The sequence below is a fragment of the Dama dama genome, chromosome 19, assembly GCF_033118175.1.
Source record: "Dama dama isolate Ldn47 chromosome 19, ASM3311817v1, whole genome shotgun sequence".
NCBI lineage: Eukaryota > Metazoa > Chordata > Mammalia > Artiodactyla > Cervidae > Dama > Dama dama.
This window is the reverse complement of record NC_083699.1, coordinates 87,148,991-87,437,348: the sequence shown is the minus strand read 5'-3', so window position 1 is coordinate 87,437,348 and position 288,358 is coordinate 87,148,991. Positions and strand designations below refer to the sequence as shown.

At 39.3% G+C, this 288,358-nt stretch overlaps 2 protein-coding genes, 1 non-coding gene and 1 pseudogene across 4 annotated transcripts; 2 read left to right on the top strand and 2 right to left on the bottom strand.

Annotated features, from left to right (window-relative positions):
- Positions 1-55,176: 55,176 nt before the first annotated feature.
- On the top strand, positions 55,177-239,255 carry LOC133073765 (phosphatidylinositol 4,5-bisphosphate 3-kinase catalytic subunit beta isoform). 2 transcript variants are annotated; one of them, XM_061167700.1, is made up of 25 exons: positions 55,177-55,384; positions 107,198-107,303; positions 129,956-129,998; positions 141,066-141,252; positions 144,332-144,557; positions 152,217-152,440; positions 154,651-154,830; positions 157,272-157,442; positions 158,366-158,443; positions 170,489-170,740; positions 172,213-172,309; positions 175,068-175,198; positions 177,330-177,380; positions 191,962-192,150; positions 197,476-197,597; positions 201,213-201,356; positions 203,140-203,239; positions 215,049-215,227; positions 216,035-216,144; positions 217,127-217,205; positions 231,177-231,344; positions 232,518-232,641; positions 236,084-236,229; positions 237,267-237,399; positions 237,753-239,255. In XM_061167700.1, exons 4-25 carry the CDS (start codon positions 141,082-141,084, stop codon positions 237,888-237,890), a joined length of 3,213 nt encoding a protein of 1,070 aa, XP_061023683.1. In that variant the 5' UTR covers positions 55,177-55,384; positions 107,198-107,303; positions 129,956-129,998; positions 141,066-141,081; the 3' UTR covers positions 237,891-239,255. The 2 variants fall into 2 exon arrangements, with proteins under 2 accessions (XP_061023683.1, XP_061023682.1); XM_061167699.1 differs by lacking the exon at positions 129,956-129,998.
- LOC133074117 (ubiquitin-like FUBI-ribosomal protein eS30 fusion protein) lies at positions 81,985-83,604 on the bottom strand (annotated as a pseudogene).
- LOC133074261 (U6 spliceosomal RNA) lies at positions 154,863-154,966 on the top strand. Its single transcript, XR_009697114.1, has one exon. It is a non-coding gene; the product is annotated as a U6 spliceosomal RNA (small nuclear RNA).
- A 27,231-nt stretch (positions 239,256-266,486) lies between the features above and the next one.
- Positions 266,487-281,707, bottom strand: LOC133073763 (fas apoptotic inhibitory molecule 1). The gene is made up of 5 exons (XM_061167698.1): positions 281,686-281,707; positions 276,307-276,439; positions 275,722-275,950; positions 271,821-271,870; positions 266,487-266,952 (listed from the first exon to the last, which is right to left on the bottom strand). Exons 2-5 carry the CDS (start codon positions 276,415-276,417, stop codon positions 266,803-266,805), a joined length of 540 nt encoding a protein of 179 aa, XP_061023681.1. The 5' UTR covers positions 276,418-276,439; positions 281,686-281,707; the 3' UTR covers positions 266,487-266,802.
- Positions 281,708-288,358: the final 6,651 nt, after the last annotated feature.

The following is a 288,358-nucleotide window of genomic DNA, read 5'->3' as shown; positions in this document are numbered from 1 at the left end:
AGCGCCTTTACAGTGGAGACATCTGCAGCCACCATCTGAGCTCAGTCTTCAAACATAGTATCACGGGAGGTGGGAGCCTGGGCCTCTGATTGGGTGCAGTATAAAGTATGACATCATGTTTGAAAAACTGCTTACCAAAATAGTAACCTGAATGGAGCCACACTACAGTGCTGGGTTTACATTTGCAGAAAACACAAGGAATTGAAGAGGAAGTTAAACATGAAGAAACACAGACAAATCCTGAATGTGGCGATATTCTACAACTGTCCTGGTCTCTTCAAAACTGCTGTGTCATGAATTTAAAAAGGTTATGAAGAAAATAAATAAATAAATATTAAAAAATAAAAAGGCTATGAAGAGGTGGTTCTCTATTCTACTTGTCATGCAGGAACCCAGGCCTCTCTCATTCATGATGCTGCCATGGTTCACATGCTTCCTATAAGGAAGGGAAAGAGGATATGCAGGATCTTGCGGATTGGCTTTTAATCCATGCCTGACAGTGATATACTTCAGCTTCAGCTGGCCCCTACCCAACTGCAAGAGAGTTGGGAGATGAACCTGGAAGCTTGGGTGAACAAGAAAGGAGTGTGGTGAGCATCCAACTAGACTTGGCACACACGTAACACCCCTTACCCATCTAGTAATGCAAGGCTCAGCGTGGCCTCTGCGAGGGAACCCTAAGCCATGAACACCCCAGTTTCATGCAGTTCCTCACTTTGAGATAGACCAGCAACCCAGTGTCCTCCCTTCTCCCCTCATCCCCTGTGTGCATGTTCAATCACTAAGTTGTGTACGACTCTTTGGAACCCTTTGGACTATAGCCTGCCAGGCTTCTCTGTCCATTGGATTTCTCAGACAAGAATACTGTGTGGGTGTGCTCAGTCATGTTCGACTATTGGCAACCCCATGAACTGTAGCCCCCCAGATTCCTCTGTCCATGGGATTCTCTAGGCAAGAATACTGGAGTGGATTGCCATTTCCTTTTCCAGGGGATCTTCCTGACTCAGGGATCGAACCCATGTCTCCTGCATTGGCAGGCGGATTCTTTACTGCTGAGCCACCAGGGAAGCCCCCTCACCCCCTCAATCAAAAATACCAATCAAAAATACTCAATCAAAAATACCAATGTCTCCACCTCTACATATCTTGAAATAGACTTTACCTCTCTGACTGCATGTACCAGAGCCTAATGCAACAGCCTCTGGTCTGGCATCCCTTCATGCAAGGATCCTGTTTTGAGGTGGGAGATGTGGGGGCTATATCCTTGTAATAGGCTGCACATGAGCCAACAATGGGCAAAATAACTTACTGTGCTATGAAGTCACCAGAGACTGCAGTGGTAAAGAATGACTATTTGGGGTGAGGAGGAGGAGCTAATTTATATAGGACTGTCAGAGAAGGCTGCACTGAGGAGGTAACAGCAGATAGAATCATCCAGAAAAGTGATATTCCTATTGCTGTGTTCTGTTGCAGAACTCTGAGACTTCCTCTTCCTCTTGGTAGAGTCTGTTTCCCCCACTTGAACTTGTACAGGTGTTTCGGTTTGCAAAATTAATAACCATGTACTATGTTAGTGATGCTGTGTGACTTCTTAGTCTGTCATAAACAGACAGCAACAGCTTTCACCTGACTTCTTTGAGACCCAACCAAGATCCGTTGCCCTCAACCCTGGTTTAACTAACAGGTGACTGCCAGTCCCAGTGGGCCAGCCATGGAAGTGAGCCACTTTAGAAGCAGTTTCTCGATTGATTGGCCCCTGCTGATGCTGAGTGGAACAAAAATACATCTTCCTCTTGAAGCCCTGCCCAAATTACAGAGAGATGATAAGTGAAATAGATAGCTGCTGTTCTGAAGCCACTGAGTTCAGAGGCATTTCATTAGGAAGCAATAGTGCTGAGCTAAGTTCTAAATACTAAGGAGATACACATGAAGAAATCTTCACAAAGCATTTTTTTTTCTGCCCCCCACCCCCCCCTTCACAAAGCATTTTAAGCATTGCCAGCAACAATGGCAATCGATCCCATGGCTCTAAGGCACACTGAAGGAGCAGGCAAGGCCATGAGGCCGAGGAGGGGAGCAGTAAGACGGGTGGCTACAGAGGAAGGCTGGAGACTCATCATGCAGCGCCTCCTGCACCATGGTAAGAAGTTTGAAATGTGCCAAAAGTTCTCTGGGAGCCCCTGGAGGGTTATGAGCAAAGTAGTGGGGGTGGTTTGTCCCTGAGAGATGGCTCTTGCTGCTCTGGAGAGGGTGATCTGGAACAAGATGTGTAGAAGCAGGAAGACCGGTTAGCACATCACTGCAGCTGTTCAACTTGAATGCAAAGGTCACTAAGTGGTGAGGAGAAGAAAGTAGATTCTGGGCATGTTTTGTAAACAATAGGTCTTGTTTTTTGTTTGTTTTTGATCAATTTTTTAATGGAAGTATAGTTGATTTACAGTGTTACATTAATTACTGCTATTCAGCAAAGTGATTTAGTTATACATACAGATACATTTCTTTTTTATATATTTTTTTCATTATGGCTTATCATAGGATACTGAACATAGTACTCTGTTATACAGCTGAACCTTGTTGTTTATGCATTCTATATATAAAAGCTTATATCTGCCAGCCCCAGCCTCCCACTCCACCCCTCCCCCAGCCCCTTCCCCTTGGCAACCACCCGTCTGTTCTTTACATTCCTGATTCTGTTTGTTTCATAGATAGGTTCTTTTGTGCACATTTTATTTTATTTTATTTTTGGCTGCGCTGGGTCTTTGTTGCTGCACGCAGGCTTTCTCTACTTGCAGTGAGTGGGGGCTACTCTCTTGTTGCGGAGCACGGGCTCTAGAGCATGCAGGCTTCAGTAGCTGTGGCACGTGGGCTCAGTAGTTGCATCACATGGGCTTAGCTGCTCCTCAGCGTGTGAGATCTTCTGAGACCAGGGATCAAACTCGTGTTCCCTGAATTAGCAGGGGGATTCTTGATCACTAGACCACCAGGGAAGTCCTGGGCCATATTTTATATTCCACATGTAAGTGATATCATACAGTGCTTGTTTTTTTCTCTCTGACTTACTCACTTAGTGTGATACTCTCTAGTTGCATACACAATAGGCCTTGTTGATAGAGAGAATGAGAGGTGAGGGATAAGGAAGAATGAAGGTAAACTTTTAGGCTTTTCTCTCAAGCAGTCAGGTGAGTAACAGTGTTACTGGCTGGAAGGGGAAGGCTTGGGAAGGAGCAGGGTTGGGGTGGGAAACTTCCTTTTCCCTCAGGATATCCTATTTCAATGTGGTTGTAGAAAGAATTTCAAGCTGCTTAAATAAACCTCACCAAGCAGTTATCGGCAGGCGAGTACAAAGCTTCTGGGTCTGGTGGAGTTGGAGATTCTGACAACTACTTGACTTTCCTTAAGAATTCCTTTCTGGGGACTTCACTGGTAGTCCAGTGGCTTAGACCCCATTCTCCCAATATAGGGGGCCTGGGTTTGATCCCTGGTTAGGGAACTAGATCCCACATGTCATAGTTAAAGACTTCCCATGCCACAACTAAGACCTGATGCAGCCAAATAAATAAATACTAAAAAGAAAAAAAAAAGAATCCCTTTATGTTTGTCTACATAGCTTTAAGATCCTCTATGCAGAGTGTGGTTGTTATAATTACTATGGCAAAGATCCCAGTTGGAAGCTAAAACACACCCAAGGGAGGAAATGAAACTCACATGTAGGGGACCAAGCCAAGCGCTTTCCCTGAAGCATAATCCATTAGCCATTAGTCTGGAGACAAGTCTCTGAGTGACCAAGAGGACGGGACCACACCTTAGCTGCCTACTGGAAGAATGACTAAGAAGAGTTAAAGGAAAGAAGGATAAACTTCTGGAAGGACTCAACATAGGCAGAAGACCTAGACTGCTGGAAGCAGCTGCTGGATCTCCTATAGGAACGGGGAGAAGAAAGGGTCATAGGGCTCCCCAGGAGGAGAGGAAGCAATCCTAGGTGAAGCCATACCAAGATGTCTCCCTTACCTTTCTCTCCAGCCCCAGTTTCGAGATCTTGCTTGATCCACTCAATTCCCTCCCTCTAGAGAATGCATCTCTGAAGCTCAGAAGGAAACTTGCTCTTCACCTGATCTTCAGCGAGGGTCATTCACCTGTCCAGGCTTCATGGAGATCACCTCACAGACTCCAGGTTGAATGGGTCAACAGGCAGAAGCCAGTATCCAGTCAGGCTCTCTATACATGCAAAGAATAGGCAGGGACAGGGGCACTCAGTGACCTGGATTGTCTTTGCTGGTTCCCACTTAGACTCCCAATTCCACTGACTCCTCCTGTATTTTTTTTTTAATAAATCTATTCATTTTAATTGGATGCTAATTACTTCACAATATTGTAGTGGTTTTGCCATACATTGCCTTGAATCAGTCTCCTGTATTTTTCATGCTTTCTTCAACTTTCCTCCCTGTTGTCTCCTCCATGGGCCCACAGTACTCACTGCCCAAATATACTTCTTCCTATTCTCTCTCCAAAATATGGCAAAGGGTCTCTAAAGGAACTGTGAGCCATCAAACCATCAAAGATTACTCATACCTGGGAATTGCTTCACTTATTCATTCAACAATTATTTGTTCAGGTCCTACCATGGGTGATTGTTAGGGAGGTTATTGCAGTAATCCAAGTAAGACATGATGGAGGGTTTCTCTGGTGGCTCAGTGGGGTAAAGAATCTGCCTACCAAGCAGGAGACATGGGTATGAGCCCACGCCAGGAAGATCCCACATGCCTCGGAGCAAGTAAGCCTGTGTGCCACAGCTGTTGAGCCTGTGTTCTAGAGCCCAGGAACTGCAACTAGTGAGCCCATGTGCCCCAAGTACTAAAGCCCGTGCACCTAGAGCCCAGGCTTCACACCAAGAGAAACCACTGCAGTGAGAAGCCCACACACTGCAACTAGAGAATAGCCCTTGCTTTCTACAACTAGAGAAGAGCCTGTGCAGCAACCAAGACCCAGCGCAGCCAAAAAAATAAAAAAAAAGAGACTTGGACTGGTATGATCATAGTGGAGGTGACAAGAAGTGGGTGGACTCTGGATGTATTTTGAAAGATAGAGCCAACAGAATTCCCTGAAGCGGTGGACATAAAGTATGAGAGACGAAAGCGGAGAAAGATGCTTCCAAGTTTTGGGCCTCAGCATCTGAAAGGGTGGTGTTGCCAATTTTCTGAAAGGAAAATCAGCAAGACAAGCAAGTTGAAAGTATTAAATCAAGGGCTTGATATTTGGACATATTAAATTTGAGACGCTTCTTTAGACATTCTAATGGAAGTATTCAATTAGCAGTCTGGGGTTTCTGAGAAATGTCCAAACTGCAGATAAAAATTTTCAAAACCTATCCTACCTTGCTCTGCTCACAAGCAAAAAGAAATGTTGGAAACATAGGGAATCTGCAAAATTTCAAGCAACACATATCAGATAATATAGACCAACCAAGATATCTAGAAGTATTGTGGTTGGCATTGTCTGACAGAGTTGGTGAATGACTTCTCTCAGAGATGATCATGTATCTAGAGTTCTAAGCTCCCATAAACGGGCACCATCATTGTAACTGTCTGCAGTGGTCCCCTGCCCCATAGAGACTGAAGTAGGATGAATTTTACCCCCCTAAATGAAAATAGACCAATGCCCTTTCTGGATCTCTTCTCTCCCAAGATCAATATCACTATTTAAAACCAAACACCCTTTCCTTCTTGAATAAACTTTCTCCTCTCTTCCTGCACCTTGTCCTATTCCTTCTTCTACTTACAAAATAAAAGCTATCATCCACATTAATGAAGACAAACAGAGGGTAGGAGGAAGGGAGTAGGGAATAGGGCATGACCATACCTAGCAATAACCAACCTTTTTAATGTGTATTAAAATTTTTTTTAATTTCTTTTTAATGTGTATTAAATTTTTTTCACAGCTTTTCAAATTTAGATAATAAACATACTTGCTTCTTTTTTTAATTTATGAAGTAGAGTTGATTTACACTGTTGCGTTAATTTCTGCTTTTCAGCAAAGCGATTCAGTTATACGTATATAGATTCTTTTTCTTATTCTTTTCCATTATGGTTTATCACAGGATATTGAATATAGTTCCCTATGCTATACAGTAGGACCTTGTTGTTCATCCATTCTATATATAATGATTTGCATCTACTAATCCCAAACTCCCAATTTATCCCTCTCCCACCCTTCTCCCCTTGGCAACTTCAAGTCTGTTTATGAAAAAAAATTTTTTTGTCATGTCCTGTATGCAGATCTTAGTTCTCCCAGCCAGGGATCAAACATTCGCCCCCTGCTGCAGAAGCATTGGAAGTGCTGAGTCAACCACTGGACTTCCAGGAAGTATGATAGCTCATTTCTTTTTAGCACTAAATATTTCATGCACTCATGTACAATGTGTGATGTACCACTGCCTATTTACCCATTTACCTACTGCCTTCACTAGTTGATCATTCATCTGGGTAGCTCTCAAGATGCTTTTAGTATAGTCTCCCTGACTTTAATATTCTGTAGTTTCCTTATGAAAAGTGTAGATGTGGACTTATTTTTATTCTTGAGATTCATTCTTTTCTAAATCAGAGGATTCATCATCAATTCTGGAAAATTTCTCAAGCGTTTTGTCTTTGAATAATATTTTTTCATTTTCTCTATTCTTTTCTGCTGAAACACAGTGGTCTATATGTTAGACTTTCTCATTGCGTAGTTCATGTTTCCTAACATCTGTTCCTCTGTCTTGCATTCTGAATAATTTCAGCAGTTGTATCTTCTAGTTTGTTAATTCCCTTTTCAATTACATTTAATTTGCTTTTTGACCTGTTCATTTAGTGTTTTATGTATTTGTTTGTTTTGTTTTGGCCATGCCACATGGCTTGTGGGATCTTAGTTTCTCAACCAGGGACTGAACCTGGGGCCTCAGCCATGAAATCATGGAGTCCTAACCATTGGACTGCCAGGGAATTCCATATATTTCTTAACTGTAAAGAAAAACCACATAATTGAAAATTTACCATCTCATCCATTCTTAAGAGTACATGTCAGTAATGTTAAGCATATTCACACTATTGGTGCAACCAGTCTCCAGAAATTTTTCATTCTGTAAAACTGAAACTCTATACCCATTAAACAACTCCCCATTTTCTCCTTCCCTTGGCAGCCACCTTTCAACTTTCTAAAACTATAAATTTGACTAATTTAAATACCTAATATAGGTAGAATCACATATACAGTGTTTGTCTTTTTGTGATTGGTTTATTTCACATAGGATGATGTCCTCAAAGTTTATCCATGTTCTCCTGGGCATATACCTGGAGGAAACCATAATTTGAAAATATACATGCCCTCCAATGTTCATTGTAGCACTATTTACAATAGCCAGGACATGGAAGCAACCTAAATGTCTATCAACAGAGGAATGGATAAAGGTGATGTGGTACGTGTATACAATGGAATATTACTGATCCATAAAAAAGAACAAAATAATGACATTTGGAGCAATATGAATGGACCTAGAGATTGTCATAGTGAGTGAAGTAAGTCAGACACAGAAAACTAACATCATATGACATCTTTTATATGTGGAATCTTTTTTAAAAAAAGGGTACAAATAGCTTATTTACAAAATAAAAGTAGAGCAAAACAAACATTGTTATGGGGGGAGGGGAGGAGAGATAAATTGGGAGATTGGGATTGACATGTACACACTACTATATATAAAATAGGTAATTAATAAGAACCAGCTATACAGCACAAGGACCTCCACTCAATACTTTGTAATAGCCTATATGGAAAAAGAGTCTAAAAATAAAAAGTGGATATATGTGTATGTATAACTTATTTACTTTGCTGTATACCTGAAGCTAATACAACATTGTATATCAACTATATGTCAATAAAATTTTATAAAGAAAAAAATTCATCCATGTTGTAGCATGTGACAGGATTTCTTCCTTTTTAAAGCTAAATAATCTTTTATTGTATGTATATACCACACTTTGTTTATTCATTCATCCATTAGTGGGTGCTTGGGTTACTTCCACATTTTAGCTATTGTGAATAATGCTGCTGTAAATATGGGTATGAAAATATCTCTTTGATACCTTGCTTTCAATTCTTCCATGTGTATACCCAGAAGTAGGTTTGCTGGATCATATAATTCTAGTTTTAATTTTTTGAGGAACTATCATACTGTTTTCCATAGAGGCTGTAACATTTTACATTCTTAGCAACAATGCACAAAGCTTCCAATTTCTCCACATCCTCATCAGCACTTGTTATTTGCTGCGTTTGGAGTTGTATGAAGTTTGTTTGAGGAAGAATAAAGCACAATTGTCCTGGACCAATAAACAAGACAATTCTGAGATTCCTCGTTTTTTAGGAAAGTCTCCAACTACCTCATTCTGCTTAAGTTTTCATTGGCCAATCCGAGCTCTCGGCTCCTACAGGGGAGGTTTCCCAGACATGTGAGAATAACTAGTGGGAGAGTATTTCCCCACAGCTTCTGGAGATCAGTCTCCAGAGAAACTTGAAAACTTTTCTCTGGATAAAAGTTGGGGGAAGAAGGAATTTCTGAGCAGCTAAGGAATATTCAGCCGTGTGGAATACACAACTGCTTCCTCAGGGTTGAGTAACTCCTTATTCCCTTCCCTTCAAAGGACAAGAATTCCTCTACCCTTGTCATAAAATTGATACCTGCTGTGTTCATCTGGAGGAGGATCCTAATCAGAGAATATTCAGTCTATATAAAATGGAGACTTCTTTGGTAGAAAGAAAGCTGCACTGAGAATCTGCAGCTCAGAACCCTGGATTTCAATTCTGGTGCTTTAGCTCAGAGATTTGTGATGTGACATTCCTCCAGGAATTTCCTTGTTCATGGAATGCGGCTCACTCACCTGCTCTGGATCCAAAGCAGAGACAACAGCTCTCAGAATGCTTTGAATGGCTGTTCTGGTTCAATGATGCCTTGCTCTTTTATCATTCTTATACAGCACTGAAATGTCCACCTGTTTGAAAACTGTATGGTTCTTTCCATCACAGCAAGCCAGGCTGTGTGTGATCCCCACTCAGGGAAGTACGTAGAAATAAAATGACTTGTGCTAAGGTAGTCAGACTACTGGGTGGGAAGGGATGAAGGTATGCATGGCATACCTTTTAAAAAGCTAGTTCAACATCCTTGTTAGATTTTCTATTTAATGGTAATATTTAAACACAAAATAAAAATTATTCAAGTATTATAAATAAATTATTCCAGTTTAAGTAAGAGAGCAAAATATGAAAAAAAAAACACCCACCTACCCTTCACCACTCAATAATGTATTGCCCATTGTTGTAGGCTGGGCATCCCAAGATAGAGACTGTCAAGGAAACTTGTGTACAAGTTATTGGGAAGTACTCTCAGAAACATCTGGGAGGGAAAGAGAGGAGCAAGATGAAGCCAAGAGAAAACTTAGGTTGCCAAGTAGTTGCAGGTTGCAACAGAGGTTGCAGCAATCCCTGGGGGGAGCTCTGAAGCTAGGATTGCCCTTTATCGCTGTGCCAAATTGAAGCAAAGGGCACATGCATTTCTACTACATAAGAACCAGCCATTGGATGCAATCTGTTCCCAGGGAGGAACTTTGGCTTGGCAAGGTAAATACATGCAGCGGGTCTGGAGAGGCACTCTGTATAAGCCGTCAATAGGCAACATTTCTCACAACTGGATGAAGTGTGTTGGTACTAAAAAAGGGCATCCACAGAACACCACGCAGTATCCAGGACATCCCTACGCTCTTAATCTCTCCCCAGAAACAAAAGCCATGACATTTAAACATGTATCCCTCCAGACTTGTGTTTTGGAATTCATATATATTTTCATACACAAGCATATATGTATGTAACTTTTCTTTAATTCAAGAGATTCATAAGATGCATTGTTTTATTGCTTCCTTCACTTGTATTAGAGTTCTTTCCATTAAGGTACAAATAGCTCTTTTTCTTGTTCTGTGTCTCTCTTTATCTTAGACAACTGAATATTTCATATTGTAGATTTTCAATTTTATCAAATGCTATTTTGACATCTATTGGAATGACCATAGGGTCATCCTCAAGCTTTGAGTCTCAAAGGTTGTTCAAATTGAAAATCAAGAGTACAGAAAAGAACATTTTTAAAAAATGATCAATAATGAGGAGAGCTGCCTTATCAAATAGCAAATCACAGTAAAAAGCTGGTGTTGGAGGGGCTTCCTTGGTGGTTAAGAATCTCCCTTGCAACACAAGGGACACTGGTTCAATCCCTGGTCCTGGAAGATCCCACATGCCATGGAGCAACTAAACCTGTCTGCCGCAACTACTGAGCCCACACGTTGCAATTTCTGAAGCCCGTGCACTTAGAGCATGTGCTTCTCAACAAGAGAATCCACCGCAATGAGAAGCCCACACACCGCAACAAAGAGTAGCCCCCACTTGCCATAACTAGACACAACTAGAAAAAGTCTACTTGAAGCAATGAAGACCCACCACAGCCAATAAATAAATAAATAAATCTTAAAAAAAAAAAAAATACTGGTGTTAGAAAACTGAATATTTAGAAATTATGTTCTACCTCACACTACATGTCAATAAAAATTATTTAAAAGTTCAATATAAAAACCCAAGAAAGTATTAAAGGCATTCCCTGCCAGTCTGGTAATTAAGACTCCATGCTTCCACTTGAGGGGTGCAGGTTTCATCCCTCCTTGAGGAACTGAGATCCCATATGCCTTGTGGCCAAAAAACCAAAACTTAAAACAGAAGGAAGGACTTCCCAGGTGGTGCAGGGGATAAGAATCCTGCCAATGGAGAAGATATTGGTTTTATTCCTGGTCTAGGAAGACTCCACATGCCACAGAGCAACTGAGTCCTTGTCTCACAACTTTTTCGTCAGCCCTCTAGAGTGTGGGACTTCCCTAGTAGCTCAGCTGGTAAAGAATCCATTTGCAATTCAGAAAAGTCCAGTTTGATACCTGGGTCAGGAAGATCCCCTGGAGAAGGGATAGATTACTCACTCCAATATTCTTGGGTTTCCCTGGTGGCTCAGACGGTAAAGAATCCACCTGTCAAGGCTATATATTGTTATCCTGCTTATTTAAGTTACATGAGAGTACATCACATGAAATGTCAGACTGGATGAATCACAAGCTGGAATTAGGATTGCCAGGAGAAATGTCAACATCTCTGATATGTATATGATATCACTCTAATGGAAGAAAGTGAAGAGGAACCAAAGAGCCTCTTGATGAAGGTGAAAGAGGAGAGTGAAAAAGCTGGCTTAAAACTCAACATTCAAAGAACTAAGATCATGGCATCCAGTCCCATCACTTCATGGCAAATAGATGGGGAAATGTGGAAACAGTGGCAGATCTTATGTTCTTGGGCTCCAAAATCACTGTGGACAGTGAATGACTACAGCCATAAAATCAAAAGACACTTGCTCCTTGGAAGGAAAGTTATGACAAACCTACATGGCAGAGATATCACTTTGCTGACAAAAGTCGATATAGTCAAAATTATGTTTTTTCCAGTAGTCATGTATAGATCTGAGAATTGGACTATAAAGAAGGCCCGAGAATTGATGCTTTCAAATTGTGGTGCTGGAGAAGACTCTTGAGATTCCCCTGGACAGTAAGGAGATAAAATCAGTCAATCCTTAAGGAAATGAACCCTGAATATTTATTGGAAGGACTGATGCTGAAGCTGAAGCTCCACTACTTTGCCCACCTGACGTGAAGAGCTGATTCACTGAAAAAGACCCTGATGCTGGGAAAGATTGAAGGCAAAAGGAGAATGAGCAGCAGAGGATGAGATGATTAGATAGCATCACCAACTCAGTGGACAGGAATCTGAGCAAACTCCTGGAGATAGTGGAGGACAGAGAAGCCTGACATGCTGCAGTCCATGGGGTTGCAGAGTTGGACATAACTTAGCAACTGAATAACAACAATCTGTAGGAGAGATATAAACATTCAATAAAGATATGAAAAGTTACTCAAGCTTCTTAGGAATCAGAGAAATGTGAATTAAAACAGCATAAAATGATTTGGGGGGAGGAGGACAGCAAGGAGATCCAACCAGTCCATCCTAAAGGAGATCAATCCTGAGTGTTCATTGGAAGGACTGATGATGAAACTGAAACTCCAATACTTTGGCCATCTCATGCGAAGATTTGACTCATTGGAAAAGACCCTGATGCTGGGAGGGAGTGGGGGCAGGAGGAGAAGGGGATGACAGAAGATGAAATGGCTAGATGGCATCACTGACTCGATGGACATGAGTTTGGGTAAGCTCTGAGAGTTGGTGATGGACAGGGAGGCCTGGCATGCTGCGATTCATGGGGTCGCAAAGTGTCGGACACGACTGAGCAACTGAACTGAACTGAACTGAAACATGCAATAATGTCCATTACTGGCAAAGCTATGGAAAAATGGGTGCTCTGTTTTATTCTTGAGCAGAAAATAAATTGGTAAGTCTTTTTGAAGGCAGTTTAGCAGGTTCTACCCAGAATTTAAGTGGACAGATCTTTAGCCCATAAATTCTTTGTCCCTAAAGTGATCCTAAGGATACATAGATGTACACAGGTTAGTACATGCAATGATGCTGAATGCAATAGAATTTGTAATTGAAAAATATTTTTTTGAAATAAACTAAACATTAAAGAGACTATTTAGTCAAATTACAATATTCATTTATGAAATACAGCAATTTAAAAGGGATAGACCTAACACTGAGAAGTCTTCAATACACACTGTTAAGAGAACAAATTTTGATCATACTTTTAAATATACATACCTATAAGTGAGTGCCAAGTAACTTCAGTCGTGTCCAAGTCTTTGCAACTCTGTGGACTGTGGTGTGACAGGGTCCTCTGTCTGTGGAATTCTCCAGGCAAGAATACCGGAGTAGGTTGCCATTACTCCAGGGGATCTTCCCTACCCAGAGATCGAACCTGCGTCTAGTACAACTCCTGCATTTTGCAGGTGGGTTCTTTACCAATAGTACCAACTGGGAAGGGCCCATATATACAATAAAGTTTTATCAGTGGTTATAAATTTGGGGGGGGGGAACTGGTGTTGATTGGGTGGCGTGATCCTTTCCTTTTTTATATTCAGTTTTCTGTGTGATCTGAACACTTTACAATGATCCTCCATTACTTTCGTGATTTAAAAAACAATTTAAGGGAATTTCCTGGAGGTCCAGTGCTCTCACTGTCAATCCCTAGTCATGAACTAAAACCCCATAAACAGAGCAGCAAAATAAAAAAACTTTATAAAAGGAAAAGCTAACACCTACTGATAGAAAGAATATAAAGAAAAAAGTGAATCACTTTGCTTTACAGCAGAAATTAACATAACATTGTCAATCAAGGACATTTCAATAAAAATAATTATTTTAAAAAAAGAAAAATTAGCTGTAATTGCATATTAAAAGATAAATCTGTTAACAAGCTAATGTTAATCTTTTCAGCTCCTTCTCTTCCTTACTAATTTTTTAACCTAGGAGACTGAGTGGTATTTAAATTTTGTTTACCATTCTTGCTTTAACTTTCTCTAGAGTTTATCTCCAGTGTGGAATTTTCCCTCTTCCTTTGAAGTCACTATCTTCATTCAGGCTCTGCCAGGACTCTGTCTTGCTAACAACTTGAAACTCCAGATCCAGCCCCAGGGCACAGGAATGGCCCAGCAGGAGCCATAGACTTCATACTCTTCTGAGGCCCCTGGGAAGTAAAGGCATTCCAAGGTGCAGGACTGGCGGCTTGGGGATCAGAATACAGAACTGAGGACACCATGGATGTGGCTAACTTTGATTACTGAAAAGAACTACTCAAAAAACAACAACTGGTAAAAGAAGTATCCCCAGGAGAGACTGGGCGCTGCTTCTGCCAGGATCAGGACCCCACACAAACTGAACTTTGCTTCCTCTATTCAGGTTATTCCTCTATTCAGAACCAGGATAAAGGTCTTGACTGCATCACATGCTCTGGCAGTCGGCGATTCCTTAACACTGAGCCTAATTCGGGGGCAAAGTGTTTACTTAGACCACAAGGGCAAATCTATATTTCTGATTTAAAAAAGACCCTTGGAAAGTGCTCTGTTAGACTTAACGACGGGAAGCAGACCAAGCTTGGCCAGTCTTAGCCAGAAGGCTAGTCCTTCAGGGTCCCAGCTGCAGCTGCCCAGGATCGCATCAGCTAGGGATGAGCAAAATCTGTGCCTGTGTGAGCCTGTCCCGGTGTCCAGGGAAGGAGTTATGTTAGCATCTGAACTTTATCTAATTGTGATCCTGTGCGCTGTGGGATAAGAATCCATAGACAGGTCATCCCTGGTGGTCCACTGGGTAAGACTTTGTGCTCCTATGCAGCGTGCCCAGGTTTCAACCCTGGTCAGGGAACTAGATGCCACATGCCAAAACGAAGACTGAAGATCCCTCCTGCCTCAATTAAGACCTGGCATAGCCAAATAAATAAATATTAAAATAATAATTTAAAAAAGACAGAGTTTGGGGCTCTTAAAAAGAAATCCATGGATAAATTTATAATCAGAGGAAATTTAGTGTACAAGAGTCAATAAGGAGATGAAAATCAATTACAGATCCAACAATGAAAGTTATCCAGATTAAGTGTTTCAAATTCACTTAACAGTAATCATTTTGCAATAGCTATATATATCAAATCATTATGTTGTACACCTTAATGTAATATAATGTCAGTTATAGCACAACAAGACTGGGGGAAAAGTAAAAAATAAAATCCTCTTTGGGAATTCCCTGATGGTCCACTGGTTAGGACTCAGCACTTTTACTGCTGAGGGTGCAGGTCGAATCTCTGGTCAAGTAACTGAGATCCTGCAAGCTGCCTGGTGTGGCCAAAAAAACAACAACAACAACAATTTGATCTTCTGCTGTCCCAATCTAGACCCTAAAAGATTTTAGATGCTCCTTTAGCAAACATATTTGCTGATTTACAAATGAACACTACTGCGGAAGTATTGTCTTTGGAATGGGCAAGGTCTTCGTGATTAAAGTTTGGACCTGCCACCTCTTTACATCCCCTGCTCTTCTACCACAGTGAAAAGCTTCATATTAATAAATTTTGGTTGATGGCAAAGCTGTTGACTTTCTGTATTCAAATCTGATTATTCTCTTAGAGGAGTGGGGAAAAGGCACGAATAATTGACTCTGAATATATTTGATTTGGTAGTGTGATAATTTTATGGTAAGTTCACCTTGGTATTCTGAGCATAAATTAATTAGCAGGAAGTGGCAAGTGTCTAGAGAAGATACTTTCAATAGGAAATTCCCCTTACTGTCCCCTTGGGGCATGTGACTCTAGTGCTTTATCTACTATACCACACAGTTTAGGCCAAGGCTTGCCTACACCCAGTTGTAGGGATAAAATGAAAGAAAAACACCAACAGATTATTTTTAAATAAATGAGGGTGAATCAAAAAGTAGAATTAATTTTATTTCAAGTAAATGAGTATTAAAGCTTATGTATAGTCCCTGAAAACACATTGCTGGAAGGGGAAGAGCCTGGAAGGGAGATTTCCCAGGAGAGAATGGTGGGGCCTCACGAACACACACACACCAACACACACAGAACAGAATTCTCCCCTATCAGAGAGGATGAACCTCAGTCAAAAGAAAGCTGATGGCTGAGGCGTTTGGAATGAAAAAGTAAACAGTCAGCCTCTTGGCTGCAAGTGAAAGAAACCCAGTTCTACTAGCTTAGATGACCACAGAAAGAGCCTCAAGCGCAATGACAACTAAGACTGGCTCTCTCTTTCTCCCCTTCCTTTTCTTGTCTGTGCATCTCTCTGTATGTCAACCATTCTCTCACAGACAAGTTACTGCAAGTGAATGTAATAATAGCTGTTGGCAGTTTTCAGACTACACCTTCCAGCTACTCCACCCAAGAACATTACTCCTTCCCCTAATGCCAATTGAAACATCCTGGTGTAGAACTAGAGTGAGTGGGGCAGATGAGGTGGGGGGGAGGGGGCTAGTTCAGTTCAGTTCAGTCACTCAATCGTTTCTGACCCTTTGTGACTCCATGGACTGTAGCACACCAGACCCCCCTGTCCATCACCAACTCCCAGAGTTTATTCAAACTCATGTCCATTGAGTCAGTGATGCCATCCAACAATTTCATCCTTTGTTGTCCCCTTCCCTCCTGCCTTCAATCTTTCCCAGAATAAGGGTCTTTTCAAAAGGGGGGCGAGTTAGCAGAGGGGAAGAGGAGGCAACTTAATCCAAAAGAAATGGGGACATATGATTCTGTGATGAAAACATTTAGTGTCCTCTGCATGGAGTTATAATTCTAATCTGCCTCAGTTCTTTCTGGTTATAAATGCCTCATTGACCCCACAAATTCAGAAAAGGTTTGGCTGAAACAAGAGGTAAATGGGCTCAACTGTTATCTCTCATCTACATTAGCAGCATCATTATTTTTATTTATGGGTATATTCTTTTGATTGCTTTTATGGCTATTGGCTTTGATGGACTGTGACATTTGGAAATTTGAGTGTGCTGTTCATCTTTAATAACTATTCTAGAGTTTTCTGTAGATTTTCTTGACTCTTAACTTCTATTTTAGTATTTGGCCCATTAACAAGAATAATTCTAAAGACTTAAACTTACATTTCAGAATTAATTAAGCATTTTTAAGTAGGTAGATTCAAACCAATATTTACTTGGAAAAGAATTCATTAGACTGTATAGCACAGGGTACTATATACAATCTCCGGGGATAAACCATAATGAAAAAGAACATTTTAAGATATATATGTGTGTGTATGGGCTTCCCTTGTGGCTCAGCTCGTAAAGAATCCACCTGCAATGCGGGAGACCTGGGTTGGGAAGATCCCCTGGAGAAGGGAAAGGCTAGCCACTCCAGTATTCTGGCCTAGAGAATTCCATGAACTGTAAATGTATAGTCCACGGGGTTGGAAAGAGTCAGATACAACTGAGCGACTTTCACTTTCAGTTTCATGGATTCCCAGGTGGCGCTGATGGTAAAGAACCCGCCTACTAATACTGGAGGAGACACGGGTTTGATCCCTGGTTTGGGAAGATCCCCTGGAGGAGGGCATGGAAACCCATTCCAGTATTCTTGCCTGGAGAATCCCATGGATAGAGAAGCCTGGCGGACTGCAATCCATAGGGTCACAAAGAGTTAGACACAAGTGAAGCAACTCAGCAACAACAGGTATGTGTATAACTGAGTCTATATGGCAGAAATTAGCATGACATTGTAAATCAACCATACTTTAATTTAAAAAAAATACATTAGATGACTTCCCTGGTAGTTCACCGGTTAAAACTCCACGCTTCCCACATACTGCACATTGCTGCCAGAAAGGAAAAAAAAAAAAAAAATTAGGGCCCTATGTTTGCATTTTCCACCTCATTTAATATAGAAAAAAAAATAGGGGGAGCAAACTGGGGTGGGAGTGTGGGCTGGATTCCCTCCCTGCCTTTTCATGCACCCTGTGACCCTAGTTAGGTCCTTTAGTCATTTAAAATTCTATTTCATTCTCTCTGAAATGGTTAACATCACCTACTTAGGGATTAGAAGCAGAAGTAGAGATAACAGATGCTTAATACAGAGTATAGGAAGCTTAATAAGTGGTGCTTATCAATTTTAACCAAAGCCATTCCCCCTCAACACCCTGAGAGATCTTTATCCCAGGTTGGGAGGACTCAGAAGTGCTCCACCACACACTCACCTCCCCAAGGTACAGAGAAGGCCATCAATCACCAGTTTACTGGGATCTTCTCTCTCTCCAAATTGCCCTGCATGGCTTATAGTCTATTTGATCTTTCTATTGCACTGCTGTGCATGTCTTACATTGTTAACTCGGACTATTAGCTCTCACATTGTTCAGTGTTTCACTACCAGTTGCCAAACTGACCTCATTTCCTGCCAAGTTAACCTCATTTCCGTTTTTGATAAGGCTACTAAATGAATAGATTCTAAGAATACTGCAGGCGCAGTATTATCTGGGTTCTGCAAGGGGGACGATAAGGTCCTGTGGTGTCTCTGTGGCCAGGATGGCCAAAAAATGGAACAGAGTGTAGATAGCAGGAATCATAAATAGCTAGACAAATACCTCCAACAGCTCTTTGATGAAACCGAGGAGAGGTTGGTTGTGGGAAGTAGATGGATACAGAGGGATCAACCTGGGAATAAGAACTGATGTGGTCATAAAAAATATCCTCCAAGATCTAGAGTAGGAAGCCCACTCCCTCATTCACATACCAAATATTTATTGAGTGCATGGGCAGGGCATTGAGTAAGACCCTGGCGATAGAAGAGAACAAAACAGATCTGACTTCTGCCTTTTTGGAACTTACATTCTAGTGGTAGGGAGAAAGACAAGAAACACACATATCATCAAGGAGTTTCTAAAACAGATGTGATACCAAGAAAGCAGCATTACTTGGGGCAGGAGAAGGGTGGTCCTTTAGGCAAGATCATCAAGTGAGCTAGGGAATGAGTAGCCAGTTGTGTGAACTTCTGGGGCCACAGCCAGCTAGGCAGAGGGAAGAGCAAATGCAAAGATCCTAAAAAGAGAATATGGGACCTCCCTGGTGGTCCAGTGGTTAAAAATCTGCCTGCTAATGCAGGGGACAAGGGTTCGATCCCTGGTCAGGGAAGATCCCACATGGTGAGGGCCAACTAAGCCTGTGGGCCACAGCTACTGAGCCCACAAGCCCTAGAGCTGGTGCACTGAAACTAGAGAGTAGACCCCACTTGCTGCAACAAGAGAAAGCCTGCTCACAACAACAAAGACCCAGCTCAGCCACACACGCAAAAAAAGAAAGAAAGAAAGAGAAAGTGCTTGGTATATTTAGGTCTAGAAAGAAAAGCAAATCTGGGGAGCAGAAATGAAGTGAGAGAGGTGGAGAGGGGAAAGGAGTGAACTTTCTAGTGAAGAGTTTCCCAGATAATGTGCCCCAGTGGGGGTTCACTCTGTCCCAGCTGTGGCTCCCTCAGCCCCCACATCAGAAGTAGGGCCTGGAGTAGCCTGATTTGCTCCCTACCACCGCCATCACCTTGGACTGAAAAGGCTTCATCTACTTACCCCAGTGTTCCACACGCATATTATGAATACCTTTTGATTCTGAAAGCTTAGCTTCTCTGTTGCTGTTCAGTGGGCCAGTTGTGTCTGACTCTTGGCGACCTCATGGACTACAGCATGCCAGGACTCCCTGTCCCTCCCCATCTCCTGGAATTTGCCTAAGTTCATGTTCACTGTATCGGTGATACCATCTAGCCATCTCTTCCTCTGATGCCCTCTTCTCCTTCTACCCTCAATATCTTTCCCAGCATTAGGGACTTTTCCAATGAGTTGGCTGTTCGCATCAGGTGACCAAAATACTGGAGCTTCAACTTCAGCATCAGTCCTTCCAATGAGTATTCAGGATTGATTTCCTTTAAGATTGACTGGTTTGGTCTCTAAGGTACTCTCGGGAGTCTTCTCCGGCACCACAGTTAGAAGGTATCAGTTCTTTGGCACTCTGTCTTCTTTAAGGTCCAGCTCTCACAACCATATGTGACCATTTGGAAGACCATAGCCTTGACTAGCTGGACCTTTGTCAGCAGAGTGATGCCTCTTCTTTTCAACACACTGTCTGGGTTTGTCATAACTTTCCTGCCAAGAAGCAATTGTCTTCTGATTTTGTGGCTGCAGTCACTATTTGCAGAGATTTTAGAGCCCAAGAAGAGGAAATCTGTCTCCACTTCCACCTTTCCCCTTCTATTTGCCATAAAGTAATGGGGCCAGATGCCATGATCTTAGTTTTCTTTATATTTAGTTTTATGCTGACTTTTCCACTCTCCTCCTTCACCCTCATCAAGAGGTTCTTCAGTTCCTCTTTGCTTTCTCCCATTAGAGTGGTATCATCCACATATCTGAGGTTGTTGATGTTTCTCCCACCTATCTTGATCCCAACTTATAACTCATCCAGCCCAGCATTTCTCATGATGTGCTTGGCATATAAGTTATATCTGTGTCAAATCAAATCTCAGAGACAGAGTTTTGGGGAGAGTAGAAAAAGATAGCTTTGTTGCTATGCCAGGAAAAGGGGGACACAGCAGGCTAATGCCTTAAAAACCATGTGTCCCAACTTGGGGAAGATAGTGACAAGTTTTATAGTGAAAGAGGACATGATCAGCTCATGGACATTCTTCTGATGGGTTGGTGGTGAGGTAAGTAGGAATCAACATCGTCAACCTTCAGGTTTAACTGGTCTAGGGTCTACATGCTTGTGAACAGCATACCTTAACTTCTCCCACCTGGAGGCAGTTTCAGTATCCACAAAATAGCTCAAAGCTATTGTGCTCAAAAATAGCTCAAAGTTATTGTGCTCAAAAAATAGCACAAAATCCATAAAATAGCTGGGGAAAAAAGATGACCATATCTTCTAGGAATTAAACATATTAAGCATAGAATAACAAAAACAGTATGGTAAGTGACCTGAGGAAAGTTAAAAGAAAAATCAAAGTCCTAAAAATGGCATCACTGCTCTTAAAAGTCCATGATACAAAATCTAAATTTAATACCTGATTTAATGTCCCTGTTAGTCAGGGCCTGACAAAATGCAGTCCACTAGAGAAGGGAATGGCAAATCACTTCAGTATTCTTGCCTTGAGAACTCTCTGAACACAATGAAAAGAAAAAGATATGACACTGGAAGAGAAGCCGACCACGTCGGTAGGTGTCCAACATGCTACTGGGGAAGAATGGAGAAACAGCTCCATAAAGAATGAAGGAGCTAGGCTAAAGAGGAAACCTTGCCGAACTCTGGATGTGTCTGGTGCCCAGGTGGCAACAGTGGTAAAGAACCCGCCTGCCAATGCAGGAGACTGTAAGAGATGTCGGTTCAATCCCTAGGTTGGGAAGATACCTGGAGGAGTGCATGACAACCCACTCCAGTATTCTTCGCTAGAGAGCCTGGCAGGCTGCAGTCCATGGCGTCACAAAGAGTCAGACACCACTGAAGCGACTTAACACGCACGCTGATGGTGAAAGTACAGTCCAATGCTGTAAAGAACAATATTTCATAGGGACCTGGAATGTTAGGTCCATGGATCAGGTAAATTGGATATGGTCAAGCAGGAGATGGCAAGAGTGGACATGGACAGTTTAGGAATCTGTGAACTAAAATGAACAGGAATGGGCAAGTTTAATTCAAATGACCAATATATCTACTACTGTGGGCAAGAATTCCTTAGAAGAAATGGACTAGCCCTCATAGGCAACGAAAGAGTCTGAAATGCAGTATTTGCATGCAGTCTCAAAAATGACATAATGATCTTGGTTCATTTCCAAGGCAAACCATTCAACATCACAGTAATCCAGATCTATGCTCCAACCATTAATGCTGAAGAAGCTGAAGGCAAACAGTTCTATGAAGACCTACAAGACCTAGAACTAAAACCAAAAAAAGATGTCATTTTCATCATAGGGTATTGGAATGCAAAAACAGGATGTGAAGAGATACATGGAGTAACAGGCAAATTTGGCCTTGGAATATAAAATGAAGCAGGGCAAAGGCTAACGGTTTTGTCAAGAGAACACGCTGGTCATAGCAAACAGCCTCTTCCAACAACACATGAGAGAACTCTACACATGGACATCACCAGATGGTCAATACTGAAATCAGATTGATTATATTCTTTGTAGCTGAAGATCAAGAAGCACTAAACATTCGGCAAAAACAAGACCGGGAGCTGATTATGGTAACTTGAAGAAAGTAGGGAAAACCACTAAACCATTGAGGAAGGGGCTAAATCAAATCCTTTGTGATTATATAGTGAAAGTGACAAATAGATTCAAGGGATTAGCTCTGTTAGACAGAGTGCCTGAAGAACTATGGATAAAGGTTCATGACATTGTATAAGGGGTGGTGACCAAAACCATCCCAAAGGGGGGAAAAAATGCAAGAAGGCAAAGTGGTTGTCTGAGGAGGCCTTACAAATAACTGAGAAAAGGCAAAGAGAAGATAATCAAAAGGCAAAGGAGAAAGGGAAAGATATACCCAACTGAATGCAGAGTTCCAGAGAATAGCAAGAAGAGATTAAAAAAAACCTTCTTAAGTGAAAAATGCAAAGAAATAGAGGAAAACAATAGAATAAGAAACACTAGAGATCTCTTTAAGAAAACTAGAGATACCAAGGGAACATTCTGTACAAAGATGGGCATAATAAAGGACAGAAACAGCAAGGACCTAACAGAAGCAGAAGAGATTAAGAAGAGGTGGCAAGAATACGCAGAAGAACTATACAAAAAATGATCTTAATGACCTGGATAATCACCGTGGTGTGGTCACTCGCCTAGAGCCAGATATCTTCAAGTGTGAAGTCAAGTGGACCTTAGGAAGTATTACTAGAAACACAGCTAGTGGAGGTGATGGAAGTCCAGTTGAGCTATTTCAAATCCTAAAAGGTGATGCTGTAAAAGTGCTGCACTCAATATGCCAACAAATTTGAAAGACTCAGCAGTGGCCACAGGACTGGAAAAGGTCAGTTTTCATTCCAATCCCAAAGAAAGGCAATGCCAAAGAATGTTCAAATTACCATACGATTAGACTTATTTCACATGCTAGCAAGATTATACTCAAAATCCTTCAATTTAGGCTTCAGCAGTGCGTGAACTGAGAACTTCCAGATATACAAGCTGGGTTTAGAAAAGGCAGAGAAACCAGAGATCAAATTGCCAACATCCATTGGATCATAGAGAAAGCAAAGGAATTCCAGAAAAGCATCTACTTTTGCTTCTTTGACTACGCTGAAGCCTTTATGTTGATCACAACAAACTGGAAAATTCTTTTTTTTTTTTTTTTTTGGAAAATTCTTTAAAAGAGATGGAAATACCAGACTACCTTACTTGTCTCCTGAGAAACCTGTATGCAGGACAAGAATTAACAGTTATAACCTTATATGGAACAACGGATTGGTTCAAACTTGGGAAAGGAGTACATCAAGGCTATATATTATCACTCTGCTTATTTAACTTTTATGAAATAGGGCACATCCTGTGAAATGTCAGGCTGAATGACTCACAAGCTGGAATCAAGATTGTCAAGAGAAATGTCAATAACCACAGATATGCAGATAATATACCACTTTAATGGCAGAAAGGGAAGGGGAACTAGAGAGCCTTTTGATGAGGGTGAAAGAGGAGAGTGAAAAAGATGGCTTAAAACTCAAAATTTAAAACACTAAGGTCATGGCAGCTGGTTCCATCACTTCATGCAAATAGATGGGGGAAAAGTGAAAACAGTGACAGACTTTGTTTTCTTGGGCTCCAAAATCACTGCAGATGGTGACTGCAGCCATGAAATTAAAAGATGCTTGCTCCTTGGAAGAAAAGCTATGACTAACCTAGACAGCGTATTAAAAAGCAGAGACGTCACTTTGCCTACAAAGTTCCGTCTGCTCAAAGCTATGGTTTTTTCACTAGTCATGTGAAGATGTGAGAGACCACAACGAAGGCTGTGTGCCAAAGATTTGATGCTTTCAAATTGTGGTGCTAGAAACTCTTGAGAATCCCTTGGACAGCGAGGAAATCAAACCAGTCAATCCTAAAGGAAATTAATTCTGAATATTCTTTGGAAGGACTGATGCTGAAGCTGAAGCTCCAATGCTTTGGCACCTGATGTGAAGAGCCGACTCACTGGATCCTGACACTGGGAATGATTGAGAGCAAAAGAAGAGGTCGACAGAGTATGAGATGGTTATATAGCATCACTGACTCAATGGACATGAATTTGAGCAAACTCTAGGTGATAATGAAGGACAGGGAAGCCTGGCTTGATGCAGTTCATTGAGTTGCAAAAAGTTGGATATGTCTTAGTGACTGAACAACAAAAACAAAACTGAAGTTTCACCCTCTTCCAGAAATGTAATCTGAACCAACCAGCCTGGAATTTTCAGATTCAGCACCAATAAAGTAATCTGTCACATTGGCCCTCTCCCTTTCCACCCCTCTTCCTCCATTCAAGAAGTGCCAATCTGCATGATAAAACCTTTGCCATTCCTTTTCTTCTAAAACAGATGTCCTGGCCTAAAAATAATCCTTTCTTTTCTTTTGCTAATAGCTCTCTTTGCTAGTGGTAGAGAACCTGCCTACCAAAGCAGGAGACTTAGCCAGGGTTCGATCCCTGGGTTGGGAAGTACCCCTGGAGTAAGAAATGGGAACCCACTCCAGTATTCTTGCCTGGAGAATTCCACGGACAGAGGAGTGTGGTGGACTACAGTCCATGGGGTCTCAAAGAGTCGGACACCACTGAAGTGACTTAGCACGTAACCTTTTCCCCACCCTTCTTTCTATAAAAACCTTCAATTTTGTACAAATCCTTGGAGGTTCTTCTAGTTGCTAGATGAGGTTCTACCTAAATCATGAAGCGCCCAATGAAGCCAATTGTAATTCTTCAGATTTACTTGGTTGAATTTTGTTTTTTAAAGACTAGGCAGATAGATTAACAAAACAAAATTAAGAGCCCAGAAACTTATATATGCAAAAATTTGTGTATAATATATATATACATATATATTTATAGTTTATTATTGAGATGGTATTCTAAAAATGCATTATTCAGGGAATTCCCTGTAGGTCCAGTGATTACCACTTGGCACTTCTGAAACAGGAGGGAAGGGGGCAGGGCACAACCTTAAAAAGAATAATATAGCCTGAGGATTCGACATAAACTGATTAGAACCAAACAAGTCCAAGATGGCAGACAAGTGGACTTCCACTAGACCTTGAGCCTCAGCTTATCCTTATTGTAACACATCAACAAACTAAATGACACACTTGCATGTGTCACGACAATTCAAAGGCCAATCAAAAAGTTCAAAAAGTAGGCAGTGGTCCAATTCCTGGGCACCTCCCCCAACTAGCTGGAATACTCTCCCCACTCATTAGCCTATGAAATTACCCACTCCTATGAAAACTGACAGGCTTCCCAGGTGGCGAAGTGGTAAAGAATCTGCCTGCCAATGCAGGACACACAAGAGATAGGAGTTCGATCCCAGAGTCAGGAAGATCCTCTGGAGAAGGAAATGGGAACCCACTCCAGTATTTTTGCCTAGAGAATCCCATGGACAGATTCTGGGGAGCTACAGTTCATGGGGTTGCCAATAGTCAAACATGACTGAGCATGCCCACACACATAAAAAAAGGCAACCTCATACCTTGGTGCTGCTCTCACATTCCGACATGGCCCACACTGGGAAGTGTGTTTTTCTGTAAATAAATCTACCTATCACTTTGTCTCTCACTGAATTCTTTTGGTGATGAGAAATCAAGAACCTAAGCTTTGGGCTTCCCTGATGGCTCAGTGGTAAAGAATCTCCTGCCAATGCTGGAGACACAGGTTCCAACCCTGGTCTGGGAAGACCCCACATGCTACAGGGCAACTAAGTCCGTGTGCCACAACTACTGAGCCTGTGCTCTAGAGCTGGTGCTCTGTATGGCTCTGAAAAGTCATAGCAATGATAGGCCCAAGCACCTCAACTAGAGAGTAGCTTCAGCTCGCAGCAGTGAAGCACCAGCACACCCAAAAATAAATAAATAAATAAAATTATTTTTAAAAAGAGAGAGAACCTGAGCTTTTTTTTTTCCACTTTATTTTTTTAATTGAAGGATAACTGCTTCACAGAATTTTGTGGTTTTCTGTCATAGGTACACTGATGTCCCCACCTTCCCAAGCCTCTCTTCCATCTTCCGCCCTATCCCACCCTTCTGGATTGCCACAGAGCCCCTGTTTGAGTTCCCTGAGGCATACAGCAAATTCCCATTGGCTATCTATTTTACATAGAGGACTGGAATGCAAAAGTAGGAGGTCAAGAGAAACCTGGAGTAACAGGAAAATTTGGCCTTGGAATACCAAATGAAGCAGGGCAAAGGCTAATGCTAACAGAGCTTTGCCAAGAGAACACACTGGTCATAGCAAACACCCTCTTCCAATAACATAAGAGATGACTCTACACATGGACATCACCAGATGGTCAATACTGAAATCAGATTGATTATATTCTCTGTAGCTAGAGATGGAGAAGCTCTATACAGTCAGCAAAAACAAGACTGGGAGCTGACTGTGGCTCAGATCATGAACTCCTTATTGCCAAATTCAGACTTAAATTGAAGAAAATAGGGAAAACCACTAGACCATTCAGGTATGACCCAAATCAAATCCCTTATGATTATATAGTTGAAGTGACAAATAGATTCAGAGGATTAGATCTGATAGAGTACCTGAGGAACTATGGACGGAGGTTTGTGACATTGTATAGGAGGCAGTGATCAAGACCACCCCAAGAAACAGAAATGCAAAAAGGAAAAATGGTTGTCTGAGGAGGCTTTACAGATAGCTGAGAAAAGAAGAAAAGCAAAAGGCAAAGGAGAAAAGGAAAGACATACCCATCTGAATGTAGAGTTCCAAAGAATAGCAAGGGGAGATAAGAATGCCTTCCTAAGAGATTAATGAAAAAAAAAAAAAAAAAAATAGAGAAAAATAACAGAATGGGAAAAACTAGAGATCTCTTCAAGAAAATTAGAGATACCAAGGAAACATTTCATGCAAAGATGGGCTAAATAAAGGACAGAAACAGCAAGACCTAACAGAAGCAGAAGATATTAAGAAGAGGTGGCAAGAATACACAGAAGAACTATACAAAAAAGATCTTAATGACCCAGAAAACCACAATGGTGTGATCACTCACCTAGAGCCAGACATCCTGGAATGTGAAGTCAAGGGGGTCTTAGGAAACATGACTACAAACAAAGCAAGTGGAGGTGATGGCATTCCAGCTGAGCTACTTCAAGCACTGTGAAAGTGCTGCACTCAGTATGCCAGCAAATTTGAAAAACTCAGCAGTGGCCACAGGACTGGAAAAGTTCACTTTTCATTCCAATCCTAAAGAAAGGCAATGCCAAAGAATGTTCAAACTACCGTACAATTGCACTCATCTCACACTCTAGCAAAGTAATGCTCAAAATTTTCCAACCCAGGCTTCAACAGTACATGAATTGAGAACTTCCAGATGTTCAAGCTGGATTTAGAAAAGGCAGAGGAACCAGAGATCAAATTGCCAACATTTGTTGGATCATAGAAAGAGCAAGAGAGTTTCCAAAAAACATCTACTTCTGCTTTATTGACTGTGCCAAAGCCTTTGACTGTGTGGATCATGACAAACTGTGGAAAATTCTGAAAGAGATGGGAATACCAGACCACCTTACCTACCTCCTGAGAAGTCTGTATGCAGGTCAAGAAGCAGTTAGAACTGGACATGGAACAACGGACTGGTTTCAAAATGGGAAAGGAGTATGTCAAGGCTGTTATTGTCACCCCATTCATTTAACTTATATGCAGAGTACACCATGCAAAATGCTGGGCTGGATGATGTACAAACCGGAATCAAGATTGCCAGGAGAAATATCAATAACCTCTTTTATGCAGATGATACCACCCTTATGGCAGAAAGCAAAGAAGAACTAAAGAGCCTCTTGATGAAAGTGAAATAGGAGAGTGAAAAAGCTGGCTTAAAACTCAGCATTCAAAAAACAAAGATCATGGCATCCAGCCCCATCACTTCATGGCAAATAGATGGGGGAAAAGTGAAAACAGTGACAGACTTTATTTTCTTGGGCTCCAAAATCACTGCAGATGGTGACTGCAGCCATGAAATTAAAAGATGCTTGCTCCTTGGAAGAAAAGCTATTAAAAAGCAGAGACATTACTTTGATGACGAAGGTCAGTCTAGTCAAAGCTATGGTTTTTCCAGTAGTCATATATTGATGCAAGAGTTGGAGCATAAAGAAAGCTGAGCACCAAAGAATTTATGTTTTTGAACTGTGGTGTTGGAGAAGACTGTTCAGAGTCCCTTGGATTGCAAGAAGATCAAACCAGTCAATCTGAAAGGAAATCAGTCCAGAATGTAGATTGGAAAGACTGATGCTGAAGCTGAAGCTCCAATACTTTGGTCACCTGATGGGAAGAACTGACTCATTGGAAAGGACCCTGAGGCAAGGAAAGATTGAAGGCCGGAGGAGAAGGGAACCATAGAGGATGAGATGGTTAGATGGCGTCACTGACTCGATGGACGTGAGTTTGAGCAAGCTCTGGGAGTTGGTGATGGACTGGGAGGCCTGGCATGCTGCAGTCCATGGGGTCACAAAGAGTCTGACATGACTGAGGGACTGAACTAACTGACCCCCTTCCTATCTCAGCACTAGAAGAGAATATGGTAGGATTTTTGTATTTTGCTGTAGACAAGCCTCACTCAGTATGGTGAAACAAATGCAAAAATAAATAGATAAAAGCAAAACACTGTAAAAGAAAATGATAACAAATTCCAGAGGAGCCTGGCAGGCTATAGTCCATAGGGTCGCAAGGAACCCAACATGATTGAGGGCAGGAGGAACAGGGGGTGAAAGAGGATTAGATGGTTGGATGGCGTTACTGACTCAATGGACATGAGTTTGAGCACACTCCAAGAGATAGTGAAAGACAGGGAGGTCTGGCATGCTGCAGTCCATGGGGTGGCAAAGAGTTGGACACAACTTAGCACCTAAAAAAAAACAATACAAAATGGTACATCTATTGAGAGGAACTGGCAATGTCTATCAAAACAAGAAGAACATCTGCCCTTTGATCCAGAAATTCTGCTTTTAAATATTTATCCAGCAACCTTGCATGAAAAAAAATGTAATGCAGCCAAAGTTATTCTTTGCAGCCCTGTTTCTAACAGCAAAAGGGCAGGAACACCAAAATATTCATAATAAATTGATTTGTTAAATTATGAGTTATCTTTAAAATGAAATGCCATGTACCTGTTAGAAGGAATGAAGGAGCTGACTCCAAGTAGTAGTATAGAATAATTTCTAAGATATGTCATTAAGGGGGAAAAAATGTATTTAATCTGCTAACACTTGTGCTTTTTTTAAAAAAAAGAATAACATATATGCTTGGAAAATGCACAGGCTATTTCTGGAAGGATGTATATAAAGATAGTAACAGTGACTGCCTTTGTGGATCAGAACTGAGGTGCTAGAGGGAAAGGGATAGAAGAGATTTTGTTTTCACTGTATATTCTTTTTTTTGTTTGATTGTTTTTGTCTTTTTCTTTTTCAATTTTTTTTTCTTTTTCTGTTTTCCTTTTTCTAAAATTTTTTTTTCATTTTTTTCCTTTTTGAAAAAAATTTTTTTTACTATATTCTTTTACACTCTTTTGGTTTTTATATTGTACATGTTATCTTATTTTAAAAATAGATTATAATTGAAAGTATGGGATGGAATTTTTATATATGTGCTTGTGCAAGTATAGAAAATAGCCATTCTCATCATCCGGTAACAAATGGTGGATGAGGGGATTTGAGCTGAGGCTTTACTTTTTACTGTGATACTCTGCCATATTGTTTCAATGTGCTACATTAAGCATATACAGTTTTCCTAATTAAAAAAATTAATAATAGTTTCTTCACAGAAAAATGTTGGTACAAAGCTGAAAAGACTATTTGCAGAATTCAAAGTACTTTGTCAGGGGTGTTCCACCTTGGTAGGGAATTTCAGACCAGATGGGTCTTTAGACAGCTTTCAACATAAACATTCCTTAGATTGATGATCTGTAACTCTTGGTAGACTGGCCTTAATTTCTCACCTGGATTATAAACTCCTTAAGGCCAGAGAGTCTCAGTTTTGCTTTAAAACAAACAAACAAAAATTTCCCTCATCTCTTAATACAAAGTTACATAAACTTACCAAATAGTCTCACTTGAATGCTGGGATGTCTGTTTTTTCACAGCTGACAAAGTGCAGATTCAGTGCCCAGAGCTGTTAAGGTCACATATTGTTTTTCTAACCTTTGCTATCACAAAGAGAAGTATAATACAATTTTCCTGGTAAAGAAGGCTTAGTCAGCACATCTTGCTTTGGGTTTGGTAAAACAAGAATTTATTTGCTCAAAGTCAGTGGACCAAGAAGGGTTGGCCAGTGCACTGCCATGATCTCAATTTACATAACACCAACAACAGGACTGTAGGTCTGGGCCTGGGGCTTTTCCCTGGGCACCCATTTGGGTCTCTAAATATCATTGATTCCTCTGGTAACAAAGTAAAAAGTTGTAACTTTTTTTTGGGCTGTTCCAGGTGGCACTCAGGATCTTAGTTCCCAGTTATTATTGTTGGTCAGTCACTAAGTCGTGTCCAACTCTCTGTCACCCCATGGACTGCAGCATGCCAGGCTTCCCTGTCCTCCACTATCTCCCAAAGTTTGTTCAAACTCATGTCCATTGAGTCAGTGATGCTATCTAACCTCTGCTGCCCCCTTCTCATTTTGCCTTCAATCTTTCCCAGCATCAAGCTCTTTTCCAATGAGTTAGCTCTTCACATCAGATGGCCAAAGTATTGGAGCTTCAGCTTCAGCATTAGTCCTTCTAATGAATATTCAAGGTTGATTTCCTTTAGTATTGACTGGTTTGATCTCCTTGCTGTCCAAGACACTCTCAAGAATCTTCTCTAGCACCACAATTTGAAGGCATCAGTTCTTCAGCTCTCAGCCTTTTTTATGGTCCAACTATCACATCGGTAGTTCCCAGACCAAGGATCAAACCCACACCAACTGCAGTGGAAGTGCAGAATTAACCACTGGACTGCCAGGGAATTCCCACAGAACTTACACTTAATGTGTACGGAATGAATGACTGCAGTAGTGTACAAATACATGCTCAAATGAATAGAGGGGTAAATAAGTACATAAATACATGCATTAATTAATGACACACTTTCTCATGGGGGCAGACAGACATACTATGTATGGGTCATGGATACCGATAGACTGAGAAAGTAGAGATAGGATGTATTGAGTGACAGGCATTCGGAGCAGTTCTAATGATGGTTCACAACCTGCAACTATTTGACCAGAATGGAGTATGTCTGCATTACAGCAAGTGGCCTGCAAGAAACAAGTGGGGATCCCCAAGGAGGCAGCATATAAGCTGACGTGTGGGATGCTCTTCTCTACCCACTCTTTTGTTTGCAAGATGTCCCTGCCAGACATGAAGGACAGCTTTCTGGACTTCCAAACTAGTTGTTACAAGTTCCACTACTATGAGACACTCACTGGGATCAAGGGTTGTCATGAATACTGATTGGGTGTGGGGCCCAGCTGAGATGTGCCTTGCCACACCTGCAGTGTGCTGTAGGTTCAGCTGGTGGTAAAGAATCCCCTGCGCCCTCTGGGCCAAACTGTGCCAAGTGAGCACTTCCTCTTGGCCTGGTCTCCCACGTCCATCTACTCTCTGCCCTTCTCTGCCTGGTTGGGTGAAGGCAGCACTCGACATCACCCTTCAGAAGAATTCATGTCCATTCCCAGCTCTCTCTAAGCTGTTTCACTTGAGGGCCCCCTACTGAAAGCCCTGCCCCGCCTCAGACCCCTCTAGCCCTCCAGGAAAACAGCCTTAAGCCCTCCCTAGTACCCTCCGGCACAGAAAGGAAGCCTACTGGGGTTCCTACACCTGCAAACCAGGCCCTCTCTCCAGGTTTATCCCCTACCTGATGCTGCGCGAAATACCAAATAAATTTTCCATCACCCTAAAAAAAAAAAAAAAAAAAAGCAGAGATAGAAACAATGAGCACAATGAGCCCCAAACTGGGGTGCTTCCTGGGCGGGACCAAAAATGGCCCTGCCTCCTGGTCAGTGCCCAAGGCTGTCCCCACATAGCACAGGGTCACAGCCTTAAGTGGGTGCTTACCATGTATGGGTCCCTACAAAGGAAACTTTTATCCTTCCTGAGGGCCAAGGTTCAGCTACTACTTCAAAAAATACCTACCTAAGCCTCCTGATTCCCAAAGAGAGAAAATTGATGCTGAAAGCTCAGCTTCTCTGTACACCAGTCCCAAATCAAATCTCAGAGACAGAGTTTGGGGGGTAGTAGAAAAGCATAGCTTTATTGCCTTGCCAGGCAAAAGTGGAGATAGCAGCCTAACGCCTCAAAACCATGTGTCTTAACTTGGGGAAGATAGTGACAGGTTTTATAGTAAAAGAGGGAGTGATCGGCTTATGGATATTCTTCTGATGGATTCGTGGTGAGGTAAGTAGGAGTCAACATTGTCAGTCTTGAGGTTTAACTGACCTGGGGTCTACCTGCTTGTGGGCAGCATACCATAACTTTTCCCATCTGGAGGGGGTTTCAGTATCCACAAAATAGCTCAAAGATGTTGTCGTGGGTTTCCGTTGATGGGGAAATGGCACCTCTCCCAAGGCAGCTCGTGACTTTCTTTCTCCCTGGTCTCACATCCCGTACAGTTCCTAACTGACAACTGCTTGAATCTGCCCTTTGAAACTCAGGGAAGGTCCTGGAGGCTGAATGAAGGTTGTTTCCTATAGTCAAAAAAATGGGTGACAGGAAAAGGCTTTGTGCTCAGGAGCCCCACAGAGCCCTGCAGGGTATGAAATGTATTTGCATAACAGTGCAAACAAGTAAAACGTTGCATTAAACTGTTGCTTCATTTGTTCAACCAATATTAACTGTGAAACTCTTAGCAATTCCAGGGAAACAAAAATAAATTACACATTCTTTGCCATCTAAGAACTCTACATTTCATTTCTGGACAGTTTCCCAATTTTAGCATAAAATGAAGTATTTTAGACCTGTAGTAATCTTTTTATTTTATCTTCACATATTTCCCTTTACCAGAGGTATGTAAATTTGGGGATGTTAAGGAATTATTTCAGGGCTTCCCTGGATACTCAGACAGGAAAGAACTTGCCTGCAGTGCAGGAGACCAGCATTCAGTTCCTGGGTTGGAAAAATCCCCTGGAAAAGGGAATGGCTACCCACTTCAGTATTTTTGCTGGAAAATCCCATGGACAGAGGAGCCTGGCGGGCTACAGTCCATGGGGTCACAAAGAGTAGGACACAACTGAGTGACTAAAACTTTCTTTAAGGAATTATTTAATTCCAAGGTCTGAACTGACAATAAATTGCCTAATTCTACAGAAAAAAAAATGGTTTTCTCCATATTTGAATCTTTATGATTTAATATTCTATCCCCAATTTTTTTTTTCTCCACAGCAGGAAACATGTATATGTCCAAGTGTCATCATATCCAAAAAAATTTTTTAATCTCTGTTTCATTCTCTCCCTCTCTTTCTCTTCCTCTCATACAAATGTATACTCTCACACACATACACACCATACCAACAGCAAATGGCAATTACAACCCAAAAGCTTACAAAGTCCAAAATGTGGTCAAGATAAATAATGACATAAAATGCTACTTTGGGCTTCCCTGGTGGTCCAGTGTTAAGAATCCCCCTTGCAATGCAAGGGACACTGGTTTGATCCCTGGTCTGGGAGATCCCACATGCCATGGAGCAACTAAGCCTGTATGCCACAACTACTGAGTCCAGGAGCTGCAACTACTGAAGTCCCTGTGGCTAGAGCCCAAGCTCTAGTAAGAGAAGCCACCACAATGAGATGCTTGTGTACCACAAGGAAGAGTAGCCTCCACTCACGGCAACCAGAGAGAACCCAAGTACAACAGCAAAGACCCACTATAGCCAAAAAGCAAAAAATAAAATCTTTTAAAAAAAAGAAAGAAAAGTTAAACTGGAAAAAAAAAAAAGCCCCTTTGACAAAAGGTGAATCACCTATTAAATTGGCAAAGTTTTCTCTTTTAATAAGAAAGCTCAGTGTTACTGTTGTCCAAGCTGCTCATTTGGCAAATTCATACTGGTGGCAGTATAAATTGGGAAAACTCTTGGAAGAGTACTGGGCCATCCATCTTGAAAGCCTTAACAAACAAACAAACAAACAAAAAAAAGAAAGCCTTAACAATATTCCCGCCCTGTGTCCTTGTGATCTCACTTCTCACAACAAGGAGGTGATACAAAAGAAATTATCCTTTGTTCTTAGAATATAATCCCAAAACATTTTTAAAAAGATTTAAAAATAGCAAACCCCGCCCCTTCTCCCCATCCTGTAGGCTTTAATCTCTTTTCTTACTTTTCTCCATATTGCATATTATATATTCATGTGTTTGTGTTTCCTCCCCACTGCTCACAAAGAATCAAAGCAAATGGTGTCCTTAATGCCCTTGAATAATTCCTTACACATAGTAGGTACTCATATATATCCATTTAGCTAATAAATTATTTATAATAGTGAAAATTAAAACAAATGCAAAAACTAGAGTAATAATGATTAAGTACATTTTGGCCGTCCTTTGATTGGTTATTTTACAGTTATTACAAATATAATTATAAAAACTATATCCTTCCTATCCTCTCAACCTCTTCAGAGCAGTTCCTCAGAGCTGTCTGAAACACTGTCTCCCAGGCTATAGTCCTCGTTTTGCCCCAAATAAAACTTGACTCACAGCACTAAAAAAAAAAAAAAAATTGTAAAATTTGGAAAATAGATAAAATTTTTTTTCTTTTCAAAAGTTTTTTACTGGATTATAGTTGATTTACAATGTTGTGTTAGTTTCAGGGGTACAGCAAAGTGAATCTGTTATACATATATCTACACTTTTTTAGGTTGTTTTCCCATATAGGCCTTTATAGAGTATTGAGTAGAGTCCCCTGTGCTATACAGTAGGTCCTTATTAGTTATCTATTTTATATATAGTAATGTATATATGTCAATCCCAGTCTTCCAATTTATCCCTGCCTCCTTATACCCTGGTAACCATAAGTTTGTTTTCCACATCTGTAACTCTTGAAAATAGATACACTGTTAAGGAGGAAATGAAAATGCATAATATTACGTAGGTGTGGTAGATTATTACAGTAATGATCCCAATGAGCCATGCCTGCCTCTATCTGGATTTTCATTAAATCCCCTCTCACACTGATTCTGGATTTTCCCATATGACTTGTTTTGGATGATGGGACATCAGCAAAGATGATCCAATGGCTGCTTAAAAACTATTTGTACACTGGGTCTTGACCTCTGTCTCTTGTTGCTTCTGGAACCCTGCTACCTAGGTAGCATGCTGGAAATAAACTACCTAGCCCATAGCCAGTGCCAGACACTAAATGTCTCATTCATAAAATAAGGTCATATAGCATATAGCATCCAGCTCCAGTTGGGCCACCAGAAGACTGCAGTGGCATGTATGATCCTAGTTGATAATACCAGAAGAAATGCCCAGTTGAGCTCTGCTCAAACCGATGACTGACAGTATTGTGAGCCAGGGAAAGGGTTGTAGTATTAAGCACTAAGGTTTGAGGTAGTGTGATCGAATACCTGCTTTGTTGAAATAGGTATGCATATGTAGGGCAAAAGTATCAGTACTGTTTACACAGAAAGAACTCATGGCAATCCTGTGATGAGAGAAACTCAGGTGAGGAGAACTCGACTAGGTGTGACTGACCAGGCAAGACTCTGCCAGTACAAGGATCACCATATTCTAGAGAAAAAAACAGCCACAGAAACAAGCACACAGGGGAGTACAAAGGTTCTGTTCAGAGCGGTGGAAAAGTATTGGAGGGACCTTTGGTGGTCCAGTGGTTAAGTATCCACCTTGCATTGCAGGGGACATGGATGTAAGATCCCACATGCCCTGTTGCAACCAAGTCCTTGGCTGCAACTACTGAACCCTTGAATTTTGGAGCCTGCACACCACAACTAGAGAGTTCACAACTAAAGAGTCTGTGTGCTACAGTGAAATATCTCTCATGCTGCAACTGCCACCAAACACAGCCAAATTAAAAAAAAAGTTTTGGAATTAGTTAGTAGTGATAGTTGTACAGCATTGTGAATGTAATTAATTACTATATAATTAAAAAAATGGTTAGTTAAAATGGCACATTTAGAGGAGTTCCCTGGTGGTCCAGTGATTAGGATTCCATGATCCCACTGCAGGGGGTACTGGTTCAATCCCTGGTCAGTGAGCTAAGATCCCACAAGACCCAGGGTTCGGTTAGAAAACCCCACAAAATAGCAAAATTAAAAAGAGTGAAGTGAAAGTCACTCAGTTGTGTCCAGCTGTTTGTAACCCCATGGAATTCTCCAAACCGGAATGCTGGAGTGGGTAGTCTTTCCCCTCTCCAGGGGATCTCCCCAACCCAGGGATCAAACCCAGGTCTCCTGCATTGCAGACAGATTCTTTACCAGCTGAGCCACTAGGGAAGCCTACTTCCCTACTTCAAGAATACTGGAGTGGGTAGCCTACCCCTTCTCCAGGGGATCATCCCAACTCTAACAGGAGGGAAAGGGGCAAGGCACAACTTTTGAAAGAATGACATAGCCCAAGGACACAACATAAACTGATTAGAATCAAATGGTACTAAGATGGCAGACAAGACTAGACCTTGATCCTCAATCAGCAAGCGAAATGACACACCCAGAGGTGCCAGGACAGCTTCAAGGCCCTGCTAAAAGACCAAGGAGTGGGCAGTGGCCCAAATCCTGGAAATCTCTGCCCCTTCCCAAAAATAATTGGAATAACCCTCCCACTGATTAGCATATGAAATTACCCAGCCTGTAAAAACTAACCACACCAAATTTTGGGGTCGCACTCGCCCTCTGCAACAGCCCAGACTCTGTGGAGTGTGCTTCTCTCTGATTCTGAATAAATCCATTTACCTATCACTTTGTCTCTCACTGAATTCTTTCTGCAATGAAACATCAAGAACCTGAGCTTCATTAGGTCCTGAAACCAGATACCAAGGGTTTTGACTGGGTTTGAGTCCCAGCCACATGGGTTCAAGTCCCAAGCAGGGTTTTGGCTGGGTTCGAGTCCCAGCACATAGGTTCAAGTCCCAATCTGTGGTAAATGGCTTCACAACCCAGGGATTGAACCCAGGTCTCCCACATTGCAGGCAGATTCCTTACCAGCTGAACTACCAGGGAAGCCCAAGAATACTGGAGTGGGTAGCCTATTCCTTCTCCCTCGGATCTTCCCGACCCAGGAGTCAAACCGGGTCTCCTGCATTGCAGGTGGATTCTTTACCAGCTGAGTTACCAGGGAAGCTCCTAAAAAAAAAAAAAAATCCCCACAAAACCATATAAGCAAAGTCACCTATCTCAAACTTCCTCCAAAGATGGCAATCTTTCCCTTACATGCAATATAATCATCGGTTCCTTAGCCTCTGTGAACCGCTCTCACAGGCTGAGTGCTGAGCTCGCAGGCTGAGTGATGCAACCGGTCCTGCCATCCTTTCAACAATCCTGAATGCCATGATGGGGTGGTGGAACTTACCTTCTTCAAAGGAACCACATGCCAGTTGGCCAGATCCCCACACCATTCCTCAGTCTCCCCTGTGAGGCACCCAAGCACTCTGTGTACTTACAGCCACGCCCGAGACCAAGAATATTCTTTAGTTTCCAGGTTTCCTTGCCTCCCGCAGCAAGGTGTGACAGTCACAGCCAGCAGCTGGGACTCACCCCTTTGCCCTCTCTGCTCTGCCAACCTTGGCTTTAGATAGCTTTATGAAACTATTGGGCAGCATGTCTGGCAGAAACCTCCTATAGAGGAAAGAAGGTAGATTACCTGGGCACTTCACTCTCATTCTCTCAGAGAAGGAGCTCTTCTGCAGGGGCCAGGGACCCCCTAGTTTCCTGCATAGGGCCAGGGTTTGGGTGGTGAGAGAGCCCTCTCATAGGAAACGTGTTTGCCCAGTGCCTTCCAGTGGCTTTTACCCTAAAGTTGGATCTGTTGGCACTGACTCATCCTTCCCTTGAGGCACCGATACTCAGTATTAGGCCAAGGCAGCCGCCAAGAAATCCTGGCGGGGCTTGGAGCTTTCTCTCTTCCTCTGGGGATCCTGCCCCGGCCCAGACCTGCCTGCCAATCTCAGCTTTCCTCAGTGCCTGAGCAGTTCAGCTCTGGGCTTTTGACTTTTTTGCTTCTGGACACAAGTGAATATCTGTTACTAATTTCCCCACTCCTCGTCTTTGTGTGCTGTCTTCAGCCCTACTTTCTGGGAGCTGCTTCACCTCTGCTCCAGGGTCTTGGTAATTCCCCTTCTAATTCAACTAGATGACCTGATTCTTTCCCACTTCCTCTTTCCTTCCATTGTTATGCAGGCGCGGAGAGCTGGATTAGGTAGCAGGGTGACTCCACAGCTCTCTTCCGGGTTCTGCCTCTGCCCTTGAGGTCTCACTTCCAACAAGCCCCACACCCCCTCCACACTATCTTCCCACCTGCAAAATGTGGAACAAAGGAGCTGGGAGTGTGGGAGAAATGAACAAGGGCGCTTTGGCTGAGGCAGGGGAGAGGAGGAAAAAGTTGCCCTCTTAGGACCCCTGGCTGGGTATGAAAATGAAACTGGCAAAGACAGGTTAACAGGAAAACTGCATACAACTTTTAATACATTTTTATTTAGTTCTTCACAAGTGAATGAAGACGTGATCAGAGCAGAAAGCTTTTCCATCTCTTAGGCAAATAATGAATGTGTGAAGAATTGACAAGACAGAGGGTTTGGGCTAGGAGTAGTAAATGGCCAAGAAGTAACTAGGAAGATAACGGTTAGCTTAACACAGTTTGTTTATATAGCCTCTGCCCCAAATTCACTGTTCCTGGCAACAAGAAAGTTCTCCTTCCTCCTAGTTTAGGGAGGGTACTTTCACAAGGGAGTTTTATGACCTGTTTCAGGGAAGAAGGGTAGGGAGGTCAGAATGACCATCCTGCTTCTGCCACTTTTTAGTATTATTTTATTTTTAAAAATTTTATTGTCTTTTAAAATTATTATTTTATTTTTAAACTTTTGGCTGCACCAATAAGTATGAGGGCTCTCAGTTCTCTAACCAGGGATCAAACCTGAGCCCCGTGCAGTGGAAACACAGAGTCTTAACCACTGGACGGTCAGAGAAGTCCCTCTGCTGCTTTTTAAAATTCCTTCCGATTAAGGTATTTAATAGGCCAAGGTGTCATATTTTGGGGTAGCATGTCTTGAACCTCATTGGCATCTCCTTGCCATTTCCTCAGATGAATGGGAGATTCTGACATTACAAAGTAACACACCCCAAGAGATTATATATAGGAAGAAAGCAGTAGTGTTGGGAAGAAAAAGTAATTCAGTTCAGGAAAATGAATTGGAAGACAATTTATATAAAACATCCATCTTGGACTATGTTCTTAAGTGATTATCCTTCTGGGGGACACACACCCTTTTGAAAATCTGATGAATGATTCAGAATCCTATCCTTAGGAAAATACATATAAACACGGAAACCAAACCTTAGGGGCTCATTGCCTTCTGGAATCCTGGAGGTACAGGATAAGTGGGTAATCAGGCCTTTCCTTCTTTGTAAATCCCATCCAGAGTTCAGTGTAGTTTGGAGAAAGCATTCATTTGTTCATTCATTCAACAAGTAACTCTTTGAGAAACTTCCAAGTGTCAGGCCCCATGCTGGGCCACATTGTGAGGCAGAAAGAGGTGAATCGGACACAGTGCCTGCTCCTGGGACGTCCATGGTCTGGCGGGGGAGACCTACAGAGAGCAGACAATGAGGGTACAGTGATGGAAGAGGCAGCCCAGTGAACGGTGGGAGCCAGGGAAGGAGGGGGCAGAACTGCTTCCCACACTTCCCCCTTTCCACAGCAGTCAGTTCCTACACCTCTGACTACAAAGCGAAGCGGTTTTAGAAAGCCCAAGTGTAGCCTGAGGGGCTAACTGAGCTCTCACCCCCACCCCCACCCCTCACCCCAGCCAGCATTCACACCTCCACCGCAATGGACTCCTTTCCCTCTCTCCTCAGACCCCCTGGGTGCTGTCCATTCACAGCCACCCAACCCCCACCTACCCCATCTGGGGATGTTCTCAGCTCCCCAGACCGGTTTTTAAGTAAGTAGCCAATCCCCCCCCCCACCCCCCCACCCCCCGCCGCCCCGTTGCACTTCCTCCTTTCTTTGCTTAAAGCTTATTCAGTTTACTAGTTGAGCTGCAGGGAAACGAGGAATAACAAAAATAACCAACTTTAAGGAAGTGACAGATTTGTAAGAAACCTGGGGAGTCCTGGTATGAGCTGGTCTTTATTCATATGACTGAGGGCTGGGCAGGGCTGGGCTGGACCTAGCCCGGCTTCCTCTCACGTCTTCCCTTAATTCCCCATTCTTGGAGTCCTAGGGAAAAGCCACTTGCTACAACTTTGGGTGTCAACCATCCTACCTGTCTCGGTTGGATGCTAGGCTGCTCTGCTTATTCCAGTTGCTTCCCTATCACACCTCTGGCTACTGTCCCCCAAGCACCCCTTGGAAGGCTCTGGCTGCCCCTCTTCCCTTCCTGCTTTCAGCTCTTGACTCCTGAAGAAGAAGGTCCCCTTCCTCTTTGGTATCTGAAGAGCCTTTGCCAGGGCTTCAGGCCCTCTTGGCCGGAGTAGTTTTCACCCCTAACGGAAGCTCCTCCAGCTTGAAGACCTGGAAGTCTTACTGGCATTGTGCATTTGTTTCTAGACTATTTGAGTCTATTTTAGAAAAAGAACAAGTTTATAGTTTTTTAAGATGAAGGCAAAACCCTATATAGATTTGTGAAGTAAAGATAGTAAGTACAGGGTCTTCGCTGGTAGTCCAGTAGTTAAGACTCTGTACTTCCAATGCAGGGGACACTGGTTTGATACCTAGTGGGGAACAAAGATCCCACAGGCTGAGTGGCACGACCTAAAAAGCAAAACAAACAAACACATGACAAGCCTATACCAATTTTTAAAAAAAGGTAGTAAGTACAAGATGTGTGAGTTTAAACAGAGAGAGGAAAGATGGAGGGACCAAGAGATACTTAGTATTCTGTGCATGTGTGCCAAGTTGTTTCAGTCGTGTCTGACTCTTTGCAACCCCCATGGACTGTAGCCTGCCAGGCTCCTCTGACCATGGGATTCTCCAGGCAAGAATACCGGAGTAGGTTGCCATGTCCTCCTCCAGGGGATTTTCTTGATCCAGGGATCGAACCTGCATCTTTTATGTCTCCTGCATTGGCAGGGGGATTCTTTACCAGTAGCGCCACCTGGAAAGCCCACCTAATATTTCTGAGGTACTAAATATACGTGAGGTACTGGAAATCTAAGCATTCATGATACCGTAAATATATAAGGCACTAAATATTCATGCATGAAATCTTAATGAAGAAGATAGCAACCACTGTGGCTCCATCCTCTCAAAAATATATAAATAAAACTCATAACTGCTCAGCTGACTAATTGGTGAGCAATATCCGTGGCCAAGTATATTGCTGTGGGCATTTCTTTGGCATTTGTTTATTGATGAGGAAATTTCCATCCATAGGCATAACTTTGCTCAAACCTCAAAACTTTGGTCTGTAACTCACCATTAGCAGGGAAGGCTAATGCAACTAAGGGACAATATACAAGCCCTGTGTTCCCCCATGATTCAAATTCTCCCATGTTTATACCTCTTTGCTTCCTATCTTAAATGTGACAACCAACTCTAACTCTTTCCCCTTGCTTTTCCATATGTATTTTTCCTTGGTTCAATAAAGCATGCAATCCAAGCATTTAATCATATGGCCTCTGAGATAACTGGCCTGATACTGTCCTTAGATGTTCCCATTCAATCATCATAAAGCAGCTACTCTCATACCTCTTGTTTCTCCAAATCTTATGCAGCTGGAAACTCAGCAATTCCACCCTGCACACAGTTTTACCCTCCTCTTTTTTCCTTCCCCTCAAACACTGTCCTCTCAATGCCATTCCAAGTCCTTCTGCTGACCCCTACAACAGCCTGAGGAATCTGCGGACTAAGTCACACATCAACACAAGTCCTGTCTTCCAAAGGCAAGGCTAAGGCCCCCACATCTGGGACTACAAAGCTTATTCTCTCAAGTCCAGGTGAGCCCTTCACTACTCTTGGTTTGGTTTGTTGTTATTGTTCATTTTTTTGTTTCTCTTCTGAATGTTAAGGGCTCCTCTTCTGTAAAATCCTTGAAGGCAAGGACTGCTTTCACCTCTGCTATCCTAGCTCCTACTACAGGGTCTAAGACATTCCAGCTACTCTGTGACTTTTTAACTTAGCATTTGTTAATTAGCCATTTTATCCATTCATCTAGACAGTTCAGTCCCTCGTATCTAATCCATGACCAAGTCCTAGCAACTCAACCAAAATTGTTCTTAAATTTGCTTCTCTTGATCTCTATTGTTGGCAGCACACCTTCATTTAAGCCACATTATCTAGATATTTTTTTCTAGCTGGGAATATATTGTAGCTTCCCAGCTTTCTCTAAAAACTCCCCTAACATTTCTCCACTCAGCTGATAAAATAATGAGAGAGAAAGAAGGAAGGAAGGAAGGAAAGAAGGGAGAAAATGACAATCTCATAAATCTGGAAATCTTGAAACCTGGCATATTCCAGGCAAATTTCCCATTCATGGAAGAAGTGTGTATGTGACCCCACAAACATATTTCTTCTTTAAAAAAGAAATTAATTGGCTTTCTACCCTTCCTTTCACACTTGCAGTCAGTTGCAAATAGTCAGTTGCAAATAAAACCAGTAATAGGGAAGAATGGAACTATTAGCTCCAACAGTTATGAAGTATTGCTGGTTCTGGCTTGAGGCAATCTGGACCCACAGGGATTTTGTTGTTATTTTTGTTTCTGTTCTTTTCTCTTTTGTTGGCCTCACGGTATGTAGGATCTTTTTTCCTAGACCAGGGATTGAACCCATGCTCCCTGCCGTGGAAGTGTCAGGTGAGTGTATGCTCCTCGGTTCTTTGTCTTGTCACAACAAAAATTTGGAGTGATGGACATTGAAGCCCCCTCGGTGGGTCACAGCTCTTGGGTCTTGGACAGACCAGTGTTATAGCTCTTAAATAAATCAGTGTTACAGCTCAGTGTTACAGCTCTATTTTATTTAGATGATAGCAGGAAAATCCATCTTCGAGGTATGAGGGCACTTTGATCCAAAGATGGGAAGAGAAGAGCGCCCCATCGTGCAGGAGAGAGAGAGAGCGAAGAGGGCTTTGGCTCCTCTTTTTATACGTTTCTCTGTCCCTGGGCCTGTCTTATGTAAATTGGGCCAGCCAGGAGTGTTGTTTGTTTTACCTGAGGTTCTCACTCCGGTCCTCGGACCTTCCTTTGTTCTATTTTTGCGGGCTTTTCCCTTCCAGGTCTTTTAGCCAACGCCATTTAGGACTCCTTTTCCCTATTCTAACTACCTAACAGAAGTGTGGTGTCTTAACCACTGGACTACCAGGGAAGTCCTGGACCCAGAGTTTCAATTGATGTTCTTTCTTCTTCTATTCCTCCTGCTCTTAGCACTCCTTTCCTCTGCATTTGGTTTCATTTTCTAACCTACTCCTTCACACAATGGAAAAGAGCTCTGGCTTTACTTATATCCAGAGTTCCAGAGGAAAAAAGACCCTTTCCACATACAAATTATAAAGGTGACTTTGATCCAGTTAAAGTCACCTGCTCTTCCCTGAATGAATCACATTCATCATTGTGGTCAGGTAGGTGCAGAGCTCTGATTGGCTGGGCCCCAACTCATGCCTGTGAGATAAGAGCAAAGCTCCTCCAAAGCAGTCCCACCAGATCCTTGTAGAGTAAGAGGTCAGGGCTTCTAAAGGAAAAGTGGGGACAGATCCAATAGAGGTCCAGGCTTCTTTCTGCAGACTCTGTGTGAGGAGAGATTTCACGTGTACCTAACTCCTTGTTGCCTCTGTTCACTGATACGGGTGCTCTTTCCTCTGCCTTGAATGCTCTCCCCACCTCTTTGCCACTCACATCCTATGTGGCCAATTTCTTTCTTTTTTTTTTTTTTTTACTTGAAGTATAGTTGATTTACAATGCTGTGCCAATCTCTGCTGTATAGCAAAGGGACTCAATTATACACATATAGACGGCATTCTTTTTTAAATATTTTTCATAATTGTCTATCACAGGGTATTGAATATAGTTCACTGTGCTACACATTAGGATCTTGTTTTTTTGTTTGTTTGTTTTGTTTTCTGCACTAAAAGGTATGTGGAACTTCCCCAACCAGGGATCAAACTCCTGCCCTTGCAGTGGAAGCAGGGAGTCTCAACCTTTGAACCACCAGGGAAGTCCCAGGACCTTGTTGTTTATCTATTCTAAATGTGATAGTTTGCATCTACCAACTCCAAACTGGAAGGCCATTGCTCCCCTGCCCCCACCCTTGGCAACCTCAAGTCTGTTCTCTATGTCTATGAGTCTGTTTTATGGATAGGTTCATTTGTTAGATGACACATATAAGTGATATCATATGGTATTTGTCTTTCTCTTTCTGACTTGCTTCACTTAGTATGATAATCTCTAGCTGCATCCCACGTGGTTAACTTCTATTTGGATGTTAGGTCTCAGCTTAAACGTCACTCTGAGAGATGCCACCCCTAGCCCCACACATTGTTACATATATCTGCTGACATTCTTATAGCAATTTTGTAATTCAAAAATAGTTTTTTATTTAGTTTCGTATTGGTTGAAAGTCTGTCTCCCTCAGTAGGCTATAACCTCCATCAGGGCAAGGATTCCCTCAGCTTTAGCTCTTGGTTTTGCTCTTGGTTGCATACTTAGCTCCTACTTTGGTTGCCTGTGGTAGGTATTCACTCCCTTATTTATCCAGAAAAATAAATAAATAAAAGGAAGTGATAGGCGCTAAAGATTCAGGTAAATAAGATATGTATCCCTGGATTCAGGGCTTCCCAGATGGCTCTGTGGTAGAAAATCTGCCTGACAATGCAGGAGACACAGGAGACTTGGATTTGATCCATGGGTTGGGAAGATTCTCTGGAGGAGGAAATGGCAACCTACTCCAGTACACTTGCCTGGAAAATCCTGTGAACACAGAAGCCTGTCTGGCAGTCCATGGGTTCACAGTCAGATACAACTTAGCGACTGAACACACACATATTCCTGCATTCAAGGAGTGTTGCTTGTTGTTTAGTTGCCCAGTTGTGTTCGACTCTTTGCAACCCCATGGACTGCAGCACACCAGGCCTCTCTGTTGCTCATCATCACTTCTATATTTGCATTAGACCAGTAATTTTCAAACTGCAAGACTCAATGGATAGTAAAATTAACTTGGTGGATTGCAACTACAATTCTTAAAACATGAACTAGTACAGCACAGAAAACAGAAAATAGAAATCCTAGAAAACATCAAAATGCATCACACATGATGTGTGTTATTCCATCACATTCTTATTTCATTATATAATATTACAAATACACATATACACACATCCCTCCTTATGTACTTACTGGGTTGCAGTAAAATGCATCTTTTATTGTAGGTTGGGTCAAAAAGGTTTGGAAGCTCTGCATGAAGCTGCTTGGACTAAAGTATGATAACATACTATCTTTCCATTTCAGAGCAATCCAGACCTACAGATATTAAGTCATGTCATCTTTGGAAAATAACACCTGGGAAGCTCATTCTCATTCAAAAATCCAGAGTGGAAGTAGAGACACAATTTCAGGATGCTCTTGCAGGGTGAACTCTGGGTTTCTGTGCTTTGATTGGCTTGTGTAACATCCTCAAGCCATTTAATCATACGTACAATTAGGTGTGTTTTCTCTATTCTTTTTCAAATAACAGATGACTTAATGTTTTTCAAAGCTGAATACAAAATTAAAAAAAAAAAAAAAACTTTTCCCCATTGTCGTGTATGGTTGGGTCATAAATTGCATATTTCTAGAATTCACTGAATTAATTAAGAACCTGGAGGAATAGAACTCAGGGAGGCTAGAGTGGGGTGAGTATGGTGTGGAAGGAACTGGGGCTATTGTCCTGAACAGATGGGGTTTGAATCCCTGTTTCATGACTTGCTGTGTGGATTCGGGTAAAGGGATTTAATAAATATTTGCTGAAGACTCACTGAGAGGGAGGCCCTGTGTCAACTGTGGGAAGTATAGAAATAAACACTATACCATGGGCTTCCTTAGGTGGCTCAGTGGTAAAGAATCCACCTGCCAACGCAGGAGACACAGGTTTGACCCTTGATCTGGGAAGAACCCACATGCCACAGGGCAACTAAGCCTGTGGGCCACAATTATTGAGCCTGTGCCCTATAGCCTGTGAGCCACAACTACTGAACCCATGTACCGCAATTACTGAAGCACGTGTGACCTAGAACCAGTGCTTTGCAACAAGAGAAGCCACTGCAAGAAGCCTGCACACAGCAACAAAGGGTAGCTCCCATTCATTGCAACTAAAGAAAGCCTGCATGCATCAACAAAGATCCAGTGCAACCAAAAATAAATAACTCTTAAACAAACAAAACACTATGCTGAAGCTGAAGCTCCAATACTTTGGCCACCTGATGTGAAGAGCTGACTCACTGGAAGACTGATGCTGGTAAAGATTAAGGGCAGGAGGAGAAGGGGGCAACAGAGGATGAGATGGTTGGATGGTATCACTGACTCAGGGGACGTGAGTTTGAGTAAACTCCAGGAGATAGTGAAAGACAGGGAATCCTGGTATGCTGCAGCCCACGGGATCACAAAGAGTCGGACATGACTTAGCGACTGAACAGCAATACCATATCTTGTCTCCAAGGAATTTACAATCTGGTAGGAAATACAAGTACACTTGAGCCTTAGTGTTCTCATCTAGAAAATGTATATAGTAATAGGCCTTCATTTTGTCTGTTAGGAACATTAAATGAATGAATTCAGATACTTAGTTTGGTGCTAATAGTAGAGTGGTACTTGATAGATGTTTTCTATTCAATTTTATAAAATGAAAAAAAAAGACACTCTTCTTCAGTGTTTAAGACTGAAAGTCAGAAGCTGCAAGTCAGATGCGGTTCTGAAAAGCTAGATATGGAAATTTATAACTGAATAAAGGCCTATGAATGAGGATGAGATGTAGATATAGTTGTAGATGAAAGAAAGTCTGTGTAAATTCTGAATTAATTTAGTGTTTTTCCTTTGGGTTATGTGTTTCCTCTGAGGAGTTTTTCAAATGTGGGATTGTGTCAGTAAGGTATAGGTTTGCTAGGTTTACTGCAATTACAAACAACTTCTAAATCACAATGGTGGAACATGGCGAAGGTTCATACCCAGTCTGCTCCTGTCAGCTTTGCAGGGTAGCCATTCTTCAAGTGTTAGCTCCAAGATCCACAGCACTGATCCTTTCTTCTGGTACCTTTACATCAGCATGTGGAAAGGAGAGGATCTGGAGAAAAACACACTCTGTGTCTTAAATGCTTCCACTGAGATGTAGCAGATGCCACTTCTGCTCATATTTCATTGGCCAAAGCAAGCCTTTTGTCTGCATTCAACTGTAAGGATTCCATCTAACTCCAAGGGAGCGAGGAAGTATAGGGCTCTGCAGGAGAAGAGAATTGGAAATATTAGCAAGTGGTGGTAATCTCTACCAAGGGTCTCATACTGTTACCAAGGCTGTTGCCCCAGAATCATACACTTGCCCTGCTCTCAAGTGGAAACCGATTACTCTTACTGAGCTTCAAGGGGAAAAAAAACAAAACAGCCAAGGCAAGGGTCTTGTGGTAGGAGGGAGCATGGGTATTTGAAAAATCAAAAAGATCTGCAGAAGTGCAGGAAGCATGATATTGTTACCTAATTGGAGGACTAGTTCAGTTCAGTTCAGTTCAGTCGCTCAGTCATGTCCGACTCTTTGTGACCCCAGATTCACACATCCAACAAGGAAACCTATGTTGAGAATGGATAAGTGCTATGGATCTTGGAGACCAGCATCCAGGCCTCCTCCTTCAGAATTTGGGGATGATAAGTAACTTGTTTTAGGGTTTTGTGTAAGGCTTTTCACCTTTAAGGGCTCAGATTTGTCCCTGTGTAAGATGAGTAGGGTATACAATGTAAGTCTCCAGGCTCCAAGCTCTTATAAAATTCTAAGAGCTGCAGAGAGAAAAAAATAACTGTTTAAACCTAATATGGTGGAAGATTTGACTTGCAATACATCTTGAGCCTCATTATATGCTCACTGGAATGCATTAGCATGCTCAGTGAAATAGCCATCAGGCCTTGACAGTTGGCAATCGCCATGACAACAACCGGAAAAGCCTCTAGGAGGACTGAAAGCGAGGGTTGCATCTATGCCAGGTCCCAACCACACCCCTGTTCTCCAATAACTCATGAATATTCCTCCTACTCTTCCCAAATCCCTTTTACTTTGATTTTCCAGTATGTATGGTGTCTCCATCAGAATTGGGTTGAGAAGTTGATTTGCCAGTTAGAATCCTGCTTCTCCACTCTCTGGCCATTGAGTAAAGATCCTGCTGGTCTAGTCTCACCACAGGTTTCCTCATTGGATGTGTGAATCTGATTGGAAAAAGAACCTCCCTGAGACAAGAGGTCTCTGCTGGGGCTAGAACCCTGGAGCTGGTCTAGTCGACCAATTCAACAACAATATCAGGCTTCCAGCACTCCAGCCCATCTTTTTCATTTTTTAAATAGCCATGCTCCCTCCTGCCATAGGACTCTTGCCTTGGCTGTTTTGTTTTGTTTTTCCCCCCAGTTGTGACCCTTTGACTTTGCCAGGTCTTAGTTGTGGCATTCAGGATCTTCAGTTGCGGCATCTGGGATCTAGTTCTCTGACCAGGGATTGAGCCCAGCCCCTGACACTGGAAACATGAAGTCTTAGCCACTGGACCACCAGGGAAGTCCCTGATTATGACACTTTTGACTCCCACTCTTTGCTTAGTCTAATTTTCCTTCAGACTGAAGCAAGTTTGCCTTTCCATAGGGAAAGTTTGGCTTTCTCTTCTCAGTCAATTCCTCTAGTATTACTTTTAAAGCTTCAGGTGCCCCTACCTTATGGCATTTTGCTGTAATGTGCAGTTAATCATGTGATGATTTCATTAAAGACTGTTTCTTTCTCTGCTGCAGGCGCTGTAGGAATCATATTGTTTTGTCCACCCCCGTATCTCCATCATTTATCCAGTGCCTGCGGCTATTGCTGGTGAATATTCTCAAGTGAATATTCTCAAGAATCCGAGATTTTATTTATTTTTTTTCCCCTCCAAAGAGTTGTGTATTATTGGAATTTGACATGACAAATACTTGCTGATTTCATTCTGGAAGTTCCATCCGGATGTAACATCCCTGAACCCTCTGAATGTGTAAGTCTTGATCCTTGTACATTTATCCGCATCTTGACCAATTTGGGGGATTGAGGACTGGAGGAGCCATTTCACATTTTGCTTTGGTCCCCACCCTTTCAGATTGAGCAATCCAGGTTTCTGTTTTCCAGACCCATCCTGTACCTGCTAGCTTCCCCATTCACTTGCATAAGTATTTCCAGACTACTCTACACCTGTGAGCTGGGCTTGACTGAAGTATCAAAGTTGCTGCAAAAAGTCAAACCATCTCCTCTACTTACATTTTGAAATAAAGACTTGATTAAGAAGCAGTAAGTAAAGTCAACTCTTTGGTTTGCAGTCTACTTGAAAAAAAGTCTCTGATGAAGCTCATCTTTTTAGCTAAAGAAATTCCCTTTGAAATTTGGGCTTTGTTGTGCAGATACTAGGTCCTGAGTGCTGTCAAAGGATCTGAATATAGGCTCTCCAATAAAATTTCAGTAATGGATTTATCAGGGTGAAAATGTAAGCAGGCCCCTAGGCTGTTTGAGGCATTTCTGCTTCTGACTCCTCCTTAATGGGCCTGAAAATTCTGGATTCCAGTTGTTTAAGTTAGCAGATTATTTAAAACGTTAATTACATTACATCCTTATTTAAAAAAACAGGTTAAACTGCAGTTTCAAGTGGCTTGTCCACAACAAAAAACAGGGTAGAGCCTTTGTTGATAAATAACTGACATTCCACAAGGCAGAGTCACACCCAAACCTCTTGGGAATCAGAGCTACAATCTTTGATCTAGTTAACTCTGCATACCAGAGCTAATTGGTTTTAGAAGTGCCTGATTTATTTTTTTTCAACATTCAACTTATGTTTCTTTACCGAACAGCACCATTCTAGACTTGCAAGTTAATAGATGATGAAAGTCCCTCAGTCATGTCCGACTCTTTGCGAGACCATGGACTATACAGTCCATGGAATTCTCCAGGCCACAATACTGGAGTGGGTAGCCTTTCCCTTCTCCAGGGGATCTTCCCAATCCAGGGATTGAACCCAGGTATCCTGCACTGCATGCAGATTCTTTACCAGCTGAGCCACAAGGAAAGCAAGTTAATAGAGTTGAAGACAAATTGCACTTAAAATACAGTGTGATCAGACTTCTTGATTTGTGAGGCTGGTCCCTGAGTCTACTTCCTGTCCTTCTAGTGCCCTCATTGCCTCACATGCTCCCTTACTAGGGTCCACCCCTTCCTTTCTTGTTTTTTGTCTCTCCTTCCTCAGTGATAGACATATCTCTGGCTAAATTATATCTCTTTTATATGATTTCTTCATATATATATATATATATATATATATGTCTATTTCTAACTACACAATAGGTTATATGTGAGCATGATAAAAATTTCAAAGAGCATAAAACATAATAACCATAAAAACTAATTCTCCCTTCCACTCTTGTTTCTCAATCTCTAGTTCTCCTTTTCCAAGGCAACCACTGTTAGTTTCTTGTGTCTTTCTGATAATAATCTATGCATATACAAATAGTTGCAGACTTACTGTTCTGCATCTTGCCTACTTCATAAAATAGTATTTTAGAGATTGTTCTTGATCAGTTCATATAGAAATGCTTCATTATTTTTGCAGTTGTATACTATCATATAATTCAGTTATGACCTGTGTATGTGTATGTGTGTGCTCACGGGTGTAACTATTTTATTGAATTTCCATTCAAAGTCTTATATAGCTCTTACTCTGCTTTCTGGAAGCATGTGGGGTCTGGTTCCCCAGAGTCCTCTCTGTCCTCCACTCCCTTTCACTTTATGTCCCCTTCCTCCCATGGCTGGCGGCCCTGGTGAGTGTGTGTGTATTTGTGGGGGAAGGCTAGGTCTTTTTGAAGTGGTCTTTGAAGGCAGTTGGGGAAGAGGAGGGGAGAGAGGGGCAGCATGCCAGGCGCTGTGGGCAGGACAGGATGTTTGTGGCTTTGTCGGCTCTCTCTGATATGCGAGACCAGCATCCAGGTCTCCTCCTTCAGAATTTGGGGATAAGTAACTTATTTTAGGGCTCTGTGTAAGTCTTTTCACCTCAAAGGGCTTAGATTTCTCTCTGTGTAAGATGAGTACGGTACACAATATAATTTCTGAGTTCCCCAAGCTCCAAGCTCTAAAATTCTAAGAAAATTAATTCTCAGATATCCTGCTGGTGGGAATGTAAAGGGTACATTTCACAGACAGGGCAATTTGGCAATATCTTTCAAAATTACAAATACTGATACCTATTGACCCAATAATTCTACTTCTAGGGATTTTTACTGTAGTTACACTTGCATATGCACAAAATGATATAGATTCAAGGTTGTTCATTACAGCATTATTTGTACATCAAAAGACTGGAAATAGTCTAAAAATATCCATCAATAAGGGACCATTTAAATATAGCATATATCCTTACAATGGAACATTACACAACAAGAAAATAGAATGCAGATACAATGAAAATCAGCAAAATACAGTTACATGCAGTAGTGTATGAATATCAAAACAATGTAGAGGAAATGTAGAGCAAAAGAAGCCAAACTCAAAAGAAGCACACACTGTATGAATCTATTTAATTAAAGTTCAAAAACAGGAAATAGGAATCTCTAGTGATAGCAGCAGCAGCAGTGATAGAAGCTGGGACTGTAGTTACCCCGGGAGAAAGGCAGTGACTGAAAGGGATCACAGTGTGTTCTGAGATATTTTGTCATGCTCTCTATTTTTGAGAAGTTGTTATACAGGTGTGTTCTGTCTGTGAAAATTTTATGATGTGGGCAGTTTTTTTTTGTATTCTATATAGCAGTAAAATTGTAAAAGAATACATAAACTCTATAAGCACTGATATGAAACAACCTGCTAGATATTATGTGAAAAAAAAAAAAACAAGCATGAATCAAACACTTCCACAGGTGTGAAAAAATGGGGAAGTATACCTGTACTTGGTTATATATTCATATAATACGTTCAGAAAGATGCTCAAGAAACTGACAACTTTGGTTGTATGTGAAGAGAGATTCATAGCCGAGACTTCTACTGTGTGTTCTGTTGTACATTATAAAATGTATAAAGTTCCGTTGTATTATAAAATGAAAAGCACTCAAATTTTAAAAAGAAAAATGAATTTTTGTGAGCCTAAGAAATACCCAGAAGTAAGGAAGTACTCATAAGCAAGAAGAAGGAAAATATGGGTGAAACACTTCCCAAAACACCAAAAGATCATAAACTGAACATATAACTCAATACTCAGTAGTGGGGAAGTGGGGGTCATGTAGAACATTTGAATCTTCTAAAAACTGGAGAGAACCTTTTCTTTAGGTTCACAACTTTAATCATGGTTTAAAAACTAGACACAAGTTGCTTTTTTCCTTTAAAGCTCTACTTATTAAAGGAATAAGATAAAACATACAATGGTTTTAACAGTAAGATATCAAATATCTTTAAAGGAAAAGATAACTTCCTCCCACCTAACCCCTCTTCTTCAGTCCTCTGAACTATCCAATGTGATCAGCTTAGTCTAAAGTTTTCCACCCCTTTTACGATGGCCACATGAATATATCTATAAATGGTCAGCAATATACTAATAGGATCATAGCATTCTTTATCACTCTTCAGTTTGCATTTTCCACTTTAGCATATATCATGGGCATCCCTCTGGGTCAATATAGATAGGTGTAACTTATTTTCAATGCTGATAATATTGCATAGAAGGGAGACAGTACAATTGGTTCATGTATTCCACTACCTGTGGACAATCACATTGTTCTTAGTTTGTGTTTCTTTTGCAATTCAAGTAACACAATAAGCATCTGTATTAATTTCCTTTGGCAACTTTAACAATTACCACAAACTGGGTGGCTTAAAACAACAGAGATTTATTCGCTCCAGTTTTTGGAGTTCCAAAGTCTGAAATCAAGATGTTAGCTCTGAGGATCTGTTCTGTGGTCTTCTAGCTTCTGGAAGATGCCTGCAATCCTTGGCATTCTTTAGCTTCTATGTGCGTTACTCCAATTCTACCTCATTCTTTATATCCCCTTTAACTCTGTGTCTCTATCTCAAATCTTTCTCTTTCTCTTGAAAGGATGACTGTCATTGAATTTAGGACCCACTCCAAATTTGGATGATCTCATTTCAAGATCCTTCACTCCTTAATTACATCTTCCAGGTTCCTGTGGACACATTTTTTGGAAGGTCAACATTCAACCTGCCATAGCATCCTTGGATCCATCCTTGCAACTAGTATTTTCCTTAATTTTTCAATAGGGTGGAGTTAATGTATTTCTTGGTCCTTGAATAAGTATTATGTATTTAAATTTCAATAGATTACTCCTAGAAAGTTTGTGGCAATTTACACTCCCATCAGAGCTTGTTTCTCCAAGTATTATTGATTGGTCTTGTTAATGTTGGCCAATCTAATGAGTGAAAAATGGATTACTGTTTCAATTTGCTTTACCACGAATATTAGTAAAATAAGCATTTTTTTTTTCAATAAGCATCTTTTTAATGAATCATTCGGATCTTCTCATCCATTACTTGCCTGTTTATACTTGTTGCCTGTATTATAAAAACACTTCCCTGATAGCTCAGTTGGTAAAGAATCTGCCTGAGATGCAGGAGACCCTGGTTTGATCCCTGGGTTGGGAAGATCTCCTGCAGACGAGAAAGGCTACCCAGTCCAGTATTCTGGCCTAGAGAATTTCATGGGCTGTATAGTCCATGGGGTTGCAAAGAGTCAGACACGACTGAGAAACTTTCACTTCACTTCACTTCAAGTGGACTTTTAAAAAGCCAAATTTTCTTTTATTCAAAGTCACTCAGCCTTTCCCTTCTCCAGTGATCTTCCCAAACAAGGGATCGAACCCAGGTCTCCCAGCGTTGCAGGCGGATTCCTTACCAGTTGAGCCACAAGATAAGCCCAAGAACACAGGAATGGGTAGCCTATCCACTTAGAGTGACTCACCTATGTTAGAGATATAGTGTGTTTGCCATGTTTGGTGCAGTTCTACTCCATCTATTTATTTCTTTTATAAAAAACTTGTCTTAGTGTGATGTCATGCAAAACTTGCAAAGTATTTATGTATTTTTTTGGGGGGGGGGAATGAGTCTGGGCTTCCCGTCTTAACGTTTCCCCTCACTATAGTTATATTACTATTCTTTAAAAAATTTCTTTTGTCTGTTCTGTATATTTTTATGTCTATCTCTTCTGGAACCTAAGTTTTGAATATGGCAAGGCTCTAGATTTGACTACTTATGAAGAAATTAAATCAGGATCACTGATCAAATAAACCATTCTTTTATCACTGGCTTGTATGTCACCTTTGCTTTATATTACGTTTACTTGAGATTTCATCCCAAACTACTGTACTGTTTACCTGAGCTATTACACAACTTTACAACAGAGTACCTTAACAGTAAGCTAAAATTTTGGTTTTCATTAAGAGAAATTCAACTGAGCCACTAAGAAAGAGAACCATGAAATTTCCCAGTTGAGGTCAAAAGATAACAGGAGATAAGGTATGCGAACAGAGCTGGGTAAACTGTAAGGCTCTGCAGATAAACGCTGGTTGTTATCGCAAAAAATAAGCACACAGAAAAAGAATCTTGGGCTTGAAAGGCTGAACTTTTTGGCTTTGATGGCCAATTCAGGGATTGAAGGGTCAGCGGCTGGGAGGCCGACCTAACAGCCCCACCCGTAGAACAGCAGTGACAGAGCCGGAGAAGGAAAAGCAAAGTGCGTACCCAGGAACCTAGCAATCGGTTCAAAGTCGCGGAACTGGGGACAGCGATTGAGAAGAGAAAGCCGGCAAGTAAACGTAGGAACAGAGGACTCTCTCGGAGGCGGCTGTGAGGGTCGAGGGAGGTGTGGGTCTCTCCAGAAAGTAGCTTGCTGGGAATTCCCGATCCCGAATCCTCCCGGAGCTGCAAACAGAACTGCCACACAGCATCACCGCCGCAGGGCGGGCAGTGGTGGAGAAAGAAGCGCGGGTTCCGCCTAACTCCCCTCCCAGCTGGGACCGGCGCGGCAGGGCCCGGACCGCAGATCGGGGATTGGCCAGAGCGGCGCGCGGGGCGGGGCGAGGGCTGCTGGGAGGTGGGGCGGGGAGGCGAGCGCGCGCGCGCGCGGGCACAGCGGCGGCGCGCGCGTGCTCCGTCGGTCGGTACGGCAGCGGCGGAGCTTTGCCATGGCAGTGGGCGGCGGGCTGGTGTAGCGCCGCGCGGGTCAGGCGGTCGGCGATTGAGAGAGACTGGGATGGGGGCGCCGCAGCTGGAATGTTGCGGCGGCCTGGTCTGCTGACCGCGCACCGGGAGCTGAGAGCGGCCGGCGGCGGCGGCGGAGCGCTGAGCAGGTGAGTGCAGCGGCGCGGGACCCGGATGCGGCACGGCTGAGGCGCGGCGCGGTCGCGGCGGGCCTCTGAGGTGCTCCCGCGCGGGCGGCGGGCGCGCTCTTGCCCGCCACAGCCTGCGGCGCCGGCGAATGGGGTGCCCGCGCCACGCTTCCTGCTGGCGCCGAGGATGCCCGCCCGCCGGCCCGTGGGGGCGCCTGGCTCGCCTGCGGCCTCCCGGGCTTTCCTAGGTGAGCGGCGCTCCCCGGCCTCCGGGCGGCAGGGACGGGGCCGGGCGCCCCGGGCTGCCGGCGATTTGAGTCGCTTTGCTGAGGGGCGTCTGCGGAGAGGCGGCGTCCTCTCCCGCTGCGTCTCTGCGGACACCCGCGAGCTGCCGACTCTCAGATACCTTTTTGCGCAGTGTATTTTAGGGGCGGGGATCCTGGATTGTTGGGATAGGGTCGTGTTTTCAGATCCCAGAGCCGCTGGTGACCAGTCCTGGGGCCTTGGGTCTGAGTATCCGGATTTGTTGGTGGGAATAATTACACGTACTTCACCTGGGTTGTTGTGAAGCTAGCACAGGATGATGTGCGTGACCGAACAGCAAGTGCTGGATCAGTGGGTAGCTATCAGGAGTAACTCTGCTGAAACATCTTATCTTGTTAACTGTTCCTGATACCTGGTTGCTGGTGTACTTTTGGGGGGCACGCTTATTTTCGAAGTGCTTTGATGCTGCAGTAACCTCCACTGAAGTTGCTTAATATTGGAGCCTGTTATCTTAATAGTAGCCAAGATCGTGGAGTCTCTCTCTCTCTTTTTTTTTTTTTTTTTTTTTGCGAAGGCTTTCTTGGAATACCTGTCTCAGGTACTGAATGGGAATTGCTGCTGAAATAAAATTGAGCGAATTTACTCTTCTCTTCGGATGCAAGACGGTGGGACGCATTAAACTTGAAGTGCTTTGCTGTTTAAAATCTTAAGTGCCACTTAAACTCTGTCACTTGTTACAGAGTATAAACAGAAGAATATGGAAACAGACTCCTTTTTCTGCATTGCTACATACACGAAGGGAGTGACAAGTGGTTTTGTAAACATCATTGTGGGCAGTGTTACTGTCTGGTGAAGTCATCATAATTAAATTAGATGAGTACTTATTTTGGAGCACTGAATGGATGTTTGAAAATATGAGTCCTAATAAAATCATCGCCAACGAGTCAGAATTCTCAGCAGTTCATTAATCATTTGGGGATTTTTAGGTTACACTTAAGATTTTTATGGTAAAAGCAGAACTGCTTAAGTCATGATAATGTAGAATAGTAGAGGGTGGTCAGGATAAAGATTTTAACTTAGTTTCAGAAGGCAAGTGTGGAACAAAGTTAAAATCTTAAACTTTAGAACTGAAATTGTATTCACCAAAGCAAAAAGGCTGAAACCGAAAACTTTGTTGTACAATCTCTGATTCCCATCCTATTGAGGGTCTTCTGCCTTCGGAGAGTTTTTTAGAGGTGGAGAAAATTGATTTGGGTTTTGATTTATTTCCATTTTGCACTTCTTGTCTGTATTTCCTACTTTTCTTAGAGACTCGTCCGGAAAGGTTTTTGATCCAACTTGCTTTGTGACTGTAAACATAATATATAGAAAAAAATTAAAATTAACCTTGTAATCTAAATTATGTACTTCCTTGTAGTCTAATTGTTGTTCTTCCTAAATTAAGACCTTCCCTGTTTCACTGGTGAACGGAACAGTAAAAGCACTACTAGTCACTGAGAAAAGGCTGGGTCGAAAGTCACATCTTGGTTCTTAGGGCTGATTATTGTTTAGTTGCTAAGTTGACTCTTTATGACCCCTTGGACTGTAGCCCGCCAGGCTCCTCTGTCCCTGGGATTTTCTGGGTAAAAATACTAGAGTAGGTTGCCATTTCTTTCTCCAGGGTATCTTCCCAACCCAGGGATTGAACCAATGGCAGACATTGATAGGCAGATTCTTTACAACTGAGCCACCAGGGAAGACTGGTTCTGGGTCCCAAATAGCTGGGACTTTGGGATGCCACCTGTTTTCTTGGGCCTCATTTTTTTTGTTTATGGAATTTGAGAGTCTCTGTGGCCAGGAGTTGGGAGGGTTGTGGTTCGTTAGAGAATCATTATATAAAGGAATCTTTAGGGTACTACACTTTTATGGTTTTCTTTCTCTTTATCTCTTCTGTTGACTTTTTCTTCTCTTACTGAATTCTGAATATCCTAATGCCTCAGGGCATCCAAGGCCATCTCTCTCTTTTTTCCACCTGTGTTCTCTCTGGGTGATCTCATCCTGTCTGGTGGTTTAAATACTACCACTGTGCTGTGGACTCTTCAGATTTTTATCTCCAGCCCTGACCTTCAATTTCTTCTACCTGCCTATATATCTACACTCCATTTGTCTATATTAAATTTGACATGTTCAAAGTGGAGCTCTTGATTTTCATTCTTTAATCTATTCCTTCTCCAGCAGTCTGGATTTCATAAGAGCACTTGTCTGTCTCCTCTTCCATCTACTTAAGTGAAAAATCTGGTGGTCATTCTTTCTTTTCTTTCTTAAATTTTGGCTGCCCTGAGTCGTCATTGTGGCTCAAAGGCTTCTCTAGTTGCAGCTCTCTAGTTGCGGCATGCTGATTTAGTTGCCCTGAAACATGTGGAATCTTTGTTCCCTGAACCTGCATCTCCTGAATTGGAAGGCAGATTCTTAACCACTGGACCACCCTGGTGGTCATCCTGTTTTTTTTAAATTTTTTAAAAATTTATTTTTTTTATTGAATTGTGGTCATCCTTAATTCATCACTTTGCCTTACTGCTCCTCCACCACCCAGAACAATCAGTCCCTCAGCAAACCCTGTTGATTTTGCCTCCAAGATATATTTATTTTATTTTTATTTATTTTTAAAAAATGAAGCCAACTCTATTTATTTTTATTAATTTATTTTTGGCTGCACTGGATCTTCATTGCTTTGTTTGGGCTTTGCTCTAGTTGCGGTGAGCGGGGGCTTGTCTTTGTTGTGGTGCTCAGCCTTCTTATTATGGTGGCTTCTCTTGTGGAGCATGGGCTCTAGGTACATGGGCTTCAGTAGTTGCCGCACACAGACTCCAGAGTTCGGGCTCAGTAGTTGTAGCTCAGACCCAGCTGCTCCATGGCATGTGGAATCCTCCCGGACCAGAAGTCTAACACGTGTCCTCTGTGTTGCCAGGCAGACTGTCATCCACTGGGCCACCAGTGAAGTCCATGTTTGTTTTTATTGCCACCACTCTAGTTCTTCCTGGGTAGTGGCTTCCTAACTGGTCTCCTTGCCCCTGACCTTGTTCTCCTACAGTCCCATTTGCAGACAGCAGTCAGGGTGAACTTTACTTACTTTCCTGCTCCAGTGACTTATTACACTAAAAAGTAAACCCAAACTCTTCGCCTATGTTAACAACTAATCTTGTTTATTTCCTTGTTCATTTGTTTGTGGTCTTTTCTCTCCAACATATTATATGCCCTCTGATTTTTCTTCCCTGAGGTTTTCTCAGTAAGCAGAACAGTCTCTGGAAAATTTAACTATTATTGAATGGATGAATGTATGAATAAAATACATATAATTCAAAGTATAACATGTTTTGAACACACGATCTTTTTTTTTTTTTTTTTTGGTCCCAGGTTTGTGCAAATGAGGAAGTAATCACAGGGCTTAGAATTCTATTCTAGGTATCCTTATGCTATTAGTTATCCTTCCTCTCTCAGTCATTATTAAGGTACTGCACCTCCTGAAAAGACTAAGCATTTAGACCTTAAGCCATTGATAGCAAGAACAAATGTGGATTTTGTCCATTGTATACTGGATCATTAGTATTTTTGTGAATAAGAAACCAAGCAAGCTTTTCAGCCTTGTTTTGTTCTTTAGAAGCATTAAATTTTGGTCTTGACTGGAGGGAACTGGTTCTGTAAAATGTGGTACTTTAATCCAGTGTTGCATACCAAATTGTATAGGGTAGCAGTTGGAATTTTTAGAGAACAGGCATTTTTGTTTCAGTTGATTATATTTTTTGAATGTGAGACTCCCCCTACCCTGCTTGTGTGCATTTATGTGTTTCCTCTGAACCATTTGATTCAGTTGTATCCTAGCATATCTTGGAGATAAATCTCTATCATTTGTCTTCTGTTAACTGCTCACTTGCAAGCATTGTCATGTTGTAGAAAGAGGCAAATAGTAATAATTTAGGATTTTCCCCCTGCCTGAGACTGAAGCCCTTAAGACTGTCTACCAGGTTTGTGAAGAAAGAAGGGTATGGAAAAATCAAAGTGTAGAATTCCATTGTCAGAGTAGATAATAGGAAAAAGATATATTGGAGAAGGAAATCCTAGACAAGAGGAATAATATTGAACATTTAGTAGAAGAGAAAAAGAAAAAGAAGATAGAGGAGAGCATTATAGATTTTCAGGCTTGGGTGGGACAAATTCCCTTCTTACTCCTTTTACCTTCTCACCTTCATCTCCAAACTTTGATACTTTGGATTATTTTCCCCTCTGACTTCTCTGCATTCCCTGATTTGTATGGGCTATTTTTCTAAGAAATGTCTATGTATCTTTGGTAGTCTGGGACACCTTTTGTGAGAGGATACTAATTCTTTCTTGAAGAGGCCTTTCTACTTCTCATAATCAAGGTCTGACTCTCTGGATTTTCCAGCCACTCCGTCCAGCTTTACCCTTTAAAGTGACTCTAAACTGGTGTACTTCCTTTTTTTTTTTTTTAAATTATATTTTTATTTGTCTGTGCCGGTTCTTAGTTGTGACATGTGGGACCTTTTACTGAAGCATGCAAACTTAGTTCAGGCATGTGGGATCTAATTCCCTGACCAGGGATTGAACCCTAGACCCCTGCGTTGGGAGCACAGAATCTTAGCCACTGGACCAACAGGGAAGTACCTGTACTTCCTTTTAAAGTTGTTCTCTCATGTATCATGGTAGCCTTTATGTTATTATCTCCAGATTAAATAATCCTGAGTCACAAGCTTCTAGTTTCAAGAGGAAAAATGAAAGGAATTAGATATATGGTTGGGTGTGTATAGTGTGTTACCTACCAGTTGCTCTGATACTGCAGATTGCATATGTCTGATTTAGACCTTTCTTTTTCTGAGTTACTAGATTTTTTTTTTTTTAAGTAAGAGGACTTTTTTTTTTTTCAAGTAAGAGGACATTTTTAAAAGGAGAATGACATTGAACTTTAATTTTGCAAAAACATTTTCATGTACAGTCCTATGAGTTTTAACATGTACCTAGATTGTTTTTACTTTCTTTTACTTTTTTTTTCAATCAGTTTTTAAAAAATCTTTTTCTGCCTAGATTTCTGTAACTACCACTAACAGTGTACAGAATAATTTCAACACCCCAAAGAATTCTCTCATGTTACCCCCTTTGCAGTCAATGCCCCTTCATTAAAAAAAATAATTAATTTTTTGGCCATGCTGGGTCTTCATTGCTGCACGGGCTTTTCTCTAGTTGCAAGTGAGGGCTACTTTCTAGTTGTGGGGCATGGGCTTCTCATTGCTGTGTCTTGTCTTGTTGTGGAGCACAGGCTTGAGGGCATGTGGCTGCAGCATGTTGGCTCAGTGGTCTCAGCTCCTAGGCTCTAGAGCACAGGCTTAATAGTTGTGGCACATGGGCTCAGCTGCACCATGGCATATGAGATCTCCCTCGATTAGGGATCAAATCATTCTCTCCTGCATCAGCAGGTAGATTCTTCACCTCTGAACCACCAGGGAAGCCCACTGCTTTCCTCTTTAACACTTGGACTTACTATTCTTTTTTTCTAAACAGAACATTTCTCATGGATAGAAAAGGTTAGAACTTGGAGTAAGTGGATAATTGATCAACCTAATTGTTGGTATTCTTTTAGAAAAAAGTACTAAACCTTGTAGATGGAGGAATGTTCTCTTGTTGTTCAGTCTGTAAGTCATGTGTGACTCTTTGCGACCTCATGAACTGTAGCATGCCAGGCTTCCTTGTCCTTCACTGTGTCCCCAAGTTTGCTCAAACTCATATCCATTGAGTCGGTGATGCCATCCAACTATTTCATCCTCTGTCGACCCCTTCTCTTCCTGCCCTCAATCTTTCTCAGCATCAGGGTCTTTTCCAATTAGCTGGCTCTTTGCATTAGATAGCCAAAGTATTGGAGCTTCACCTTCCAATGAATATTCAGGACTGATTTCCTTTAGGATTGACTGGTTTGATCTCCTTGTAGTCCAAGGGTCTCAAGAGTCTTCTCCAGCACCACTGTTGGAAAGCATAAATTCTTCGGCGCTCAGCCTTCTTTATGGTCCAGCTCTCATATCCCTACGTGACTACTGTAAGAACCGTAGCTTTGACTATACGGACCTTTGTCGGTAAAGTGATGTATCCACTTTTTAATATGCTGTCTAGGTTGGTCAGAGCTTTTCTTCCAAGGAGCAAGCATCTTTTCATTTCTGCACTATTGCCACTTTTTCACATCTATTTGTCATGAAGCTATGGGACCGGATGCCATGATCTTTGTTTTTTGAATGTTTTAAGCCAGTTTTTTCACTGTCTTTCACCTTCATTAGGAGGCTATTTAGTTCATCTTCTCTTCTATCCAAGGTTGTCTATACTGGCAATCTTGATTCCAGCTTGTGCTTCATCCAGCCCAGCATGATGTACTCTGCATATAAATTAAAGAAACAGAGTGACAACATACAGCTTTGACGTACTCCTTTCCCAAAAGGCTTTAAATTTTTAAAAAATTATTGTAAAACTTCTGGAACCTGTCAAATGAGGCAAATCCCATAATGTCAAGTTACAGTAGGGAACATCTAACAAATTTGGTGGCTGAGTCTGTGATAATATCATAATAGATGACATCACATATCTTTTCATCTCCCTTCAATAAATCCAGAATTCCCACTTACTGCAATTGCAGGGTAGGCTAGGGTAAAGTAGAGATTAATTTTGCGAAGGGTTATGTTATGAAGTCTCAGCTTTTCTCCCTTTTCTCTCTGTCTAACATTGTCACTTTTTGCTAGCTTATCCATTTTATTCTGCATTTAGTTGTTTTAGCTATTCCACTTTTCTAGGATTGGAGGGAAAAGTGTGCTATCTTTATAGCTTTAGTGTTTTGCAAAGGTAGCTTTCTTGTTTCCAGCCTAAAATAGTCAGTAATCTAGAAATGCCCTCATTTCCTCAAAAAAATTTACAAATCCTTCCCCTAAGTCCTGGCTATAGGATCTTTCCCAGACTTCTTCATCAAGAATGTATAGTTCCTCATTTTCTTAAGTATTTAAAGTAGGTCAGCTAAGGTTATTAGCACTTTCCCCTTTAATTGGGAGTATCTATTGCCAAAACAAAGGATGTTAATCTGGCAGTCCCCTGTGTTGTGGTATTGTAAAAGCCCAGGCCAGCAGTTCACAAGCCCCTGCTGCAAACCCTGGAGGGACTGGCGCGTCCTGGACCCTGTAGCTTGTCTTTTGCTGCTCTGGCTACTTGGGCGACCACCAGACAAATGCTCATTTGCCTTCAGTGGAAATGCGATCCTGATTATCCATGCCTTCAGGAAGAGGATTATGTGGATTAAAAGAAATCCATGGATAATCCAGAAGCTTTATTTAAACTGCAGTTTAACCACATTCCTGACCATAGTTTTTCCTTGCATTTCTAATAACTAATTTATAACATTTACCAATTTCACGTTTATCTTCTTGTACCATTTAGAAATAATGGTAGTTACAAAGTAAAGAAGATATGGGAGGGGACAAAGGAGTTGGATAATCTATAGGCTTTGCCCCACATGACTCCCTGTTGACTGGATGGTTTAACCACAGTGCTTACTAGACCTTGAAGACCAGAATTCCATGAATTCCTTACCTGCTGAGCCACTGGAAGAAATTTGAGGTGATTGTCAACAAGAGGCCAAACTCCATTTTGAGACATTTGTACTTTACTAGCATAAATGATTGAGCTTTTGTGATTTAAATGAGTACTGGAGATTGTCAGAATTATAAATTTACTTTGATTTGAAGTTCTCTTTAATGTTTATTTAATCACTTAACCTGCTAACCATTTTCATAGGAATTAAACTGAAGATTTGCTATTCGAAATACAAATGTTTGTATTTGTAGCCAGGCAGCTATCCTACTGCCTCTGACATGTTAGATCTAGTTACACAGTAGTTAATTTCTATTAAATAGTTGAAATAAGATTATTTAAAAGTGCTTATCCCTGATGCTGGAAAAGATTGAAGGCAGGAGGAGAAGGGGACGATAGAGGTTGAGATAGTTGGATGGCGTCAACTCGATGGATGTGAGTTTGAGTAAGCTCCAGGAGTTGGTGATGAACAGGGAAGCCTGGCGTGCTGCAGTTCATGGAGTCTCAAAGAGTCAGACATAGCTGAGCGACTGATCTGAACTGAACTGATTCTTGAGGTACTGATTTAGTGTGGGTCTTGTATTTAGATATTATGCTATTAAAATGAATGTTTTCCTCTGGCTTTATAAATCATTACAAATTTCTGCCTTTGTGTTATCTGAACAAAAATTTATTTAAAACTTATTTCTGTAGTTGTGATATATTTCAAAAGTTGTTGTTCAGTTTCTAAGTCATGTCCGACTCTTTGTGACCCCATGAACTATAGCACATCAGGCTTCCCTGTCCTTTACTATCTCTCAGAGTTTGCTCAAACTCATGTCCCTTGAGTCGGTGATGCCATACCTTCTTCTTCTCTTGCCCTCAATCTTTCCTAGTATCAGGGTCTTTTCCAGTGAGTCAGCTCTTTGCATCAGGTGGCCAAAGTATTAGAGCTTTAGCTTTAGCGTCAGTCCTTCTAATGAATATTCAGGGTTGATTTCCTTCAGGATTGACTGGTTTGATCTTGGTGTGGAGGGGATTCTCTAGAGTCTTCTCCAGCACCACAGTTTGAAAGCATCAATTCTTCCGGGCTCAGCCTTTTTTATGGTTCCATATTCATTAGCTCTCTGGATGTCATTCCTGCAATTGAGATTCATTGTAGTTAATCGCTGGAGGCATGTCCTGGGGGAAAACCAACTGGGTTTCTCTTAATGCACTTGTTTTTTGCTCTGTGAGCCTAAGGAAACATCCACAGAAGAAGGTAGTTGTTGGTTTTGGACAACGTTGTGATCCATTATAATTCTTTAATTTTTGTTCTCTTGATAGCGGTGGAAATTTCCCATTTTCATTGGAAATCATTAGTTGTCTTAAACCGATGTACTTCACCTACCATTCCATTATAAAATTATATTAAGTTATTAAAATATCCCCTAACTAACTGAGAGGCTTCTGAGTTTATATTCTCATTCTGCCTACAGGAAAGGAATGTTTCTCTGTGTGTGTGTGTGTTATGAGAACTATATATACCATACCAACCAGCAACAATTATTTTATCTTTAATTTGTGAAGAATTCACTGTCTTCTCATTGAGGTATAGGCAGTTACTTTTTAGTCAGTGATTTCTGTAATTCCATGTATTCTGTCTATTGTTACCTGTTTTCTTTTATGTTCGTTTGCCATTCAAAATTGTGGCTTCAATATAGTGTATTAGAGAAACTGTGTGATTTACTATGTAGAATTAAACTATAACCATAGTTAACGTTGTAAAATGTACACCTATGTGTCAGGTCATGCTAAGTGCTCTTTGTGTATTATTCAGTTTATCTTCATAACAAACTTGTTTTGAAGGTACTAATGATATCCTTATTTAAGAGAAGAGAAAACTGAAGCTTTGGGAAATTAACATGCCAGGTGGCATACAGATTTTAAGTGGGAGACTCAGGTTTCAAATCTGAATCTGTATGACTCTGGAATTTATGTTCTTGTTTATTTTAAAGTTTATTTATTTTTTTATTGAGGAATAGTTGATTTATAATGTTATATAAGTTTCAGGTATACAACATAGTGATGAAAATTTTTTAAAGATTATATGGCATTTATAGTTATTACAAAATATTCCGTCTTGTACAATATACCCTTCTAGCTTATTTATCTTATATGTAGTAGTTTGTATCTCTTAATCCCCTACCCCACCTTGCTCCTCCCCATTTCCCACTCCCTACTGGTAACCACTAGTTTGTTCTCTATATCTATCAGTCTTTTTTTTTTTTTATTCATTAGTTTGTTTTAATTTTTATATTCCCATATAAGTATTATCATACAGTATTTTTCTTTCTCTGTCTGACTTATTTCACCTAGCACAATACCTTCTGAATCCATCCATGTTGTTGCAAGTGGCAAAACTTCATTCCTGTTTTTAATGGCAGAGCAGTCATCCATTCTGTGTATACCATTCTTCTTTATCCATTCATCTGTTGATGGACATTTAGGTTGTGTCCATATCTTAGCTATTGTAAACAATGTTGCAGTGAAAACTGGGATAGAATTTATGCTTATAACTGATCACCTTAATAATTTTTTTATTTTTTGTTTTTTTCAGAGGAAGATTGGAAGAGACTATAAGTTTGAAGTGTTGTTTTTTAGCATGATAATCACCACTTTGATTTGACAGTACCTGTGTATTTGGATACCGGAAGCAATTTTTTAGTCATTTAACCATTAACTTTCTTTCATTCAGTACTCTTTTTTTTTTTTTTTTCCTCCTTTGGCTGCACTGAGTGGCATATAGGATCTTCGTTCTTCAGACCAGGCATTGAACCTGCGTCCCCTGCATTGGAAGCATGGACCCTTAACCACTGGCCACCCAGAAAGTTCTTCACTCACGGCTCTTAAGCAAGTTTTTATGTGAAGATATAAAGTATTTTTCTTCTCCTCGTCTTTTTAGGTCATTTGTTTGGGTGGTTCATTAAAACATATTACTAAGCTTGATCCTAAATTAATGGGAATAGAGGAAGGTAGACATAAATTTATTTTTAAATAAATGAAGCAGTAGACAATTTTTAATCCCTTAACGTAAAAAAAAAAAAAATGGTTTGAGAGGAATTGGTACTATTTGGCCTTTTTTTTCCCTCTTCATATTCACATGAGAAAGGAATGTGAGCATTCACATTACATTTGCCGTTAGCAGTACCTGGACACACAGAAGGAGGTGCATAGGACAGAGTGGAGATTTTTTGTCTAACTCTGGAGCCCAGGTAACTTGTTTCAGGCAAGTTTTTGGTTGTGATGCCATTATAAGCCATTACGACAGCATATCCTATCTGCACATGGGATATTTGTGGTGATTTTCTTTTTATTTCTTTATTTCTTTTTGGCTATGCTGAGTTGCCGCATGGTCTTTTTCTGGTTGTAGTGAGCAGGGCTACTGTAGCTGTGGACACAGGCTTCTCGTTGTGCTGCCTTTTTTTGTTGCTGAGCCCAGGCTCTGGGGCTCAATGGCTTCAGTGGTTTCTGTGCATGGACTTAGTTGCCATGTGGCATGCAGAATCCTCCGGGACCCGGGATCAAACCCATGTCCCCTTCATTAGCAGATGAACTGTCATCCACTGTGCCACCAGGGAAATCTGTGTGATTATTTTCTTTACTGCCGAAGAGTTGAGATCTTACTGAATATGCTTCTTCCCATAGACAAGCTCTAGTGGGCTCAAATTGGGGTAGGTGGGGTCACTTTTCTCTCTTAGAAGTCTGAATTTTTTCTGTTAGCAGTTATCTCAGTGACCACCAGGGTTATTTTAGTTACCTATTTTGCCCTCAACATTATTAACATTTCCCAAACTATTATTTTACAAAATAGAAAGCAAACATTTAGAACAGGAAAATCCTATATTATAGATTCCATAATAATTATGTTGTTGGCAAAGTGATATCTCTACAAACCTAGACAGCATATTAAAAAGCAGAGACATCACTTTGTTGACAAAAGTCCATATAGTCAAAGCTGTGGTTTTTTTCCCAGTAGTTACATATGGATGTGAGAGTTGGACCATGAAGAAGGCCTCAGAACTGATGCTTTCAAACTGGTGCTGGAGAAGACTTCTGAGAGTCTCTTCAACAGCAAGGAGATCAAACCAGTCAATCCTAAAGGAAATCAACCCTGAATATTCATTGGAAAGATTGATGCTGAAGCTGAAGCTCCAGTACTTTGGCCACCTGATGCAAAGAGCCAACTCTTTGGAAAAGACCCTAATGCTGGGAAAGATTGCGGGCAAGAGAAGAGGTCTGCAGAGAATAAGATGGTTGAATTGCATCACCGACTCAATGGACATGTATTTGAGCAAACTCTGAGAGGTTGTTAAGGACAAGTAAGCTTAGTGTGCCGTAGTCCATGAGGTCTCAAAGAGTTGGACATGATTTAGTGACTGAACAAGAAAGGTTTGTCATAGCTTTCCTATCAAGGAGCAAGTGTCTTTTAATTTCATGGCTGCAGTCACCATCTGCAGTGATTTTGGAGCCCAAGAAAATAAAATCTATGACTGTTTTCACTTTTTCCCCTTCTGTTTGCCATGAAGTGATGGAACTGGATGCTGTAATCTTAGTTTTTTAGTGTTGAGGTTTTTGTTTTTTAGTGGTTAGACTTTTTTTTTTTTTAATTTATTTTTACTTATTTGTTTGGCTGCACTGGTTGTTAGTTGTGGCATGTGGTATCTGTTTCCCCCACCAGGGATTGAACCCGGGCTGCTTGCTTTGGGAGCAAGGAGTGTTAGCCACTGGACCACCAGGGAGGTCCCCCGAATATTGAGTTTTAAGCCAGCTTTTTCACTCTCCTCTTTAACCCTTATCAATTTGCTCTGTAGTTCTCTTCAGTTACTATCATCTGCATATCTGAGGTTATTGATATTTCTCCCGGCAATCATGTTTCCATCATGCAGGCTGGCATTTTTTTTTTTTTTTAATTTAATTTAATTTTATTTTTTATTAGTTGGAGGCTAATTACTTCACAACATTTCAGTGGGTTTTGTCATACATTGATATGAATCAGCCATAGATTTACACGTATTCCCCATCCCGATCCCCCCTCCCACCTCCCTCTCCACCCGATTCCTCTGGGTCTTCCCACTGCACCAGGCCCGAGCATTTGTCTCATGCATCCCACCTGGGCTGGTGATCTGTTTCACCATAGATAGTATACATGCTGTTCTTTTGAAACATCCCACCCTCACATTCTCCCACAAAGTTCAAAAGTCTGTTTTGTATTTCTGTGTCTCTTTTTCTGTTTTGCATATAGGGTTATCGTTACCATCTTTCTAAATTCCATATATATGTGTTAGTATGCTGTAATGTTCTTTATCTTTCTGGTTTACTTCACTCTGTATAAGGGGCTCCAGCTTCATCCATCTCATTAGGACTGGTTCAAATGAATTCTTTTTAATGGCTGAGTAATATTCCATGGTGTATATGTACCACAGCTTCCTTATCCATTCATCTGCTGATGGGCATCTAGGTTGCTTCCATGTCCTGGCTATTATAAACAGTGCTGCGATGAACATTGGGGTGCACGTGTCTCTTTCAGATCTGGTTTCCTCAGTGTGTATGCCCAGAAGTGGGATTGCTGGGTCATATGGCAGTTCTATTTCCAGTTTTTTAAGAAGTCTCCACACTGTTTTCCATAGCGGCTGTACTAGTTTGCATTCCCACCAACAGTGTAAGAGGGTTCCCTTTTCTCCACACCCTCTCCAGCATTTATTGCTTGTAGACTTTTGGATAGCAGCCATCCTGACTGGCGTGTAATGGTACCTCATTGTGGTTTTGATTTGCATTTCTCTAATAATGAGTGATGTTGAGCATCTTTTCATGTGTTTGTTAGCCATCTGTATGTCTTCTTTGGAGAAATGTCTGTTTAGTTCTTTGGCCCATTTTTTGATTGGGTCATTTATTTTTCTGGAATTGAGCTGCAGGAGTTGCTTGTATATTTTTGAGATTAATCCTTTGTCTGTTTCTTCATTTGCTATTCTTTTCTCCCAATCTGAGGGCTGTCTTTTCACCTTACTTATAGTTTCCTTTGTAGTGCAAAAGCTTTTAAGTTTCATTAGGTCCCATTTGTTTATTTTTGCTTTTATTTCCAATATTCTGGGAGGTGGGTCATAGAGGATCTTGCTGTGATTTATGTCGGAGAGTGTTTTGCCTATGTTCTCCTCTAGGAGTTTTATAGTTTCTGGTCTTACATTTAGATCTTTAATCCATTTTGAGTTTATTTTTGTGTATGGTGTTAGAAAGTGTTCTAGTTTCATTCTTTTACAAGTGGTTGACCAGTTTTCCCAGCACCACTTGTTAAAGAGGTTGTCTTTTTTCCATTGTATATCCTTGCCTCCTTTGTCAAAGATAAGGTGTCCATAGGTTCGTGGATTTATCTCTGGGCTTTCTATTCTGTTCCATTGATCTATATTTCTGTCTTTGTGCCAGTACCATACTGTCAGGCTGGCATTTTGCATGATGTATTCTGCATAGAAGTTTAATAAGCAGGGTGGCAATATAAAGCCTAGACGTACTCCTTTTCCAATTTTGAACTAGTCCATTGTTCCATGTAAGGTTCTAACTGTTGCTTCTTGACCTGCATACAGGTTTCTCAGAAGACAGGTAAGGTGGTCTGGTATTCCCATCTCTTAAGAATTTTCCAGTTTGTTGTGATCCACACAGTCAAAACCTTTAGTGTAGTTAATGAAGCAGAAGTAGACTTTTTTTCTGGAATTCCCTTGCTTTCTCTATGACCCAACAAATGTTGGCAATTTGATCTCTGGCTCCTCAGCCATTTCTAAACCCAGCTTGTACACCCAGAAGTTCTTGGTTCACGTACTGTTGAAGCCTAGTTTGGAGGATTTTGAGCATTATTTTGCTAGCCTGTGAGATGAGCACAATTGTACAGTAGTTGGAACATTCTGTGGCATTGTCCTTCTTTGGGATTGGAATGAAAACTGACCTTTTCCAGTCCTGTGGCCATCGCTAAGCTTTCCAAATTTGATGACATATAGAGTGCAGCACTTTAAAGCATCATCTTTTCTGATTTGAAATAGCTCACCTGGAATTCCATCATCTCCACTAACTTTATTCATACTAATGCTTCCTGAGGCCCACTTGACTTCACACTCCAGGATGTCTGGCTCTTGGTGAATGACTGCAGCATTGTGGATGATTTAGACCATTAAGACTTTTCTTGTATAGTTCTTCTCTGTATTCTTGCCACCTTCTCTTAATCTCTTCTGCTTCTGTTAGGTCCTTACCATTTCTGTCCATTTTTGTATTCATGCTTGCATGAAATGTTCCCTTGATATCTCCAGTTTTCTTGAAGAGATCCCTAGTCTTTCCCATTTTATTGTTTTCCTCTATTTCTTTGCATAGTTCATTTAAGAAGGGCTTCTTATTTCTCCTTGTTACTCTTTGGAACTCTGCATCCAGTTGGGTGTATCTTTCCCTTTCTCCTTTGCCTTTTGCTTCTCTTATTTCCTCAGCTATTTGTAAAGTCTCCTCTTACAACCACTGTGCCTTCTTGTGTTTCTTTTTATTTTGGATGGTTTTGGTCACTGCCTCTTGTACAGTGTTATGAACCTCCATCCATAGTTCTTCGAGTACTCTGTCTACAAGATCTAATCCCTTGAATCTCTTCTTCACCTCTCTTGTCTAATCATAAGGAATTTGATTTAGGTCATACCTCAGTGGCCTGGTGGTCTTCTCCAGTTGCTTCAATTGAAATCTGACTTTTACAATAAGAAACTTATGATCTGAGCTATGATCAGCTTCAGGTGATAGTGCTTGTGTAGAGTCTCTGGCTGACTGTATAGAGCTTCTCCATCTTTGGCTGCAAAGAATATAATCAATCTGATTTTGATATTGACTCTGGTGATGTCCATCTGTAGAGTCTTTGTCTCTTGTGTTGTTGGAAAAGGATGTTTGCTGTGAGCAATGTGTTCTCTTAACAAAACTCTAGTGGCCTTTGCCCTCCTTCATTTTGTACTCCAGGCCAAATTCACCTGTTATTCTGGGTATCTCTTCTCTTCCTGTTTGTGCATTCCAATCCCCTGTGATGAAAAGGACATCTGTTTTTGGTGTTAGTTCTAGAACATCTTGTAGGTCTTTCTGCTGCTGCTGCTAAGTCGCTTCCGTTGTGTCTGACTCTGTGCAACCCCACAGATGGCAGCCCACCAGGCTCCGCTGTCCCTACGATTCTCCAGGCAGGAACACTGGAGTGGGTTGCCATTTCCTTCTCCAATACATGAAAGTGAAAAGTGAAAGTGAAGTCACTCAGTCATGTCCTACTCTTCACGACCCCATGGACTGTAGCCTCCCAGGCTCCTCTGTCCATGGGATTTTCCAGGCAAGAGTACTGGAGTAAGTTGCCATTGCCTTCTCCATGTAAAAGTGGTCAGTTTCAACTTCTTTGGCACCAGTGGTTTGGGTATAGATTTGGATTACTGTGATGTTAAATGGTTTGCCTTGGAAATGAACTGAGATTATTCTGTCATTTTTGAGGTTGCACCCAAGTACTGCATTTCAGATTCTTTTGTTGACTATGCGGGCTATGTCATTTCTTCTAAGGGATTCTTACTCATGGTGGTAGATACAATAGTCATCTGAGTTACAATAAATTTGCCCATTCTTGTCCATTTTAGTTCACTGATTTCTAAATTAGCAGTATTCACTCTTGCCATCTCCTGCTTGACCATATCCAATTGACCTTGATTCATGGCCCTAAAGTTCCAGATTCCTATGTAATACTGTTCTTTACAGCACTGGACATTACTTTCACTAGCAGACACATCCGTAACTGAGCATCATTTCTGCTTTGGCCAAGCAGCTACATTCTTTCTAGAGCTATTGGTAATTGCACTCTGCTCTTCCCCAGCAGCTTAATGAACATCTACCAAGGCTCATTTTTTGGTGTCTTATCTTTTTGCTTTTTCATACGGTCCATGGGGTTCTCCAGGCAAGAATACTGGAGTGGGTTGCCATCTCCTCCTCCAGTGCACCACAACTCTTTTCTCACAACTCTCCACTATGACCCGTCCATCTTGAGTGGCCCTTCTTGGCATGGCTCATAGCTTCATTGAGTTACACAAGTCCCTTTGCCGCGACAAGGCTGTGAGCCATGATTTTATCCTGTGGTTAAATAGAATCACTGAATACAAGTTATGATCTTAACTTATGCTCAGTTAATTACTAGTTTTGTGTGTTAGCATGTTTATCTACCCTTCTATTGATAGTATGCCTTTTACTTTTTACTTCCTATACATGCTGGCTTAACACTTTATCTGTTTTATTTTTTGGCTGTGCTGGATCTTTGTTGCTCCAAGCAGACTTTCTCTAGTGGCAGTGAGTGGGGGCTGTTCTTCATTGCGGTGCGCAGGCTTCTCATTGCAGTGGCTTTTCTTGTGGTGAAGTACCTGCTGTTGGTGTGCAGGCTTCTGTAGTTGTGGCATGTGGCCTCAGTAGTTGAGTCATGCGGGCCCTTGAGCGCATTGGCTGCAGTAGTTGTGGTGCATGGACTTAGTTGTTCTGCACCATGTGGGATCTTGCCAGACCAAGGATTGTACCCATGTCTCCTGCATTGGCAGGTGGATTCCTTCCCACTGAGCCACCAGGAATCCCCCTGCATTGATATTTTACCTGGGTGTCTATTTTGGTTAAGTAGACTAATGGTTGCCTGCAAAGATTAGTTCATGCTCTCTGTAGCAAAGCTCTTCTCCACCAAGGATACTTTACAATAATACTGAAAATCAGGAAATAGGAACTCTGTGTGATTGAGATCGTGTTCAGAGGATTATTTTTGTTTATTTATATACTTATTTGGCTTCACCATATAGTGCATCTTTTGAGATCTTAGTTCTCTGACAAGGGGTTGAACCCAGTCCGTTGGCAGTGAAAGCTTAGAGTCTTAACCACTGGGCCACCAGGGATTTCCCCAGAAGATTAATTTTGTAGAGAACTTTATGTGTGCTTAATGCTCTACAGTATTAACCATGTTTTAGTTGTATACTGGTACATTATCTACTCAGTTCAGTTCAGTCCAGTCCAGTCGCTCAGTCGTGTCCGACTCTTTGTGACCCCATGGACTGCAGCGTGCCAGGCCTGCATCAACTCCCGGAGTTTACTCAAACTCAAGTCAGGTAGGGTGAATAAACTCAGGAATCCTTGGTACTATTTCATGACTCAGTGAAGAAAGGCCCGTTGTTACTAAGAAGTAAATAGTAATCTCCAAGGAGACTACTACCTTCTGGTTTTTAACATTTATTTATTTAATTTTTAAAAAATGAATTTTTTTTCTTAAAGGGTAGTTGTACCATATTTTAGGTGTACAATATAGTGATCCATAAGTTTTAAAGATTATACTCCATTTAGAGTCATAAAGTATTGATATAGTCCCTGTGTTGTACAATACTCTCTTTTTTCTAATTTATTTTTTTATTGAAGGATAATTACTTTACAGAACCCTGTTGTTTTCTGCCAAACCTCAACATGAATCAGCCATAGGTATACTTATATCCCCTCCCTTTTGAACCTTCCTCCCATCTCCCTTCCCACCCCATCCCTCTAGGTTGATACAGAGCCCCTATTTGAGTTTCCTGAAACATACAGCAAATTCCCGTTGGCTATCTGTTTTACATACGGTAGTGTAAGTTTCGATGTTACTCTTTCCATGCATCTCAACCTCTCCTCCCCTCTCCCCGTGTCCATAAGTCTATTCTCTATGTCTGTTTCTCCTTTGCTGCCCTGTAAATAAATTCTTCAGAAACATTTTTCTAGATTCTGTACATGTGTGTTAGAATACAGTCTTTTTTTCTCTTTCTGACTCACTTCACTCTGTATAATAGGTTCTGGGTTCATCCACCTCATCAGAACTGACTCAGATGCATTCCTTTTTATGGCTGAGTAACAGTCCATTGTGTATATGTACCACAGCTTCTTTATCCATTCATCTGTTGATGGGCATCTAGGTTGCTTCCATGTTCTAGCTATTATAAATAGTGCTGCAGTGAACAATGGGATACATATGTCTTTTTCAATCCTGGTTTCCTCAGGGTGTATGCCTAGAAGTGGGATTACTGGGTCATATGGCAGTTTTATTCCTAGTTTTTTAAGGAATCTTCATACTGTCTTCAGTAGTGGCTGTATCAATTTACATTCCCATCAACAGTGCAAGAGCCTTCCCTTTTCTCCACACCCTCTCCAGCATTTATTGTTTGTAGACTTTTTTATGATGACAGTTCTGACTGGTGTGTGATGATATCTCATTGTGGTTTTGATTTGCATTTCTCTAAGAATAAGCAGTGTTGAGCATCTTTTCATGTGTTTGTTAGCCATCTGTATGTCTTCTTTGGAGAAATGTCTGTTTAGGTATTTTCCCCACTTTTTGATTCTGTTGTTTGTTTTCCTAGTATTGAGTTATATGAGCTGCTTGTATATTTTGAAGATTAATCCTTTGGCAGTTATTTCATTTGCTATTATTTTCTCCTGTTCTAAGGGTTGTCTGTTCACCTTGCTTAGTGTTTCCTTTGCTGTGCAAAAGCCTTTAAGTTTAATCAGGTCCCACTTGTTTACTTTTTTAATTTACGTTACTCTAGGAGGTGGGTCATAGAGAATCTTGCTTTGATTTATGTCGTCTAGTGTGATGCCTGTGTTTTCCTCTAAGAGTTTTATAGTTTCTGGTCTTACATTTAGGTCCTTAATCCAATTTGAGTTTATCTTTGTGTATGCTGTTAGGAAGTGTTCTAATTTGATTGTTTTGCTTGTAGCTGTCCAGTTTTCCCAGCACCAGTTATTGAAGAGGCTGTCTTTGCTCCATTTATATTCTTGGCTCCTTTGTCAAAAATAAGGTACCCATAGGTGCATGGGTTTATTTCTGGGTTTTCTATCTTGTTCCATTGGTCTATATTTCTGTTTTTGTGCCCGTACCATATGGTCTTGATGACTGTAACTTTGTAGTATAATATGAAGTCAGGAATCTTGATTCCCCCAGCTCTATTCTTCTTTCTCAAGACTGCTTTGGCTTTTCAGGGCCTTTTGTGTTCCCATATGAATTGTGAAATTTTTTGTTCTAGTTCTGTGGAAAATGCCATTGGTAATTTGATAGGGATCACATTGAATCTGTAGATTGTGCTTGGTAGTATAGTCATTTTCACAATATTGATTCTTCCTACCCAGGAACATGGGCTATCTCTTCATCTGTTTATGTCATCTTTGATTTCTTTCATCAGTTTCTTATAATTTTCTGTGTACAGTTCTTTTGTCTGCTTAGGTAAGTTTATTCCTATATACTTAATTCTTTTTGTTGCAGTGGTGAATGGGATCGATACCTTAATTGCTCTTTCTGATTTTTCACTGTTAGAAATACAAGTGATTTCTGTGTATTGATTTTGTATCCTGCAACTTTGCTAAATTCACTGATTAGCTCTAGTAATTTTCTGATACTATCTTTAGGGTTTTCTATGTATAGTATCACGTCATCTGCAAACAGTGAGAACTTTACTTCTTCTTTTCCGATCTGGATTCCTTCTATTTCTTTCTCTTCTCTGATTGCTGTAGCTAAAACTTCCAGAACTATGTTGAATAATGGTGGTGAAAATGGACACCCTTGTCTTGTTCCTGATCTTAGGGAGAATGCTTTCAGTTTCCCACCATTGAGAATAATGTTTGCTGTAGGCTTATCATATATGGCCTTTCCTATGTTGAGGTAGGTTCCTTCTATGCCCATTTTTTGAAGAGTTTTAGTCATAAATGGGTGCTTAATTTTTGTCAAAGGCTTTTTCTGCATCTATTGAGATGATCATATGGTTTTTATCTTTCAATTTGTTAATATGGTGTATCACATTGATTAATTTGCTTATATTAAAGAATTCTTGCATTCCTGGAATAAACCCAATTTGATCATGGTGTATGAGTTTTTTGATGTGTTGCTGAATTCTGTTTGCTAAAATTTATTGAGGATTTTTGTGTGTATGTTCCTCAGTGATATTGGCCTGTAGTTTTCTTTTTTTGTGTTGTCTTTGTCTGGTTTTGGTATCAGGGTGACTGGCCTTGTAGAAGGAGTTTGAAAGTGTTCCTTCCTCTGCAATTTTTTGAAAGAGTTTTAGAAGGATAGGCATTAACTCTTCTCTCAATGTTTGGTAGAATTCTCCTGTGAAGCCATCTGGTCCTGGGCTTTTGTATTTTGGGAGATTTTTGATCACAGTGTCAATTTCAGTGCTTGTAATTGGATAGTTCTCTATTTCTTTCTGGTTCAGTCTTGGAAGATTGAACTTTTCTAAGAATCTGTCCATTTCTTCCAGGTTTTCCATTTTGTTGCCATATAGTTTGTAACAGTCTCTTATAATCCTTTGTATTTCTGCATTGTCTATTGTAACCTCTCCTTTTTCATATCTAATTTTTTTGATTTGATTCTGCAATATACTCTTGTAGCTTATTATTTACATGATAGTTTGTACTTCTTAATGCCTTACCCCTGTTTTGCCCCTTCCCTTCCCCTCTCATTGGTAACCAGTAGTTTTTTCTCTGTATCTGAGTTTGTTTCTTTAAAAATTTAATTTATTTTTGGCTGCACTAGGTCTTCGTTTCTTTGAATGCGCTTTCTCTAGTTGTGGAAAGGGGGCTTATTCTCTGGTTGTAGTGCTTGAGTTTCTCATTGTAGTGGCTTTTCTTGTGGAGCACAGGCTCTAGAGGGTGGGCTTCAGGCATTTGGTACATTGCTTTAGTTGCCCCAGGGCATGTGAAATCTTCCTGGATGTGGGATGGAACCTGTGTCCCCTGCTGTGGCAGGTGGATTCTTAGTCACTCGACCACCAGGGAAGTTCTTGATATTTATTTCTGATAGTAGGTACATGCCTATTATTTAAAATTTAAAAAGAATACAGTGAAGTGTAAGTCTTGTGCCTCTCCTAATTCTCTGTGAGGAGATAATTATTCTCTTAAGTTTTTTTTTGTTCTTTAGATAACCCATGTATTTATTTTATTTTTTTGGCTGTGCCACTCAGCTTGTGGGGTCTTAGTTCCCCTACTAGGAATTGAACCTGGGCCCTCAGCAGTGAAAGCATGTAGTCCTAACCCCTGGACCACCTGGGAATTCCCGACCTATTTATTAAGGAATATGTTGTTTAGTAGCTAAGTCGTGCCTGACTTTTTTTGTGACCCCATGGACTGTAGCCTGCCAGACTTCTCTGTCCATGGGATTTCCCAGGCAAGAATACAGTAGTTGGCTGCCATTTCCTTCTCCAGGGGATCTTCCCAACCCAGGGATTGAATCTGCATCTTCTGCATTGGCAAGTGGATTCTTTACCACTGAAGCATGTGGGAAGCCACTATTAATGAATATACACACAGGTAAAACCCACCCTCACAAATGGTAGCTGGCATACTCATTTTTCTTTGTGTCTTTTCTTATTACTTAGCAAGATATTTGATATTATGTATCTATAGTCACAGAACTGCTTTATTCTTTTTCGTGGCTTCTTAGTATTCTGTTGAGTCCATGTAACATAAATTTTCTCTATTTGTATATGAATTAACATTTAAATTGTTTCTAATCTTTTGCTATAGCTTTGATAGTTTTGATGTGGCCAGATTTGAATTCAAAACTTGCAAGCTATGTGTGGAGACAGAGATAGAGAGAAAGGGCATTATAATGTTTGAGACAAGGGAGGAGGATAGTGGGAGAAAATCTAGAGAGCTAGGAGAATAAAGGGAGAGAATAAACAATTGAAGAAGGCAGGATTAAAGGATAGGGGTGAAATAAGCCGGATATTTCCAAGGCAGATACTAAAATTACTGTCTTGGTACCAGACTGTTCCAAGTTATTAACCATGTAATCTTGGGCAAGTTACCTGTTCTCTTTGTGCCTTTATTTCCTTATCTGCAAAATGGGATAATAGCACCTCGTATGTAAATACACGTAAAGCTGTTGGTTTAGCATCCATCCACATTGAGAAAGCTTTCTGTTCCCTGCCCCACCCCTGCTTTGCTATATTTCAGACTTTACAGCTCAAGTGTAGTTCTTCCCAAAACCATCTTGATTGCACTGAGTCCCACTTCTGTATCCTATACCTTTGTCTTAGATTTCACCTCATTCCTTTGAAATTCCCATATCTAATTATTTACCCCTGTCTGAGGGTGAAGGACTGTCTTTTGTACTGTTTTGTGTAATTTAGTTTTACCCTGCAACCACTGCTAAAATACTTGTTAGCACAGTGTCTAGCATATAGTATGGAGAAGGAAGTGGCGGCCCATTCCAGTCTTTCCTGGAGCATTCCATAGACAGAGGATCCTGCTAGGCTGTAGTTCATGGGGTCTCAAAAAGTCAGACACAACTGAATGACCATTACTCACCCACCCATAGCATGTATTAGGCACTTGATAATATTTGTCTTAAACTGAAGAAAGCCACGGGCCTTAGGAACATTGAACCTAGAGAAATGCTAATCTTTCCACCCTTTCCCCAGTCACCCAGTTTTAATTCCTGAAGCAACTAGTGGTTGAAAATGGGTTTTTCCTTGGCTTATATAAACAAATACATGTATACATACATATTTATGTATCTCCCCGTCTTTAAAACTAAAACAATATCATACTCTAAACATTGCTATGCACATTGTAGTCATCCCCCAAAAGAATGATGTTTGATTCTGTGCACACTTCACCCATATAAAATTGTAAGCATTGTTAGGTTTTCACATAAGACTCTTGCTGTAGTATCAGTAGCTGTGATTGGTGAGTCAGCCGTCTAATTACAGTGAGATGATAAGAGCATTTTTTTCTGTACAGCAAAGAAGCTTTGTAAATAAAATTTTAACATCTTAAAAAAAATGATAGGCACCATTTAAATTTTTTTTTTAAATTTTGAGAATTGTAGATTCACATGTAGTTATAAGAATTAAGCAGAAGAATCCTGGTTACCCTTTCCTCATATTTCCCTAGTAGTAACATCTTGCATAATTATCGAAAAAACATCTAAATCAGGAAATTGATACAATCCATCTACCTTATTCAAAAGTCACCAGTTTTTCATGTACTTATTTTTGTATTTATTTCTGTACATTTTCATCACATGTATAGATTTGTGTGATCACTACAGTCAAGATAACAACAGTTACATCACAATCTTGCATGCTACCTCTTTCCCTCCCATCCTTTTAACCTCTGACAACTACTCTATGTTCTCCTTCTCTATGATTTTTGTCACTTTAAGAATTTTTTTTTTAATAGGTGACTTTAATTTTAATAAGGGATTACTTTCACTGCATTAAATTCTCAAAGCCTTTAAGGTGAGAACCATGTTTATATTGTGTGCTTAGTCGTTCGGTGGTGTGTGACTTGGTGACCCCATGGACTGTAACCTACCAGGCTCGCCTGACTGTGGAGTTTTCCATGCAAGAATACTGGAGTGGATTGCCATTTCCCACTCCAAGAATGCTGCTTCTTAAAGTGACTTCTGTGGACTTCTGTGGTGGTCCAGTGGTTAAGAATCTACCTGCCAGTGTGGGGGACAGAGATTTGAACCCTGGTTGGAGAAGATTCTACATACCTCAGGGCAACCAAACCCCTGTGCCACAACTACTAATTCCAAGCTCTAGAGCCCGTGCTCTGCAAGCAAGAGAAGCCACCTCAATGAGAAGCCTGAGCACTACAACTAGAGAGTAAACCTCTGCTTGTCACAACTAGAGAAAGCCTGAGTGCAGCAACAAAGTCCCAGTGCCACCAAAAATTAAAAATAAGTAAATAAATGTGAAAAAAGAATGCTGTATAGGGAGTCCCTGGCATCCAGTGGTTAGGACACAGCACTGTCACCGCTGGGAGCCCAACTTAGAGTCCTAGTCAGAGAACTAAGATCTCACAAGCTGTGTGACGGTCCCGCCCCCGCCCCCACCCCCAAGCACACAAAAGAATGCTAGGTAAATTCTCCAGTTTGTAACCCTTTAGATTGGCTTTTTTCATTCAGCATAATTCCTTGAAGATCCATCCAAGGTGTTGCACGTATCAGTAGACATTCTCTTGCATAGCCGTAGTATAGTTATCAGAGTTAGGAATTTAACATTGATAAAATATTATTGTCTAAAATCCATATTCTAGTTACACCAGTTGTATTAAGTATATTCTTTCCCTAGTGGCTCAGACAGTAAAGAATCTGCCTGCAGTGAGTGAGACCTGGGTTTGGTCCCTGGGTTGGGAAGATCCCCTGGAGAAGGGAATGACCTACTCCCAGTGTTCTTGCCTAGAGAATTCCGTGGACAGAGGAGCCTGGCAAGCTACTGTCCATGGGGTTGCAAAGATCCCATACGACTCACTGACTGACACTTTCACTTCTTTCACTTTACACTGTCTCTACCGCTGCCAAAGCCACTGTCACATTATGATTGTCAGGTCTCAGTAGTTCCCTCAAATATGGAACTTTTTTTTTCTCCTTTAATAATTGATATATTTGAAATGTATAGGTCAGTTTATGTTGTAGAATGTTGCTCATTTGGGTTGGTTGTTCATCATGATTAGATCCATATTATGGATTATGGGTTTTTGGCAGGAGCACCACGTTTGATTACTTGATTAGAGTGATGTTGGCCTGATTTCTCCATTTAAAGTTGTTAAGTTTTGCTTTGGTTGTTAATTTGTGGGAGTCTAAGTAAAGATGGTGTTTCTTATCAAACTGTCACCAATTTTAGCATCCCTTGAGGGTTTTTTTTTTCCCCTGAATTATTATCAAGGTTGCAAAATGGTGATAAAATTTTAAAGATCAGCAAAAAGGCAAAGCTGACTTTAGCATCCAGTTAACAAGTAGAAAAAGCAATTCTTATGTATATGTTAATAATATAAAGGAAAGCCTAAAAAGGCAAGGGTTAAATTGTATAGAAAAGGATAATAAATTTAGGCCCTCTCCAAAAGTATAATTTATAAGAGAAATTGTTGCAGTAAGGAGTAATTCTTAAGAAGTTAAGATTTGATGATGAATTACAAAATTATAAAAGCTTGTTTGAATATCTGAAGGTAAAAGGTAGTTTAAAAATTTTTTTTAAGACAGTGTTAGATTTCCAAAAATTTACAAAGATTGCCCAGAGTTCCTATATACTCTGCATCTAGTTTCTCTTATTAACATTACCATGGTATGTTTGTTACATTGATAAAACAGTGTTGATAAATTGTTATTAATTGAATTCCATGTTTTATTCAGATTTCTTTGGACTTTAATGTATTTTTTCTGTTTTTGAATTCCACCCAAAATACCACATTGCATTTAGTTGTTGTATTTCCTGAAAGGTCCTTTTGCTTTCCTGGTAGCTCAGATGGTAGAGTGTCTGCCTGCAATGCGGGAGACCTGGGTTCAATCCCTGGGTCGGGAAGATCCCCTGGAGAAGGAAATGGCAACCCACTCCAGTGCTCTTGCTTGGAAAATCCCATGGACAGAGGAGCCTGGTAGGTTGCAGTCCATGGGGTTGCAAAGAGTCGTACATGACTGAGTGACTTCACTTTCCTTTTCCTTTCCTTTCTTTTAGCTGACAGTTTCTCAGATGTTCTTTATATTTGAAAATGCTGATAGTTTTGAGGAATACTGATCAGGTATTTTTGCTATGGTATCCTTCAGTTGGATTTCTCTGATTTTTTTTTTTTTTTTTAATGATTAGTGTCATGAAATTTTGAGAGGAAGACTATAGAGATAAAGTGCCATTTTCATCACATACTGTCAACATGCATTGTTTTTTTCTTTTTTTGATTGGGTAAAGTGGCTTTATTAGAGAAAGCCAAGATTACAGAGGACTTAAAGAGTTGGCACTGGGGCTCTTCTTGCCAAAGGTGGGCACAACTTTGACAAAGCACAGGTTGTACTAAGTACACCTCTTGGCCTGGCCCGCCTTCTTCATTTTCTCTCGTTTGTCCTCCTTGGGAGTCTGACATGTTAGTTTCCCAGCACAGTCCAGGGAACCATGAACTTTACCTCCAAGCATTTGGCCAGCTCCTTCCAGAGTGCTCAGAGCCTCCACCTCACACTGGCCCAGGGTAACCTCATCCTCTAGGGGTGTGCCTGCCAGGAGCAGGACTTGATCTTCTGGAGTGATGCCCTCCAAGAGGCTACATGAGCCTTGATCTGGGCGACTGTCTCCTGGCCGGTCACCTTGAGAATGTGTAGCTCCTGGTTGTGAGCATGTTGGTGACTAGATTGTGGACAGTGCTGCCACTACCCCGAAGATGGAGTCAAGAAAGGAAGGAGAGAGGGTGTGCATATCCTCTTTGCTTACTGTGTGCTGTGTCACTCAACATGACTTGTTGATGTTGCTGGTGATCACCTGGCTGAGAAGGTGCTTGTCAGGTTTTTCCCTTGTAAAGTTGTTTTCTTCCCCCTTTCATGTTCTCCTTGAATGAAAGAGTATACGTTTTGAATGAAAGGTTATACTCTTTGAATGAACTGTGTGTGACCCACTCTTAAGGAGAGGGGAGCTGTGCTCCATCTCTTTGAGGAGTGGAATGATTCTACATAAATTAAATTCTTCATCATGGTATATATGTCTCCTTCCCCACCTCCATTTATTTGTTTATTTTGGTCATTTATATTATTATGGACTTGTGGATATTATACTTTAGGTTATAATCCAGTACTACTTGCTTTATTGTGTTATTCAAAATGTTCCAGCTTGGCCACTGGGAATTTTTCGGTTGACTCCTGTTTCCTTTTGACATTGTTGTTGTTTTAGCACTTTTTTACTTTCTTGTACCACAAGATGCTCAGGGCTTATCTTGTTTATTTTCTGCTTCGCTCCTAGGATCAGTCATTTCTCCAAGGGACCTTGGTTCCTTTTATTGGAGGCTGGTATTTAGAAACTAAGCTGTGCCTATTAAATGTACTTATTACTACTGGTTATCACTGCCTCTAGGCCTTCTTGGCTGACAAAGCAAGGAAATACTCAAGTATATGAACCTGTGAATAAATAATTTCTAAATATATTTCTTTTATATTGTTCTTGATTTTTAAAAATTTTTGGTTGTGCTGTGAAGCATGCAGGATCTTAGTTTCCCAACCAGGGATCAAACCCTTGCCTCCTGCATTGGAAGTGTGGAGTCTTAACCACTGCACCACCAGGGAAGTCCTGTGTTTTTTATTTCTTTATTTAAAAATTAAAAAAAAATTAAAAAATTTAAGTGTTTCTATTTTTAACCACCTCAATCCATTATGAAATTAAACATGAGTTTCTACTGATGTTTCCAACTGTAAATCATACTAGCTTTTTGTTGCTTAGCTGCCCCACTGCAGTGGTTAGAAATCTGGCTTTTGGTTTTCTTAGCAGTCTTTCAGTGTTATATCTTTTTGCCTTTTCCTATTGTTCATGGATTCTCAAGGCAAGAATACTGAAGTGGTTTGCCATTACCTTCATCAGTGGACCACATTTCATCAGAACTCCACAGTGACCTGTCTGTCTTGGGTGGCCCTGCATGGCATGGCTCATAGTTTCATTGAGTTAGACAAGGCAGTGATACATGTGAACAGTTTGGATAGTTTTCTGTGATTGTGGTTTTCATTCTGTCTGTCGTCTGATAGATAAGGATAAGAGACTTCCTAAAGCTTCCAGATGGGAGGGACTGGCTGTGGGGGGAATCTGGGTCTTGCTTTGATGGGCAGGGTTCATGCTCAGTAATCTATAATCCAATTTTCTGTTGATAGGTGGGGCTGTGTTCCCTCCCTGTAATTTGGCCTGAGGCCAAATTATGGTAGGGTAGTGGTGACAGTGGCTGCCCTCTTCAAAAGGACTGTGCCACACACCACACCTCCCAGATCTGCTGTAGCCAGAGCCCCTGTCCCCACGGCAGGTCACAGTTGACTTGTGCGTCTGCAGGAGACACTCAAACACTCAAAGGCAGATCTGGCTCAGTTTCTTGTGGGGTCCCATGATCCTGGTGCAGACAAGGTTTTGTTTGACCCCTCTGAGTGTCTGGTGGGTTTGGAGTTTGAGTCTAAACGTGATTTCACCCCTCCTACTGTCTTGTTGGGACTTCTCCTTTGCCCTTGGACCTGGGGCATCTTTTTTTGATGGGATCCAATGTTCTCCTGTAGATGGTTGTTCAGTGGTTAGTTGCAATTTTGGAGTTCTTGCAGGAGGAGATGAGCGCACATCCTTCTACCCTGCCATTCAATACCTAAATTAAATCTCTTACCATCATACAGTGTAAAGGACAAACATGTTCAAGGGATTAGATTTGATAGAGAGAGTGCCTGAAGAACTGTGGATGGAGGTTTGTAACATTGTACAGGAGGCGGTGATCAAAACCATCCCCAATAAAAAATGCAAAAAGGCAAAATGGTTGTCTGAGGAGGCCTTGCAAAATAGCTGAGAAAAGAAGAGAAGCAAAAGGCAAAGGAAAATATATCCATCTGAATGCAAAGTTCCAAAGAATAACAAGGAGATATAAGAAAGCCTTCTTAAGTGCTCAATGCAAAAAAAAAAAAAAAAAAAAAAGGAAAGCAATAGGATGGGAAAGACTAGAGATCTCTTGAAGAAAATTAGAGATACCAAGGGAACATTTCATGCAAAAATGGGCACAATAAAGGACAGAAATGGTATAGACCTAACAGAAGGTATGAGGAAGAGGTGGCAGGAATACAGAGAAGAACTTATAAAAAAGATCTTAATGACCTAGATAACCACGATGGTGTGATCACTCACCTAGAGCCAGACATCCTGGAGTGTGAACTCAAGGGAGCCGTAGGAAGCATGACTATGAACAAAGCTAGTGGAGGTGACGGAATTCCAGCTGAGCTATTTCAAGTCCTAAAAGATGATCATTAAAGTGCTGCATTCAATATGCCAGCAAATTTGGAAAACTCAGCAGTGACCACAGGAATGGAAAAGGTCAGTTTTCATTCTAATCCCAAAGAAAGGCAATGTCAAAGAATGTTCAAACTACCGCACAATTGCACTCATCTCACATTCTAGCAAGTGGAGAAGGAAATGGCAACCCACTCTAGTATTCTTGCCTAGAGAATCCTGTGGACAGAGGATCCTGGTGGGCTGCTGTCCTAGGGTCGCACAGAGTTGGACACAACTGAAGCAACTTAGCATGCATGCATGTGTTGGAGAAGGAAATGGCAACCCACTGCAGTATACTTGCCTGGAGAATCCTAGGGACAGATGAACCTGGTGGGCTGCCGTCTTTGGGGTTGCACAGAGTCGGACACGACTAAAGTGACTTAGCAGCAGCAGCAGCAGCAGCACACGCTAGCAAAGTAATGCTCAGAATCCTCCAAGCTAGGATTTAACAGTACGTGAACCAAGAACTTCAGATGTTCAAGCTGAATTTAGAAAAGGCAGAGAAATAAGAGATCAAATTGCCAACATCCATTGGATGATAGAAAAAGCAATAGACTTCCAGAAAATCATCTACTTTTGCTTCATTGACTGGCTAAAGCCTTTGACGATGTGGACAACAACAAATTATGGAAAATTCTTCAACAGATGAGGATACCGGATCACCTCACCCATATTCTGAGTAATCTGTATGTAGGTCAAGAAGTAATAGAACCAGACATGGAGCAATGGACTGTTTCCAAATTGGGAAAGGAGTATGTTAAGGCTGTATATTGTCACCCTGCTTATTTAACTTACATGCAGAGTACATCATGCAAAACGCCAGACTGGATGAAGCACAAGGTGGAATTGGGATTGTGGGAGAAATATCAATAACCTCAGATATGCGTATGACAGCACCCTTATGGCAGAAAGCGAAGAGGAAGTAAAGAGCCTCTTGATGAAAGTGAAAGAGGAGAGAGAAAAAGCTGGCTTAAAACTCAACATTCAGAAAACTAAGATCATGGCAAATAGATGGAGAAACAATGGAAACAGTGGCAGACTTTGTTTTCTTGGGCTCCAAAATCACTGCAGATGGTGACTGCAGCCATGAAATTAAAAGATGCTCCTTCAAAGAAAAGCTATGACAAACCTAGACAGCATTCTAAAAGACAGAGACATTTCTTTGCCAACAAAGATCTGTCTAGTCAAAGCTATGGGTTTTCCAGTAGTAATGTGTGGAACTAACAGTCGGAGCATAAGGAAAGTTAAGTGCAGAAGAAATGAAGCTTTTGAACGGTGGTGCTGGAGAAGACTCTTGAGAGTTCCTTGCAAACCAGTCAATCCTAGAGGAAATCAGTTCTGGTTGTTTGTTGGAAGGACTGATGGTGCAACGCCAATACTTTGGCCACCTGATGTGACTCATTGGAAAAGATTCTGATGCTGGGAAAGATTGAAGGCAGGAGGAGAAGGGGTTGACAGAGGATGAGATGGTTGGATGGCATCACTTTCTCAATGGACATGAGTTTGAGCAAGCAAGTTGGTGATGGTTAGGGAAGCCTGGCATGCTGCAGTCCATGGGGTCACAAAGAGTCAGACATGACTGAGTGACTGAACTATACAGTGTTTCAAAGAACAGAAATTTTTGATTTTAATTATGTCCAACTTACCACCACTCCACGTTTTCTATGTTGTCTAGAAAACTCATAGTGAAATACAAGGTCACCTAGATTTTCTCCTATAAGTTTCATAATTTTGAATTTAACATCAAAAACAGCTTTTTGAGCTTCTTTTAGATGAGAGATTTTTAGTATTTGAATAAGTAATATATTTTGTTTTTTTTTTTCCTCCCTTTAATTTCTTGGATGGGATATAGATGTCAGTCGTAAGTTTCATGGTTAGAGAAAGAAAAAGAAATAGTGAAATGAAGTTTTAGGACTTCTTTGAGGTGAATAAAAAGATGATATAATAATACCAGAATTAAAATAGCATATGTCATATGGAGAAAATAAATCCTTCTTTTTCCAGCTGTTACTGGTTGAGGGTATAAGACATATACAATAAAATAATCAACATTAAGAGACAACATACAGTGTAATGTATATAATTGTGTTTTAAAAAACCCTAAAATTCTGAGGAGACTGAAGTCAGAGTGAGCTGGACTAGTGAGGGAAGGCATCCTGGAAGTCAGACTTGAATTAAGTCTTGAAGGACTTGGTTATTAAACTTTCTTAGTTGAGGGTTGGGACAAAATCTAGATTGTTAGGCAGAAAGGGAGTTAGTGTGGAGAGACAAGTGGAGATAATCATATCTGATAAAGGAAGGAGGAAAATGATTTAAGGAATGCCACCCCCCTTCCACCCCCCCACCTCCCTGCCAGTGTACCTCTACTTTTTTTTTTTTTTTCCAGTGTACCTCTACTTAATGTAATATGTCAACTCAGTCATTCCTGGGATGCCTCATTCTGCTGACCACGTAACATAAGGTATCATGTGACTGCCTTAATGAATGTAATAGTGATGTTTCTTCTGAATGTTTCTCTTAAGTCTGAAAAATTACTGAAGATTTTATAAACAAACCACTGATGTGCTTATAATTGTATGTTAACATACCTATCTCTTAGCCTATATAGAAACTATTGCCCTGCTTATGTTAAGGAAATACTGGTTCTGTTTATAAGGGGAAGAATCCTTTTGAAATGGAAAGTTGACTTCCTAATGCTGATTTTAATACTTACTGAGTTTTCTAAAGGCTGATGCTCAAAGTATGCAGGGAAAGAAATTGCAGAACTTAAGAATTCTTAAGGAATTATATATCATGCATTCAATGACCAGACTTTAGCTGATTTTATAGAGATGTTCTTAAAAGTTAGTGAGAGTAATAAGCATTGTTGCATCCACTTAATTTAAAGACCATACAAGGCTTTTTGAATCATTGACATAAAAAACAAAAATGAGAATATAGTAAAATTTTAGTGAACATTATGGATAATTTTAGTGAACATCTCTACCCTTTAGAAGAAAAGCCTGTTTTTTTTTAATTCACAACCCATGGCTTGCAGGATCCTGGTTCCCAAACAAGGGATTGAACCCTGGCCCTGGGAGTGAATATGCTGAGTCCTAACCACTGGACTGCCAGGGAATTCCCAGAAAAGCCTGTTTTTTAACCTATGCCATTAATATAGTTCTGTGAACCTTGTTCTAAGGGTATGCCAAAGTGAATGTCTTTGTGTGGTGCCATATTTACAGATTGTGGTGCCAATGAAAAATATGTTGTGATTTTAACTACTAAAAGCTTAAGTAATCTGCTTTTATAAAACATAATAGAGACTGGGAAATTATTTTAATGGCTTATTCTTTTCACGAGGTCAAATAATTTGTCAGGTTATTTCTGTTATTTCTTTATCTAGAAAAGGTGATAACAGTGTTAACCCATTTGTTGTTAAATGATCTAACAGTAATTGAATGCTTTGCTAATACGATGTGGCATACTAATGAGCTTACTCTGGTTAAAATTCAGACATTTGGAATGTCAGATTATTCTTCCAAGAGGTTGGGGCTTTCCTAGGCACACAAGTTAGACATTTCATGAAAATTGTGGCAGAGAATTTTAGAGCCTCTGCGTTTTAGAGCTTTATTTTAGTTGAGTAATAGGGACCTAGAGAAGGAGGCTACCAGCTCTAGGGTGTGCGGGCTGCAATGGATTCCCTAGGGCTGTAGGGAAGCTCTTCCTTGAATTTACCCTTGACGCCTGAGAATTGTTCCAAGAGCTTTTTAAATCATCTTGGTTAGCGTGAAATCCACCCTAACCCCTTCCCTGGCTTTACTGAAAAAGAGTTTCTCTCTGGCACAGGTACTTCTTCAGATATCAGATACTGGAAGCTATTTTACTGTAGATGTATTTTTAAATCTAAGGAGGTTAGAAAGATTGTGTTTTTGATTTTGTGTTGTTTGCTAAATTGCCAATTTCATTTCAGTTCAGTTACTCAGTCATGTCCGACTCTTTGCGACCCCATGAACCGCAGCACATCAGGCCTCCCTGTCCATCACCAACTCCCGGAGTCCACCCAAACCCATGTCTGCTGAGTTGGTGATGCCATCCAACTATCTCATCCTCTGTCGTTCCCTGCTCCTCCTGCCTTCAGTCTTTCCCAGCATCAGGGTCTTTTCCAATGAGTCAGTTCTTCACATCAGGTGGCCGAAGTATTGGAGCTTCAGCTTCAACGTCATCCCTTCCAATGAACACCCAGGACTGACCTCCTTTAGGATGGACTGGTTGGATCTCCTTGCAGTCCAGGGGACTCTCAAGAGTCTTCTCCAATACCACAGTTCAAAAGCATCAATGCTTCTGCGCTCAGCTTTCTTTATAGTCCAACTCTCATATCCATACATGACTACTGGAAAAACCATAGCCTTGACTAGACAGACCTTTGTTGGCAAAGTAATGTCTCTGCTTTTTAATACACTGTCTAGGTTGGTCATAACTTTTCTTTCAAGGAGTAAGCATCTTTTAATTTCATGGCTCCAATCACCATCTGTAGTGATTTTGGAGCCCAGAAAAATAAAGTCAGCTACTGTCTCTACTGTTTGCCCATCTATTTGCCATGAAGTGATGGGACCGGATGCCATGATCTTAGTTTTCTGAATGTTGAGCTTTAAGCCAACTTTTTCACTCCCCTGTTTCATTTTCATCAAGAGGCTCTTTAGTTCTTCTTCACTTTCTGCCATAAGGGTGGTGTCATCTGCATATCTGAGGTTATTCATATTTCTCCATGCAATCTTGATTCCAGCTTGTGCTTCTTCCAGCCCAGCATTTCTCATGATGTACTCTGCATATAAGTTAAATAAGTAGGGTGACAATATACAGCCTTGATATACTCCTTTTCTTATTTGGAACCATTCTGTTGTTCCATGTCCAGTCCTAACTGTTGCTTCCTGACCTGCATACAGATTTCTCAAGAGGCAGGTCAGGTGTTCTGGTATTCCCATCTCTTTCAGAATTTTCCACAGTTTATTGTGATCCACACAGTCAAAAGGCTTTGGCATAGTCAATAAAGCAGAAATAGATGTTTTTCTGGAACTCTCTTGCTTTTTCGATGATCCACCGGATGTTGGCAATTTGATCTCTGGTTCCTCTGGCTTTTCTAAAACCAGCTTGAATATCTGGAAGTTCACAGTTCATGTATTGCTGAAGCCTGGCTTGGAGAATTTTAAGCATTACTTTACTAGCGTGTGAGATGAGTGCAATTGTGTGGTAGTTTGAGCATTCTTTGGCATTGCCTTTCTTTGGTATTGGAATGAAAAGTGACCTGTTCCAGTCCTGTGGCCACAGCTGAGTTTTCCAAATTTGCTGGCATATTGAGTGCAGCACTTTCACAGCATTGTCTTTCAGGATTTGAAATAGCTCAACTGGAATTCCATCACCTCCACTAGCTTTGTTCATAGTGATGCTTTCTAAGGCCAACTTGACTTCACATTACAGGATGTCTGGCTCTAGGTGAGTGATCACACCATCGTGATTATCTGGGTTGTAAAGATCTTTTTTGTACAGTTCTCCTGTGTATTCTTGCCACCTCTTCTTAATATCTTCAGCTTCTGTTAGGTCCCTACCATTTCTGTCCTTTATTGAGCCCCTCTTTGCATAAAATGTTCCCTTGGTATCTCTAATTTTTTTGAAGAGATCTCTAGTCTTTCCCATTCTGTTGTTTTCCTCTGTTTCTTTGCAGTGATAGCTGAGGAAGGCTTTCTTATCTCTCCTTGCTGTTCTTTGGAACTCTGCATTCAAATGGGAATATCTTTCCTTTTCTCCTTTGCTTTTTGCTTCCCTTCTTTTCACAGCTATTTGTAAGGCCTCCTCAGACAGCCATTTTGATTTTTTTGCATTTCTTTCTCTTGGGGATGGTCTTGATCCCTGCCTCCTGTACAGTGTCACGAACCTCCGTCCGTAGTTCATCAGGCACTCTATCAGATCTAGTCCCTTAAATCTATTTCTCACTTCCACTGTATAGTCATAATGGATTTGATTTAGGTCATACCTGAATGGTCTAGTGGTTTTCTCCACTTTCTTCAATTTCAGTCTGAATTTGGCAGTAAGGAGTTCATGATCTGAGCCACAGTCAGCTCTTGGTCTTGGCAGTGGCCAGTTTGGCATTTTGTCAATCAGAGGTGTTCTCTGCTCACAGTACTTACTACCAAGTGTTGGCAACATATGAATAATCTGTGACTCCAAGTTCTGGTACTACCTTAGAGAAATTATTGTATCCCTATTAAGTGTACGTTTTAGTAACCATTTGTCAGTGGTAACAAGTTCTTGTAAATTGTTTTTAGTATGTTAGTTATGGTTGTAGCTAACACTGACAGCCTAGAGGTTCCCTGGTGGCTCAGACAGTAAAGAATCTGACTGCAATGTGGGAGACCTGGGTTTGATCCCTGGATTGGGAATAGCCACCATAGGAGGGCATGGCAACCCACTCCAGTATTCTTGCCTGGAGAATCCCCATGGACAGAGGAGCCTGGTGGGCTACAGTTCATGGGGTTGCAAAGAGTCAGACACGATTGAGTGACTAAGCATAGTGTTCAGATAGAGGGCAAATCATAAAATATTAGCAAAGCATGTATCTGATAAGGAATATATGTAATATTATAAAGAACATGAGAAACTCAATAATAAAAATTTACCATAATCCAACTTAAAAACTGGCAGATTAACTAGCTTGAATAAACATTTTTCTTAGCAAGATACACAAATAGCTAATGTGCACATAAACAGTTGCTCAACAGTATTAGTCATTAGGGAAATGCAAATTGAAACCATTCATTAATACTTCACTTTACAGTTTAGTTCAGGCACTCAGTCATGTCCGAGTCTTTGTGACCCCATAGACTGCAGCACACCAGGCTTCCTTGTCCATCACCAACTCTTGGAGCTTGCTCAAACTCATGTCCATCGAATCAGTGATGGCATGTGACCATCTCATTCTTTGTTTCCTTCTCCTCTTGCCTTCAGTCTTTCCCAGCATCAGGGTATCTTCCAGTGAGTCAGTTCTTTGCATCAGGTGGCCAAAGTATTGGAGCTTCAATTGTAGCAGCATCCTTCCAGTGAATATTCAGGACTGATTTCCTTTAGGATTCACTGGTTTGATCTCCTTGCAGTCCAGGGGACTCTCAAGAGTCTTCTCCAACACCACAGTTCAAAAGCATCAGTTCTTTGGCACTCAACTTTCTCTATGGTCCAACTCTTAGTTCCATACATGACTACTGGAAAAACCATAGCTTTGACGAGACGGACCTTTGTTAGCAAAGTAATGTGTCTGCTTTTTAATATGCCTTTTAGGTTGGTCATAGCTTTTCTTCCAAGGCCAAGCGTCTTTTAATTTCATAGCTGCAGTCACCATCTGCAGTGTTTTTGGAGCCCAAGAAAACAAAGTCTGCCACTGTTTTCATTGTTTCCCCATCTGTTTGTTATGAAGTGATGGGACTGGATGCCATGATCTTTGTTTTTTGAATGTTGAGTTTTAAGTCAGCTTTTTCACTCTCCTCTTTCACTTTCTTTTCTTTTTTTTCCTCTTTCACTTTCATCAAGAGGCTCTTTAGTTCCTCTTCGATTTCTGCCATAAGGGTGGTGTCATCTACATATCTGAGGTTATTGATATTTCTCCCGGCAATCTCGATTCTAGCTTGTGCTTCATCCAGCTCGGCATTTTGCATGATGTCCTCTGCATAGAACTTAAATATAAGGTGACAGTATACAGCCTCGACAAACTCTTTTCCCAGTTTGGAACCAGTCCATTGTTGCGTGTCTGGTTCTTACTGTTGCTTCTTGACCTGCATACAGAGTTCTCAGGAAGTAGGTAGGGTGGTCTGGTATTCCCATCTCTTTAAGAATTTTCCACAATTTATTGTGATCCACACAGTCAAAGGTTCTGGTGTAGTCAATAAAGCAGAAGTAGATGTTTTTTGGAACTCTTGCTTTTTCTGTGATCCAACGGATGTTGGCAATTTGATCTCCAGTTCACTTTACAAGTATGGCTATAATAAAAAAAAGTGGATAATAATAAATGTTGCATATGGCATTGGAATCCTTACATATTGCTGATTGAATTATAAAGTAGTGTAGCCATTTTGGGAAAGCAGTTTGTCAATTCCTTAAAAAGTTGAACAGAAATACCATATGACAATTGCTACTGCTAGGTTTATACCAAAGAGAATTGAAACACATGTTCATACAAACATTTGTTCATGAGTGTTCAAAGCAGTATTTTCATAATAGCCCCAAGTTGGAAACAATCTATATGTCAACAACTAATTAGTAGATAAAATGCATTTTATCTGTACAGTGGAATATTATTCAATCTTAAAAAGGAATAAGTTTCTTATACATACTGCCATATGGATGTACCTTGTAAACATTGTGCTAAGTGAAAGAAGCCAGTTACAGAAGACTGTATTATGTGATCCATTTATATAAAATATCCAGAATAGGCAAGTCCATGGAGAAATATTTGAAACAATTTGACTCTAGAGAGTTAAATTTATATGGATTAAAATCTATCCTCAAGACTTTACGTGTTTTCCTTTGGAAGAGACAAACATGTAAATAATAAATGAAGGCTTCCCTGGTGGTCCCAGTGTTTGAGAATATGCCTGCCAATGCAAGGAACTCGGGTTTGATCTTTGCTGTGGGAAGATCCCACATGCCTTGGAGCAGCAAAGCCTGCAAGCCAAAACTATTAAAGCCTGCTCGTCCTAGAGCCCATACTCAACAACAAGAGAAGCCACTGCGGTGAGAAGCCTGCCAATCGCAACTAGACTGTAGCCCCTGTTCTCGACCACTAGAGAAAGCCCGCATGCAGCAACAAAGACTCAGGAGAGCCAAAAATAGATAAATCTTAAAAAAAATTTTTTTTTAAGTTTAAAAAATAATAAATGAGAATGGCAAGTACTAGTAAGTGTTATGAAGGTAGTCAAGTGATGTGGTAGCTGATGAATTTGGTTACAGTCTGAATTGTGGAAGGAAAGTTATGACCAACTTAGATAGCATATTAAAAAGCAGAGACATTACTTTGCCAACAAAGGTCCATCTGGTCAAGGCTATGGTTTTTCCACTGGTCATGTGTGGATATGAGAGTTGGACTGTGAAGAAAGCTGAGCGCCGAAAAATTGATGCTTTTGAACTGTGGTGTTGGAGAAGACTCTTGAGACTCCCTTGGACTGCAAGGAGATCCAACCAGTCCATCCTAAAGGAGATCAGTCCTGGGTGTTCATTGGAAGGACTGATGCTGAAGCTGAAACTCCAGTACTTTGGCCACCTCATGTGAAGGGTTGACTCATTGGAAAAGACCCTGATGCTGGGAAAGATTGAGGGCAGGAGGAGAAGGTGATGACAGAGGATGAGATGTTTGGATGGCATCACTGACTCGATGGACATGAGTTTGAGTGAACTCCCGGAGTTGGTGATGGACAGGGAGGCCTGGCATGCTGTGATTCATTGGGTCGCAGAGTCAGACACAACTGAGCAACTGAACTGAACTGCACTGAAGTGATTTGTGGTGGTACATAGGAAACCTCTTAGAAGAGGTGACTTTTGAGTTAAGACCTGGATGTTAGAAGGTGAGAGAGATAACTTGGGACAGTACATTCTAAACTGAAAGAATAACAAGTACAAAAGCACTAAGTTAGGAACAAAGTAAGTATGAGAGGGACAAACAGCAAACCATTATGACTGAAAGGTAGTAAATGAGGAAGAGCGGAAACTGAGATCAGACTCAGACAGAGCCCAGATCTAGGGTTTTACTAGGTCATAGTTGCTGCTCAGATGGGGTTACAGTGGGAAGTTTGGGAAGGATTTAAGCAAGCAATTTATGCTCTTTATGCTCAATGAGGTGCATTCCGGTTTCTCTGACATACATGAACTGTAGAGCAATTAGGATGGAGGCAGAGACACTGATTTAGGAGGATGTTGAAGCAGAATAGCCCATAAATGCTGATAATGGCTTAGACTGAGACTGGGTCAGGGACAGTGGGAGTGTTGATTGAATTTGGTAAGTTTTGAGCTCAAAGCCGTTTTTTTTTTTTTTTTTTGTCCTTTCATCTGAGATGTTTGAAGCGGGAGCAGAAGTGGAGGATATCAGTAGTTTACATTGTAAAAATATTGGAAACAATCTGTTGTTCTTGTTTAGTCGCTAAGTCATGTCCAACTCTTTTGTGACCCAATGGACTGTAGCCCTCCAGGCTCCTCTGCCCATGGAATTCTCCAGGCAAGAATACTGGAGTGGATTGCCATTCCTTCACCAGGAGATCTTCCCGATCCATGGATTGATCCCATGTCTACTGCATTGGCAGGCAGATTCTTTAGCACTGAGCCACCTAACAGTGGTATATCCACACAATGGTTATACCATTGGTATATTCAGAAGTTGAAAAAAAGAATGAGGAATATGTCCATGAACTGATATAATGTGATTTCCAGGATATATTGCTAAAGGAAAAAAAGCCAAAAAACCAAGTACAGAAGAATGACTATTTTTATGTTAACTTGGTTAACTAAGGTGTATTTAAAAGGCATCTTTCAAGTTTGCATTTCTGCATGTTTCCCAGTCTTTACCAGTGTTTGATAAAATTTGAAATCCCATCTTGAATTGTAAACAGTGGTCACACAGTTCTTTGGTGTATGTGAATAGTTGTTTATTCTCTTCTCTGTTCCTTTTCCTTGGGTCACATGGAATAGCCCATGTGGGGATGCTTGTATAAGTTAGTGTTTTGAGACTGGTAGAAATGCTTGGTTCCTATAACCCTGTCTACCTTCTTGCAAAATGTTGCCTATACTTACTTTTTGTTATCATTATATATTATACTTTCTTTAAAACAAGAGAAGAACAAAAGGTTGTGAAAATTTAGCACTGCAACATCAGCTAATTTTTTACTTCATTACCTTTTTTTTGCCACTCTGCAGAGCATGTGGGATACTAATAATGATAATATTAATTATTTTTATTATTTTGACCATGGAGCATGCAGGATCTTAGTTCCCTGACCAGGAATCAAATGAATACACTTCCCCCTCCCCCCCAGTAGTGAAAGCTCAGATTATTAACCACTGGACTGCTGGGGAAGTCTCTTTATTTTATTACCTTTTAATAGACATACTTAGTTTTTACATAGTTTTATGTAACACTTCTGAAGTGAGTGAAATGTTTTCTAAATATTTTCAGCAGCTTTATGTCTATGGAAGCCTTATATCTAAGACACTGATAATATTTCAGTAAGTGTTATTGGAGTTGCTGTTTCTTCAAAACAGGGACTAAATGAAGTAAAATGCCTTAGGAGTGAAGCAGAACATTAAGTGGGATTTTAGCTACATGTGCAGTTTCTTTAATTCATTAAGTGAACATTTTTTATTACCTGATGTGATCAGAGTCGTTTTGCAGGTAGTTGGATTGTAAATTTGAATGTTATTCTCTACTTGTCCTGCAAGGGATATAAGGAAACTAATTATTTATAATGCACTATGATAAATGAGATACAAGTCACAGCAGGATCCCATGGGAGTGAGCCATGGGGGATCAGAAAGGGCTCTAGAGAAAATGTCACTGACCTGGTGCAGGTGCATAGGATCTGGCCTGATGGACAGGGTGATGGAATGGGCAACATCTGCACAGGCACCAGAGGTTTATGCTCCAAACTCTCATACTTAATTTTGTTGTTACCAGAATTTAGTCAAATAATGTCTTGCATTTTAGGGAAATGAGAGATGTATGATATAATTCACTATGGAGGACAGTTCAAAATAGGGGTTGTCTCATTGTTTTAGTTTAAGTAGGAGATATTATTGGTGTCCCTTAGTTCTTGTCTCATCGTAGCAAAGATTTGGAACAACAGAACACTTACCGCTCAAACAGGCAGGATTTTATTAAGCAGGCAGTTTTTATAACGACAGACTAGTTACAGCTCTGTTACAGCTCAAGCAGGGAGCAGGCAGTGAACCCTGGAAAGGTGAGGGCAGGCAGACCTCTGGAGGAGGGCCCCAATTCCTCTTGGCTTCCTTTTCTATACTGTCTTCTCCCCCCGGAGCCTGACTGGTTCAGCCCTATGCAAAATAGGGCTTGTACCTGCCAACAAAATGGGCATATACCCAAGGCCAATCAGGGAAGTGGGCATGTTTTCCTGCCAGAGGTTCTCACTCTGGTCCTCAGCCTCCTCTTTACTGGGCTTTTTCTTTTTTTTTTTTTCTTTTGTGTGCCCTCTCAGTGGTTCTAGCCATGGCCATCTTGGACTCCTTTTTATATTCCAGCTACCTAACATTGGTGTGTTTGTGTGTGTGTTCAGTTACATTTGACTCTGCAACCCCAGGAACTGTAACCCACCAGGCTTCTCTGTCCATGAAATTTTCCAAGCAAGAATACTGGAGTGAGTTGCCATTTCTGACTCCAGTGGATCTTCCTGACCCAGGGATCGAACCTGAGTCTCTTGAGTTGACTGCATGGGCAGGTGGATTCTTTACTACTGCACCACCTGGGAAATGAACTCTAAACGCTCCCTTTTGTATGTCCCCTTATTTATTAGACCATGATTTAGTTGTTAGGGTGAATTAGTGGTAAGTAGAAAAGACTAGCTCTTGGACCTACAAGTGAGAGTGCGAAAACCTTTTGGTGAGTCTTTTATTCAGAAGAGTCTTGAGGTTTTGTGTAACTAGAGGAAAGGAGGTTGACCCGACTCTGAGAGAAGCAAAATGGAATTTTGGAGAAAATGTACTTTCTTAAGGAGGCTAGTGTTAGAGATGATGACAGTCCAAGTGGATGAGTTCACACTACAAGACTTCAGTGAGATGGATACTGCTGTTGCCTCAGTTACAGATACTGTAAAAGAATAGTTTGTCATCATATGTGTATCCTGGTAGTATTTGGACCCTAATTTGGTTTATTAGTTTACTAACCTTTGTATAGACTGGCTCCCCAGGTGAAGAATTGCCTGCCAGTGCAGGAGATACACGAGACTCAGTTTCTATCCCTGAGTCATGAAGATGCCCTGGAGAAGGAAATACCAACCCACTCCAGTATTCTTGCCTGGAAATTCACATGGACAGAGGAGCCTGGCAGGCTATGGTCCATGGGGTCACAGAGTTGGACGTAGCTTCTTGACTACACCACCACCACCACCAATCTATGCATACTGGTTTTCCCATGGTCTTAAAAACATTTTCGATATAGAAACTCTTCTGCCCTTAGCCCTCAGCCACCCTGTTCCTATTTATGACATTCCTCCAAAACTCCCTCTTTCCAGGAAACTGTTTATTAGCCTTTAATGTAGTCTTCTAGAGTTTCTATATATAAATAAAGGCAATAAAAGTATCTTTATCCAAGAAGGTCACCAACTCCAAAAGTACAGTATACCTGTTGATCTGCAGATTGGTCTTCTTACCCTTTCCTTTGTACATTGTGTTTTTTACTTAACAAAGGACCCTTCCCTTTGTATGTTGTGTTTTTTACTTAACAATGGAGATCTTTACAAAAGATCTTCCTGTAGAGTAGTTTTGTTTCATTTTCCAGTATATAGTTTTTGTTTTGTATGATTTCCCTTTGATAATTTATTTAACCAGTTCTCTGTTGACTTGTTTCTGTTTTTTCATCATTGTAACAGTGTTGCAATGAACTACCTTGTACATCTGGCATTTTGCTTGTGTGCAAGTATATAATTATGGAATAAATTCAGATATGGTACTACTAATGAAAGGCCATATATACCTTTGTAATTTTTATAGATATTGCTAGGTTGCCCTTATGTTTGGACCCTGACTCTCCCACCAGTGAAAAGGGATAGTTTGTGTTTCTCTCCTCCTTCCCCAGCTTTATTGAGATTTAATTGACGTATAACATGTTTGAATTCAAGGTGTGTAGTGTGATGATTTGAGACAGGTATATCTTGCAAAATATTTACCACAATAAGGTTCTTTAAAATATCGGCCACATAATTTACATACTTACTGTTCTGTTCTTAAGGTGGGTGATTTGTATTTCCTCACAGCCTTGGCAACGTTGTACCCAGGCAAAGAGGTTAAATTGGGTCTAAGTATAGTCTTAATTTGCATTTTTCTAATGAGTGAGGTTAAGAGTCTCCATAGTTTCAAGACTCTTTCCCTCTCCCCCTGCTTTTTTCTGTGACCTTAACTATTTTAGGGGTTTTGAAGCAGAAATTGCTATCCTTATTTATACATTTTTTTTTCCTAATTCAAGTTTAACAGGTACAGCAGAGTGTATAAACCTTAAGGGTGTAGTAAGGTTGGATTTTTATAAGCCTCTGACTCTCAATCTGGATTTTTTTTGTTGATTTTTCACCAGAAGATGTCAACAAAAGTTTCAGACAACAGCCAAGATAGGTATTTTTCTTTTCGGATGGCCCTTACATGATTTGTGTACTGAAATGTTAAAGGGTTGTAGTTGTCTCATTGGGCCATCAGGAAGAAGAACCAGGTTCACATGAGGCATTCGTGCTGCCTGATAGTGACTGTAAGACGCATTTCTATATCAGAGGGGTTCAAATGCAGAAAACATTTCATCTTAAAAGTGGTGAAATATGTTAGATAATGCCAGATTGTTTTCCTTAGAGAGTTCATACTAATTTACACTGTCAAAAGGAAGGTAAAACATTTTGGTTGTTTAACATAATCTCAAAGAGTTGATACTGTCAGATCTTTTTGTCAGTCTAACATGTAATATGTTCACTGATTTTTTTCCTCCTTTTAACGTTTTTTTTCAGTGAAGTCAAACTCATACAGTAAATGGCAAAAAATCATCAGTGTAATAATAATATCATGATTTTATCTCAAAGTAAATAGATCCATGTAACTACCACCGAGAAGCAGAACACCGCCAAGGGCCCACCTGTGTGCCGCCTCCCACCCCAGTCACCTCTGTTCGTTTCTTTCCCAAAGAAGTCACTGTTCTGAAAGCTGACACCCTAGCGTCAGTTTCGCCCATTTTTTGAATGTTACGTACATGGGTCATGCAGCAGGGCTACCTTTTCATCTGATGTCCTTTATTTAACAATATGCTGGTGACACCCGGAACTAATCTTGTAAACAAACAAAACAAGCCAATTTGTCAGTGCCACCACGGGAGGAAGAAATGGGAATACTTTACATCTGAGAATAGCAGTATTTTCAAGAGGAACCACTTTTTTCATGATCGAGGCCATAATGATGGGGAGGGCAATGGTCAGAAACCAGGAGCCCAAATTAGGATTCTCATACTGCCTTGCCCCAGCTGGATGACTTTGAGATCACATGAACTCAGTGCCTATAATGATCCCTACTCTAGCTACAGGAGAGGCTTTCTGTGAGGATTCTCTAAAATAATACATGGGAAAATGCTCAGCATTGAAACAATCGTGATGCTGTTACTTAAATTCCCATTGTGATGGTAAAGGTGGGGGCCTTTAGAAGATAATCAGATCATAAGTTAGAGCTCTCATTATGGCATTAAAAGTGTGAGTTAGTCTGTCAATCAGATCTGACTCTTTATGACCCCATGGACTATAGCCTGCCAGGCTCCTCTGTCCATGGAAGTCTCCAGGCAATAATACTGGAGTGGGTTGCCATTTCCTTCTCCAGGGGATCTTCCCCATCCAGGGATTGAACCCAGGTTTCCCGTGTTGCAGGCAGATTCTTTACCATCTGAGCTACCGGGAAGCTCCATTATGACATTAGTGTCCTTATAAAAAGAGACATGAGGGAGCTTGCTGCCTCTCTCTTCTGTTGTGCACCATATGAAGGTACAAGGAGAAGACAGTGGTCTGTAAACCAGGAAGAGGTCCCTCACCAAGAACCTGACCATGATGGCAGCCTAATTTCAAACTTCCAGCTTCTGGAACTGATATTTGTTGTTTAAGTTGATCTCCCCCTTCAAAAAAAGAGAAAACTCCAATATATTCATAACATTTATCCATGTTAAGTGTCATTGTGAGTTGTTCCGTGTGGCTTAGTAAAATGAACAAAGATATGTTCTCATTCTTACAGTGTGTAAAAGAGTGATTCCCACTGTATGTGTATGTTTGAATCACTTATGAGTTTTGTTTTATTGAGGAGTTTGCAAATCATTTTTATTGCTGAAATATCTTTTTGTAATTCAAATGCTCATATCTAAATAGATTTAAAACATATATCTGTGGTCTTTGAATCCTTTTTCTGAATTATTTATATTTGTAATATGTAATAGATTCCTATGGTTCAAAGATTAAAAGGTATAAAAAAAAGTGGTCTCCCACTTCTACAACTATCCAGTTCATGTCTATCCCAATTGCCTAATATCTGACTCTGCCCAGGAAACTAATATTACTAGTTTCTTTGCTCAGTCGTGACACTCAGTCATGTCCGACTCTGCAGCTCCATGGACTTGAGCCTGCCAGGCTCCTCTGTACTGGAGTGGTTTGTCATTCTCGTCTCCAGGGGGTCTTCCTGACCCAGGGATTGGACCCAGGTCTCCTGCGCTGCAGGCAGATTCTTCACCGTCTGAGCCACCAGGGAAGCGCAGAGTCTTTTATACTTATAAGAAAATATGAATATAAATTACACCTTTATCCCTCTGCCCAAAACACATCACAGCAACTATCCTGTACTTTTTTTTTGCTTAGCATTTTGCATATTTTTAATGTATCAGAGCATATTAATTATCTCTAAGGTTCTTAATTCATTTTCATTGCAATATAGTATTATATTATGCTAATATATCATCCATTCTGTTTTGCATTTATACTTTTTGGCTAGTTTGAAATAATGCTGCAGTGAACATTCTAGTAAATATCTTTTGGTGAAATGTACACACATTTTAGATATGTGTACACACATATCTAGGGTGGAATTTCTATGTCACAAGCAATGTAGATTTCCCCTGCTGTACATTTTCAACAAACCTGGTATCATTAGTTTCTTTGATTTTTACCCATTCTGATGGGTACACACGTGGTATCTTATTGTGTCTTTAATTTTTATTTTCCAGAATACTAATGAGATTGCCAGTTTACCCCCTTCTATTTACTGGCTGTATTGGTCCTCTCAGAAACTGTATTTTTAATAAAAGCCAGAATATATAATCTCCATCTGTAAGACTAACAAACTCATACACTAATAATCTGATTATTTCTTGGATAATCAAGAAGTATTTGATTTCATGGGTATCGAAGAAACTTTTTTTGGGAGGAGAGCTGGACTGCTCAACATGTGGGATACTAGGTTTGATCCTGTGCCTTCTGCAGTAGAAATGCAGAGTCCTAACCACTGGACATCCAGGGAATTCCCTCAAAGTATATTTTGAGTGTTCTAATTGCATTTTACAAAAATAAATGTTAGAATAGAAATTACATTCCTTTGATGTAGAGCTAGGACTTTTTCATAGTATGTGAGGATGGTCCAGTAGGGAAAGGAGAGAGATTAGCACCTCCACCATGAAGTGATTTTTAGAATTTAATTTTTAGTTATATCATCATTATGGACTTCCAAGGTGATCTTGTGGTGAGGAATCCCCTTGCTAATGTGGGGGACACAGGTTTGATCACTGGTCCAGATAGATTACCCATGTCAAAGAGCAACTAAGCCACAGCTACTGAAGCCTGAGTGCCTAGAGCCTCTGCTCCTCAACAGGAGAAGCCACTGCAATGAGGAGCCTGTGCATTGCAACACAGAGAGCTGTCTTAGCTCTCCACAGCTAGAGAAAGCCGGCACAACAGCAATGAAGACCCAGCACAGCCAAAAATAAAATTTTAAGAACTGTTATTTTTAAAATAGCAACATTGTTTATTGGTTTATATTATTTTATTGAGAGATAGTCAATCTAAAATACTAGTTTATATTAGTTTGCAGGTGTATGTACAACATAGTGATTCAAACGTTTTATCAATTACACTCCATTTATAGTTCTTGTAAAATACTGACTAAATTCCCTGTGCTGTACAGTATATCCTTATAGCTTACTTATTTTATATATAGTAGCAACAGGTGAGTTTATTTCTCTCCTTGGGTTCTTGTGTTGTCATAACAAAGATTTTGAATGACAGACTAATTATAATTACTATAGCTCAAGCAAGCAGGATTTCTCAGCTCTTGTCTTGTTGTGGCAAGAATTTGAAACAACAGACTGGTTACGGCTCAGGCAGACAGAACTTTTATTAAGGAGACAGTGGATAGTGAACTCCTGAGACTTGGCAGCAGGTAACCCTGAAGGAGAAGCAATCCCCGTTGGCTTTCCTTTTTATACTTCCTCTTGGTTCTGCCCTGTGCAAAATAGGGCTTGTACCTGTCACCAGTCAGGAAAGGTAATGCAAATTGGGTGTACGTTCAAGGCCAATCAGGGAAGGGGGTATGTCTGGGACCCTGCAAAATTGGGTTGTTACATGTTCATCTAGGTGTGCGTGGACTGTTTTGAGTGACGGTTGCACGTGACATAACAACAAGCTCTGTTGTGTGTGTCTTTCCTATAATTCAGTCTGTTATAATCAGTTGTATGTATGTATAGAATACTTGTTAACCCATAATGGGCTCCTGGCTGCCTAAGGTTACTTGAGGACACAGCTTTGCATCAGTGGCTCTTGTGTCAGAGTTGGAGAAGCCCCTATGGCTAGTTTGTATCCACTTTGTGCCTAGGGTGCATGGGCAGGAGTTGGAAGGATCTCTGTGGTTATTTTTTGTAGCATACCGGTGAGCTCTCCTGGGCCTGTCTTGGGTAGGGTTTAGAGATCAGCTTGCATCGTTTTCAGTAGGCTACCTTCTGTTGCTCCTGCCCAACTTCCTGTGTGTATGTGTGTGAATTGTGTCCAACTCCTTGCGTGTGTTTGTGTGTGTGTGTGTTTCTCAATTGTGTCCAATTCTTTGCAACCCTATGGCCTGTAGATCTCCATGCTCCTCTGTCCATGGAATTCTCCAGGCAAGAATATGGGGGAGTGGTTTGCCATTACCTTCTCCTGGGGATCTAACCCCCTTCTCCTGGGGATCTTCCACCCAACAGTAGATTGTACTTCTTAATCCCCTACCTCAGTCACACTCCCCACTCCCCCCCACCCCACCCCGCCCAATCATTAGTTTGTATCTGTGAGTCTGTTTCTTTTTTATGTTGGAATTTAGATTTTTTTCTTGTCTTTTTTTTTCTTTTCTTTTAAATTTTGACTGTGCTGGGTGTTCATTGGGTCATGCAGGCTTCTCTAGTTGTGGTACTCTGTGTGGGGGTTTTGGTTTCATCATGTGCCGTTCTCAGTGCTTGGATGAGATTTTGAAATTCTCCCTCCCACCCCCACCCCTTTAAAATTTAATAGATGTTTGTCCAGAAGTTCTTTTAGTAAGTTCTGTTTTCTTTTGACAATAAAGTTGTGAGTGGATCTTCATGTGTTAGGTTATTAATAACATTGTTTTTATCTAAAGGATACTAGAAACTTTAAGAATAAATTGTATTTAATTCTGTTTGAGTAAGTCAGAGTAATTGACTGTCGAACAAGAGTAAGCAGTATACTTATATTCATTTTTAGCCTGTATTAAATTAATTATTACTTTTTGCTTTCCTTTTCTCTTTTCCCCTTTAAATAGACTTTTTTTTTGTTGTTGTTGTTACGAAGAGCAGTTTTAGTTTTACAGTAAAATTGAATGGGAAGTACATAGTTCCCATATATCCAACCCCCCCCAACACCCATACCCCCATCACATAACCTCCATCACTGTCAACGTCCTGCACCAGCATGTTGGTGATTTTTGAGTTGACTATTCCCTTACTTTTGGGAAAGTGAGCAGTTTGATATATGTTGACATTGTTCTGAAATTATAACATTCCTTCCATTTTAGAAAGCATATTATTGACCTTATTTCAAAAGAAAAGAAACCAAGACTAGAATTAAATTATTTGCTTCCTAGTCAAATTTTATTTTGAAGTTTCCAGATGAAAATTTTCATCTTTAGTAGCAGCAGTTATGATCTCCTTTGATTCCTTCTAATTTATTGAGAACTTGAAGATTTTTCGGTCTTTTCTCCTTTCTTTTAAATGTAAAACGTTCAAACCGGATGTTTGAAATTTTTGTTACAGTTTCTGATTTGGGGACTTCCCTGGTGGTCCAGTGGCTAAGATTCTGTGCTCCCAATGCAGGGGACCTGGGTTCGATTCCTGGTCGGGAAACTAGATACCACATGCCACAACTAAAGATTCCACATGCTCCAGCAAAGATCGAAGATCCGGAATACTGCAGCTAAAGACCAGGCGCCGCCAAACAAATAAATATTAAAAAAAAAAAAAAAAAAATTCTGGCTTGGAGTATTACTGACAAATATAGATAATTCCAGATGTAGCATGGGGTACAAGTTCCAATTTAGTTTGAATGGACTAGTCCATAAATGAGTTAATGATTAGGATGCTGCTATCATAAAGGTAAAATGCTAGTTGTGATGCATGGGCTTCTTACCACAGTGACTTCTCTTGTTACAGAGTGCAGGCTCTAGAATGTGGGCTCTGCAGTTGTGGTACATGGCCTTAGTTGCCCCTCAGCATCTTGAAACTTCCTGGATCAGGGATCCAACCCATGTCCCCTGCATTGGAGGGGGATTCTTAACCACTGGACCACCAGGGAAGTCCCCTTATGTCTATTTTAATGCTAAGCTGTCAGTGTCTTGAAATTCTTAATTTTATAAAATTTAGTTTTATTTATTTGACTGTGTTGGGGCTTAGTTGTGGCACGGGGGATCTTATTGTGCCACGGGGGAATCTTTTGTTGCAGCTCATGAGCTCTCTAGTTGTGATGTGGGGACTCAGTAGTTGTGGCTCTCTGGCTTAGTTGCTTCAGGGCATGTTTGATTTTAGTTCCATTCCTAGGGATTAAACCTGTGTCCCCTGCGTTGCACAGTGGATTTTAAACCACTGGACCACCAAGGAAGTCCCTGATGTTCTTAATTTTTGAATAAGTGGCCTAGCTTTTTTATATTGTAATGGGGACTACAAATTATGTAACCAGTCCTGGTCCTGAATAAACAAAGTGTATTATTTAATAAGAAGGAGACAACCCAATAAAAATGTCAAAGACTCTGAACAAAGGGATGCAAAAAGGAACATGAATCATGAATAAACTTGTGAAGAGATCTTCAACCTTACTAAATCTTCAACCTAGTCAGGTATAAACAGATTACAGTGTGATACCATTTTATGTGTTCTGTACTGCTACAAATTATGAAATTTGATTTTACCTAGTATTGGAGAAGTTGTGTTCATATGTTGCTGGTGAATTGGTAAGGTGATCCGATTGAAGACACTTGGGCATTTTTGATAGATGTGAGAATTTGGATGCCCTGTGACCCACCAATTTCCCACTTTGTGTATCCCAAAGACATTCTTGTATAAGCATACCTGGCGAGTTGAATAGTAATATTGATAAAAGCAAAAAAGTAAGCCATACAGATGTTTGTAAACCAACTAGATAAACACATTGTGGCATATTTATATATTATGGAATACCATATAAGGCAGTGAAAATGTAACATGGATAAAGCATAGAAAAATATTAAGTGAAAAAATTCACATCCCTAAATATTTCATTCAGCATACCAGTTTATCAAGCTGAAAAAATGATGGTGGGTGGGAGGAGGAGACATATCTAAACAAAATATTTAATGACATATGCATATGTGACAGTGTTTTATTTTATTTTTTTTAGTGTTATACTTTAAAAAGCAATGGGATAATACATAATTAGGATAAAGGTTAGAAGGACAGGGGCACTAGATAATGTTATCGGTGTTCTTATGTGATGTGGTGATTTACAGTTTACAGTGTTCATTTTAAGCTTGCTTACATTCATCTTTCCATGTATTTTGTGTGTGTCAAACATTACCTTAAAGAAAGGGGAAAGCTCCTAATGGTTAGACACTTATGACGTAGATGGAGGGGTGGCTTGGAAAGTAGAAAGATAACTAGCATATTACAGAACAGAGGTTTCAAGAAAGAGGAGATGATCAGCATAAGAGATCAGATAGTTGAATAGGACATGAACTTAATTCCCTTTCAGCGCTAACATTTTGTAATTTAAATATTGTGGTTTATGTGTTTTCTGTATTTTTCCCATATTTAAAATTACAGAGTTATAAGCAATTATGATATATAAGTGATATAATTACTTTTAATTTAGTCCATTTAAGTGTTAATATCTTTTATCTTTACCCTTTTTTTTTTTTGTAGTATATCTTCTAATCTGAAAAAGTCTTCCATGAAAACTTCACTTTTAAAAAAACAAGTAATGCCGTCTATTTTTCTAAAACACTGAAATGGGGGCTCTCGTTTCAAGGTAAGTATTAATTTCATATCTTTATCACATTTTTTCAGTAGTTAAATGTAGAAGGAAGGTCTGAATATTGGTTACATTGTAAATCTTTTAGTTATTCTGGGGTGGACATAGGAAGGAAATACTAAGCTTTGTTTTAAGATAGATGCTTAGGATTATATTTACCACATATTTTAACAGAACTTCATGAAGGAGAGAGGAGGGGTCAGTGGTATTTAAAGATTTTTAGAGAGGTTAATTAAAAACTGAAAGCTTTTTGGATTTTGCAGTTAAGAGGTCATTGCTGGCTGGTTAGAGGCCATTTTAGGTCTATGTTTGTTGCTAAAAATAAGTTTTCAGTAAAGAGTGAAAGAGAAGTTGAAAAAGTGAATATTTTAGCCCTTAAGTGATTTATTAAACCAATATATGATATGTACTTAGTATGTAGCAATCATTTCTCTAAGCACTGTAGTTATAGTGTATAACTATTAACATATATATATATATTATGTATGTATAAACCAATATATATCTTGGTTCAAGCTTCTTATAGATAATTTAATGCCCAAATATTTCCCCCCAGCTTTATTTAGATATAATTAACATACAACACTGTGTATTTGCCGAACTATGTTTATGGCTTTTTTCACTCTTTTGTGTGATAAATTACATGGTCCACCCTAGTTATACCGTTAACAGGGACAGATATTCCCTGCCTGGGTATAACTTGTTTGTTATACTGGGCTGGTGGTCTAGTAGGCAAGTTAGGTGTTGAACAGCACTGGTCACTGTGGTAAGTGCTACAAAAGTGAAATAATGACTACCTGAGTGGGGGGTGGGAGTGGAAGTTGGTGGTTTGTGAGTTCATTGAGCAGGATAGATTTAAAAGGCAGATTTGGCAGGGCATATGGAAGAGAGAAATCATGTATATGAATGTAGGGTTTTGAGTGGCTAGAAGTGTGATAGTACCATAAGAAAAGTAAGGAAACTACAAAGAAAGACTGGTTATTAGGGGGCAAGCAGATGGGACTGGAACATAAATTCTGTTAGACCTATTTTGATTTTGGAAGTACAGGTAGAACTTTCAGAGTATCTCCCTAAATGTGGAAATATGAGACTAAAATTTAGAAAAAAGATGCAATTTAGGGCCCAAAAATACAAAGTTTGGAGTAATTCGCATGAAGTTTAAGCTGTGGAAGGAGGTTACATGTTTAGTATCCTAGCAGAGGCAAACTCTTAGAAATGCCTATTGTGGGAGATGGGAAGGGGGTTCAGGTTGGGGAACACATACACACCCGTGGCTGATTCATGGCAATGTATGGCAAAACCACTAAAATATTGTGAAGTAACTAGCCTCCAATTAAAGTGACTAAATTTATATAAAAAAGGTTATATATATAAAAAGAAATGCCTATTGTAAATATTGGTGTTAAAAATTTAATAAAGGGAGAATAAGAAGAAAAATATGAAGGAGAAGGATGGGATGCTTAGATTATGGATTCTAATATCCTAGAAGGGCATTAAGTTTAATTAAACTCAATAACCTAAGGTATAAATATAACCTAATAATGAATAATTATTAGATTAATTGTATAATAAAGTAGCATAGTAATTAGTATGAGATTCTTAATCTGCGAGAACAGATTGAATAGACCAAGATGAATTATAAGAGGTTAAGCAAATGGTTTTACAAAATAGAAAGAAGTGTGAAGAATAAAATAGAATGTTTTTCAAGAAGTTTGCACAGGAACAAAGACAGCAATCATTTTGGAAAGTTAGCCACATGGAAGATATTTTAGCATTTTGTTTGTGTGTGTGTGTGTGTGTGTGTGTGTGTGTGTGTGTGTAAGTGTGCTCAGTCATGTCCGACTCTATGGCCCCATGGACTGTAGCCCACCAGGCTCCTCTGACCATGGAATTTTCCAGGCAGAAACACTGGAGCAGGTTACCATTTCCTACTCCAGGAGATGAATTTAATACAAGAAAACAGATTTTTTAATACCACAGGAAAGTAGGAAGTGTAGAAAAAGGTGAATTGGATACATGGAGGGCTTGTAATTCCTGATGGATAAATTTATTTGGATTTGTTTATTTTATTTTATTTTTTAATTTTTTTAGTTTTCATTTATTTATATTAGTTGGAGGCTAATTACTTTACAATATTGTCATGCTTTTTGCCATACATTGACATGAATCAGCCATGGATTTACATGTGTTCCCCATTCTGATCCCCCATCCCACCTCCCTCCCCATCCCTTCCCTCTGGGTCATCCCAGTGCACCAGCCCTGAGCACTTGTCTCATGCATTCAACCTGGGCTGGCGATCTGTTTCACACTTGATGAGATACATGTTTCAGTGCTATTCTCTCAGATCATCCCACCCTCCCCTTCTCCCACAGAGTCAAAAAGTCTGTTCTATACATCTGTGTCTCTTTTTCTGTCTTGCGTATAGGGTTATCGTTACCATCTTTATTTTATTTTAAAAATATTTATTTATTTGACTATGTTGAGTCCTAGTTGCGACACACAAGGCCTTTCATTGTGGCGCACAGACCTTCTCTGGTTGGGGAGCATGGGCCCCAGACCATGGGAGTTTCAGTAGATGTAGCACACGGCTCTCAAGTTGTGGTTTGGTTCTGGAATGTATAGACTCAGTAGTTGTGGCTCACAGGTTCAGTTGCTCCGTGGCATGTGGGATCTTAGTTTCCTGAACAGGAATTGAACCTGTGTCCCTGGCATTGCAAGATAGATTCTTAACCACTGGACCACCAGGGAAGTCCGTGTTTAAATTGTAAAATGTGCATAACAAAATTGACCGTTTGACTATTACTGTTTTCCTTTTTTATGGTAAGTTAACATTTGCTATATATGAATGAGGTCTGCTGCTTCATGTGTACAAAGCAGCTGAATGCTCAGTTTCATCTGTACAGTCATTGCTCACTTTTCTTTACTCACATCAGATATAGGGACTGAGAAATATTGAAAGAATTAATTGTTTTATTTCATGTTGTCAAGAGTCCATTCTCTTGCTGTTGCTTCTATCTATAAATTGAGAAGTGAAATATCCAAGAGTACTCCCTTTTTAAAAAGTTTAGTAAAAAGGAGATTTCCATGGAGAAGTCAGTGACACCCCACTCCAGTACTCTTGCCTGGAAAATCCCATGGATGGAGGAGCCTGGTAGGCTGCAGACCATGGGGTCGCTACGAGTCCGACTTGACTGAGGACTTCACTTTCACTTTTCACTTTCATGCATTGGAGAAGGAAATGGCAACCCACTCCAGTGTTCTTGCCTGGAGAATCCCAGGGATGGCAGAGCCTGGTGGGCTTCCATCTATGGGGTCGCACAGAGTCGGACACGACTGAAGTGACTTACAGCAGCAGCAGCAGTGACTATGTAACATCCAGCTGAAGACTAGCAGGGGGGTACTCTTTCTGCCCCCTTCTGATGCCTATGTCAGAGGCTTTATCTATCTCCTTTATACTTTAATAAAACTTTATTACACACACACACACACACACACACACACACACAAAGGAGATTTCCAAACCACATCGTGTTTGACTAAGAGATGGTGTCAGAGTATAGAAGCAACAAAAAGGTTGTGAAAGACCTTTTCCTGGGAATTCCCTGGCAGTCCAGTGGTTAGGACTCTGAGCTTTCATTGCTATGGGCCCAGATTGAATACCTGGTCTGGGAACGAAGATACTGCAAGCTCCAAGGTGAGGCCAAAAAATAAAGTAAGATAAAATAACACACGCACACACACACACAAAATAACACAAACAAAACTTCCCTCTAAACTTCCCTCTAAGGAAGAGGTCTGGTTACTTTGCTCATTGACATTGAATACTAAGAAAAAACACAGCTGTAGAACCTCAGATTGTCTCTAAATCCTGTGCTCCCTAGCTCCTAAAGCTAAGGAAGTATAAAAATACATTAGCCTTCCCCTGTTTGCCTTTTTATACTGTTGATGGGGTTCTCAAGTCAAGAATGTTGTAGTGGTTTGCCATTCCCTTCTCCAATGGGCCACATTTTCAGATGAATGAGCTTAAATAAATGTTAAGCCATCCACAACTCTATGTGACTTTATTGTTCTTACTTTATCATCATATTTCATCCTATCAACAACTTGCCTCTAAAATGGAAGTTATCCACAGTTTATAGATGAAGAAATCCTTAAATTGGAGGTACGTACAAATGTGGGCATCTGGAAAGAGGTCAACATGTTCTTCCTAAACTTTGGCCATTTTAACTGTTTTTTAAGTGTACAATTTCCTGACATAAATATATTCATAGTGTTGTGCACCCATCAGCACGATCCATCTCCACAACTTATTCTATCACCCCCAAACCCAGATAACCATTCTTCTGTGAAGCTGTCTGTGTCTGTGGATTTGCCTCTTCTGTTTAGGTCTTGTAAGTGCAATCATACAGTGTTTGTCCTTTTGTGGTTGGTTTATTTCACTTCGCATAGGTGTCCTCAAGCTTCATCTATGTTTAGCATGTATCACAATGTCTCTCTTAAGGCTGAATAAATATTCCATTGTATGTATTACTATGTACCACACTTTGTTTATCCACCCATCTATTGAGTCAAATATGACTTGCTTTCACCTTTGGCTGTTGTTAATAATACTGCTGTAAACATGGGTATAGAAATATTGCTGGATCATTTGGTGAAGTGAGGTGAAAGTTCCTCAGCAATGTCTGACTCTTTGCGACCCCATAAGACTATACAGTCCATGGAATTCTCCAGGCCAGAATACTAGGAGTGGGTAGCCTTTCCCTTCTCCAGGGGATTTTCCGAACCCTGGGATCGAACCCAGGTCTCCTGCATTGCAGGCAAATTGTTTACCAGCTGAGCCAGAAAGGAAGCCCTGGGTCATATGGTAATTCTATTTAAATATTTTAGGAATTACCATACTCTTTCACAGTATTTGCACCATTTTTCATTCCCACCAGTAATATACAAGGGTTTACAGTTTCTTCACATCTTTGCCTTAATTTGGTTTATAGTGTGTTTTTGGTTTTGAGCACTGGAACGTTTTAAGTATATTTCCTTAAAAGAAGGTTTATCATAGATTGTTTTCTAGTAGTCTTAGAAGGAACGGAAATCTTCATGCTCTGTTGTAAGGTCAGAACTGGTATTTCTTTACCAGTTGTCACCTAGTTATTAATAAATTTTAGTGAGAGCTCCTCACAAAATGAAAATTATGGGGCTTTGGAAGGAATACATTGCCAAAAACTTATTCTGTGTAATCTGACTGTAATGTTTACTGTACTAAGGACCTTCACTTGGCTTAAGAGAAAGCTATGTGTTTTAATTTCTGAGTAGGAATAACTATGATTTCCAAGGATTGGACAGGATGATTAAATGAGTTAGAATGCTTCCCCTCCCCCAACAGATGTACTTGGAAATTGGAAATTTTATAAGGAGGTGGAGAGAGTTTCATTCTGTTGTTGACTGACACATTGTCTGTTTAATAGTTAGGAAAACACATTCCTTGTTCAGATGCATTGAAGACCAATCAGAGTTATTAAGCAAAAAAAAAGTGCTGATGGGATTATAGTTTCTGCAGAGAGGTTTTTGAAAGCTTGTACCTTGTTTGCAGTTGTCATTAAGATTTGGAAATATTGAAATAGTTCATATTCATTAGCTTCAGTATTGTTATAATTTTGCTTTTCCCAGGTAAATCTTGTTATAACTGGATCATATGGTAATGATAAACTTGAAAGTAATAAACTTGAAGAAGTTTATTTTAGAAGCTGCTTGTCATGTTATATGAACATTATGAATAAACTGAGTGGTTTAAACTTGTCTTCTAGTTTTTACTAGTTCCTCTTATCCCAGTTCGTTGCCTTAGGATTCTTTTTGTTTAATATGCACTAGATGTTTATGCATTAGAAAAATGTTCATAAAGATTATATTGTTGAGTGTCTACTGTTTCTGGTTCTTTGATAACATGCTTTTTGCTTTAACTCAGAAAATAACTGTGGTTAGATTGTCATATAGTCTGCCACAGACAGTAAGGATATTGTGATAGAAATTCTGCTGTCTATGTAGCATGACCTTTCAAAACTGTTTTCTTTGCTGCAAGCGTCTCCCTTAGCCTTTTGACTGCCACATGACAGAGGAAGCAGCATATATAAGGCGATATAAACGACTGCCTTGTTGATCTCGTTTATGTTGAGGATGAGCTAGTTTTATGCATTATACATAGAGTACATTTTAAGGGTAAGTTTAAAAAAATTTTTTTATTAGAGTATAATTGATTTGCAATACAGTGTTGTGTTGTTTCCAGTGTACAACAAAATGAATCAGTTATACATATATCCACTCTTTTTTTTTTTTTGAAAGATTCTTTTCCCATATGGACCATCACAGATTACTGAGTAGATAGGTTCCTGTTAGTTACCTATTTTATATAAAATATTTTATATAGGTATACAGGTAACTAATGAAGTAGTGTGTATATGTCAATCTTAATGTCCCAATTTATCCCGCCCCCTTAAGTGTAATTTTTAAAAGAAAATAATAGTAAATTATAATAGTAAAAATTGAAATGGAAAATCATTTATGTTACTTTGAAGAAAGGTCTAACTTTTTTTTTCAGAGTTTTAAGAATTATTAATTAATGAAGATTATTATATACAGCTGATGACTACAGATCTAGTATTTTTGTGGCAAAGATTTTAAAGCAGCTTTGGAATTGTCTTTCTCTTGTTCCTGAAGATTCTTTTTTAGAACTGTGAAAGGGTCTAGGGAACCTGAGGAAGCACCAACTTGATTTTAAACTTTGATCTTATTTTCCACTAGTAGTTTAGCTCTGTAATGTAAGTATTTATTTATTCATCATTCAGCAAATAGTTACTGAGGTCCTGTATCAGTCATGGTGCACAAAGAACTGCAAAGATGACAGAACATGTCCCTGTCATTCAGGAACTCACTATTTAGATTTCAGCAAAGGAGGCAGGAGTAGAGCTGAGCAGGATCACAACTCCTTGCTGCAGATGCTAATGTCACTTCCCTCCTGGAATCTAGAGATAAAGACAGAGTTGATGAGGAGTAGTAGTTAGGGCCATGAGGATAGTTAGGATTCTTAGGTAGGAATAATGCTGGAAAAGAAGCAACTGCCAGTGATAGAAGAAAATCTGGAGCTTGGGTTTGATTATCATTAACCCTGAGATCACAGGCACAGTAAAATGGGGAATGGGTTCCCATCAAATGGGTTCTTCAGGCTAGGTGCTGCCGAGGAACTTGACATCTGTTACCGCTATTAATCCATTTTGAAAGAGTGTGAAATTTAGAATCTATGCGGAAGAGCACATGAGAACCTAAATTTATAATTTAAAGAACGATGAAAAATGAACAACTCTGCATAACAGCCAGATTAATCATAGGTGCTTTCTTCTATCTTGCTTCCTCTCCCCAAGCTATTCTTTACTGAATTTTTGTTATTTTCTTGCTTTTCTTTTTAACATTACTATCTCTGTTCATCTCTATCTCTGAACGATATAAGGCTTTGAGTAAATGGAATCATATTGTATATATTCTTTTTTATTTCTCTTAATATTATTTATACGATTCATTTATGATAGTTTGTATAGCTTTAGTAATTTCCTATATTGTAAAATGTATAATTTATTGAACCATTCTGTTTTTTGAAATTTTAGCTGTTTTTGGTTGCTCTAGGTATTTATTGCTGCGCGTGGGCTTTCTCTAGCTGCAGTGGGTGGGGGCAGCTCTTCATTGCAGTGTGGAGGCTTCTCATTGCAGTGGCTTCTCCAGTGGAGCACCACAGGCTGTAGGTGTGCAGGCTTCAGCCGTCGTGGCCCGCGGGCTCTAGAGCACAAGGTATATGTCTAGCGTAGTTGTGGCAAACAGGCTTGGTTACTACGCAGCATGTGGAATCTTCCTGGTGCAGGGATCTAACCTGTGTCCCCTGCATTGGCAGGTGGACTCTCATCCACTGTCCACCAGGGAAGTCCTGATCCATTCTGTTAATGCGCATTTAGTTTGTGTCTAGTTTTTGCATATTATGAAAAGTTTCACATTCCACACCCATGTACATGTTGACAACTTGGATAAGAGGTTTCCTGGCATGGATGCCTAGTGAAGGAATTTTTGATGCCAACATTCTTGGAAGAGGTTGAATCAGTTTACTCTCCCTCCAGATCTGTGAAATGTTATCTCATTGTGCTTTTAATTTACTTTCCTTGGTGACTAATGATATTTATGGTATATACTCCCAATATGTTAATGGGACTTTTGGCTCCTGTGAAATTTCTATTTAATTATTTTGCACATTTTTCTCTTGGGTTTGTGTTCTTTGTATATTCGTTTCTCACTGTGATGTATAAAAATTGTTTATTTGATCAATTTTTATTCACTTGTTTAACATTTATCAGTGAGTCTCCTGTTGTTTTTTGCGTAAAGAATAGTACCTTAATGTGGCCTACCAGAATGTGGATTTGGCCAGCCCCTCCACTACCATTCTGCCTCTGTTTTCCACTTCTCTCTGTTCCAAATGGTAGTCTTTGAATTCCTCAGATAATTAAGGTTTCTTAGGCCTTTGCATATGTTCTTTTTCATTTTGGCTAGCCAATTTCCTCTCTTCCATTAAGACTGTTCAAATATCCCTTTCTCTTGGAAAGTACTCTTGTCTCTCCCTTCCTCCAATCCATGTACTTTGTGTCTCTATACTTAGGAAAAATATGGTAGTTTTAATCAGATGATTAGTCAAGAGGAGAAAGCAAGCTGTCAACATGTCCATTTCTATCAGGGGATTACAAAGCGTATGTGCAGAGTGATAAACAAGGATGAAAGCTAAATGATGAATGATTTCGGAACATCATAATTGTAGCCTCATCAGTGTCCCCACTCCTCTTCATAGTTCTGTTTTCTGTTTGAATGGAGAAGGGTGATTCGAAAAACTCAGTGGTAGAGTACACAGCGGTAGAGTACACAGCATTGGACTGAATGTAACTGAGGGAGCATGTGTGAGTTTTTTTTTTTTTAATAAAGTGAAACAGTTGAAGTACAATATTATGTTAGTTTCAGGTGGACTGCATATGATTTGATATATGCATACATTATGAAAAAGGTTTCCCTGGTGGCTTAGATGGTAAGGAATCCACCTGCTATACAGATTAGGTTCGACCCCTGGATGGGGAAAGATCCCTTGGAGAAGGAAATGGCTACCCACTCCAGTATTCTTGCTTGGAGAATCACATGAACGGAGGAGCCTGGCAGGCTGTAGTCCATAGGGTTGCACAGAGTTGGACATGCCTGAAGCAACTTAGCGTACACGCATACATTATGAAATGATCACCACTAGATGGTCTAGTACCCATCTATCCCTAAACAAAGTTATTACAATTTATTATTGACCCTGTTCCTTATGCTGTATATTAGATACTTATGGCTTTTAAAAAAATTATATAACTGGAGGCTTGTGCCTTCCCCCTTTATGGCTAAGTAATATTCCATTATAGATACAGTTATTAGATCTTTATCAAGTTGTCTGTTGATGGACACTTAGATTGCTTCCATATCTTGACTGTTGTAAGTAATGCTACAGTGGACGTTGGAATGCATGTATCTTTTTGAATTAGTGTTTTGGTTTGTTTCAGGCAAATGCCCAGAAGTGAAACTGCTGGCAGTTCTATTGTTAATTTTTTGAAGAACCTCCATACTGTTTTTCAGTAATGGCTGCTCCAGTATACAGTCCCACCTACAGTGCACAGTTTCTTTAACCGGGGTCTACTAGTGCATTATCTCTGCTTTAGTTAATTGGTCAGGCAGTCACTGAATTCAGGTTCCAGGGGAGGGAATGTAGCCCTCACTTCCCAAAAGGAGTAAAGTGAAAGAATTTGGGGGCCTTTTAAAAATTCTTTCCAGGTCACTAGGCAGAACTCTTTGCCATGTAATTATAAAGTCTTTTTGAGTTTTCCATATTCTGTTAATTAATTTGGATTCTTAAAGCTCTCTTTCATTGTCAGTACATTTTAATTTCCTTGAGAGTATTCCCTCAGTTTCCACATGATGTCAGTTTTGAAGTTGAGAAGTGAAGGCAAATGAATCTCTAATGGTAGCTTTTTTTTACTTTAAAAAAAGATCAAAGACAAGAGGCAAAAGTAATGCTGTTTTAATGCCAACAAATTAGACAGCCTAAAGTAAATGGATCGATTTCCAGAAACATAACCTACCAAGAATGACTGATGAATAATTAGAAAGTCTGAACAAATATTACTAGTAAAGAGATTGATCAGTAGCAGAAAACTCTTAACAAACTAAAGTTCAGGACCAGATAGGTCCATTGGTGAATTCTACTAAACATTTAAGGAATTATCAGTCTTTCTCAAACCCTTTGAAAAAATCTCAGAGGAAAAACACTTCCAAACTTATTTTATGAGGCTAGCATTGCCTTGATACCAAAACCAGACAAGAACACTGCAACAAAAGAAAATTACAGGCTCATACCCCTGATGAACACAGTTGCAAAAATTCTCAAAGAAATACTAAATCAAATTCAGTATGTTAAAAGAATCATACACCGTGATCAGTTCAATTCAGTCGCTCAGTCCTGTCCTACTCTTTGCGACCCCATGAACTGCAGTACACCAGGCCTTCCTGTCCATCACCAGCTCCCGGAGTCCACCCAAACCCATGTCCATTGTGTCGGTGATGCCATCCAACCATCTCATCCTCTGTCGTCCCCTTCTCCTCCCGCCCTCAATCTTTCCCAGTATCAGGGGTTTTTTCCAATGAGTCAGCTCTCCACATCAGGTGGCCAAAGTATTGGAGTTTCAGCTTCAACATCAGTCCTGATAACAAACACCCAGGACTGATCTCCTTTAGGATGGACTGGCTGAATCTGCCTGCAGTCCAAGGGACTCTCAAGAGTCTTCTCCAACACCACAGTTCAAAAGCATGAATTCTTCTGTGCTCAGCTTTCTTTATAGTCCAACTCTCACATCCATACATGACTACTGGAAAAACCATAGCCTTGACTAGATGGACCTTTGTTGGCAAAGTAATGTCTCTGCTTTTTAATATGCTGTCTAGGTTGGTCATAACTTTCCTTCCAAGGAGCAAGCGTCTTTTAATTTCACGGCTGCAGTCACCATCCGCACTGATTTTGGAGCCCAGAAAAATAAAGTGAGCCCCTGTTTCCACTGTTTCCCCATCTATTTGCTAGGAAGTGATGGAACTGGATGCCATGATCTTAGTTTTCTGAATCTTGAGCTTTAAGCCAACTTTTTCACTCTCCTCTTTCACTTTTATCAAGAGGCTCTTTAGTTCTTCTTCACTTTCTTCATATCACTTTTAGTTTTTCTTCACCACCACTTAAGGTTGGTGGCATCTGCATATTTGAGGTTGACATAGCTAGGAATAAATTTACGGACAAGGCAATGGCAGCGCACTCCAGTACTCTTGCCTGGAAAATCCCATGGATGGACGAGTCTGGTAGGCTGCAGTCCATGGGGTTGCGAAGAGTCAGATGCGACTGAACGACTTCACTTTCACTTTTCACTTTCATGCATTGGAGAAGAAAATGGCAACCGACTCCAGTGTTCTTGCCTGGAGAATCCCAGGGACGGGGGAGCCTGGTGGGCTTCCATCTATGGGGTCGCACAGAGTCAAACACGACTGAAGTGACTTAGCAGCAGCAGGAGTAGATTTAACCAAGGAGATCACAGACTGAAAACTATGAGACATTGATGAAAGTGAAGAAGACACAAGTAAATGGACAGATTTATGAGTTGGAAGAATTAATATTGTTAAAATATTCTTTCTGTTGAAAGCAATCTATAGATTCAGTAGAACCCCTATCAAAGTTCAAATGACAGGGAGTTCTCTAGCAGTCTAGTGGTTAAGTATCTGCCTGGCAATGCAGGGGAGCAGGTTCTATCCTTGGTTGGGAAGCTAAGATTCCACATGTTGGAGAGCAAGTAAGGCTGTGAGTCACAGCTGCTGACCTGTGTGCCACAGCTAGAGAGCCCAGGTGCCGCAACCACTGAGCCTGCACACCACAACTAGAGAGAGTCTGTGCACTGAAGCAAAAGATCCTGAATGTCCAAACTAAGACCTGATGCAACCAAACAATTAAATTCAAATGATGGTTTTGCAGAAACAGAACCTCAGAATTTCTGTGGAAACACAGAAGACCGAAATAGTCAAATCATCCTTGAGAAAGTACAAAGGTGGAGGCATTGTACTTCCTGATTTCAAACTATGTCACAAAGTTACAGATATTTTAATATATGGTGTTGGCAAAAAAAAAAAAAAAAAAAAAAAAAGATACATAGACCAGTGGAATAGAATAGGGAGCCCAGAAATAAACCCATGCATATATGGTCAGTTAGTTTATGACAAAAGAGCCAAGAATATACAGTGGAAAATAGTCTCTTTAATAAAAGGTGTTAGGAAACCTAGACAGACACATGCAAGAGGACAAAACTATATCGCTGCCTTACATTATACACAAACTCAAGATGGGTTAAGACTTAAATGTTTAAGACCCAAAGCTATTAACTCTAGAACAAAATATAGGCAGTACCTTCAGTGATGTTGGTTTTGGTGATGATTTTTTGTATTTGACATCAAAAGCAAAAAATAAACAAGTAGGACTACATCAAATTGAAAAGCTTCTGCAGGGAATTACCTGGTGGTCTAATAGTTAGGATTTTGTGCTTTTATTGCCATGGCTCAGGTTCAATCCCTACTCAGGCAACTGAGATCTCACAAGCACCACGGTGAAAAAACAAACAATAGCAAAATTTAAAAAACAAAAAGCTTCTGCACAACAAAGGAAACCATTAACAAAAAGAAGAGGCAACCTATCAAATGGGAGAAAATCCTAAATGCAGAAAATAATGAGTGTTTTAAGTGGAGGAAAGGGAACCCTTTTGCACTGTTGAAGGGAATGTAAATTGTTTTAGCCAATTTACATAATTGTAATAAATTGTAAATTTGTGGAAATAGTTGGAGTAAATTTATGAAAATATTAAAAATAGATCTATCCTATGATTCATCATTTTTGCTTCTGGATATTTATCTGAAGGAAGCAAAAACACTCAAAGATACATGCATCCCCATATTCATTGTAGCATTATTTACAAAAGCCAGCACATGGAAACAAGCGAGGTGTCCATTGATGGATAAATAAATAAATTGTGGTGTGTGTACACACAGACACAAACACAGGAAAATTATTTAACCATAAACAAAGAAAGCTTGCCTTTTTGTGACAACCTGGATGGCCCTTGAAGGCTTTATTCTGTGACATAATTCAGACAGAGAAAGACAAGTAAGACAAGTACCTTTTGATCCCACTTACGTCTGAAATCTAAGACAAACAAAACAATAATCTCCAAACTCATAGATAGAGAGAACAGATTGTTGGTTGCCAGAGGCAGGGGGGTGATGGTGGGTGGGCAAAATGGGTGAAGGGGTACAGACTTTTAGTTATAGAATATGTAAGTTATGGGAATGTAATATACATATACATGGTGACTATGTGTTCTGTCGCTCAGTCATGTCCGACTTTGCGACCCCATGCACTATAGCCTGTCAGGCTCCTCTGTCCGTGGAATTTTCCAGGTAAGAGTACTGGAGTGGGTTGTCATTTCCTACTCCAGGGGATTTTCCCGAACCAGGGATTGAACCCAAGTCTCCTGCAAGTTTCCTGCACTGGCAAGCAGATTCTTTACCTGTGATGCCATACAGTTGATAATACTGTGTTGTACATTTAAAAATTAAGAGGTGGTGGAAGTCGCTCAGTCACTCAGTCGTGTCCGACCCTTTGTGACCCCAGGGACTGTAGCCTGCCAGGCTCCTCTGTCCATGGAGTTCTCCAGGCAAGAATACTAGGATGGGTAGTCATTCCTTTCTCCAGGGGATCTTCCCAACCCAGGGATTGAACTCAGGTCTCCTGCAAGGCAGACAGATTCTTTACCATCTGAGCTACCAGAGAGTAGATCTTAAAAGTTCTCATCATAGAAAAAAGAATGCCAATTTAGAAATATTGCTGTCTGATGTTTTTGAAACAAAATGTGATTTACTAGATTAACTGCAATGTACTCTTGTTAATGGAGAAGAAAATGGAAACCCATTCCAGTGTTCTTGCCTGGAGAATCCCATGGACAGAGAATCCTGATGGGCTACTGTCCATGGGGTCACAAAGAGTTTTACCTGACTCGGTGAGTAAACACAGTCTTGTTAATACGGGAGAAATACAAGTGTGAAAGGGAAAATCGCTCAGTTGTGTTATGAGTCCATGGAGTATACAGTCCATGGAATTCTCTAGGCCAGAATACTGGAGTGGGTAGCCTCTCGCTCCTCCAGAGAGTCTTCCCAACCCAGGGATCAAACCCAGGTCTCCCTCATAGCAGGGGGCTTCTTTACCTGCTGAGCCACCAGGAAAGCCCAAGGATACTGGAGTGGGTAGCCTATCTCTTCTCCAGCAGATTTTCCCGACCCAGGATTCAAATGGGGGGTCTCCTGCATTGCCTGCAGGCCAATACTTTACTAACTGAGCTATCAAGGAAGGGCAAATACAGGCGAGTATCCAAAATCTGAGTTTGAAGCATGAATAGATGAAGATTTCAGATTTCTTTGGAATGTAGAAATAGTGACCTGTGATCAATTATTATCCTCCAGACCATGAAACTCCTAGTACTTATTCTATTTTACACAGGTTGTAGGTTGGGGCAGTGAGGCAATAAAGGTGTTACTGGGGTGCTACCTCAGCATTTTAGGTGAGGTCTCCTGATCACCAGTTAATACTACTTTCTATATCACATTGTGAAATTTATTGCAGGTACTCCAAATTTTCCCTTCCGGTATTCCATCATCATCTCTTGTGGTTGAAGTTCTGGGTGGGTTGGTGGAAAACACTGCAAGCAGTCATATAAGCCTTCACTATCTGTCTTTTTCTAATTTTCCCCAGCAGTCTAAGGAGGAGCAGCGTGTGAATGAAATGCATACCTCCACCTCTTTCCACTTGTCTTTCTCAACTGACCTCAGTGCCCTATACATACTGGGTTGCAAACTGCTCAGTTTTATTTTTTGTGATCCTCTCCTCTCCCCATCAGGTGTATGATAAGACATCTTAAACAGCATGAGTATTTAGTAAATATTCAATAACTTAAATTCCAGTCATTTTTGCTCTCTTGTCTCTTAATCAAAGCCTAGCACTGAGATGACAGACCTGCATGCCTCTCCTGATGTATTCTTAGGAGAGGATAGGCAGTGAAAGGAAAGTTGGCACCAGGGACAGATATCTCTTGTTTTTCTTCTGTTGTTGTTGTTTTGTATTCCGTTTAGTGTCTGAAGTGAAGGGGCTATGAAGACTATGCACAGAAGCATTTTGTCATTCATTGTTGGATAGTTTATGAGGAAAATTGGTTGACAGGGAAGTTTTATTTATTTTTGTTTGTTTTAATTAAGGATTTCTTTTGGTAATTTTATTTGATTTTGGCTTTGCTGGCTCTTTGTTGCTGTGTGGGCTTTTGTCTAGTTGTGATGACCAGGGGCATCTCTAGTTGCAGTGCTCGGGCTTCTTAATTTGGTGGCTTCCCTTGTTAGAGAGCACAGGCTCTGGGGTGTGTGGGCTTCAGCAGCTGGGGCTCCTGGGATCTAGAGCACAAGCTCAATAGTTGTGGTGCACAGGCTTAGTTGCTCTGCAGCATGTGGCATCTTCCTGGACCAGGGATCAAACCCATATCTCTTGCATTGGCAGGTGGATTCTTGACCACTGAGCCACCAGGGAAGCCCAGGGAAAAGTTTAAAAACAGAGAAATTCTTGCATAGACCAAACTTAGACCAGTGTGCAGAAGAGTAATCCTGAAATGGTTTCGGAGAAATGCTAGCTTTTTAGGATTCTAATTTTTACATCCTACAACTTAACGTTCAAAATGACAGCAAATGGAAATAACTGAAAGGTTCAGAGCCTGTAATAGTGCTTTTTCTACAGCTGTAAGCTATTTAAAATTCTTCTCGTGTTACCGTTTGCCATTCAGATGGCTTTCTGGCACTGAGGCAGTTCCTAGATGTGAGGACTGTTGGGTAGTTACTCACCAGCCTCCCTACACACTTGTACAATCTGGTTCATGACTCATCTTCACAGCACTTATATGTGGGTATGCTTTGCCATACAGTACTTTTTGATTGTTTGATGTCACTTGTTATAAACAAGTACCGTACTTGATTATGATTTCTCAAATCAAGATTTGGTGTCATTTAAAAAGAAAAAGGAAAACCCACCCTAGTCAATCTGTTGTTTCCATTGCTACTGGACTGAAAAACAGAAGAGTAGTTAGTTGTCCAGACTATGAAACTTTTGTCTAAAGCATGTATCCCATAATAGATACAACAGTGTATCCACTAAGCCAGGATTATAATATTTGCTTCACTTTGCAGTTTGTACTGTTACCTAAAATCAGTAAAATGCAAAGAAAGGCTTACCACAAGAGTTGTGCCGAGAGATGAGGGAAGCCGTTGCTATTTGGACGGAATATCTAAGGAGTCTCTGAGATGCTGGCAGTGTTCTAATTCTTGATATAGATGGTGTTTTTTTAAATAGTAATTTGTAAAGTACTTTTCTGTTTATGTATTATTTTAAGCAAAAAAATATTTTGAAATAGAAGTACTTGTACATCATGTTAGAGAATTCCATCAGCTGTATCTTTAATGGTTGGAGAAGACCCCCATATATTAGGAATTGGTAGTGAGTCTTTGTCCGATTAATTTGATATATTTGTAAAAATAATCACATGTACTCTAAATCATGGTAATGGTCCGCCAGTGACTGAAGCAAATTTAGCAGTTAGTTCTTGTGCCTCAACTACTATTCATTGGAAGTGGAAGAGAAGGGACAGGGTGAAGGGAGAACACTGTGGGGATGAAATACATCTTCTTGGTAATAAATATCCAATTAAAATAATTTATTATTGTTTTCTTATTGGTAAGTATGATTGAACATTTAGATTAAAAGCCAGGAGGGCAGACTGAAAATTAGGAACACTGGAAAAAATAGTTAGCGTTATTTAATAAAAAATGGAAATATTTCAGGACTTCCCCTGCCTGGCAACTTGGGGAAATGCAGATTCCATCCTTGTTCTAGGAACTGGGATCTCGAGTGAGCCCTCGAGCTCTCCACAGCTGAAGAATCTGTGCACCACCTGTAAAGATCCCCAGTGCTGTGACTAAGACCCAACACAGCCAAAATAAATTAAAAAGTATTTATTCATTTTTTTTCAAAATAAATTAAAAAGTATTTAAAACAAAACAAAAAATTAAATATTTTAATGAAAAATATTTAACTTTTAATTGAATATCTTAAAAAGCTAACAGTTTGCAATATTTTGGAATTATGGAATGATGTGTTTTTTATTTTTTCTAAATTTTTGTAAGAAGATTAACATTCTTTAGACCTGGTGGTGTGCCGAACTAAATTTTTCATTAGCCCATTGAGTGTGAAGAAATAATACCAATAATGTAATGTCCCCTCTCCCCATGGGAGTGCCATTGTTGTGGATTAGATATCTAAATTGCTACTGATACTTTTATCTGACAGTAATGACTTTTAAAGAGTTGTTGGGAATGTCGGAGTAATTTAAAATTTTCTACTGCTTTTTAAATAAACAGTGCTAATTTACATGGCTTGTTTCAAACTTTATTCAGACATTTCAGAGATTATCAATGGAAGGAGCAAAAAAAAGCTAAGGTGAAAGTATGAATTGTGGAGCTACCCTGTGGTTTGATGATCCCCAGCCATTTTGAGATTCTTTGCATTTCTGTTTGCATGTGCTTCGTCTTTGCAAACCATAGACTGTAGCCTGCCAGGCTCCCTTTGTCCATGGAGTTTTCCAGGCAAGACCTGTAGTGGGTTGCTATTTCTTTCTCCAGGGGGATCTTGCCGACCCAGGGATCTAACTTGTGTCTTTTACCTTCTCCAGGGGGTCTTCCCGACCTAGGTATATAACCTGTGTCTCTTGCATCTCCTACACTGGCAAGTGAATTCTTTACCACTGGCATGACTTGCAAAGCCCTGTGTCCTAAAGCATAGACTACTGCTGAGATTCTGGTGCTCTATGTGATCTTCAAGATTGTAATTCTCAGACCGTAGGCCTCTGGGATTAGCTTTGACTATTACTGATTCTGGAGACACCGAAACTCTTACCACCTAAAAATCCTCAACAGGGAAAGATACCATACCAGTTGGAAATGAATAGTACTGACACTCCAAAATGGGCAGTGGATGACAACAGTTGGTTTAATTTAATTTATTTTAAAAACAAAATATCTTTTATTTGAATGCTGAAAACATTATGTTAGCACACACAGTACGCTGAGAGTAGAATTTTTTTTTTTTTAATTATTTATTTTTGGCTGCGTCGGGTCTTAGTTGGGGCATATAGGCTCTTTGTTGCATTGCACAGGCTTATCTCTAGTTGAGGCGCACAAGCTCGGTAGCTCTGTGCCACGTGGGGTCTTAGTTCTTAGACCAGAGACTGAACCCACGTCTCCTCCTTTGTAAGACAGATTCTTGATTACTGGACCACCAGGGAAGTCCCAAGAATGGAATTTTTAAAAGAAAAATTAACCTCAGTGATTCAATTAAAATGGATAAATATAATTCCTAATAATTTTTAATATAACATGAATGAGAAATAGATATGTCACCATTCTGTGAAGTTCGCTTAGGGCGTTACATTATCTGATAAACTGTTGTTCAGCCGTTCTTTGCGACCCCATAGACTGCAGCATGCCAAATTTCCCTGTGCACCACCATCTCCTGGAGTTTGCTCAACCTCATGTTCATTGAGTTGGTGATGCCATCCAACCATTTCATCCTCTGCGTCTTAGTTGTGGCACGTGAGATCTTTGATCTTCATTGTCACATGTGGCATCTAGTTCCCAGACAAGGGATCGAACCCTGGTCCACTGTACTGGCAGTGGGAAGTCTTCGCCTCTGGACTACCATGGAAGTCCCAAATCCTTTCTTGAAAGTACCTTTCTAGTTTGTTTTGCAATATATATAAAGAATCTTAAAGAAATTTATAATACAGATTCTAAACCCTGTCAGACCCAGCCTGCCTTTTGGTAGTACGTTTTATTTATTTAAAAAAATGTATTTGGCTGCATCAGGTCTTGGTTGCATAAGCAGGATCTTTCATTGAAGTGCATGGGCTTAGTAGTTGTGGCACTCGGGCCTTGTAGTCATGGCACGTAGGCTTAGTTGCTCTGCGGCATGTGGGATCTTAGTTCCTCAACAAGGGATCAAACCCATGTCCCCTGCATTGCAAGATGAATTCTTAACCATTGGACCATCAGGGAAGTCACTGTGATATGTTTTATAATGCTTATTTTGCTATATTAAAAAATAAATTTATAGGTAATATCTGCTTACATATATTAAGAAAAATGTGATTTAACTAAAATAAAGAAAGGTCATTTGTGATAAAAATATTGTGCTATTTACGTGCTAAAAACACTCAGGTACAGTTGTAGTAGACCTCAGTGAAAACAACTCTGTGCAGCCCAATGAGCTGTAGCCCACCAGGCTCCTCTGTCCATGGGATTTCCCGGCAAGAATACTTGAGTGGGCAGCGATTCCCTTCTCCAGGAATCTTCCCAAACCAAGGATTGAACCCTGGTCTCCTGCATTGCAGGCAGACTCTTTACTCTGTGAGCCACCAGGGAAGCCCATGTAGTAGACCATGCTGCTGCTGCTGCTAAGTCACTTCAGTCGTGTCCGACTCTGTGCGACCCTGTGGGCCACAGCCCAGCAGGCTCCTCTGCCCACAGGATTCTGTAGGCAAGAATACTGGAGCGGGTTGCCGTTTCCTTCTCCAGTAGCAGACCATGCGTGAGTGCTGTCGCTTCAGTTGTGTCCAACTCTCTGTGACCCTGTGGGCCGTAGCCCGATAGTCAGATGCTTATATTAGTAGTTCGATCGCTGTGAATATATTGACGACAAGTAAAAACTAACACTGAGGTATTGTGTTGGGAACTTAAGTTCCATGAATAGTACATGTAGCTGCTACTTTTGAATCTGTATCATGGATCACAAAATAACAGACCAAAATGAATAACCTGTACTCTGGTTGCATGGCTTTTCATTTGTAAACAGAGCCTAATGTCACTGAACACTTCTCCCTCAGGAACTGTAATAGACACTTCAGGGGTTTGGGGCTTCATAAAGCAGAGTTTCTACTAATGTACACAAGAGGTAGAAATTACTCTATCATGTTGTATGCCATTGATATTATGAAAATCTGCAGTTTAGAGATACTGATGAACACAGACATTAAGAATAGTAACCTAGCTCTGACCTGAGTTCTTCCTTTGGATTATTCTCAGTGTCCAGAATAGCAAAACTTTTAAAAAAAAGTCTATAATCTGTTATGCCCTCATTGATGAGTTATTGAAAAAAGCAAGTATTTATTTATGGTTACTTTTGAACCATATTAATGTATTTCCTTCCAGCCTTAATTTCTTTCATTTTTTTCTTCTAGTTTTGTTGAGATATAATTGACATACAGCACTGTATAAGTTTAAGGTGTACAACATAATGATTTGGGTTACATATATCATGGAATGATTACCACAGTAGGGCTAATGAATATCTGTTATCTCATATTGAAACAACCTTAAAGAAAATGTATTTTTTCCTTATGATGAGAACAGTAGTGTTAGTTATTGGTATCATGTTATACCTTACATCTCTAGTATTTATTTATCTTGTAACTGGGATTTTGGTACCATTTTACAAACTTCATCTTATACCCCCTTTCTCTCTGTCCCCCTCCCAGACTCTGGTTTTCCAGCCTAAATTTCCATGCATTAGGTTGTACTCATGATTTTTTCCTTTTTGCCGTTAACAGAATTCTAATTGTACTTACTGTACTGCTTTATATGTTACTGGATATATCATCCATAAACATTTCTATTATACACATTTGACAAACCAGTGTAAATAGCTGCTTAATATGCCATCAGATGGGGGTATAGCATTGTTTTTATATTTCTTCATGATTGGACCATTGGTTTATCTGCAAGTTTGTCATTTGTGTATTTTGCTTCATGTATGAAAATTTTTCTGATTTAGGTTTTTAAACAGATAATAATAGGTTTAAAAAAATTTTCAAGACTCAATGTATATTTGCACATAGTTTCTAAAAGCTCTTTAGAGTGCCATCTTTTTTTTTTTTCCCCCAACCAAATGGAATTCAGGAGCTTGGTTCCCGACCAAGGTTGAACCTGTGTCCTCTGCAGTGGAAGCTCAGATTCTTAGCTGCTGGACCACGAGGGAAGCCCCCAGCTTCTGTTTTTAGATGATAAATTTGAATATTTTATTTCAATAGAAATGATAAGATTATATTGAAATAACTGCTAAATGATTTAGCAATTTTCTTTAGTAATTTTTAGAAGTACTTTAGAGAGAGCTTTTACATGAAATGATAATGATTCAGAAAAAATAGCCATCTTTAACAAATGGAGTTCTATAATGTTCAGTTTTTCAGTGTTCAGTATAATGGATACTTTATTGTAAATGAATCAATAAATAAGGCTGATAGACATGGGGGGACAGAAACCCAGATAAATCAAAATCCTGTCACTTGTCTGTGATTAGAACCTGCAGGTTTAGTTAGTAAATGTGGTGTTCATGATAAGCGCACTGCCCCTTCCAGTTTTTTTATAATGATCATTAACTTGTCTTCTAGCTATATTATGTAATAGTAAACAAATAAACATTGAGTAAATACTATTTGATTTAATATTTTTTAAAATTCCCTTTCAGTGTCTACCAAATTTTTTCCCCATGACTTTCTAAGAAGTTTTTGTCTGAACTTCTTGTTCATCTGTATGAGGTCGATGTTGGTTTCTGCTTATCACTTTATTGAGAGAAGTAAAATCCAGTAGTTTTGCTGGCACATTGCTAGGGAAACTGAGAATGTTTAAACCCCTTCCTCTCTTTCTGCAGTGAACAATTGACAGGATACGGGTTTGTAATTAGAGTCTAAGGGCTTTGTTGAGCTAATTGTCACTGCTGAAGTTCCTTTGCCCTCTGATAGCTTCCTTGAAAAGTTGTTTTCACAAGTAGTTTCATGCTTGTCTGCAGCCTTTGATCATTTGCTTAATGCTCAAACTAAAGAGCCTTACCTGACTGAGGTGGGGTCTTGTGCTTGCTCTGCCAGGGTAAGCCTGTGCTAGAGTAAGCCTGTGAAGGGTTGTTGTGCTAGGGCAACCCTGTGAAAAACATTTCCTTCAAGGAAGGGGAGAGGAAAAGGGTAAAGCTAAAGAAAAAACAATTATTAAGTATGTTAATTGCTTGGGAAAAAAATCTGACTTTGGTCTTGGCTGTGTCTCTGTGTCGCTGTGGTAATTTACGTAATTTCTCTGGGCCTTAGCTTCCTAAATTTTAAAATAGGAAGGGCCTGCCACTCCTAAGGTACCGCCCAACCTGAAACCATGAGTTACTTCTCAGGTTGGACTCTTGGGTGTGATGCTCCATATAAGATAAGCTTGCCTCAGGGGAATAGGAACCAGAACACATTTATTTTTACACATTGCAATTATGTAGCAGTAATTTAATTTTCTTCAGAATATCTTTATAAAAGATTTATCTGATACCAGTTGGTTTGTTACCTTATTTGTTTTAGGTCAGATGGACATACTATTCTTAATTTCAGCACAGCACATTTTGTGAGTATACCCCATCTCTCAGTACTTCGCTTAAAAGTGTTGTGAAAGAAGCTCCTAGGTGCTGCAAGTTACCCTGTGATTTTAGGTAGACTACCCCATCAGCATGTTTACTAAGGGTCTTGAAAACTAAGAGCCATTTATACTCACCTTACATTCCGCTTATCAGATAAGGGGCTAAAGTCTTCTTGACTTAAGAGCTTCTTTTGCCCATCAAGAATTAGCTGAAAACAAAATAGCCAAGTATAAGAAACACTGTTGATTGACAAGTAGAAATGTATGAGAAATTTTGTTCATTACTGTTCATTCAGTTCAGTTCAATCGCTCAGTTGTGACCGAATCTTTGAGACCCCATGGACTGCAGCTCGCCAGGCCTCTCTGTCCATCACCAACTCTTGGAGTTTACCCAGACTCGTGTCCATTGAGTCAGTGATGCCATCCAACCTTCTCATCCTCTGTTGTCCCCTTCTCCTCCTGGGCTCTCAATCTTTCCCAGCATTAGGGGCTTTTCACATGAATCAGCTCTTCACATTAGGTGGCCAAAGTATTGGAGTTTCAGCTTCAACATCAGTCCTTCCAATGAGCACCCAGGACTGATCTCCTTTAGGATGGACTGTTTGGATCTCCTTGCAGTCCAAGGGACTCTCAACAGTCTTCTCCAACACCACAGTTCAAAAGCATCAATTCTTCAGTGTTCAGCTTTCTTTATAGTCCAACTCTCACATCCATACATGACTATTGGAAAAACCATAGTCTTGACTAGACGGACCTTTGTTGGCAAAGTAATGTCTCTGCTTTTTAATATGCTGTCTAGGTTGGTCATAACTCTGCTTCCAAGGATTAAACGTCTTTTAATTTCAATGGCTGCAGTCACAATCTGCAGTGATTTTGGAGCCCAAAAAGTAAAGTCAGCCACGGTTTCCACTGTTTCCCTGTCTGTTTGCCATGAAGTGATGGGACCAGATGCCATGATCTTAGTTTTCTGAATGTAGAGCTTTAAGCCAACTGTTTCACTCTCATCTTTCACTTTAATCAGGAAGCTCTTTAGTTCTTCTTCACTTTCTTCCATAAGGGTGGTGTCATCTGCATATCTGAGGTTATTGATATTTCTTCCAGCAGTCTTGAATCCAGCTTGTGCTTCCTCCAGCCCAGCGTTTCTCATCATATACTGTGCATGTAAGTTAAATAAGCAGGGTGACAATGTACAGATTTGACGTACTCCCTTTTCCTGTTTGAAATCAGTCTGTTGTTCCATGTCCAGTTCTAACTGTTGCTTCCTGACCTGCACACAGGTTTCTCAAGAGACAGGTAGGTGTTCTGGTATTCCCATCTCTTTCAGAATTTTCCACAGTTTGTTGTGATCCAGTCAGTGAAAGGCTTTGGAATAGTCAATAAAGCAGAAGTAGATGTTTTTCTGGAACTCTCTTGCTTTTTCGACGATCACACGGATGTTGGCAATTTGATCTCTGGTACCTCTGCCTTTTCTAAAACCAGCTTGAACATCTGGAAGTTCACGGTTCACATAATGCTGAAGCCTGGCCTGGAGAATTTTGAGCATTACTTCACTGGCATGTGAGATGAGTGCAATTCTGCAGTAGTTGGAGCATTCTTTGGCATTGCCTTTCTTTGGCATTGTAATGAAAACTGACCTTTTCCAGTCCTGTGGCCACTGCTGAGTTTTCCAAATTTGCTGACATATTGAGTGCAGCACATTCACAGCATCTTCTTTTATGATTTGAAATAGCTCAATTGGGATTCTATCACCTCCACTAGCTTTGTTTGTAGTGATGCTTCCTAAGGCCCACTTGACTTCACATTCCAGGATGTCTGGCTCTAGGTGAGTGATCACACCATTGTGAGTATCTGGGTTGTGACGATACTTTTTGTACAATTCTTTTGTATGTAGTAGGTCTAGATAAATTGTGGAGATCCCATTAATCCTTTGAGAAATAGTAGGAATTATCTGGAGCAGTGATTCTCAAGCTGGATCTAGAGCAGTGATTCTCAAGCTGGACAGTGTGAAATGCCTCCTATAAGATGCTTCTGAAATTTGTGGACAATGATTTTGTTGTTCCTGTTATTACAGTGATTCGGGGAGGTAGTACTATTACGTAATGGTTAAAAGTCTAATTATTTTCTGAACCTAGATCTGAACTTTATTTACATAAAGATATAATACAAAGTATTTTTACATGATTTTAGTACGTTAATTTTGGAAGATACTTTTAAAATCTATGGCACCAGTGGCTTCTGTGGCATTTAATCCGTCTGCATTTGTAGCTGTCACATCCATGGTGATTGTACGTATAGATTCAGACCTCTGACTATTGTGCACAGAATGATTATATCCAGTTTTTCACATACTGAAATATACATTTTTATTTTCTTTTATTTCTTCTTTGTATTATAATTAGAAGATCATATGGGTTTACTTTCAAATCAAGTATATATGTACGTAAATTATTTAATAATTTTATTTCAGTTTTTAAAGTATTTGTAAATTACTTAAAAAGTACTGAACATGAGGATTGAAAACCATTCTCTTAGGTAGTATTTAGCTTGAAGTACTTTGAAAACTTTGAGAACTGGTCTAATAAAAGTACTTTTACTGAAGTGACACACAAGTCCAGTGTTAGGCTCTAATTACATACCATATGTTTATCTGGAATATTTACAAAGCGTGACAACCATTCTAGCTCAGTTGTTAGTAAATGATTAATATGAAAATATCAAGGTAGAAATTTATAGACATGGATGTAACTTTTCATTACGGTTCACTTGCAGTATCTGCAGAGGTTTGATTCCAGGAGCCTCACAGATAGTGAAATCTGCCAGTTTTCAAGGCCCTCATGCTATATTCAATATTGTATGATAAACCATAAAGGAAAAGCATATGTAAAAGAATGTGTGTGTGTGTGTGTGTGTGTGTATAACTGAATCACTTTCTTGAATGGTAGAATTTTACACAACACTATACATCAGCTATACTTCCATAAGATATATTTTCAGAAGAAGAAATTGAAGATAGGGGAATTGATTTTGGAGATTGGTGTGATGTTGATTTAGTAAGCAATGACCATGGTTAACTGTAAAGCTAAAGGATTAAACTTTATAATGCATTTTGAGATGGCAGAGAAAATATTTGATTATTGCAAATTATAATATTTTGCCAGTTTTTAAATATTTAAGGCATTATGATTGTTAAATATAGCATATTCTGAAGTAAAATTCTACTTTCTTTTCCTCTGTATTAAAAATAATGGTTGTCAGTTGACACCAGATTGGGAGTTCCCGAATCTAAATTTAATAGAAGATGTCTTTTTATGGAATAAACAGTTCTATAGTCAAACATTAGTTGAAAATACATCATTTTTGGTAATGGCTGTAACATTGTTGGAATAGTGGCACAGAGGGAGTATAGTAGTTGCTAAGACGTATTTCATGTTTCTCTTCACGTGACAGGCATTTATGGATTGGAGACAAGATGGTATTAAGTAATCGGAATTCTGAATGTTCCAGGTAGTCTGGTGGTTGAGAATCTACCTTGTAATGCAGGGCACCCAGGTTTGATTCCTGGTTGAGGAACTAAGATCTCATAGGCGGTAGAGCAAATAAGCCCACAGGCCACAAGTTATTGCGCCAATATATTCTAGAGCCTGTGCTCCACCACAAGAGAAGCCTGTGTGCCTCAACAAAGATTGTATATAGCACATGAAAGACCCAGCAAATACCTGCTGCCTCCTCCCCCTGCCCCCCTCCCCCCAGGTGAAAAAAGTTATATCTATTTGGAAGCTGTTTATGGTATTCCTTATACTAGGTACTGAGAGACCACATTGATGACCACTTTTTTCCTGTCAAACATGATATAAATCACATTTTTAATGGGGACTTCCCTGGCAGTTCACTCAGTAAGATTCAGTGCTTCCACTGCAGGGGGAGCAGGTTCCATCCCTGCTCAGGGAACTAAGTTTGCATGCCGTGCTTTGGGGCAAAGAAAAACAAAACAAAACAAAACAAAAAAATCACATTTTTAATGATCAAATATAATTGTTCTACTAGTGATTTCCATAGAATTTGAATCTATTAATTCATTCAGCCAGAAGTAAGTGTTTATTGAACTGGAAATAGAAGAGGCTGGGAAACTATCCCATAGCAATGGATTTTAGTATAGTGTACTCCTTCATTGACACAGATAGGCCCTGGTGCTTGAGTGCACAGAGGAGTATTAGGGACAGATTCCAAGAGTCTAGAAGTATGAGAGTTGGTCAGGATGACATGCTAGGGAGAGGAATGATAGATTTCAGGTAGAAGGCAGGAAAGAGTATGAGACATGGTGATAAGTGTCAGCATTTCTGCAGGGCAGGGTTAAGGATAGTACGTGTGGGGTGTTGAATGACACATCTATAAGAAGGGAAGCCAGGGGCCCATGAATTCATTCCTGTAATTCACTTTAGATCCAACTACTTCGTCAGGAAATTCTTAAATCTACCGTAGTGATTTTCCCTTTAATACCTAAGAAGTTTAGAATTTTGAATCTGGGGAGTTGATGTTGTTGGGTAGTGAGGTGCAGTTTCTTTGAAAAGGTTGCTACTCTAGGCTCCAGAGGCTCAGGAATCCTCATCATTTCTAGTTGCTGGTAAGGGTGAGGTTTCAGAGTTTTTGTTTTTATAGTTTTGTGCTCCTGTATTACTATCGATATTCATCAGGTGATTTGGTTTCAGTTGTGAGAATCTTGCCAAAAATCTATGCTGAAGGAACCAGGGGAGTATACAGGTTTATCTTGGTTATAATTCTGATGTTTCATAAACCCATCTCAATTTTACATGCTAACTTGAGTTTGTCCTCTCAGTTTTTGTTGCCAACACCTGACTCTCGTATGTCTCCTGACTCTTGGTGTTCAGGAAATAGCTTTTTCCTGTTTGTCTTTGCATGGTGTTATTTGAATATAAGCAAAGCATGGTCTTTAAAATTTGATGTAGCATGTTTTCAGTATGCAGGTGTTTCTTGAATATCTACCTGCAAAGTTGAGAAGCTCCTCCACTGAAAATAGTTTCTAAGGCTGTTCTGCAGTGATTTGCTTAAAGCATTTCCAGGATCAGTATCTGTTAATGACATCTTGTAGTAACTTTGTGTGGTTTTTTCTTGTCTGTGAAAGTTGTCAGTTTAAAATTACTAAATATAGTGATTTCACTATATGCTGTGGTTAAAGACAGTCTTTTGTTTATTTTTTTATTTTTTCATTTATTTTTATTAGTTGAAGGCCAACTACTTTATAATATTGTAGTGGTTTTTGCCATACATTGACATGAATCAGCCATGGATTTACATGACAGTCTTTTAAAAAGCTAGGCACAAGATGTCAAGGAGCTTACGGTCAGGTAATGTGGTTTATTATGGTTAAATGTCTCAGACTTTTTTTCTGGTACTTTAGCAGTTATTATAGTATATTATAGTATCATAGCTCAGTTGGTGAAGAATCTGCCTACAATGCAGGAGACCCAGGTTCGATTCCCGAGTCAGGAAGATCCCCTAGAGATGGAAATGGCAACCCACTCAGTATTCTTGCCTAGAGAATCCCTTGCACAGAGGAGCCTGGCAGCCTGCAGTCCTTGGGGTGGCAAGATTGGATACAACTTAGCGCCTAAACCACCACCAGCAGTTATTATGTAGAGTTGGGCTCACCCTCCAGAGTTAGACCCAAGTTTGGACTCATTGGAAAAGATGTTAATGCTGAGAAAGATTGAGGGCAAGAGAAGGGGGTGACAGAGGATAAGATGGTTGGATGGCATCACCAACCCAATGGCCGTGAGTTTGAGCAAACTCGGAGAGACAGTGAAGGAGAGGGAAGCCTGGCTTGCTGCAATTCATGGGGTTGCAAAGAGTCGGACATGATTAGCGACTGAACAACAACAAATGTCTCAGACTCCTTTTCTGGTGCTTTAGCAGTTATCATGTAGAGTGTAGAGTTGGGCTCACTCTCCAGAGTTAGACCCAAGTTGATATCCCAAGACTGCTACTTTTTATCCATGAATGAGATCTCAAATTATCTAAGTCTCAGGTACTTCCTTCAGGAGTAGTAGTATTACCACAGGGTAGTAGTCAGGATAAGATAAAAGTAATGCATGTAAAGATTTTAGTAGAATCCTGATACACAGTAAGTACTTACCTTTAGTGTTATAAATTCCATTATCCCTTGAGCTTTTTAAAAAATATTGTAGGAGTAGCAACAATAGTATTTGGTCTTAAGTTCATTAAACAATTGCAAATGGCTACTATGTGTAATCACTTTTGGAGAAACAATGTGGTTGAATATATATAACTCACAGCTCAAAAGAACTTTTGGTTTTTGAATAAAAATTAATTGTAAGTAACAACAAACCTTGGGCCTATTATGGTTGGGCATTCTTTACTCAGTTTTCATAACTATGATATGATGTAGTTACTGTTGTTTTCACCATTTCACAGGTAAGGGAACTTAAGTAGGAAGATGATAATGTGATTTGCCCAAGACATCTTAATTAGTGAGTGATGGAGCCAGGTTTACAACTCAGGTATTAGATTCTGAGAACACAGTCTTTAATTATTGTCTGTTCTGTCTACAGAAACAAGGCTGGCATGTCTGAAAGATTCAAAACCTTTAACACAGTGTCAGTGTGCTGGATCTAGGCTATGACGTGTAAGAGTTAAGAAGAAGGGATCAGTCATGGCTAGGATGTTGAGGGGAGGGAGAAAGCTGTCATTGAAATGTGTCAGGCACTCCGTTTTAGCTCCTTCAGTTGTCACAGTTCCCAGGAGAAATATTTTTGTATGAATCTTTTTTTTTGTTTTTTATTATTGAAGGTTCAAGAAGTAAGTGACTTATAAAAATTCACATAACTGATAAATGGTGTAGGTGGAATTTAACAAAACCTTTTTGTTATGAAAAATAGCAAACATATCCAAAATCAGAGAAGTAACACAGTGTTCTCCTCATGTCCCAACCTCAGTCAATACCAATGTTTTGTCTCTCATTTCGTCTATTTCTCTCACTTTTATAAACGGCTTTATTGAGGTATGGGCTTCCCTGGTGGCTCAGATGGTAAAGAATCTGCCTGCACAATGCAGGAGACCTGGGTTCAATCCCTGGGTCAGGAAGATCCTTTAGAGAAGGAAACTTCAACCCACTCCAGTATTCTTCTTGCCTGGAGAATTCCATGGACAGTGGAGCCTGGTGAACTACAGTCCATGGGAGCACAGAGTTGGACATGGGACTAATACTTACTGAGGGATAATTGACTTAAACCGCACATATTTAAAATGTGTAATTTGATATATTTTGACATATGTACATATCCCTGAAACCATCATCTGACAAGATAATGAACATATCCATTACTCCCAAGAGTTTCCTTGTGTCCCTTTGTAATCCTTATCTTTTACCTCTTCCTGCTTCCTGCCCCTCTCCCATAGAAGGAAAGCACTCATCTGTTACAGTAAACTAATTTACATTTTTTAGAATTTTATATAAATGGAGTCATATGTGCTTTTTTTTGGTCAGGCTTCTTTTACTCTGCATAATTATGTTGAGATTCATCCATATTGTTGCATGTGTCCATGGTGGATTTTTGTTTGTTTTTTGTTTTGTGACCATGTAACATTCCCTTGTATGAATATACCACTCTTTAAAATGTTCATTCACTTGTTGATGGGTATTTGAATTTTCCCCAACTTTTGGCTAGCATAAATAAGGCTTCTATGAACAGTACCAATATGCCAGCAAATTTGGAAAACTCAGCAGTGGCCACAGGACTGGAGAAGGTCAGTTTTCATTCCAGTCCCAAAGAAAGGCAATGCCAAAGAATGCTCAAACACTGCACAATTGCACTCATCTCACAGGCTAGTAAAGTAATGCTCAAAATTCTCCAAGCCAGGCTTCAACAGTATGTGAACTGTGAACTTCCCGATGTGCAAGTTGGATTTAGAAAAGCCAGAGGAACCAGAGTTCAAATTGCCAACATTCATTGGCTAATCAAAAAAGCAAGAGAGTTCCAGAAAAGCATCTAATTATGTTTTATTGACTATGCCAAAGCCTTTGACTGTGTGAATCACAACAACTGTGGAAACTTCTGAAGGAGATGAGAATACCAGACCACCTGACCTGCATGTGAGAAATCTTTATGCAGGTCAGGAAGCAACAGTTAGAACTGGACTTGGAACAACACACTGGTTCCAAATCGAGAAAGTAGTCTGTCAAGGCTGTATATTGTCACCCTGTTTATTTAACTTATATGCAGAGTACATGATGAGAAATGCTTGGCTGGAGGAAGCACAACCTGGAACCAGGATTGCTGGGAAGAAATATCAATAACCTCAGATATGCAGATGACACCATCCTTATGGCAGAAAGCAAAAATTAAAGAGCCTCTTGATGAAAGATGAGAGGAAAAAGTTGGCTTTAAACCCAACATTTAAAAAGTTAAGATCATGGCATCCAGTGCCATCACTTCATAGCAAATAGGTGGGGAAACAGTGTAAACAGTGACAGACTTTATTTTTTTGGGCTCCAAAATCACTGTAGATGGGGACTGTAGCCATGAAATTGAAAGACGCTTGCTCCTTGGAAAAAAAGTTGTGACCAATCTTGACAGCATATTAAAAAATAGAGACATTACTTTGCCAACAAATGTCCGTCTAGTCAAAGGTTTGGTTTTTCTAGTAGTCACGTATGGATGTGAGAGTTGGACTGTGAAGAAAGCTGAGTGCTGAAGAATTGATAGCTTTTCAGCTGTGGTGTTGGAGTAGACTCTTGAGAGTCCCTTGGACTGCAAGGAGATCCAACCAGTCCATCCTAAAGGAGATCAGTCCTGAGTGTTCATTGGAAGGACTGATGGTAAAGCTGAAACTCTAATACTTTGGCCATCTGATGTGAAGAACTGACTCATTTGAAAAGACCCTGATGCTAGAGAAGATTGAAGGCGGGAGGAGAAGAGGATGACAGAGGATGAGGTGGTTGGATGACATCACTGACTCAATGGACATGAGTTTGAGTAAACACCGGGGGTTGGTGATGGACAGGGAGGCCTGGTGTGCTGTGGTCCATGGGGTCGCAAAGAGTTGGACATGACTGAGCAACTGAACTCATCTGAACTGTGAACAGTACAAGTTTCTATGTGGACCTATATCTTCATATCATTTAGGTGTATATTTAGAAGTGGGATGAGTGGATCATATGATAAATGTATGTTAAGAAACTGCCGAACTATTTTCCACAAGTTGCTCTGTTGTTTAACATTCCCATCAGCAGTGTATAGAGTTGCGGTTCTTCTCCCTGTCTGCACTTGGTATGGTTGGTCTTTTTAATTTTAGCCCCTGAAAGAGATGTGTATCATATTATAATTTTAGTTTATATGACTAATGTTATTAAGCCTTTTTGCCATCAGTCTATCTCTTTGATAGTTTCTGTTCAAATCTTTTGCCAATTCAAGTAAACTGAGTTTTTTTCTTCTGATTATATATTGAGAGTTCTTGGTTTGCAAGCATTGTCTTCATACTGTGGCTTGTCTTTTTATGTTTTAAACAGTGTCATCCTTAAAGGCAGAAGGTTTTAGTTTTGGTGATGTTCATTTTATTAATCTTTTATTTTGTGAATTGTGCCTGGGGTGGCATATTTAAGAACTGTTTGCCTAATCCAAGAACACAATATTTTCTCTGTGTTTTCTTCTAGAGGTTTTACAGTTTCAGTTTTTACATTTAGACCTACAGTCCATTATGAGTGGTATGAGGTGTGGATTGAGCTTCATTTTCTTAGCTTATGGATGTCTAGGTATTCCAAACTAGAATAACTAGTTGAGACACCATTTGTTCAAGTGACTACCCTTTTTCTCATCAGATTACCTTTTTGTCATTGTTGAAATCAGCTGCCCTTTCACTTTTTAAAAAATGGAATAATCTAAAGCACATGCCAAGGATAGTTTCATTTTATTCCTATATATACTTTGTTATGCATCTCTGAGTGATAAAGACTGATTTTTAGAAACATAACATTCTATTATTATACCTCACAAAATGAAGGTTCTTATTAAAATCATCTAATATTTTAATTCATATTTTAATTTCCCAGATCATTTCAAAGCAGCCTTCAAAGTTGACCAGTAAAGGGCTTTTTTTAATTATTATTGTCTCACATTTGTATATATTTGACATGTTTCAATCCATGGATGTCATTTTTGTTTTTGATTCCCCAATGCTGTAAATTGGGTCTTGTATCTTTTGACACAAGATTTGGATTTTTTTAATAAATGAGATTTGAGCCTTTTTCTTTTTTTTTCTTTTTTAACTTTATTGCCCATGTTCTTCTTAGGATTATTGTTGTGCTTTCTTGAAGGAAGCACTTAAAACAGATGAGACTTAAATGGCCCACTTGGAGGGTGCATTTGTTGGAATACTGGTTTGGTAAGGGGAGTGTCAACATATCTGTGAACACAAGTCTAGCAGCAGGAGGCAAAACTTGTGGCATAAGAGCCTGGACTGTGGAATTGTTGGAGAAGCAAAGAAAAACAGGTCAGAGTCACAGGGCAAAAGGCCTTGCCAGCTGGTTTGTGGAATTTTATTTTTTTAATACTTTGATGAGGGGTCATGGATCGAAGTTCACGACATTTTGTTTCTCACATCGATTGATAGAAAATTCTTTTTGAAAGAAAGCTCTCTTGATTCCCACTTTTCATGGAATTTGCCAAGAAAAACTTGGCTGAAGAATCCAATATCAATCCTCTAGGATTCTCTGGAGAGAATCCTCTGTTGAGTGGTCATTAACTGAATTTCTCAGGACCCTGTACTTCTTAAACCTTTCGTCTTTTACATGTCATATAGTTATGTTGAATTTGAGTCAATATGGTGTATATACATAATTCATGTAGTGATATCCTAAAGTATTTTAAGTAATGTGGCTTAGTCTTGCGTAATTTAATTGGCCTCTTGTTACATTGTTGGCTGTATTGAAATCCAAGGACTAATATGGATTGGTGGGCTTTATCATGTTTTTGTGTAAAATCTGGCTTATTAATTCACTGAGTTTTACCTACTGATTTCTAGAGCCCCGTGGTTATGAATGTGCTTCTACTTCATGATGCCTCCTGCTATGGCAGACGTCCTTGACATCTGGGCAGTGGACTCACAGATAGCGTCTGATGGCTCCATACCCGTGGATTTCCTTTTGCCCACTGGGATTTATATCCAGTTGGAGGTTCCTCGTGAAGCTACCATTTCCTGTATTAAGCAGGTATGTTACTAGGTGAGCTTTCTGTAAACCTAGCTTACTTACTTTATCACTTGGGGGATATATTCCTCCATTTTACAATGTTATTAATGTAAATCATATGGCAAATTTAAGAGAAGTTTATGTTATTATATTTTAAAGATTTCAGTCCCTATTTTGTCTTGTGTCTTCTTTTTGGTTTATACGTGTATAGACACACACACAGACACACGCACAGACACAAATGGCTTCCCTGATAGCCCCGTTGGTAAAGAATGCAATGGAGGAGAGCCTGGTTCGATTCCTGGGTTGGGAACATCCACTGGAGAAAGGATAGGCTACCCACTCTGGTATTCTTGTGCTTTCTTTGTGGCTTGGCGGGTAAAGAATCCGCCTGCAGTGTGGGAGGGTTTGATCCCTGGGTTGGGAAGATCCCTTGAAGAAGGGAAAGGCTTTGCACTCCAGTATTCTGGCCTAGAGAATTCCATAGACGGTACAGTCCTTGGGGTCCCAAAGAGTCGGACTTGGCTGAGCCACTTTCGGTTCCGTGTGTGTGTGTGTGTGTGTGTGTGTGTGTGTAAACGTATTCATTCTTACTCCCACTTACTTTTAATTAAAAAAAAATCCATGTGTGATACCTGAATTAAGACACACTAGCTTATGGCAGCTCGTTTGAAAGATTTGTTCAGCTTATCAAAAGGAATTTGACATTGTCAGAGAGTGTTTTAAGGTAAGGTCTTTGTACTTATTGTCTTTGTACTTGTCACTTTTTTTTTTAATATGACTTTTGGTTTGTTTTTTCTTCTCTCCTTTTCCTTCCCTTTCTGTTCCCCATCTTCTGTCCCCATCCCCACTAGTTTTCATGGTCACTCTGGGGGAAGAAAAGGTTTTCTGCTGTTTACTAGATTCTGCCTCCCCACCCCCATAATGAATGGTATGTCCTCACTTGAAAGCAAATTCTTTCGTATAACAAGGCTTGCCTGTTTTGTTGGTTGATTTTTTCAAGTGAATTGGTGAGTGCTGTTTGATTTGTAAAGACTGTGACTTATAAGTGAAATTATTTTTCTAAACTTTCTCTTTAATGTATTTCAAAGAGCTGAACCCAATATGGAATCCCCGTAGAGGACTGTGATCCTTTTAAGAAAAAAATATTATGACAAAGTACTAGAGTTGGAACAGCCTCTCAACTGTTTTCCAAGCTTCTTCATTGGGGAGCCATAAAATTCTAGAGCTGCATGATCCCTGAAGTGAAAAACAATTAAAAATTGTTTTAGGCACTTTACAGGTGCAGAGAGTACACTTTATTTTGTAGTCACCAGCAGCAGGTATGGATGACTGTGGCTATGGCTGAAGCTTAATTAACTACTGAAACCCTGCTCATTTAAAAAAATGTATTGTAAAATAAAATTAAAATTCATCAGAGTCATTTTTAGGCACATACTTTCTTGGTATTAAGTATATTCACAGTGTTGTCCAAACCATTACCATTATCCATATCTAACACTTTTCATTATCCTAAACACAGACTGTATACTTACTAAATAATAAACTTCTGCTCCCCTAACTCCTGGTAATCTCCATTCTAGTATTCTAGCTACCTCATGTAAGTGGAATCACACAATAATCAGCCTTGTGTCTCGCTTTTTTCACTTAGCCATAGTATTTTTAATTTCATTCATGTTGTAATATGTATCCCAATTTCTTTCCTTTTTAACACTGAATATTATTGTATGGATATGCCACATTTTGTTTATTCATTCATCTTTTGTTGGACATTTTTGCTATAATCAACTTGTAGCTATTGAGAATAATGCTGTTCTGAAAATTGATGTTTAAGTTTCAATATGAATCCTTGTTCTCCATATGTTGGATCATATGGTAATTCTGTTTTAACTTTTTGAGAAACTGCCAAACTTTTTTTTATAGTGGCTGTACCATTTTACATTCCCATCAGCAATGCACAAGGGTTCCAGTTTCTCAAAATGTTGGCCAGAACTTGTTATTTTCCTTTTTTAAAAAATAATAACCATTCTTCTGGTTGTGAAGTGGTACCTCATTTAAATTTTTATTTCCATTTCCCTAATGGGTAATAATGTCACGTTCTCTTCATTTTCTTGTGGACTATTTTTAGAATTTTTTGTTCAATACCATTGCCCATTTTTTAATTCAGTTGTTTTTTTTGTTGTTGAGTCATGAGAGCTCTTTATGGATACTGGATGGTAATCTCTTGTGAAATATATATTTTGAAAATATTTTCTTCTTCCTATTCTGTGGGTTGGCTTTTTATTCTCAAAATAGTGTCCTTTGATACCGAAAAGTTTTAAATTTTGATGAAATCCAATTTACCTATTTTTTCTTTCTTTCTTTTTGCCTAGCCTTGAGTTTTTCTGTTTTATGTACCTGAATCTGAGGTTTGGCCATCATTTTCATTTTTCAGCTGTTGACTTTTGTCCTGGTTGCAATTAAAATATGTAATCCACCTTGTATTTGTATGGTGACCTTCTTTTATATGATCTCATTTAGGAGAATTAAGGGGAGATGATGAGAGATAGATTATGCTCGTCCTGACAGGGCAATCCTAATTAATGGAGATGACTCTGGTAAATAGAAATGAATTCAGGACAGAAATAATGTAAATTTTGTGTGAAGGTGATAGATGATACATACTTTAAATGTTCTTTTTTTATTAGAAGTTATGTTTAGAAGAATGCTAAATATGAAAGTATTCATTGATTCTTGCTCTTCATAGATAACTTACTTTTAATACTTTCGTTTTTATAAATGTATTTTTTAAATTATACCATTATGTTATTTTACAAAAGTGGGTTAAGACTATTTGTATTCTCTTCCAATTTGCTATTTTAAAAGAAACCAACTGTGATTTACCTTGTATACTTTCCACATTACCATGTTTTTCTTTCTTATTTTCATAGTTCTGTAATATTCTGTAATTCATTCAACCAAACCCATATTGTTAAACATTTGGCTTGTCCTCAGTTTTTGAATTTTCTAACAGGTGCTACAGTAAGCATCCTTGTAGATATGTCTTTGTGCATTTGAGCAAGTATTTCCATTTCATAAAATGTCATATTTTTTTCTGCAGATGTTATGGAAACAAGTTACCAATTACCCAATGTTTAACCTCCTTATGGAAATCGACTCCTATATGTTTGCATGTGTGAATCAAACTGCTGTATATGAGGAGCTTGAAGATGAAACAAGAAGACTTTGTGATGTCAGACCTTTTCTTCCAGTTCTCAAATTAGTGACAAGAAGTTGTGACCCAGGGGAAAAATTAGACTCAAAAATTGGAGTTCTTATAGGAAGAGGTAATTTAAACCATTCTTGGTATGAAGTTAGCGTTTGTTGCTACATATATCTATAAACATGTAGTAAGTACACGCTATAACATTGCTTTGCAAGGAGTGGTCTATGGTCTCGATGTTATCAGTCTTAGATAAAGTAAAACCAGAAATCAAAATAAATCTTTAGAAACTTCTCTAACAATGTGATATTGCCACAACAAGGGCTTATAAATTCTTTATCTTTTTCTTTTCCAGTGACTTATTTTTTTAATTTATTTTATTGAAGTATAGTTGATTTATAATGTTGCATTGATTTCTGCTCTACAAAGAATGATTCAGTTTTATATATACATATATATAAAACATACATTCATTTGCATATTCTTTCCATTATGATTTATCATAGGATATTTTATTTAGTTCCCTGTGCTACAGAGTAAGTAGACTTTGTTGTGTATTCATTCTGTATATAATAGTTTGCATTTGCTAACCCCAACCTTCCAATTCATCTGTCCTCCAGCCCCATCCTCCTTGGCAATCATGAGTGTCTTCTCTATGAATCTGTTTCTTTTTTGTAGATAAGTTCATTTGTGTCATATTTTAGATTCTGTATATAAATGATAACATATAGTATTTGTTTTCTTCTTTCTACTTCACTTAATATGATAGCCTTTAGGTCCATCCATTTTGTGCAAATGGCATTATTCTTTTTTATGGCTGAATGTTCCACTGCATATATATACCTCGCTTTCTTTATCCATTTATTGTTGATGGGCATTTAGGCTGTTTCTATGTGAATAGTGCTGCTGTGAATACATAGGGAACCATCTATATTTTTTAATTACAGCTTTGTCTGGATACATGCCCAGGCTTGGGATTGTTGCATCATGTGGCAAGTCTGTTTTTATTGTTCTGAGGAACCTCTATACTGTTTTTCTCACGATGGATACACCAATTTATATTGCCACCAACACGTAGGAGGGGTCCCTTTTCTCCATATCTTTTCCAGCATTTTCTTTGTAGACTTTTTAATGAAGGCCATTCTGACTGATGTGAGGTGATACCTCATTGTACTTTTCATTTGTGTTTCTCTAATAATTAGAGATGTTGAGTATCTTTTCCTGTGCCTGTTGGCCATCTATATGTCTTTGACTTCTTTTTATTTTATAGAAGTATTGGTTTTTGTCAGATTGGAAATGAAAAAGTTGTTCCTTTGCCTCAGTTAGTTTGAGAAGCCCTTTTCTAAGAGATACATCCTGAGTTTCTTGTAAACAACCCCGAGGTATGAACATAATTTATATACAACTCTCTCTGGTAATTGAGACTTTAAGGTGATTGATAAGTTTTCATAAATTTGACTCCATAAGTAAAATTATCTTTTAAGTAGAAGTTATTTTTATAGCAAGTCAAGAAATATCATGTCTATATTCTTTGCATATTAATTCCAGGGAAAATTGTGAATAACACAATTAATGTGGAGCAGTCATTCTTGTTCTAGTAATCTTAGGTGTTTAGTGGACCAGCGGTATTCTGCCTTAGACAAGATATTAACTTGAATTACATACTACAAGGGATTACTGAGATGGTGACTTTATTGGATCTGGATTGTCTACCTATATTGATCAAATTCAGGATATTATAGTACCATCTTTGATCTTCAGTTCAGTTCAGTCACTCATTCGTATCTGACTCTTTGCGTCCCCATGAATCTCAGCATGCCAGGCCTCCCTGCCCATCACAAACTCCCCGAGTTTACTCAAACTCATGTCCATCGATTCGGTGATGCTATCCAGCCATCTCATCCTCTGTCGTCCCCTTCTCCTCCTGCCCTCAATCCGTCCCAGCATCAGGGTCTTTTCCAATGAGTCAGCTCTTCGCATGAGGTAGCCAAAGTACTGGAGTTTCAGCTTCAGCATCAGTCCTTCCAATGAACACCCAGGACTGATCTCCTTCAGGATGGACTGGTTGGATCTCCTTGCAGTCCAAGGGAGTCTCAAGAGTCTTCTCCAACACCACAGTTCAAAAGCATCAATTCTTTGGCGTTCAGCTTTCTTCACAGTCCAACTCTCACATCCATACATGGCTATTGGAAAAACCATAGCCTTGACTAGACGGACCTTTGTTGACAAAGTAATGTCTCTACTGTTTAATATGCTATGTAGGTTGGTCATAACTTTCCTTCCAAGGAGTAAGCATCTTTTTATTTCATGGCTGCAATCACCATCTGCAGTGATTTTGGAGCCCCCCAAAATAAAGACAGCCACTGTTTTCCATCTGTTTCCCATGAAGTGATGGGACCAGATGCCATGATCTTAGTTTTCTGAATGTTGAGCTTTAAGCCAACTTTTTCACTCTCCTCTTTCACTTTCATCAAGAGGTTTTTTAGTTCCTCTTCACTTTCTGCCATAAGGGTGGTGTCATCTGCATACCCGAGGTTATTGATATTTCTCCCGCAATCTTGATTCCAGCTTGTGCTTCTTCCAGTCCAGCATTTCTCACGACGTGCTCGGCATATAAGTTAAATAAGCTAGGTGATCTTGCCCTGTAGTTAAAATTCTAATGATTACATTGGGGGACTGAATTCTCTGAGTGCTTAGAACAGAAGCTTGTTGATTTACTAAGTGACACTCTGGTATTTAAAAACATTTGATTATTTCAGATGGTAACTAGTTTGCTTTGGCAGTATCTTTTTTCCCCATTAAGTAGCTTTGTAATTGTATACCTTACAGATTTTTTAAAAATATATTAATAGCTTCAGTAGAAAGTGTTCCTTTATATTGTCTAGAGCTTCAAATATTTTTTAAAAAGTGTAGTCTGCATTAGTAGAAGTTTTCTGTTTTTTTGAAGAGTACATGTAAAAGTAGAAAGAATAAAAAATCACTTATAGTCTTATCCAGAATAAGAATATCCCCTGATAATATTTTGATAGTTATTTTTAAGGGTTTTATAGTTGTTCATGAAAATACTGTTTTTCTGTATTTTTCTGCTGATTTTTAGACAAGCTGAAATATTTGATAATTCAAAAGGTTCACATCACAGAGTTAACATTTATCAGTTAATGTATAGGTGTCTTTTTGAGACTGAGCATCTTTTCAAATCTTAGATCATTGTGTTCTCTTTGGATTTTGATCTCTAAAGCATATGAATTCATGAGCTACCATTATGTTGATCTATGCTTGTCAGATTTACCATATAAAAATACAAGAGATTGATGTTATACTCTTAATGCTAAAATGTCATTCATTATCTAAAATTCAAATAGAATGGTCATACTGTTTTTTTTTAAATTTGACAGTTCTAACTTTGGCACAGGGATCTCATATATATTATAACTGAATTTTTCTTTCTTTAAACAGTGCACCATATTTTATCTGGTATAAAGCTTATTGTAGAAAAAGTTTTATTCAGTGTGTTCTGCAACTTGAGTGACTAAGAAAATGTCAGGAGAGTTTTATTGAAATTAAGTAAACAGTTTATAAGCTTTTAAAATTTACAAATTTTATATACTTTAGATCCACAATAGTTTAGGAAAGCTAGCATTATGATCGTATACACAAGTTCAAATACTAACATTCATTTATGAAGTTGAGTAAGTCTGTTTTGATGTTTTAGAGTGAATTTCCACATTAAATACCTAACAAGTCAAGTTTTGCAGTTGCTGATTTGTATGTGATGACTACAATCAGTACTTGGTGAGGTCATGCCTCCTGGGGAAACAGTAAACAATTATTTCAGTTTAACTTCAGGAACTAGAGTTTGCTGCCTCCTCCTCCTCAAAGACAAGAATAGACCCTTTACAGACATAACTGCCCTGATGGGTCTAAAAATACCTTTTCCTGAAAAATGATATGACTAATCATTTTATTTTCTCTTTATTTTAAATAATTATTTACAGCGTTGCTGCTGGGGCTCTGATTATTCTCTTTAGTGAAGGTACTTGTCACTCTTGCCTCAAGTTCCTCAAACACCCAGCAGTAAATCTTGATCAGAGAATTTTGTCAGCATTGTGATAAAAGTATTTGAACACTTCCTTTTCCCCCTTAATATTCCTTAAAATGATGGAAATATATAGTCTAAGGATTTTAAAGTTATCTGTAGTATGTAGAAATTGTTCATTCAATACTTTTTAATAAAAAAATTCTATTTGTAAACTATACAGTACTCTTAAGATTTAAGCTTTGCTATCAAATTTTCATACACAAGACATATAGGGAATTAACTAGGTTTCAAATTACTCAGCCTAACTTTTTTATTTTTGACAAAGTTTCTATTTTTAAGAAATCTTGGTAGGAATTCCCAAATTCAAACTTCTACAGTTTCTTCTTTTTTGAAAAAAGTTTATTAGAACATAGTTGATTTACAATGTTGTGTTAGTTTCAGGTGTACAGTAAAGTGACTCAATTACACATACACATGTGGCCACTCTATTTTAGATTCTTTTCCCATATAGGCCATTACACGCTGTTGAGTAGTGTTTCCTGTGTTATATAGCAGGTTCTAGTTACTTACATATTTTATATATAGCAGTGTGTATATGTCAATCCCAACCTCTCAGTTCTTTACCCCCCACCCATCCCCTGGTATCCATTACCATAAGCTTGTTTTCCACATCTCTAATATCATTCCTTTACATATAGCTGTCCAGTTTTCCCACTTATTAAAGAGTCTGTCTTTTCTCCATTGAATATTCTCATCTCCTTTGTCATAGATTAGGTGACCATCAGTTTCTTGAAATACAAATTTTCAGAGATTGGGATTTAGCGAGTCTGAAATAAATGGAAGAAATGTGTACTTTTCAGTTGACTCTCATAGTTTTATGAAAAGAGTCCCGTATTTGTAATATATTGAAAAAAATGACCAAAATGATAGCAATTGCAATTCAGCAGTTTATTTTGAGTGTTTTTACTTGAGAACCATAACAGTGAACTTAGGTGATGTGGTCTTTGCTGCTCTGAGTCACGGAGGGTCACTTCTCTCAGCTAGATAAGACAGGAAGATCCTCTTAAACTGAGATCTCAGTGCTCATTAGGAGTTGAGCAGGTGAATGGGGTTGGAAGAAGGAAAAGCAAATCAGAATGGCTTATGTGAAAGATAAGCTATTCAAGGAATAAAGGAAATTGACTATAATTTGTTGACGGGGTACGCCAGGATAAGCAGGAAGTTCAGAAAGGCAACCAGCTTCAGAGTATGCAGGGCCATCCAAGTCATATAAAAAGTAGAGAACTCATAAGAGCAGTTGGGAAGCTATTGAAGGGATTTAAATAGGGGCATAACAGCATTACATTTTCAGTTTAGAAAAATTATTCACATTGGGGACTGGAAATGGATTGTGAGAAGATCTAGCAAAAATCAAATGATCTACCTTTTATCTACTAAAAAATAAAGTCATGTCAAATCTACTTTATAAATGCCTCTACCTACTTCTTATGGGTCCTGTCGCCATTAACTTAAATTATGGTTCCTTCATAACTGATTTAGAGTAATTTGTTTTATTCCAGATCTAAAGTATCCACGAAATTACATTTTACCCTATGGATTTTACCTTTTTTATTATGCAACTTAAAACATTTTTAATATTTAATATCAGAAATCAATGCTAATATTTTGAAAATGATAACTTTTAATGTAAGTAGACAATGCTGATAAGTCTGCTATTGAGGTAATACTCATTGTCATATGTATATTCAAATGATATGATTTTTTAAAATATAATATTGGTTGTATCTTGTGGAATCAAAAGTAACAACTTGCTTTACTGTGGTTTCCTCTCCAACACTATAAAATTCTATTAATATTATCTTAAGTTTCTTTCCAAGGCAAAAATGTATACATATTGTATATTCTTTCTTTTGAATTTGCATAAAAGGAATCTTGTGAGACCCATTCTGTCTCTGCTTTATAAATTTAATACATCTGGGACCTTTCCCCCTAATAACAGAAAACATTTAATTTTTTTTATCACTTGTACCATTCTGTCATGCTGAATGGGTATACTTTAACTTTTTAAACCACGTCTTAATGATTATTTTTAGGTTATTTCCAATTTTTTATTTATAATAAAGAAAGCTACAGTGAACATTCTTGTACTTCTATCATCTTATTTGTACAATTACTTCCATCAATTCAGTTGAGTCACTCAGTCATGTCTGACTCTTGGCTACCCTGTGGTCTGCAGCACGCCAGGCTTCCCTGTCCATCACCAAGTCCCAGAGCTTGCTCAAACTCATGTCCATCAAGTTGGTGATGCCATCCAACCATCTCATCCTCTGTCATCCCCTTCTCCTCCTGCCTTCTATCTTTCCCAGCATCAGGGTCTTTTCCAGTGAGTCAGTTCTTCACATCAGGTGGCCAAAGTATTGGAGTTTCAGCTTCAATGTCAGTCCTTCCAATGAATATTCAGGACTGATTTCCTTTAGGATGAACTTGTTGGATCTCCTTGCAGTCCAAGGGACTCTCAAGAGTCTTCTCCAACACTACAGTTCAAGAGCATCAATTCTTTGACGCTTAGCTTGCTTTAAAGTCCAACTCTCACATCCATACGTGACTATGGGAAAAAACCATACATGACTATGGAAAAGTTATTTCCATAGGTGTGTGGAAAATAACCACTCAAATAAGAACATAATATTTAATCACAGCTTGCCAAAATAAAGAAACTTTGTGTTTGGCAGTAACTCAGAGTCAGGCAGGGGAGTGATTAAGTTTCATTCTGGAGAAAGTGGTTGACTTTCTTGTTTAGTTGATTAGTTGTTGGCAGGGGGAAGCTGGAGGTGGGCCCAGAAGAAGCTGGGCATCTTCCGTGATTGGTTTTGGGAGCATATTTGACTTTCACTTGTTTGTCCTAAGTCTCTCAGGAGACTTCCAATTGTCCTAAGTCTCTCAGGAATTCCAATTCCTATTGGAATTCCAAGGTCAAAATGTGTGTTTTTATGTGTGTAATTTTTAATAAATTATTAAATATGCTTATTTCTCTTCTATCCCTTCCAGCTCAAGGTTTTATCAAAGTGTTTGCCAGTCTGATAGGTAGAAATTAATGTGCATATAAAAATGTGTACATGTTCAATTTATTTTAAATTTCTAGAATTATTAGAATAAGTATAAGCTTATGAAAAAGCTGTTGTATAGATGTCTTCGTGGTAGAAGTGACTCATAAGTACAGCAAAGAATAATTTTATATTTGTGAGATTTTTGACTAATTGATATACTGTAACCATTGTTGGAAAATCACAATAAACTAAACGTTTATAAAATTTAAGTTTACTGAGTTTTCAGTAATAGCTTGACTTTTAGGCTTATTTGTAACATTTTCAGATTCTTAGCCTTTGTTAGATATTTTAAATGTATTTTGATTTGTAAAGAAAACATGTGGCTCTTTCACGTATAGTTTTAAAATGGTAGTGTGAGTTTCAGTGATTATCTTTTTTTAATTGGTAACCAACTATATTTCTTTAAGCGGTTTCAAGTTTGTATTCTTTTGATATCTAATTGTATGTTCATCTTCTATACCTGAAATTCATTATTTTATATTGAGTATTCTTTTTTGTCTTTCATAATATTTTCCTACCGAGTTTTTTTTTTTAAATTTCATAAGAATCAATAATCCAAATTAACTTTCCTTAAGTATATTTTGTATTCTCTTTATTATTAGGTACTCAAAGTGACACCTTTAAAATTTTTGTTTAGGTCTGCATGAATTTGATGCCTTGAAGGATCCTGAAGTGAATGAATTCCGAATAAAAATGCGCAGATTCAGTGAGGAAAAGATTCAGTCGCTTGTGGGATTATCTTGGATGGACTGGCTAAAGCATACCTATCCACCTGAGCTTGAACCATCCATCCCTGAAAATTTAGAAGATAAACTTTATGGAGGAAAGCTCATTGTGGCTGTTCATTTTGAAAATTGTCAGGTAGTATTATATTAAGAGATACTTTATAATAAACTTGTGAATTTTCCCAGAATGCAATACCAATCTTAGAGGAGGCTGTTGCTCACCTAGTAAACACTGACAAAGATCATTTTAGATTTAAGATGGAAATATATTTTAGGATTAGGTATGACAATCTAAGGTGACATATCGTTTGCACACATATGGTTTTTTGATGCATTTTTGTGTATATCAGGGTCCAAAAACTGCAGTGTTTTTGAATGGTTTTTATATTTTTAAGGTTATATAAAACTCAAACAATTTTGAAGGGATGTTAAAAAGGAAGGAAAGAAAAGGAAGAATATGCAATAGAGACTCATTTGTTGTCAGTAAAGTCTAGTTCTTTAGAGAAAAAGTTTGCCAACTCTGGTTATAAGTAATGTAGATATAATTTAATTTAGATATAATTTATTTTCTCCTGTTTTTCTCTTGTTTATAAAATGAAAGATTTGATCAAAAGAGCTCTTTTTCTATTTTCTTACTTTTGCATTCTATGAATATGTAATCTAAGTGCTGATATGGAATTGGGCATTATAACAGGGAGTATATTCAGTTAATCTGTATCTGAATGTTCATAGAATTTTACAAGCTAAATTCTGCTTCTCCTTTTGTTTCAGGTATACTCATTTTTTCATGTAAGCTCTGGCCTTAGAATTAGGGGATGAGAACAGGGATATTTTGTTTTGTCCTTCAGTTACTGTGATAAAAATGACAAAACCTTTATCAGTAACCATTCTATATTGAGGGCTTTCCAGGTGACTCTGCTATAAAGAATCATGCATTGTTGAAAGAGCTGAAGTAGGAAATTCACTGTTAAAAGGTGATTAGAATCCCGCTTGAAAATACTGACTGTGGGCAATTTGTGAAATCTTGGTCAGTCTGAATTTCATCACATATGAGTCAAATCTCTACTAGATATATAAATTTTAATGTGATCGTTATTATGTATGTGTGTATTAGTCACTCAGTGGTGTCTGACTGCGATGCCATGCACTAACTGCAGCCTTCCAGGCTCCTCTGTCTGTGGAATTCTCCAGGGAAGATTACTGGAGTGGGTAGCCATTCCAGCCATTCCATTTTCCAGAGATCTTTCTGACCCAGGGATCGAATCTCCTACAATGCAGGCAGATTCTTTACTGTCTGAGATACCAGGGAAGCCCCGTGATAATCATTGTAACAGGTTATATGTGAAAAGAAGTGTTCTGAAGTCAGAAGAAAATACTGACATTGTGAAAACTTATTGGATTCCAAGCAGTCGTAGAACTTAATGGTGAAAGGAGTTTAGAGGTCATCTTCGCAGGCTCTTTATATAATATAATAATTCTTTCACCATTTTTTATAGCCTGTGTCTCTGACCCGATATATCCATTAGCTATGGGAAGTGTTCTGCTTACTAAATATTGATAGCACATTGGGAGCAAGAACCCATTTAAATATTGTATTTAAAAAACTAAAAAAAATTCAATCTAGCTTTCTGTGATTTCTGGTATTCTGGTTATACTTTCTTATTTGAATAAGTATCCATTCAGTCTCCCTTTATTCTACATGCCATGTATTCAGCTAAATGAAATATATCTATCGTATCTCCTTAGTCTCTGTTTCTTCTGGCTACATATTTCCCAGAGATTAAACCAAAAAGTTTTGGATCACATAGAATAATAAATTTTTGAAGTTATTAAATCATTTTGGCAGGTCACATAGAGTTGATTGCTTTTTATTTAGGCTGTTATTCCTTGAAAAATACCCTATACCATGATTTATTACCAACTATTTCATAATTGAATAAACATTCATGTTACCATCAAAAAACAGGAATGGCAGAATTTCAGAGTAAAGTACGTTTGGTAACCATCATACATTATTCCCTCCCTGCCCAGTTCTGTAAAGTCCTTATTTGGCCATTTCAGCATCACTGCTGATTACCAGCATTGGGAACCAGCATGTGGGGATACTATAGTAAACATGAGATGAATTGTAACAAAATATTCATTTAGGTTAAAAAATGATTTTCCAAATTGGTAGGAGTGGAAAAAATGTACTGAAACATTAAATGTATAGGATGTATATGTGTAAGCGTTGTGTCTCATGGATATAATGTAGTATAAATAATACTACTAATAAGTACAAATGTAAAGAGTGATATTTTCACTGTAAATATAAAATTGCTTTCTTTTTTCTACCCTTCTTTTTAGGATGTGTTTAGTTTTCAGGTATCTCCTAATATGAATCCTATCAAAATAAATGAATTGGCAATCCAAAAACGTCTGACTATTCATGGGAAAGAAGATGAGGTTAGCCCTTACGACTATGTGTTGCAAGTCAGTGGGAGAGTAGAATATGTGTTTGGTGATCACCCACTAATTCAGTTCCAGGTATGTGTTTTAACTGTCAGTTTACCATTTATGTGCTCGCTTTGGCAGCACATATACTAAAATTGGAACGATACAGAGATTAGCATGGCCCCTGCGCAAGGATGACACGCAAATTTGTGAAGCGTTCCATATTTTTGAAACTGGAGCCCATTATACAGACTGAAGTAAGCCAGAAAGATAAAGACCAATACAGTATACTAATACATATATATGGAATTTAAAAAGATGGTAATGATAACCCTATATGCAAGACAGAAAAAGAGACACAGATGTACAGAACAGACTTTTAGACTCTGTGGGAGAAAGCAGTACGTTCAGAGAGAACAGCATTGCAACAATATTATCAAGGGTGAAACAGATCACCAGCCCAGGTTGGATGCAGGAGACAAGTGCTCAGGGCTGGTGCACTGGGAAGACCCAGAGGGATGGGATGGGGAGGGAGGCGGGAGGGGGGATCAGGATGGGGAACACATGTAAATCCATGGCTGATTCATGTCAATGTATGGCAAAAACCACTACAATATTGTAAAATGATTAGCCTCCAACTAATAATAATAATAAAAGGAAAACAAAATAAAGTTCAGATGATTAAAAAAAATATATCAATACAAAAAAAACCCTGTCAGTTTACCATTTATGAATTCTTTGAGTAGATGTTTTATGCAGAGCATTCAGGTGCCTCAGATTATTTTCAGAGTATAGTGGAGTTTAAGATACATGTAGTGAGACATCCCTCCCCCAACCATAAGGTTCGCTATTTAAAGAGGAGAATCCTGATTTTGCCTTCAAGGAACGTGAAGATATTTTTGTTGAAATTACATTTGCAGACTGAAAATAGTTGTTACATAAAGAATAATAGACTGTGACAGTTAGAGGTAAATAGTAATTGAATTTTTTTTTCTTAGTAATTGAATTTTAGAAAAGTATTTGATTACTCTTATTTGTGATTTTTGGTGTTTGTATGAAGCAAGAGGGATAATGGCCTGCCAATTATTAAGTGATGTCTGTTTTGAGAAGGAGCTCTGATTTATTAGCCAGGTAACAGGGCATTTTATATCTCTCTTCTCTTTTTATCAGATATTTAGTGTAGCCTTTAGTTCTTGGTTTTTTAGGTAGAAAATCTTACAGCAGTTATAACCTTCGTGCACAGCTTTTGCATCTGTGGCATTCTGACAGTTTGAACTCTAACCCTGAGAGGGAGAAGATGAAAAGTGCTTGGTGGTAACATAAAAGTGTTGACTTCTTCTCTTCATGTTCTGCCATCTTTTAAGTAGCCTTCTGCTTCTTCAATACTTTTTAAAAAAAACCTTAGCAAGGGGAAAGTATCTTGTTTTGCCCAAACTGGAATTTGTTATTACAAAGAAAATTAAAGGCATGTGTGCTTTTTTTTTTTTTTTTTTTTGTGCAAGGTCGTGTGAGAAAGAAAATATACAATATAGGCTAAGGATTTTGAAAGAAATGGAATGATACATCTTTCATAGTGAAAAGTTTTTGAATGAATATATTTATCATAGTATCGTGTTAACTCCCACTTGTAGGCCATTCTTTTTAATATCAGAAATGTATTTTCAGTGGTTCTGAATTGAATGCAGTATACTGTATACTTTATCCTGTATAAAGTGAATTATACTTTATATCTGTATAGGAAATTTATTCTGGTGAGGAATGCACTGTATTTTTATTCATTTTGTTAGAATCATTGGTATTGTAAGCATCCACCCTTTTTCTTATATGCCTCTGGAGAGTTATTTTGGTTTCATGGAAATGAAACAGAGCATCACACTTGGATAGCCAGTAGGTTTTTGATGGAGAGACAGTAATGGTTGTCTTGAGGCCTGTGCTAATAAGGTACCATGTCCACCTCAGGGATCCATGGAAAGCTGGCCACCTCAGGACTTAAAAAAAATGGCTACTTGTGTACTGCATATTCAGCTTTTTTGACTTACTGGCCAGAGCTTGCACTGTAGCATCACAGTCTATGATGATCAAGTTCTGCCCCTGGAAAAGTGTGCCAGTTGGTCATCCTGTCAAGTGTGGAGTGCAGAAAAGAGAAAGAAAACAAAACAACATATATACTGTGTCACATATTTCTCTAAGGTTTAGCAAACAAAAAAAAAATCAGTCAGGTGGATTTAAATCCAGGTCTTAGAGATGCTAGATGTGTAACTTAGCCTTTCGTTTTAAGTTCTTTAATCTATTAAAGGGGGGAAATCTGTCCTCTAGAGTTAAGAAGATTAGCTCTGACATAGAAGAAGTATCTAGTTTAGTTCTTAGATATTTAAGTGTTCACTTTATGTTGTTATTTTAATTTCTCGTATTTTTGACATTGAGTTTAATACAGACTTTCAACATTATTCTTATGTTGTTCAGCTTAATTTTATTTTTCTCTTGATTTAAGTTTTGTTTGAAAATCCTTGCCTTCCTCTCCCTTGCCACTGTAGTATATCCGGAACTGTGTAATGAACAGAACATTACCCCATTTTATACTTGTGGAATGTTGCAAGATCAAGAAGCTGTATGAACAGGAAATGATTGCCATAGAGGCTGCCATAAATCGAAATTCATCTAACCTTCCTCTTCCTTTACCACCAAAGAAAACTCGAATTATTTCTGTAAGTTTCACATATGAACTTTTGGTGACCTTAAAAACCATGTGATTTTTTTGTTGTTGCTGTTGTTAGGTTTTATGCTTAAGCCTCCTACACATAGTCTTTGCTCAGTTCTCCTATGGAAACTAATTCATGTTTTGCTAAAGATCCATCAACATTTATTAATAGTAATTTTTTAAGCTACTATTATTTTTCCTTACTCAAGCTACATATGATTCTAAATAGGTCATTTATGTTTTTGATTATCTTTAGGTGCTAAAGAAAAAAATGCCCTCAAGTTGAGTATATTTCGAGATTAGAGCTAAACATGAGACTTCAGAGAGCAAGCTGAGGCATTCTAGTAGAAAAGTTAGGTGTGCTGAGATAGTTGATTTTCTGGTATATCTCATTTGTATTAGCTTATAATAGTAATTGGTGTAATTTGTCTGTTTTCCTCTTCTTGAACTTTTAGACTTTAAATGTAACAAAGACATTTCTTCTAGAATATAATATTTTTATAAAGCAGACCTTAAGTTTGTGTTCATTGGAATACTTAACAGTTTTTAAATAGTTCTTCCGTCTTAAGAAAAACCATTCCTTGGTAATTAAAATAGTACCTGTATATTAATTTATACAGTCAATTTTTTATTTATCCAAAGCTTTTAATACCATTTGTTTATGGTGTTTAGTGAATTTTGTAGCAGTATTGTTTTGCCTTGAGAAGTAAGTGCTAGTGGTTGTGATGCTTAATTTAATATATGTGGTTTTCAGTTGTTAGTTCAGAGTTGTATTTTTATTATTTTGCCAGTGCACATGTGAGCTGATAGGCAGTTTCATTGTTAGCCTCAAATTTTCATTTATTCATTAAGTATTAAGAAATGAGTAATTAAATGAATTCGTAATTAAAATTAAACATTAATACCCTGTATTTTTTCATTTTTTAACAGCATGTTTGGGAAAATAACAACCCTTTCCAAATTGTCTTGGTTAAGGGAAATAAACTTAACACAGAAGAAACTGTAAAAGTGAGTACTTGTTTAGATTTTAATTTGTCTTCTGCCCTGTTATTTAAATAATTCACTAATATGCTCAGTTAATGACACATTGGAGACTACATTTTATCCATTTTGGTCAGTTACAGGATATAGAATATGGCAATTTATTATAGAACAATTATAAATTTTTGTTCTAAAATATTCTTTGCATAGTTGGAAATATACTGGATAGATTGACATTTCCCCAGTGTATGTTATGGAAAAGAAATTGGTTTAGATCAAGAATTCAGCAAGTGAAAGTTAAGCCAAAACTGTAGGTCACATGTTTCTGTGCAGGCTTATTCTTCTTTCTCAGCTTTGGTCAGAGCTTCACTCAGCCTCTTTTAGGCGCCACCCCTACCCCGGCCTCCCCACCGCCCCCCACCCCCCCCCCCCCCCCCGCCCTTATTTTTTTTTTTCCTTTTAAACTTGCTGAACAGACAGAAAATGTAATACCATTCCTGAAATAAAATAGATGACTACATTGTAGACCACAACTTGTTAACACATGGGGATTTATTGCACCACCCTTACAATTAAGTCAAGACTTAACAAGGCATTTTGCTTCAAAGTGTAAAGCATGCATTTTCCTCTATTTTGCTTGGCAGGAAATGAAGTGAATAGTTTTGTGATCCAAGAAAGAGATTCGGTTAGTTTGAGACGTTTGCTGGCATGACTATGTATTCAGGAGTACCTTGCCAAAGATTACCAATGGCTTGTTTTTCTAAGTGGACATTAAAGATTCTTTGGGTAGCTGTCATTAAAATAAGGGTGTTTTCTCTTATATTATTAGCTAGATTTTAATTTTTAATGAATACGCTTAAGACCAACTAACCTTGTTTTCTATTTTAATGGTAATTTAATTTTTCCCTTGAATTTAAATTTTCCTTCTTAAACTTTTCCAGTTATAAAAGTATAACATGATTATTGCAGCAGTTAAAAAAAGTCCAAATACGATTTAAGAAAGAAGTTGCTGATCTCTCCTCATCTCTTTACTATCACATGGGATTCAAGGTCATTAAGCCTTGAGTGACCTCCATGTTTATACAAATATATGTAAACTTATGCTTGTGTTTATTTTATTGATCGGTTGATTTGTTAAAGGAAAGGGATGATGTTATATATATTAAGCTATAATTTGATTTCTTCATTTTATATGTTGGATGGTTCTCTGGATTATTAAATATTCAGCAGAGTTCCTTGGATATTACTTTTCTAAGGTTAGAAGTCATACATAGGCAAATATACCCTTATATATACCCAATATACCTATACATATGGAGTGTTTTTTTAAACATATATGTATCATATTGCTCAGTGATTTTGTATGAATCCATGTATAATTTGCATTCTAAAAATGGGAATTACTACTTATTCTTCCCATTTGATTATTGTTATTGTTAGGTTATTGTTATTCATTAGCTATTTAATTCTTTTCTAGTTATTGTTTCTCTAAAGCCTTTCATCCTTACTCAGTTTCTTCCTAAAGAAGACGAAAGAAGCATTTACTATATTTCTTTATTTTTGTTGAGCATTATGCTTTATTTTTGTCTTTGACAGATTACTTGTGAGTAATGTTTTATTTCTATAGGTTTTACCAACTTCCATCAGCTATTCCAAGCTGGATTGATTTTATTGTTTGTGGTCATATATTTTTAGGACTAGTGTGCTTAATATAGTATTTCAAGTACCCTCTCCCTCCCCACTCCATCTACTTCTCTGGGTCTCCCTCCTCTACCCTTTTTCTCTTTTTAGAGAGAGATTACATAGTTGAATTGAAGTAAATTAATGCAGTTATGACATCACTTTCTTGTAGGTACATCTCATTTTTTTTAAATTGCTGTTCAGATTAGGAGTTCCAGTATAATGTTGAAGAGAAATCTGGAGGGGGAAAAAAAAAAGATTAGGGGTAGATGGGGATTAGGGAACTTCTTTCTTTCCAAACTTTTCTTTTCTTGATGTACTGACTAGGACCTTCAGGGTGATACTAAATAAAAATGATGGGAGCAAACATATCAGTCAGGATTCTTGCAAGAAAAATAATGATAGGGTGTTTGTGTGTGTGTATGTGTGTATATATATATATATATGCATACACACAGACATTTATTTATTTTTAAGTTTTGACTGTGCTTGATCTTTGTTGCTGCAAGGGCTTTCTCTAGTTGCTTCGAGCAGAGGCTGTTCTCTAGTTCTGGTTTGCAGGCTTCTTTTGTTGCAGTGCACAGATTCTAGGGCCTGTGGGCTTCTGTAATAGTGGCACATGTGGAATCTTCCTGGGCCAGGGATGGACCCATGTCCCCTGCATTTGCAGGCAGATTCTTAACCACTGAACCACCAAGAAAGTCCACCACACATAGATTTATTTAAGGAGTCAGCTCATTTAATCATGGAGTTAAGATCCACAATCTGTGAAGTTTGTTTGCAAACTGAAAACCAGAAGACCCGATAGTTTAGTTCCAGTCTGAGTCTGTTCGTATTTTGTCGCTCAGTCATGTCTGATTCTACAGCCCACCAGGCTCTTCTGTCCATGGGATTTCCCAAGCCACAGTACTGGAGCATGTTGCCATTTCCTACTCTAGCGGATCTTCCAGGCCCAGGGACTGAACGGGCATTTCTTGTATCCCCTCATTGGCAGGTTGGTTCTTTACCACTAGTGCCACCTGGAATGCCTGAGAAACAGGAGGCACCTATGGTGTAGTTCCTGTGGAAGTTCTATATGCTCAAGACCCAGTAAAAGCTGATGTTAGTCAGGCAAGAATTCTCTCTTACTCTCTCAGGAGGGCCAATCTTTCTGTTCTATTCATTCCTTCCACTGAGTGGATAAGAGCCACCTACTCTAAGGACAAAAGAACTGTAAAAAAAGATCTTCACGGCTCAGATAATCACGCTGGTGTGATCACTCACCTAGAGCTAGATATCCTGGAACGTGAAGTCACGTGGGCCTTAGAAAGCATCACTACGAACAAAGCTAGTGGATGTGATGGAATTCCAGTTGAGCTATTTCAAATCCTGAAAGACGATGCTGTGAAAGTGCTGCACTCAGTATGCCAGCAAATTTGGAAAACTCAGCTGTGGTCACAGGACTGGAACAGGTCACTTTTCATTCCAATACCAAAGAAAGGCAATGCCAAGAATGCTCAAACTACCGCACAATTGCACTCATCTCACACGCTAGTAAAGTAATGCTCAAAATTCTCCAGGCCAGGCTTCAGCATCACATGAACCGTGAACTTCCAGATATTCAAGCTGGTTTTCGAAAAGGCAGAGGAACCAGAGATCAAATTGAAATTGCCAACATCCGCTGAATCATCGAAAAAGCAAGAGAGTTCCAGAAAAACATCTATCTCTGCTTTATTGACTATGCCAAAGCCTTTGTGTGGATTGCAATAAACTGTGGAAAATTCTGAAAGAGATGGGCATACCAGACCACCTGACCTGGCTCTTGAGAAACCTGTATGCAGGTCAGGAAGCAACAGTTAGAACTGGACATGGAACAACAGACTGGTTCCAAATAGGAAAAGGAGTACGTCAAGGCTATATATTGTCACCCTACTTATTTAACTTATATGCAGAATATGTCATGAGAAACGCTGGGCTGAAAGAAGCACAAGCTGGAATCAAGATTGCCGGGAGAAATATCAGTAACCTCAGGTATGCAGATGACACCAACCTTATGGCAGAAAGTGAAGAGGAACTAAAAAGCCTCTTGATGAAAGTGAAAGGGGAGAGTGAAAAAGTTGGCTTAAAGCTCAACATTCAGAAAACTAAGAGCATGGCATCTGGTCATGCCATGTGATCATGCCATCACTTCATGGGAAATAGATGGGGAGACAGTGGAAACAGTGTCAGACTTTACTTTTTTGGGCTCCAGAATCACTGCAGATGGTGATTGCAGCCATGAAATAAAAAGACGCTTACTCCTTGGAAGGAAAGTTATGACCAATCTAGATAGCATATTAAAAAGCAGAGACATTACTTTGCCAACAAAGATCCGTGTAGTCAAGGCTATGGTTTTTCCAGTGGTCATTTATGGATGTGAGAGTTGGACTGTGAAGAAAGCTGAGTGCCAAAGAATTGATGCTTTTGAACTGTGGTGTTGGAGAAGACTCTTGAGAGTCCCTTGGACTGCAAGGAGATCCAACTAGTCCATCCTGAAGGAGACCAGTCCTGGGTGTTCATTGGAAGGACTGATGCTGAAGCTGAAACTCCAATACTTTGGCTATCTGATGTGAAGAGTTGACTCATTGGAAAAAACCCTGATGCTGGGAGGGATGGGGGCAGGAGGAGAACGGGATGACAGAGGACGAGATGGCTGGATGGCGTCACTGACTCGATGGACATGAATTTGAGTAAACTCCGGGAGTTGGTGATGGACAGGGAGGCCTGGCATGCTGCGATTCATGGGGTCGCAAAGAGTCCGACACGACTGAGCGACTGAGCTGAATTGAACTCTAAGGAAGGTAATCTGCTTTAGTCAGTCTACCATTTAAATGTTAATCTTATGAAAAAGAAAACACTGTCACAGAAATAACCAGAATATCTGGACACCCCAAGATCCAGTCAATGGATAAATGAAATTAATAACATCACAGTACATGTTTCTGTTTTGTTCTTTTTACCAAAAACCATTTTACCAAAAACCATTTAGTCTTTCAACTTTAAGTTTAATATTACCTGTAGGTTTTTCACACATGCCCTTTATTCAAGAAATTCTCTTCTTGTTTTACTTAGCTGAGAGTTTTTATCCTGAAAGGGATAGAATAAGTTTCACTTTGTTCAGTGCCTTTTCTGTATTTATTTAGATGATTTTGTAGCTTTTATATTTTAGTCTATTAATTGGATTTCCTTTTCTTTTTTTTTTAAATTAATTACTCTTTTTGATTGTGCTCAGTCTTCCTTGCTGCATGGGCTTTTTTTGTAAGTGAGGGCTTCCAATTGCAGTCTGCTGGCTTCTCATTGCCTTGACTTCTCTTGTTGCAGAGCACTGGCTCCAAGGCACGCAGGCTTCTGTAGTGGCAGCATGTGAGCTCAGTAGGTGTGGTTCTCCAGCTCTAAGAGTACAGGCTGAATGGTTGTGGCACAAGGGCTTTGTTGCTTCCTTGCAAGTGGGATCTTCTCAGATCACGGATCAAACCTGCGTTTCCTACCTTGGCAGGCAGATTCTTTACCACTAAGCCACCAGGGAAGCCCCAATTTGATTGATTTTCAAAAGTTTTATGCACTACATGTTGAAGATGTAGTAGCCTTTTATATGTTGCTGATATTGACTTATTAATATTTTGGTATGCATTTTTATGTCTGTGCTCATGGGGAATATTGGTCTGTACTTTCCATGTAATATCTTCTCTGATTTTAAAGTTGGGTTAATGTTGACCTTATAAATTGGGTTGAGAAGCCTTTCCCTCCTCAGTTTTCTGAACAAGTTTAAGTAGGATTGGTATTGTTTCTTCCGTATTTGGTAGAATTTACTCCAAGCACCTGAACATAGAGTTTTTTTAGTGGGAATGTTTTTAATTAGAAATTTAGTTTCTTTACTGGATAGATAGATAGTCATAATTTCTGTTTCTTTTGTGTCAGCTTTGATTATTTTTGTCTTTTGAAGAATTTAAGTTGATAAATTTATTGGCATTAACTTCATTATAGCACCTTAAATTAGTTTTTTGTTGCTGTGTAACAAATTAACACAAACCTAGCAGCTTAAAACACCACATATTTGTTAGTTCATATTTCTGTTGTTCAGAGGTCTGGGCATGGTGTGGCTGGGTTTTCTGTTTATGATCTTACAGGGTTGAAATCCAGATGTTAATTGGGCTACATTACTTACTGAAGCTCTTGGGAAGAATCTGCTTCCAAGATGATTCAAGTTATTGGCCAAACTCAGTTCCTTGCAGTTATAGGAGTGAGGTTCTCATTTCTTTGATGGCTTTTGGCTGGGAATTGCTCTCAGAATCTTCCAGGTTCTTGTTCTTGGCTCTATTTTCAATACTTGAAACAGAGTATTTCTCAAACGTTAAATCCTTTTCTGGCTTTGAATATCCTGCCAGAAGAATCTGGTCCCTTTAAGGGCTCACCAATGGGTCAGGCCCATGAAGGATAATCTCCCTCCCTTTTTGTTTTGTTTGGGCATGCTATGTGGCATGTGAAGCCTTAATTCCCCAACCAGGGATTGAACCTGCACTCCCTGCAGTGGAAGCACAGAACCTTAACTATAGGATTGCCAGAGAAGTCCCTCCCTTTCTTAAAGTCACCTGTGTCTTATAGTAAAACCTAATCATGGGAGTGAAATCCATTGTAATCACAGTCCCAGAGAACTTATGATTCTATGGAGTCTATGATGAAATCCTAGGTGTTCAGTGAAGATTCATTACTCTGCCTGGCTGGCACTTGAATGTCTTTCATTGTGAAAGCGCTTAGAATTCTGTAGTGTAGAGCTTACGGGCCGATCTTTTACCAGACTTGTGGTATTTCCCTTTTCATATGTCCATCTTGATATTCAGCAGAATCCTGAAATCAGTGATGCTCAAAATCTAGAAGGTGTTACTTGTGTAGACAGAGAGCTCAGATTGCCCTCTAATTATACCACCATTTGGAAGGGTTTCTTCTGAGTCTTAAAAAAGAGAGTGGGAATCTCCCCATTTTTGGCCTCTCTTCTTTGTTTTCTATTCTCATTTGCCACAGTCTCCCTAGAAGTCCTGAGGCAGCAGTAGCAGAGCGCTAGTGGTAACAGAACAGCAGTGGTTGCTAAAAATGCAGAGTTGAACCTCCCTCTTTGATTAGAGGAGTTGTCCTCCTAAGGGAAATGGTGAATATCATGATCCCTGCTCACCTGCACCTCCCCCAACCCCAACCCCCCACTCTGCTGCCTTCTCTGTTCAGAATTGTTGTAGGAAATGTGGGTGAATGAAGCCTCAGTTTTCTCGCTGGGTGACAATAAAAGGGGGGCCTTAGGCAGCCACAAAATATACTTGGATGATTTCAGACTGGGATGAGCTCAGAAAACTTCTAGGTTTAAAACTTCTAGGTTTAAAACTTCTAGGTTTATTCCTGAGCTGTACATATATGGATCAGAGTCACAACTGCCTCTATACTTTGAGAACTGTGGCATAAACCATCACCAGTGTCTCAGACTAGTCACTGTATTATGGTGCACACACAGGACAGTTCCAGATAGCCCTACAAAGAATTTGAAAACTGAACTGGTATTGGAACCACAACTCAGAGAAGGTTTGTTGAAACTTGCATCTTGAAACTAACTATTGTCTCCTAAAACAAATCATTAGCAGTCTCTATAGAATATAAATAAAACCCAGAGACTTATAATAATCAAAATGTATAGGATAGGACTTCCTGGGTGGTCCAATGGAGAAGAATCTGCCTGCCAATGCAGGGACATGGGTTCAGTCCCTGGTCTGGGAAAATTCCACAGGCAGCTAAGCCGGTGCACCACAACTCCTGAGCCCAGCCCCCTAGAGCCTGTGCTCCACAATGAGAGAGGCCCCCACAAGGAGAAGCTCCTGCGCCACAACTAGAAAAAGTCCCTGAGCAGCAACGAAGACCCAGTGCTGCCAAAATAAATAAATTTAAAAAATTTGCAGGGTACAATTCAGAATTGGCTTAAAAAGAACCAGGAAAATCTCAAGCCCTATGGACTATGAGAATCAACAGACAGCAGTGCTGAGATAACATGAATGTTGGAAGTATTCACAAAGATGTTAAAGAAATTATTATAAAAATGCTCCAGCAACTAAGGGCAAAACAAACACAATGGAAAATAATTGGAAAAAATGAGAAAGTCTTAGCCACAATACACAAGTTGTACTTCAGTACCTGCAGGGGTTTGCTTCCAGGACTCTTGGAAGAAGTTCAAATTACTATATAAAATGGCATAGTAGTTTTATAAAACCTATGCACAGCCTATACTTTAAACCATCCTTTAATTACTTATAATACCTAATACAATGTAAATACTGTGTAAATTGTTACTGGAGTACAGCAAATTCAAATGTGCTTATTATAACTTTTTGGAATTTTTTTCCAAAATACTTTTTCTATTTGATTGGTTTTATCTGAGGATGTAGTACCTGTGGTTATGGAGGGAGATTATATAAGGAGGAACTAAGTGGAAAAACAATAATGAATTAAAAAACTCTGAATGGACTGAATAATGGAAAGTGTGAAAAGAAAGAATGAAGTTGAAGATTAATCAGTAAAATTTTCCATTTTGAACAACAATTTGAGAGACAAATGGAGGAGAAAAAAACTCTACAGAGCCTCAGATATCTGAGTAACAATACCAGAAGGTCTAACACTTGTGTAATCTGAGTCTCCAAAAGGAATGAGAAAGAGTGTGGCTGAGAAAAACTAAAGTAATTATTACTGGGAACTTTCCAAAAGTTGGCAAAAGACATAAATATAACAGATTTAAGAAACCCAATGAACCCTAAGCATGATAAACTCAGACAATTCCAAACCCAGATACTTTCTATTTCAAAAATCATAATTTGATTCTTATTAGTCAAAAGTCTTAACACCTCATAAGCCTAATTATGTGGCTGTCATCACTCCTAACATGTTAAAATAGATATAACCTCAGGAAAGAAAAAACTATCTTAATCTTTTTATCTTCTTATTTCAGTAGCTGTAACACTAGATAAATATTTGTGCAATGAATTAATACATTTTAATGTAACTGCCTCTGACATCTGTAAATCCTTAGTTAAATATATGACAGGGCTCCTCACACTAAGCCAGAGCAACCATTCCTTTTTATTCAGTGGTTCTCCAGTGGCTAAGTGGTAAAGAATCCTCTGCAATGCAAGAGATGAGGGTTTGATCCTTGAGTCGGGATGATCCCTTGGAGAAGGAAGTGGCAACCCACTCTAGAATTCTTGCCTGGAAAATTCCGTGGACAGAGGAGCCTGGCAGGCTATAAGTCCATGGGGTCACAAAAAGTTGGCACGACTAAAGTGAATGAACATAACCCATACTTCTTGAAGGTTTCTCAGCTGCCTTAGTGGTAAAAAATCCACCTGGCAATGCAAGAGACACAGGAGATGTGGGTTCGACTCCTGGGTCAGAAAGATGCACTGGAGAAGGAAATGGCAACCCATTCCAGTATTCTTGCCTAGAAAATTCCATGGACACAGGAATCTGGTAGGCAGTAGTCCATGGGGTCGCAAAGAGTCAGACACAACTGCGCATGCATGCACACACTCGTATTTCATGAAACAATGGGAATTTCAACCTGTTCAGACTACTGATCATTTTTTAGTTGTCTTATATAAAAAGGGAAAATATAGTGGGACGAAAAGGAAATTAGCTGTTGATGTTGGGAAAAAGTTTCACATCTTGCCCAACACAGTATTCTTAATTGGTGAGTTCAGGAATGTAGGCTATGTGTAGGCTTGGCACATCCTGGCTGCAGCACAGTAGAAAGTCATTTCCATGACAAAGCCTGCCTTCTCCTGATCTCCAGATATTCTGCAATTTGTGTCTGGAAGTTTACTGAGTTGGGCAATAAAATGTGTGATTGTAATTGAACAAGATGGTGCTTTAAAATTCTCAACTTTTCAGAGCCTGATGGTGATTCAGACAAAGCATCAGGAAATGGGGTGATTTTGTCAAAATTTCACATGATATAAATTTAGAGAATGATTTTTCTTACTGCTTTTTCTGAAAACAAAAGCCTTTTTAATATCTTCTACAGGAGATTCTAAGTTGAGAAAGCACAAAGCTTTTCATTTCATTTTAAATGAAGATACTTTTTTCTTCTCTTGTTTATTTTTAACCATGTATGAACTTCAGTTATATTAGTGGATTACTAGGAGATTTCTCAGTCAGACTTAGTTCTAATGACTTCGTCTTAAATGATCACAGTTTGATTATTAGATAATGATTGGTATTTCAGCAGTTTTCTTCAGAATGTGCTGGGTCTCTTTTTGTTTATTGTTACCGCACCCAAGTTAGAGTCATTCTTTATAGCTATTCTTTTACACACAACAGCCTTGGCTGTTGCTGTTTACAGCTAGTGTAACTGAATGAACTTTTCTAGTTCATTCTACTTGAGTTCTTTTTTGAGTTTTATATTCAACTAACCCAGGCATTCCTCTCCTGTATTCTTTCCGAATGCCATGGACAGAGGAGCCCATGGGGCTATAGTCCACAGGGTTGCAAAGAACTGGACAAGACTGAGAGACTAACACTTTCACTTTTCCCGTATATCTGCATTTTGCCAATAGTTGGTTGATTGAGTGAAAACTAACATTTTTTGTTTTTGTTTTTAAAGTATTAACTAACATTTCAATTGAGTACTTTTTATACAGTGGGCTAATTTATATTTCTCAAAAATTGTCAAAAACCAAGAGATGCAAATGTTTTTAAGCTCAGCAGTTTATATTTAGTATCTTGTCTTTATCACAAAAACATGGAAGAATATTTATTTTTAAACTTGTGATTTTTCTGAATAAACTATATATTCTGTATATAAAAGGTGATAGGTTCATAAGCCTTTAATGTCACTGAGAGTAAGAACTGAATATCAGTTTTATTCTGAAATTCCTATCTTCCATTCTATCATACAAAAGATGCAAAATATGGTTTATTTATATTTTGTTTTATTTATAATTTCCCTAATCTCATTTCACAAATGGTTTGAGGTAAGCATGCCTCCCCCCTACCCCACACACACACATACACTCACACACAGTCTCATATATATGCAAAGAATATATAAAATATGACTTCTTAAAAAATAATTGACATGTTTAATAGTTTAAAAAGCCAGGAGCAAGATTTGCAGTAGGTATTTATATAGTAAGATCCTATGTAACTACTTGGTGTGTACTACAGGATTTGCTCTTTGCTTGCAATATAGACAGCGTCCAAAGTAAAGCAAACATGCTCAGTTATAATACCCAGAATCTCTTAAGATAAAAACAGTCTAGTTAGTCGTGTGGTTGTAGTTCATCCTTTTATTGGAAATGGAGAGATGTTTAGCAGTTTCTTATGAAGGAGACACAGTGAGTGATGGTGCACCAAACCCCCTGCCACCATCATTGTAGTAGGTAAAATAATGTTTCATATATATGTTCTTTATGATGTCTTTCATTGGATAGACTTAGAGTGTTGACGATGCAATTCAGAAAAAGTCATTCTGTATAATTCAGTCTGTACTATACTTGGCCATGTGAGTATTTAATTGAATAGTAATATTTGAACTTTGCAAAGTCAAAGACTTTCTGGAAGTTCCATGTGTGTATTTTTACTCAAAACTGGGTTTTGTATCAATTCTTTTTTTGACCATGCTGTGCGACATGTTGGATCTTAGTTCCCCAACCAGGAATTGAACCCTTGCTCCCTTCAGTAGAGGTAAAGAATCCTAATCACTGGACCATCGGGAAAGTCCCAGGCTCTGTGTTTCAGTACTCATTCTACTGTTACCACTCACTTTTAAATCGGAGATAATCATGTCATATTGTTTTATAAAACTATGTAAATGACTGAATAAAATTTTCTGGGACATGTTGCATATGTCCTACATCACTCTGAACCTGAGTCTTTCACAAATGAAAGATAGTGGTGTGTAGGATAATCTTAAATATGGATAGACTGTAAGTTGACTTTTATAATGACTGATTCATAAATTATTTGTAAGTAGAGATGTTGGAGACATTTTATTGACCCTTTCCTTCCCAGCTATACAGAAGACTAAGACAAGGCCCTTAATAAATGATTGATTGGAAGTAAGCATATAGTGGCAGTTTTTATACTTATGGTCTTGGTTTCTTTAGATCCATTTACACCATTGAGACATTTTTTAGCTAGTCTGCTTAGTGTGTGAAACACAGGTTTTAACTAACAGTTTGGGAATAACATGCTGATTAATTATCATTTAGTGATTCTGTGGAGGAATAGATTTTTCTAGAGTTTGTCTGCTTCTTTTGCCTGTATGTGTTTCTCCATTCTTCAAAACAAAGATGTTTTACTGGTGCAGTGTTCATGATTCTCTGTTTGTTTTTGTCTCCACAATTACAGGTTCATGTCAGGGCCGGCCTTTTTCATGGTACCGAACTCCTGTGTAAAACTGTCGTAAGCTCGGAGATATCAGGGAAAAGTGATCATATTTGGAATGAACCACTGGAATTTGATATCAACACTTGTGACCTGCCACGAATGACTCGATTATGTTTTGCTGTTTATGCAGTTTTGGATAAAGTGAAAACTAAGAAATCAACTAAAACCATGAATCCCTCTAAATATCAGACCATCAGGAAATCTGGAAAAGTGGTAGTTATATACTAATTTCTGAAAAAATTTTATAATGGAATAATAATAACATAATGGAATAATTTTAAAATTTTAAAATAATAGAATAATATAAATGAAATTATATCATATAACTTCGGTCCCTAAGAATTGGTTTTTAAAAAGACATTAAGTCTCCCTTATGTGGTTTTTGTTTTTCTTTTGGCAAATTTAGTAAATATCATAAATATAAGTGTTCTATTATAAATGTCTGCTTTTTAGAACATATAGTTAAGAATGAGAAAAGTTAAAATATTACAGGTTAACTGAAAGTTCAGGTGTTAGATGAATTTAAGAATTGAAAATTTTATGCATTTTAGAAAGATCATAGATGACTCAACACCCCATGTAGAGTCTGGGGCAACTCAGTAATCAAGCACATCAGTTTCTAGAAGTGAAATTAATGAATATTCACACTAAATGAGACAAATGAAGGCTATCAGTTAGCTTCATGTCATTTCTGGTCATGTTTTATGGTCAAATGAGTTACAAATGAACCTTTGTTTTTCAAGAGTTTCTTAGACTTTGAAATTGTGGATAAAGGATGGTGAACCTGTTCTCATATCTCATCTTCCATTTCACATTTTCAAGTCTTTTTTGTTTTCTTCTTACTTTATAGAAAGGGTTTTTTTTGAGGATGGGTATATGAATTTTATACGTTAAAAAATACGGTTACTATATTTATGTACAAGAATTTGTATCCTTTTATTCTTAACATGAGAATGTAAGCATTTCCTCTGGTTATTATCATGTAGTTTTTAAAAAACGAATATTATTGTTTAAAAGTCAGATAAGAGTTATTTCCTTAGTATTTTTTTCCTCCACTGATACATAATTTTAGTCAAAGTGTTCAAGCATTTATAGCCTTTTGTATACTGTACTGTACTGTATCTGCTTAGTCGTGTACAACTCTTGCGACCGCATAGACTGTAGCCTGCCAGGCTCCTCTGTCCATGGGATTGTCCAGGCAAGAATACTGGAATGGGTTGCCATTTCCTGGAACTAGGTTAATTACTCTAATTGTCTACATAAAATTTCTGTTAGCTTGGTGTTTCCTTTTTAGAAATGTAAATAAATTCTACAATACCTAGAGACATTGCCTTTTGCTAAATTAAGATTTCTGTAGACTGAAAGCTGTTAAAACATATTATCTGACATTATATCAGACATTTTCTTGAATTATTAAACATTCCTCATCACTTGCAATGGCTGCACAATAAATGTTCTATTTTTTGGATACTCTATTGTGAGAGACATTAATTAGCTTTTAGAATTTTCTTAAACCATTATAAAGTTGTTGAATATCTTTCCATGTACATCTTGTTTTTATATTGGGTCATTTGGGGGGAAATCATCTAGAACTCTAGAAACAATATTGAAGCAAAAGGTATGTGCCTGTTCATACCTTAAAGTTCATTCTTAGCATATTGATGCAATGGTGTCTTTTTCAACAGCATTATCCTGTAGCCTGGGTAAATACGATGGTTTTTGACTTTAAAGGACAGTTGAGATGTGGAGATATAACATTACACAGCTGGTCTTCATTTCCTGGTAAGATTTACATTCTAATCCTTAGTGTTAAAGAGTAATTTTTGGCATGTGGGGACTAGTTAACATGTTTTTATGACTCATTCTTTTTTCAGTCTGGTAAAGAAACCATCTTTTCATATTTTTATTGTTTATTCTAAAACAGGTTTCCCAAAGATAATATTAATCTATTTACAAGTGGTTTGTATCTGAATATATTTACTTTGATGATTATTTTCTCACATTAACTGTTTTATTTTTTATAGGTTTCTGAGAAATTCTCCTTAAGAACAGTGTCTTTTTATAAGAACCTCTGTTGTTGCTAGTTGTTCTAAACTTCTACACCAGAAGAAACATTAACTAACATTGGAAGAATAGTAAAAATATTTATTCTTTAGTTAGCTTTAGCCTGAAACTTGAGCTAGGAGAGGAGCATCTTCCATACACCTATATTTCTTAAATAGTACTCCTGTGAGGTAGATGGCTTTCTTCCATTTTATGGATGAAAAAGGGAAACTCACTGAAAAGTCAGTCAGTCTTATGTTACTGGTTCAAACCTAGGATTTGTGCAAAAGATTACTTGACTCTTTCCATTGTTCTTATAGCTTTCTCAAATGTTGGAAATTTTTAGTCTTATTTTGTGTTAAAATACTAGCTTCCCGCCCCCCTCCCGTCTTCATCGTTGGTTAATCTATTTAGTAAAATTGTGAACCTCCTTGCTTTTAAAAATTATTTTGTGGGTGACAAACATTTTTAAATGTTCCATCTTAGTCGTTGCTACCTGAGAAACTGTTTTTGGATAATCAGTTATCCACAGACATATTTATAAACTGCTCACATCCTAGTACTTTATTTGTGTATGTTCTTTTATTCCTACCCTTTCCTGCATACACCTCCGTGAATTTTTACTAACCACGTTATTCCCTAAATGTAGACGAGTAGTGTGCATTTACCCATTTCTTAGAGGAGCTGTAGTTTCAGAATAAAAATTGTTCATTTCAGTAGTATACTTTGTTGAAAATTTTAATTTAGACTCACACATGTTCTCCAAAATCAGTAAGTAACTTGACTGATGTTTTTAGAAAAATTGACAATTTTTGCAAATAACTTGGCATCCCATGGACCTGAATTTATGTCTAACAAAATGTTAGAGATATTTGTTCTGCTTGTTGTGTTTCTAGAATTCACATTTATCCTTGTAGGTACAAGCTGGAAACACAGGAACTATAAATACTCTTAATTTCTAGAGTTCTTAGCTTATCATCAGAAGCTTTATAATCACATTAATTCTTTATATATATAGCAGGAAATACAAACAGCAACTTCTAGTTTTCTCCCTGTTTTAAAGCAAAATAGCACATTTTGTGCAGTGTTCTGTTCTCCATATGTTTGAGTTTGATAATACTAAAATACTACACTGGACTTTAGATAGGTTGCAATTGATAGGACAAACTAACACTACAGATAAGGATATTATTAATTTGCTGATAAAGGATATTATCAGATAAAGGATAAACTAACACTACAGATAAAGGATATTATTAATTTGCTGAGAAGTCAGCTTTAGAAGTGTGGAAATTATGAGAATTCCTTCAATCTAGGTCAAAATGGAATCTGTGAGATTTGAGAGTATTAAACATAATAAGCAAAGGACTGATTAAAGAGCTGAAACTTAAATATTTTGTAAAGATTTTCTAGCTTTGAGAGATAATTCTGAGTTTGCATACAACCTGGACATCAGGTCTGGAGAGAATGTAGTTTTATCTCTTATTTCCTTACTAAAGTAAAAAAGAATGTGCGAAAAATCTGTTATGAGAGAAATAGTTTGGAGAGGGGAGACTTTAGTTTGTACTGCTAACTCTGTTTCCTCAGAGTTTCATCTCTTCAACAGTTTACTTCTCTGTGAAGTGAGAAAGTTATATGACCTCCAGAGTTTAAGATAATGTTGAAATTCTGATTACCATGCATTATCTGTGAATGGGCTATACTTAGAGTGATAGAGAAGATGAAGGAGTGTCTTGAAGAAGTACCGCTTGAATGGAATGTTTCAGAAACTACCAAAGAAGGTGTTTATATCAGCAGCTTTGAGATCACAGAGAAATATTACCAACATTAGGTTTGTCAAAAGGACTGTCATTGATGACACTCAAAATACCAGTTTGGGTACTATGATGACGATGAAAATCAGAATATATGTTCATATCAGAGCATAAGAAATTAATGTATAGTGATGAAATAATAAAAATTCCTGTGGACCACCTAATTTTGAGTGAGTGAGTGCCAACTTTTTTTATTTGTGGATTGAGAATACTTGAACAAATTTGAAGAAAGATGTGAGGTAGCTATTAATTTTTATTAATTTTTTTTTCATTTTAAAGATGCTATGTAAACTCATATTCAAATTTTGTGCCAAGTATTAAGAAAATTAGAGGCTTTAGTGATATTGTCTATCACACTTCCATAGGTGACACAGTTGTCATCCCCTGGGCACCCCCCCGCCTCCTGACACACACAGACACAAGTATTTATTTATTAGACTGTGCTGGGTCTTAGTTGTGGCATGAAGGATCTTTAGTTGCAGCATGCAGGGTCTTGTTCCCTAACCAGGGATCATACTGGGGCCCTCTGCCCTGGGGAGCTGGGGGTCTTAGCCACTGGACCAACTGAGTGGTCCCAGTGACACACTTTAAGGTAATTTTCATGATAGAAATCCATTAAGGTTTTGTTTTAGTTTAGTTTTAAAAACATTTTCCTAAGAATCAAACTTATTTATATGTTTTAGATGAACTTGAAGAAATGTTGAATCCCATGGGAACTGTTCAAACAAATCCATATACAGAAAATGCAACAGCTTTGCACATAAAATTCCCAGAGAATAAAAAGCAACCTTATTACTATCCTCCCTTCGATAAGGTAAGCTCATTATTTAAAGGGGCCCTATGTATGAAATAATTTAGTTATTAGTTCTTGGCTCTGTATCTTTATCACTTAAGGTAGATTTGTCTGTTTCTCTTTGAAGATGTCATATATATTTACAACTTGGTTCAGTGGAAAGACTACTGAGCCGGAAGCCAGCTCTGTTTAGTACTGGCTTTATCACTGAGCAAGTGAGACATGGCATCTCTGGAGTTCAGATTCCTTATTTATAAAATGAGGAAATCATAATTGTTCTCTGAGGTTCTTTCCAATTTAAAAGGGCTACAAATGCATTCATGTATGGCTCTAACATGTGAAATACTCAGTGAAATGTGCCAGTGAGTTGGTTCAGTTTAAAGATAATCACTGGTGTGACTAGAGTTGGTATTCAAAGAACAGATTATTTATCTTGCATATGGTCTTAGTAGGACTTACTTTTGTAAAAGCTGCAGTAAGGGCTTCTAACTTTTATGTCTAACTTATGACTTTTTAGTGTATAAGCTGCATGTCTTGGGGATATGGAGAGTGTGTGGTGGAGGTTGAAAATTAGGCTATTATCTTTTACATGCTAAGAGAGTTAAGCTGTCATATATTTTATCTTCAGGTTTGGCATCTTTGTTTCAGATATGATTGATGCTGGGTTTTGTGAGGAAATTTTGATCACATTCTCAGATAATAAATAAAGAAATTTATTTTATTTACTTAAGTCATTTGAGTCCAAGCTGCCTTTAAACATTTATGTTATAGTACAATTTCAATTGACATATTGTACACCTAATTGTATTTTAACATTCTGTACCACTGAATAATTCTTCCTTTACTTTCATTTTAATTGAATTTTATCCACATAGACGTAATTTTTCATTTTCTTCTAGAATCTTTTTCTGTTCAGTAATATACAACTAAATTAAAATTTGTGACTATTACAGTAGAAATCTCAAATATGTCGAGAACCATATACTTTAATGTACACTAGGTAGAAGGTACATTTTGATGCATCCATTACATTTATTCTGTGGCTTTATTCAAGTATTTTTAATCTAATATTTTTAAGAGAAGTCCAGTTTTTTGACATGTTCTATTTCAGCATTGTTGTCAACAGAATCATCTACACCTGGTCATTAAACTTTACTTTTGCCTTTTTGATCCCTTGGAGAGTCTGTCTTTGAAGATCTACGTAGGATGGAAAGTTTAGTCTGTAAATGTGTTTAATATATTTTTTAGTTTTCTTTTAATTGTACAATTGCATATATGATCAGTTAAAAAACATAATGCAGATATAAAAAGTGAAAATTTCTTATGTTTTTATTTAATGTTTTCTGCTTTACCCACTTGTATACATTTTACTGTTCAAATTACTTTTATGATTATTGCTTAACATTAATAACTATGATATAATTTTATCATGTAACAACCTTATGAAATAGGATGGCAATTACCAGTACACTTTATACATATGGATACAATTAAATCATTTGCAGAGAATTAGTTAACTCAGTAACTGGATATGGGTCTTCAGGTTTTTTTACCTGCTGAGCCTTTCCAGTAGACCAGTAGGTTCCCCATCTTTTCAAGAATCAGAGCCTCTTTTGAACTTACTAAATTCAGAAAATATTTTAAGCTTTTCTCTTGACATTACTTCTGCTTTTGTTATCTGCTAATTCAGAAGAAAATCATGCCCAACTCTTTGAGATACCATGGACTATAGCCCACCAGGGTCCTGTGTTCATGGAAATCTCCAGGGAAGAACACTGGAGTGGGTTGCCATTTCCTTCTCCAACTATTACATACTTTTGCATTTTCTTAACCAGAAAATATTTACCTATATTAAAAATGTGTTCATATATACTAGCCACTGCTTACTTTATCTATAGAGAATCCTTATATACTCTGGGAGTCAATAGTCCTTTATAGTAAAGAGTTTGTCAAGTGTTTGAGGATTGGGAATCACCGCATAATACCACTTTGCATTTAAAATTCATGCTTACGTTATAAACCATAGAAATGCCATATCATACGTAGCTCCTGTACATGTGGATGTATAAGTCTATGTACAAGTCTAGACATTTACACTTATAATTTTACAAATACAAGAGCCAAATTTTAATTTTTTCAATTTTTTAAACAGATTATTGAAAAAGCAGCTGAGATTGCAAGCAGTGATAGTGCTAATGTCTCAGTAAGTATCAAGGTTTTAAAGTAGCCTTATGTTGCAAAGTTGTGCTTGTTAGTCGTCACTTTCTTGTCATTTACGGTAATGGACTTACGGAAGACCATACTCATATGCAAGAATAGTCTGAATGTGTGTGAGTATGTACATGCTAATATTTTGTTAAATGGCAGCTGTTTCTGGTTGGTCTGTGTTTATTTATTTATTTTTTTTTTGGTGTTTTTTTTTTTATTAGTTGGAGGCTAATTACTTCACAACATTTCAGTGGGTTTTGTCATACATTGATATGAATCAGCCATAGATTTACACGTATTCCCCATCCCGATCCCCCCTCCCACCTCCCTCTCCACCCGATTCCTCTGGGTCTTCCCACTGCACCAGGCCCGAGCATTTGTCTCATGCATCCCACCTGGGCTGGTGATCTGTTTCACCATAGATAGTATACATGCTGTTCTTTTGAAACATCCCACCCTCACATTCTCCCACAGAGTTCAAAAGTCTGTTCTGTATTTCTGTGTCTCTTTTTCTGTTTTGCATATAGGGTTATCATTACCATCTTTCTAAATTCCATATATATGTGTTAGTATGCTGTAATGTTCTTTATCTTTCTGGCTTACTTCACTCTGTATAAGGGGCTCCAGTTTCATCCATCTCATTAGGACTGATTCAAATGAATTCTTTTTAACGGCTGAGTAATATTCCATCCTGTATATGTACCACAGCTTCCTTATCCATTCATCTGCTGATGGGCATCTAGGTTGCTTCCATGTCCTGGCTATTATAAACAGTGCTGCGATGAACATTGGGGTGCATGTGTCTCTTTCAGATCTGGTTTCCTCAGTGTGTATGCCCAGAAGTGGGATTGCTGGGTCATATGGCAGTTCTATTTCCAGTTTTTTAAGGAATCTCCACACTGTTTTCCATAGTGGCTGTACTAGTTTGCATTCCCACCAACAGTGTAAGAGGGTTCCCTTTTCTCCACACCCTCTCCAGCATTTATTGCTTGTAGACTTTTGGATAGCAGCCATCCTGACTGGCGTGTAATGGTACCTCATTGTGGTTTTGATTTGCATTTCTCTGATAATGAGTGATGTTGAGCATCTTTTCATGTGTTTGTTAGCCATCTGTATGTCTTCTTTGGAGAAATGTCTGTTTAGTTCTTTGGCCCATTTTTTGATTGGGTCGTTTATTTTTCTGGAATTGAGCTGCAGGAGTTGCTTGTATATTTTTGAGATTAATCCTTTGTCTGTTTCTTCATTTGCTATTATTTTCTCCCAATCTGAGGGCTGTCTTTTCACCTTACTTATAGTTTCCTTTGTAGTGCAAAAGCTTTTAAGTTTCATTAGGTCCCATTTGTTTATTTTTGCTTTTATTTCCAATATTCTGGGAGGTGGGTCATAGAGGATCTTGCTGTGATTTATGTCGGAGAGTGTTTTGCCTATGTTCTCCTCTAGGAGTTTTATAGTTTCTGGTCTTACATTTAGATCTTTAATCCATTTTGAGTTTATTTTTGTGTATGGTGTTAGAAAGTGTTCTAGTTTCATTCTTTTACAAGTGGTTGACCAGTTTTCCCAGCACCAGTTGTTAAAGAGGTTGTCTTTTTTCCATTGTATATCCTTGCCTCCTTTTGGTCTGTGTTTAGTTGGTAAGCACTTTTCTGGTTCAAGCACAGGTTTAGCAGCTGGTCTGTGAGGGATGCTCTGACCCTTCATAAATTAACGATACCATGTTTTAAATGTTACTTAGTTAAATGCGGACCTTATATTTTCTTAACTTCTCTGACATAATAGAGCAGATATATTTAAGGCAGGTTTTGCAGTGCTGGGGACCCAGGTTTCTTGCATCTTGGTAATCTTTCATGTTAATATGTAGTTTTTATCTCATTTAATATTGGTGCTTCAGCTTTCTACATTACTACCTTCCAGCCCGCAGGAACAGGAAAAGTTAGACTAGAGACCTAACGATAAGTGAGACAGAAATGTAGTCCTTGGCTGGCAGTCGTGTACTTGGCTAAGAGTAAGAGATTATAGTTAATAAAGCAAGCAGGGGACAGTGCACACTGACAGACAAACAGCAGTCTCTGCTACACACACCATCCCATTGTTTCTGCCCAGACTTCAAAACAGATTACTTTGTTTATTTTGTTTACAATATGTGTAATATTTCTGCCATCTATATTTTTTAATAATAATTTTTTTACTTTGACCTGAAGACTTTTCTGAGTTTTTATCTGATATTTTCTTTTCATGTCATCAGTTTACAATTTTCAAGTGACTATAGTAATGCCACTTTATATGGAATGGTTATTAGTTAGAAGCCAGGAGGCAGATGGAGATAACATATATGCTTTTATTATTTGTACAGAATGAACACAATATTTAATGTTGTAGTTAGAGAAACGTCTGGCCCAGGCTGTCTTCTTCGTTTCTTCTTTTTTTTTTTTCTTTAATTAAGAAATTTTTTAAGATTATTGTTTAATTGCTTTTTAAATTTTGGTTGCTCTGGGTCTTCCTTTTTGTGCACAGCCTTTCTCTAGTTGCAGTGAGCAGGGGCTACTCTGTAGTTGCAGCACATGTGTTTCTCACTGTTGCGGAACAGGGGCTATAGGCCGTATGGGCATCAATAGTTCCACTTGTGGGCTCTAGAGCCTGGGCTCAGTAGTGGTGGTGCATGGGCTTAGTTGCTCCATGCTATGTGGAATCTACCTAGACCAGGGATTGGAACCTGTATCGCTTGTATTGGCAGGCATATTCTTAACCACTGGACTACCAAGGAAGCCCTTTCTTAATTGAGGTACAATTGCTTTACAGTGTTTCAGGTGTAGAGCAGAGTGATTCAGCTTTATGTATATGTTTCAGATTCTTTTCCATTATCGATTATTACAAGATACTGAATAGAGTTCCCTTTGCTATACAATAGACCTTTATTTTCTGTTTTATATATAGTTGTGTGTATCTGTTAATTCCAAGCTCCCAATTTATTCCCCTTAACTTTATACTTTGGTAACTGTAAAGTTTGTTTTTTGTGTTGATATCTATTCCTGTTTTGTAGATAACGTACTTCAGTTAGTGTGATAATCTCTAGGTTCATTCCTTTTGCTGTAAGTGGCAATATTTCATTCGGTTTTTAAATTTTATTTTATTAAAGTATAGCTGATGTACAATATTGTGATAATTTCTACTGTATAGCAAAGTGATTCAGTTATACATATATGTGCATAGTCTTTTCCATTATGTTTTATCACAGGATATTGAATATAGTTCCATGTGCTATACAGTAGGAAATACTTCATTCTTTTATGACTAATATTCCATTGTAAGGTGTGTACATACGTGTGTATACACACCACATCTTTGTCCACTCACCTGTCAGTGAACATTCACATCCCTTCCATGTCTTGGCTGTTGTCAATAGTGCTGCTGTGGGTATCAGTGAGCAGGGATCTTTTCAAGTTAAGAGTTTTCATCTTGCTTGGATATATGTCCAGGAGTGGAATAGTTGGATCATACAGCCACTCTAGTTTTCGGTCTTTTAAGGAACCTCCATACTGTCTTGTATAGTGGTTGCAGCAGTTTATATTCTCACCAGTAGTGTAGTGGGGTTCTTTTTTCTTTACACGCTTTCTAGCATTTATGAATTTGTAGGCTTTTTGATGATTGCCATTTTGACTGGTGTGAAGTGGTACCTCATTTTTTGTCTTGATTTGTATTTCTCTAATAATTAGAAATGTTGAGAATCTTTTCTTGTGCCTATTGGCCATCTATATGTCTCCTTTGGAGAAATAGCTCTTAACATTTAGATGTTCTAAACATTAAAAATTTTTTTTTTTAATTGAGCTGTATAAGCTGTTTGTATATTTTGGAAATTAATTTCTTGTTGGTTGCATTGTTTCTAAATATTTTCTCCCATTCTGTAGATTGTCTTTTCATTTTGTTTAGGATTTCCTTTACTGTGCATAAGCTGTTAAGTTTAACTGGCTCCCATTTGTTTACTTTTGCTTTTGTTTCCATTACTGTAGGAGACAGATAAAAAAATGTTGCTACAGTTAATTTCAAAGAGTATTTTGCTTATGTTTCCCTCTAGGAGTTTTATAGTACCATTTTGAGTTTATTTTTGTATGTAGTGTTAGAGAATGTTCTGATTTCATTCTTTTACATGTAGCTGTCCACATTTTCTCAAGGCCACTACTGTATATTCTTGCCTCCTTTCTTGTAGATTAGTTGACGATAAGTGTATGGATATATTTCTGGGCTTTCTGTTCATTTCCATTGATCTATGTGTCTGTTTTTGTGCCAGTGCCATCCTGTTTGATTACTGTAGCTTTGTAGTATAGTCTGAAGTCAGGGGGTGTGATTGCTCCAGCTTTGTTCTTCTTTCTTAAGATTATTTTGGCTATTTCCCAGGCTGTCATCTGCTTTTTTTAGAGTTCTCAAAAATGTCCATAGCCCTGCAGTGCAGGTAACTCCTACTCCGAATACTTTCAGAGTACAGTTGACCCTTGAAGAACACAGTTACTGCATAGGTCCTTTTATACACAGATTTCTCATTAAAAACATACTATAGTACCACATGATCTGCAAGTTGATTTAATTTGTGATACAGAACCTCAGATACAGAGTATCAGCTGTAAAATTATACATGGTTTTTGACTGTGCCAAGAGTCTGCATTCCTAATCCTCATGTTGTTTAAGGGTCAAGTGTAGTTCTCTTTAAGGAAATAAAAATAATTTTATTACAGGTATACACTTATCTGGTTGTCTGGAAATTATGGTAGCATACAATTGCAGTCTAAGAGGTAACATTTATATAGGCCTGTCTTCATTCTCATGCCTGTTTTTAGTTACCCTTTATTAGTCTTAATATTGCTGTTTGAATATCAGAAGTCTAAATTATTTTGTGTTATTTCTCCTATGATCTACTGCTATCTTACATAAATCAGAGGTTCTTTCCTTAATGAGGATGCAATATTCTTGTCCAGGTTTGCTGTATTTTTTTGTTTTTAGTGGGCAGATAGTTGTTGTCCAGTCACTCAGTCATGTTGACTCTGTGCAATCCCATGGACTGTAGCACATCAGGCTTGCCTGTCCTTCACCATCTCCTGGAGTTTGCTCAGAACTCATGTCCATCGAGTCAGTGATGCCATCCAACCATTTCATCCTCTGTCGTCCCCTTCTCCTCCTGCCTTCAGTTGTTTCCAACATTAGGGTGTTTTCCACTGAGTCAGCTCTTCGCATCAGGTGGTAAAAGTAGTGGAACTTCAGCTTTAGCATCAGTCCTTCCAATGAATATTCAGGTTCAATTTCTTTTAGGATTGACTGGCTTGATCGCCTTGCTGTCCAAGAGACTCTTGGAAGTCTTCTCCAGCACCACAGTTCAAGGGCATCAATTCTTCAGTGCTCAGCCCTTTTTATTGTCTGTAACTCTCATATTCGTACTTGACTACTGGAAAGACCAGAGCTTTGACGATACAGACCATTGTAGGCAAAGTAATGTCTCTGCTTTTTAATACACAGTCTAGGTTTGTCATAGTACAATGAATAAATTGTATGGAACCAGAAATGTAAGTTTTTTTACTAACTGCTACTTACCTTTCTCTCCTAGAGATACGTGTATAAACAGTTTAGCTTTGTGTGCACATATCTATATATTGTTTAAAAAGTTCGAGATCTTTTTAGTTTCTCCCTTTTTCATCCAGTGTATTTTATGGATCTTGTAATGTTTGTAGGAAGAGTTCCACTTCTCTCTTTATGAAAGCCTTGTTAATATTTCATGACATTAATTACTGATAGCCATTAGTTATTAAATATTCATATCTCCACTGATGTATGTTTGCTTATTTCCACTTATTCTCTACTAAAGCTTTGTTGCAGTGACTGTTTTGTATGTCTTTAGACATGTTTGTGTTTTGTAGGAAAGAACAGCATGTATATTATCTATGGTGAAACAGATCACCAGCCCAGGTGGGATGCATGAGACAAGTGCTCGGGCCTGGTGCACTGGGAAGACCTAGAGGAATCGGGTGGAGAGGGAGGTGGGAGGGGGGATCAAGATGGGGAATACGTGTAAATCTATTGCTGATTCATGTCAATGTATGACAAAACCCACTGAAAAAATAAATAAATAAATAAATAAATAAAAATTCCTATAAATAAAATTATAGATTGAAAGGTTTGTCCCCTTTTAGTAAGAAGTCTATCAATTTGCATACCCTAAAAGAGTTAAAACACACTGTGGCAGGGTTTCTATCCTTTTGCGTTTCTGCCAACCCTTTTAATGTATTGATTCAGTGAACATAAACTGACGTCACATTATTTTAACTTGCATTTTCTTATGATTAGTCAGGTTGGAGTTTGTTTCTTTAGATTTTTATCTTTTGAAAGATTTCTGTTTATTCGTTTTTCATGGCTATTCTGTCACATTCGTTCTCTCTGAGGAATAAAACAATTTGATCTTTAAGGTGGTCTCGCTTCTTCTTTTAGCATATATCTTTTCTTCTTATTTTGGCTTTTCTCAATGTTTGGTGATTCTTAGTTTAGCTCTTTTGTATTTGTGGCTCCCTGGTTGTTTGCTTATTCACTGTAATCCGCATTCAGTATTTATAGGGTTTGGGGTAGGCTGTGCTGAAAATGAGTTTCCTATATGTGAAGTTTGCCTCTCTTCTGAGACCAAGTGGCTCCCAAGCACTCAGGGAGTCCCCAAGTACTCCCTGCTCCTCACCTCAGGTTTGGGCTGATCCTGTTCCTGTTTCAGCTTAGCACAAACAGAGCAAGGGGCATGCGTGACCACAGCAGCTGCTCAACCTGCAGATCCTTTACTAACTCCCCTGACGATTCCCCCTGGCCTCCTCTGATTCTAAGCTGGAATGGATTTTGGAACTGTGTTTCTCACTACTGCTTGAATCCTATCAGATCTGATCCCTGATCCTATCTGCTTTCTCTCTTTAAAGGTTTCCTCTGTTAGACACTTTCTCTTATATCCCGGAACTGTTACTGGTTCGTATTTTTAAATACTTAAAATACTTCATCTTTTTAAATGAAAGGAATAAAGAGAAGTATGTTCTCGTTCCACTGTTTTAATCCCCTCTTCATGTATATGTCAAGAGCATGTTACATTCCTTAATAAGATCATGGTACGTTCACTTGTTGAATTCTGTGTTTGTGTGTGTGTTTAGTCACCCTCATGTCTGACTCTTAGCGACCTCGTGGATTGCAGTCCTCCAGGCTCCTCTGCCCATGGAATTTTCCAGGCAAGGGCAGTGGAGTAGGGTGCCAGTTCCTCCTCCAGGGGATCTTCCCATCCAGGGATCCAACCCATGTCTCTTGCATTGGCAAGCAGATTCTTTACCACTGGCGCCACTAATAACCCAGTTTATGTACTACATTTTGTTTATACACTTGTTTGATTCCACATTTTAGCTATTGTGAATAACACTGCTATGAACATGAGTGTGCAAATAAATTTTGAGATGTTTCTGTCAATTCTTTTGGCTATGTACCCATAAATAGAATTACTAGATCATGTGCTAATTCTGTTTTTTATCTTTTGAGGAACTATCATTCTTTTCTAAAAAGCTGTTCCATTTTACATTCCCACCTGCAAAATCCAACTGCAAAAGGATTCTACTTTTTTCATATCCTTCTCAACAGCATTTCTGTTCTTTTGAAAGTGTTAAGTCTAAGAGATATTGGCATTTTAAAAAGCATGTAATTGCCAAAGATTGTGGGATATCTATAGAATAGGAAAAAATGTGATCTTTGTGAATTATCATTCTTGAATTGGTAGCTTTTGATCTTCCTAGCCAGTAGTTCTCAACCTGCGACTCTTTTTTGCCTCCAGTGGGGCATTAGTACGTCGTCTAAGTTTTCTTATTTGTCTCAACTCACTGGAGGTTGTTTCTGACAGGTAGTGAATGGCGTTCAGGGGCTACTCAACTTCCTCCAATGCACAAGACCATCCTCCTATGAGATAGCATGGGGGTTAGAAACCCTGCTCTAATCTAAAACATCTGTGTTAAAAAGTTTGTTTTATTTTCTTATTGCTGAATCTCAGGCACAAAATCTTTAACGATTGGCTTTTGTGAATGCAGATGGTGACTCAGTCTTTAGTTTAGAGGTTCTGGGGATCTACCTAGAATGCTTTCTTTTTTTTTTTTCCTATCGTTTTTATTTATTTATTTTTTTCATTTATTTTTATTAGTTGGAGGCTAATTACTTTACAATGTATGACAAAAACCACTACAATATTGTAAAGTAGACTGTTTTCTTAATAGAATGATATGGAATCTTTAATGCCCTCCATTTGATGGAAGAAAAGAGCAAACATTTAAAAAAAAAATCTCAGACTTTTTGAAAACCTGAGAGAAGAGTATGAAGAATTCCCGTACAGCTTTCTCCAACTTCCCCAACTGTTAACACTTTGCTGTATTTGTTCTATCATTCCATGTGTGTGTATGCATTTCTTTCAGAATCATTTGAGATGAAGTGGCATCCATTATGCCATTTATCCTTTAATGCTTCAGTGTACATTTCCTAAAAATGAGGACATTCTCATAGTTAACCAGAGTCAATTCATGAAAATCAGGGAAATAATGTTGATACAGCTCTATTGTCTGTTCCCCACATTCCATTCGTATTTAGCCAGTTGTCTCTATAGTGTTCTTTAGGCCCAGGATTCAACCCAGGATTACTTGTATTTCTTTGACATGTGTCTCTAGTTTCCTTCATTCTAAAATAGTTCCTCAGTCTTTCCTTATCTTTAATGACTGATTATTTTTTTAAAGGATACAGATCAGTTACTTTGTAGAATGTCACTCAGTTTGGATTTGCCTAATGTTTTGTCATGATTGGATTCTAGCTATGCATTTTTAGCATGAATACATTGAAGTGGTGGGGCTTCCCTGATGACTCAGTGGTAAAGAATCTGCTGCCAATACAGGAGACACACAAGACGAGGGTTTGATCCCTGGGTTGGGAATATCCTCTGGAGAAGGAAATGGCAACCCAGTCCAGTATTCTTGTTGGGATAATCCCATGGACAGAGAAGCCTGGCGGGCTACAGTCTATGGGCTTGCAAAGAGTCGGACACAACTGAGCATATTGAAGTGGTGATGTATCCTTACTGCATTTTACTCACAGGCAAACAATGTCAATTTGTCGTTTTGGTTCTCTCTCTTTTTTTTTTTGGTGGTTGTTGTTCCATTACTGTTGATATTAATTATTATTACTCGGTTAGGATAGTGTCTAATATGTTCTTCTACTATGAAGTTAATAAGTAAGTAGTTTGTGGAGTTATTTTGAGACTTAGGAAATACACTATTTCACCGATAACTTTCACCCACTTGTTTTAGTATTTATTAATACAGATTGTCTGAACCAGTATTACAGTAGTTTCCAAAGTGCTGATTTTCAAATTATTTGCCTTTTGGGTTTGTTAGTTGACTTATACTCTAGGTTAAATGTTTTTCTCACACATGGCCCCCCCCGCCATTTATTTACTTAAAAAATTATAGTAGTTTGAATTTGTGATTTCTTTTTTATTTAATGACGGTAGTTAATTTCATTGTGCAGATTTGACCCAGATTTCGCCTGTGGCAACTCAAGTTTTATCTTGTGCCTGTTTGACCTTCGGTATCATTCTTTAAGCATCTCCTTTCTGGTACAAGAAAGTGTTCCAGGCTCATATGGTGATTTCTTTATGCCCATTTTGGTTTCAGTCATTCCTCCTGGGAGTCCTGATTCCTTTTGTTTGTCAAAAGTATTTAGATTCCCAATTCTGGGCACTCAGTATTCTCATTGTCCTTGGCATGTAATTGCATTAGGTCTTTTCATGAAACACAGCTAAGTAGTATGTTCTCGGCTGCATATTTGAGCATCCCTGGTGACTCAGTGGTGAAGAACTCACCCGCCAATAAACAGGAGATGGAAGTTTGATTCCTGGGTCAGGAATATCCCCTGGAGGACTACATGATAATCCACTCCACTATTTTTACCTGGGAAATGCCATGGACAACGGAGCCTGGCAGGCTACACTCCATGGGGTTGTAAAAGAATCAGACTTGACTTAGTGACTAAATGACAACAAAAAGCACTGAGACATGTTTCTTTCCTTTATCTACTAAAAACTACGAGTTCTTATCACTGTCTGTAATATGGATTCACTGCCACAGGATTTCTTTTTAGTCTGTGCCTTAATATATCTTAATTTACCTTTTCTGACAGTGAGTAATCTGGATTCCTATCAACCTTAACATACTTATTTGCTCAATCCTCTGTTTGTAATCAATCTCCCAATCATTTAACTGTCTTCTCACTCTCTGACCCACCCACTGTGACTGCATGGACTGTCTCATCCTCAGCTGTATGTTTTTCAGGTCCCCAGTCTGGCCAATGCATAGTTAATTCTGTCCTTTGAAAGCATGTTACTAACACGTTTTGAGTTTCTAGCCTCTCTGAATATGACAGATGAATTTTCCAGACCCATGACCCCCCCAGCTCCAGTGAGCAAGGGGAAAGAGCCATAATCTTTTTTTCATATGCTCATGGCAGGATACATATGTTGTGTTTTATTTTGGTCAAGAAATCATAATATGTATATGATTTGAAAAATATAGATGTAAAAACAAAGAGAATATGGGTGTTAATTTTCATTTTTTTCCCCATCATTATTTAAATTCAAGGATTCTAATATGCATATAAGTTCTTCGGTTTCACTGCAGTATAATTTTTCATTGCTGATTGTTGTGTGGAAGAATGTAAGTTTCTATGTGGTTTTTTTTTTTTTTTTTGCTTCCTGCAACATTTCCGGTAGTTGTTTGTTTTTACCTTGGACTTATTCAGTACTGTGCTTCTCATAGCTCAGTAAACAATCACAGTGCAATTACACAGCCTACTCATTGCTCTTCCCTCTTCCTTTACTACTATGTCTTCAGGATATTTACTTGTAGCAGGTCTGTAAAGTCTTATTTTGATCCATGAGATTATAGTAGGTCTGCTACGTTTTTTCACTATTTAACTCAATAGCAGTCTGCCTTTCTCTGGCATGAACAATTTATATTCTTCATTGTTTGCAGTATCAGCTTTCACTTTTATATGTAAGTATAGGATTCTGATTATTTACAATGATCATTTTTCAAAGAAACTCAGTCAAGTTTGTAAAATAAAGCATACCATTTATAGATTGAGGCTCTGAATATAAACCCACTGTAATTCATACATGGGGGGCGAGATTAGAGTTTGTGTCTGTATGGATATGGATACATGTGTATAAAAAGACTTTATTTTTGCTAAGAGCAGTTTTACACTCAAAACAGATTTAGGAGGACTGTACAGAGATTTGCCACATATCCCTGCCCCTGCACGTATATAGGCCTCCTGTTTATTAGCATCACTCACCAGAATGGTACATTATTACTAGGGAAGAATTTATATTAATATATCATAATTACTCAACGGCCATAGTTTGCCTTAGATTTCCTTCCTGCTATTGTGTATTCTGTGGGTGTGGACAAATGTACAATGACATACAGGACTTCCAAAGTAGTGCAGTGGTAAACAAAACACCAGCCAATGCAAGAGACGCAGGAGACGTGGGTTGGATCCCTGGGGCAGGAAGATTCCCTGAGGAGGAAATGGCAACCCACTCCAGTATTCTTGACTAGAAAATTCCTTGGGCAGAGCCTGGTGGTTAAAATCTATATGATCGGCAAGTTGGACACACTGAGCATATATGCGCACGTGCATAATGGCATATCTATCCATGGCAACCACTGATCTTTTTAATGTCTCCATAGTTTTGCTTTTTCCAGAATGTTGTAGTGGAACCATTTCGCATATAGACTTTTCAGATTGTCTTGTTTCTATTAGTCATATGCTTTTAAAGTTTCTCTGTGTCTTTTTGTGACATACTTGACAGGTCATTTCCTTTAGTGCTAAATAGTTTTCCATTTTGTGTATTATAGTTTATCCGTTTAGTTACCCATTCACCTACTGAAAAACATCTTGGTTGCCTCCAAGTTTCGGAAACTTTATTTATTTATTTTAATTATTTATTTATTTATTTTTGGGGAAACTTTAAATAAAGCTGCTATAAACATCCATGTACAGGTTTTTGTGTGGACATAAGCTTTTGATTTCTTTTGGTAAATATAAATAACCAAGGAGCATGATACTGGATTGTGTGGTAAGAGTGTTTAGTTTTGTAGGAAATTGCCAAACGGTCGTTCTAAATGATTGTAGTATTTTGCATTCCCATCAGCATTGAACAGAGTAGCTCCACATCCTTAGCAGGTTTAGATATTGTCAGTGTTTTCGATTTGGGCCATTCTAATAGGTATGTAGTCATATTTCATTTTGTTTTAATTTGCATAACCCTGCTGACATGTGATGTTAAACATCTTTCCATATATCATCAGTTCAGTTCAATTGCTCAGTCATGTCTGACTCGTTGTGACCCCATGAACTGCATGCACCACACCAGGCTTCCCGGTCTATCACGAACTCATGTCTATCGAGTTGGTGATGCCATCCAACCATCTCATTCTCTGTTGTCCCCTTCTCCTCCTGCCTTCAATCCCTCCCAGCATCAGGTTATTTTCCAATGAGTCAGTTATTTGCATCAGGTGGCCAAAGTATTGGAGTTTAAACTTCAGCATCAGTCCTTCCAATGAATATTCAGGACTGATTTCCTTATATATATGTATATATTGTACCATCTGTATTTATTATTTTTGAGGTATTTCTTCAGGTCTTTGATCTGTATTTTTGTCTATTGTTTGTTTTCTTGCTGTTGAGGTTTAAGAATTCTTTGTATATTTTGGATACCAGTCCTTTATTATAAGATATGTGCACATATTTCCCCCCAGTCTGTGGATTGTGTTTTCATTCCATTGACATCTTCTTTTGCAGAGCAGATAATTTAAAATTTCAGGAAAGTTTAGCTTATCAATTATTTCAGTGATGGATCATGCATTTAGTGTTATATGTGAAAAGTTATCACCAAACCCAAGGTCATTTAGATTTTCTCCTGTTTTCTTCTAGGAGTTTTATAGTTTTGTATTTCACATGTATTTTTACCTAAGTCATGTAGTGTTGGCCCTTAACCTTGTTCTTTCTTCTTTGATAATGTGTTGACTCTTCTGGGTCTTTTGCCCTTCCATATAAACTTTAAAATCAGTTTTTTGATAGCCACATAATAACTTACTGAGATTTTAATTGGGTTAGAATTGAATCTATTCATATTAAGTTGAGGAAAACTAACAGTATTGAGTCTTCTTATCCATGAACATGGAATATAGCTCCATTTATTTAATTCTTTGATTACTTTCATCAGAGTTCTGCAGTTTTCCTTATTTAGATCTTGTATGTATTTTGTTAACTTTATACCTGTTTACTTACTTTGGGGTAGTAATGTAAAGGGCATTGTGTTAATCAATTTTAAATTCCACTTGTGTATTGCTAATACATAAGAAGATGATTTACTTTTATATATTAAACTTGTATCCCACACTTGGTGTAATTCCTTATTGGTTCTAATGGTGTTTTTATTGACTGTTTCAGATTTTGTCTATGGGGAATTGTGTTATACTAATTCTTTTTAACATATGCATGTACTATTTTGAATCTCACTACTTTAGAAAGTTAGTGGTTTGATTTAATTCAGTTTAATGTTGATATGAAATCCCAGCTAAAGTAATTTCAAGTACCAAATGGCAAACTAATAGAATATGTTAATAAATCCTTACACAATCTTTTCAGATAGTTCTGGAGATTTTTTGAAGGGGTGGGCTAAGGGAGATACATTTTTGCCTAAATGGTGTAGGTTTTTCTTTATATTTGGGAAAATGTATCTTTTCTTTCATGTTAGTCTCAATTCAGAGTCTGAATTGAACAAACAGTATGGTCCATTTTCTTTATTTCAATATATTCTTATAAGGATTGTTAAAGAAAATGTGATAGCTTTTTTTTTTTAATGTTTGATTTTAGCCAAGATTCAATTCTTAATCTAAATGGTTTAGTGCCTCAGAGCTAAGAAGGCACCTATTACTTTTTTCTAAAAAAACTTCATAGGTTTGGTTCATCTTTGTTTTTTTCTTTGTAGCAATTAAAAATTTAAAAAGATGAGAAACTCAGTTCAAATATGACTTCTTTTTAATCCAAATTGCAATTCTGCCACCTAGTGTTTGTACATGGACTTTAAAAGAGGATTCTTTTTTTTCCTTTCTTTTAAAAAAACTAAGAATAATTTTTCCTTAATCTTTAGTTTACAAATTTAATACTCAGCTTAATGAAACTTTTGGAGGGAGCTCCAACTTTCTAATGAATTAAATTGTTCATATCTCAATTTTAAAGTTCATTATTTTCAACATTCATGATATAATTAGCCCTTGAACAACATGGGTTTGTCTTGTGCAGATCAAGTGAATTTTGTTTTAATATACACATTCTACAGTACCACATGATTCGTGGTTTGGTTAAATGCACAGATTTAGGGAATTCCTGCTGATTGGGAGTTGGTGCCCCTAACCCCTATGTTCAAGGTTTACCAGTTATGTTTACACGATTCAGTTTTGTAACCAGTAATTTTGCTCGCTTAGAGCCGAGGTGGAAAGAAGTTTCTTGCTGTACTGAAAGAAATCTTGGACAGGGATCCATTGTCTCAACTGTGTGAGAATGAAATGGATCTAATTTGGACTTTGCGACAAGACTGCAGAGAGAATTTCCCACACGCGTTGCCGAAGTTGCTGCTGTCGATCAAGTGGAATAAACTTGAGGATGTAGCTCAGGTAACAAGAGATCATTTTTGTAATTCCATTTGGTGGTTATATTACTTTATTGATTTCACTTAAATTGTCCTTTCCTACAAAGGTATGTTTTCATTGGTTGGATAATTTTTTGCAGAAGTTTTCAGGTTTTAAACTCTTAGATCTTTTGATCTAAATGTTAGACCAGAATGTTGTAAGATTTCAGAACCCCAAATTCTGAGTAGGTTTTCTATGTCCTTTACTAAAGATCATTAAAACTTAGGTCTTGGAATAATTTCTGCCAGCATATGGTAGATGCTGGGTTACTTTTACCAGCTTTATCTATAAAGTCCTAGGTTTTCATCTTAAGACCCTTTGCAACGAATGTCTAAAATGCATATGTATTATTTGAAATTAACCTCTATTTTTAGAAGTTAACGGTTTAGATCATAAATTAAATGATCTAAAACAACTCTTTTACGATTTATTTAAAGTTGGGCAGTGTTAATGAATGTTTGCCTTTAGGCGGTATAGAAAAAAGGAAAAAAAAATTTGGATCCAGAAGAAGCCACCAGATTTTATCTACTTGATTTTATTTTCAAGAACCTATGAAAAAACAGTGGCATTATGAAATGCATTTGGTTATCAATTTTCTCCAGAAAGATTCTTGAAATGATTTTTTAATCAGAATGAATACATTTGTTATATTAAGAGAACCACATTTATTCACCTTACTTACTTGAATGCAGTTGGTCTTTTACATTTTTTCTTGTTTTATTAAATCTATAATGAGTTAAATTTAGTTGAGAAATACATATTTATTTGAATCATATTTTGAAGATCTTTGCGTTATTTTATTTCTCAAATTAAGTTTAGAAAGGATTTCTTTTGAGTTTATTCCTGGTGTCTAACGTTTTCTTTTGGAATCATGCTACAAAATTATAGGATATGCCTTGTTTAAACTGTTTATACAGTTAGGCCACATGACCATTACTTTGAAAAGGAGTTATTTTTGTTAGATGTCTATTTTTTAAAGCTAGATTTTAATTGTTCCAATATAGTTGTCATCTAACCAGTTATTTCTTTAAATTCAAGGTTAGTTTTCTGTGAATCCCCATAATGGTTGAATGTAATATATAAGAATTTTTTAGTTGGCACATTCGCCTATTTCTCATGAATAGCGTTCATCTCCAAGTGCCTATCCAAGAAATATATCATTTTATTATTTTGAATAGAATTAGAATAGAAAAAAATTATTGCTGTACTCTTAAGATATCTGAAAGAGAGGTTTTATATTTTAGCTGTCAGAAAATAGAATAAGACAGTTCAAGCTTAATATTTCTTTATTTGAACCCCAGGGACACAGATTTTTTTTTTTTTTAAATAAAATTTTTATTGGAGAAAAATAGAACCACCATGTACACAGGGAAAAGAGCACAAAAATTCAACTGATACAGAACTGAAAGTCACAACTACCCAATGTTGTTTGCGATTACTTTTCAATTTCTTAAATGGCTTCCCTCAATTTTTTAAATAGCCTTGCCAATTTTCAGCTGAAATAGAATCAAGTTTTCAAAAAATTAAGAGCCTCAGCGAAGGGACCAGCTTTTAAGATAACAAAGGTGACACCAAGAGTCTCCTAATAGGGCCAATTCTACCGAAAAATTCCTGAAGCACATAACTACTGAGTCTGGTAGAACAGTAGCTCAGAGACCATCAGGGATTAGTTAGAACACTGACTCAGACCGTCCAGTATGCAGAGAGGGCAAACAAAAAAGCTGCATTTCCCTGTCAGATGAGTTCACGTAAGAAAACCAAGGAGGTGCTAAGAAAATACAGGCAATGGCTGCTCAAAATAATTAAGAAGGCAATCTAAATACCACATATTATTAGACAACAGTGTGTAAAGTGATGCAATTAGAAAACAGGCAACTTTAAAAAAATATGGTCACAGGTCTTTGAGAACTCAAGGAAACAATCAATAGCAAACTCAAGAGCTGAAAGTCTTCTCAGCTGAGGGTTGAAGGTGAAAGTGAAGTCGCTCAGTCACATCTGACTCTTTGCGACCCCGTGGACTGTAACCCACCAGGCTCCTCTGTCCATGGGATTCTCCAGGCACGAATACTGGAGTGGGTTGCCATTTCCTTCTCCAACAGATTTTTATACTGAGGAGTTTAGTATACTTGTCTCATTTCCATAAGTGAATCTAAAGCATTGTTTTCAGATGTAAGTTACTTTCCTCCATTGTGTAGAAAAAGTCAGTAGTGTAACTTAATACTCAAAAAGAAAAATTTAAATGTGTATAGGCAAGTGTAGCAAGGAGAGAAGGCAATGGGAACCCACTCCAGTACTCTTGCCTGGAAAATCCCATGGATGAAGGAGCCTAGTAGGCTGCAGTCATTGGGGTCTCTAAGTCGGACACAACTAAGCGACTTCACTTTCACTTTTCATTTTCATGCATTGGAGAAGGAAATGGCAACCCACTCCAGTGTTCTGGCCTGGAGAATCCCAGGGATGGCGGAGCCTGGTGGGCTTCCGTCTGTGGGGTCGCACAGAGTCGGACAGGACTGAAGCGACTTAGCAGCAGCAGCAGCAAGTACAGGAAGACATGAATTTCATGATCCTAAGCCCCCCTTTTAGTAGTCTAGAAAGGTAGAGCAAAAGAATAAAAAATAGTGTGTTTTATTTTCTCCCTGGTCCTATCCCATTGCCAGTTACACTAATCTGGTAGAAGAGAATATAAACCATATTTTCAATATATTGATTTCCTGACTTCCCTAGTGGTCACTTGGTTAAGAATCCGCCTGATGATGTAGGTGACGTGGTTTGATCCCTGGGCTGGGAAGATTCCTCATGCCATGGGGCAGCTGAGCCCCTTCTTCACAGTTACTGAGCCTGTACTCTGTAGAGCCTAAGAGCCTTAAGTACTGATGGCCACACGCCCTAGAGCCCATGCCCTATAACTAGAGTGTAGCCCCCGCTCACCAAAACTAGAGAAAGCAATTGTACAGCCACTAAGACGCAGTGCAGTCAAAAATAAATAAATGAAGAAATAAAAATTTTTTAAAAATTGGCTGCCTAAGAGAAGTGGAGAGTCAGAACCTGGTGCTAATTTTACTGTGATTCTGAAGGTATAAGCCATGGGTGAGAATTGTGTAACAGATTAGCCTCCCATTAATCCACGAGAAAGTATTCTTTTAGCATACTGCAGAAGGGATTTCAATAGCCATATAAATAGTGAAATTAATTCAATTGTCTCTGCAGCAGATGAATAATTAATTACATGTTAATTTCACTATAGTGAAAACAGTGAAACTAATTTCACTGTTTATTTGGCTAAGTCAGATTTGCCTTCCCTGTTTGCTTCCATAGCTTTCATCAAACTGAAGTGATGAGTGTTTGTAATTTAATGTTTGTATTTCAATTTAATAATTATAAATAACATGCTAAGAGAATTGCTTTTCAGTAGTAGGGCTGTTTTTAACCCATAACATAGTTGAACCTCTGGTATTATATAACATTATGCATCCCAGTATTGTTTTTGTGGAGCAGTGTATTCCATGTGTTAACTGCGGATGCTAGGAGTTTTTTTAAACTATTAGTTCCTTAGGAAACAGTCCCCCTTATCTATATAAGAAGGACTACTGGTCCATTAGAGTTTTGGAGAAAGTGGGTGATAAAACCTGGGGTGAGGTAGGTGTTGCATATCTTTAAGCCAATATTCCTCAATCTTTTCTCATTATTACCCTCCTAGGAAGCATTTTACATATTTTTCCCCTAATAGCCCTATCCCCATGGGGTTTTGATACCACAGTTAAGTGTATGTACGTCTGCCTATGTACTGTATGCGTACATATACTGTATACATTAAAAGAGCAAGTATAAGAGGTAAACTTTTTCTTTAGTAGTTTAAGAATAATTGAATCAAGATTTAAGGTAAAAGTTAAAATGTAAATAGTAACATTTCACTGTATTTGTTGAATAACTTTGACATAATTAATTATGTAAATTGCACATTTATATCCAAGTTAGTAATTTATGTAAATGTATATTAAGATAGTAATGTAATCAGCTTCTAAAATTTACTGAAAAGGGTTATTTTTTTCTGCTAATGTAAAGCAATTTAAAATTAATATCTCTGGTCTTACATACATTTTGTGCTTCTTCCTTGCTCTTGATGTCAGTGCTGTTTAAGTAATACCCAGGAAAACCCAGTGATATAAGTTAGAAATTAAGGAATAAGACTTTGTTGTATAGGGTTGAGCTTTGGACAGCCACAACTCATAATTATCAGAAAAGTGTTTCACTCGCCTCCATATCCACTTTTCTTTCCACTTCCCTTCTGCGGTAAGAATGTAAGCTGTAAGTAATCAAAATCATGAGGAGCAAGGGACTCTTTATAAAATCAACCCTTCATAAAAGGAAATCATAAAAGGAAACTCTGATGAGTCTCACTGCATTCTGATGGGAGGCAGATAAAATCCTTTCTAGAAATTTGGGTTTTCTGGAACTTAGGTTTCCATGTCCATCTGAGCCCAGCCTTCACTGGTACTCCCAAGTCATCCCCCCATGGGAAGCTTTTTTATCCTATGTCTCGATAATTTCTAAGTGGCATCTGTAGATGGGAAACTGGCTGTATTTAGTAAACTAGGTACTATTTATTTCCTATGGGTAACTTACTATGATTTAAAGGATTTAAATGTATTCTAATCAATAAAGTTTTATAAAATGATAGATACTCTTAAACTCAAGATAATTTTATGTTGATTTATTAATGTACTTTTTATATATAAAGTGCCTTTTATTAGTTTGCGTCTTGCAGCTTATATTTGTACTATGAATTTTACTTTTGAGTATTTCTTTTTTTAAAAATTTATTTTTTTTTAATTGGAGGATACTTTCTTTACAGTGTTGTGTTGATTTCTGTTGTACAACAAGGTGAATCAGCTATAAGTATATATATATATCCCTCCTTTAGCCTTCCTCAAAGGCATTTAAGTATTTTTTGGTCATTTCTCTTTCCTCCCCTTCCTCTCACCTTCTCCTCTCCTCTTGCCCCTGCCTTTATTTCCTTTAAAAAGTTTTTAATGGTTAATGACTGTAGAATTCATATATTCAGTGTGTCATTCTACTTCCAGCTAAGTACATAAGCGCTTTTTCCCTGCTTACCTATAGAATAGTCAGCAGAGATCATCTTTTATTAACCTATATTAGCAATAATGGATTTTTGAGACCTTAGTAATTGCATGTATGCTTCTCCTTTCTTTTGACCCATCTCTGTTCCTGTGTACTGAGAAAAAACAGATAAGTGGTTCAGAAATGATAGGAGAGAAAAGTAATCTTTTTTTCCTTTCAATTTTTGAACAGCTTCAAGCATTACTTCAGATTTGGCCTAAACTACCCCCCCGGGAGGCCCTTGAGCTTCTAGATTTCAACTATCCAGATCAGTATGTGCGAGAATATGCTGTGGGCTGCCTGCAACAGATGAGGTATCTCCTGCAGGAGGCTTTTTGGGGTCAAGGAATAACTTGTGGGTGAGAAGAGAAGTTGAGATCTGCTGGAATGTTCTGTAAGAAAGGAAAAGGCTAGGAATGGGTCAGAGCGTTTGTTCCCTTCCTCCCTGTTGTTCTATCTCTCAAGTCTCTCCTATCCAACACACACACACACACACACACACACACACACAATACAGATGTTTTTGTTTTTGGCCACACCACATGGCATGCAGTATCTTAGATCCTTGGCCAAGTATTAAACCCACACCCCCTGCAGTGGAAACACAGTATCTTCACCACTGTACCATCAGGGAAGTCCCCTCTCTATAACAAACAAAAAAACAGTCAAAAACTGCATTTGGTGGTCCCCAAGATCACTCTCCAGTTCCATGACTTTTGGCTAAGATTTATTATAGCAAAAGAATCCAGAGCAGAATTGTTAAAGGAAAAATTCATGGGGCAAAATCCAGAGGAAACCAGAGAGATGCTGCTACGAGTTCTTTCCAAAAGGAGTCACACTGACTACACTTAATTCCCCCAGCAGCAATTCGTGACAGCATGCCTGAATACTGTCTACCAGAGAGCTTGTTAGAGACTTAGTTGTAGTTTGTTTGTTCGCTAGTTTGATTTTTATTAAGACCTAGTCACTTAAGTACCTCTGTCTAGCATATTCCCAAATCCTAGAGTCCTGGAATGAAAATGGGTATTGGGCATAAGCCGTACTGTTTGCAAAAATAGTTTAAGCAGTGACCCAGTCTTATCTGTTAGGGTGGTGAGAAGCCTTCCCAGTCTACATTCCCAGATGCCAGCCAAGGGCTAACCTTGTAAGCTTACTTTTTCAAAGGATAGCAATCTGGCTTGCTATTCTATTAACTCTTTTCTGTCTACTACCGAGAACTAAGAAATATTAATTTCTTAATTTGTATTTTTAAAGTTTTTTTTAAATTTGTATTTGTTAAGCAATTAACATTACAGTTAGAGTCTTCATAGTTTGCTTATTCAGTCCTGATTACTTTCACTTCCCAGAGACAGCCGTTACCAAAAATTTGGTCTTTATTCTTCTATACATCATTTTTCTGTTTTTATCACTTTCATACATCCATAAAGTATAGGTATGAGGTAATATCTTACATTTAAAAATTACATAAATGTGCCTTGTCATATATTGTTTCATATATGACAAAAAGTTTTTTTTTTTCCTTTATTGAACATTAGGTTTTTGAAGGCAGTCTTCTCCTGTTAGGTATAAATGTAGTTTACTCCTTTCACTACTGTGTAATATTCTGTTGTAGAGATTTATTATGTTTCTCTATTGAAGCACATTTAAAATTTTCTCAAAATTTCCCATTGTTAACAATGCTACAGTGAACATGTTTCTATAGTCCCTTTAGGGTAGCACATGTGTGAGAATCTGTGGGATTTATTTGATAAAATATCAATTTGGAGACAATCTCAGACAATGAGCATTTAACATTTTTTCCATTTTCCTTCTAGTCTCAAAAGGAGGGGTTATACTGTATGGTTTTTATTTTTCTTTTGGCTGTGACACACAGCATGTGGAATCTTAATTCCCAGACCAGGGGTCAAACCTGCGCCCCCTGCGTTTGCAGTGCAGAATCTTAACCATTGGACCACCAGGGAAGTCTCTGTATGATTATTTATTTATTTATTTATTTATTTTAATTTTTTTTATTATTATTATTATTTTTTTTTTTTTCCAGTGGGTTTTGTCATACATTGATATGAATCAGCCATGGATTTACATGTATTCCCAATCCCGATCCCCCCTCCCACCTCCCTCTCCACCCGATTCCTCTGGGTCTTCCCAGTGCACCAGGCCGGAGCACTTGTCTCGTGCATCCCTCCTGGGCTGGTGATCTGTTTCACCACAGATAGTATACATGCTGTTCTTTTGAAATATCCCACCCTCACATTCTCCCACAAAGTTCAAAAGTCTGTTCTGTATTTCTGTGTCTCTTTTTCTGTTTTGCATATAGGGTTATCGTTATCACCTTTCTAAATTCCATATACATGTGTCAGTATGCTGTAATGTTCTTTATCTTTCTGGCTTACTTCACTCTGTATAATGGGCTCCAGCTTCATCCATCTCATTAGGACTGGTTCAAATGAATTCTTTTTAATGGCTGAGTAATATTCCATGGTGTATATGTACCACAGCTTCCTTATCCATTCATCTGCTGATGGGCATCTAGGTTGCTTCCATGTCCTGGCTATTATAAACAGTGCTGCGTGTATGATTATTTAAAACGCAAAACTTCTCAGAAAATTAAGGATATAGTGATTTTTTTTTTTTTACTTTTTAAAATAAATCATTTATGTTTTAAATTGTGTGATATTCAAAACAATTTATACAAAACATTTTTTCAGGTATGTCTGTGAGACATCTTTTTCAGTATGAGGAAAGAGGAAGCCTCTTCTATACTTCTATAATTTACACTATTTATAGATTTTATAATGGGCATGGGTTTTACAGTAAGCTTAAGATAGTTGTATAGATAGTGTTTAAAAATGAGGCTCCCAGTTGTTCCTCAGCCTCCCTACGTTTGCATTGGATACCTGAGGGGGAGGGGCTACCTGGCCGCCTCCCTGGAATGAGCCAATTGTTTTTTTTAAAATATATTGAACCTTAGGCAGAGATTGGGAGAAGGCAATGGCAACCCACTCTAGTACTCTTGCCTGGGAAATCCCATGGATGGAGGGGCCTGGTAGGCTACAGTTCATGGGGTTGCGAAGAGTCGGACACGACTGACATGACTTAGCAGCAGCAGCAGGCAGAGATTGTTGTGATCCCGTGTTTCAAATAGGTAATTCTAATGTGTTTTCCTCTGTTAAATTTTCTACTTATGAAGTCTTTTTTTTTTAGGTGAATAATGTCCTAGATTTAGGTTCCACATCTGATTTAGACTACATTTTTAACCATTTATTGTCCAAGACGAATCACCAAGTAGAGGACTTGAGTTACGTATCTTAACCTGACTACAGGAATTGCCTCTAATGAGACTGTTTACATGTGAATGGTTTGGAGATAGACACAAAATAGAGAGCCACAATCTTAATTAATTCAGCTCATTTAATTATAGTGTTTTGTTAGTTCCTTGAGTCCTTCCAGCTTATAAATGCACTCTTTATTCTTCAAACTATTTGAAGATTTTAATTGTTCATTCATTATCTGGGAGCAAAATTTACTTAACCCTTTGATAGGAAAGGAAAATTAAGTTGCTGAAGTGCTGATGGAATTTGTATTTTAAAAAACTGGTTGATTGAGTAGTAAACTTCTTCAGCATGATCAGAAAACTATTTTTAATATAACTCCGGGCTGATTGTAAATACAGTCATCAGTTGTATCAACCTAGTTAACTTACTGAAAGTGCCCCATATAGCTGTTCTTTGCTCCTTTTCACACACTCTTCTGCCCACCAGAAATCCTCAGCTTATGTTATTGTAGTTGTGAAACTGAATGTACAGCATGCAACAAGCTTGACCCCAAAGAATGACTGTTTCAGTAAGTTAGTGTTTGGAGTGTGTGAGAAGGGGTTTTTTTCCAGCTCTGATTGTTGAGTGACTTACTCTGTATTTTGTTTCTTTCAGTGATGAAGAACTCTCTCAGTATCTTTTACAGTTGGTGCAAGTTTTAAAATATGAGCCTTTTCTTGATTGTGCCTTGTCTAGATTCCTACTAGAAAGAGCACTTGCTAATCGGAGGATAGGGCAGTTTTTATTTTGGCACCTCAGGTAAGTCTTTTATATTTCAAATTGAGTCCACTATATGCTTTTGTAAGTATTAATCAACATAATATAGGATATTTAGCAGAAGAGTCCAGCTGCTTTAATTGTTTCTGAGTCATCGATAACATTTCTGCTTTCCTGGTGTCTTCTCCTATTTCTCAATACCCAGATTCTCAGTTTTCATTTGGCAATGTAACTCAGATAAAAGTCCCTCTATGCCTCCTTGATTTTTAACTGTAATTAATAACTTTTTATCATAGTAATTTTTATTGCTACTACTGACTGTTGTAAGTATTGCTATTTTCCAGTAATGTATCCTTACTGGGTTAACATATTTGGATTAAAAAATACTTACTTATTCCTCGAAAAGGTTGTGGATAGTTGTATTATCATTGCGACTATTGCGTAAATAAAGATTTTAGGGATTCCCTGGTGGCTCAGATGTAAAGAGTCCACCTGCCAACGGAAGAGACACAGGTTCAATTCCTGATACAGGAAGGTCTGACATGCCGTGGAGCAACTAAACCAGTGTACTATAGTTATTGATCCTGTGGTGTAGAGCCTGGGAGTAGCAGCTACTGAAGTGTGTACAGCTTAGAACTCTGCAACAAAAGAAGCCAACACAATGAGAAGCCAATGCACCACAACTGGAGAAAAGCCCACCCAGCAACATACACCCAACACAGCCAAAAAATAAATAAATAAAATTGTGTGTGTGTGTGTGTGTGTGTGTATACTCATACACACATATATAAAAGATTTTAGGTTTTCCTAAAACAGCAACTTTATTTTTAGCTTCTTTACTGATAAGGTCATTTTCAGAAATACATCAGTCTTATTAAACCAAGTTTATATGGGAGTAAAATTGGGAAAGAGAACTAAAGTTCTTTTGTTTCCTAGGAAGATTATCACTTTTTTTTTTTTTGAGGTTGTAATATATATATATATTTTTTTCATTTATTTTTATTAGTTGAAGTCTAATTACTTTACAATTTATAGTGGTTTTTGCCATACATTGACATGAATCAGCCATGGATTTACATGTGTTCCCCATCCCGATCCCCCCTCCTGCCAAGATTTTCACTTCTTTGTTTCTGACTCTACTCAGACATTTGTGATTTTTTTTCCACCTGGACTTCATATTATTGAAGCTAATCAGTAACAGAGAAAGATAACTTTTCACCTCTTTGGCTAAGCCTCTTAAAGAAAATAAGCTGTATAGTATTTTGATGTAATTTTAGGGGTTATAGTTCTGAATCTTGATTTCTTTATTATTAACTTTTTAACTTATCTTCTTTCTCATCTAGTTCAATCTTCTTATTTTTAAATCCTCAAAGGAATAACAGAATAAGATATTCCTTCCTTTTTCAAGTGTGTTTACCATTCTTTAAATGAGAAAAAAATCAAATAGTAGTCACTTGAGGAATTTGTTAGTTGTGTGATATGAGTCAGATCTGTTTCATCTTAATTGTCTATAAATTGGTAATAATATCATTTCACTCCAAAAAATAAGATGTAAAAACTTTGGATTTCATGGATTAAACAATTAACTAGTGTTAATATCACATATCTTTTTGAGCTACAGTGTTTAAAGAATTAAAAGTTTAGCATCCAACCAGTGACTGTATACATGATATGATCTTCCTTTCTTTTTTTTTTTTTTTTAAATATTTTTTTCTTTCTTTCTTTTATAAGAATCATTAGTCAATTTCATAATAGAATAAAGAAGTATTTTCATTTGGGGACCTGAAGTGTTTGATAAATCTTCTTTCCTGTTAACTTTTTGCAGATCTGAAGTACACATTCCTGCTGTTTCAGTACAGTTTGGTGTTATCCTTGAAGCGTACTGCCGGGGAAGCGTAGGTCACATGAAAGCGCTTTCTAAGCAGGTATCAGCTTGCTTTAATCTTAATGTTCACTTTGCCACATGAAATTTGATAAATTGTGTCATATGATCTATCTCTCATCACATTGTTTCATAAGAGATTTCCATAACTAAATTCAGTTAATACATGTTTTAATAAAAAATGTAAGCCAAGAAATGAAGTTTTGGCAAATTTAGCAGAATGTTATTGAATGCTATTTGAAAAGTTAGTATTCCTCGTATATTAGTACCATGACTTAAATTTTAATAGCAAATACCTATTTAGATATGCTTAACAATGGGTTTGATGGTAACAAACATTGTGAAATCTTTAGACCCTGTTTTTTTCATAGCACTGAGATACTCTTTCCAACTGGAATACTATATGTGATTCATATGCTCTGTCATTTGTTTTAGATTGAGATATTTTGACACCTGAGTTCGTAGGTGTTATAGCTTCTAGAATTCAGTATACTCAAGCTGCTTTTTCAAACTGTGTATACGTGCCTGAAACTGATATTTCAGGTATGAAATATCTCTCGTATTCCTTCATTTTCTTCCTAGGTCTTCATTATCATTGCAGATAATGAGGTATTAGTCATTTTTAATAGATCAGATATTAAATGCTTACTATATGCCAGGAACCATAATAAGTGTTTTAAGTATGCTATTTTACTGTCCTCATAATGTGCCAGAGTAGTTACTGATACTGCCTGGATATGACAAGGTGGAAAACAAGGTTCTAAGAGATTAAGTAAGATGCCTAAAAGCTCACAGTTATTAAGTAAAAGAAAAGTTTCTGACTTATGTCTGTCCAACTATAAAACTAAATATTTTTTTTTTTTGTAAATTATACGGGGAGTTTTCAACCCTTTTTGTAATACTTCTTTTTTTAAAATCAAAAGAAAATAGAAAACAATTTCATTTTATCAGTATAAATGTATCTTTGAAGCTAAAGTAAAACATAAGCCAAGAAATAAATGCTGTTTTACTGAAAACAGAAGTCCATCAAGGGTTATTGTTGACAATTTCCTCAGTGTCCAGTTGTTTCTGTATTTTTGTTTTGGAGATAGTCATGACTCATACAGCTAATAATTGCAAATAGCAATGGTTTTTCAAGAGCTTTCTTGCAAATGAGATGCATAACCATGGCCCAGGCATGATTTGTTGGTGGCTTCTTGGTGCCCTAGAGGATGAAATGAGAGCATTTCTGCCATCAAGGAAAGCAACCCTGTATTAGCTTCTTCATGCTGAGATTCTTCCTTGACTGATAGCAGTGACATGCTTTTTTTCATTAGCAATAATTTTTCCTGAATTGAATGTTACCAACCTACCACTATAAGGTTTATAAAAATGACTTAATATATACTTATTCAGAACCTGCTATATGCCAGGGTTTGTGTTAAGTATTGGTGATGTGAAGCCACGTTAGCTATATTGCTGCCATCAAGGATTTTATATTCCATAGAATAGGTAGGAAGCATCACTATGAACAAAGCTGTGATGGAATTCCAGCTGAGCTATTTCAAATCATAAAAGATGATGCTGTGAAAGTGCTGCACTCAATATGCCAGCAAATTTGGAAAGCTCAGCAGTGCCCACAGGACTGGAAAAGGTCAGTTTTCATTCCAATCCTAAAGGCAGTGCCAAAGAATGTTCAAATTACTGCACAATTACACTCATCTCACATGCTAGCAAAGTAATGCCAAAAATTCTCCAAGCTAGGCTTCAGCTGTATGTGAACCAAGAACTTCCAGATGTTTAAGCTGGATTTAGAAAAGGCAGAGGAACCAGAGGTCAAATTTTCAACATACGCTGGATCATATAAAAAGCCAGAGAATTCCAGGAAAGCATCTGCTTCATTGACTATGCCAAAGCCTTTGACTGTGTGGCTGACAGCAAACTTTGGAAAATTCTTACAGAGATGGAATATGAGACCCCCTTACCTGCCTCCTGAGAAATCCATATGTAGGTCAAAAAGCAGCAGTTAAAACCAGACGTGGAACAACGAACGGGTTCCACATTGTGAAAGGAGTATGTCAAGGCTGTATATTGTCACCTTGCTTATTTAACTTATATGCAGAGTACATCATGCAAAATGCCGGACTGGATGAAACACAATCTGGAATCAAGATTGCTGGGAGAAATATCAAGAACCTCAGAAATGCGGATGACACCACCCTTAGGGCAGAAAGCGTAGAACCAAAAAACCTCTTGATGAAAGTGAAAGAGTGAAAAACCTGGCTTAAAACTCAACATTTAAAACACTAAGATCATGGAATCTGGTCCCATCACTTCATGGCAGATAGATGGAGAAACAATGGAAACAGTGACAGACATTATTTTCTTGGACTCCAGAATCACTGCAGATGGTGACTGCAGCCATGAAATTAAAAGACACTTTCTCCTTGGAGGAAAAGCTATGACAAACCTAGATAGTGTATTAAAAAGGAGAGGCATTACTTTACCAGCTTAGGTCCATCTAGTCAAAGCTGTGGTTTTTCTAGTAGCCATGTATGGATGTGAAAGTTGGACCAGAAAGAAAGCTGAGTGCTGAAGAATTGATGATTTTGAACTATGGTGTTGGAGATGACTCTTGACAGTTCCTTGGACTGCAAGGAGATTAAAACAGTCCCTCCTAAAGAAAATCAATCTCAAATATTCATTGGAGAGAATGATGCTGAGGCTGAAGCTCTAATCCTTTGCCATATGATGCGAAGAGCCAACTCACTGGAAAAGACCTTGATGCTGAGAAAGATTGAAGGTAGGATGAGAAGGGGTGACAGAGGATGAGATGGTTGGATGGCATCACTGACTCGATGGATATGAGATTGAGCAAGCTCTGGGAGTTGGTGATGAACAGGGAAGTGTAGCATGCTGCAATCCATGGGGTTGCAGAAAATCGGACACAACTGAGCGAGTCTACTGAACTAAGTAAGAGTAGGTATACAAATTAATGATCAAGTATATGATGGAGAAGGAAATGGCAACCCCCTCCAGTATACTTGCTTGGAGAATCCCATGGACAGACGATCCTGGTGGGCTACAGACCCTGGCGTTGCAAAGAGTCGGACATGACTGAAGCAACTTAGCATATGATAACAGTATCATTAATGGCAGCATTATTTATGGCAGCACAAAAGAAAGCCACATAATCTAGCTTAGAGTGTTACAGAAAAGGTCACAGTTCAGGTGACAGTTGTGGCCTTTGATGATCTAGTTCGTGTTAACTAGTTGGAGATTGCATTAATGCTCTACATAGAATGGACAGCTAAGTGTATTTGTGTATATATAGAGAAAGACTGAAAAGGGCAGATTGGTGAGATTGAGATTTATTAAGAATTGTTTCGTGATTATGGAGACCCAGAAGTCTCAAGATCAGTAGTCAGGCAAGCTGGAAATCCAGAAGAGCTGATGGTGTAGTTCCAGCCTGAGTTGGAGGCCTGAGAACCCGAAGCACCAATAGTATATGAGTACCAGCCTGACAGCAATCAAACTTGACACCCGAGAAGAGTCATCATTTCAGTTCAAGTCTGAAGGAAAGAAAAGAGCCGTGCCTCAGCTCAATACAGTCACACAGGTGGAATTCCTTTTTGCTTACAGGAAGTTCTGTCTTTTTTTCTGTTCAAGTGTTTGGATGAGACCCACCTGCACAACGGAGAAGGCAATGGCAACGCACTCCAGTACTCTTGCCTGGACAATCCCAGGGATGGAGGAGCCTGGTGGGATGCCGTCTATGGGGTTGCACAGAGTCGAACACAACTGATGTGACTTAGCAGCAGCAGCAGAAGCACCTACATAAGGGTGGGCAGTAAACGTTACTCAGTCTACACATTCAAATGTTAATCTCATCCTTAAACACCCTATTGACACATCTAGAATAATGTTGGACCAAGTATCTGGACATGCCATTACCCAGTGTAGTTGATTTGTTAAACTCACTGTCACAGACCAACTTGGCACCCATGTGTATTTTCTTAAACTCATGCTTATTCTCCAAATATAAAGAATAACAAGGTCAAAATCCCACCTAACATAATACAGCTACCATAACTACCATCAATTATGCATTAACCTCTTTCTCAGATGAGGAGATAATATCCGTGAGTGGTGTTTGTTCTTCTCCTTGATTATCCTGTAAATTATATAGTATGATTAAAATTAACAGCAGTTAAATATTGTTTCAGATGTAAGTAAAGATATAATAAGTTAATGTGTCTTATGTTACACGATAAAGGTATAAGAGGGGAAAGGAAACTAAGACATTTGTGATATATATATGTATACATGCATGCACACACATACTCATAACAATAAGAAGATATTCATGACAATTAGTCCTCTTTACTGTATTTGATCATGTGGTTATATCTAGTATTTATCATTACCATCTTCTAACTCATCCTGTATTCCCTTTGTCTTTAGGAAGCACCTCAATTGGTTGTGTTCTTTTTCTCATGGGATGACCTAAACCCTCATTGTTGAAGAGTGTGGGGCATTAGTAATTCTATGAGGGTTAACTTGTAATTTCCCATTGATCTTAATCACAGGACATGGTAATTCTAAGAGATCAGCTGTATTCTAGACATATACTCTTCCTAATTTCCCCTTTGTAGTAAGGATCAGTCACCTGTAGCCAGCAGCATAATGACCTTCTCTGCCTTTTTTCCAGAAGCATGAGGAGCCCAGAATGGCTGGGCAGGGGTCTACCTTCCAGTTGAATGGAATAATTGGTGTATTTCCCAGTGGAGTCATTCTTTCTGTAATTCAGCCCTCTGTGCCAACAGAGCACAAGGTCTCCAGAACAGGAACCAAAAATCTTGGTAGTGGGGCACTAAGGGCTCCCCTGGTGAGTCAGTGGTAAAGAATCCGCCTGCCAGTGAAGGAGATGCAGGAGACTTGGGTTCGATCCCTGGGTCAGGAAGATCCTGTGGAGGAGGGCATGGCAACCTACCCCAGTATTCTTGTCTGGAAATCCTCAGAGAAGACACTGGCGGGCTACAGTTACTGGGGTCACACAGAGTTGGACACGACTTAGTGACTGAGGAACAAGGGGTAATAGTGGTACGACCACTCAATTCCACACTTTGATGGACCTGTGAATCCTGGCTGTTGGGAAAACAGCATCATACATTGGATATGCTGATTCAAAGGATATGCTGCCTTTTGTAGAAACTTGCCCCCGCCCTGCAAGGCATTGATGCCTAGCCAGCACTGTAACTATCTTCAAAAGTCCATTCCACTGTTTTTATCAAGGCACTTACTTCAAGATCGTAAGACCAGGGCATTCCATGAACATGAGCCCATAGACGTACTTTATTTGCTGTAAAATGAGTTCCTTGATCAGAAGCAATGCTGTGTGGAATGCCATGATGGTAGATAAGGTGTTTTGTAAGTCCATCGATGGTAGTTTTGGCAGAAATGTTGCTTGTATGCAATTTCATATCGAGTATGTGTTGCAGCAAGAACAAGACACTGCACTTTCCAAGAGGGAGGCAGTCCCATGTCATCAAACTTTCATTCCGTAACTGGCCCACCACCCCCAGGAAATGGTGCTGTATCAGGCATTCAGTGTTAGTCTCTGCTGCTGGCACGTCGGGCACTCAGCAGAGCCACAGCATGTGGGCTTTGGTGAGTGGATGTCCCTGTTGCTGAGCCCATGCAGAACCTCCATCCCTGCAGGGTTTCCCATTGAATGACGACAGGATTGGCTGAGGAAAGAGGCTGAAGGGTATCCATGGAACAGGTCACCCAATCTACTTAATTTTAAAAGTCTTCCAAGGTTAAACTTTTGTAAGGTTACAGTGGGGCAGAAGATATCTTTTTTTTTTTTTTTTTCCCCATTCAGAGAGGTCTTTCACATACCTCTTCCTCAAATTTTGTGATTTTCTAATCACGTTTCTTCTAAGTCCCTGACCATCAGCTAAACGTTGGTAACAGCTCATGAATTGGTATATAACTGCAGACATGGCCATTTCACCTTCCAAGCAAAATGAACAGCTAGATACACTTTTCAAAGTTCTGCACACTCGGAGTATTTCCCTTCACTGCTGTCCTTTAGATGTATTCCTGAACCGGGCTATAGTACCACAGTTCTATGCTGCCTACATGTTGTAATCCAGTCATCTGTAAACCATGATTAAGTCTCTTTCTGTATCTACTGGTCATAAAGGACTCCTCATGAGACCATGGTTTAGGCTAGGAGAAAGAAGATAGTGAAACAGGAGTGGGAAATCATGGACATTTGGTCTACTCCTTCATGTAACTTGAGCCATCAGGGCCAGATTGGGCACAATCTCTTACATAACTGCTTTCACTTGATCGGGAAGTCCTGCTGTGCTCACTCATCTTCATGTGTGCGGGGTTAGCTAAAACCCGGTTATTGACAGGCAGCTCAGGTTGCATGATTACATTTACTCTCTACTAAAACCTAGAAGCAAACTTGAAGAGCTCTGTCTCAAAAAGAGAGTAGATATCAGCAGGGGATGGTAGATTTTTTGTTTCTCTGCCAAATCCTAAGGACTTGTGCTATGATTCAGCTCTAGGAGCCTGCCAAACACAGTTCAAGCCCCATTAGGTCTGTTGGATCATGTGGCTACAACTTGTGTGGCAGTTTGGGCCTGCTGCAGAGCCTTCTCTTGTTCTCTTGTTCATTCAAAACCAGCACCCTTTTAGTTGCTGGATAACTCAGTACATTGGCCAAGGTACAAGAGGAATATGTTACCTCCAAAATCCAAAGAGGCTCACTATGTTGTGCCTTATTTTGCTTGTGAAGAGGGTCCTGAGCACCAAATTATTTTTTGCCTTAGAAGGGACATCTTGACATGCTCCACACTCCTTGAGCTCTAGAAATTTCAGTGAGTTTGAAGGCCTCAAATTTTTTGTTGGATTTATTTCCCACTTTCTGAAATACATATCTTAAGTCCAAAGAAGTTGCTGCATTTTACTCACTGGGTTCCATCAGCATAATGTTATCACTGTAAGGGACCAGTATGATATCTTATTGAAGGGCAAGTCGATCAGGATTCCTTCAAATGAACTATGACATAGAGCTGGAGAATTAATATACTCCTGAGTTAGGACAATAGGAGTGTATTGTTGGCATTGCTAACTTAAGCAGATTGCTTATGGTGGTCCTTATTGACACATATGGAAAATAAAGCATTTGTCTAATCAGTAGTTACCAGATACCAGGAGATAACTTACTTTATTTATGCAGTGAAACTGCATCTGGTATATACCACCTAGTTAAAGCTCTAACAATCCCCTGTAATTCTCTAAGAGTCATCTATCTTTTGCATAGGCCAAATAGGCAAGATGAATGAGGATGTGATGGGAATCACCACCTTGCATCTTTCAAGTCCTTGATGATAACACTAATCTGTACAGTTACTCCAGGAATGTATTTACTATTTCCTCAGGTCGAAACAGTTGTGATAACTTCCACCTGGCCTTTCTGACCATAGTAGCCCTCACTCCAGAGATCAGGGAACCAACATGGGAATTCTGCCAGCTTCTGTTTCAGTTATACATTCCGGAACTACAGAAATTACCAGAAGATGGATTTGGAGCAACTGCCCTTTGAAGAAAGATCTGTGCTAAAACTCCCTTGTTAACTTGCCCTCCATAAGCCCCCACTTAGTTTGGTGATTGTCAGTGACGTTTTGAGTCACTTTGCATTAGTGTCATTTTAGAGATAGTGTCCAAAAATCCCTGAAAAGCCTGATTATTTCCTTTCCCCCAGTGTGCAGTTACTGTGGCCAAGGGGAAGCCAGTGGAAAGTCAGTTTCAGTCTGGTAGATACTGTAGAGTTCTCAGGCATCATTTGATGTTGATGAAAGTATCAGGGGATTTATCAACTTCTCAGTTTTTCTACGTATATGAGTACATGTTAGAAAAGTGAGTCCTGAAGGTTTACCACTTAGGTGTTTATTAATGCTATGGTATAAATTTAGACCATTAGCTGTATGTGATTGTAATTATTACAGTATGTAAGCTGTAAGTATTAGGAGGGTAGTTTCATCTCAGTTCAGTTCCGTCGCTCAGTCGTGTCTGACTCTTTGCGACCCCGTGAATCTGAGCACTCCAGGCCTCGCTGTCCATCACCAACTCCTGGAGTTTACTCAAACTCATGTCCATCGAGTCGATGATGCCATCCCACCATCTCCTCCTCTTTGGTCACCTTCTCCTCCTGCCCCCAATACCTCCCAGCATCAGGGTCATTTCCAGTGAGTCAACTCTTTGCATGAGGTGGCGAAAGTATTGGAGTTTCAGCTTCAGCATCAGTCCTTCCAATGAACACCCAGGACTGATCTCCTTTAGGATGGACTGGTTGGATCTCCTTGCTGTCCAAGGGCCTCTCAAGAGTCTTCTCCAACACCACAGTTCAAAAGCATCAATTTTTCTGTGCTCAGCTTTCTTTATAGTCCAACTCTCACATCCATACATGACCACTGGAAAAACCATAGCCTTGAGTAGATTGACTTTTGTTGTCAACGTAATGTCTCTGCTTTTTAATGTGCTATCTAGGTTGGTCATAACTTTCCTTCCAAGGAGCAAGCGTCTTTTAATTTCATGGCTGCAATCACCATTTGCAGTGATTTTGGAACCCAACAAAATAAAGTCTGACACTGTTTCTACTGTTTCCCCATCTATTTCCCATGATGTGATGGGACCATATACCATGATCTTAGTTTTCTGAATGTTGAGCTTTAAGCCAACTTTTTCACTCTCCTCTTTCTCTTTCATCAAGAGGCTTTTTAGTTCCTCTTCACTTTCTGCCATAAGGGTGGTGTCATCTGCATATCTGAGGTTATTGATATTTCTCCCAGCAATCTTGATTCCAGCTTGTGCTTCTTCCAGCCCAGCATTTCTCATGATGTACTCTGCATATAAGTTAAATAAGCAGGTGACAATATACAGCCTTGATGTACTCCTTTTCCTATTTGGAACCAGTCTGTTGTTCCATGTCCAACTGGTGTTTATTAATGCTATGGTATATATTTAGACCACTAGCTGTATGTGATTGTAATTATTACAATATGTAAGCTGTAAGTATTAACAGGGTAGTTTCATCTCAGTTCAGTTCAGGCGCTCAGTTGTGTCCAACTCTTTGCGACCCCATGAACTGCAGCACGCTAGTCCTCCCTGTCCATCACCAACTCCCAAAGTTTTCTCAAACTCATGTGCATTAAGTCAGTGATGCCATCCGACCATTTCATCCTCTGTCGTTCCCTTCTCCTCCTGTTCTCAATCTTTCCCAGCATCAGGGTCTTTTCAAATTAGTCACCTCATCACATCAGGTGGCCAAAGTATTGGAGTTTCAGTTTCAACATCAGTCCTTCCAGTGAACACTCAAGACTGATTTCCTTTAGGATGGACAGGTTGGATCTCCTTGCAGTTCACGTTTCATCTAGCTGATGTAAACTGAAAGTAGTATATTCAACTCACGTAACTGACATTTTTGTAGTATTAAATATGCTCTCCCAGGCTATGTTTGTTGTTACTACATTGTGTTTTTCTTGTGCCAAAGACTTTTTGGCTTTTCTAACTTCTCTCACTTAAACGCCATTTGTTTCCCCACTCCTAACCTTCTGTTCAGGGCTTTCCTGCTGGCTCAGAGGTAAAGAATCCACCTGTCAGTGCAGGAGATACGGGTTCAATCCCTGCGTGCAGAATATCACCTGGAGAAGGAAATGGCAACCCATTCCAGTATTGTTGCCTGGGAAATCCTATGGATAGAAGAATCTGGCACGCTCTAGTCCATAGGGTTACTAAAGAGTTGACCACGACTTAGAGACTAAACAGCAATAATTCCCTTTTTTAAATCCCTGCAGTAATTTTCATTGCATGAATAATAAAATTCAACTTTCAACAAAGTCAATTAAGATATCACCACCCCCCGCACCTTGATAAAGTCCCTACTTCTTTGGACTCATTCCTGTGATCAAACTACCCTGAGCATTTTCTTGTTTCTCTGAGAACCCCAGTTTGACTTTTATAACAGCAAAAATAAGACATGTGTCGGATCACATTATTCTTACTCTTTCTTGACTAATGACCAGTCAGGGGAAGATCTTACCCTTTACATGGCAATTCTTGTTACATTGTAAACTTACAGTGTGACAAGGTGTTGAAACACTTAAAAGATTTGGTTAATGGCCGCGTGGGTATTCAGAACATTGTTCCAGGAAATGGATATCAACATAATTATGGATAGGCCCTGAAAATTTGCAACTATATACATATGGAAGAAATTCAAATATGAAATACTTCAAAAAGTTCTTATTTGCATAGTCCACTTTTCAGCTAGTTCCCTTTTCACAAGTGTTTGTACAGCTCCTGAAATTGTTGAGAAATGGGCTGTCTGTGGTTTTGACAGATGGCTAACTTGGCAAGCTTCAGCAATCTTCATTTTATCCTCCAACTACATAGAACCCTTCCAGTTTCCTGTGAGCAAGCCCTCAGCCTGTCTGTAGAAACTGCATGTTGAATTCATATCCCTATAGAGTCTTGGTGGTTTCTTTGTATAGAAGCAAAATTCAGAAGTGAAAACATGGTGTAAAATAAATCTGTTCATGGAAATGCAAACCATAGTGATCATGTTGTGTTGCATACATATTCTATATGCTTGTTATATGCAGGTTATCTGCTGATGTATGTATTTAATGTTTCTCAATTGTTGTTTCCAGTTTTAATTACATAATAATAAAATGAAATATTCCTTTCTATGTTATATGGCTGGTCAAGGCTAGGTCTTGAAGAATTTGACTAATATGACCTGGACAGTCCTTAGGTTAGTAAAAATAAGATTGACTTTTAAACACATGATTTGATTCAGTTGGCCATTGTTGATTCCCCTTGTACTACTTGTGTAAGTTTTTTTTATTTGCATAAGTTTTGATAGAGGCTTCCCTTGTACCTCTGCTGGCAAAGAATCCGCCTGCAATGCAGGAGATTCAACCCAGTTCGACTCCTGGGTTGGGAAGATCCCCTGGAGAAGGGAAAGGCTACCCAACTCCAGTACTGTTGCACTTCCCTTGTGGCTCAACTGGTAAAGAATCAGCCTGAAATGCGGGAGACCTGGGTTCGATCCCTGGGTTGGGAAGATCCCAAGGAGAAGGCAAAGGCTATCCACTCCAGTATTCAGGCCTGGAGATTTCCGGGACTGTATAGTCCTTCAGGTTGCAAAAAGAGTTGAACACGTCTGAGCAACTTTTAGTTTCAAGTTTTGATAGCTAGAGTTTACCTCATTGTAAAGACCAGTAATTTAGACTTGAACAGCTATTGTTGTCTGTATTCGTATTTATTTTATTGTACAGTCATTTACGTCATACCCTTAGTGGAAAGAGATTATACTGAGAAAATGTTAAACAAGAGTGATGACAAAGATAGTAATGTCAATCCCACGGATACTTGAAAATACAGATTTTCCTTTCGTATGGTTGAGTTGCCGAGTTAGAGTGTGGTTCAGATTTATTGTGTTTCAAATTCTAGTTGAACTCAGTTACAGAGTTCTGAGTAAAGTTTCATACTTATCTTCTTACCTGCAATCTAGGTCTCTACTTTTCTCTAATTTATAAGATTTTATTTAAGAAAAGGATTTGTGAACATTTGAAAAATTATACTTTAAGTAACAAGTGTTCACAATAAATTTATTTCCTTGTATATAATATATTTGTCATAAACAGAGTACTAATTTTACTTTAGCTGATTACGCTGCCTATATGTTGCAGGGAGGAGAGTTAATAGGGAAATGGTTATTGATTAGTAGTACCATGTGATATTATTTTTAACAGAAATGAATTTTGATGGTGTGGAAACTTATTTTTCAGGTTGAAGCTCTCAATAAACTAAAAACTTTAAATAGTTTAATCAAACTGAATGCAATGAAGCTAAATAGAGCCAAAGGGAAAGAAGCGATGCACACTTGTTTAAAACAGAATGCTTACCGTGAAGCACTCTCTGACCTGCAGTCACCTCTGAACCCATGTGTTATCCTCTCAGAACTCTAGTAAGTGACCTTCTGTACTGTGCTTGGTGAACTTCCCTTTAAATAGCACTGCAGGAGGGATTTCCGAGTGATTGTTTAGGGGAGCAGTGAAGACAGCTGTTGGTAATTGGAATATAATTAAAGAAGGAAACTCTTAAAGTTCTCTAAAGTTATTCTCATGTTAATAGGATGTTTGCCTTCTAGCTAATTTACCAGTGGGCTTAGTGGAAATTAATTTCCTATCAGTTGTATGTAATTAAATTCGTTTTCTATATTACTGGTTTCTTAGAGTTGAAAGTCTTACGTAAGCAAAATGTTGGCAGCCATCATAGATTTTTTACTAATTAAACTTTCCTTCAAAATGAAATTTTTGAATGAACTTAGAAAATGATTTCTTATATTTACTTTTCCTGCAAAAGTAACAATGGGAAAGTAATAATTATGTTCAGTATATCAGGATTCAAAGTTGATCCTTCTTTAGGAAGTCACGAATGAACTCACAATCCAGTGTTATATTCTGATTGTTATTGTCCATGTATGATAACAAAAGTTAAAGAAGAAAAAGGAAAGAAAAGGAGGAGCTTTAAATATAGTGGTGAGAAGGGCAAATCTGGATTTTCAGTTCAGCTCATTTGTCATCACTGCATGCTGACCAAGGCTAGTGTCACAGTTGCTTTTCTGCCAAGAGGAAATGTTCTAGTTCTGACTTCTGTAGACCTGAATGGAACAGGTGAGGGGTTTTCCCAGGCCTACTATATCATGGCAACATTACAGTCTTGCTATATGGTTTAATTGAAGTGGGCTAATTTTTCCCTTTCTTCCTTTCAGTGTTGAGAAGTGTAAATACATGGATTCCAAAATGAAGCCTTTGTGGCTTGTGTACAACAACAAGGTGTTTGGTGAGGATTCAGTTGGAGTGATTTTTAAAAATGGTGATGGTATGTATTGAGTTCTTTACAGTGCCGAATGCCTTAGTAGTTTTCATTTTTTGTCTGTTTGCTTTCTCTGAAAGGTGATGTCAAAATGTAGAACAAACACATGGCAGCCAATCGGTAGCTGTTAATGGTCGTTAAGTTGAATTTGACCTATCATAAACCCCCTTTTTTTCTCCTTTTAGAAAGTGATTTGTATAGCTTACTTACATGCGTTGTTCTAATAAACCTTCTCTTTCCCCTTCAAAATACAACGCTGTGTATTCCTTTGATTAAAAGCTTATCAAGTATAAGAGAATATTTTCAATATGTTCATAGCTTTGTTTCAATGATAGCAATTTTTTTTTCATTTATTTTTATTAGTTGGAGGCTAATTACTTCACAACATTTCAGTGGGTTTTGTCATACATTGACATGAATTAGCCATGGATTTACATGTATTCCCCATCCCGATCCCCCCTCCCACCTCCCTCTCTACCCGATCCCTCTGGGTCTTCCCTGTGCACCAGCCCCGAGCACTTGTCTCATGCATCCAACCTGGGCTGGTGATCTGTTTCACCCTCAATGATAGCAATTTTGATAGTGCTGCCATAGTTTTATATTTTAATTAAAACATTTTACCCATATTTTATAAAAGAAATGCCTCTGAAGTAATCACACCAACCAGAAGGTACTCATGATTGTCACCATTCATTAGTTTTGTGATTGCAGGCAAATCATGTGAAATTCATTGCTCTTCAGGTTCTTCCTGTCCATGAACATTATATCTTCTCTGTGTTGGGTCTGTTTAATGGAATTAAGTGAACCTAACTGTATGTGCTTACAACTGTTTTTAAAAGAAATTTAAAATTCTGGAAAAAAGTTAACAGAACAGTTATTTTCCAGTGTTTTTTTCCAGCCAGTTAATTCTGGCTGAATTAGTTAATCTTAAGTTAATGTTATTAAGCATCAAGTATAAAGCACTTATATAAGGGCTTTTCCCCCTTAGATTTACGGCAGGATATGTTGACACTCCAAATGCTGCGCTTGATGGATTTACTCTGGAAAGAAGCTGGTCTGGACCTTCGGTAAGATTTCTAGTGAATTTCTTTTTATCTCATATTGTATTCCTTCCACGACAAAGTTTCAAAAACTTCTTGTTGATTTCTTCCTGATATTATTATTGGTTGTTGTTCATAGTTATATCCATATAATTCTTTATAGTTTACAACAATCCCTCAATACATTATCTTACTGAAACCTCATCAAGTGTAAAACTACACTTGTGACAGCAAGAGTCACATCCCAATCTGCGGTTTTTGAGGTGGTCTCAGGAAAGACGCATTTGTGTTCGCGAGAGTGATAAGCTGGAGAAGGGCCTGCACCTCTTGCTTTTCAGCCTAGTAACCCTGATTCTTCTAACCTTCCTGAAAGGGAAGTCTTTAGGTGGACTTTCAGGACTTTTTGCTTGCCACCATTGTGAGGGGTAAACAGTGAGCAGAACAGGTTTATGGTGATAAAGAAAAAGGAAACATAATGGATTTTTAAAGTTAAATTATTATAAATCTTTTAAGATAAAGAGCGGATAATTGCAAACACTGTTGATATGTTTAATTATATAAAAATACAAGGTTCAAGTGTCAGCAAACCAAAGTCAAGCCTCACCCCAGGTGTTATATTCATAATGAACAGGACAGGGGGATAATAATTCTAAATATTAAAAGAGTCCATAAAAATAAACAAAAGGGAGAAGATGTGAAAAGGCCGTTCAAGTTATAAAATAAATAAGCTAATAATTATGCAAATACCATTAGTTCTAAGGTAGAAGTTCATGTTGAAAGAACAATTAGATACCATTGATTTCTTACCAGAAATTTTGTTTAAATGAAATACAGTCTGGAGCACTGTTGCAGTAACAGAAACAAAAATATTGCCATGTGCCATTGTAAATTAATATAAACCTCTCTGTATCACTTATTTATACTCTATATCCAATATTTCCATAATTTAACTTAAAATTAAAAATGTGAAAAGAGATTCATGCACAAAGGTACTCATTCTTGCTTTATTTATAGTAAAAAAAAAAGTGGGCCACCCTTTTCAACGTTTGTTCATTAGTATAATGGTTTAAAAAATGAGCTTTCACATATGATGAAACATCTCAGGTATTTAAAAGTATTGTTTATAGAGAATTGCTACCAGTTTGGGGAAAGTACTTTCTTCAAACATCAAGTGAAACAAGTGAGATGCAAAAAATATTTTAATAGAATGATTTCAACCTTTTGAAAAACTTCCTGAAAAATGACACATATTTAAAAATGTTTACAGAAACTAAAATGGTATAATAGACATTACTTATGGGTCGTAGGTTTAAAGATGATACAATCCCCTCTGCCCTTGGTACACCTGGTTCTCTAATTTTCTACAGTGTACTCCTTTTAAGGAGAGAAAAACATTAAACATATTTCATGATATAGGGCCATACAGTTAAAAAGATTTCCACGCTAGTTATTAATAACTTCATCTTTTACTTAATTCTTCGCTTTTTTAAACTGTGAGATATTTTAAACATGAAATATAGATGATAATTGACAATATTTTTGTGCTCTTAAGCCCAGATTTGTGTAGCCATTTAATAGTTTAATGACAGATGTTAACATGTTTTCATATTTACTTTTTTAAAAGAGGAATTAAATATGCAGATAAAATTGATGCATTCTTATGATCTTCTCTTCTCTCACAACTCAAGATTTACCATTCTAAACTGTAATACATGTATGTTTGTGTCTAACTATATATTATATATCCATTGAATGTTTTGAACTTCCAATAAATAACTATTGTATCACATGTAATTTTTTGCAGTTTACTTTTATTACATGTTTTGAGATTTACATGTAGAGGTCTAATTTGTTATTTTCACTTCTATATTAATGTTTTGAGTAAATGCAAAAATTTATCCATTCCCCTATTAGTAGCTATTTGTGTTCATTTGAACCTAAAGTTTGTACACTTCTCTTTACTTACATTTGGAAGAGTTCTTTAGTTTATATAGCCAGAAGTGGAATTGCTGGGTCATAAAGAACATACACCTTCAGCCTTACCACTGTTGCCCACGTGGCTTCCAGAATGTTTATACCAGTGTTATGTTTCTCCCCAGAAATACCTCCTTGCCAATCAGACTTGTTACATTTTTTGCAAATCTAGTGGACATCACATGGTGTCTCCTAGACTTTTAACTGCCATTTCTTTGGTTGAATAATTTTTCAGTGTTTATAATTATTGTGTTTTCTCTCTGCTGTGAATTACCTAGGTTACTTTAAGGTTTATGCTTTTTGTATTATTTTTTAAAAATCCTTCTCTGTATAGTTATCTTAAAGATGCTGTCTTTTGTTTTCTGAATTTTAAACTTGACTTCTTTTCTGTCTCTCCAAAAGTTTAGTTCTAGTGTTGACTTCTTTGGGATTTAGGTTTTTTTGACTACTCTTCTTGAGTCCCTTTTGAGGCTAAAAGTTGTCTATTTCTTCATTGTTTTTTAATTTATTACCATACTATTTCTAATATCTTCTTGTAATTTTACAACTTCTGCTATGTTATTTTTTTTTCTCCTTCTACATTTGTAAAATTATTTTGTATGCAGTATTTTTTCCATATTAGTCTTTTCTAGATTAGTCTTAGAGGTTTGCATCTTAGTATTTTTAAAGAATGGGCCTCTTATATTTCTGTTTGTATCATTGATTTCTTTTTTTTTTTGTATCATTGATTTCATCTTTATAGTTTCCTTTCTTTTACTTGTGTTAATTCTGTTTCAGATTTTTTGAAACAGTACATTGTATGTGTGTTAGTCGCTCAGTCATGTCCGACTCTTTGTGACCTCATGGACTTCAGCCTGCCAGGCTTCTCTGTCCATGGAATTCTCCAGGCAAGAATACTAGAGTGGATTGCCATTCCCTTCTCCAGAGGATCTTCCTGACCCAGGGATCGAACCCTGGTCTCCCGTATCGCAAGCAGATTCCTTACCATTTGAGCTAGAGGGACATTAATTTTCGTTTTTTGAAACCATACATATGTTTCTTCTAACTGCCTTAACTGTTTTCCTATCAATTTTTTCACCTAAGTTTTAAAATGTACTTGTTTGTGCTTTTTTATAATACATCACACTATATAGAATTTACTTCTAAATGTTTTATTATTTCCATTTTTATTTCTTCAAGTCCTGAACTAGTTTAAATTATTTGGACTCCCAAATTACATTGAACCTTTTTGTTGTTGGTGTCTCTATGATGTCTTAATTTTATTGTACCTGACTATTGTCAGATTTTGTGTTTTATGTAAGATCAGTGTCATATTTCTTAAGATTACTTATGCATTACCATATGCCCAGTTTTTCTGACTATCACATTGAGTGTGATATTCATTGATTGAAAATATTTCAGATGCTGTAATTATTAACTGTAAGATCATAAACTGGTCTGTTATATCAAATTTGTTGATTATGTCCAGATCTCTATTCTTATTAAAGTTTTACTTGTTTGTCACTTCAGAGTTATTTTAAAACCTGCCCTTATAATTGGTATTTGTGAGTTTCTAGCTTGCAATTTTGTTAATTTTCTAATTGTGATTTTAATTTGCATTTTCCTAATGACTGATAATTTTGGCCAGATTTTCATGTGCTTGTCAGTCATTTGTATATCTTATTTGGAGAAATACCTATTCAAGTTTTGTTCTCATTGTTGAATTGAGTTACTATATTTGTCTTTTGAGTTATGAGTTCCTTATATATTTTGGATACTAGACTCCTAGTGAATACATTATTGGCAAATATTTTCTCCCATTCTGTGGGTTTGTTCACTTTCATGATAGTGTCCTTAGATGCACAGAATATTTACTTTGATGCAGTTCAGTTTATCTATTTTTTTCTTTGGCTTCTTATGTTTTTGGTGTCAGGTCTGAGAAACCATTATCTAATCCAGTGTCATGAAAATTTACACCTGTGCTTTCTTCTGAAAATTTTAGTTTAGCACTTATCTGGGAGGTCATTAATCCACTTTTAGTTAATATTTTTGTATGGTACGTGGTAGGAGTCCAGTTTTGTTTTTTTTGTGTGTGTTGGTATCTACTTGTCGCAGCACCATTGTTGAAAAGATTGTTCTTTCTTCATTGAATTATCTTGGCACTTATGTCAAACATGAATTGACTATAAATGTGAGGGAATTTTCCTAGAATCTAAATTCTGTTTCATTGATCTATATATCTTATTTCTATGCTTAGTCTTGATTAATTTGTAGTAAGTTTTGAAATTGGGAATTGTCTGCCTATATTCCCTAGTAGGATTTCTGTGGTTTCAGGTCTTTAATCCATTTTGAGTTTATTTTTGTATATGATGTTAGAAGATATTGTTTTCATTCTTTATATGTAGCCATCCAGTTTTCCTAATGACACTTATTGACGGGACTATCTTTTTCTCAGTTGTATAGTTTTGCTTCCCTTGTCCTAGACGCATTGTTGATCCATTGAATGAGTTTACTTTTGGACTCTCTGTTCTGTATCATTGATTTATGTGTCTGTTTTCGTGCTGGTTCATGTTGTTTTGATTATTGTAGCACATTCTGAAATCCAGGTATGTGATAAAATTTAGGATTATTCTAGTCCTTTGAAAAATGTCATGGTATTTGGTTCATTTAAATAATTCTGTCTGTTTAAATATAGACTCTGGTGATTTGTCATATTTCCCCCTAAGTTTTTAAATTATTTGGGCTGTGCTAAGTCTCAGTTGCTGCATGTGGGCTTTCTCCAGTTGTGGCGAGTGTGAGCCCCTCTCCAGTTGTGACGCATGGGCTTCTCACTGTGGTGGTTTCTCGCTGTGGAGCATGGGCTTCAGGGTACACGGCCTTCCGTAGGGCTCTGAAGCCAAGGTACCTGGGCTTAGTTGGCCTGCGGCATGTGGAATCTTCCCAGACCAGGGATTGAACCCATGTCCTTTGCATTGGCAGGTGGATCGTTAACCACTGGATCACTAACAAAATCCAATTCATCATTCTTATACTTCTGTTTTGTTCTTTAGACATGGCTCCTTTTATTTCTTTGAACATACTTAATATAGGGTTTTAATCTTGTGAACCTTGAAAATCAGGTTCTCTCCCTTGTTCTGGATTTTTTTGTTATTGTTGTTTGTTTATGTCATGACCTCTCAACTAATTTTGTAAAGTTTGTGTTCTTTGTCATGCATGGGCACTGATTTCTCTGCTTGGTTAGTTTATTGGTCAGCTAATGATTAACCACAGATTTCCTTAAATGCCTGGAATTCTTAAGTCTTCCAGTCTTTACTGCGGTTTCTTTGTGCATGTTGGGACATACCTTGAGGAGTCAGCCAGGTAATTTAGACCTGTGACCCCTAATTTGTGTAAGCCTCAAAGTTAGTAAGAAGTGAGTGCTAGGGCCTTCTCAATTCTTTTCTATCCCTTTGCACAACCCCAGAAATGCATACAACCATGCAGCTTCTAGATTCCTTTGGATGTGTTGTAGTCTTTCATATCCTTTATGAACATGTCATTCCACAGTTTTTCCTTTAAGTTTTTTGTCAAAGTTTTTCTTTATTGTTTGTCCCAGCTATTATTTACCCTTAAGACAGCCTCAGTGTTAAACACCTTATTCCCGGTTATTTTTGAGAAACACCCTTAGCTAAAAGGCAGTTCACAGTAGGCAAGGTCTCAGTCAGGTCAAAGAAACAGAATTGTTAGTAGGATCTTCTTGGAAATTGCAAGAGAGTTCAAAGAATGACAGTTATGTAGAAATGAGGCTTTGAAGGTGCTCCAACCCCTTTCTTGTCCCCTCTAGAGGCTACCAGATTGCTGTAATCACGGTGATTATGGGAGATTTGTTGCCATATCTACTGAAGAAGTGGGAAGTAGATGGGATTAGAATAAGTAACAGTAAAACACACAACTGAGATTCGGCCATTTTCTTCAAGAAATACTCCCCAGATCAGTGCAAAGCATTTTTAGATTTCCAAATTACTGAAATAGTTGATTCTTGACAATTTTTTGCCAGTGTTCTTGTTGTTCTTATAGAAGAAGGGATTTTCAAAGGTCCTTAACTTCCTGGTTTTGCTTATATTACCTGGCTATAGAATTTGAAAATACAGATTGACAGCTACTTTCCTTAGAAATCTTGAAGATGTTATGCCATAGTATCCTGGCCTCTGTTGTCTTTTTCTAAAGTCTGCTGTCAATCTAAATAAGCTGTCTTTTTTTCATTCCCATTGCAGAAAAAAATTTTTCTTTGTCTTTTGTTTCTACAGTTTTACTATAATTTGTCTGTGTTTGGATTTCTTTTGATTTAGTTTTACTTGCCGTTTTCACTGTATCTTTTTAAGAAAATCACATCTTTTAGTTTCTGCAGAATGAATCCATATTTTTCAACATTGCCATTTTCTTCATAATCTCTTGAAACTTTAGTAGATACATTTTGACTTTTCCTGTTCTGTCCTACATGTCTTCTTAATATCTTTGCTATTTCTCTCCTTTTTATCTTTTTTGTAGTTTCTTTTATTCTGTTTTCCAGTTCATTAATTATCTCTTCAGTATTGTCTAATCTCTTGTGTATCAGTGTAGTGTTTTTGTTTTGATAACCATTTATTTAGGGGTTGTATTTGATTTGATTTTTGTATACCTCTTCTCCTGTTCATACTGTACTTTTTTCTTCTTATACTTTGTATTCCTTTTCATGTCTTTATCATCTTAGCATCTCTTTCATACTGTTCTCTCTTAGGGTATCACCTTTTCATGTATATGCTTAATCTTACTCATTTCCTTGTGTAGTCAGTAATATTTAGTTTTGAATTCATTATTGGTGAATATTGTGTTTTCTGTGAGGGTCCTTTGCCCCCTAGGGTGTGAAAGTTCCTCCCAAAAATGAGTTTTGGTTTAGTTTGTGCTTTTGCCTAAGATCTATATGCATGAGCAACCAGTTTTTATGTTAATTCTTTGCCTTCAGGCTGTCTTACTTCATATTATATTTGAGTGTCATAAGGATATGGGAAGGTTTGAGTTTTTTGCACTTCCATGAATCTCTCCTTTTTTATTGCCCACCCCGGGCCCAGGGTAGACCTAAGGCAAACTCTCGGTGTATCCTGTCATCAGTGAGCAGACGTTTTCTAGTTCTCTTCATACGTTTGACAGCCCTTTTATAGCCCCAGCTTTGTGTAGGATTTCAAGTCCAGATCCTGCCTTTCATGGATTCAATGCCATGTCTCTTTTCTCGTGCACATTAAAATGTCAGCCAAGTCAGTAACTTCCTGAGCCACTACTATGAATAATCTATATATCTGGAATATGGAAGTCTCCTTTTCTTTCTTTATTAATTGTAACTTTTAAAAAGCTTTTTTACTTTATTATTTTTTATGTATTTTAGTATCTACAGCAACTTTGTCAACAAGCTTGCTAGTAACAGTTACACTTGTGGTTGACTTTATCCCTGCAAGATTAGGAGTATTTCTGTATTTCTTTTTAGGTTTAATTTATTAAAAACTTAAAACAGTTGATATTTATTGACTGAACAAGGTATTGTATTAGGTTCTTCACATGTGTAATGTCATGTAGTTTACAAGCAAATGAGAAAATTCCTTTTCAGCAGATGAGAAAATTAAAGTTTAAGGGATTTTAAACAGTTTGTCAAAAGTTACAGAAATAGTAAGTGGTGGAGCTAGATCCAAACTGCAGTCTGTCAGACTCTAAACTTGATTTCAGTTGTTTTATTATTTGGCAGTCAGAAAAAATTATGGTAAGACTTACCTAGTAACTCTTCGTTTATAGAAGTATTCTGGTGGCCCAAGTATGTAATTGTCCATTGTTTTGTTTGTTTGTTTTTAGGAGTTCTTTAGTCTTTGAAATTTTCTGTTGTAAACTTTTCCAATACTGTTGAGGTAGAGTGAACAATTTGCCATAGGTTTTGTTCCATAAATAGGACTTGTAGGTGTGATTGGAATACAGAAGTAAGATTATAGTACATCTAAAAGGGACCTTTGAGTATTGTCATTTTAAAAGATTTTTGCTTTTAAATTAGCAGAAATTTCTAATATATATGTGTAAAAATAGAACAGGTAGTTTTGAATAGGTAGCAAATTTTTGGTCAATAACTTAGTCATAAGAAATATTATGTATGGAGAATGAAATGGCAACCCACTCCAGTATTCTTGCCTGGAAAATCCCATGGAACGAGGATCCTGGTAAGCTACAGTCCACGGGGTCACAAAGAGTCTGACAGGACTGAGCGACTTCACTTCACTTCACTTCACTTCCAGTGTAAAGGCCTATGACTAGTTAGCATTTTGGTGGAGACTGTATTTGGTAGACAAAAGACCTAGATGAGGTGACTTCAAATGCTAAGGATAAAAGTCTGAGGGTGCTAGTAAAGTTTCCAAGGGTAACCACTGGTTGCACAAGAAGCTTCACTCCACTGAGCCCTGCTGGTGGTTCTCTGTCCCTTGAGGAGTCACTTGGGCTGGGCAGACAGGTGGAAACCTTGGGTCTGCCACAGATTTCCCCCCTCTCCCAGGAAGCAACTGCAATCGGTACAGTCCTATTCATATGTTGGTTTTCCAAAAATTTTTTAAATAACCAGTAATTTGTTCTTTAAAATTCTACAGTCCATGGGGTTACAGTCCATGCAGGCTACAGTCCATGGGGTCGCAGAGTCAGACACAACTGAATGACTAAGCACAGCACAGTGCTTAGTGTGTGACTTAGCACACAGGTTGCAACAAATTCTGATACTGAATACTGGCAGCTTCATGCTAGAGATTGCGAAGTAGATGGGAAGACCCAAGTTTCTGAATAAAAAACTTAATGAATTTCAGTATTCTTGTGGGACTATCACAGTCAATAAATAAAAATATAAAAAAAAAAATTATGTAGATAAGAGGGGAATGGGTGATTGTAAGAAATTATTCCTGAGGAGCACAAACTCAGAGGGGTCTGACCTACCTTTTTTCTTTTTCCTTCTTTTTTTTATGACCGCTTTTATGCTGTAGGTACAAAATGATTTAATTACCTACAGCACCTAAAATATTTACTATCTGGTTCAGTTCAGTAAACGTTTGTTAATTATTCTTATAAAGTAAACCCCAATGAAAATGATTTTACTTGATTTGTCCATAAAAAATGGAGAAAACTTTTCAAGCTTTGCTTGGTAACTTGTCACTTGTTTCCATGGTCAGTACATAAAGCAGCACAGGGCTCTTATACTAAAGTAGAACAGATTCTAGCCATATTATGAGTCTTTTTAATTACAAAAGGCTGAGCTAAAGACTATCTTTAGTTTAATCAGACTAATTGAAAGCCACAACTAAGTTCTTTTCTCCTAGTTTTTTGTTTTGGCCATTCTGTTTAACTGTAAAGCACAGTTAGCGTCAAAAGAAGTTCATTGTGACATCATGCAAAGGGAGGCAGCCACTTGTGGGAGTGCTAGAAATAAACCTGGTATCTGTCTCAGGGGAAACAATGTGCGTCTAACAAGAAAAAGGAACTTGTCTGTTCAGTGAGATTTTTGCTGACTTTTTGTACTCTTGTCATGCGAGTGTATGCTCCTCCGTTCTTTGTCGAGAGAGAGAGACAGAGACAGACTTTGGATTCTCTTTTTATATGTTTTTTTGTTCCCCCTGGGCCTGTCCTATGCAAATTGGGCTTAGGCAGGAGCGATGTTCTACCGGAAGTCCTTACTCCGGTCCTTGGACCTTCCCTTTGCCCTTCCTCTGCTCCATTTTCGCGGGCTTTTCCCCTCCCCGTCGTTCAGCCACCGCCATTTTGGACTCCTTTTCCGTATTCTAACTACCTAACACTCTGACCCCATGTTTTAAAAAATATGCAGAATTTTATTTCTTTTGAGTTTATTTTCAAACCAATAGCTGTTTTTTTCAGCAAACCTTTTTTTTTTTTAACTGTTTCTATAAATATACATGCCCCAGTGTTCGTGTTGTGTTTGTGTTTCTTTTGGCCAGCTGTTCAGGTTAAACTGGTTCATGTAGCACACACTATTTTTTTAAAAATAATTTTATTTACTAATTAATTTTGGCTCTGCTGGGTCTTCATACTGTGCTGGCTTTTGTTTTCTTTTTTTTTCCCCTGGCTTTTCTTTAGTTGCGATGAAAGGTGGCTATTCTCTAGCTGTGGTAGAATGGGCTTCTCATTCCAGTGGCTTCTCTTCTTGTGGACCATGGTCTCTAGGGTGCATGGACTTTAGTAGCAGCACATGGGCTAAGTAGTTTTGGCTCCCAGACTCTAGAGCAAGGGCTCAATAGTTGTGGCCCACGGGCTTAGTTGGTCCGTGGTATGTGGGATTGTCCCAGATGAGGGATTCGCATTCAGATTCTTTACCACTGAGCCTCTAGCGAAGTTAGAGGCATTTAAGTTCAATGTCAAATCTTCAGATACCTTCTACACATTACTCTTTTGATCACACTATTTTAGCTCCTGCAAAAGTGCTACATTAGCATGAATTAAAGTACCTATTTTTCATTTTTTTCTGATGTCTCAAAATACTCTTGATAGCTTTGCTGCCAAATTAGAACTTTTGTAAGCCATCAGTATTAGAACACTCTGACCACCAGTCATCAAATAGGTACTGAATTTTGGAGAGTTGTCTTCATTGTGACTTTATATCTGAGTTGTACTAATGGGGGTTTACTTCCCTTTTAAGAGAGCTATACAGCAGTTCTAATGACACTGGTATCTGTAGTTAGAAAGATGAAGGAAGAAGATGGAAGCTATGCAAGCCTTAGGTAAAAGAATTATAATTGCCTCCTTTTGAGGCAATGGGCTAAAGTACCACCAAGACTTGGGTCAGCGTGTCAGAGTCAAGGCCAGAGAAGACTTTCTACATACCCATTCAGATTGGGGTGATGGGGCTGCCATCTCTGCTACTGTAGAATTTATCTCATTTTACCATTCTTGCTTTAATAGAAAGATAACAAATTGCGCCTTGGGTCAGAGAGTCTGAGAAAGGAAGATAAACTTTACTAAGTGTTGTCATGGTCTTAATGAGAAGTTGAGTGCAAAGCGGGCCCCCATAAGGTAGTCAGGGCTCCAAGAGTTTGTTTGACTTCTGTCAAACTGTCTTTATGACAAGAATGTTTTTTCCTACCCATTGTGAGCATTTTATCCTCAAGACACTAAATGCTTTCATCAGTGTCTGCCTTTGAAGAGGAAGTTGTTGGACTTTTGTACAGTTTGGCTACAAGTAGGGTAGGAAGAGATGTCGGAAAGTGAGCCAAAGTGCACTTTACGGGACCATGTTTACCTCACATGTGCTGTGTCATGATAAGGATGGGGGGGATTGGTAAGAACTGTCATGCTCCATAGCTGCCTTTTCTAGTGAAGGGTAAACTTTAAAAAAAGAGAAATCAATCAATAATGCAGATGTAAAAGCAGGCTATTTGTATATGAGGCTGTGAGCATGTAGTTTCACAATTTTGCTCCCAACCATATTTTGTTAGAACTAGGAAAGAGCTTAAAGAGCCATAACACTGAATTGTTGGTTAGAAGGAAATTCAAAAACTTTTAAATGAAACTCTCCTCTTTTTTCTGATTATTACTCACACTAACATACTCATTCCCCCAACACACACACACACACACACACACATTTTTTTTCTCTTTGGTAAAGCCCTTACATTACAGATTAAGCTCCACCTGGTCTTTCCAACACTGACCATTTCCTCTCCTCACCTGGCTTTTATGCTCTACCTTGTACTTGCCTCTGTCTGTCGTGTTCTTCCTCCTCATAGAGCTCTTTTTTAGTCCTTGACATGTTCTAGTGGCACTTCTCATTCATCCAACAGTCACATGCACATTATAGGTTTGTGGTTTATCTGATCAGTGAGAACAGGGACCTTTTTTTTTTTTTGCTCCTTTTTTGTATCACCAGCAGCTAACACAATGATTGACGTATAGCTGCTCTTGTACATAGTGAACCAGTGAATTCTATACATTGGATTTTCCTTAGACACCAGCCTTATATTTGAAATTTACAAGGTAGCTTATTCCATTTTGTATTTGTTCTAGTGATAGTACGGTTTTTAGAAAACCAAAGAAAATGTTAACAACCGAAATTAGAGGATAATACTAATATGTAAAGAATTCACATAAATCTCTAAGAAAAATGTTTAAAACTCTAATAAATAGACCAAATATCTGATTAACTAATTCACAAAAGAAACTCTACTTGAAATGTCTAAAAGAGACCTGAGAAAATGTTTATTTTTACTAGGGATCATATTTAAGCAAAATGCTACATATCAATTTAGCTAAAATTATTTTGTACAGGAAGCAGCCTGAGAGACCTCTTATATAGTCAGTGACTCTGTAGACTGGATCAGGTTAAAAAGATAGTTTTAGAGGCACTCAGACCTAATTTTAAGTCTTGGATCTTCTGCTTAAATGGATGACTTTTTTTGCAAATTTAGTTTACATTTTGCTTGTAAAATTGATAAGTAAGGAATTCACCTTACTTTTAGGAATTTTCTTGTTAAGTTGGTTTAATTCATTTAGAAATACTTATTGAGTGCCTGCTTTGTACACACTCTCAGATCCTGAAGGTACACATTGAACAAATTACCCGTCTGATGAAATTTATATCCAAATGGTAGAGACAGACCATAAACAAACATATAAAAAAATGTACAGGATTTTGGAGTGTTGAGGGCTATGGAGGGAAATAAAGCAGGAAAGAGACGGCAGGTAGTTTATTGTTATAAGATGATTCAGGAATTCTTTACTGAGACGGTGCCAACTCAGGAAAGATTTCTAAGTGATAAAGGAATAAGCCATGTAGATGTCTTGGGGAAGAATGTTCCAGGCAGAGAAAATAAAACAGATAAAGGAATGAAAGAGTGTTGTACCTGATATGTATGAGGAGTAGCAAGGGAGCCAGTGTAGTAAAAACAGGTGAACAAGGGAGAGATACTAAGAGAGGGGAAGCAGGACTAGACTGAAGGTCTTGGGAGTTCCAACAGCACGTTGGCTTACACTCAGGTGGAAATCCATTGCCGAACATTGCAGTCAGGGGAACTACATGAATGCTTGTTTGTTTTTTAAAATCTTTTGACAGCAAAGTGCGGCATGTGGGATCTTGGTTCCCCGACCAGGGATCAAACCCACACCCCCTGCACTGGCAGGGTAGAGTCTTAAACACTGGACTGCCAGAGAAGTCCTATGAATGTATTTTAAATGGAGGCGCAGTGGTAAAGAATTTCTCCTGCCAATGCAGGGATATGCAAGGAACGTGGGTTCAATCCCTGGGTCGGGAAGATCCCCTGTGGGAGGAAACAGCAACCCACTCCAGTATTCTTGCCTTGACAGAGGAGGCTGGCGGGCTACAGTCCTTGGGGTTGTAAAGAGTTGGACACGACTGAGCATACAGCATATATTGCTGTTGCCTTTAGGACAGACTATAGTGTGGAAACAGGGAGACTAGTGAGGAAAGTTGAGTAATTGAATAGGGGTGGTGGTGACCTGAACTAGGGTGGTAGCTTAAGGAAGGGTGGAGACAAAGAACTTATTAGACTCTATGCACTTTCAAGACAGCTAAATACTGGGAATGGGAGGAAGAATCATAGATTACCTGAAGTTTGTGGGCTGGAACAGTGGAAGGATGGGTTGCTGTTAACCAAGGTAATGTGTAAAGTGCTTAGCCTGCAGGTTGGCACCTAGATGCTCTGTACAGGGTGATTCTCTTCTCCAAAATTTAGGGTAAAAATGAAAGACTTTTCTTTTTTCTAATATGCTTCTGTCTACCTGCATAAATGAGTAGAATATTGCACCAGAATAATCAGGTAATTATCCATTTAGCTGGCACTTTGGAGTTCGATAAAGTACTCTGTTGGCCAAGATATTTATACTCAAAGTGGAACTATTATCTCTTTATATGACTGATACAATAGTGACAAGGGTATCAATAGTAATAAAACTTTTTTTAAAAATTCAAAGAAAAAAATAACTCTGTCAATCTTTCATTTTATGGATGCATAGACCTGTGACTCTCTATATCCCTTTTCTTCTTTTCAGGATGCTACCTTATGGCTGCTTAGCAACAGGAGACCGCTCTGGCCTCATTGAAGTTGTGAGCACCTCTGAAACAATTGCTGACATTCAGCTGAACAGTAGCAATGTTGCTGCAGCAGCAGCATTCAACAAAGATGCCCTTCTGAACTGGCTTAAAGAATACAATTCTGGGTTTGTGTATTTTTGTTTGTCATTCTTCTGAACAAACTGTCAAACAAAGAACTATTCTCTCAGCTAGACTCATCAGTGTCCTAGCGGAAATATTAATATTATCTATTGCTTTATTTCTGGTTAGATCAAAATGACAAAGAGGCCTTCCTAGAGTCTAACAGAAGATTAGCATTGAATTCTACTTCATCTAGATCAAATTTCAAAGCCTAGCAGTAGTTTAACAAACCTAAGAGTTTAAGTATTTAACAAGTAACATAAAACTTTTAAAGTGCATGAACTTCTGTAGTTATGGGAATGTATGAACCTAAGTAAATTTTCAGTAGATTTGTACAGAAGTAAAGGAGTTTGTCAAGTGGTCTCTCCAAACTAAAAAATACAGTACTAGGAATTGTGTTGTGCTGTGTGTGCTTAGTCACTCACCTGTGTCCAACTCTTTGTGACCCCAGAGAACTGCCAGGCTCCTCTGTTCATGAGATGTTCCAGGCAAGAATACTGGAGTGGGTTGCCATTCCCTCCTCCAGGGGATCTTCCCAGCCCAGGAATCAAACCCAGGTTTCCCGCATTGCAGGCAGGTGCTTTTACCACCTGAGCCACCAGGGAAGCCCAGGAATTGGTTTTATTTGTGGTTATTGTGTTGGACAAGCCCTAATACATAGGAAATTAAAGAATTTTCAATGAGAGGAAAACACTAAAAGTATTACTGGCTTCAGACTTTGAAGTCAGACTTAAATGTTTATCATTGGGAAAATCCAAGAGCTTGTATATGAGAATTAGTTTTCAGATTCTGATTTAGGGCCTTGTTCCTAAAGGGTCTGTATCAGTTGTTTCTGATTTACATCAGTGACTTAAATGATTGGAACATCAATACTTAACTCTTAAATATGGATTTTAGTCTTTGTTCAAAACTACAAAAGTGTTCCAAAGCCCAGTATCATCCAGCAAAGCTGATGGTCTCCTCTCATTACTATTCATATGAACCTACCCCCATCCCCACTGAAACATGAGCCCCAGGACACAGCAGTTTAAATAGCTGATTTCTAGTTATCTGGTATCCGAGCCAGCCTACTGACTGCTCTCTGCCCTGCTCCTCTGAAAGGAAACAAATGTGGATTGGCTCCATCCCATGCCTTTGGAGACTAAAATCTTTTCTTCTGTTTTTTTCCTCTCATTCAGGGATGACCTGGACCGAGCTATTGAGGAGTTTACCCTATCCTGTGCCGGCTACTGTGTAGCTTCTTATGTCCTTGGGATTGGTGACAGACATAGTGATAACATCATGGTCAAAAAAACTGGCCAGGTAAGCAGCTTGCCAGAGTCTGCCGAGGACCTCAGTGATGCTATTATGTGCAGCACAATCTCTTATGAAACTCAGATTCTTTATGATTCTGAGTCATGTCTTTGTCTTTTCTTTTATTTCCCACCCCTTGTTTCGTATACCATCTGCTTCATATATTGGTTTGTTTGCTTTAAGTTAGGTAATCAACATTTATTTAAATGCTTAATAATTATTGAGATTATTTATAAGTGACCTATTCCTTCAATATAAGAAATTGTATTTGGGGGACACAGGTACCTGTGAATAGAAGAAGCAGGTATTATGTAGGGTGTAAAGAAAGAAAAGATTAAGAAAAGAAAAAGTTGAGACAAATCCCACTTTATTTTTCTTTTAGAATATCAAATATAGTCATCTGTGGGAGTAAGGAGAAATGAGTGTGAGTAATCTCAACTTGGGGTAGCTTAGGAACTACACCAGGTTATTTATTATAAAGAAACTCTTAGTTTTGAAGTAAAAGATTTCTAAATATTCAGAGTGACTTTTATTTATAAGTCTTTTAAGCAAAGACAGATAAAAATAATTTGAGATATTTTTCAGTTTAGCCATAATTCCCTGACACTAGAGGAATTACAGAATAAAAATCTCTGTGTCACTATGTGAACTCTGACTCTCAGAGGGACTCAGAGTTGTATACCTCCTTGGAGATCTGAGTAGTTCTGGCTTTGAGAGATGAACCTTGTGTTCACACTTAAAAGAATCCTCTCAGACTTCTGGTTAATCAGATTGAAACACATGTTTTTCTCCTTTCTTGACTCCCTTCTAGTAAGATATTGAAGAATAAGAAATATGTAGGGTCACAAATCAAACCTCAGTAAATTTCAGAAAATTGAAATCATGTCAAGCATCTTCTCCAACCACAATGCTTTGAGACTAGATATCAATTACAAGAAAAAAACTGTAAGAAGCACAAAGACATGGAGATTAAACAACACATTTCTAGATAACCGACAGGTTACTGATGAAATCAAAAGGGAAATAAGAAAATTTTTAGAAACAAATGACAAGGAAACCACAAAAACTCAAAGCAGCAAAAGCAGTTCTAAGAGGGAAGTTTATAGCAATATGATCCTACCTCAACAGACAAGAAACACATCGAATAGACAAATCTAACTTTACACCTAAAACAACTGGGGAAAAAAAGAAGAAAAAAACCCAAAAATTAGTAGAAGGAAAGAAATCATAAAGATCCAAGCAGAAATAGAAATGAAAGAAACAGTAGTAAAGATTAATAAAACTAAAAGGTGGTTCTTTGAGAAGATAAACAATATTGAGAAACCCTTAACCAGACTTATCAATAAAAAAGAGAAGGATAAAATCAGCAAAATTGAAATGAAAAAGGAGAGGTTATGGCAGACAATGCATAAATACAAAGAATTATAAGAGATTATTATGAACAACTATGTGGCAATAAAATAGATAACCTGGAAGAAATGGACAGGTTCTTAGAAAGTTCAATTTTCCGTGACTGAGCCCGGAAGAAATGGAAATTATGAGCAACCCAGTTACAAGCACTGAAATTGAAGCTGTGATCAAAAATGTCCCAAAATGCAAAAGCCCAGGACCAGATGGCTTCACAGGAGAATTCTATCAATCATTTAGAGAAAAGCTAATGCCTATCCTTCTAAAACTCTCTCATAAAATTTCAGGGGAAGGAACACTTCCAAAGTCATTCCACAAGGACACCATTGCCCTGATACCAAAAGCAAACAAAGGCAAAACAAAAAAAGAAAACTACAGGCCAACATCACTGATGAACACAGATGCAAAAGTCCTCAACAAAATTTTAACAAACAGAATTCAGCGACACATCAAAAAGCTCAAACACCATGATCATGTTGGATTTATTCCAGGGATGCAAGGATTCTTCAACATATGCAAATCAATGAATATGGTACACCATGTTAACAAATTGAAAGATAAAAACCATATAATCATCTCAGTAGATGCAGAAAAAGCCTTGGACAAAATTCAGCACCCATTTATGATTTAAACTCTTCAAACAATGGGCATAGAAGGAACTTCCCTCAACATAGTTAAGGCCATATATGATAAGCAAACATTTTTCTTAGTGGTGAAATACTGAAAGCATCCCCCAATGATCGGGAATGAGACAAGGGTATCTACTTTCACCTCTATCATTTAACATAGTTCTGGAAGTCCTAGCTACAGCAATCAGAAAAGAGAAAGAAATAAAAGGAGTCCAGATTGGAAAAGAAGAAGTAAAGCTCTCACTGTTTGCAGATGACATGATACTGTACATAGAACCCTAAAGATAGTATAAGAAAATTACTAATTTCTAATCAGTGAACTAATTTCTAATTTCTAACTAATTTCTAATCAGTGAGCTAATCAGTGAACTTAGCAAAACTGCAGGATACAAAATCAGTACACAGAAATCACTTGCATTTCTATATGTTAACAATGAAAATTCCGAAATAGAAATTAGGGATTCAACCCCATTCACCATTACAACAAAAAGAATTAAATATCTAGGAATAAACTTAGGAGACGAAAGAACTGTATACAGAAATGACAATTAATTTCCAAAATATACAAGCAGTTTCAAAGAACTCAATACCAGGACAACAAACAACCCAATCAAAAAGTGGGACAAAGACCTAAACAGAAACATTTCTCCAAAGAAGACATACAGATGGCTAACAAACACATGAAAAGATGCTCAACATTGCTCATTATTAGAGAAATGCAAATCAAAACTATACTGAGATATCACCTAACACCAGTCAGAATGACCCTCATCCAGAAATCTACAAACAATAAATGCTGGAAAGGGTGTGGAGAAAAGGGAACATTCTTGCACTGTTGGTGGGAATGTAAATTGATACAGCCACTATGGAAGTTGGTATGGAGATTACTTAAAAGTACTAGAAATAAAACCACCATATGACCTAGCAATCGCACTCCTAGGTATATACACTGAGGAAACCATATTTGAAAGAGACACATGTATCCCATTGTTCATTGCAGTGCTATTTACAATAGCTAGAACATGGAAGCAATCTAGATGTAGTAGCACTTAAGGTGGTGAGGGAACTGGTGGGGCAAGGATGTACTCTCTTTTGGTTTGGTTTTGTGTGTAAAACTGTTTGACTTTTTAAAATCAGACATGTTTATGATATGCATGTATTTCTCTTTTTTAAGATTCATCTTTCCCGCTGGGTATATGCAGTTAAATATCAGGGTTATTGTTAAATATAAAAGACCTTTGGATATCAGAAGCACTGTTTTCCCAAATGATCCAAGAGTCTATGAAAAGGGAGAATGGGTCTGTTGACTTTGGATGTAGTACTTCAGGATCTAAGACTGCTGAGACCTTGCCTTTTTATTCAGAACCCACCGAAAAAAAGGCGGGGGTGGAAGTTAAATCCCATTTGTTTTTCAGCTCTTCCACATTGACTTTGGACATATTCTTGGAAATTTCAAGTCTAAATTTGGCATTAAAAGGGAGCGAGTGCCTTTTATTCTTACTTATGATTTCATTCATGTGATTCAACAAGGAAAAACAGGAAACACAGAAAAATTTGGCCGGTGAGTGTTGTCCTTGTGTCAAAGTAAACACATCTACTATTTTCTCGTGTGACCAGTTAGGCTAGCATTTCTTAGCTGAGAGATATTTAATTGGGGAGATAAATATCCTGCTAACAGGAGGTTTTGGGGAATTTGCCTGTGAGATCCATGTTCTGATTTAGAGAAGAATGAAAAATAATGCTAGGAATTTGAGATAAATTACTGTTTTATTCCAATAGAAGACTGCCTTTTACCTGCATTGGAAAATTCTCTGAAACTGTTAAGACATTTGAAATGCTGAAAGGGACTGGCATTTTGCTGTCATTCAGTGTGAAGTATGATAAGAGAGTCAGGGTTTACAGAAAGACTGTAATCTCAGATCTGTTCTTTGCCGTTTGATGTTTCCAAACACTTTATTTATCATCTCATCTTTGCTTCTTCATTTTCAATGGTGACAAAAATAATTAAGCTTCAGGGGTGTTTTGATAATGAGAGATATGTTATATGATGTGACTGACTCATATGATAGGCTTAACAAATGATTTCTAGTTCCACATCTGCCTGGGCTCCTGCAGAATATATCTCTGGATCCATTTTTCTCTTTGGCAACATTAGTGAGAAAGGATTGGGTGGTCCTCTTGAATGACCATCTTGAAGAGGAGAGAGAAGGAAGGGAAGATACATTATTTGGGTGGACATTAAAGACATTACGTCTCTGGAGTCAGACCACAAATCTAGAATCTAGAAATATGGTTAGAAATCCTTACGGGGTATAATTGCCACTTTTTTACAATTTTTTATGTCTTACAGAATAAAGAAGTGTAGATTTAGTGTGATGTTGCCTTTTATATATTTCTGTTTTGTTTTGTTTCTGGAAAAGATATATGTGGTGTTAGAGAGCTTGATTTATTGTATGTAAATTTCAGTCCTGGGACAATTTTCAAAGTAAAAATTCCAGCTTGTATGGAAAGTCTAGCTATATCTCTTATTTTCATTCATGAAATATGCTACTTCCATTCTGATATCATACTCTTGTGATTTGCTTGCATCAACTGAAGGTTCCGCCAATGTTGTGAGGATGCATATCTGATTTTACGCCGGCATGGGAATCTCTTCATCACGCTCTTTGCACTGATGTTGACTGCAGGGCTTCCTGAGCTCACCTCAGTCAAGGATATACAGTATCTTAAGGTATAAACCTCTTTCTTTGTAATTTGGGCCTTGTAAACATAGAGCTCAGTTCTATCTACCTGTTTCATCCAGACGTTCAAAGGAAATGGAATAAAATCATTTACCCTTGAGTGGTGGTAGCAAGAAGCTAAATAGTTGTCTTGCAGTAATTGTAAATTCATTTCATCTGCGATAACCGTTTGGCAGAGGTCATATTATCACCATACCTTGGTGTTCATTTCTCTCTCCTGTAAATGGTATTTGAATAAGAACATGGAGTACACTGTATGGCCGAGCCGGCCTTCTTCAGACTTTGAGGTTTGCACCGCCCTATGGAGAATACATAAAATCACATTTTTCTCTTTCATTGCCAGGACTCTCTTGCCTTAGGAAAGAGTGAAGAAGAAGCGCTCAAGCAATTCAAGCAAAAATTTGATGAGGCACTCAGGGAAAGTTGGACTACTAAAGTCAATTGGATGGCCCACACAGTTCGGAAAGACTACAGATCTTAACGATCAGCCTTTGCTCCTAATGTGTTTGTTGGTTTCGTTTAGTTTTCATTTTGCACTTGCACTAAATTGAACATGACCCTGCCAGAGATGTTATAAAGGGAATGAAATCCTAGAACAGAGAGTTAAATTAAGAATGGGGCATCCCACAGAAAACTAATCTGAATAATCCCTGACAACACCCCCTGCTTTTTGAATGCTTCCAAGATTCAACATGAAAACTCAACATTATGGATAATCATTTCCTGCTGACTTTGCACGCCAAGGAATGCTACTAGAGATTGTTTTTTGTTTTTGTCTTTTTTTTTTTTTTAAGTATTTGGTACTTTTCTGGAAAGATGTAAATACTTCTTTTCATATTGTGACCAAGTGTTATCACTCAGCCAACTTATCCATACCTGGGGACTAGTAGCTGTTCTTACTTTCCAAATGAGGCTTAAAAGAAAGCTTTCTTTCCTCCCTTTTTAAATTGTGTAAACTACAAATTATAATATAATTTGAAATTATGATTATTTTTCAAGAGAAATCTTTTAAACCTGTGGAAACATTAATTCTTTTGTTGATATTTATCTATCGTGATAGCATCATCTCAGCCAGAATTGCTGAAAATCTGCTTGGTGAGGCAAATATAATTTATGCTGCATATATATTTATAAAATTTCTAATGGGGGTTCTATATAAAAAAATATTATTTTGATTTTCTTCAGCCTTCGTTTTAAAGTTTTACAAAAGCAGAGATTTTTCCTAAGTTACTTTTTAGTTAATATGTGATCCAGTTCTTCCAGCTGCTTCTATAATGAGGCACATATTAATACAGTTTTTACATGGTATCTATGAAAGAGTTCACTTCATAGAGCATAATACTTGAGCAAATGTATCCAAGACAGAAAGCAGATGAACAGGAAACTATTTATGGAATAAACTCCAGACCTAAAATTCAGTGTTTTAGTAAAATGCCAGCTGTTCTTACTGTATTTATTAAAACTTGTAATAATGTGATTTTTTCAAGAATATTAGTTCAAATTGAAATGTTTCATGTCACATGGAACTCTTTAATTTATTTGTTGAGGTACCATATATTTAGGGTGCTAGATTGCAGATAATGTTAATATGTGCAATAGGAACTACTGGTTTGAATGTGTAAATGGAGGCTCTTTCTGAGTACTGGCAACATCCAGCAAAACTACTGTTTATTCTCCAAAGACTATCGGGAGCTCTCAGTCCTCAATGACATGGAAAGGAGAACTGAATGTTTGCCCTGAGACTGAGTTTTCTATAGGAATTTTATTAAAAATTGTTGAATTTTGTTGTCTTCCTTAATGTTCTCAGTCAAATAAATGGGTGAGCTGGTTTTGGTTGCTCTTGGGATGTGTGGACCTCTTCTTTATGGGCAGCACAGGCCTTTGAACTTTGACGCTGGGATCACCAGAAATGGTCAAGTCAGTAGACAAAGCAGCCTCAGGAGTAAGCTGAGGATTGTGGTCTCTTCGGTGACTTCTCTCCTTGTTTCCCAGCCCATCAGGCAGTATGGGAGGCCTCTTGGACTTCGGAAGCCTGAGACTTGAGGGTGTCCTCACCGAGTTCCCATGCCTTTGTCAAGGATCCTGAGGTCTGGGAAAATGTCCTTTCAGTTAAACTTGGTACCCAAGGCCAGGCTAGTCACTCTATAGCTCCCTTCAACTAGGCAGATGCTCAGAGCACAGTTTCTCAGAAATAACTCAGCTGATTGTGGGGGTGGAGCTCTGAACTGACTGATCATTCAGTTCAGTTCTTGATGAACAGGGACTGTTCTAGACTCAATAAGAGTGCCAGGAATAGGACTGAAGAAGGATAGTGTTCTGCCAGATCCAGATCCCCGATCAGGAAAGAAGACTCCTCGAGGCAATGCAACTTGCAATAGGGGAATTTATTACTGACTCGAGCCAGGGCCTCCCGCCCTCACCAAGGGTGTGAGGACGAAAAGGCCCCGAGCCCCAGTTCTCTCGGGTATTTATTGGGTACAATCGGGTAGTTGGCGCAAGCGGATTGGTTACACAGTTGCAAGGCAATTTTTGTTGGCCCAATCCTTGTGGGCTTTCAGCTTTCCCCTGATAGGTTCCCTTTTTCTTGCTAGGCACATGTTGATTGGCTGGCTCCAGGTGGCCTGATAATTATGTTACTCCGGGAAACCAGGCCTACTCCTAATCTAGGCTGCCTGTCATGGCGTTAGCCGTGACAGCCTCACATTTCCCCCCGTCTTTGTACTTTTGTAGAGGAATCTTTCTGTCCACCCTGTGAAATTGGCTGATATTGTTGTCTCAATACCATAATTTGGATGGTATTTAGGCGCTCCCTAATAAATGAGACCAGACGATTTAAAATGCATGGACCAAAGGTCAGTAACAATATTATGAGTGGACCCAGGAGGGTGGAAATCAAAGTGGCCAACCAGGGGGAGTGCTGAAACCAAGATTCAAACCAGCCTTGTTGGGCTTCTCGTTCTCTTTTCCACTGGGCTAGTCTTTCTTACTTTCTGGAGAGATTTTTGTACCAACCCTGTATGGTCGATATAGAAACAGCATTCTTCTCCCAGTGCTGCACATAATCCTCCTACTTGCAGAAGCAACAAATCTAAACCTCTCCTATTCTGTAACACTACTTCAGCCAAGGAGCTCAAGGATTCTTGGAGGTGTGAAATGGACTTCTCGAGTTGCTCAATACTTTCATCTATTGCAGCCCTTAGTTGATTATACTGTTTATCTTGCAACGTTGAGGCTGCGATCCCACTTCCCGTTCCTATAGCACCCAATAGGGCTGCTAAAGTCAGGGCAGTGACTGGTTCTCGTTTTACCCTATCTTGACCCAATGGGTCTAACCTTGGTTGCATCTCTTCCTTTGAGTAATAGTTTAGCCGGGGGATCAGGTGGACTAGGACACAGAAATCTTGGGAGGCATTAAGTGCTGCCTTATGGACACACGGGGTTATTCCGGCGGAGCAAGCCCACCACCCGTTTTCTGGCGGAAGTACCCACTGGTGAGTAGAATTGGGATGGCTAGTCCTAGGGACTGAATTATCATTACATAGGTGTTGATAAGTCTTAGGGATAGTTCCAATACAGGTGCCTATGCCCGTAATGGAGCCTACCGTCAACCGGCCTGACCCAGGTTGTTGCTGCCATCTGCAGGCCGAGACATCAGAGGTCACGCTGAATCTTGAAGAAAAGGCAACCGCCTCATAATAGGGAGGCCTAATATTATAGCAAAGCCAGCAACCATTTGTTAAGTCCGGACGAGAGGCATTTAGGGTGAGATAAGCTGAGGTGATCATTTTCATAAGGGGGTCTGTTGGTGGGGACATGTCAACCCTGGGGGGGTCCCACGGTGCGTGGAGTCGATCTATTAGCCTGACTTTGGTTCTGGGAGGGAGGCTCTGGGGTTGTTCTCTGGGGGGTGGGCTTCGGGGCTATCACCTGGTTTGGTCCTAAGGCTACTTTGGGTGCCAAATAGAGCGGTCCCTGTTTTAATTTAAGCTCAAACCGAAATCCTGTGTCATAGCCAATCTTGTAAAGACGGAGGCCCCAAGCTCGGCCAACATCCCACATGGTAAATTTCTTTCCTTTGTCTGTGAATTTGATCTGTAATGGGAAACATTGCCAGGGCTTGGATGATACTCTCTTAGTTGGACATTTCTGGGAATTCGGGGGTGATTTTACCTGAATGAGGTCCTTGTCGGAGTTAGTGAGCCAATGGACTGTTCCCGTGGTTTCGCAATCCCACGCAGCGCAATAAAAAGAGTCAACTCCCCCACATTTTTCAATTTGGTTCCGATCCCTTCCTCCCCCCGGGCAGACATAGACAGGCACCTGTTCGTAGTACTGTGGGCCTTTTCGCTCACAGTTACGGGTGAACAGACCGAAAGAGCCATGGGCAAAGAACTTGGTCAGTTGGTGGGGACCAAACCCATTACCGTCAGCCGCCAGCACGCACAAATCAAAGGTCAGTACTGGCCACCATGCCCCTTTGGGGGCCACGTTGGAGCTCAAATTAAGCACTTCTCCAGTCTCAGGATTGTAGATCACCCAAGTCAGGTTAGCTGGCTGATGGGGATTGTGGCTGGTTGCTCCTGGGCCGATGAAAACTGTTATCAGCAGGAGAGTTAAGAGGCCTCCCGTTGTACGAATTTCAGTTTCAAAGGATTTGACAGGTGAGGTCTCGCCTCCCATTCTGCTTGTGCCTTCTCCTGTTCTTCCGGGGTGGCTTGCCGCACGTGATTGCAGTGAACCCAGGGCCCGATCCCATCGACCTTAACAGCAGTAGGAGTGGTAAGGAGAACAACATAAGGGCCTTTCCATCTAGGTTCTAATGTTTTAGATTGGTGTCGTTTTACCCAAACCCAATCACCCGGGCCAATATTATGTGAAGGGATGGTCCCCTTGCTTGGACCCTCGTGTATCTCTCGAATCAATTTCCAAACATGGCTATGCACCTTACTTAATGCCATCAGTGTTTGCTGAAATTGTCCCAAGGTAGGTGGTGGTAGGCATTTTCCCTCGAATATAGGACACACAGGAGGGGGTCTTCCATACAGAATCTCAAAAGGGGTAAGATTCAGCTTATAAGGGGTGTTACGCGCTCGAAAGAGCACGAAGGGAAGGAGGGTCACCCAGTCCCCGCCAGTCTCTATTGCCAACTTTGTCAAAGTTTCTTTTAGGGTCCGATTCATTCTCTCAACCTGTCCTGAGCTCTGGGGATTATATTCACAATGTAACTTCCATTTTGTCCCCAGAGCTTGGGCCAGCCCTTGTACAATCTGGCTCACAAAGGCAGGTCCGTTATCAGAGCCTATAGTCACTGGCAGCCCGTACCTAGGCACTATCTCTTCTAAGATCTTTTTAGCAACCACTGTTGCTGTCTCTCCCTTAGTGGGGAAGGCTTCTACCCACCCCAAGAAGGTATCTACCAGAACCAACAGATAGCGATACCCGTACTTGCCTGGTCTTACCTCCGTGAAATCTATCTCTCAGTGTTGCCCTGGCTCTTCTCCTCGGTACCAAGTTCCTGTGTGCTGCCTTTTCCCTGTCCTCATCAGCTGGCACGCTTTGCAAGCCTGGATTATCTCTCGTACAGTTGCATTTTGTTGAGGGAACCTCAGGCAGGCCGTCTGGAGAAGTGTCGAGGTCTTTTTCTCCCCCAAGTGTGTAGTTGTATGCAGGTGTTCACATAGGTGACGACCCAGGATGGCAGGCAATATCAGGTTGTTGTTTTGATCTCGGTACCATCCATCTTTGTCATCCTTCTGGAGGGTGGTATCCTCGTTGATCCAAACGAGGTCAGGGAGGGAATAGTCGGGGACTGGCGGCAGAGTCCCCATACCAGGAGGTGGAAGTCCCACGCCCAATATGGGGGCGGCGTAGTCCCGGCTGGCCGCTTCTCGAGCGGCCGCATCAGCAGCCCGATTGCCCCGTGCCCTAGGGTCTTCTCCTTTCTGGTGTTTATTTGGGTTAGGCAGGGCAAGGGCTGGGGCTTCTAGAAGGGCCCGTCTGCTTCCCTTTTGCTTGTTCCAGAGCCTGTATTAGGGCAATCAATTCTGCTTTTTGCGCAGACGTGTTTGGGGGAAGTGTCTCAGCCCACATTGTCCTGAATCATCAACTATAGCGGCTCCCGCCTTCCTTTGTCCATCTTTTACACAGCTGCTCCCATCAGTGAGGGGAGTTTTTGAACCCTTGTGGGAGGCGGGTCCAAGTTAGTGGTACTACCGGTTGGCATTCCCCCTCAGTCCACTCAAAGGCAAATATCTCCTGGCTGTGGGCCGCCAGGAGTAGGCTGAAGAAAGCATCTTTCAAGTCTAACACAGTGTACCAAGTGTACTCAGGCAGCAGACTGCTCAGGAGGGTATACGGGTTGGGGACAGTAGGGTGTATGTCACTCACCCGCTTGTTGACTTCTCGTAGGTCTTGGACAGGTCTGTAATCCGTACTCCCCGGCTTCTTCACCGGTAGTAAGGGGGTGTTCCAAGGGGATTGGCACCGCTTGAGAATTCCGGCATCCATGAGCCGTCGAATGTGGGTAGTGATCCCCCGCTGAGCCTCCTGGCTCTTAAAGTATTGCCTCACCCTCACAGGAGTCGCCTCGGCTTTTAGTTCGATGACGACCGGATGTCTCTGTTTAGCCAGTCCCATTCCTGCTGTTTCTGCCCATGCCAACGGGTATTTGTGGACCCATGGTTATATATCTGGTGCTATAACCTCTGAGGGCTTAGGCACAAAAAGTCTGTATTCGTCTCTTAAAGCTAGAGACAAGACATGTATCGGCAGTCCAAGTCCATCCGTGACTGACATTCCCCCAGGGTCAAAATGGATCTGAGCATTAACTTTAGTCAACAAGTCCCGTCCAAGTAGAGGGGCTGGGCATTCTGGTATCACCAAAAACGAATGGGACACCTGGTGGGTCCCCAGATTTACTTTCTGTTCCGTGGTCCAACAATATCTTTTTTGTCCCCGTGGCTCTCTGCACCAAGCTGGTTTTCTTAGACATTGGTCCCAGTTTTTGATTTAAAACAGTGTTGGGCGCCAGTGTCCACCCTGAAGCCAACGGGTTTCCCCTCCACATGTATGGTTACCCAGGACTCGGGGAGGGGTGCCGAGTCTTGACTCCCCTAGTCACTGTCTTCCCCCGCATATAGAACTCGAGTTCCAGGGGAAATTCTCTCTCTCTGGGTTGTTCCTCTCTTCGGGTCCCTCTTAGGGCACTCATTTTTCCAGTGCCCCCGTTCTTTGCAGTAAGCGCACTGATCTTTCTTTAGGGCCTGCCTTTCTGGTCTCTCTTTTTCTCCCGTCTGGGGGCCTCGAGGCTCCCTCAATTCTGTTCCAGCCTTCATCCCAGCAAAAAGAATCTTGGCTAGCTCTCTCTGGTTCTTCCGGTTTTCCTTCGCCCTATGTTCCCTATCTTCTTTCCTGATCTTCTCAGCTAGTTCCCTTTCCTCCCGACGAAGTCATTCCTCCCTTTCTTCTGGGGTCTCCCTATTATTAAATACCTTTTCAGCTGCTTTCAGTAAGTCTTGTATTGTCTGTTCTCCTAACCCCTCTATCTTTTGTAATTTCCTCCTAATATTTGGGTCTGCCTGATTCACAAACGCTAGTAGAACTGCAGCGCATGACTCCTCAGCCTGGGGGTCCATAGGTGTATATTGCCTGAAAGCTTCCATCAGCCTCTCTAGGAAGGCTGACGGGCTCTCAGTGGGCTCTTGCCTTACTAAATTTACCTTTGCCAAGTTTGTCGGCTTCCTAGCTGTGGCCCGCAGGCCAGCCATTAGAGTCTGGCGGTACATTCGGAGACGCTCCCTCCCTTCCACTCGCTCAAAATCCCAGTTAGGCCTCAACAGAGGAAACCCCTCGTCCACGAGATGAGGCTGGGTCGTTGGTCTCCCGTCGACCCCCGGGACCCGTTTCCGCGCCTCTGCCAGGATTCGCTCCCGTTCTTCCGTGGTGAAGAGCACCTGCAACAGCTGCTGGCAGTCATTCCAGGTGGGGTTATGAGTGAACAAAATGGAATCTAAGAGGTCAATGAGGCCTTGGGGTTTCTCCGAAAAAGGAGGATTTTGGGTTTTCCAATTATACAGATCACTCATGGAAATGGGCCAGTACTGATAGGTTCGCTCTCCATCCGGGTTAGCTGGTCCCACTCGGACAGGGAGTGCCTGTACAGTAGATGAAGGTAACTCTGGGTCCCCATGATCCTGCTCACCCCTATTTCCTCTATTTCTTCTCTGGGGTCGGGGTTCCCTTATCCCTTCTGATTCATCGTGGGGGGGGGGGGGGCGGCTCTTCTCCCCGGGGGAACCTGCAACGGAGGAGGGGCATATGGCGGGGGCCTAATTTCTGTCTCCAAGTCAATCAGGTTCCGGTACCAGGATTCCTGCAAGACCGGTTTTGGGCCCTTGTTCTTCTTGGCTTCCTCTGGGGGAGTGGGGGTTTCCATAACCAGGGCTTGTACATTAGGAGAATCAGGGAGTTTGTGAACAAAAGGTTTTAACCATTCAGGTGGATCTTCTACTAGATCTTGCCAGACCATAACATATGGGACTTGGCCCGGGTGGCCCCAGGGATCAGGAGCCATAATTTTCTCTTTCACTGCCCGAATAATAGAAGGTTGAAAAGTTCCCTCTGGAGGCCATCCAACTTGGAAGGCGGGCCACTCTGCAGAGCAAAAGGTTATTAACTTACTCTTTGTAACCAGTAGCGACAGATCATACGCTCTAGCCCTGACATCTGAGAAATGATCAGTCATGAGAGAGAGTGGGGTAGATTCTCCTTGCCCCATAGCGAGAGTCAGAAGAAGGTCACCAAGAATTACCACCAAAAAATCCTATCGGGAGTGGTGGCGGCCAGGAGGTTGGGCTTGTGGTATGCTTCGTGGAACTATTTGAGTGCCTTAGTCGTTGCACGGAAGTTTTCTTGCTGGGGGCGGGCACCCTAAGGGTTTCTAGCCCATTCTGTGACCCCCTTATCCTTTCATGGGAGTCTTCCAGTGGCAGGCGCCCTATCGGCTCTTAAGTGCCTGTCCCGTGCCCACACAGACGGGTTTTTATTTGGCCAGATTCTCGGTTTAGAATATGAGAAAAAAGAAAAGAGTTTCACCCTCTCGGGTTCCCGTTACTGGGGCTGACTTGTTGGGAGGCCTTTAGAATCCGCCAGAGAGTAGCCCTGGCCGGGACTCATCAGTTGCCCTGACAACTGTCTGCCTGTTCACTGAAACTCTCAGAAACAGAAATGAGGCTCCAAGGCTTTATAGGAGGAAGTAGACAACGGCACACCATAGAACGACGACACAGGAGACAATGCTGGCAGTTATACAGAAAAACACACAGACAGACACAATCGGCCAACAACACAGAACTGGGGGGCGGGACCCCCTGAGTCTCCCTATCCTCTGGAACAAGGGTCACCTTACCGAAAGGCGTCCACTGTTCCCCAGATCCGGGCTTAGGAGAGGAGGTCTCCTTCCCGCAGAGCTGGCTGCCTTCCAGCATGCTCGCTGGCCTCAGCCTCACGCCGGCCGGAATGGCCAATCCGTTCCCTCATGGAAAGCTTTCCCTCACGCCAGACACCTTCCTGCCTTTTAGCAGGGCCTCGGATTTACACTGGACTTTTCCAGACCTGCCTGAGCATCGGTGCTATTACCTGTCCTTTTCCCCCTTTGTTCCAAAGAGCGTTCTTCACCGGTCAAGGGATCCCGGACGAGCCCCCAAATGTTCTGCCCGTACTCCAGATCCCCGATCAGGAAAGAAGACTCCTCGAGGCAATGCAACTTGCAATAGGGGAATTTATTACTGACTCGAGCCAGCGCCTCCTGCCCTCACCAAGGGTGTGAGGACGAAAAGGCCCCGAGCCCCAGTTCTCTCGGGTATTTATTGGGTACAATCGGGTAGTTGGAGCAAGCGGATTGGTTACACAGTTGCAAGGCAATTTTTGTTGGCCCAATCCTTGTGGGCTTTCAGCTTTCCCCTGATAGGTTCCCTTTTTCTTGCTAGGCACATGTTGATTGGCTGGCTCCAGGTGGCCTGATAATTATGTTACTCCGGGAAACCAGGCCTACTCCTAATCTAGGCTGCCTGTCATGGCGTTAGCCGTGACAGCCTCACAGATAGGATTGTCTGGGGAGTCTCTGTCCAATAGCAGTCCACCGTTAAATACACCAGGATATGGGTCAGGGGTTTAGAAAGTGGTGAGCATTGCCATGCAGAAATGGGTACCACTGTTTCCAAAGACGTCTCAGCCCGTGGGTTCCTTGGTAAACATATGCTTAATCAGTGAATGTCTTCATGAGTAAGAAAGGGAAATGAACCTGCCCAGACAGTGCTGGACCTGAGGCTGGCATGGCTCTCGACTGTCCTGCCTGCTGCCATTGACCCCCATAGATAGCAGTGGTAGCACTCCGTAGCTGCTAAGCACTCCGAGAAGGTGCTCCATACACACTTGCTGACTTGCATGTCTGATTCTCAGGGGCTTCTCCTGAGTCAGAATGATGAACGATAGCCAATGCCCACAGTGGGCTAGGGGTCTGGGCTGCAGGAACAATTCCCTGCCTGGGGGCTGGTTACTCAGTGCCTTGGCTCCCTGCCTTTGGTTCTTTCCCAAAACAAGGTCTTGGAAACCCTATTATACATTTCCATACTTGAGGACAGCATCTGTGTCCACCCAGGTCTGGGATGACAAAGGATGACTTTTAAGTTGTTTCCTGAGTATTCTCCTCATGTCTATAGTCAGACCCTGAGCTACAGAGGCTAGTATTTGCAATCCAGCTCTGCCTCTCTGACCTTGGAATAAGGTGTTTACTTTCTTTCTCAGGGTCTGAGCTTCCCGTTTGTAGTGTGGGATTGGTAATAACTGCTGTACTTGATTCTGTGGAACAGGCTAGTTTAAGACTGAGTGGAAATATGTGCTGAGTCCCAACTCCGAGGCAACCTCATTTATTTCTCTGCTTCCCCCTCCTGAAGGCCACTGAAGGGAGGAATCTCATGGATGGGTCCAGAGCTCTGTGCCTATCTCCAGTCTTCCAGTGTCTTCTCAGTGCTCCCTTGTCCAGCCTATAGCCCTGACCGTCAGCACCAGATCTTAGCCTGAAATGCAGGGATCACTTGTCTGTAGAGGTGAAAGATTGGTCCACAAGGTGAAGAGCAGAGAAGTACTCTGCCATGTGACCCTGACTGTTGGGGGCAAGCAGCTCTTAGGAGGGAGGGAGCAGGGGCTTCAGTTTCCTGGAGAAGTGGGCCTCTGAGCTGAGTTCTTCAGGGACAGATAGGAGCTAGGTGAAGGGGTAGTGGGAAGGGCATAGTAGGCAGGGAGGTACAGCATATATAAAGCATGACTCATGGGCATTAACAGGATCAACAATTGCATATTTCTACCTGCTTCTTCCCCTTCCTACACACCAGAATGCTGCATCTCTTCCCAGGTAGGATCATGTCATCCCAGAGCCTCCTTCTCTTTCAGTATCGGTAGTGGTTTTATTCCCTTTCCAATGAAGAAAAAACTGTCTGACATCACTTTCTGGGTTATTACTACATGAAAATATATAACTAATGGATTTTTGGAACTCCTGATTCCCCTTCACTTTTAACAAAACCCCGGTTTAATACATACAAGTCTGGCCATTCAGATCTTCTCCACTTTCTCTTCTACCATTTTTATTGTGGGAAAGGCACATACTGTAAAGTACATAAAACAATAATACATATAAGTAATATTAGAATATAGAGCAAACATCCAGGTCAAGAAACAACACTGGTCCTTGGCTAAGAGGAGACTCTGCCTTGGGCCCGCCAGTGTAATAAACTGCACTCCACTATCTGCATTGTCCTTCTGAGTGAGTTTGTTTCCCGGAAAGCGTGGCTATAACATTTGGTGCATTGGCCGGGAAACTCCTCACTTTGAGGAGACAGGTCTCATTTGAGGCCACCCCGAGGCTTTGTAGCTTGAATCTCCTAGAGGGGGGAAGGCGCCTCGCCCCTCTGGAAAGATTCTGCTTCTCAACGCCCGGACCTTTCACGTCAGCAGGTAGTGGACGGCAGCAGGGAAACTGAGCGCTCGGGTGAGGAGAAGCCCACCCGGCAGGGTGGAAGAGGGGGCCTGATCACCCCCCTGGGAGGGACCAGAAGGAGCGGGGACCCACAGGAGCCTGGAATAGGCAGGCGGCGATTGCTTGGCACACAGGTCGACGAGCGTGCTAGGGTTTAGGAAGGAAATTTGTGAAGGACCTTTAGGAGGTGTGTCCACGCCGTCTTGGGGAAAATTATTACCAAGCGATTGCCAGGGGATTTTTAGGATAGGAAACTGGTCCTTGTATGCTCGTATTCTGCCCTCCCCCAGGAGGTGTCCCGTCTGCTGTGAAATTCTTGACCCCACCCCCCGGAATTGTTAGGCTAGAAGGAGGGGGATACAGAAGTGAGTATGAATTGGCTTTTCCGGAGATGGCCTGGGACGTGGGATATTTAACCCATCTTGTGTTTTCATTCGCACCTGATCAAGCCCACCAAGGAAGAATGGACTTTAAGGGAGAAACAGTCTTGGACCACGTGGTGTTCTGGTTCAGCTATGCTGACTGGCAGGTGAAGACACGCCGATCCCCCTTCTCCCTCTGGGGTCTGGCAGGTAAGGCTCTTCTCACCCCAATTAGGAAGGAGGCAGAATGGCAATTTAAGTGTCACTGAGTGGAAATATCAGAAGTACATAGGGTACTGAGAACTTCGTAGACAGAACGAAAAGGAAAAGTAGAAGAAGGTCCGAGAAGGTAAGCAAGATGGGGGAAAGTGAATCTAAGGCAACTGTATTGGAGTGCATGATTAAAAATTTAAAGAAGGGATTAGGAGGAGACTATGGGGTGAAGATGAAGCCTAACTGCCTCCACATACTCTGTGGGGTCGAATGGACCCCTATGTGAGCAGGATGGCCACCAGAGAACACCGTGAACTTAAAAATAGTGGAAGCAATCTATACAGTAGTCACAGGAGAGCCAGGACACCTGGATCTATATCCATCTATTGACTCATGGCTAGGGTTAGCTTGAGACCCTCCTACTTGGACAAGGTTCTGTATCCAGAAGGGAAAGGGAAAAATATTAATGGCACAAAAATTGACTGATGATAAAAAAGGAAATTCTACAGGATTTGGACGGGGATGACCTGACCCCTCCCCCATGCTGGATAATGACACGCCTGCCTCCCAGTGCTTCACCAGGACCGGAGGCCGCCTTAATGCCCGATCCAGGGCCAGGTGAAATTTCTGCAACAGCCACTGCTCCTCTGCCAGCTTTCCCGGAGTTCGTAGAGCCGCCGTTTGGGCAGGCTCTGATCCCGGTGACAGAAGCCTCTGGGCAACACTTCCAGGATCCGGCTCCAACCGAACCGCCCAAGCTATACCCGCCTCTCCCGGTGAGTACTGACAAGAGGGGGAGGGAGATGTTGGAATTAAGCAGAGACTGCGCTCTGCCAGAGAGCCGGAGGGAATAAAAGAGAACAGACAAGAGACTTACAGTGCTAGCTGCTGCTCGGGAAAAGTCTATCTCGGGCCCTCCGGAAAACCTCATCTGCCCCAGGGACAGGACAGTCCTTCAGCCGGTCCCAAGGGAGGCCCTGGGCCAGTTACAGCCAAACCAGTGTGCCTGGCGCCGAGCTTTTGGCCACTGGAAGAATGAATGCCCTAAGGCAAGGAAGAGGAAGCTCCCGCAGTTGTGGGGCTTGCTGACCTGGAAATTAACTAGGGCTGCTAGGGCTCAGAGATATCAGGTCCCTGAGAGCCCATGGTAACCGTAAAAGTGGGGGACCAAAACATTGACTTCATGGTGGATACAGGAGAACTGTCGGTAGTAACAAAACCTGTGGCACCTCTGTCCACAAAGACTATCGCTGTAACTGGGGTATCGGAAGAAGAGATGATTAAATTGTTTTGCCAGCCCAGAAAATGTCAGATGGGGGGAGGGGGGGCACCAAGTGATTCATGAATTTCTCTACATTCCTGAGTGCCCAGTACCCCTGTTGGGAAGAGACTTGCTCTCCAAACTAGGAGCACAAGTGACTTTCTCCCCTGAGGAGAGGCCCACCTTCTGGACGGACTCTATGACTTATTTGCCCTCTCTCTCAATACCAACCCAAGATGAGTGGAGGTTGCATGAGCCTCTGAAGGCAGAACCGGGTGGGCCAGAAGAGCATGAGGGAGCTAACTCAATTATTCCCTGAGGTCTGGGTGGAAGACAACCCACCCCTTCCCCCAGGCTGGCTAAACATCATGCCCCAGTGATAATGGAACTCAAACCAGGCACCGTCCTGGTTAGAGGGTGCCAATACCCCCTATGGATGGAGGACTGAACCGGCATATTGCCCCACATCAATAGATTGAAACAAGCAGGCATTCTGGTAGAGTGCCAGTCGGCTTGGAATACGCCAATCCTGCCAGTCAAAAGGGAAGGAGGACAGAACTATAGGCCTGTACAAGATCTCAGGCTAGTCAACCAGGCTACTGTGACTTTACATCCCACTGTTCCAAACCCCTATACCTTACTTAGCCTCCTCCCACCGAGGACTAAAGTTTACACTTGCCTAGATCTCAAGGATGCCTTCTTCTGCATACGCCTTGCCCCAGCGTCACAGCTCATCTTTGCCTTTGAATGGGAAGATCCAGTGGGGAGCACCAAACAACAGCTCATCTGGACTCCCCCACAAGGGTTTAAAAACTTCCCAGCCATCTTTGGGGAAGCCTTGGCTTCTGATCTGGACTCATTCCATCCGGAAGAGTATGGATGTCAGCTCCTACAATAGGGGGATGACCTGCTGCTGGCTGCCTGAGACCAAGGAAAAATGCTGGAAAGGGACAAATGCACTGCTCCAGCTGTTGATGGAAGCAGGTTACCGGGTGTCGAAGAAGAAGGCACAGATCTACAAAGAGGAGGTAAGGTATCTGGGGTTTGTTTTAAAGAAGGGCTCAAGGTTCCAGACCCTAATTGGGTCTTATATGCTGATGGCACTCGCCTGATAAAACAGGGACAACAGCTCTCGGGTATTCCAAAGTGGAAGGGGCCATCAAGACTGAAAAGAGAGGGTGGGAATTGCCAAGTGGCAAATTATTGGTACTGGAGGAGCTGGCACACACTCTGGTAAGCTAGACACACCAAGCGACCCACCTAGGCCATGCTGCCTGCTCACAGGTTAATGCTGCCTCTTGGGTATTCAGACAAAAACCTCCGGGTATTCAACTGAAAGGCACACTGCCCCTTGAACACCTGGGAGTGGACTTCACTGAAATGAAACCTCACCGACACTACCGTTACCTGCTGGTCATGGTATGTGCATTCTTGAGATGGGTAAAAGCTTTTCCTACCTGGACTGAAAGAGAATCAGAAGTATCCCGGTGCCTGATTAGGGAAGTGGTTCCTAGATTTGGATTTCCTACCAGCATTGGATCAGGCAATGGCCCGGCTTTTGTAGCTGATTTAGTATAACAAGTAAGCAAAACTTTAAACTGCACACTGCATATAGGCCCAGAGTTCTGAGATGGTGGAATGAACCAACCGGACACTTAAAGAGACTCTCCAAGTGGATCAGAGAGACTGACTGCTCCTGAGTGGACTTGCTCCCAATGGCTCTGCTCAGACTCAGGATGACCCCACAGTCCCAAGGCTATTCTCCACACGAAATTGTGTATGGGAGGCCTCCTCCCATAAGAAAACAGGTGTCAACAAATTTGCCTCAGGTAAGGGGGGATAGGATTTCACAGCAGATGGAACTGGGTAAGGTAATAAATCGGGTAACTAAGTTTGTACAAGAAAGTGTGCCGTTCCCCCTTTGGGAAGAGATTCATGAGTTTACACTTGGTGACCAAGTATAGGTCAAAGACTGGAAACATGATTTGCTAGCCCTTTGGTGAAAGGGCCCTTATGTTATTCTAACTACCCCACTGCAGTTAAAGTTGCAGGTATTGTCCCTTGATCCATCACACCAGAGCAAAGAAGGCATACCACGCTGACCCGGAGGACGCTGAGTGGACCACCCAGAAGGACCCCACCGACCCACGGGAAACCAAGATCATTCTGAGGAGGAAGAAGAAAACTAGGTCCCAGACGAGCCCTCTACAGGATGGAGCTGGGTAAACGACTCCTGCTGCTCGGCCTCACCAATGCAATTCTGAACTTGGGTATGTGGGGCTATGCCCCTGTCAGTAATAGGCAGACTCTCCTGGTGGGTATCGTCACTCCATTATGGGGACTTTAACAATAGAAAGGAACTTTCCTCTCTCTCACCAACCATAACCTTTCTTTGCCCTCTGGTGTTAGAAGAAGCCATCAATGGGCCAGGGACATAGGGTTACATTTAACATGAACACCAGCCTTATGAAGATAACAAAGGCTTATACCTCATATATGAGAATTAAAGAGGAACAGGGCTCCCTTACAAAAGGGGGACAGGCCTCCCGGTGCCTTGAGCAGTACTACCAGGTCTGGGAGGAATATTTCTGGATGACTCCTGAGAAAGGACAGTTGATTGCCCCTGCTACTATTTGCTGGGAACAAAAAGAACAGAAAGTTGGATTTGGAGACCATCCCCTAGACCCAAAAGAATTGTTATTTGTCCCCTGAACAAAGTAAACAAATCTTGGAAGTTACCTATCACCCCAATCAGTCTGCTCAGTGGCCCGGTTCCGACTGGAAATATAATCCTGGAATCCGCTGGGTAGCCCCCAATGGGACCCAGTGGCTCTGTGGGCTTAACTTATGGCCATGGTTACCAGTTGGCTGGGTGCGGCGTTGCACATTGGGATTTGCTTTCGCCCATGGCAGAATTAAGCCTAGCCTACACCAGCCTCCAGTAAACCTGCCTTATCTGCATGCAAGATGGACACGATCTGTGTTCCAATGGTATGACTATGTTGCTGCCTTGTTTATACCCTCTGTAGGGACAACGGATATCATGGTTAAGGTAGAGGCCTTAACTAATTTCATTAAACAGGCCCTCTTAGACAGTACTAAAGCCATTCAAGCTTTGAACGAAGAACAGATTCAGATGAGGAAGGCAGTAATTCAAGTTAGGATGTCATTAGACATACTCACAGCAGCCCAAGGAGGGACTTTGGCGAATGGTGTGCACATCCCTGACCTGTCTGAAGATGTATCTGCTGCTTTGGAGGATATGCAAAATCAAGTGAAAGCCATGTCTAACGAACTGTTGTTATAGTAATCTTGATCATATTGCTTTGTGGGCCCTGCTTCCTACAATGCCTCGTGAATTTTGTAACCCAAGGGTTGATAGCATTCTCTCACGTGGGTGGCAGGAGGGCTAAGATACAATATATCTCAATAAATGATGCTCGTTATGGAAACTAAGAGCATCAAGAGGGGGGAATGAAGAAGGAATTCATAGGGCCTGGACTCCATCTCAGGCCTGTCTGTGCTGATCGTGTGCGGCCACCTCTCCAGTGGACTCTGAACTCTGTGCTTAGCGCCTGTGGGAATGACAATGGAAGGATAAGACCCCGCTCTGGGCAGGGGAATCTTGAAGAAGAGAAAACAGACACTAATCACCCCTGCCTCTGGACACTATCTATCAGAATGTAAGCACAAGCTTATCGGTTATTAACTATTTGGAATGTAACTGCGGGCTTATTGATTATTGACTGTTTGAACACATAACACGTGAATGATGGGGTTATTGTAGTTGTATTTACCCTTCCTTTGTTTATGTAAGTCTCAAGGGAATTGGGGTAGTGGGTTTGGACGCGTACACATGGGGTATAAAAGATTTTCACAAATGCTGGTCAGGGTCCTTGGCTAAGAGGAGACTCTGCCTTGGGCCCGCCAGTGTAATAAACTGCACTCCACTAAAAAAAAAAAAAAAAGAAAAAAAGAAACAACACTGACAAAATCTCAGAAAGCTTTCAAATTCCCCTTCCAGGTAAAGGCTTTGCCAAGGTAATTGCCGTGTCTTCTTTTATGGCAATCATCAGGATTCTTTCCCTCAGCATTGTGTTTTTAAGGTTCAGCCATTTAATTGCATGTATCTCCATTCTTTATCATCACTGTATAGTATTCTAAGTTATGGATACCCTATAATTTATATGTCCTGTCTACTCTTGGGCACATACAGGTTGTTTCTAGTTTGAGGCTATTACAAATGATGCTACTGTGATTATTAGAATTTATCTCCTATTTCACATGTGTATGTGTTTCTTTGGATGTATATACTTAAGACTAAAATTGGTGGGTCACAGACTTATAGACATCTTTATATTTACTAAGTAATGCTACAATGAGTGGTTATAATAATTTATTTTCCCTTGGTACTTAATTCTTATTCCTCCACATTCTCACCAACACCCACTTAACCAACGTTTAAAGAATTTTAGCCATTTGTGTTTATAGTAAGCTAGTTTGCATTTCCCTGACTAGTAATGAGATTAAATTGCTTTTTCATACCTGTTTTTAGCCATTTGGATTTTCTCCTTTGTGAAATGCCTGCTTGTGAAAGTCACTCAGTCATGTCTGACTCTTTGCAACCCCATGGACTATACAGTTCATGGGATTCTCCAGGCCAGAATACTGGAGTGGGTAGCCTTTCCCTTCTCCAGGGGATCTTATCAACCCAAGGATCGAACCCAGGTCTCCCACATTGCAGGCGGATTCTTTACCATCTGAGCCACAAGAGAATAAGTCCTTTATCTGTTTACTTAGTTACTTGTCATTTTGGATTTTTGTTTTGAGGAAGGATATTTTTAATTTTGCTTTTCAATTTTTGTTATGTGAAATTCTGTATATATTTTGTATACAAGCCTTATGTTTCTTCTAATAACATAAAATCTTAATTGTAATGTCCAGTTTATCATTATTTTCCTTTCTGGTTAATATCCTTTGTATAATATTTAAGAAATCTTTCTCTATCTCAAGGTCACGAAGATATTCATCTGGATTATCCTCTGAAAACTTAATTTTTTTCCTAAGCTGTTTTGATCTGTAATCTACTTGGAACTGCTTTTTACATATAGTGTGGTGTTTTTCCTAATACCTTTCATTTGGAAATATAATCTTCTTTCCCCACTGTTCTGTATCTCCCTTGGTTAAACTATCTGTCCACATGTGCATGAGTCTGCATCTGAACTCTAGAAGATATCCAGTAGATTTCATTTTCATGTTTTTATTTTATTTTACCTAATTAAACTCATGCATAGTATTTCATGTGTGCTGGGCACACATCTAAACTATATATATTTAATCCTTTTAACAATCATGTGATAATTCTTTCCTATTTTACAAGTGACAGAATGCACAGTCACTAAGTAGGAGGCAGTATTCAAATTCAGGGAGTCTGTCTTAAGTGTCCATGCCCTTTACTCACAGTTATCTGTGATGCCTCAGTCTACATTTCAGAATCTACTTCCTGAGATGCCCCAAATATGAAAATTTTAAATGGAGTTGCACTGACTTAGGTTGAGGTAATCTGACATATTCAGAATGTTGACTCTTACAATCCATGACAATAGAGTATCTATCCACAGTGATTTGACTAGAGGTAATATCACATTGGAACTGAGCAGAATGCAAATTCTTGACCCCCACCCCAGAACTAAATCAGAAATTTGAGAGTTGGAATTCAGCAACTTGTGTTTTAACAGTTTTAACTAAAGTTTCAGGGCTATCAATAGATATTGATGTTTCTATTTAGCAGACATTAGCATTCTTATTAAGTAACCATTTCTAGAAATCATTTTGATTTTGCATATATCATGTGCAAATGATTAGTAGCTTTATTTCTTCTTTTCCATTCCCTTCAGCATTTTATTTCTTTTTCTTGCCCTTCTGCACTGGTTAGGAATTCCAACAAAAGATGAATAGAAGCAGTATTTAACCTTTTGCTGATCTCAAAGGGAAAATCTTCAATAGGTATGGTGTTTACTTTGGAATCTGGATCTTTTACCAGGTTAAAGAAGCATGTTTCAGTTCCCACAGGACTTGTTTCAAAAATCATGAAGAATGCTGAATATTATCAAGTTATTTTTCTATATTTTACAAAAATGATCATATAATTGTTCTCATTTGGTGAGTTATATCACTGTGTGCACGCTACTTGCTCAGTTGTGTCCTACTCTTTGAAACCCCAGGAACTGTAGCCCGTCAGGTTCTTCTGTCCATGAGATTTCACAGACACAAATAATGGAGTGAGTTGCCATTTACTCCTCCAGAGGATCTTCCCAACAGAGTTCAAACCCACATCTCTTGCTTTTTACGACTGAGCCACTTGAGAAACACTGAGTTATATTGATTGATGTTCATATATTTAACCAAATACTTACTTTTCTGGAATGAGCTCAAATTGATTATGATGTATAATTTTTAAAAAAATATATTCCTGGATTATATTTGCTAATAATTCATTTGAGATTTCTCTATCTATTTTCATCAGTTGGATTGGTTGCATAAATTTTTTTAAGGTGTGTTTCAGCTTTTGTCACTAAGTTTTCCGTGACCTTACAACACAGGTAAGGTTTGCATTATTTCTTAAGTGTTTAATAGAATCTTGGTAGTGACCTTATCTCTGATGTTTCTTTGAGGTATGGATTTAGTTTCTTTAATAGCTAGAAGAATATTTAGATTATAAAAACATGTTTTGAAGAGTTGTGATTTTCTAGTATGTGTCCATTTCACCTACCATTTCAAACTTATTTTTCTAAGATAATCCATATGTTAAGAGTTTGTTAATGTTGCAGGATTGATAGTGATATCCTCTTTTCATTCTTGGTTTTGGTTAGTGCCTTCTCTGTTTTCTCAGTTACTTTCACTAGAAGTTTTTCAATTGTCTTACAAAAATCAGTTTTTGGCTTTTGATCCTCTGTTGTATATTTGTTTTCTACTCTCCTTTTATCCCTATTATTTCCTTCTTTGTACTTTAGGTTTGTTTTGCTATTATTCCTCTCTTACATCTTTATAAGAAGGTTGCTTAGCTGCTCAGTTTTAGCTTTTATGATAACAATCTTTATCTGCACCCTATAAATTTTGATATGAAGACTTTTCATCACAATTCAGTAGAAAATATTTCTAAAATTATCATCTTGGTGTCTTTGTGACCTGCAGGTTACTTTGAAGTACATTTATTTCCAAATACACTTGTATTTTATTATTATCACTTTGTTACTATTTTTTAGATATGATGACATTCATAGAACATGAGTTTAAATTCTTTCAAAATTGTGGAACTTACTTTTTATGACAAAATATTGTCATTATGACATTTCAAGTTTCATAAATAGTTCAGTGTGCATATGAAAAAAATCCCTATTTAAGTTACTAGAACAGCTCTTTTACATATGTTCTTTAGAACTATTCTGCTATTAAATTTATTTATTTTTACTGAATTTTTGCCTAGCATTTATAAAAGTGGTAAGTTAAAATATCCTACTATAATTTTGAATTTGCCTATACTGGTTATGTCCATTTTTATTTCATAGTTTGAAACAATATTATTAATTGAATCCAAATTTAGAGAAGATTTATTTTTGTTCTTCAGTCAATAAGTCATGTCTGACTCTTTGTTTCCTTGTGGACTGCAATATGCCAGGCTTCCCTGTCCTTCACCATCTTCTGGAACTTGCTGAAACTCATGTCCATCGAGTCAGTGATGCCATCAACCATCACATCCTCTGTTGCCCCATTCTTCTTCTACCTTCTATCTTTCTAAGCATCAGGGTCTTTTCCAGTGAGTCAAGTCTTCACATCAGATGGCCAAAATTTTGGGGCATCAACTTCAACATCAGTCCTGCCAATGAATGTTTAGGACTGGTTTCCTTTAGGATGGATTGGTTGGATCTCCTTGCAATCCAAGGGGACATAAGCTGTAGGTATTACTTTGAATCATTAGTGTATAAAACCTAAGTGAGATTATCAGGCTAGCTAAATATTTAAAGTAGGGTTCATCCCAGGAAAGAGAGATGGTTCTGGTTTAGAAAGAAACATCAGTGAAGTTGATCACATTAATGGATGAAAGGGAAAAAAATAACTTGAGTAGCTCAATAGATATGAGAAAGTATATAGACTTATCCAGGTATGTTTACTGGTACTTGTATCATTTTTCCAGACAACACAAGAACCTAGAACTCTTTAAATCTGTTTAAGTTTCTATCAACCTATATGCTGTTGTATTGGATTTTAATCATGCATCAGTCTTAAATCCCACAAGAAAATATTATTTTATACAGCCATTGTTCATTAAATATACAATTAACCCTTGAAGAGCATGGAGGCTGTGGGGGCCAATATCCCACACAATCAGAAATCTGAATGTAACTTTAGTCACCTTCTCCCTATATGTGGTTCTATATCCACAGATTCAGTTAACTGTGGATCATTTAGTATACTTCAGTCCAAGGGCAGAATGGCTCAAAAGTAAAGAATCTGCCTGCAATGCAGGAGACCTGGGTTCAGTCCCTGCGTCAGGAAGATTCCCCTGGAGAAGAGAATGGCAACCCACTCCACTGTTCTTGCTTGGAGAACTCCATGGACAGAGGAGCGTGGCAGGCTATAGTTCATGGTCTCACCAAGAATTGAACATGATTGAGTGACTAATACTTTCACTTTACCTATATATGGTTCTATATCCACAGATTCCGTCAACTGTGGATCATTAGTATACTTTAGTATGTATGTATTGGGGAAAAGAAAGTTTGTTGTAAGTGGACCTGTGTAAGTCCAACTCATTTTGTTCAAGGGTCAACTGTATATTTTTACTATTATCATTACTTTTTATCTTTTATTATTCTGCATTTTCAAGTTTTCATCTGGGATGGTTTTTATCTTAGACCAAAGAATACCCTTTCATAATTCCTAAAGTTTCTCTAGTCTTTTTTTTTTTTTAAGTTATTTTCTGCTGCACTGGGTCTTCATTGCTTTGCATGGGCTTTCTCTAGTTGTGGTGAGTAGGCACTAGTCTTCCTTGTGGTGTGAGGGCTTCTCATTGTGGTGGCTTCTCTTTTTTGAGGAGCACAGGCTCTAGGCTCTTGGGCTTCAGTAGTTGCAGCAAGTGGGTTCAGTAGGTGTGACTAGCAGGCTTTAGGGTGTGGGCCCAGTAGCTGTGGCACATGGGCCTAGTTGCTCTGTGACATGTGAAATCTTCCTGGACCAGGGATCAAACCCGTGTGCCCTGCACTGGCAGGAGGATGCTTATTCACTGCACTACCAGGGAAGTCCTAAGTTGTTCTCCACTTGATTAATTTGTTCAGCTTTTATTTGTCTGATTAGTAAATAGTACTTTTGCTGGGTACAGAAATTTAGCTTGGTAGTTACTTATTTCAGCACTTTGGAGGAATTTTTCCAATGTTCTCTTATTTCTATCACTTCTGTTAAGAAATTAACTATTTTTAATATGCATTTTTTTCCACTAGACACTTTTACAAATTTTTATGTTTTTCTTCAGTTTTTAGCAGTTTTCCTATGATATACCGAGGGCTGGTTTTCTTCCTACTTGGTGTCTGCAGATTTTCCTCAGTCTATTGCTTGCTACCTTTTCTCATTTGGAAAATTCTCTTCAAATCTACTTTTTCATAATTCTCTGTCTTTTTAGAATTCTGTTTACACATACTTGACCTTTAACTACATATAGTCTATATTTTAATTACTCTTCTCTATAATCTCTTTTCTCCTAGATATTTTTCTCCTAGTATTATTAGTATTTTTCTCCTAGATATTTTCTTCTCACCTATTTCCCAATTTATTAGTTTTCTGATTTTGTGTTATTAATTTCATAATTAAACTTTTCAGTTCTACAGCTTCTATATGGTTCTTTTCAAATTTTCCTATGCCTTTTTATGTTTTTTTGTTCTCTGAATTTTTCAGAGTTGTCTTTTTATTACCATGAACATTTTAAACATAATCATTTTGAACTTTATATCTAATGAATTCTTAATCTACAAAGCATATAGGTCTCTTTCTGTTGTTGGTTATTTCTGTTGATGCCCATTCATATATTTTGACCAGTTTTTCAGTTGTTAGCAAGAGATTTGTCAGCATTACCTTTTCCACTTTTATTCCATCCTCTACTAATTATTTGTCTATTTTCATATGGCTTCTGCCTCATTTCATTGAGGCTTATTTTATTGATTTTGTCACCAAAGTGTGAAGGGGTACCCTTTCTTCCACATCTTGGTCATTGCTCCTTCAAATATCTTTAAAATAATACTCCTAATCATAAATTAATTTGAGCATTAAAAAATATATTTATTTGCTATTTGAATTTCCTTTTCTGCAAATAGGCTATTAATATTCTTTATCCATTTTACAATTAGCCCGACTTTTCTTATCAGTTTTTAAGAGCTTTTTACATATATGTTGACTCTTGTCATCTCCATTACAAGTTTCTTCCCCTAGTCTATTGTTTTATATTGGCTTTGCTTATGGTGTCCTTTACTATACAATATTTAGATTTCTAGATAATCAAAGTTTGTCTTTTGCTTGATAGCTTTAGAATTTCCTTCCTCATTGAAGATTTCCCTTGCCTAAATGCTATAGCCCTTCAGGATTTAATTGTCCTTTTTCATTTCTCTACAACCTTCCTAGTTGATGTTACTCCTTTCCATTGCATTAAATCTCTTCTATATGCTAATGATGCTCATTTTATATCTCCATTCCAAACCTCTCCTCTGAGCTGGCTACAGTAATACAAATCCCACTGCCCTTCATCTGTGAGGGGTGTGCTACATCCTAGGAGATACAGCAGTACATGAGCCCTGCCTTCAGAGCTCATTAGAGGATATAAATAGTGTGTGAAGCATGACTGGGAGACTTGTTGATCTATTGCACATTTTGTACTGCTATCAGGGAACGACTACAGTCACGGGATTACGTATCAACAGAAAAATAGTCAAAAGAAATGAAAAAGGTAATTCTTGAGAAAGGACACCTGAATGGCCAATAAACATGTAAGACACCCAATTAGTGATCAGAGAAAATTAAAATGACATACCATTTTTTTAAAAGATTGGCATAATTTGGAGATCCTGATTATATCAAATTTTGAGGATTTGAGGTGAAAAACTCTGCTGGTCAAAGTTTATAGTGGCACAACCACCTTTAAGAGCATTTTGATAAATCACCAATAAGATCTTTCATTCAGCAATTCTACTTTGTGGTGTTCCTACAGCAGTGCTTCTCAATCTTTGATGTACATACACATCACCACAGGATCTAGTTAAAACCAGTTTCTAGTTTGTTAGGCTGGAAAGTTCTGAGATTCTGGGGTTTTTTTCTTCTTTTTTTTCTTTTCCTTTTTAAATTGAAGTATAGTTGCTTTACATTGCTGGGTCAGTTTCTGCTCTACAGCCAGGCAAGTGAATCAGCCATACATATATCCCCACTGTTTTTGGATTTCTTTCCCATTTAGGTCACCATAGAGCATTGAGTAGAGTTCCATGCAGTAGGGTCTCATTACTTACCTATTTTATAAACAGTAGTGTATATATGTCAGGCCCAATCTCCCAATTCCTGAGATTCTTAATTTCTGACAAGCTCCTAGGTGACGTCATTGTTGCTGGTCCAGGGACACAGTTTAAATAGCTAAGCCCAAGAGAAACTCTGGCATATCCTCAAGGGACATACACAGAGACACAAAGATGTTTGTTAGAGCTCTGATGCTATAGTGATCATTTGAAAACTACTGAGGCAAGTGGATGGCAAATTCACATGGTTGAATGCAAGAGTTAGAAGGCACTGAAGTTATATGTACACCCCAGATCTGTCTTAAAATCAGTACTGAATGGGAAAAAAGCAAGTTTCAGGAAGAATCTATAGAATCTAACATTTAACATTTTAAGTAATATTTTTAGGCCTGTACACCTATACAGATAAAGAATACAGACTTGCATGGGGATAATAATCATCAAGTTCATGATAGAGATTACTTGGGCAAGGGAGAAGTATGGGTATAGCAAGGGCATGTGGCTCTTCAGTTGTATTTTAATGCTTTAATTACTAAACTAGATGATAGATGCACCCAGCAAAATAATACAAGGGCTTTTCATATTACTTTCTATTTTTTGTACATCTAAACCATCCCATTAAACTAAACAAAACAAATAGCTTTATTTGTTAGGATGGAGAAATTGAGGCTCAAGAATTTAAAAATAGAAGATATAAACTGTCTCATAAATAATTTGTATTCTGATTGCATGTTGAAATTAAATTTTGTATACCAGGTAAATAAAATACATTATTAAAACAAAAAGAAAACTTAAGCTTTGGTGCTGAAGTTCAAACATAGGCTGTACCCCTTCCTCATTAACATGCTGCTTTAAATTTATAAAACCAACCAAAAAATATGAGTTCACCAAGTCAAAGGCAAACTACATTCACAAGGTTTGATCTTCAAAAGACTGAATCAGAGTTCAAAACAAAGTGACTCAAAATAATTGGTTTACTTTGGGACATGGCACAAAATTTTTTTTGTACCAGACAAAATATGGCCATTAAAAGACGCCCTTTATTCAAGGGAAATGAAAACCACCATACCCACATACTTGAAAGCAAATGCAAAATGAGTTTAATAAGCCTCAGAAGTCTCTTAGTTCATCTCCTGGTCTTTCAGTGGCAGTGAAGGAAAGTGTGGGGTGGCATGGGAAAAGCAAGAGGATGGTTTTTGTAAAGCTGGTGTGCTGATCTGCCAGTCATAAGGCTTCAAATAAAACAAATGTCAGAGTAGGCAACGCATGAAGCCAGGCAGGCCACCTTCCCTCACTGTTCTCCTCACAGTTTCTCTGTCTTATGTTAGAGCATGGTTGTACCTCTGTTCTGCCACACATCTCTTAGAAATGAGTGAGTGGCAGGGGGAGAGTAGTAAAGCTAATGGGGTTTAGCATTCGAAAAACCTGGGCTTAAACCCTGACTGTGCTAGTACAAAACAGTTCACTAAACCTGAGAAAATGTCTCTAGGCCAGTGCTGTTCTGTTGAACTTGGTGTGATCATGGAAATGTTCTGTTTGTCCAGCATGGTAGCTGCTAGCTTTGTGTGACTGCTGAGAACCTGAAATGTGGTCAGTGTGATGGAGGAATTGATTGTTTTTCACTCAATTGTATTTTAATTAATTTAACTTGAATAGTTACCTGACTAATGGCTACTATATGGGACAGAAAAAGTCTAGAAAATGGAATATTCTCCCTCTCATGGAGGATCCCCATGTGATAATAGACATGAAATAAATACCCTGATAAAAGGCTCTTCTATTAAACTGTCCTGCCTTGAAAGAACTTCAGAGATGAGTAGACTCTGTCAGTCTGCCTGGGTGGGCCTGCTTCATTCACAAAATGCTAACACTGGTGCTACCTCCACATAGGCATTCAACTCTGACTTTTTAAACACTTCCTGATGATGCAACTGATGCTGTCTGGTGTAGAGAAGCTTTGCTTCTTCCTCTTTTTTGGGGGGGCCTCGTGGTGATGAAATGAAAACAATTACATTTTCAGAAACTTATTCTTAATTAAATCTTTATGTGACACTATTTGACATTTCCTTAAGTTTCTGAAAATTTCTCATTTTCTCCAATTAAGCTAATATCATTGAACAACAACTGCTTTAAACTAAACAATCTATCTGCACAGGTTAAAAACATACAAAGAGGACTTCCCTGGTGGTCCAGTGGTTAAGAATCTACCTGCCAAGGCAGGGGACATGGATTTGATTTCTGGTCCGGGAAGATCCCACATGCCATGGAGCAACAAAGCCCCAGCACCGCAACTACCGAGCCTGATCTCGGAGGGAGAGCAGTGAATGGTCCTGAAGAGAGATCTTAGTTCCCTGCCCAGGAATTAAACCTGAGTAGCCTGAATGAACGGAGAAGGCAATGGCACCCCACTCCAGTACTCTTGCCTGGAAAATCCCATGGACGGAGGAGCCTGGTAGGCTGCAGTCCATGGGGTCTCGAAGAGTCCGACATGGCTGAGCAACTTCACTTTCACTTTTCACTTTTATGTGTTGGAGAAGGAAATGGCAACCCACTCCAGGGTTCTTGCCTGGAGAATCCCAGGCATGGGGTCGCACAGAGTCGGACATGACTGAAGTGACTTAGCAGTAGCCTGAATGAAAACCAAGAGTCCTACCCACCAGACCACCAGGGACTCGGGGCTAGAAGCAAAGTGACCCTGGTTCTTGCCCCTGTTTGAAAGCAAGAATGTTTCAAGGAGGCAAAAACTGTAAAAACAGGTACAAAGTTTATTATTTAGAGGCACAGCACAATGTATGGGAGAGCACACAGGAAACCAGTTTGCTTATCCAACTCAGAAGCAGGGCAGAGATGCACACCCAAGAGAAAGGATATGCGCAGCCTCTCTAATGGGGAGTGCGGTACATCAGACACTAGGCAGAGACACACCCAGAGGGGAGTGTGGGCATCCTGAGTGAGGAGTGCAGTACATCAGACACTAGGCGGAGACACACCTGGAGAGAAATGCGGGTGTCCTGAGTGAGGAGGAGCAGCACAGTACTGAGGTGATGTCATTCACTCATTAGGACAGTCCTTCTGGGTCTTCGTTTACTCTTGGCCAACTGTTTCTTTTTTCACACCTGAGTGGCCCATAGATCGGCCCCAAGATGTATGTACAAATTTTTGCTAAGATGGATCCCACTATAGAAGCCTATGGCTGCATATCCACACTGATTATGGAGTGGGGTCCCCTCATTTTTCTACTCCCCAGAAGACTTCCTGCCCATGTAGAGACAGGGAAGTCTTCCTTGACCTCAGGAGTGGGCACCTTATCTCTTTGCTTTAGCAGAACTCAGCTTCTACCACTGGCTTTGTCCTTGGAGTATCTGGGTGAGAACAAAGGCTCAGTTTTACTCCACTTGACAAGCACCAGGTGTCTGGCCCAGAGACCCACTGTCTCCTGCCTCAAACCCCTGCTCTGTAGTCTGTGCTCCATGAGAGAAGCCACTGCAATGAGAAGCCTGTGCACCGCAATGAAGAGTAGCCCCTGCTCATCACAACTAGAGAAAGCCCACACACAGCAATGAAGACACAGTGCGGCCAAAAAATAAAAACAAAAAAAAAGTTTAAAGTGAATACATTGGTTAGAAATCCATATATACAAAGACATCCATTTCAAGAAAGACAAATCAAGTAGCACTGATGTTATTTTATAGTGTTTATTATAGTAAAAGTTGCTCCTGTAAAACATTAGCGATTTTTTAGTCCATATCTTATTTTCCATTTGACTTTAAAACATTTTATATTATTTACAAAATAGATTGCAATTTTTATGATACATATTTTTTTCCTGATGCTTAAAACACTAGTTTCAAGTAACTATAAAATAAAAACAAGGTGACTAGCTGTACTGAAAAGTACATACTAAGCATATTTAATTACCACAGTAATTTAAAAGTCCTGATCTTTACTTCTTAAGATTAAAATTCATTAACATGAAGTCATTTCAGAATCTCCGGGATTTCTCTGTTATCCACAATGAGACTATGAATAATCCCTTCTTTCCGCTTGCCGCTACTAACAGCCTTTATGTAACAGTCATGATTCCCAATATTGAAGTGAGTTTCGGTCCCATCATCTACAAATTCACCCTAGGCAAACAAAAGAAGGAGGAATTAAGTGTTCCAGAAACATTTATATTTGTCCAGAGCGTTAACATCACTGAGAAAGGGAGACATAATGAAGTACATGTTTCCTCAATGGTAAGCTTTGCAAGATTAGAAGCTTGTTTTTAGGTCTCGGTTATAAATTGAAAGTCTTTTATTTGTACCACTGTAGTCTTTAAGAATCTTAAGTTTCAGAGAAAAAAAAGAAGTATACCTTGTGGCTATGTGTCCATAACATATACTATACAGAAAATATAGACTATTTACAAAAGTGAAAATGATAGGAAATTTGTGATTCCTTCTATACAAAGAATGGTTTACATGCATTGCTTTATGGCATCCTCACAATAACCTGATTGGAATATAATTATTATCCATATTCTATACATGAGAACACAGGCACACAGTGATTACATAACTTGCTGAAGACCCCAATCAGTGAGAGATGGAGTGTTGTTCACCACTCAGAAAATCGGATTCCTCAGGCTACAAGGTGGCTTATAATAAATACATAATATAAATAACATTAAAACCTAACACTACTGTAAGAAGAGGTGGCAAGAATACACAGAAGAACTATACAAAAAAGATCTTCATGATGCAGATAACCATGATGGTGTGATAACTCACCTAGAGCCAGACATCCTGGAATGTGAAGTCAAGTGGGCCTTTTGAAGCATCACTACAAACAAAGCTAGTGGAGGTGATGGAATTCCAGTTGAGCTATTTCAAATCATACAAGCTGATGCTGTAAAAGGGCTGCACTCGATATCCCAGCAAATTTTGAAAACTCAGCAGTGGCCATTGGACTGGAAAAGGTCAGTTTTCATTCCAATCCCAAAGAAAGGCAATGCCAAAAAATGTTCAAACTACCACAAAAATTTCTCTCATCTTGAACGCTAGCAAAGTAATGCTCAAAATTCTCCAAGTAAGGCTTCAACAGTATGTGAACCATTGACTTCCAGATATTCAAGCTGGATTTAGAAAACCCAGAGGAGCCGGAGATCAAATTGCCAACATCCACTGGATTATCGAAAAAGCAAGAGAGTTCCAGAAAAACAGCTACTTCTGCTTTATTGACTATGCCAAAGCCTTTGGCTATGTGGATCACAACAAACTATGGAAAATTCTGAAAGAGACTGGAATACTGGACCACCTGACATGCTTCTTGAGAAATCTGTATGCAGGTCAGGAAGCAACAGTTAGAACTGTACATGGAACAACAGACTGGTTCAAAATAGGGAAAGGAGTCCATCAAGGTTGTATATTGTTGCCCTGCTTATTTAACATATATGCAGGGTACATCATGTGAAATGCTGGGGTAGATCAAGCACAAGCTGGAATCAAGATTGCTGGGAGAAATATCAATAACCTCAGAAATGCAGATGACACTACATTTATGGCAGAAAGTGAAGAAGAACTAAAGAGCCTCTTGATGAAAGTGAAAAAGAAGAGTGAAAAAGTTGGCTTAAAACCCAACATTCAGAAAATTAAGATCATGGCATCGCATCACTTCATGGCAAATACATGGGGAAACAATGGAAACAGTGAGAGACTTTATTTTCTTGGGTTCAAAAATAATCACTGCAGATGGTGACTGCAGCCATGAAATTAAAAGACACTTGCTCCTTGAAAGAAAAGCTATGAGCAACCTAGACAGCATATTAAAAAGCAGAGACATTACTTTGCCAACAAAGGTCCGTCTGGTCAAGGCTATGTTTTTTCCAGTGGTCATGTATGGATGTGAGAGTTGGATTATAAAGAAAGCTGAGTACTGAAGAATTGATGCTTTTGAACTGTGGTGTTGGAGTAGACTCTTGAGAGTCCCTTGGACTGCAAGGAAATCCAACCAGTCAATCCTAAAAGAGATCAGTCCTGAATATTCATTGGACGGACTGATGCTGAAGCTGAAACTCCAACACTTTGGCCACCTGATGTGAAGAACTGAGTCACTGGAAAAGACCATGATGCTGGGAAAGATTGAAAGTGGGAAGAGAAGGGGATGACAGAGGATGAGATGGTTGGATGGCATCACTGACTCGATGGTCATGAGTTTGAATAAACTCTAGGAGTTGGTGATGGATAGGGAAGCCTGCGTGCTGCAGTCCATGGGGTCACAAAGAGTTCAACACAATTGAGCGACTGAACTGAACTGAACTGAGTCTAAACTTGCTGTATATGGTACAACAGCCCCTGGCCACAGGTGGCAATTGAGCATGAAATGTGGTGAGTCTGAAATGAGATACACTATTAAAGGGGAAAAAAATACACTGGAGGGGTTTCTCTGGTGGCTCAGTGGTAAAGACTCTGCCTGACAATGCAAGACACTCAAGTTCAATCGCTTACCCAGGAAGATCCCACATGCCAGAGAAACTTAGCTGGATTTAAAAAAAAGAAAAGAAAAAATATACTGGATTTGGAAGACTTAGTATGAAACAAAGAATCGTTAAAAAAAAAAAACTCATTGAAAACTTTATATATTTATTACATTTTAAATAATAATATTTTTGATACAGTGACTTAAATTTTTATTAAGATGATCTTCACCATAAGACTTTCAAAATGTGGTTACTAGAAAAGTTATACATGAAGCTCATATCTGTGGCTTACACTATATTTCTACTGAACAGCACTGATTTAGAGTGAAAAGATAGGGGCCAAATAGCACAGAAAAGTAAGGAAGAGCATGAGGTTTAGAGGATAAAAATGAATTATGCCAAGAAGCAAAAGAAGCACTATCAGACGTACAACTTGGCTGAGCTTCCTGGCAGCCAAAGCAGACAGAGCAAGGCCCCGTTGCTAACATTATCTAGCCAAAGAAAGCACAGGAGGCATCAGAGAGGGAAGCTTTTTCTTGGCTCTGGGAAGAATCTGGCCAACTGGGATGTGTACTGACCACCACAAGGACTGGGGGTAGGGTGCTGATCCTGGAGTCCAGGGTATTCTTTTAGCCCTTTTCACACTGAGCTTTGAAAAAAGGCTTTAGGGCATACTTCTGTAAAAATCAATTTAGAGAGGAGAGCAAGGGTTGAGTACTACAATCCTTGTAAGTTGCTTCTTGGCAATTTGACAGATACATAATCTGGTCATGATGCTTTGAAATGAAAAGGAAATGGAGAAAATAAGCTGCAGCTCACAGGCAGCGAGAGCAGGTGTGCATAGTGCTGGGAAGGCTGCCCGGCACAGAGCTGCCAAAACTACCTTGCCAAGTAGGCTGCAGTTACGAGGAGGAGACAACTGGGTGAGAGAGTTATTGTCCAGACACTTGTGGCTTCTTGTCAGTTAGGAACAAGGACATTGTGGATGGATATTATTTCAACTTCTTGCTTATTTACAACCACATTCTTGAAACAATGCTACTTCTGCACGGGAGAATTCCTGGAGGGTTGGAGGGAATGTGACCCCAAACTGCTGACTCTCCATCTAGAAATTTCCGTGGTAGGACAGAAAGAACAGAAAGGACCACCAGGTATGGCATCAGGCACGAGAGCAGGTACCCAATCCATGTTAATGGTCACTGAATCTGGTCCAAAACAGGCCCTAAAATACTGAAGGGCTCACTAAGCCTCTCTGCATAAAAGTCTCAATGGGTAGATGGAACCCGGACGATGGCTCAAATGCTGAGGTTCAATTTTGAGTGAACCCTGGTTGCATGTCCCTTCAAGAATTAATATCAGGATTAAGAAACAGAAACACATTAATCTTTGTAACTTTTGATTTCTGGCTTGTGCACTTCCTTAGAAGCAGTTGCAAGGCCCACCCAGCAGTTTCTAGCTTGTCTACTGAATAAATTCATCCCAGGCCTTCCCTTCAAGGACATCTCCTCACCCTCCCAAACCTACAACAGAGGAAGGTAATAGCAGCAACCACAATAGGTAGCTAGCTACAGTATGCCCGGCAAAGAGAGCTTCTCATGCTTTTCATCATCTCTAGCTCTGGTGTCACAACTGAAGTCAGCACGAAAGGGGACACCCAGGATGGTACGTGCTACTTGCCACCTGATCCCATAACACGTGGATATTTCCCCCCAGTCATTCCAGCTCCTAGGCCCACACTCCCTGTGTCCAGGACCGTCTCCTCTGCTTCACTTCCTCCTTCTGCTGTGCACACCACTGTTATTTCCTACCTACTTGAAATTCACTTCTATACTCATCCCACCACAGCCATAACAGTGCAAGGCAGCAAAAGTCCAACACACTAGGGTTTTCTCAGCTACAACGAGCAGGGCAGCCTTTCAGCACTGCTAGTCTACAAATCCCACTTGTCTTCTGGGGTTTGTGACAGTGCCCTTTCCTGTTTGCCTTTGTCTCACCTGACATGTGTGCTTCGTTTCTTTTTCACAACCTTTACTTTGAGAAAGTACCATCTGTTTTGCGTGTATGGTGTAAAGTTTTCCTATTCAGAGTGTGACCATGGGCCAGCAACTTGGGCATCACCTGAGGACATGTCAGAATATGCATTTTAACAAGATCCAAGATGATTCTGTGCATGCAAATTTGAGAAACAGTAGTATAAAGCACCACTTAAACAAGGATAACACAGGAGGATGCAACCTTTGGGGAGGAAGTTTTTAAATGTGGGTTAGATCTTTTAAGGATAGAGGATGGTCCAGGAGAGGACAAGCAGGGTCCGAGGCTAGTACCAGTCACAAGATGAGTTGTTTCCACACTCTCACTACCCCAGGCAGTGACCAAAAAAGGGCTTCAGATTCTGGAGACAGGATTACTTCATCTCTTTTTTGTTTATAATCAAAAGGACCTTCATTAATTATAAAAATCTGCATAGTTAGGAAACACAGCAACGTTTCACTGGTCACTCATGAAATGGTGACAGTAATCAAATGATCAACTTACCGCTGTCTCCATTTTTTTGCCATTGCACCATACATCCATAGTGTCTTTCTCTGTAAAAGTAACCGATTAGAAAAAAATTATAACCTGCAATTTAAAGATAAATTTAACTCTTTATTATTTTAAGAAAAGTTTGATACACTATATTTTAAAAACTCCATTAACTTTTCATGGCTTTGAAATTCTTCCAAATGTGAAGAAACTGTGTTTTTTTGTTCCCAGACAAAATCAAAATGAAACCAATCTTTTAAGACAAAATCATGATATAATATACACTGATGAAGATTTGTTAAAGAAAATCTATAAAGGAGGATACAGACAAATGAATGTAAGGAGAGACTTTCCATATGAGAATATCCTTTTTTTTTTTTCATATCATCTGAAATGTTTTAATTAAATTTCTAAGGTCTGGTAAAGAATGCTCAAACTACTGCACAATTGCACTCATCTCACACACTAGTAAAGTAATGCTCAAAATTCTTCAAGCCAGGCTTCAGCAATACGTGAACCGTGAACTTCCAGATGTTCAAGCTGGTTTTAGAAAACGCAGAGGAACCAGAGATCAAATTGCCAACATCTGCTGGATCATTGAAAAAGCAAGAGAGTTCCAGAAAAACATCTATTTCTGCTTTATCGACTGTGCCAAAGCCTTTGACTGTGTGGATCACAACAAACTGTGGAAAATTCTGAAAGAGATTGGAATACCAGATGACCTGACCTGCCTCTTGAGAAATCTGTATGCAGGTCAGGAAATAACAGTTAGAACTGGACATAGAGCAACAGACTGGTTCCAAATAGGAAAAGGAGTCTGTCAAGGGTCTATATTGTCACCCTGCTTATTTAACTTATATGCAGAGTACATCATGAGAAATGCTGGGCTGGAGAAAGCACAAGCTGGAATCAAGATTGCCAGGAGAAATATCAGTAAACTCAGATATGCAGATGACACCACCCTTATGGCAGAAAGTGAAGAAATAAAGAGCCTGCTGACGAAAGTGAAAGAAGAAAGTGAAAAAGTTTGCTTAAAACTCAACATTCCGAAAACTAAGATCATGGCATCTGGTCCCATCACTTCATGGCAAATAGATGGGGAAACAGTGGAAACGGTGGCTGACTTTATTTTTCTGGGCTCCAAAATCACTGCAGATGGTGACTGCAGCCATGAAATTAAAAGACACTTTCTCCTTGGAAGGAAAGTTATGACCAACCTAGATGGCATATTAAAAAGCAGAGACATCACTTTGTCAGCAAAGGTCTGTCTAGTCAAGGCCATGGTTTTTCCAGTGGTCATGTATGGATGTGAGAGTTGGACTATAAGAAAAGCTGAGCACCGAAAAATTGATGCTTTTGAACTGCGGTGCTGGAGAAGACTCTTGAGAGTCCCTTGGACTGCAAGGAGATCCAACCAGTCCATCCTAAAGCAGATCAGTCCTGGGTGTTCACTGATAGGACTGATGTTGAAGCTGAACCTCCAATACTTTGGCCACTTGATGCGAAGACCTGACTCACTGGAAAAGACCCTGATGCTGGGAAAGATTGAGGGCAGGAGGAGAAGGGGACAACGGAAGATGAGATGGTTGGATGGTAACACTGACTCAATGTACATGGGTTGGGAGGACTCTGGGAGCTGGTGATGGACAGGGAGGCCTGGCGTGCTGTGGTTCATGGGGTCGCAAAGACTCAGGCACGACTGAGCGACTGAACTGAACTGAACTGAAGGTCTGGTATTGAATCAAAGAAGGGTTTACACACTCCCAGGATTACAATATGTTTCCATTTAGGATATCAATATATTTTAGCAAATTACAGAGTGCTTTGGGCTTTTAACAACCTACATATTAAAAAAAAACCCTACATATTTCAAGTAATATAATATTTAAACTTATCCCTTTTTCGTTTTTGTTTTTTGGATTGTAGCCAATATTGCTTTCCTTTTTCAGGTTCTTTTCCCTTATAGGTTATTACAAAATACTGAATAGAGTTCCTTGATCTATACAATAGGTCCTTGTTGGTTATCTGTTTTAAATATGCAATGTGTGTCTGTTAATCCCAAATTCCTAATTTATCCTTCTCCAAATTTTCTTTAACATCAGAAACTAGATGATTCTCCCTGCCTCTCATACTGACCCACCTGGATGATGGCACAAAGAGACCACAGAAAAGGCTGCATAGGGTTCATATAAACAGACAGAAATTTAGTCTTAAATTTCATACTGAAGAGTACAATAATCTCTATTCATTTTGTTATGATTTCACTTTGGGGAAAAGTTATTGATTCATAAGAAAAAATATAGGTATAGTATTTGATGGACTGTGCTGAGTACAGTGCTGACACAATAGAGCAAAATGCTGCCATGATACACGTGGGCATTAGCTAAGTGGCCACAGCTCACTCCAGTGAAAGTGAAAGTCGCTGAGTACTGTCCAACTCTTTGTGACCCCACGGACTATACCATGGAATTCTCTAGGCCAGAATACTGGAGTGGGTAGCCTTTCCCTTCTCCAGGGGATCTTCCCAACCCAGGGATCGAACCCAGGTGTCCTGCGTTGCTGGCAGATTCTTTACCAGCTGAGCCACAAGGTAAGCCCAAGAATGCTGGAGTGGGTAGCCTATCCCTTCTCCAATGGATCTTCCTGACCTGGGAATCAAACCGGCATCTCCTGCATTATAAGTGGATTCTTTACCAACTGAGCTATATGTGTGCCATGTGCACAGACATACGTGCATTTTGGGGAGGATCCCCAGAACCACTTGTGAATGTCAGGGTTCCCAGGAGTGTCAGGAGAGACGACTATACTCATCAAGCAGCCAGAAGACAAGCTTTGGTTGTTATAACAAAGACTAGAGAGAGGCAGGACCTGTGTGTTTACAAGGAGTCTAGGGGTCAAAGGCTGCCTGGGGGTCAAGGATGAGGTGCCTTGACTCTGACAAGCCATCTACTCCAGGAACAGGGTCTTTTCTTCCTGCACCTCGAGATAGCAGCCTCACTTGGAGAGTGGAGAAAGGACTTGGAGCTGGGCTAGAGGCACAGAGAGAAAGGCAGAGGGCCCAGGAGATATGGGAGTGGCCACCCAGTGGCAGTCTGAATGGGAAGAATCTACGGCAACAGTTGTGGGAAACCCAGCTCACATGGCACGATCGGAGCCCACAGTGCTCAAATAAACCATAATGGAGGTGATAGTTGGAATTTTATTTAGTTGGCCTCCTGAACATGTACACATACTCAGATTTTCTGTAATAGTTGCACGTACTCAGATTTTCTGTAATAGCTGGTATTAACATTCCTCTGAAGAACATTGCTAATCAGAAGCCATAAAAGAAAAAGGGAGCAACTCTGACTACATGAAAGTAAAAAAGATTTCTGCATGATTAAAATATCCCCCCCCACACACATAAGCAAAGTCATACAATATGACAAATAGAAAAATATCTGAAGCTCACAGCACTCAGAACTCACAGCACTAAGTTCTGTTACAGCGCTTAGTAACAGAAAGACTCCTAGCAATCAAGGAGAATAAAGACCAACAACCCAAAAGAAAACAGGTCACAGGAAACACATAGGCATTATCAGAAACGAAACACAAAAGGACCTTACATATGAAAAGAGGATCAACCTCACTCAATTTTGAAAAAAGGCAAATTTTAAAAAATGCTGAAATATCATTTTTCGTCTAAAAATAAAGCAGCTCATGAGCCACTACATTTCTAAACACATCACTGTAAAACTTTGCAAAATAAAAATGAGCCCCCAAAAGCTTCCAGACAGAAAACAATACTAACTAATGAGATTCAGACTGGTGTAAGCTTCTCATTCAAAACCATGGACGATAGAAGAGACTGGAAAAAGGCTTTCAAAAATTCTGAGGAAAAAAAAGAAACTCTGCAGAAATGGCTTTCACTTACCTAACACAACTCTAAAGTCCTCACTATCCAAATGTAATACCCAAGTACTGGTGGTTTTTGATCTGTTCTCCATATACTTCTTGAGACTCTTCCCATTAATTTCCAGAGTATATTCATAAGCAAAAGCACGGACGGGATCAATACTTATGGTTGCTTTGGTCTTTGCGGCTCCAACGCAGAAGGTTTCTTTGCCTACCAGTTTGAACATCCATTCTTTTCTTATCTCTTCCTAAGTAATAAAATAAGAAAGTTAAAAACATACAAATGGGAGAAAATTAAATGTTTAACTTTGGAAATAATATAATTAAAGAGAATAAATGGCAGTGCTATTTAGATGTGATTTTACTACCTCATGATACAAAGATTTTAGAAAATAAAGGCATTTTAAAGTTAAATATTAGATGCTATAGTCTATGAATCCCACAACTATTATTAGTCTGCTTTGTATGGCAAAATGATAAAAGCCAATATATAAAGATATAACCACTGTAAGGGAAAAGCATTGTATTCACATAGGAAGAATATACATTAGCAAAATCAAGCTTCTCTGTACACTATATTTCACAAAGTAACATTTTTTCCTACCTTCCCATCTACATACACCACTCGCTTGCCTGATGTAGTCCCATGTTCAAATTCAATTTTATGAACTCCATCACTTAAAGCAACTTCCCAAACAGCTACAAGATCTGTCATTTTTTCTAGGCTGTAAGGAGGGCTAAGGGAATAAAATCAAGCAATTATAATAGGCAAAAACAGTAACAGAATAACCAATTAATCCTTCCAAGATGAAAATATCAGATCTTGAAAAGCCCTAAAATTACAAAATATTAAAGTGATATAAGCTAAGAAAGCCTACTTACAATACATGTAACTATTATCACCCTGTTACGCATTCTTCTTTTAAGATGAAATTACTATCTATGGGTATACAGTCAGATAATTCCAAAGTCACCTTAACAGTAATAGGATTAAGAATCAATCAGTTTATCCAGGACAGTATTTTAAGCTTGGCCACAGAAAGGTCAGTAAAAAGTTTCTACTCCTCCCTCCTGTCATTTAAAAAGCACAGGATTTAATTTTGTTTTTATCTTTTTAGCTCCTATCACTCTAAAGCAAGAATTCTTAAAACCTTTTATACTTGAACCAATAACTAGGGATTCATTTAAAAAAAAAAAAGGTTCTAATGTAAAAATACTAAGACTAAAAAAAAAAAAATACTAAGACTGAGAAAAAAGTCATGGAAGAAATGTTCCATAATAGATATAAAAATGTTATGGAAGACAGTAATCTTGTCATTATTACAGGAAATTTTTTTTTTTACAGGAAATCTTATTAAAAATATAAAGGATTCTGTTTTGTGACATTTCTGGTACAACTTAAACATGTATTTTATATTAATGTCTTAATATAAAATATATCATATACAATGCATATATAACATATAAGTAATATTTTTATACTGATACAGAGTTTTAGCTTTGAGAGAAGTAATATTACAGCAGTAATGTTCATAACTAACAGTTATTCAGTACTTACTGTGTGCCAATCACTGTTCTAAGAGCTTTACACACATTAACTCAAAGAATCCTCACCATGAGGTGGGTACTATTATTCCACCATTTACAGATGAGACTCAGAGAGGCTAAAGGCTTGTCTAAGGTCACAATGACAGTAAGTGGCAGATGGGATGTAATTTTAGGAGTCTGGTCCCAGAGTCTATTCTCTTAACCACATCCTCCTCTTCATTCACTCTAATCTCCTTTGTAGGCTCTAAACCAGAAACAGTAAATAGGTTTCATATCATTTTGGAAGTGATTGCCAAGAATTTTGTGCTGAGAGGGATTTGCAGACCTCACATCCAGGTTTTATGGGAAAAGATGCCACATGAGTGGTGGCCACCTCCATGCCAGGTGTTCATCACCCTTGCTGGAAATCACAGAGAAGCAAAACTATGCATTCTGCAGTATTATAAAATGTGTTCTCCAAAAAAGTAGCCTGGATACTCTTCCTGAATGATTAAAGCCCATCTTTAAAGCTTCATAACCCAGTTTTATCACAATGCAAGACATTTACCTTTCGTCATCTTCAAAGATAGGACTGTCATCTCCAGATGCCATGGTTGGCAAAACAGTCTTTAATCCAATTAGGAGCCAGGAAAGAAAAAAGCAGAAGTGCAGCAAGGAAAGATTGAGAGCAACAAAGATGACAAGTGCAAAGAGTTTTTCTAACTTTGCAATCCATTTCTTAAAATGCATGCAGTTTCTGATGAAACAGCTTTTACATACAATAGAACTGGAATCTCTAATTGTCAGGAAAAGAAATTAAATCATGCAAGTCACCCAGTCAAATTTTTCCCTGTTATGGATTTATAATTTCCTAAAACTAAGAGAATAAACTCTAGTTTATTTCAAGTATCATACCACGTCAGAGTTGCAAGAGATGTAGAGGTCCTCTGGGTCCCTTGCTTCTCAAATTGAGAAGAAGCCCCAAGGGTATGAGGCAGTAGGTCAGAGAATACAGAAAACCCCAGGATAAACAGAATGCATCCTCTGGAGGCAGCCATGTTACATGGTAGTAACAAATTTAAAATTCAATCTTCATATTAAAATTTAGAAAGCTGTATTATGGTACAATACATAATTTAAAAAAATTTTTAAAGATAACTTCAAAGAAATGTTAAGCGTGCAGGAAGCAGCCAGGGATGTGCCAGTTTGCTTTCTAAGAGCAAACTTAATTTTGCCCACTTACTCAAACCCAATTAATTTACTAGTGCCAATAATGAATTCACAAAAGTTATATGGTTTGCTCAGGTCACCAGAAGAGTCCAAGCCAAATCCACAGTCCAGAACACCTCTGTAATGAACTAAACAGTATCTGGGCTATAATGCTAAAAATCAGAAGCAAATGTAATACTCACATGCATAGAAAACCATCCACATTTGAAGATTTAGGATTAACAACTGTACCCCTGTCAAACCTATTGAATAATAAATTCAACTATTTTTTTTGCTTCCAAGACCTACTCTAGTCTTTTCCATATAGATGTCCAAGGGTGCTCTCTCCTTGTAAAAATGGGAGATTGCCAATCTTTTTTTTGTCTGGAAATAACCAAATATGACAAATTGCTTTTTAAAAGATATTAAAGACGACCTTGGCACCCATAAAAGCAACCCAACAGGCAAACAAAAGCTAAATATTTTAGAATAAAAACTAAAGATTCAAAATACATTGTACCTAAAATAAATCCCTTTTTGTAATTAGCACCTTATATATTTGTAGATTTTTCTAGTCTTAAAAATACCTCTTAGGATATCTCCTACGAAAGTGGAGGGTATCCTAGAACTATCAAAGCAAAAACACAGAGCAATAGAGTAAGCTAAATAGCATAATATAACATAGGATACGTATCTTTCATAAATCAGAGTAGAGTTTGGGATATCACTCAGATTTTGCTCTACAACTTTTAGACTCTAGAAAGTTCAGTAATTCAACAAACTTGAAAAGAAGTGCCCAATTTTTCACTTTAAGGAATTTCAAATATTACCACACTAAGACAAGGTTTAGTGCCATCTTAATTATATTTCATATAAAGCATAAAAGGCAACACAACAAATTAGAAGAGAGGTTAGAAATCAACGTCACATAAAATATTCTCTCTACTATCAACATTCATTCATACATTCAACATTTACTTAGGGAGTATCAGTTGAAGGTGTTGAAAATCTTTTGGAAATAGTGGTGATGGCTGTACATCATAAATGAACTTTATGTTCATTTAAGTCACTGAACTGGACATTTTTAAATGGCAATTTTTATGTCCTATATATTGATCACAACTTTTAAAAATTAATACTGTTATACACACACAAAAAAACCCACTGAATTGTATCCTTTAGATGGGTGAATTGTATGGCATATGAATTATATCTCAACAAACTTATTACAAAAAAACAACCCGGGTGTCCTGCCCGTAGTGTTTCTTGGAATATGATTTCCCTTATGACCAAGAGATGATCACAGCTGTACATGTCCCAGGTTTCTACCTTACTCATTTGAATAATAAATTACCTGTCACACAATTGCCTAAGCTATTGTCATATTCTAAATTCATGTCATAATTCTAAATTCATCTGCCAAGCTAGCTGTCATCAGTCACTCATATGCCAGGCACTAAGCTCAGAGTGAGAGACTCTGTAGAGACAAAAGATGATTACAGCACAGCCATGGGACTGTCCTTGGAAAGGGAAGCAGTAAAGAACAGAACAGGGCTACCCAGGTGGCTCAGAGGTAAAGAATCTGTCTGCCAAAGCAGGAGACAGGGGTGCAGGGGGGTGTGGGGGGATGTGGGTGGGGGTGGTGCTGTTCGATAAATCCCCAGGTCAGGAAGATTACCTGGAGGAGGAAATGGCAACCCACTCCAGTATTCTTGCCTGGAAAATCCTTGGACAGAGAAGCCTGGCGGGCTAAGTCTCAAAATTGAGTCAGACACGACTCAGGGACTAAACAACAACAAAGAACCAGAAAAGGTCCCCAGAGAAAGAATCCTGCCAAATGGGTGGGAAGACCAGGGAAGCCTATGCTTTAAAACTTGAGATAAAGGAATTCATCCATTGTCATTTTAAACTTATACATACATTTAATTATCAGGACCATGAGATCAAACTGGAAAATGATCATTACAAAGAAAAATTCCCTCTATTTCAGCACACAGGTTTTAAAATTAAGTAAAAAGGATGGAAAAACAAATTCCATTTATTTTCACTGATAAGGATAATGTCACTTATTTGAAAGTTTACATGTCTTCACGGCAAGTTTCTTGAGTCTCTAGAGACACATCCCTCAGCATAATCATTTAAAATCCCTCTCCTAGCAACTCAACATCCATGCTTCAGAGTACGACTTTAAAACGTTTCCACTATTTATCTAATCCCAGCCTGAATTTTGCTTTAACTTAGATTTAATCGTACTGGGGACTGTAATGCTTTATCCAAGCCAAGCCTAAGTCGGTTTTAAAAATTACTAAGGTATTCAGTTTCTTTTCAGCAAAGCTCTAGGTAAGGCCAGCTATTGCACAAGGCACGTCAAACTTAACGAAGGATCAGCACTGGGACCTCCAGCAAAGTCTGTCAGTTAGCTCTCTGAGCCAGGTGTTCCCAAATGTGAGGCACAAAAAAACGCGAATAACTTTTCCAAGGAGCATTTTGCAATGGGTATCGCAAGCCTCTCTACACAATAAAAAAACCAGAGGGAAGAGTGCTCAACGAATCGTTTTTGGTGAAAACCACCCGTATGTTCACCATCGTGGAGATAATCCGTGGAGTGAATCACAGTCCTGTCACTCAGCAAGCGTCCAGCCCTGGTGAGGCGCGGAAAACCTGGCACCAAAGCACCCGCTCGCGGCCAATAAAAAGGATGGAGACAAACATCAGCGCGCGCAGACGCGTGGGATGTGTTGGTAAGACAAAGAAGCCAGGCTGCAGCACTTTGTGATCCAGGCTCTGCAAAAATCCAGCCGGCTCATTTTTGCAGGGAAAAGGGGACTGGAAGGAAAGACACCTTAATGCTAACCCGGTGCTCCCCGGCAGCGAAGGTTCGGCTCCTGCGCTTCCTGCCCTGTGACGTCGGCTCCACTTTTCCGACTGCGACAAATAATGAATTTATAGTCGGGCAGAGGCCGGAGCCGCGGGTTCCAGGGCCTGGCCGGGCAGGAGCAAACCGCAGCCCGCCAGCGGCCGGGTCTCTGCGAGACGCCCGGAGCGCCCTCCCCACCTCCCGCGCGGGCCTAGGCCTCGCCGCGGGGTCGCAGCGCCGCCAGGACACCGCCCACTGCCCAGCACGCCCGCCGCCGGCGTCGCCGCAGCCCGGAGATGGCGGCCGCCCGCACGGCGGCGGGGGCGCCCGGCGCTGCGCGCAGGGGCTTCCGGGCCGGCCGGGCCGCCCCACCTGGGCCGCGAGGCTCACCTGGGCGCCGGGGGGCTCTGGGGGCTCTGGGCCCAGAGACCGGTGGGTTCCGCCGACTGGACCTCTTAGGCCCTTCGCCGAGAACCAGACGCAGCCTCCGCGGAAGCGAGAGCTCCGAGCGCGCCGACTCCGTCGCGCTTCAGGTCCCCGAGGTGCCCAGCGCCAACCGCGCCCGCCCTTCCCCGGCGCGGCGACCCAACCCCCGCCGCTGTCCGCGCGGCCGGCTTTGCGCTGAGACGCCTCCGTAAGAACCCGCCGACAGCGGGCGCTGGCTGGACGCTGGAGCGAACCGGGTGGGCAAACCCAGACCCTGCCTGCTCTGAAGCACGGGGCAGGTAAATCCGATCATGGCATTGTCTCCTTGAAACTCTGTAAAGCTGCTGATTACTCCTAGAAAGATCAAAACTCGTTAGGATGGGCATGAGGCCCATGTTTGATGTTGCCCCGGTCTCCTCTGGCTTCGTTTAGATAGATCCTCAAATGATGTGAAGTCCTTCACCCCAGGGCCTCTGCAGATGCTCTTCTCTTTGCCTGGGCGCTCCTCCCTGCCTCTTCCCTTAGTTAACCTCCATTGCGATTGAGATTGTTCTTCAAATGTCATTTCTTAAGAAAAACTATCCTAAGACTTGCAACACCTGGAATTTTCAGTTCTGTTCAAGTTGTGCAAGCATTCGTGTAATCTTTGTTGAATGTACAGCATAATAGGGTTTCCCCGGGGGTTCAGCGGTCAAGAATCTGCCAGCAATGAGGGAGACCTGGGTTGGGCAGATCCCCTGGAGGAAGCACCACAACCCACGCCAGTATTCTTTCCTGGAGGATCCCATGGACAGAGGAGCCTGGCGGGCTGCAGTCCATGGGGTCGCAAAGAGTCGGACCCGACTGAAGCGACTGAGCGCGGCTCCCTGGCAGCTTAATGGTAGGCTGAGGACTGTGAGGTCAAGGACCATGGCCGCTTGGTTCTCACTGTAGCAGCTCCCAGGTCTGCACAGTGCAGGCTCCTACTATGCTCTGATAAGTGTTGTTGACTGAATGAAGAGTAGACCTGAGTAATGTTTCAGGTGGCCTTGATTTTCATTAAGGAAGAGACAGCAATCACTGCAGAGGAGAGGATGGTTGAGTGAGCCATCTGAAAAGAGCAGTGAGTGGTCCCTGGGGAAAATGGATTCAGCAGCAAAATAAACATGTGAAAGGGTTCTCTGGGGGCTCTGAAGATTTGAGGGCAAAGGGACATGCAGGTCCCAGTTTCTTCCCTCAGCTTGATGTTAATGTAAGAAGGATTGTTTCACCTATGGGATTGGTAGTGAGGATGCTGAGCAAGTCTGTGAGAGAACAGCAGTTGAGAAACAATCAAGAACAATCTGTTGATTCAGTTAACTAGTCTGCGAAGTAATGGACTGAATTCCCAAGGAAATTATGTTACAGGGATTCTGCTTAGCACTGATTTCTTGTTTGCTACCCTGTATTGAAAGCTTCCTGGAGACAAAGGCTTTTCATATTTGCATCTTCTTCTGCACTGGTGTCTTGAATAGAGACTTTTCAATAAATGATGATTGAAAGAATGAACCAGGGAGATAGGCGAGAAGGCAAAAGGCCCCAGAGTGGAAATTTCCAGAAATAGATGAAGATGCATCCCTAATTCCTTTTTCTTGTCCTTAGATCTTCTGAGAAACACTTGTGAATTGTTGGGTTAGGGCCAGGAAACTCTGGTTGGGCAGTAGCTCAAAAATATTGTTTAATGAAGGATCATATTTTCTTGTAAAACTTTGGGAATCAGAATATCTTTTACAAGACCAATAAGGTATAATTTATTGAATGCTTGCTTTGTGCCTTGTATATTATTGCCTGTAGTTCTCACAACAGTCCAGTAGTTATTCCCATTTTACATAGACTCAAAGGCCTACAGAAGTTGCAGGACCAGCACATGAAGCCAGCCTGTAGAATTTTCAAAGGTCATATTATCAGAGTCTGCTGTTAGAAAAGTATTGTGCTTGAATATAGATCCTGTCTTAGGGGTCTGGGGAGCCCCTCTGCCTAAGGGCCCCAGAGTGCAGAGGGCTTCAGCCCACTCATGAAGTGCATTCAAGTCTGTCCCCTGAATAGGTGAGGCAGTCTGATTTTGCCGCTGGCTTATTCTGCGCCAATGTTTCCTTTTTGGGTATAGTTTCTGGGATATCTGGAATTAAGGAACATGCCAGTTTAGGCTGTATTTTCTACCTACTTATTCCCTGGGCCCAGCACACTGGAGGTAGTCAGGGTCACTTGTTATCAAAGAGGATTGTTACGAAAAGAAAGTGTGAACAAAACACCGTGAAAGGTATTGACCTGAGCGTGAAACATACTCACCTGGTGATCCTGCTTTTGACTTTATTTCCACTCTGAGATTGTTTTCTTGTTTCCCGAGAAGTGCCTGGATGTTGCTTGCTCTAACCTCTCAAACTACCTCTCACCAGCCCACCCATAGACATCAGTGATTTATTTTAAGAGAGCACCTAAAACCGCTTTCATTCATAATAGTCCATGTTTTCATTGGGCCTCCTTTGGAAAAGGGAATTGTTAATGAACTAATGGATTTTCTGAAATTACTTCTTAGACAGCAAGAATGGACATCAAAATTAAAGGGAAAGGTTACATCACCTGATACCTACAGGTTTAAAACTTTGCATGTGCCCTTCCAGTATCGGTCCAGCATGACTATTGGCTATGTGTTCATGGAAGCTGCACCAGAGACTTTCAGATGAGCCCAGAGCCCAGGATTCTGGACTCAGAGGATTGTGCGTCAGCACCAGTGCCAGTAACCAGTCTCCTGCTGCCAGCCAGGCTGCTGCTGCTTGGGCCTCTCTCCTTCAGCGCAAAGAGCCTCTGGCTCTACCTACACAAAACACGGAAAGTGGAGAAGGATCAAACCAAGATGGATTGAGAAACTTCAAACCAGAAAAATTGGACAGTTTTAGGAGAAAATAGATTTTGGTCTGAGTCATTTGGAGAGTGGGGTTTGTAGATTCACCCTTCCTTAGACCAAAGAACCAAAGGAAGACACCTTTAAAGTGTCTAAGGAGCATTCCAAGGCTTGTGTTTCAATTTTTTAAGACAAAAATCTGCATCTAGTTGACTTTGAGAAATTTTAAAAATACGGGAAAGTACAGAGAAAAATGCTCATATTCCCACCACCAGCATTGACCATTCTTATTGGCTCAATAAAAAAATCCCAATGAATCTGTGCAACTCAGGTTGGATCTTGAACCTATGGCTTTTTAATTTAGATCACACACTGGATCTCAGGACGTAATGAAGCTCAGGTTCTCAATGCGGAAATAATTAAGGGAGAGGCAAAGTGATAGATAAGAAGTGAATTTATTTGGACAGAAACATTCCACAGACAGAGTGTGGGCCATCTCAGAAGAGAGTCTCCGAAATATGGTGTGATTAGTTTTTATTATCTGGGTAATTTCATAGCCTAATGAGTGGGAGGATTATTTCAACTATTTCAGGGAAGGAGTGAAGATTTCCAGGAATTGGGCACTGCCTACTTTTTGGTATTTTATGATTAGCTTGGAACTCATGGTGCTGTTGAGTGTGTCATTTAGCTAATGAATAGAATCAGTGTATAGTGAGGCTTAAGGTCTATTGGAAGTCGAATCTTCCACCATCTTGGAGCTAGTTGGCCCTAGCCAGTTTTTATCGTGTCCTATGGCTATGTCATGGGAAATGCTGGGCTGGAAGAAGCACAAGCTGGAATCAAGATTGCTGGGAGAAATATCAATAACCTCAGATATGCAGATGACACCACCCTTATGGCAGAAAGTGAAGAGGAACTAGAAAGCCTCTTGATGAAAGTGAAAGAGGAGAGTAAAAAGTTGGCTTAAAGCTCAACATTCAGAAAACTAAGATCATGGCATCTGGTTCCATCACTTCATGGGAAATAGATGGGGAAACAGTGGAAGCAGTGTCAGACTTTATGTTTTTGGGCTCCAAGATCACTGCAGATGGTGACTGCAGCCATGAAATTAAAAGACAGTTTCTCCTTGGAAGGAATGTTATGACCAACCTAGATAGCTCATTAAAAAGCAGAGACATTACATTGCCAACAAAGGTCCGTCTACTCAAGGCTATGGTTTTTCCAGTGGTCATGTATGGATGTGAGAGTTGGACTGTGAAGAAAGCTGAGCACTGAAAAATTGATGCTTTTGAACTGTGGTGTTGGAGAAGATTCTTGAGAGTCCCTTGGACTGTAAGGAGATCCAACCAGTCCATTCTAAAGGAGATCAGTCCTGGGTATTCATTGGAAGGACTGATGCTGAAGCTGAAACTCCAATACTTTGGCCACCTCATGCGAAGTTTGGACTTATTGGAAAAGACCCTGTTTCTGGGAGGGATTGGGGGCAGGAGGAGAAGGGGATGACAGAGGATGAGATGGCTGGATGGCATCACTGACTTGATGGACATGAGTTTGAGTAAACTCCGGGAGTTGGTGATGGACAGGGAGGCCTGGCGTGCTGCAATTCATGCAGTCGCAAAGGGTCAGACATGACTTACCGACTGAACTGAACTGAACTGATGGTTATGTCATTTTTTAGAGGTTGTGCCCTTCCCCCTTCCCTCCTTTTTCACTAGTAGAAGGAAATATTGAAGATAAATTGGTATTTGACTTTCAACCCTAATACCTTTACTTTCTTCTCCTCCCCGAAGGCCAACATTTTCATGAATTTGCTATGTTTGCTTCGAACTACACCTTCAATAGTTATATAGAGAAATTATATTTGTTGTTGTTGTTCAGTTGCTGAAACATGTTCAACTTTTTGCAACTCCATAGACTGTAGCATGCCAGGCTCCTCTTGAATCCGTTTACCTCAGATGGGAACTTGAATCTACATGTTGGGACTCAATCCCAGCCAAAATGTAGTTTGGAAACTGAACCCATGAAGCCAGGACTTGAGCCCATCCAAAGCCCAGTGTGGGACTCTAGCCCATGACGCCAGGACTCAAACCCAGCCAAAACCCAGTTTGGGTCCCTAACCCACGTGACTGGGACTCAAACAGCATCAAAACCCAACTTGGGACTTGAACCATTGATCTTTTAATTAGAATCCCTCACCTGGTGCCTGAACTTCCTAAGGCTCAAGTTCTTTGTGTCTCAGTGCAGTAATTCAGCAAGAGGCAAAGTGATAGGCAAGAAGTAGATTTATTAATATAGGATGCTTATAAGAGATGCAAGCGGGCAGGCAAAGGAGCGCTGCCCCGAGGATTGAGTGAGCTACAATTTTATAATGAAAAAAAGCGGGGAGGGGAATAGACCACCTTCTTCAAGTAGACATAGATGCATATGTAAGGCATACATTGTGAGCTCCTCCTTCATTAGCTCCTTCTTATTAGGCACAGAAGTGTCTGATCCTATGAGGTCAAACTAGGATTATCAAATTACTAGAAGGGTGGTGACATTTTTCTTCCATCAAATGGCCTGGGGCATAGAATGTGGTTTTGTTTATGGTTTTATAGTTCAGTCCAGTCCCTCAATCCTAGCGACTCTGCAACCCCATGGACTGCAGCATGTCAGGCCTCCCTGTTCATCACTAACTCCCAGAGTTCACTCAAACTCATGTCCATTGAGTTGGTGACGCCATCCAACCATCTCATCCTCTGTCGTCCCCTTCTCCTGCCTTCGATCTTTCCCAGCCTCAGGGTCTTTTCAAATGAGTCACTTCTTCACATCAGGTGGCCAAAGTATTGGAGTTTCAACTTCAGCATCAGTCCTTCCAATGAATATTCAGGACTGATTTCCTTTAGGATGGATTGGTTGGATCTCCTTGCCTTCCAAGGAACTCTCAAAAGTCTTTTCCAACACCACAGTTAAAAAGCATCAATTCTTCAGTACTCAGCTTTCTTTATAGTACAACTCTCACATCCATACGTGACTACTGGAAAACCCATACCTTTGACTAGCTGGAACTCTGTCAGCAAAGTAATGTCTCTGCTCTTTAATATGCTGTCTAGGTTAGTCATAACTTTTCTTCCAAGGAGCAAGTGTCTTTTCATTTCATGGCTGCAATCACCATCTGCAGTGATTTTGGAGCCCAGAAAAGTAAAGTCTGCCACTGTTTTCACTGTTTCCCTGTCTATTTGCCATGAAGTGATGGGACCAGATGCCATGATCTTAGCTTTCTGAATGTTGAGCTTTAAGCCAACTTTTTCACTCTCCTCTTTCACTTTCATCAAGAGGCTCTTTAGTTCTTCTTCACTTTCTGCCATAAGGGTGGTGTCATCTGCATATCTGAGGTTATTGATATTTCTCCCAGCAATCCTGGTTCCAGCTTGTGCTTCATCCAGTCCAGCGTTTCTCATGATGTACTCTGCATATAAGTTAAGTAAGCAGGGTGACGATATACAACCTTGACAGACTCCTTTCCTGATTTGGAACCAGTCTGTTGTTCCATGTCCAGTTCTAACTGTTGCTTCCTGACCTACATACAGGTTTCTCAAGAGGCAGGTCAGGTGGTCTGTTATTCCCATCTCTTTTGGAATTTTCCACAGTTTATTGTGATCCACACAGTCAAAGGCTTTGGCATAGTCAATAAAGCAGAAATAGATGTTTTTCTGGAACTCTCTTGCTTTTTCAATGATCCAGCAGATGTTGGCAATTTTATCTCTGGTTCCTCTGCGTTTTCTAAAACCAGCTTGA

Excerpts from the sequence above, each read along its gene's own strand:
- LOC133073763 (XM_061167698.1), bottom strand. The coding sequence starts at position 276,417 with ATGACAGATCTTGTAGCTGTTTGGGAAGTTGCTTTAAGTGATGGAGTT. Across the intron at positions 275,951-276,306 it reads TGGTGTATGTAGATGGGAAG|GAAGAGATAAGAAAAGAATG; the intron begins GTAGGAAAAAAT and ends TTTATTACTTAG. Across the intron at positions 271,871-275,721 it reads GGACTTTAGAGTTGTGTTAG|AGAAAGACACTATGGATGTA; the intron begins GTAAGTGAAAGC and ends TTACTTTTACAG.
- LOC133073765 (XM_061167699.1), top strand. The coding sequence starts at position 141,082 with ATGTGCTTCTACTTCATGATGCCTCCTGCTATGGCAGACGTCCTTGAC. Across the intron at positions 197,598-201,212 it reads GGCTGCCTGCAACAGATGAG|TGATGAAGAACTCTCTCAGT; the intron begins GTATCTCCTGCA and ends TGTTTCTTTCAG. Across the intron at positions 203,240-215,048 it reads TGAAAGCGCTTTCTAAGCAG|GTTGAAGCTCTCAATAAACT; the intron begins GTATCAGCTTGC and ends CTTATTTTTCAG.